At 44.4% G+C, this 288,358-nt stretch overlaps 4 protein-coding genes and 1 pseudogene across 5 annotated transcripts in view; 3 read left to right on the plus strand and 2 right to left on the minus strand.

Moving 5' to 3' along the window:
• Window positions 1-868: 868 nt before the first annotated feature.
• On the plus strand, window positions 869-23,199 carry ALG1 (ALG1 chitobiosyldiphosphodolichol beta-mannosyltransferase). The gene is made up of 13 exons (XM_075899251.1): window positions 869-1,120; window positions 2,614-2,691; window positions 3,209-3,312; window positions 4,796-4,944; window positions 7,076-7,165; window positions 8,505-8,615; window positions 11,819-11,940; window positions 12,729-12,767; window positions 15,840-15,899; window positions 16,677-16,787; window positions 18,567-18,681; window positions 22,419-22,494; window positions 22,965-23,199. The coding sequence occupies exons 1-13, from the start codon at window positions 910-912 to the stop codon at window positions 23,097-23,099; spliced, it is 1,401 nt and encodes a 466-aa protein (XP_075755366.1). The 5' UTR covers window positions 869-909; the 3' UTR covers window positions 23,100-23,199.
• A 2,010-nt stretch (window positions 23,200-25,209) lies between these two features.
• EEF2KMT (eukaryotic elongation factor 2 lysine methyltransferase) lies at window positions 25,210-40,154 on the minus strand. 2 transcript variants are annotated; one of them, XM_075899252.1, is made up of 8 exons: window positions 39,818-40,154; window positions 35,024-35,086; window positions 31,387-31,467; window positions 31,073-31,174; window positions 30,744-30,877; window positions 28,979-29,286; window positions 26,508-26,657; window positions 25,210-25,792 (listed from the first exon to the last, which is right to left on the minus strand). In XM_075899252.1, the coding sequence occupies exons 1-8, from the start codon at window positions 39,905-39,907 to the stop codon at window positions 25,683-25,685; spliced, it is 1,038 nt and encodes a 345-aa protein (XP_075755367.1). In that variant the 5' UTR covers window positions 39,908-40,154; the 3' UTR covers window positions 25,210-25,682. The 2 variants fall into 2 exon arrangements, with proteins under 2 accessions (XP_075755367.1, XP_075755368.1); XM_075899253.1 differs by lacking the exons at window positions 35,024-35,086; window positions 39,818-40,154 and adding an exon at window positions 31,794-31,933.
• Window positions 40,155-70,618: 30,464 nt separating this feature from the next.
• On the minus strand, window positions 70,619-113,981 carry LOC102447344 (ectonucleotide pyrophosphatase/phosphodiesterase family member 7-like). The gene is made up of 4 exons (XM_006124572.4): window positions 113,726-113,981; window positions 94,148-94,293; window positions 79,687-80,313; window positions 70,619-70,952 (listed from the first exon to the last, which is right to left on the minus strand). Exons 1-4 carry the CDS (start codon window positions 113,979-113,981, stop codon window positions 70,662-70,664), a joined length of 1,320 nt encoding a protein of 439 aa, XP_006124634.2. The 3' UTR covers window positions 70,619-70,661.
• Window positions 113,982-125,599: 11,618 nt separating this feature from the next.
• On the plus strand, window positions 125,600-125,732 carry LOC112546047 (U4 spliceosomal RNA; annotated as a pseudogene).
• A 24,976-nt stretch (window positions 125,733-150,708) lies between these two features.
• RBFOX1 (RNA binding fox-1 homolog 1) overlaps window positions 150,709-288,358 on the plus strand; it is a 2,643,423-nt gene continuing 2,505,773 nt past the window's right edge. Inside the window, exons 1-3 of the mRNA XM_014574331.3 lie at window positions 150,709-150,865; window positions 181,023-181,096; window positions 198,231-198,432. Coding sequence (XP_014429817.2) covers window positions 181,038-181,096; window positions 198,231-198,432 — 261 coding nt within the window. The 5' untranslated portion in view covers window positions 150,709-150,865; window positions 181,023-181,037. The remainder of the gene's footprint in view (window positions 150,866-181,022; window positions 181,097-198,230; window positions 198,433-288,358) is intronic.

Here is a 288,358-nt window from a genome sequence, read left to right on the forward strand (position 1 = left end):
TTTACACTTGATTTGACAGTGTTTATGTTCATTACTATTTATCTTACTAGGATTGGACTTCCACTTCTTAAAAGATACCTTTTTGTCCCTCGCTGCTTCTTTTACATGGTGGTTAAGCCACGGAGACTCTTTTTTAGGTCTCTTGCTATGTTTTTTAATGTAGGGTATACATTTTGCGGAAAAACTTGCCAGTCTAGACGCAGCCTATTTGTTTTTCATGTTACATTCCAGCGCCTTGATATTGTTATACCCACTGCCTCTTCTTGTCCCCACCCCCCATTTATTTTAGTTCAGGACATCCATCACGCTGGTCATCTGCAGAAGTGGGCTGTGCCCCCCAAAGCTCATGAGCCCAGCTACATGGTTTGTTAGGCTATGAGGTGCTACCAGACCATGTGTTGGCTTTTACGTGTCGCTTGTTGCAGCTGCACTGTTCCTCTTCCAGTCCCAGGGTGTCAAGTGGCAGAGGGGTGAACTCTGCACAAGCCACGAGGAGTCCAGTGGCACCTTAGAGACTAACTGAAGGGCTGGAGCAGGAGCTTTCGTGGGCAAAGACCCACTTCTCAGATGCATGCCAGGGTGGGAGGGGTTATTTTCAAAGACAAAAAATCCCCCGCTGCCTACCCAGCCCCCTCCCCTATTTGAACCCCGCCCCTCCCCTTCCCATCCCTTCCCCTGGCCTCCAGGCCCCGCCCCTCCCCTCCCCATCCCTTCCCCCGGCCTCCAGGCCCCGCCCCTCCCCTCAGCATCCCTTCCCCCGGCCTCCAGGCCCCGCCCCAGCAGGCAGCCTCGCTCTGACTCCAAGATGGCGCCCGTAGTGAATACGCTCTATCTCCTTCCTCGCGCGCTCAGAGCGGCCCCTGACCTTCCGCCTCCCCCCCCCACTCCCCACGGCAGCGTCACGACAAGATGGCGGCGCCCGCGCTGCTGCTGCCGCTGGTGGCGGCGGGGCTGGCGCTGGGCGCGGCGCTGCTGTGGCTGCGGGGGCGGCGAGCGGCGGGGGCGCGGGGCCGGGTGTGCGTGGCGGTGCTGGGCGACCTGGGCCGCAGCCCCCGCATGCAGTACCACGCGCTGGCCCTGGCGCGCCACGGGCACCACGTCACCCTCCTGGGCTTCCTCAGTGAGTGAGGCCGGGCCGGGCCCCAGCGTTCCCGCCCCCGCCACGGGCTCGCCCTGGGGCTCCCGCGGGGGCTCGTGTCCTGGCCCTGCCTCTCAGCCCGCCCTGCCTACGGGGCGGCCCGTCTGGGGTCTCCCCCCCCCCCCCAAGCTTGGCCAGGGGCTGTGAGCCCGCCCCCACCCCCACCCCAAGGCGGCCCGTCTTTAATATGGAGCCTCGGAGCAGCAGACCCCTGTCCCGCTATGCAGAGCCATTGCACGGACACACAATGGCTACGTCTACACTGGCATGATTTTCCAAAAAGGCTTTTAACGGAAAAGTTTTCTGTTAAGAGCATTTTCGGAAAAGCGCGTCTAGATTGGCAGGACGCTTTTCCGCAAAAGCACTTTCTGCAGAAAAGCGTCCGTGGCCAATCTAGATGCGTTTTTAGGCAAAAACGCCCCGACCGCCATTTTCGCGATGGGGCTTTTTTGCGGACAATACTATGCTGTCTACACTGGCCCTTTTGCGCAAAAGTCTTTCGGAAAAAGACTTTTGATCAAACGGGAGCAGCATAGTATTTCCGGAAAAGCACTGATGATTTTACAGGAGTTTGACAGTGCTTTTCCGGAAATTCAAGCGGCCAGTGTAGACAGCTGGCAAGTTTGTAAACTTGCCGGTCTAGACACAGCCAAAGTGTATCCCTGTCCACACCCCTAGTGGCAAAAATGGGGCTATAAAGCGGATAGCGGGGGAGGGGAAGGAGGTTGCAGGGCTTCACCAGTTAGCTTTGCTCCCTACAATTAAGATTTAAGTGCCTTCCCAGCTTGCTAGGGTGACAGTGGCCAGCCTCATGTGCCCGCCCTAAAAGCTTCTTACTCTCAGCAGACTGCATCCTTGTGACCCAAGCATCCAGTGTGGCCTGGGATGGTTACTGGTCCTAATATGAGTGCTGCTCACTGCAGTCTTTGTTCAGCTCAGAAGTGCAGCATCACCCACTGGGACCTGTTGTCCTGATGGGTCATACTACAGCTGCATATACTCATCTTGGTATTCTAGACCAGTGTTTCTCAACTTTTTATTTTAACAAAATACTCCTTTAAAAAAAAAAAAAAAAAAAAAAAAGGTACCCCCAGTACTTAGTTTTCAGACACACAGGGTTTTTTTTTTCTATCATTGCAACACATTTGTTTAAACAACTTCATCATAGCCAGGTGGGCAATCAAATTTTGGGGTGTAAAAAGTATAAAAATAATAAAGTGCTATAAAACTTAAAACAGAAATTCAGTTTTCTCCAAATTTCAGTTGTGTTGACGTACCCCCCATCACTTCTCTCGAGTACCCCTAAGAGTACTCATACTGCTGGTTGAGAAACACTGTTCTAGATGTTTCAGAGATTAAATGGTCCTCCCTGTCCCCCCCCATTCACTCTTACTTTTCAATTTTAATAACATTCTCTGTTACAGTAACAGTCTTGTATAAACAGATGGCTACAGAACAGTTTCTTTTTCTTTCAGGCACAAAGCCACACAGTGACATTTTGTGCAATGAAAAAATACACATTGTGTCAATTTCAGAACTTAAAGTGTTGCAAGGTATGTTCATAGAGTTAGATCATTTTTAGTTGTTCAGATGTATCAATATTTCACATTCTGTCTGTGCTCTGAAGATATTTACCATTATTGTTCAGTGAAAACCAGTTCTTAAGGTTTGAATTTAACTCCCAGAGTACAGTGAGTATCATTCTTTTAAAGAAGGGTGACAAATTTATACTGTCATAAAGTTATTTTTTAAAATCTGGCTCATAATTAGAATATTAGTTTATCCTATGTGGAAGCTATATACACTTTCATCATGTTGAACAATCTAAGCACTCACCTGAAAACTTGGACAATGCCTTGAAAGCAAATTAACTAAGCAAGTCTTTGAAAATAACAAGTTGATGCTGTTTGTGTGTGTGCTAACATGCACTGTGGATTTTTCTTTTTTCTAAAACAAAGACCATAAAGTAATGTTGGTTTTTAAATTTTCTTCTGTATGTTGACTGTAAATGAATTGCATATTGAGGATGTGCTATGTGAAATTATGACAAAGATTTCTGTCATTTTATAGTTGGTCCTAAGATTTTCCAGTATATTACAAAAGTTATTGCACAGGCAATACAACTGTTCTATACAATGCTGAAGATAGATCGGCCTTCTTATATTCTTCTTCAGGTATATATATATATATTTATAGATATATATTTATGTGTGTTATTGTTTCACACTGTAGTAAATTTTCATCAAAATACAGTGACTTCATTTTGATAAAACTACTAGTGCAGAATGAATAGTGGAAGTAAATTTATGCAAATATGAAATTTGCAAATATATTAATCAACCTTTGTATTTCACCTTTTTATTAATTTTTGAGCATTCAGACTTCATTGGGACAAACACTAGCAAACTGAATTTAGAGCAGATGTGTGAGTATTTACCAAAAGCAAATTTCAATAGGGTATTTGAGAATGGATTTCAAATTCTAATCTAATGCATATTGCACAAATCATGACGTAAGCAAATGTAGAATTCAAAATGATCTATGTTTAATAATCTAATCAGAACAGAATATCACAATTTGTCTCGTATGAATTACAAATTTTATGTTCCTTTGTAAAAATCACAATTCATACTGTGGTGATTAATACAAATGCTGTGTTTTTCGGTCAAATATTTATTTAAAATTCATTCCCTTTAAATGTTAGAAAAAGGCCTCACTTTCCTGATGTGAATGAATAGTTCTGTTCTAAGTGGAATTAGTGTTGATTGCACATGTCAAATTCAAAGCACGAAGAGGTGAGTCTTTTATCCATAGAACAAATACAATATGAGTGAACAGCAGTATGAACTTCAGTGTGCTGCTTTCCCCCTCCAAAGTGCTTCAAACTTCACTTCAAGGTTCCATCTCTAGGGCTATGTCTAGACTACAAGGTTTTTGCGCAAAAACCTGCAGCGCGTCCACACCTTGAGCATGTTTTTGTGCTAGAAAATCTACAATCAATCGACAGAACAGAGGACTTTTTGCAGTGTAGATATGCCTCCTTCTGTGAGGCATAACTCCTTTCTGCGCTACAGCTCTTGTGCAAAAAGGCATGTGTGGATGCTCTGCAGGGGGTTTCTTGTGCAAAAAGAGCCTATCCAAAAAAGCACAGGTGCTCTGATGGCCATTCTGTGAATGGCCATTAGAGCTTTCTTGCGCAAGAATGTCCATGCAGTGTGGATGCTCTCTTGTGCTAAAGCTCATTGCTTTTGCTGTGCGCTTTGAGGTCTGGACACGCTTTTGTGCAAGAACTCTTCCGCAAAAGGCTTCTTTTGCAAAAACCCTGCAGTGTAGGCAAAGCCTAGGAGTGAGAAAATAGCTCTGGTTCCATAACAATGAATCTGGATGTGTCTACTGCTATTTAGAGATGGTTGTGGTTGTTGCGATGTGATTTATGACCACTAGGGACTGGAGTGAGATTAGCCAACTCTTTCCCCATACATTACCGAGTAATTTGCTTGATTCCTGACTAGTCATAACTTGGGGACCGTATTTGAACCAATGACCTAGATATTTTGTAAAGCAGTTTCAGTCCATTCCTTTCCTTTTCTGGCAGATGATCTGCAGTTTGTCATTTGGTTATAATTTGTTGTTATTTTTGTTTTATTTATTAAACAGAATCCTCCAGGCCTGCCTAGTATAGCTGTTACCTGGATGGTTTGCCTTGTACGAAGAAGCAAACTGATCATTGATTGGCACAATTATGGTTATACTATAATGAGTCTGATCCATGGAAGAAACCATCCTATAGTACAAATTGCAGAGTGGTTTGTATAGAAATATTTATTTTTCTCTTAAAAATTGTATAGCGTTTACAGCATTCATACAGGTGGAAGGCAGCAGTGACTAGGATACTATTGACTAAGTGCCTCTTTAAAGAGGCACTTTATTTTTAGGCTCCAAATTGACCTATATTGTTTTGGAGGTGTCCTGTAGAATTAAATAGAAAATGCCCTTTCTCTGGGTTATCCTACAAACCTAATAGACAATTCTATCCTTGCTATACCATTCTGTAAGATGGTTCCAGAAAGCTAAAGAAAATATTGTTCTCTTTTAAGTTTGAGAGTAATTCCTGTTCCTGTTATTCTTTTTGTATTCTATAAGATTTTTCACAAGAATGATTATGCCCTTTTGAGGAACATCGTCCAGAAATAGCTAATTATTGTGTGTGTATGCACATACTAATGTTCACATGTGAAGTGTACACATAGAATTGTAAAAAGCCTGATGACTTAGTGCTGGTCTGCATTAGAAAATTAGATTGATTTAACTGTCAGTCTGGGGTGTGAAAAATCCACACGCCTGAGTGATGCAGATAACCCAGATTAGGTGTTGTCACCTCTCTGGTAGATAGATTACCTACACCGATTTAAGAATCCTTTCCATCAGCATAGACAGTGTCTACATTGAAGAGCTACTTCAGTGCACTGCTGTAGCATTTTAAGTGTAGACAGCCTTAACAGTCCTAATTATTTCTGAACTTAAGTGTCATCCATTTTATACTGTTAAGCTGCAACCATGCTTCTGAAATGCATGAGCTGCATATAAATCAAGTCAGTAGTAACCTGGGTCTGAATAGATGGGCTGGAGTCATGATGATAAGATGTACATGGCTGTATCAATTCCTTATGTCCCATATCTCAAATTTGAATATACAGTAAAAGCTGTGTTACCTAGCTCTGTATCAACCGGAAAACTCTATAAACCAGCATTTCTGATCTTCATTGAAAGTTCTAGTCCAGTTAGTGTGGAATTGGCAAGGATCTCTATGTGGCTGCATGTGGCTCCCTCATAGTGGCAACATGTCCCTGCTGCTCCTAGGTGGAGGAATGGCCACAGAGGCTCTGTGCTGCCCCCATCTCACATGCTTGCTCTGCAGCTCCCATTGTTTGAGAACTATGGCCAATGGGAGCTGCAGGGATGGTGCCTATAGGCAGAGACAGAATGCAGAGCTGCCTAGCTACGCCTCTGCCTTGGAGGAGCATGGACATGTCACTGCTTGTGAGGACCTGTATAAGGTGATTCTTGACTGGATCTGGCACCCCCAAACCTCTCCCAGGCCCCAACCCTCTGTCTTGAGTCTGGTCCCATGCTCAAACTCTCCCTGAATCCTGCACCCCTTCTGTCCTCTGAACCCTTAAGTCCCAGCCTGGAGCCCCTTTCTGCACCCCAGAGCCCACACATCTAGCTGCCCACACCTCCCACACCCAACCAGTTGCCCTAGCCTGGATCCCCCTCCTGCATCCTGAACCCCTCATTTCTGGCTCCACTAAAGAACCTGCAGCTCCCTCAACTCAGAGCCAGTACCCACTACCACACTCATCCCCCTGCCTCAGCCCACTCCGAACTATTAGTGAAGCAGAATATTTGACTAACCAGCACCTCCCTCCCCTCCCCCCCCCCCCCCCGCTTCTGCATGCTGGATAACAAAGCTTTTGCTATATTCTGCTTTTTGCCTTGCTTTTTATGACTAGATCAGAGGCAGCAGCACAGGGGTGGGGGTGTCAGGCAAGATCAGGGATCTGGCTTAAAGCTGCAATGGGGAGGGGAGAGGTGGCTGGGTGGCTGCCCCCCCCCATCTCCCCCCCCCCCCCCCGTGTAAATGCTGAAATTTTCAGTGGTTACACATATACCTGATAAATGCATTTTAACATCCCTACTCTATATACTGGGCTCTTTATTGAGTAATAGCAACACAGACATAATGTGCAAGTTAAGAAGTAATTGAGAAATTAATATTGCAAGATACAGCTCCTGATAATTTTAGGCAAAATTATGTTTAATTATATTAATTTTCATTCCATAGATTAGACATTGGTGAGAAACCGATATTCAGTGTCACAGTTTCATTAGATGGGAATGGTGTTTGGCTTATAACTGAAGTTTAATTTCTATCAGGTATGAAAAGTTTTTTGGACGCCTATCTGACTACAACTTCTGTGTGACTAATGCAATGAAAGAAGATCTACAGAAGAATTGTAACATCAAGTAAGTCAAAGATCTCACAACACAAATGATTGTGTATAGATTTTCACTTAAATCATCTAGCTAGCCAGCCCTAATGCTTTTGGATTCATAGAAGTCATATTGTATAATCAGGGATCCAAAAAGCTTCTTTCTGGCTAAGAACTAAAACTTGGAAAAGTGTATTTATCATCAAAGAATTGTTACTAATTCAATTTCCTAGTACTGAGAGGCCAAGAAACATAGAGTTGGTAGATGTACATGTCACTAAACTTTTGTTACCTTTTTTTTACTTGGTAAAACTTCTCAGTAGTTCCACAAAACTTAACTAAAGCTGAATATTTATCCCTCCTGTGTAATTTGCTCTCCAAGAAATGTTAGTGACAGCTAGAAGGTAGGGATGTGATAGTGTACGTGTTTGACCTTAATGGTTACACTCAGCACAGCCCCCACCCTCCACCTCTGCTGCTGTATCAGAGGCAGCAGAGCAGGTGGGGGGAGCAGGCACCCCATGAGCATCTGCTCTTTTTAAGCAGGTTCCCTGCGAGCACCAGCTCCCAGGGATCTGCCTGCCCACCCGCGCTGCTGCCTCTGGGTCAGCAGCTCAGGGTGGGGGGAGGTAGGGAGAGGCAGATGGCTCTGCAGGAACTAATGCTTGTTGGGGAGATGACTTAAAAGCTGGTTGCCCAGGTGCACCGGTTCCTGCAGAGCTGCTTCTCCCCCGAGTGTAAACTTGTAAGCACTGAAAATTTCAGTGGCTACATGTTTACAAACCTCTCCCTCCCGCCCCCTTCTAACATTCCAGTTAGAGAGGGGACCTCTGGGATTTTTGGCACCCACGCAGGCATGGAAGTAAGCATGAAGTGATTGAGTGTTTTAGTAATAGTGGAAGTGAAGGATGAATCTTCTATTGAAATTTAACCATTGGAGGAATTCCCAACCTCAGAAGAACATAAGTATGAGTAATAAATAAAAGTAATTCCTGGTTAGAGAGAATTTTTTGTGTGATGAAGCAGCTAGGGTGTGAGCGCACCATGGATAAACACATTGGACCTTAAGAAAAGTTCACAATGAAAAGCATTAACAACTAAAATAGATACTTTTCTTTCTTGATAGATCAAGGCCCCCAATCCTGTCTTTAACTTTTTGCATGTGATGAGTGGTCATACTGACGTCAGTAGAACTAATCAGCTGTTTAATTGTTTACAGTTTAGGGGTGTTTTCAGAATCAGATGATTAATTGTTTTGTTCTATTGATACTTTTAATTGCCTTTTATATATATATATATATATATATATATATATATATATATATATATATATATATATATATATATATATATAATTATTTGTTTCTCCACAGAGCAATAACCCTATATGACAAGCCAGCTTCTTTTTTTAAGGAAACATCGTTAGAACTTCAGCATAAATTGTACATGAAACTTGCTAAAGATTATGCTCCATTTAAAAGAGGGTACGTATAAGTAACAGATGCTCTAACAGTCTTTATTAACTAAGACAAGCCAGCATACTTAGTTTAGAAACTCAGTATATGCTTCTTCCCCATTAACTGACTTCAGCTCATCTTGGCTGTTGTTGATGTGATTCACAAGTGCATGTGGAATGGAAAAGGGTGTTTTTTTAAGGTGTCAAGTACCAAATAATTTTATCCCACAAGTCACTGAATATTTATAGTCCAGAAAAACAAAAGGGTAGGCTATATCTAAATACTTGTTTTTCTTAATGCAGATCCATGGATGTGATCATGCTACCATTTTAGTTACATTGCTCTTGGGGGAATTCTGTGCCAAAATTTAAAAATCCTGCACAAAAAAAATTAAATTAAATTAAAAACTTGTGTAATATTTTACAATTCTGCAAATTTTATTTCTCAAAATAACACTGCATAATCACACCAGTTTCAATTATTTTGGCAATTTATTTCACAATATTTGTCAGCAAGTATGTCTGTACCAGTACACACACACACACACAGAAAAATTCCCTCAGGAGTAGAATTAAAATAACTCCTGTGACAACCCAGTTCCTGTTTCTCTGCCCAATCCCTCGTGCAGAGCCCAGATGGGGGGCCAGGCACTCACCAACAACTCCCCAAAGCCGAGCACCTACCCCAGATACCCATACACCCTCCCTCCAAAATCTAGCTACAGGGCCCACCCTAACTCAGATACCCACCCTTCTACATCTTAGCACCCATGGCTCCAGAGGAAGGAACAGCTTGATGCTTGATCCCAGGCTTGCTTGGCACTTCCTGTGCGTTGCCATCTCCTTCCCTTAGAGGAAACTGCAGCTGCTGGGAACCCTCCATCTTCCCGTAGAGCAGCGGTTCCCAACCTTTTCCAGCTGGGGACCCTACCTTAACAATTCAGGAAGACTTGGTGACCCAAGGCAGTTCAAAAACAGGGGGAGTAGGGAGGATAGAGCCACCTGGGGGGACACTTGGTGACCCTTTTGAAATGTAATGGCGACCCATATTTGGGTCCCAACCCATAGGTTGGGAAACCCTGCCCTAGTGTCTTCTAGAGTCAAGCGGCACTCTGCCAGGTCCAGTGGTACCTCATTGCTGCCATCAGCACAGCAGCCCTTTCTTGTGGGGAAAGGAAATTCTGTGTGGGCAACTAAGGATGTTAAGAAGCAAGTAACTGGCTAATTGGATAATCAATACAATTTGTACTGACTACATGATTAGTTGATAAAGAGAGGTGTTCTGTCCTGGCTTGCACTGGGTCCAGGAGCTACCTTGACTGCGGCTCTGCAGTTTAGATGTAGTTGGTGCTGGGCATGTAGGTAGTCCATCTCCTTTTACATTTAAACTAGAGAGTTGCAGTGGGGGTAGCTCCTGGAGCTAGCGTGAGCTGGGACTAAGCTGCCCAGCTCTTACTGCATTTAAAATGCAGAGCCACACTGGGGGGTAACTTCTGGAGCCAGCACAAGCCCGGGACTGAGTAGTCCCGGCTTGCACCAGCTCTGGGACCACTGCAGCTCTGCCTACCTTGCCTCTCCCCCTGCGTACCACAGAGATGGTGCTTGGGGGAACTGGCTTTTAAGCCAGCTTCACCCAGCACCAGCTCCTGCTCCCCCCCCACCTTTGCTGCAACCGCCCGGCTCTTACTACATTTAAAATGCAGAGCTACAGTGGTCCTGGACCTGGTGGAGTTGGGACTCCTCGGTCACAGTTCATGCCGGGTCCATGAGCTACCCCCAGTGTGGCTCTACATTTTAAATGTAGTAAGAGCCAGGAGGATTTACTACATTTAATATGCAGAGCTGCAGCGGTCCCAGCTCTGTCCAGGCTTGTGCTGGTCCAGGACCTACCCCCGCTGTGGCTCTGCAGTTTAAATGTAGTAGGAGCTGGGCTGCCTGTGCAGCTGGACCAGCTCAAACCAGGACAGAGCGCCTTCTCTTATCGAGTAATAGTGTAATCGATACAAATTGTATCTCAAAACCATAATGTGAACTGTTATTCTCCAAGAACCATATTTAAGGCTATAAGCCTTAAATATCTCCCCAAATTAATCAGACAGGTTTGTAGTAACTTAACATTAAATAAACCTATAAAATATGTAATATAATGATTTTGCAACAAGTTAAAGGTTTGTCCCTCTCATGCAGTATTAATCTTTGAAGTAGCACCATCTTTCATGGAGGTGATATGAAGTTTCTGGGACTCCTAACCTGTGTTCCTCTACCTCTGGGCAAAATGGCTCATCTGTTTCATAGTTGCTTTCAGTGAATTAGATCTGCTCACTTACCATGAAAACACTGGAGCCTCTGTGGCTTGAAGTAGACTTTGATATAAGGCCCTTATGTAGATGTGGGGAGCTAGATTGAGGCTAAGGTGAATCTTGCTGTTAAAAACCCTCAGATATAGCTACTGAAACATCCCTTGCTAGACAGTCAAAGAAAGAAATTTGGCAATTGTCAAATTCCCGGTGAGCTAAATAATGACTGGTACTGGCTTCCTCATAAAAAGAGCCCCATTCATATTCATTTCAGATTTTTCAAAATCATGAGCTAATATTAAGATTTTTTCTCCAGAAGTTTGTGTGATGTTTACCATAGTAAATATCATAGAAAAAAGGAAGACGAGGTAATACATTTTCCTGGACCAATTTCTGTGTGAGTGTGTTGGACAGAGACAGGCTTTTGAACCACAAAGATCTTCCTGAAGAATAAAAGATATTATGTCACCCATCTTGTCCCTCCAATACCCTGCGACTGACAGCTATACTGCATATTATAAATATCATGGCAGATGACTGTACAGTGAGAAATGGCTTGAAAACCCTGAGGACACTCAGTGCAGCTTGCTTTTTAAAATCCTTAGTGTAGAGTGAATTGATTCCAGGTATATTTGATTGAACAGTGTGGGCCATCATCTTCAAGGTAAATGAAGTACAGATTGGAGACTCCTTGGAAGTAGTATAGCTAGGATGTCAGTGAAAGCTAGGAAAAGAATCATCTGAGTCACATCATTGTGATACTCAGATGCTCACCACCAAAATGAAGGACTCCCCAGAGATGTTAAATGATGCATTTGGAGCCAGAATGTTGTGAAATTCATACCCTTTGGTACAGTATTTGATTATATTCATACACATCCTTAGATAGTATATCTTGGGATTAATAATGATGCTCTCTAAATCCTATTTACAGAATAGACTCCATATGTCAAGACGTTGAGAAGTCTGCATTTACAGAGCTAGATGTCAGAAATGGAAGTGTGACACAAGATAGAGAGAGACCAGCTCTTCTAATCAGCAGCACCAGCTGGACAGGTCTTGAATCAAATTGGTGTTTGTTGTTAAAATTCCTGTATAATAATTTTACATTAAACAGTTGATAGACTTTAGAACTGTTCCACCCTCCCCCACACATAAACTTTGCTCTGATACAGGACATTACAATGAGCAAAAACAAAGTTGTATACATTTCTTTTGATTAACAGGAAGAATTTGCAGATCAGCTATATGGACTCTCAGTGTCTGCATATGAGGACCATAATCCATTGAATTTTTTAGTTTAATTATGGAGTTATAAGGTAAATGTCGAGCTCCATGAACAATTAGAGAAACAAGTCCTATCATCATCTAACATTAGAAGTATGCTTACTATGTTTGCATGGTGCTGTAGAATGGCTCTAATAAGTTAAATGTTTTGTCTTTCATTTCCTGGTACATTTATTACATATATTAATGCACTGAGAGAATTACTTGTTTTGAAAAGGTATAAAGCTGGAACAAAATCTGCAGTGTTGCAATTGAGAATGGAAGTGTGCATCTTCCATTAGAATTAACTGGGCAAGAATGTCTAATAACATTGAAATGATGTGCTATTGGGATGCTGTTTGACTTCAGTTTTTGTGTAATTGTTGGAAAAGATTCCATTAAATGCAGGAATACCGGCTTTTATTAGCATTACATTTATAGTACCTATAACATTAAAACCATATTGAAAATGTCACTTCAGTGAAGATGAGGAAAGTCATGATTGCTATCCTTTAAAGAGAATAAGTTTTTACAGCTACAAATGCTAGCAATGTCACTAATACACCTTTCTTTTCCAGAGGATGAAGATTTTTCTATTCTTTTAAAAGCTTTAGAAAGTAAGTATCATGAAGTTTTCTTTGGCTATTTAAAGAGTCTTATTTATTCTTAACAATTACTGAGCGCTTCTTTAAAGAACAGTGCTTTCAGCTACATCTACACTGTAGCCTTTTTACTGAAAAGCTTATGCAAATGAAGCACGGAGTGGAATATCGCCGCAGTTCATTTGCATAATTAATTAGCAGCTGTTTTTTGCGCAAGAGGCTTTTGTGCAAAAAGGAGCTGTGTAGACGGTTCCTTTTTGCACAAAAAGCCCCCTCTTGTGCAAGAGCCGTTCTTCTTCATTTTTTCAGGAAGAACAGCTCCTGTGCAAGAGGGGGGTTTTGCACAAAAAGGAGCCATCTACACAGCTCCTTTTTGCGCAAAAGCCTCTTGTGCAAAAACAGTTAGTTGCTGATTAATTATGCAATTGAAGCATGGTGATATTCCACTCAGCGCTTCATTTGCATAAGTTTTTCAGGAAGAAGGCTATAGTGTAGATGTAGCCTTCATGTGCAAATGAAAATTCACAGGCATTTAAGGGACGGAGTAGTTTGTCGCAGTATAGGGGTTAAAAAAAAATACGTTAAGATCATAGTTATGTGCAGGATACAATTAAAATATTTATCATTAGGAAATCTATTTCCAACTACTTGATAAGGTGAGTTACAGCTTTAGTTTGTATGCAGCATGAAGTGGTATTGCTGCTACTGAGCTTCCTCTTGTGCCTGGGGTGCCTTTGCTTCTCCCACAAAGGTTCCTTATACAGGTCTGGGTTTAGTCACAGTCATTCAAAGCCCCCTGTCAAGGCTGGTCCCCACTCTGGCACTCTGAGTGAAGATGATGGGAGTCAGCAAGAGACCTTCAATATCTTGCCTCTGTAGGCTCTGCTTACAAACTCCCCAGAGTCACAGATTTACTGACTTTAGGGGGTAGTTGCCACTACCAAGTGCAACAAACCCCTTTGTTCTTGAACTTAGGAAGAAAAAACTTGGATTTCCTTCCCTAGGGGTATTTCAAACTCCTCTGCCACCAGAGAGCTTGAAAAAAGAAACAAAAGCAACAAATTGTGTCTTTGATAGCTGAGCTCTCAGGCTAGGCAGACACACAGACAGACCTCCTGTTTCTTCCCAGGACACAAGAATCAAATCATCACCATAAAAAAGGTGATTTTATTAACAAAACAAAAAGATATACTTGATAAAACGTACTTGATTGCTAGCTGATTCAGAGCAACTGAGTAAGACGAATTAAAACACAGAGAACATCTCTGGGTATGCTCTTAGATAGTCAATGGGGGAGGGAAGGCACAGATTCACACAGAGAAATTTAAACAAACAACCACAACAAAAGAACCACCCTGATCGCGACTAAATACACATTTTTCCTTGATTTACTCATGATCCCTTCCTGGTTTAGTCCACTTCCATGCCCTGAATTCCTTGTAGGCATGGTAATTCTGATTACTGCATGTTGTTCCCTCCAGCCCTTAACTTAGAAGTCACATAAAGGAAGAGCAGATCAGGTATCTATATGCAATTCAGATTTCAGTACTGTATCCCATTGGTTCTTTTGGCCCCCGGCCAGCACTCTTGCTAGCTACCTGAGTTTAACCCTTTATTCACCGAGTGCTGGCCAACACTCCAACCCATCACAGCCCCAAATTGAAGTCCCCTAACCAGACATTTCTCCTACTACTCCCAGGCCTCTATGACAGGAGAGCTTTTGCAGTCTTTCCCTAGCTTGTCCAGTGTCTCTCCTGCCTTAGCAGGCTATTCCTAGTCCTTCCTGTCTGGAGACTTAGTCTCAGATCCCTGGACTCTGCTGGAGCATGCTCAGTCCTAGCAGTCTCTGTTCTCCCTGAGGACCTCCCCTTCAGTGCAGCCACCTTTTGTCCTTTATTGGGAATTACTTGATGTGAAATGCAATGGGTGAGTGCTTGTGGATTCAGATATCACTTAGTCACTCATTGAAAGGCTATCTCCTGTTCACTCAGATGCAAAATGTGTACCTGTTCCACAATGTTAGGGCGGTCAGCGGGAGTTGGACATATTACTGGCCCTATCGCTCTCTGTGTACAGTGGGCTGTGAAACTGACATGCCTTAACTGCATCAGCCCAAGGAGCCATTGATTTGGGGGAAGTTAGGCTCAGGTGGACTCATTCCGTAATCAGAGTTGGCTTAGATCCAAGTGCTCCAGCCCATTAGGCAAACCACCCTGTTACACAACATATACACATAGGCTGCGTCTAGACTGGCATGATTTTGCGGAAATACTTTTAACGGAAAAGATTTTCCGTTAAAAGTATTTCCACAAAAGAGTGTCTAGATTGGCACGGAAGCTTTTGCACAAGAAGTGCTTTTGCGCAAAAGCATCCGTGCCCAGTATAGACGTGCTTGTGTGTAAGAAAGCTCCGATGGCCATTTTAGCACCCATAGAGACACAGACACACACTTTCAAATTCCTGGTGAGATGATTTCAAGAAAGAGGGAACCCCCATTAAGCAATTTGGATAATCTGTTTGACTGGATTTTTTAACCTAACAAGAAGAAACAGCTGGAAGTGGTCAAAGAGTAATGTGGGGTTGCTGCAGTTTTCATGAACTGTACATTTAAAAGCATAATATCCATATAGTTTGTTTATATAGTATTAAAAACAAAATCTGTCAATATATATATATTTTAAAAAACTCTGAGAAATCAGTTTTAATGAATTTTTTATTTTCATAAAATGAAAATTCTTGCACCCACTTCATAATTAGGGATTGTCTGCATGAGGAGGAGGCAACAGGATTTGCCCTAGCAGCATTGTGGGTGACACACACTTATGACTAAACTTTGCAAACTGATTTCTTTAAGTATGCAGCATGTTTCAGAGAGGACTAGGTGATTCCTTATGAAGAGTTATTACTTTGCATAATGACTGTTATGAGAGGCTCAAATTAGAATCACAGTACCCAATGTCAATTTGCATGTTTGCCTGTAGTTTTTTTCTATTTGTCTGAAATAGTGTTCATTTGTACAGGATAATTATTCTTAACCGAGAGTGTGTGTATCTGGGCACACACAAAATAACTTTATTTGTTTTGTAGATTATGAAGAGTATGTCAATGATGGAATCAAGCTTCCTTCTTTAATATGTGTGATAACAGGTACCACTTTTTAATTGTTATTTTCTGTTCCTTTTCAAAGCTGATACCAGAGGATTAATTTTTGTCATCCCACTAGATTGACTTTTAAATAGATTTTTTTTATCTTTATGAAGTAACAAAAGGAATAGAATATTTGTTTGGCACTGATTTAACACATCAGTGGTTGGAACAAAAATCAAGAATGATGGTATGTTTGCATTTTAAAATAAAAGATGCTACAGCATACAAATCTAGCAATTGTATTGTATTCTGTAATTCCTTTGGACGTATTTTCAGAATTTGAATAGTGAAGAAATGCTGGTAAAACAACTTAAAATATGGGTTTAAATGGTATTTGCTATAAATAGACATTTGTCTAGTACTTGCTAAGGAGACTTACTGGTTGACTGTGAGGTTTTTGCAAAATGCTGTAGGCTGTTCAACAAATGATATTTTTTCCTCCTAGTACAAAACTAATAACTTAGCATGAAGCTAGCAGGGCACCGTGCTGCGGGAGGGAGCCATCTTTCAGTGGATTTGTATCTGATAATGGTTTATTTACAATTTATTTCTATAAGTTATGGTTGCCCTCAGAAGACCCATTCAGGTTCAATGTCATTATGCTAGACCCTTATGAACACTGATGAAGATGCAGCCCCTTCTTCAAATACCTTACAATCTAGGAATACAAATGAGATGTGCTCTTTATCACTAGACTATAATGTGTAGACAAACCCCCACTTTTGATAATTACAGCAAAAACACTAATATATATTGTGTTTGTTTTCCATTTAAAAGGGAAAGGACCTTTAAAAAAGCACTACAACAGTCTGATAGACAAAATGCACTTTAAACACATCCAGATCTGTACACCGTGGCTTGAAGCTGAGGATTACCCTGTTCTGCTTGGTAAATAATGGATTACAATTGTTGAAAAAGCTTTAAAGACTCAGGAACAATGTGTGAGTCTTGAGCAAAGGTTATGGATAGCTGTTGAGAATTTTGGGCAAAGATGGCATGGTATTTATCAGGTGATTTTTTTACCAGGTAAAATTATGCATTTGCCACGTTGGAAAAAACTTGTTAGTGTCAGTTTAAGGTAATTTCTATTTTTAAAACTGTTTTGTTAATAATGCCACTTGAACTTAATTTTAGATACATATTCCAATTGGGGTTATGCAAACCAGTTGATGTGTAGGTTAATTTAGGGTTGTACAAATACAAATAAAACTACAATGGGCATCATTACTAATATATGTAATTATAATGCAGTATTGAACCATGTCTACATTTTGGTTTATTTTCTCAAGGAAGTGATACATGTTACGACTCAGTTTTCAGTATCTCATAAAAATATTGAAAACATTTTATTATATGAAAACAACACAGAGTTGTAAGCTTGAAGCACTAAACAATCAGAAGCATGCAGAGTTGCAGACCAACAGTCCAGCTCTGTTTGGCCATGCAACATCTTGTAGCAGAAGACCAGCTTTGATGTAATGAATAGCCCATGCCTGTTTCTCAAATTTGAATAGATGTATCACAAGTCTGAAAAAAATGATTTTGAATTTTCTGAATCCTGATGAAATTATTCTTCCCAGTTTCCTGGTTTAAACTTGGTTTAAGCTGGTATTTACCAGTGTTCTGTCCTGAACTAGATTTTCCTGGGAAATTGCCAGCCCTTATTTTGGAAAGTAGGTACAGGAATACCACAGTAAACTTAAATTGTTTGTTAAGAATAAAATATATAACTGTAATTTGTGCCTTTTCTTTTGACTGAGAAATTGTTTAAATTTTGAAACTGCAGTTTCTCCTCCTATTCAGGTAACTAAGTGTAGAATTCCATCTTGAAGGTATGGTCATAGATCTATGATCATACCACCCTGAACAAGCCTGATCTCTGTATTAAAAAGCGTCTGTTTGCCACCTTTTGATTTTTCAGATAGGCTAATATACTGGATTGATTTCTGTTCTATATAGTCTCAGGGTTCTGTTCAGCAAGATCACATTGGAGAGTTTCTAGCTGAACTACTGAAAGTAGCTGAGGAGATGAGGAAATAGAATGTTTATACTTCCTTAGCATTTTAGATAAATGAAGCTTAATAAAAGTATATAAGGATAAAATAATGGCAAAATACAAGTTCTGCTTGATTTAAGCCCCTTGAGTCTGCCACTGTCAGTTTATTTGACTGTAAAGCAGCATGTATATCAGTGGTGGTTTGTAAGTGATGAATATTCATCTCTGTCAACTTGGACTCCATAAATTGTCCATGTATTGTTAAGGCATTTGGATTGGAAGAGTCCCCCGTGGGTCATCTATTTCATCCCCCTACATTGTGGCAGGATCAATTTTAATGTTTTTATTACCATTTGTAATGCATGGGGCTAGAGTAAGTGTATAAAATCTGTTCTTTTTTTTCAATTTCTCTTCTCCACTTAACATAACCTAGTTAGTATGCTTCTAAATCGCAGCTATTCTAAAAAATACAAAATTGTATGGCTTTTACTCACTGAATTCTGACATTAATGATATTCCAAGCAGTTATGTTTAAGTGGCACCAAAGGAAACTATTTTCCTCAGAAACTGTTAATGGTTAATAAATGGTGTATTTGCAGAATAACCTTTAGAGTTAATCACTTTCAGAAGAAACTTATTAAAGTCAGTTTTGTTTCCTTTATCATTTATAGGGTCAGCAGATTTGGGTGTCTGTCTCCACAAATCATCTAGTGGCCTAGATCTGCCTATGAAGGTGGTGGATATGTTTGGCTGTTGTTTGCCTGTGTGTGCAGTACATTTCCAGTGGTAAGAGTTTGCTTATTTTGACCTAGAATAAAAGAACCCAAAAATATTTTTTTTAAAACAAATAGGATAGTTTGCTACAGAATCACATTATAACAATTGCTGCTGATATCGATTGTTAATTATGGCACAATTATATCATAGAATCATAGGGCTGGAAGAGACCTCAGAATGTCATTTAGTCCAGCCCCCTGCCCAAAGCAGGACGGATCCCAACTAAATCAAGCCAGACAGGGCTTTGTCAAGCTGAGACTTAAAAACCTCTAGGGATGGAGATTCATAAGGTAAATAAAATAACTTATGACATGTAGAGGTCATTTTGAAAATGAACACTTGGATATCTTAGTATTGGAAAAAGTTAGAAAAGGGCAACGAACATGATTAGGGGTTTAAAGCAGTTGCCATATGAAGAGAGATTAAAAAGACTGAGACATTTCATCTTAGAAAAGAGGAGACTAAAGGGAGATATGAGAGGTCTGTAAAATCATGACTGGTATGAAGAAAATGAATAAGGAAAAGTTATTTGTTTGTTCTCATAGCATAAGAACTAGAGGGCACCAAATGAAATTAATAGGTAGCAGGTTTATAACAAACAAAAGTTTTTCTTCACATAGCACACAGTCAACTTGTGGAACTTCTTTCTAGAAGATGTTGTGAAGACCAGGACTTAACAGGGTTCAAAGAAGAACTAGATAAATTCACGGAGATTAGGTCCATCAATGCTTATTAGCCAGGATGGGTAGGAAAGATATCCCTAGTCTCTGTTTGTCAGAGGCTGGAAATGGGTGACAGGGGAGGGATCACCCTGTTGTTTTCATTTCTCTGGGGCACCTGGCATTGGCCACTGTTGGAAGACAGGATACTGGGCTAGATGGACCTTTGGACTGACACACTATGGCTGTTCTTATGTTCTTGTATTCACTTTTTTGGTGTGGAAATATTAGGGTATTAATTGCGGTATCCTAGCCAGTTTTCCTATTCTAAACTACTGGATTTGTTTCTCTGTACTGTTTGAGAGATGCTTCATTCCACCCTAGGATTGTCTAAACCTCAGAGATTGATGAAGTGTTACTGTATCCACTGTTTATAAAGTACCTGTACCTTTTAGGAGAAATATGGCTTTCATAATGTAAAGATACTTTGTCTTGTGCTATGACATTGCTGGTGACAGCAGCAGAGACTATTCTGTGATATTATTGTTCATGACTGCAATATATAATGAACACTCTTTTTGTGTGATTTTTTTAATAGGATCGGTTTACTAAGCCTATAAAATACACTAGCTTACAGTATGATCTTGGTATCTTCAAGTGAAAAATGCACATTTCAAATTTTAAAGAGTTCCGCTTGGAAAAAAAACATCCTCAAAGAAAATCACTGCACTGTGTTATAGGTTGCTGCAATTTAATCTATCCTGCTTCATGGGCAAATTCTGAGGAGAATAAAATCTGCTGTAATTTAGCCATTTTTCAGCCCTTTCGTTATGCAATGTATAACTTAGACTCTCACCCAGCTATCAAGTTACAATATGTAATTTTACACAATCTTATACATCACCAAAATTTGACCTACTGAGTCTAAGTCCAAAGTGGTGTAATTTGTATGCTATAGGGATGGAACAGAGGGGCTAGAATGTACACCAGTAAATAGGCTGCAAATTAATGTAAACCATCCTTACTGTAAGTTGTACTATAGTTTGGTAAGCTACATATTGGTAAATGCACGGGTGCAGTGCAATGTAAGGGAGACTTAGAAAGCATTATAATTGAACCAGTTACATGTGAAAGAAGACTTATTCTTCTGTCCTAGCTTCCTTTAGACTCTGTGACTGTGACCTGTGTTTCGGAAGGGTTACATACAATAGAGCACTGCATACTGGTCATTATTGAAATGAATGGCTTTAGTTACAATGGGCTAACAAAGCCTGATGACTGCAATTGTACATTACTCTGTGCTGGCGGACCAAATAACATGTCGCCACTGTATCCTTTTTATTCCTCCCCAAGAGGAAGAATTTCTAAGTTTGGTAATACACTGTGGCTCTGTCTACACTGGCATCCCTTCTGGAAAAGGGATGCTAATGTAGCACTTTGGAATAGGCAAGTCCGCAGGGGATTTAAATATCCCCCGCGGTATTTGCATTAACATGGCTACCGCTTTTTTCTGGCTTGGAGATAAGCCGGAGAAAAGCGCCAGTCTAGACGTGATTCTCCGGAAAATAAAGCCTTTTCCGGAGGATCTCTTATTCCTACTTCGAAGTAGGAATAAGAGATCCTCCGGAAAAGGGCTTATTTTCCGGAGAATCACGTCTAGACTGGCGCTTTTCTCCGGCTTATCCCTAAGCCGGAAAAAAGCGGCAGCCATGTTAATGCAAATACCGTGGGGGATATTTAAATCCCCCGCAGATTTGCCTGTTCCAAAGTGTCTGATCTGCATCCCTTTTCTGGAAAAGGGGTGCAGTGTAGACACAGCCTGTGTGTAGCAGCAGTTCTGGATGGGCTTCTTATGCTTGGAGGGGAGGACTAATCTTCTTCTGTCATTTTCAGCCTATGTAAGGAATGGAATTTGTCTAGAGATCCAGGATCTCAACAACATGGGGGTTGTTTTAGGGTTTACAAGCCCCACACTAAGCATGGGTAGAAGACATAGGAGTCTTCCCTGCTCACATATTCACTCTGCTGTTACCATTATTGGGCCTAACCAAGTGAGTTATAAGATCAAGAATACATATTCCTGCGCATCCAGAAATATAATTTATGCTATCATGTGCCGAAAGTTTCCGTCTGCTATGTTCATTGGACAAACGTCTCAGACACTTCGCCAAAGGATCAATGCCCACAAAACAGATATTAGACAGGATCACAAAGAAAAAACAGTTTCTTGCCATTTCAACCAGAAAGGACACTGTCTCAACGACCTAATTACCTGCATCCTACTCCAGCAGACTTTCAAATCTGCACTTGAAAGGGAATCCTCTGAACTGTCATTCATGCTAAAATTCAACACTCTTCGCGGGGGGCTCAACAAAGACACCAACTACCTTACCCATTACAAAGATAGCTTCCCCAATTATCACCTCTAATACCATTAGCTCACAGACATTTACCTTCCTCCCCCCCGCATCCCCTTTCTGTTCTGAAATGTGATTTGTCCTTTTCATATGTGTTCACTTTTTTTTAATTGTATCCTTTGGTATATACGGTTGTGACTATTTTCTTCCCCTATTTGATCTGAGGAAGTGGGTCTAGTCCAAGAAAGCTCATCTAATAAACCATCTTGTTAGTCTTTAAAATGCTACATAGTCCTGCATATTGTTTCACATGCAACCAGACTGACTATACCCCAGCACAGCTGCCAGAACCACCCATAACAGAGGCATGCACCCACAACTGAGACTAATAGGGAAAACAAGTCGAGCTATCAAGGAAGGTGAACAGAAAGGCCCGGGATAGAGGATGGGCATCAACGCCGTGCCAGACTGCCTCCAAGGAACTGACCGGGAGACAAGAGAAGCCTGCAAGCCCTGGAGTTTAAGGGCTGATTGGCTCAGTTTAGGTTAAATGGATGGAATGGGCTAATATGATATGAATAGAGGGAGACCACTTAGGAGAAAATTTCTCTAGTCTATAGATTGTCCCCATAGTATTTGATAGGACTACAATATAGGAATCTCTACAGGTATTGAAGTGGAGGAGACTTTTATGCTGTTCTCACATTTTCTTCACTGGTTTTGTTCACAGTTTACACGAACTTGTGAAACATGATGAAAACGGCTTGATATTTAAGGACTCTAATGAACTCGCAAAACAGCTGAAGGTAAAGATATTAGAAGCTCAAATAATTTGTTTCCTTTTCCTTGTTAATGGGAAGGTGCAGCTTTGCAAGTATGGAGTGAGGAGATCATATATCCTATTATGTTTTTTCTTCCTCTGTTCTCTCACATCCTTTGCTTTTGGGCAGTGCTGCTTTTTGGGTTTATTTATTTGTATATACTGTAAGTCAGCATTGAATAGTATTGAGTATTAATAATTATCTGTGTGGATTTAACTTTAAATATGCATCTCAGGAGGAATTTGCTGCCTATAGTTACAGATTTTATTGGCTACATCTATTTGTGTATGAATGTAAAGCAAGAAAGCACATTTTAAATATTTTATCATCTTGCGGTACCTAGAGATCTAGGAGGAGAGTCCACCTTACAGCTCCTCTCCTAGTAATCTATCCATTGAAGTTACAAAGCTAGAAGTGTAATACTTAATTTCTGTGTTATTTCTTTAACCTTGCAGATGCTCTTTTTGGAATTTCCTACCCCTGAAAGCAAACTTCATACGTTCAGAAGAAATCTTCAGGAATCCAAGCAGCTGAGGTGGGATGAGAGCTGGGAACAGACTGTCCTTCCTGTGCTTAGGAACAATTTATGATTTCCAAAAAAAATGAACAAAAGAATTTGTGCTTACGATTTTCACATTCCCAAGTTTGGTTTTACATGATGAAAATGATGAATAAAGTCTTTATATTTGATCTTAGACAAGTTTTTATACATGCCTCCATCCCAAAATAATCTTTTTAACACACACTTTCATCTGTGATTTGAACCAGTTACATGAATAATTCGCTATGGTCTGAGACTGGTTTACTGCTGAACTTATACTTTACACTATATACTGATAGAGGACAAGGTCCTTGCCTGAAGGAACTTCAGTTTCCCTATCTATCCAGACCTTTAAGAACTAGGGGTCACAAAATATAAATTAATAGGCAGCAGGTGTAAAACAAACAAAAGGAAGTTTTTCTTCACTCAGTGCACAGTCAACCTGTGGAACTCCTTGCCAGAGGATGTAGTGAAGGCTAGGACTTTAACAGGGTTCAAAAAAGAGGTAGATAGATTCATGGAGGTTATATTCATGGCTATTAGCCAGGATGGGTAGGAATGGTGTCCCTAGCCTCTGTTTCTCTGGAAGTGGGTGACGGGAGGGATCACGTGAGGGTTACCTGTTTTGTTCCCTTCCTCTGGGGCCACTGTCGGCAGACAGGATACTGGGCTGGATGGACTGTTGGTCGACCCTGTATGGCCATTCTTATGTTAGCTAATATGCCGCAATGCCACATTAGCAGGGTATCTATGTCTACATATATCTCTGCCCTGCCTTGCTTCTGGAAAATGAGATCAAAGGAAGAAGTGCCCCTACCTTGCCCCAAGTCTCAGGTAGTATTCTAAAGCTAGTGCATTTCATTCCCTACCATGTGCCCAGTGGCAACTGTAGAGATGGGAGCAGATTTTAAAATATTTTCTTGTAAAATTTTGGACAGCACCTAACTTAATGGGGTCTTGATTCTGCCTGGTTGAATTGTGCTATTGAAGGGCATTCTCTTAGAGGGGCTGTTGCTTTTGGACTTTGCTCCTTCCCTTGAATTCCACGTAGCCCATGTTTGGTGACTATTTAGGAATGGGTTGTCGTTTCTCCCGGGAGTGGGAGATTTGGGAGGCTGGATACTGGAGAGAAACATATTGTTGGCACTTAAATTTTGTATGTGTTTCCATGTTTCCTGCTGAAAATACATTCTTTTGACCGGTTCCCATTAGCTGCAATGGGCTGACAGCGTACAGGTTGAAACTCTCTGGACCGTGGATGTTGCAGGATCAGAGAATCCTGGTGGAAGGCTGGTGCCTGGGAGCCCAGCGGGCTGACCAGGCTGTGGGAGCCTGGTGAGCGGCAGTGGGGCTTCCCAGCGGGACTTGGAGCTTGGTCTGCAGCAGCAGGGCAGCGGGGATCAGTGATGGGGGGAAGCTGGCGAGGAGGCTGGCAGCTGGGCCAAGGCTTGCTGGAGGTTGGTGGCGGGTGGGCCAGAAATGACGCTCCCTGGTCTGGCAAAATCCCTCATCCAGTACCAGTAGGGCCGCTAGGGTGCGGCTCAGGGTGGTCTAACCTGTACTCAATCTGTCCATACTGTGTGGTGTAAAGGAAACGAGATCTTCCTCGTGTCTGTATGTGACACAGAATTTTAAAGTAAGATACTTCCAAGATAGGCCTACCTCCTCCTCAGTCGTGTGAACCCCCTTCCTCATCCTGGGTATGGCACAACCTCCATCTTCTCATGGGCTAATGTCCTGCCTCTCCTGCACAGCCAGTTGGAATTCCTATTTCCCGTGGGCCTACCACAGCCCAGGCTCACTCCACTCCCAACCGACTCTAACCTTCCGTCCCACTCCCAACGGCAATCAATACGACGCACCTACAACAAAACAAATGGCTTTGACTCTGTTCAGACCCTCCCCTGCTATTCCCCAATCCCATCTGTTTGTTTGGCTCATCGGAGTGGTGTGGCTCAAAGCTCCAAGGAGCTGAACAGCCCGAAACTGAACTTCAATGAGAAATGAAACTGCCCAAGAGTTCCCATGAGGACAGTAGGCCTGATAGGATGGAGCCCTGCAGCGCGATTTAGTTCACATACACAACAGTTATGGAGTTAATTCCAATTTAAATCAGAATCTGAACCCCTGATGTATACTTCAAATACTAGGCAAACCTATGGCATTGTAATGCATTTATTGTAGCTATTCTATTATTCAAGTTGTGACAGGAAGACAAGCACAGTAAAGAGTCTAAATAAACAGATCATAGCTCAAAACCAAGAGCAAATATAAATAATTCTTTACTATTAAAACAGAGAAAATGTTCGTTGCTCTATTTCACCATGCCAGGAAAAGAGATTCATTATTTTTGGTCTCCCAAAACTTATTTCCAGTGTTTGCATATCACAATGCCAAAGACACAGTACAGTTTACTTCCATACGCCCTTGGAAGAATGTCTCAGTCTGCATGAGGCTTTGTTCCTGCAATGGAGCCCCTCTAGAAGCTGTCAATTATAGGGTTGAGGTCTAAAACATTTACAATGTACAGAGCTTAAAATTTGCTTTTTGAGTCTGCTTCTCAAGTACGTGTCCAGAATTCAAGGACATTATGATCAAAAATATCAAAATTTTTCTGCAAGTAATATTGGATTTACAAAATCTCCACTAGTAATTTTAGCAGAGTTATGTTTGACTGCAGGTCAGATAGGAAAAGGTTCTTTGTGTGAGTAGGAACAACCTGCCATCCAAGCCCAACTTTGCCTGGAGAGAGAAACAGAAATAAGAATAATCATGCTTCTGCTTAGTAAAGCACAAAACATACTACAGTGTGCCAAATTGTGTAATAATGGCTCACTAATAACTGGCTGTGAAAGCAAGAGACACAAAGATTCGGGGTAAGTATTTTTAAGATTTCTCTTAGATGCTTGTGCAATATATTTAGCATCTTTTTTATTAATTATCCACTTCTCAAGGACCACATGTCCAGCTTGTATTCTGTAGCCATCTAGATTTTGAGGAAGCTATAAGAGAAAACCCAAACTCTCCTCCTTCCTCTACCCTCCAATTTAATTGAATCTGACCCTGGCCTGTCTATATTTAAATAATGACTATTGGTCAAAACCTCTGTTTTAAATGGCAGATGGAATGTTACCCATACAACATGAGAGCACTAGTTATTAACCCCCATTGACTGCTCAGCTAACAGTCACCAAGCTTGCAGCTGGTTCTGAGGAGGCAATATAGCAAGTGTTAGTCTCATTAGAATGCAGGAAAAAGAGGCCCCATGCTTGACATCAGCACTGCGGGAGTAGACTTGTGTTCCTATTCAGACCCCCTGCAGGATTCCACAGGATTCCTTACCTTTGGACAATGCCCACCACCAAAGCTTGCCGTCTTCAGCTCCGTAACAAGATAAAGTACTATAACTGGGAGGAAGGCCAAACCTATCTCGGAGCACGCTCAGCGCGACACTCACCAAGTTCAGTTTGGAAGAGGCGATAGGTGTCTGGATTACGAACTGTGAAGGCAATGTAGATCTCAGGTGGTTTTCCAGCAGTTCTGGAAGTGGAAAATTGCTGCAGGACACTGATGAGGGATAAAGTTATCTCAGGATCATACACTACATCTATGTAAAAAAAAGGGTATAATTTATTAACACACAAAAAGCAGAGTAAAATACACAGCAAAAGGAAAATGGATGCTCTGTCCAGTAATTTAGGGGGAAGCAGCATCAGCCCTTATGATCATCTCTAGACCAAAAGGAATGTACAGTAATTCCTCACTTAACATATGCCCGCTTAACATGTTTTCGCGATAGCACGTTTTTTTTTTAGGGAACATTATTCAAACAACACAACCCCGTATCCGCAATAACATGATGTCCCCTAGGGCCAGCTAGTGGCCAGCAGCTGCACAAGGCTTCCCCTGCCTCCCTGCAAAGCGGCAGAGGTTTGCCGCTCGCAGCGCCGTTCCCCGGTGACCCCCTCTGGCAGGGCTCAAGACAGAGGAGGCAGAGGATGTCCCGCGCAGCTGTCGGTGACCGGCCAGCTGGGAAAACCCAGCCGCAGGCTGCAAGCCCCCTCCTGTCCTTCCCTTCCCTTCTCCAGAGCCGAACACCTCCCCTCCCTGCTATAATCCAGTCCACTTTCTCCCCCAACCTTATGTCCCGGTCCCAGCTGCTAACAAGTGCAGGCTGGAGTTGCGAGCACATGTGCGCTTGAAACGCAACCCCCACCTTTTCCATTTTCAATAGGAAAATTGACCCCGCATAACAAGTTTTCACTTAGCACGATCATTTTCTGAAACGTATCTACTGTGTTAAATGAGGAATTACTGTAGTTGTGACTGATTAGTGATTATACCCAGCTAGGAAGGAGATTGAGGGCAAATCTACACTTTAAACACCACTTTGGCAAAGCTGCTCTGTTGTAGCTCTTAGAAAAGCTTCTCCCGTGGGGATAGTTAATCCACCTTCCTGAAAGGCAGTGGCTGTGTTGATGGGAGAAGCTCTCCTGTTGACAACACTGTCTACATGGGTAAATAGGCTGGTGTAACTGGATTTTTCTCATCCCTGAGCGAGTCAGTGATATTAACATGGGTCTGTAGCGTAGACCTGGCCTGAAAAGATAATAGAAAACAAGAAGGATTTGACAGGTTCTCCTTGGCCCTAGAGATAGGCCAGCCTGAAGCAGGAGTTCTGGCAAGGTTGAGTTTTTAGGAGATGATGTTGGATGGCAAAGACTATTTAAAGGCTTATTTTGCAAAGATGATGCCAGGAAGCAAAAGCTCTGGACCTATCAAAGGGCTAGCATCCTCTCCTCAGGGAGAAGAGGAGTACAAGTCTGCAAAGAGGCTGGGACAAACGACGGGTGGAAAAGAATCAGGTTGAGGCTGTTCCATGTTACTCCTCGTGGACTTTCTATTAACATATTGATCATATTTAAGTGGTGGCTGGTGGTGCCTGCAAGGGTGCATACCTCAGCTGAGAGGGAGTGGTGGTAGGGATGGACTATCACAATCTGTTTTAAAATTGCATTAATGTTGGTAGGTAAAGAGGGTAATGCAATGTATCACTTGTAGACCCTTAGTTATAAACAGATGCTTATTCTTTATTTTAAGAATAAACATCTGTTTATAACTAATGGTCTACAAGTGATACATTGAATTTCTCCTCACACACCTTTGAGCATCTCAGCTGAACTCCTACGCAGCTTGATTAGTTCCCCCACACCCAAAATATGGGCTGAACTTCTGCCACATCTGTGCAGTTCTGCATCTTGTCTAGAAGGACAAGTTTGTATGGTGCAAGGTGGGTGTACCTCTACATTGCACACACAGTGTGCTGTCCACTAGCCATGTGTACTCTGCTATCACACACTGAAAGTTCTGTAGTTCACTTTGCCGTAACTGACATTGAAACTTGGGATACATCAAAGTTCACTAGAGAATGTTTAGTGTGTGGTGGCAGGGACAGACAGTAAGTGTGTGGTGCAGATTTACACCCCTGCTTACCACATGCTATTCGTCAAGACAAGCCCTGAGTATTGTTAGATTTATTATTATTAGATTTACTATTAAACTCCTCAACATTATCAGATGAGCAAGTGCTAAAAAAGTAAAATTAATATATACTATCCTTGCTGAGAATGCCAGCTAGCAGTACTCTGGAAATGTAGAATGAATCTCCAATTTTACAACAGAAGAAGTGACAAAAGAGAAATGAATTGCTTTTCAAGGACGAGTGAACAACCGTTGAATACTGGGCTGAAGACAGCATGGTAAAACGAGGCAGAATTACATCCCTCACACTTCAGACTTTGTAGTTGACTCACCAGTTATCTTGACTGAATAAAGTCCAGGAATTATTATTTGTGCATTTTTCTCTCATTATTTCACCATTTGTGCTAGGAGATTATTTAGTGAGATGTAATCACATAGGTACTGTACCTGCTGCAATGACAACGTCAGCTTGAAGCTTTGAAAGTTGTTCCTTTGTGACGGAATCCCAGTCAAGTTCTGCAACTGTTATTTTTGGTCCTTGTAAATCTGTCACTTCTGCCCTCTGGCTCTGGGATTGCTGTTTGGCGTGATTCACAGTTTCAGACTCCAAAACAAAGCCATTTAGATGGATGTTTTCCTTTAGTTGTCCAAGAACACAGTGATGGCAGTCACTAAATACATATGCCTTGGGATGACAAGTTTTACAGATTGCAATTCCTGTGAGGCCAGTCCCACTTCCTAATTCCAAGATGGTCCTGAAGTTTAATGGATTAAAATAAGTATTTACACAAGGGTCTAAACAAGATTCAGTTACCAAATCAAAGCAACCAGAAGCGTATGCACCTCAGAGCAAAACTCGTGGCACTTTATTTCAGTGATTCTTGAATAAACTATCCAAATTCCACTCTTTGCTTCAAATAAGTACCAGGAATAAAAAATAACTAGAATTCAATTATAACAATAGAAATTAGAGAGTGAAAATATGTATAAAACTAAATTGGTCCTAGGGACCAGTATAGGACTCTTCCCTGTGGTATTATGTATATATCCAGACCAAAATGTTCTCTCCTTAAATTTCATGCCCTAGGACAGATCTATACTGCGGGGGGAAAGGCAGAGCTAAGCTACGCAATTAGAGTTATGTTAGTACAGGTGGGACCTCCCTGGTCCAGCACCCTTGAGACCTGACTGGACCCGGATGCTGGCTGTAATGCTGAAAAGCTCCCAACTGTACCTCGTTGGACTGCCCTAAACAACTGCAGTATTCCTTAAGGAAAGAGTTTGGGTTGAAGGATAAAGAAATGACAGGATGAAGCCTAAGCACATGACAGGCTGAATATAGTCTGTTTGGCAGGAGGGCATTGGCTCCTATGTCACTTACCAATGGAGCCAGAAAATTCTTCCATCAGATAGTCCTTAAATCTCCTCTTAGATTAAATCTCAACTATAACAAGCCAATGACAGAAAGAGCAACAGTCAGCCCATCAATAAGAACATAAGCACAGCCACACTGGGTCAGACCAAAGGTCTATCTAGCCCAGCATCCTGTCTCCTGACAATGGCCAATACCAGATGCCCCAGAGGGAGGGAACACAACAGGAAATCATTATGTGATCCCTCTCCTGTCACTCATATCTAGATAAACAGAGGCTAGGGACACCATTCCTACCCATCCTGGCTAATAGCCATTGATGGACCTAACCGCCATCTATCTAGCTTTTTTTTGAACCCTGTTAAAATCCTAGTCTTCACCACATCCTCTGGCAAGGAGTTCCACAGGTTGACTGTGTGCTGAGTGAAGAAAAACTTCCTTTTGTTTGTTTTAAACCTGCTGCCTATTTTTATTTTGTGACCCCTAGTTCTTTTATTGTGGGAATAAGTAAATAACTTTTCCTTATTCACTTTTCCCATACCAGTCATGATTTTATAGACCTCTATCATATCTCCTCTTAGTCTCCTCCTTTGTAAAACGAAAAGTCCAAATCTTTTTAATCTCTCTTCATATAGAACCCATTCCAAATCCCCAATCATTTTTGTTGCCCTTTTCTGAATCTTTTCCAATGCTACAGTTCTTGCTCATCTTACGGGCATGCACAGAATAACGGCAAACTACAGTCACATAACTCATTTACATGAGGGATGCAAACACTGACGTTAACGCCGTCCCCCCCAGTTGTCTAGCTGTGCTTTCGTGTAACTAGCGCTCCATTACCTGTTGCTGAAAATGGCAGAATTCTCTATTGCCCATTCAGCGAGATAAAGAGCAGCATCCCACGTGACTAGTCCTGTGGTTCCCTGTGAGATTATTGCCACTGTCTCCAGAAGCGTAACAGAGTCTCCTGTGGCCTAGAAGACACACACCGGGAAAGAAAGATGCATTGGTACATCCACCATATTTCACAATTTTAAAGCAACATTAGTGTCTGGAAGAAGGTGAATATTTTACACCTGGGGTTTTGAGGATTTATTTGTAAACCAATTATGGCTCAGTTTCAGTGGTAAAAACTGACATATAACAATGGCGGTATCATTAGCTTTTACCAGTAAGTAGCTTTTATAACAGTTGGTGGATTCCTCTTTATTTAAAATGTCTCCTAGGACATCATACAATTCATCCAAGGGTTCGGTTGCTATGGACTCATGCTGTGGGAAAGAGAACAGAGATCAGCGAAGAACTTCAGATCTCCAGACATTATTAACAAAGCACAGACAATAAACAATTAAATACTAATTTGTGTTATAGCAAGTGATCAGCTGAGCCTGGGCCAATATTGTGAAAAACATATTTTCAAGTTACTTTTAATAACTGGTCTAATGGAGAAAGAGTGCCAAGCAATATAAAACCCCCACGCTACCTTTTTAATGAGTTCAGCTATGAAGCATCTTCTGTACTTCACGGAAGGGGGATATTTCATGCACAAGGGGTGAAGAATAGTCTGAAATGATAAAACAACACCTGAAGACCAAGCAGCGATCAGGTGAGAATTTTATGAGCAGCACTGAAGGAACCAAGGAGAAAAAGATAACTACCAATTTGCTTGGTTCACTTTGTGCCTCGGGAATGCTAGGTGATTGCAATTTGCAGCTAAGCTATTTGATACTTAGCTGGAAAATCAAATTCCATGTACATTCCTACAGTGAGTTCTGGTACCTCCGGCTGGTCACAGATGCAAGCAAGCCACACATCTTGTACTTTAAAGCTAAACAAATATTTTAGGGTATTAGGGCATTATCATAATAAATGTATTAGTTTTTAAAGTACCATCAGACTCCTTGTTGGTTTTGGTGAAACAGACTAACATGGCTACCTCTCGGAAACCTTTCTTCTTCTTTGTCCTTCAAAACTCAACAGTCAAACTGAAAGGAAACTGAGTCCGAGTGGCTCTTTCCTCCCAGTTTTCTTCCATGCTCCACCCCTATAAAAAGTCAATAAACAGGAAGGCTCCATCTATAGTTGGAGTTGGGGGTGCCATTCCCAGCTTGAGTACACACACGCACGCACGCTAGCTCCAAACTGGACTCAGGAAAGACACTGTTGTCACACAGGCCTATCCTTTGTTTTGAATCGATGCAATGCTCATTAAGAAAAGGTTAGTCACACTGGTCCTCCAGAAAGTGAAAAGTTGGCAAGGTAGGTCATTAGTTCTAACAACAATGTTATGGTGAATTAGGTGCCTTGATTTACTCTGAATAGTTACAGTTCCCTTTCTATAAGGTGGCCTAGGCTGTATTCTGCGCTTGGCTAGGCATGATGGGCCTGTTCTTCCAAAGCTGTGCTCTCCTTACATGTGGGCATCTCAGCCAGGGGTTCCACATGTGGAAGGTGATTAAAATATAGTTTTATAGGCAAATGAAGTTTAATGTGGATAAGTGTAAATTAATGCACGTTAGAAAAAATAACCCCAACTATACATATAATATGATGGAGGCTAATTTGGCTATGACAAATCAGGAAAGAGATCTTGGCGTTATCGTGGATAGCTCTTTGAAAACATCCACACACTGTGCTGCAGCGGTCAAAAAGGCAAATAGGATGTTAGGAATTATTACGAAAGGGATAGAAAATAAGACACAGAATATCTTACTGCCCCTGTATAAAACTATGGTACGCCCACATCTTGAGTACTGTGTACAGATGTGGTCTCCCCACCTCAAAAAAGATATTTTGGCCTTGGAAAGGGTTCAGAAAAGGGCAACTAAAATGATCAGGGGTTTGGAACCGGTCCCATACGACTGGGACTTTTCAGTTGGAAAAGAGACAGAGGGGGGATATGATAGAGGTATATAAAATCATGAGTGGTGTGGAGAGGGTGAATAAAGAAAAGTTATTCATTAGTTCCCATAATATGTAGACACCAAATGAAATTAATGGGTAGCAGGTTTAAAACTAATAAGCGAAAGTTCTTCTTCACACAGCGCATAGTCAACTTGTGGAACTCCTTGCCAGAGGAGGCTGTGAAGGCTAGAACTGTAACAGAGTTTAAAGAGAAGCTAGATAAAAGCTGGAGGTTAGGTCCATAAAAGGCTATTAGCCAGGGGGTAGGAATGATGTCCCTGGAGATGGATGGCATGAGACAAATCGTTTGATCATTGTCTTCGGTCCACCCCCTCCGGGGCACCTGGTGCTGGCCACTGTCGGCAGACAGGCTACTGGGCTAGATGGACCTTTGGTCTGACCCAGTACGGCCATTCTTATGTTCTTATAGGACTTGAATGCCCCTTGTGCTCCAGAGTTGGGAACACACTTTTGTTCAGAAGGAGATGTCCGCTGTGACAATACGACAAAAATATGATACTAAAGACTATCTACTATCCTTTAGAAACCAAGTAGGGAGTAAACTACAAACAGAAGTGACAGACAGAAAATGGGAATAACTGTTTTCCCAGGAGTTGTACCACACGGAAGCATGTAGTACCCTATTTCCAAATATGAATGAGGACACCTTATCAATCAACAGACAATATATTGTCCCAAATCTATAAGAAAAATTAAAGTTAGTTTTTTCCTTGTATTTTTGGTTTGTTTTGTCGTTGCCATTTTGAAAACTCCCCACCAGCTCTAAAAAGCCAAAACTTGATATTTATAAAAACAAGACAGGTAAAACAAAGTTTTAATGCCACTGGTCTGAGGGCACAAGCCCATTAAAAGGAATTACTGCCTTTTTGGACATTCTAGTTAAGGGCAGCAGTGCCACAGCCCCCTCCCCATAATAACTTTGCGAACCCCACAACTCCTTTTTGGGTCAGGACCAGAACCATCCCATTCATAGGAGGGTAGGGCTGTGGTGTTTGCATCAACCTGCAAGTCCCAGAGAGGCCTGGTGCGGGGCAGCAGCAAGGGTCACCTCACCTCTTGCTCACCATGGTGGCAGGAGCTAATTGACCCGGCAGCCTGCTCCGCTCTCCCCTTCATTTCCCAGCCCACTGTACTCTGCTTCACCACAGTAGTGGGAAGTGGAGCTGGGGCCAGGGTGCCCTGCTTCCTGCCAATGCGGTGAGGTGGAGCGCAGCAAGCTGGGGGATGGGCAGATGAGTGGATTAGGCTGCTGGATCGCTCCAGCTCCAGCTCCTGCTACTGTGGTGAGAGCAGGATGGAGGGTGCCTGTTGCTTCCCTGTCTCAGGCCCCACCCCCCGTCCCTCAGTAATCCCCCCAGCTCATGGTGCTCAGGCTTCGGGCAAGTGGTTCAATGGGGGGTCAGGAGGTGGCAAAGCAGGGGCAGGAAGGGGCCTGTGATGGGGGGAAGCTGCCCAGGACTCAGCACCCCCCTAAGGACAGCCTGGTCAGGACCCCTAAAATGTCAACATCCTAACATTTCAGATTTAAATTCTTGAAATCATGAAATCTGCTTGTTTTAAAATCCTATAACTATGAAATTGACGTACATGGAATGTGAATTTGATGAGGCCCTACTCATGGTCTCAGTCCAAGCCCTACTGGACAGAGTTCCCAACACAACCTACCCTACACCTCTACATTTCTAGTGACATTCTTAGTGTAGCCTTAGAGGCAGCCAGGGACCAAATGGGAACGGAGAGTGAATGAAAACTCTCATCCTTAGAGATGACCCCTTATGTCAATGTTAAGACACACTGGTTGAGTATTCTGGAAAGTTTACATTGCTGGAGCCCTCCCTGTATTTCCTCTATGAATCAATAGAGAAATTTAGCATCTGATACTTTGCATGAACACTACAGTCTCTGACCATTTTTAAAATGTTAACATAAATAAAACCATCCTTTTATTGTTTTCCATCTCCCTTTCCTATGAAGGATAGTTATTTAACATGAATAAAAGGAATCTGCTATTCTTTTAGGCATACATGGTGATTAGTATTAGAGCTGACACGCTAGTTTTTTAAATAGAGTGCAATTTTAAAAGACTACAATGCACTGCATTTCATTACACTAGATGGCATCATATCTTTAGGATAGTTCCAGTCTGTTCAGTGATGTGTACTGAAATCCGATTATATTAAAATAACACATTTTACCTTCTGCAAAATATCCAGCAGTAGTTCAGTGCTTGATGAACTCTTTAATTTTTTTTCAAGTTCCTACACAAAAAGGAGGAAAAACTGTTGAGAAATATGCCAGAATACTCTTTTATGACAACATTTGAACACCACAAACTGGTGCAAACTACTTTAACAGAGGACAATAAATACTTCGTGATTTAATAAAAAAAAAAAATCCCATCCAGATGGTAGGAAATAAAAATGCAGTATAGAGCCTTCTGTAAGCCATAATATTAACTCAGTCTGTTATGTGTTTAGCTGCTACTGCAATACAAATACTTAATAATTATTAATTGAATGAGGAAAGTACACTGCAAAGGTGAAGACTGGGAGACTAATCAGTCAGCCCTCTCACACTTATGTACAAAGCCTCCACCCCAGCGATGTGATAAATACTGAATCTTCCCTTTTCCAAGAGGAGAGCTGAATCTCTCTCCAGACAATGAAATCTTGGCATTGGAGTAAGAACAAAATCTTACACTAAATCCCCAACATAAATGTATTGTATTCATTGTCTCGAACAGAAATCTGGTACCCTAGAGTGCTGTTTCAATGTAACCTCAGTGGCCAGTTGTATTTCTCCAGTCTTTTTTCGCTGATCCATTTGTAGCCAAACCGGCTCACCTTATTAATTCCACTTAAAGTCCATGGGACCATTTGTGTAACTATTGCAAGTGAGGAGCTCGTCCTTCATTAGCGGCTGAAGAAGAGGATAAAATGGTTCACAGAGGAACATATTCATGCTGAACTCTACAGTAGTAAAACTCACTAGGTAGTGATAGTAAAAAGATGCCCTGAATAGTTTCAAAATACTGCTGTTTCTAAGATGCAACTTCCCCAAGGGGGAAACTGTTCTGAGGAAAAAAAAGGTACTTTATTGCAAAAAGGTCATTGTCTACTGAGGCCAGCATCTGAAAAGTGACACTACAGTATACTGATATATGTTGCAACCAAAACACAGAGGTTGCAGGAGGAATAGTGACATGTACTGTATGAAACTGAGGCATTCTTACTTCTATACTAATAAACTCATAACAGAAGCTGCCAACGCACCATTCTGAAGTCTACGGTGAACTGATTTTTTGAAATTAACTTTGCTCTAATACCAGATGCTATGAACAGATGAATTAGGCCACAAAGCATAGACATTTCAGGAAAGGAAAAAAATCTTCCAAATGAGTGTTACTTCTCTTGTGGAATTAGCTTGTACATGGGGCGGATTTTGTTGTAGAATGACTGCAGTCAGCAGTCTTTAGTTTTAATATCTGAAGTCTCTACTGAGGTATATGATGTAAACTAGCCTGGTTTACACTAAAATCAATGGCACAGTAATTGGTTTACGTTGGTTACGTATGCATGGGCTGAACAGGCCTGGAGGTTTGCATTTCATCCTTCCTTTGTCAAATAACAGAAGTGGAAAGGAAAAATTCTTAAGACGTATCTGGATTTTTCCTGTCTCTCCATTCTGATATAGATGGCAGAATAACATGAATTCACGTTTGTGCCCTTTTGTGAGAATACCGTACTTACCCTTTTCTGTCATCTGCAAAATAAAGGTAAGGAAAATATGAAAGTGGCCTGACAACTTTTCACTTCAAATGAGGCAGCTCCCAGGATTTGCTGGATGAATCTTTAGTCTTAATGGTCTCACACTGTAAACTCCTATTTCCAGATAAGCCCGCTACTCACAGAGTTCACAAGCCAACTCATCTTTAGGTCCGTTACAATGAACTAAGGGTTGATTTTAGGGATGTAATAATATAGTCAATTAACTGATTAACCGCTAAGCAAAAGCGTATAGGTTAATGCTATAGACTACACGCATTGACCCCCCACTCCCGGGCCAGTACATTTTTTAGCAGGCTGTCCAGCAGCCTGGCTCACTCCTGACTTGCAATGGGTCTGGGACCTACCCCGCTGCAGCTCTGCATTTAAAGTGTATTAGGAGCTGGGTGGGAAGCAGGCAGCCCGGCTCAGTCCTGGCTCGCACCGGGTCCGGGACCTATCCCTGCTGTGGCTCTACATTTGAAGTGTATTAGGAGCTGCATGGGCAGGAAGCCAACTCATTTTCGGCTCACACCACGTCCGGAAGCTCAGATGTTCCCTAGACAGGGGCTGCTGCCACCCCAAGTTGCTGCCTCTTTATCAGAGGCAACAGCACTGGGCGACAGGCAGCCAGTCCGCAAGGGGAGCTTGGCTCCTCAGGAGTGAGGGCAAAGTGCATTGGTTGCTTGCCCCACCCCCAGGGGCTATAGAATAGTCGACTAACCACTAAGAATTCATGAGGTTACTCGACTATTCAGTTAACCGATATTTAACATCCCTGGTTGATTTAGTTCTCTGGGGCTCAGTACCTTCTGGCAAATAAAATAATTCAACTGTGATTAAACTTTAAATCTGTAAATGTGGGGATATTCCAGATTATACATTTTATAGTTACTATCAAATTTCAGATTCATATTTACAGTCATATATCTTGGAATTATTACTATTCCCAGTAAGTGACTCTGCAAAATTAATTGCTAACATATTTCAGATCACATTGTGTTTACATCATTCAAAGGTGAGGCCTACATTTTTCCTAGAAATTGCCTATTACATCCTTTCTGAGTGTTTTGTTGAATCAGAGAAAGTGAGTACATAGTTCACTAAAACAGTGTATTATGGTGCCTGTAAGCAAACACAACTATTCTGAATTTATCTGGCGATTGTGCTTTAGCCACAGATAAACTGAATGATTAAACAAACAAAACCTAGGGTCAACCATTTGACTTAGTTTTCCTGAAAACTATAATGGTGAGTCATAGATAATACCTGATAACAGATGTCTGAAAATGACTGAATCACCTTAAAGTTAGAATAGTGATAGAAATGTAGCCGTGTTAGTCTGGTGTAGCTGAAGAAAAATACAGGACTATGTAGCACTTTAAAGACTAACAAGATGGTTTATTAGATGATGAGCTTTCGTGGGCCAGACCCACTTCCTCAGATCAAATAGTGGAAGAAAATAGTCACAACCATATACACCAAAGGATACAATAAAAAAAAAAAAAAGAACACATATGAAAAGGACAAATCAAATTTCAGAACAGAAGGGGGATGGGGGGGAGGTAAATGTCTGTGAGCTAATGATATTAGAGGTGATAATTGGGGAAGCTATCTTTGTAATGGGTAAGATAACTAGAGTCTTTGTTAAGACCCCCGCGCAAAGCTAAAATTCATGCTAAAATTCGACACTTTGCGTGGGGGTCTTAACAAAGACTCTAGTTATCTTACCCATTACAAAGATAGCTTCCCCAATTATCACCTCTAATATCATTAGCTCACAGACATTTACCTTCCTCCCCTCCCCCCGCTCGCATCCCCCTTCTGTTCTGAAATTTGATTTGTCTTTTTCATATGTGTTCTTTTTTTTTTTAATTGTATCCTTTGGTGTATATGGTTGTGACTATTTTCTCCCACTATTTGATCTGAGGAAGTGGGTCTGGCCCACGAAAGCTCATCATCTAATAAACCATCTTGTTAGTCTTTAAAGTGCTACATAGTCCTGTAATTTGCTTAAAGTTAGAAACATTGGGTGGTTTGCACAAATTCCTGTCAATGTTTAAACAGCTTGAAGATGCAAGTCTGAAGAATTCCAAAATACTAAAAGGACCAACCACTGAAAGTAGGTTGTTAAAACATGTTATCATAAATGATTTATTAAAAGTGAGCCAATCAAAAATAGAAGTATAGTTTGGCAGTACTCTCTCTCTTGCATACAAAAGAAGGTTTAAAGACTGAAGAATTTATATAACACAATTACTAGTTGTTTGTATAAGTAAATACTTCTGGTGTAGATGCTTCTTTGCTCAAGATATACCTCTATAGAGAGTAGAGTTTGGCCTGCTTTTCCCAGGTACAAACAGTTCAATGTAATGAGTGTTCAGTGTGATCAGCAGTGTTTGGAGTGAAGAGAAAAGCTGTTGATGACAGTTATGCAGTGTCTCAAGATCAATTCCTTCAGAATAGTAAAATACTAGAAAAAATCCTCTTCTGAGAGAGATGCACACCTACCCAAGCTAGGAACTTACGAGCACCTCAGAATCTTTGATGTATATACCTTTATAACACCTCTATAAGGTAGATCGCCACTAAGTGATTTGATCAAGGTTACACAGGAAGTCTGTGGCAGAGCAGGAAATGATTTCAGGCCACCCAAATCCTTGAGTAGAATCTTAATCCCTGGACCATCCTTCCTCTTTGCTAGGACAACAGCTGGGAATAGCTAGACGAGCAAACAAACCCCTTTTGTGTGTCTATTTCCCAACTCCCTACACATCTCCGCGGCTCAGAGCACGAGGGGGCTGTGCAGTAGGGATAGCGATGGGCTGCATCCACAGGGCTTTTGTTCAGCGCTTCCCAGGGTCGCCGTTACAAACGCCCTTCCAGCCCCCTGCCCGCAGAACTGAGTCTGGTTGGGAAGCCAGGATCCCTTCTCAGAGACATCGCGGCCCCTGCCCGGGAGCGGGAGAGCAGCGGATGCTGCGGACCGCGACTCGGCTGTTTCTATCGCCCCCCCCCCCCCCAGCAGCAGCAGGCCGGGGGAGCAGCGGGGATGGGGGGGGAGCAGCCTGGAGCCAGGGCTGGGGCGGCCCGGCTAACGCGGGGGGGGGGGGGGGGCGGCCCGGCTAACGCGGGGGGGGGGGGTGGCCCGGCTAACGCGGGGGGGGGGGGGGGCAGCTCCACGACCCTGCTCCCAGCACCTGTGGCCCCCCCCGCTCCACTCACCGCCCAGGGGAAGGCGCCGAGCCGCCTGCCGGCCAGGAAGCCTCGCTGGAAGCGCAGCCCCAGCGCCCGGGCCTCCGCCGCCGGCTCCATCGCTCCCCGGCCCGGCCCGCCGCCCCCGCACAGCAGCCGCGCCCCCGGCCTCGCCTGACCGCCGCGCCGGGCTGAGGGGCGGGGAGCGCCGCGGCGGCCTAGGCCGCGAACCAGGCGGGAAGGCAGCGGTGCCCGCCCCTCCCCCGCCTGGGGACCGGCCTGGGGACGCGGGGCTTGGATCACCGGGACCCCGGGCACAGCCTGGAGCCAGCGTAGCGCCGTGTGCTCCCTGCACGTGCCCGGGGCACGTCCGACAGCCGCGGCCCTGCGTGTTCCTGGGGCTCTTGGGACACGTATGACAGCCTGGCGCCTGCATCCCGGTGTGTTCTTGGGACACGTATGACAGCCCGGCGCCTGCATCCCGGTGTGTTCTTGGGACACGTATGACAGCCCGGCGCCTGCATCCCTGTGTGTTCTTGGGACACGTATGACAGCCCGGCGCCTGCATCCCGGTGTGTTCTTGGGACACGTATGACAGCCCGGCGCCTGCATCCCTGTGTGTTCTTGGGACACGTATGACAGCCCGGCGCCTGCATCCCTGTGTGTTCTTGGGACACGTATGAAAGCCCGGCGCCTGCATCCCTGTGTGTTCTTGGGACACGTATGACAGCCTGGTGCCTGCATCCCTGTGTGTTTTTGGGACACGTATGACAGCCTGGTGCCTGCATCCCTGTGTGTTCTTGGGACACGTATGACAGCCTGGTGCTCTGCGTCTTCTTGTTCCTCCGTCATCCCTGCATGGCTCTGTGTCTTCTTGTTCCTGTGTCTCACATGACAGCCTGGCGCTTGCATGGCTTTGTGTCCTCTTTTCCCTCTGTCACGCGTGACAGCTTGGTGCCTGCATCCCTGAGTGGCTCTTTGTCCTCAGGGTATGGCTCCCATGTTTTCATGTCACAACTCACGGCTTGGCACCTACATCGCTGGATGGCTTTGTTTCCCTATTGCAGAGGGCCCATGTTCCCATATTACACATCATGGCCTGAAGGCTGCATCCCTGCATCTGTTTCTGGGGTCCCATGTCATGGTATCCACATTACAGGCTGTTGCTTATGCCCCACATACTACCTCACAAAGCGAGCAATATCTGGATTCCACATAACAGCATCTGTGTCACAGCTTGGTCCCAGGGTCCCATTTGCTTCTCCATGTCTATGGAGTCTGAATTATTCCATGTGTCTGTATCTTCATGTTACATTGTTATCTCTCACCTGACCAGCTTGTCATGAAAAAGGCTGGGAATGATGAGGCAGATAAAAAGCGTGTTTGGTCCAGACCAGAGGTGGGTAATAATTTTTGAAGGGGGCCACTTCACAAATTTCTGAAGTGGTCTGAGCCGGGTCTTGGGTGGAAGGGGCCAGGACACTTCCTGTGCTCCTCTGCCCACGACCTTGATTGGCCTGGGGGTGGGGGAGCACTTTGACCCTGCTCCCCAGCACCTAGAAAAAACGACCAGCTGTTCTAAGAACATAAAAATGGCCATATTGGGTCAGACCAAAGGTCCATCCACCTAATACCCTGTCTGCCGACAGTGGCCAATGCCAGGTGTCCAAGAAGAAATGAATCGTACAGGTAATGATCAAGTGATCTCTCTCCTGTCATCCATCTCCATCCTCTGACAAACAGGCTAGGGACACCATTCCTTACCCATCCTGGCTAATAGCCAGGAATGGACTTAACCTCCATGAATTTACAGCCTGTCTCCGACTTACAAACCGGTTACGGACCAAGCAATTGGTCGTAACTCGGTTTGTTCATAAGTTGGACCCCATTGAGTTACACATGACCGCGCCGTTCATAAACGCGGATCGCGTTCATAACTTGGAGTCCGCTGTTTACGACATTTTTGGTCGTAACTGCGAACGGTCGTAAGTCGACCGTTCGCAACTTGGGGACCGGCTGTATTTAGTTCTCTTTTAAACCCTGTCATATTCCTAGCCCTCACAACCTCCTTAGGCAAGGAGTTCCACAGATTGGCTACGTGCTGTGTGAAGAAGAATTTCCTTTTCTTTGTTTTAACCCTGCTGCCCTTTAGTTTCATTTGGTGGCCCCTAGTTCTTATATTATGGGAACAAGTAAATAACTTTTCATTATTCACTTTCTCCACATCACTCATGATTTTATAGACCTCTGTCATATCCCCCCTTAGTCTCCTCTTTTCCAAGCTGAAAAGTCCCAGTCTCCTTAATCTCTTCTCATATGGGACCTGTTCCAAACTCCTCATCATTTTAGTTCCCCTTCTCTGAACCTTTTCTAATGCCAGTATATCTTTTTTGAGATGAGGAGACCACATCTGTACATGGTATTCAAAATGTGGGTGTAGCATGGATTTATATAAGATATTCTCTGTCTTATTCTCTGTCCCTTTTTTAATGATTCCTAACATCCTGTTTGCTTTTTTGACTGCCGCTGCACACTGCGTGGATGTCTTCCGAGAACTATCCACGATGACTCCATGATCTCTTTCCTGATTAGTTGTAGCTAAATTAGCCCCCATCATATTATATGTATAGTTGGGGTTATTTTTTCCAACATGCATTACTTTACATTTATCCATATTACATTTAATTTGCCATTTTGTTGCCCAGTCACTTAGTTTGGTGAGATCTTTTTGAAATTCTTCACAGTCTGCTTTGGTCTTAACTACCTTGAGCAGTTTAGTATCGTCTGCAAACTTTGCCACCTCACTGTTTACCCCTTTCTCCAGATCATTTATGAATAAGTTGAATAGGATTGGTCCTAGGGCTGACCTTTTGGGAACACCACTAGTTACCCTTCTCCATTCTGAAAATTTTACCATTTATTCCTGCCCTTTGTTTCCTGTCTTTTAACCAGTTCTCAATCCATGAAAGGATCTTCCCTCTTATCCCATGACAACTTAATTTATGTAAGAGCCTTTGGTGAGGGACCTTGTCAAAGGCTTTCAGGAAATCTAAGTACACTATATCTACTGGATCCCCCTTGTCCACATGTTTGTTACCCCATGAGTTCTTTGAAGGGGTTATGTCTGCACAGCAAAGTTATTTCAAAATAACAGCTATTATTTCTCAATAACTTCACTAGCGTCTACACAAGCCAACCACTATTTCAAAATTAATTTGAAATAGCAGAGGGCTTATTTCGAAATTGGTAAACCTCATTCCACAAGGAATAACACCAATTTCGAAATTGCTATTTCGGAGTAAGTGCTGTACAGACACGTATTTCAAAATAGGGGCCTCCAGCCCTTCCCAGGGTGCCCTGGTGGCCACTCTGGCCATAGCCGGGAAAACTCCTCTCCTCCCCACCCTCCCCGGAGCCCTTAAAGGGGTAGAGTCTGTTTGGCCACAGTGCCTGTGCCTGCTCCAGGCCTGCCAGCCCCGAGCCAGCAGTCACTGCCCCTCACCCGATGTCATCCGAGGTCGGGGAGGCAACGACATGTGAGTGCCATCACTGTCCCCTTATGTGGCGGGGGGGGGGGGGAGGGGAGGAGAGGGAGACCATGGATCATGCAGCAACCTGTGCATGTGTCGTGCCACCCCTGGGCACATTGCCACAGCTGGCTGCCACATAGGGGCCTTTGCCTTTTACTCACACGCGTGTATGAAGGCACATGACATGCTCCTGACCCCGAGGTGGGACACTGCACGATGCCCTCCCTCCATAAGCCCCCTCTACACAGAGGCAGGGGACATCTCTCCCCCCCGCACCGCACTATATACAGCACAGGGGCGTGGGTGCAGTCCTGGGCCAGCTCCCACTCCCGGGGATAGCAGGACATGCCGAACGTGGCCTGTGTGCAAGCACATTGGCTCCAATGATGCGGAGACCTGCTGTCCTCGCCTTGTAGAGGGGGACTGGGCTTAACCCTAGGGATAACTGACCACTTCTCTTGTTTCTCCAGCAGCTGCGCATGCAAGGCGCACCACCCTGCCCAGGACATCCTCCCGCACCAGGGCCAGCAGGCTGACCCATAACCAGGAGGAGTACCAGCAGTAGCACCTGGAGATCCTGCGAGGCCAGCACCACACCCTGGACTACAGGGTGCACGAAGACCTGCAGCTGTGGCAGGAGAGCTGGCGGGAGCTGCTTGACCAGGGCCATGCCATCTCTGACCACCTGCAGACTCTGGTGCAGATATTGCTGCCTCCTGCCGCTCTAACCTCTGCTGCTGCCCCATTTACCGCTCTTCCGCCCACTCCTGCTCCCCCCTCCCGCTTCTTCCTCCCCTACCACCCGTCCCATCCTCCATACCCACTCCCCCCCGGGGACACCCCGCACCTGCAGTGCTGGGAGACAGGTGGGCCAGCAAGACCCCCAATCTTGAGCTTCTCCTCCCCCTTCCTCCCCTTGCCACCTCCTTCCAGCTCCTTCTTCCCAGGTTTCCCTCTCCCGCCCTCATTCCCCCCTGCCCAATTTTGTTCAGTAAAAGAGTTTGTTTTTGTCAACACGTGTCTTTATTTACATGAGGAAGGGGGGATAGGGAGGGGTCAGTGAAAGGATGTGAGGGTGAAATGAGGCCCAAGCCCCCAGTGGGGCACACCAGGAAGACTATAATCCTCCTCTGGGTGGAAGCTCTCCTGAGGGCCTCCCAGATACGGACAGCCCTCCGATGGGCCTCCTGGCTGGCAGCCGTGCAGGGCTGCATGTACAGGTCAGTCAAGTGGTTGGCCTCTGCCATCCAGCCTGGCAGGAAAGCCTCCATGTTTCTCTTGCACAAATTATGCAGCACACAACACGCTGCCACTATGTGTCGAACATTCGGCTCAGAGAGGTCCTGTCAGGTGAGGAGGCATCTAAAACGGGCCTTCAACCGGCCTAACGCCCCCTCCACCACAATGCGGGCCCTCCCGAGCTTGGCATTAAAGGCCTGTTGGGAGGGGTGAGGTGTCCTGTAGGGCTTCATCAGCCAGGCTTGTAGGGGATAGGCCACATCCCCCACCGGGCACACAGGCATGTCCATGTCCCCGACCCTGATGTGGCAGTTGGGGAAGAAAGTGCTGGCGTGCAGCCTTTGGCACACGGAGGAGTTGCGGTAAACCCACGCATCATGTGCTTTGCCGGACCAGCCCACGTTAATGTCCACGAAGTGGCCCCAGCGGTCAGACACAGGCTGCAGAATGATGGAAAAGTATCCCGTCCGATTTATGTACAGGGAGGCCTGGTGTGCGTCCTGTCGATTGCCCCCCGTCCCCCCGCAGTTGGGGAAGCCCAGAGCGCCAAACCCCTCGATCACCACATTCACATCAGTGAGGCGGATGGCTCTGTGGAGCAGCACTCTGTTGATGGCCTTGACCACCTGCAGAGGGACATACAAAACCGAGAGTCACTGGGGTGCCAGGGTGGCTGAGAGTGCTACTTCCCTGCCACTGCCCCGCATCCCCACTCCGCAGGAGCAACCCCCACCCCCGCAATCCTGGCCACCGCAGGCAGTCCGTAGTGTGGGTGAGACAAAACAAACCCTCCCGGGAAGGGGGACTTGCACCACCTCCCTCCCTTTTCTCTAGGGCAGCCAATCCCCTCCTTGCACCCCCCGCCCCTCCTGGCATAGTGGCTGGAGTTTGCCATACCTGCATAAGCACCACTCTGACGCTGGATCCCCCCACACTGAACTGGTTTCCCACGGATCAGTAGCTATCCAGCATGGAGAGCTTCCAGAGGGCGATGGCCACACGCTTCTGGAGGGGGATGGCGGGCCTCATGTGCATGTCCTGTCGCTGCAGAGCAGGGGCGAGCCACTCACAGAGCTCCAGGAAGGTGTCCTTCTTCATCCTAAAGTTTTGGGTCCATTGTTGTTCTCCCTAGCACTCCAGGATGATGTGGTTTCACCAGTCGCTGCTGGTGTCCAGACGCCAGATGCGGCGGGGCACGCTGGCATCCAGGAGCTGCAACTAATTTGCCCAGTACTGACGTTAGACTTACCTGTCTGTAATTGCCAGGATTGCCTCTAGAGCCCTTTTTAAATATTGGTGTTACATTAGCTATCTTCCAGTCATTGGGTACAGAAGCTGATGTTGAACAGCTGGTGGTTCCCTCTAGGCAGTCTGTGCTTCTGGTGGTGGGAGGAGACTTTGCACACTCCCTCGGCCCAATCAGAGCCCATGGGCGGGGGAGCATGTAAAGTCTTTGCCCTCTGCACCTACCCTGCAAGGGGCGCACAGTGCCTAGAATGAACTGCCAGCTGTTCAGAACAGCTGGCGATTCCCTCTGGTGCCGTGTGCTGCTGGCGGGGGAAAGGAGACTTAGCATGCTCCCCTGCCCCCAGGTCTCATTGGCCTGAGGGTGAGGGAGTGGTAGGGTGGCCTCAGACCGAATCAACCTGCTTGGGGGGCTGGATCCAGCCTATGGAGGCTCTCTTGCCCTCCCCTGTTCCAGACAGTAAGAACTTGAAGAAGGATTTGGTGCAAGAATCTACATTGAAACAAACAGGATGAAGCTGTTAATCCATCATTGATAGCGTCAATCAATCAATCAATCAATCTCTCTTTCTTTCTTTCTTTCTTTCTTGTTCAGTCCTCTTTTCCTTTCTCTTCCTCCTTGGTCTTTTCTGAATCCTGATCATTTGTACAATAACAAATTCCCAAATAAGGAGAATGGTAATTTTATACTGAGTGCTGCTGTTTGGGTCATATAAATGCTCAAAGTTATTGCCATGCGTCAGGTCTCCCCTCAGAACTGCGTGTTGGGATGAATTTCCAACCCTCAGCATGTTTTTGAATAAAAGGAGACAGGAGTTTTGGGAGTGTCTCATCCGTTGGGGGAAATTTTCAAGTGACCCAAAAAGAATTGTATCTATAGAAGGGACCACAGGATAATAGGATTTCTTACAGATGACATCTCATTATCAGCTTGTCTCTGTATTGTTCAAACTACTACTTTTATTCTAGTTACTGGAAAGAATCTATAATTGCCAGTATTTTGTCCTAAGAGTCTAGTCCTGCAAACACTTTAGCATGTGCATACATTTATTCATGTGAGTAGTTTTGTTGAAGTCAATTGGAATACTCCCATGCCAAAGCTTATGTACGTACTTTATACTTTGCAGGATCAGGACCTAAGTCTCTTCCACATTTTCCAAGATGGAACTGTTGTACTGAACAGTTCAATTAATATTTTCTTCCTTTTTTCATTCTCATACATGCCAACAAAGAGCTGTCTTTCCTGAATCCTTTAATCAGTCTAATGGTCTTTTAGCAAAATGCAGGACAATGTAGCACTTTAAAGACTAACAAGATGGTTTATTAGATGATGAGCTTTCGTGGGCCAGACCCACTTCCTCAGATCAAAACCTCAGTTTTTGATCTGAGGAAGTGGGTCTGGCCCACGAAAGCTCATCATCTAATAAACCATCTTGTTAGTCTTTAAAGTGCTACATTGTCCTGCATTTTGCTTCAGCTACATCAGACTAACACAGCTACATTTCTATCACTAATGGTCTTTTAATTATCGTAGATATGTACATTTCATATTTATGCTAAGAAACTACTCCTCTGAAATAATTAACATATTTTCCATATCCTTAATAATACAAAAAGTGTGGCTCTGTAGACATAGGAAAAAAATAGTGAGCTAATAAATGAAAGCTAATGTGGCAAAAGGAGATACAGAAGAATAAGCTTGCATGAGAAGTTTGAGCATAGATGAATCCTTTCCCATCATTTTTGTTTTCTTTTCCATATGATTTTTTTTCAAGCAGGCATGCAGGGAAGGGGCGGTCTTGTGACCAAAGAACAAGATTGTGCATCAGGTGCCGTTTACCTTTCCTGTCTCTGACTGAGACTTACTGTTCGACATAAGGTAAGTCACATCATCTCCCCATACCCCTGTTTTTTCAGCTGTAAAATGAGGATTCTATTTTGTTCCGATTCTTATATCACCCTCATCACAGCAGTATCTCTGAACATTTTCCAGAAGTACATTAAGCAGCATAACTAACATCTGCTCATGTGTGGACCATTCTGTGTCTCACCTTCTTCCCATGGGGAAAATTGTGTGCGCAGTGTAGTGTTTAGTTAGTGGATTTAAAAAAATACATTACACATTCATCGTTTATATTAGCAAACGCAAGGTCAAAAAAGTATGCCTCATACTTGGAGTGGAAGGAGGATGAGGTTTGGATAATAGTACCATGAGGCTCAGTTCATTAATGTTTAGTGTTTTATTTTTCAATGAGAGATCCTCGGATAGGAGAAAGTGCTATAAAAGTGCAAAGTAATATAGGATAGGCTATTATATTAAAATCCCTCGTTAAAACAAAAACTTCACAAAGGTCAGGCAGCTGCTGTGTTGTGGCTGCTGCTTGTCATGCTCACCAGTATCAGGCCCATATGCAAGAATTTCTGTGGGGCTGTGGGGGCTTTTTTGGTAAATATGGACCACCAGGGTGTGAATGCACCCCCCGAGGCCCCCAAGTAAGTGGGGAAATCAGTCCCAGCCTTCTCCCGGCTGGCCAGAGCATGGGGGAGGGAGGCTCGGACAGCATGCTACTCCTGCTTTCCCCTGGCCAGCCAGAGCATGCTTATTTGGGGGAACCGGGGGAGGAGGGTGCTTTTAAATATTGTCTCATTTTCCCCTTGTACTCCATCATCTGTCCTCTGACTCGATTGTAAGCTGTTTGGGGGCAGGGACCCTTTTTGTTCTGTTTGTAGAGTGTCTAGCACAGTGAGCCCTGGTCTTTAACAGGCTGCTAGGCACTACCTCAGAGAAAATAATACTGTGAAACCTACATGCAAACAGCTTGGCCTCCCATCCTAAACACATGTGATCATTCATGTGACTTGTCCCAGTGACGATTTGAGTGGGGAGTTTGGTTCCAGTTGCTGGAAAAGGAAAAGACCAGTTTCAGGGCCTTCCATTTCTTTCCAGTGAAACTGGCAAAGGCAGTCTCCTACAGCAGGGATTCTGAACCTTTCTCTTTCGGAGTCATCCCCCCCCCCCACACACACCTCTCCAACGCGCTGTAAAAGCTCCACAGCTCACATGTGGCACAACAATTGATTTTCTGCATATAACACACAGGGCCTGCCTTAGGGGGTAGCAAGCAGGGCAATAGTATGGGGCCCCATGCCACAGGGGCCCCAGTGAAGCTAAGCTGCTCAGGCTTTTGCTTCAGTCTCAGCTGGTGGGGCTCAGAGCCTTGGGTTTCAGCCCTAAGTAGCTGGGCTTCAGTTTTCTAACCTGGTCCCCAGCGAGTCCGATGCTGGCCCTGCTTGGCAGACCCCCTGAAATCTGCTCACAGCCCTCCAAGAAGTGCTGGACCCCCTGTTGAAAACCATTGTCCTACAGCACCTTACACTAGTATTCTTTGGCAACTTGTCTGACAACGGTCTCAGGCAAGCCACCAAAGAATCCCAATGGGAATCTGGGAATTTGTTCTCCTTATTCTGAAACAGCTGAAATGTAATTTTTTTCTTTCTGCCCAATGGAAAGATAGTAGCAATTTTATTCTGTTTGTGGCTCTAATAATTGTATTGGGCTGCTATCTAGGAGCATATGGAGTTGAGAATAAATTCCCATCAGTGAAGTGACTTCAATTTGCACAAAACCCTCTCCTATCCAGATTATAACAGAGCCCCTTTGGAGCCATTCATTTTGTATTTTTAAAACTCCTCAGTGTGTGGGTTAAAAAGAAAGCTGGTTCATTGGTAAAACTCCAGTGGCTTTAGTGAAATGATCCCACTTAAAATTGGCTTGGTTTAGTTTTTCATAATAAGGAAAAAGAGGGTATCATCTGATAATCCTATATTGCTCTAGAGCAGTGTTTCCCAGTTTTATTTGGCCACGGAACCCTTTTACATTCAAAAACATTTTGTGAACCCCCTAATACCAGTCTTATATATGCAGCTGAAAAAGTAGACCACAAATAAGTAAGAATAATAATAAAAAAATGCTAAACAAGGTCATGATATGTAGATTAATCTATCATAGTCCATTTATATTTGTCATGGTTAAATTTTTAAATACAAGAAATCACGCAACTATACTGAAGTAAAGTATTTGCGAGAGCACTGCTTGTACACTCCCATACAAGCCATTGGTTTGACAGTTGAAGCCTCAGCTTTTTCCGACGCGGTGCTAGTATAATCATATTCAATCATCCACATGATCCACGCTCCCTGAGAGCGAGCACGGGGATTTACAGTGGTATATAACAGGCGATCGCATAACTGGCTGACTGTGCGAGCAGCGCTGAGTAATGACATCATCCTCCCCACTCTCTGGCTAAGCTGGCATTACACTTATTGCGGCAAACACAAATGAAAATTGTTTTCAATAAAATTCATAAATGCTTACATATTAATTATTATTTTTAAAATAATAAAATATTATTGTAATGGAATTTTCTCACGGAACCCTTATTTTCACGTCATGGAACACCATTTGGGAAACATTGCTCTAGAGTTCTTGAGATACCACATGCATGTCTCAGCTTTACAATATTATTTAGAAGAGAGATGGGTCTTTGTAGTTTCTCTTTTCTCTATAAAAGTACAGCAGGGGTTGTAATTGTTAGGAGAGGGTCCAGAATTTACAATGCTGGGTTAATATTGCAATAAAAAGAGATTTCCCCCATTATTCTATGTTTATAAACATATTCTCTGTATATAATGTTGTTACATTGGAGCCATCAACGAGTGGCATTGTATTTGTGTTCTGTTATTTCATAGAATTTTAATTCCTTCTACAGAACTGAGTCCTAAGCTTACCTCAGGGTTCCTCTAATGCAAACAAATGAGTCTTTTATGTAATCATCAATTTGCTTTTGACTAGCCCAGGGGAGAGGAATAAAGTTTAGAAGGCAATCGAAGTAAAGCCTCTATGACAGAGAGGCTAAAAAGTCACAGCTCTCAGAGTACATTGAGAAAGGGGAGAAAAAAATGTTCTATTATTTTTTAATGTCAGTGTTGCCATCTCAGAGGATTCAAAAATCACAAGCAAGATCTCAAAAATCATGAGTTTTTTTAAAAAATAATATGCTACAGAACTCCTATTAAATAGCAACTTTTGAGGAAAAGGGTTATTTGTCCTCTTTTTTCTGAGTCTTCTGGCTGTATTTGGGTTAAGTTTTGAAACTTTTATCTGCATCTATCACTTATTCTTCTTTTAAAATTAAAGGTCTGATTTTGGCATAATCGCTTGACTGCAGAAGCTGGGACTTTAAAAAGAATCCTGAGACTCAAAATCACAAGAGTTGGCAACACTGTTATTTAGAAGCAAAACAGGTGGTACACACATCCTTTTACCTCTCTCTGTCCACTCTTTGATTTCCTTTCTTTATATAACATATCAGCTCCACCAAGAGTTGCCTTTTTCTAGAAAAAATTCAGAAGGGAGGACAAGTCATTCATGAAAGGGGTTTCTCCTCCAGGCAGGGTTATATGAATTAATTAGTGGAGCTATAATTTGTTTTTCTGTTTTATTCAGTTTTTTTAAACTATTGGAGCACTCAAAGACCTAAGTCAGGATCACAGCCATGTGATAGCGTTGTAGAAATATATAAGAAGACAGTTCATACCTCAAAGAGCTTGCAATCTAATTAGAAACAGGACACAAGTACTGCAGGTACAACTAGCAATAGAGTGAAGACAATGAGGAAGGATGAAAGTAACAGAAATAAGATCATATGGTTTCTGTGATGAGATACAGGGACTCCATCCTACCACAGCCACTACAGGCTAGCTGCCTCTTCGGCTGTTGCTACTTGTTGAGATAAGATGGCTTTGTGAGTGGGAAACAAGGGCAGATGTTAGAGATATTGAGCATTACCAAGAGGCTACTCAGCAGTAGGTTTGTGGGAAGTTTCATAGGGAATTAGACTTCTGCTGAAAGAAGGCTGGAGCTCAGAGGAAGGAGTGGGGCAGGCAGGGGGTTAGGAAATAGTCCAGAGAAGTAGCAAAGGATTGTAAGGAAGGGGTTCTAGCTGCTTAAATACAGGGACTATATCTAGATTGCCACCTATTGCTCAAGATAATATGTAAATGAGTCAAAACGGTGAATATTGCCATGCCTCATTTGCATACTTAATGAGCCGCCATTTTTGCACAAGGGGCTTTTGCGTAGAAAAGGAGCCGTGTAGGTGGCTCCTTTTCTACGCAAAAGCCCCTTGTGCAAAAATGGTGGCTCATTAAGTATGCAAATGAGGCATGGCAATATTCACCGCTTCACTTCATTAGCATATTCTCTTGCACAAGAGGGGGCAGTATAGACGTAGCCCAGGGTCTCTGGACTGGAACTGAGAGCAGCAGATGGGCCTGGGTTCCCTTACCATCCTCCAGACCAAGGCATAGGAAAGTCTCCCTAAGGACAATTGGGCAAGGAATAAAGAGTCTGGGTGGGGCCTAATGGAGGCCTGTGGGCCTTTGGAACTTGTACCTTTATCCCTCTTGGGGTAGCAATAAATGACCCAGCCAGGAGTCTGGAGTTGTGGAAAGAGGCTGACCGTTGCCAAGCCAAGAAACTATCTGGTGTGGTTAACTGAGATGGGTCAGGCCATGAGGGGATGTGCTGGCAGCAGTTACAGAAGTTGTCTGAGGCAGCTCACCTTTACATCATTGCGCTAGCTCAGTGAAAATGGCAGTGTAGCTCTGGTAGCATCCCACTCTGGGGTGTGTAAAGGGTACACTTTTCAGGGCCCTAGTGGCTCTCAGGGGCCTGGCCCAGGCTACATCCCCTAACACAACCAAGAAAAATTTGAGACTAAATTGTAGATCATGCCTGTGGATATTTATAGAAATGTATTTCCCAGTAACGATTGTCAAGAGCTTGTGAGATTTGCGGGAGCCAATCAGAAGCAACGTTAGAGCTGTCTCATGCAAAATTCTGAACAGTGCGTTGCTGGGTCTGTTGACCCAGGTTGGGCCCTTTGTGTGTGCAGTTAAACTGGTGAGTTTGAGACACACACAGAGGGAGATTTAGAGCAAACTTGCAGAGAAATTGGCTTTCGGGGGGTGTGTGTGTGTGGGGGGGTCTAATTCATGGTTTTGCAATGAAAAAGGACCAGAAAATAAAGCTTGAAAGTTAATTGGCCTAATTAAATTATCTGCTGTCATGTTGGTCCATTAGAATAAAAAAATTAAAAAAAAAAACATGGACAGGATATAATCAGTCTTCCCTGTAAGCTCTGAAGTCACGTGGCCACTCAGGAGAGATTCAAATGCTGCCCAGCTGATTAGCTGAGCACCCACAGCTAGGTTTTGTTTCTAATGATGGTGCACATTCAAATTTTATTCTGTACATGGATGGAAAAGATTAGAGGGAACATTGGAGATAGTAGCTTTATAATGACCAAAAAGTTATAGAAAATAGTGAGGCTCTATTTGAAAACGTCCTGAAAGCCCCTCCCCCAGCTTTGTGGGAGGGACGACTGGACCCATGTCCAACTCATCATGGGGGACAAATAATGATTAAAGGGTCAGGAGGTGCAGGTCACAGGTTTAAAATGAGGGATCCGGATGGGGACACTGAGCAGAGGACCCTGGACAGCACCCACTGCTCCTCAAAGCTATCGATGGAGCCAGTGGATGCCACCCAGAGGAACTCTGCCCGGATATGTGAAACCAGGGAGGAATGGAAATAGATCCCACAGTCGCGGAGAACCCCCTCGTCCAGCATCCTCCTCCTGGTATTGTAGATAGCAGCTTTTGCTAAGGCCAGGAGGAGGTTGACGAGGAGGACTCGCGACTTTGTGGGGCCATGGATAGGATGTGCATAAATGAAAAGGTGTGGGGAAAAGTGCAGCCAGAACCTCAACAAGAAGTTCTGGAGGAGCTGGAATAGAGGCTGCAACCTGGCGAATTCTAGATATGCATGCGCCAGGTTGTCCTTCACGCCGTAGAAGGGGCAGGTGTCCGGGATAGGGGTGAACTGCGCCAGGTACATGCCTGTGTTACGGCTCCATGCAGGAGCCTCCAACTGATGTCCCCAATGGGCCGCGGGATCAAGGTGGAATATACACTGGCCCATCGGGGTTCCCCAACCTCCACAGGTGTTAGATAGTCCCGCCACTTGCTGTTGGGGCGGGACATGAGAGTGAGGAAATGTAATGTGTGGAGCACGAGCGTGTACAGATGGTCTCTTGGTGCGGATTGGAAACAGACAGGCTGCAAATCCTGTAGCTGGTTGGGTGTCCAGGGATGGGGAAGCCAGGGGGGCCTGCAGAACAGGAGGGTTTGCAGGAAGGGAGGGGCGGGCTGTACCCTCTCACAGGGACCACTTCTGGAAATCGAGAGTGGGCTGCGGCAAAGCCGCCTTCACCTCCTGGAGTAGGCGCAGGAGGGTTCGGGGGGTGGAGAGCCCTATGCGTTGAGCGAGCACCTGGGGATCCATCCAGTCCCCCAGTCATAGTCCAGGAGGTCTCTGACCTTGGTGGTTTCTGCGAGGATCAGCCTCCGGTGCACCGAGGGAGACTCCGCCACCTGCATGTACAAGGCTGGATTGTGGAGCAGGGGCTCTGCGAGAAGATCTGCTCCTTTGGTGGCCACAATGGACCTGGTCACTGAGAACAGCTTCCAGGTCTGGAGGAGTTCCTGGTAGAATTCCAGCAGCTCTGAGAGGTCTCGCGGAAGGCCCCTCGGGTGGATAAAAAAGAGCTGCCGTTGGTATCGGAGCCCTCGGAGGCAGCGGAGGAAGGAGCATGCCAAAGTGCTCCATGCCAGACTACCTGCACTAAAGAGGAGTCTCTGTAGGGCCAGGAGGCGGAAGGTCCAGACCTGGCTGCGCACGCAGACGAGGCCCCGGCCCCCCTCCTCCAGGGGAAGAGACAGAACCCCTGCAGAGACCCAGTGTACTCCTGACCAAAAGAACTCCAGAGCGCTGAGGTGACTAAAATGCACCCCGTCCTCCCATTCCAGCCACCAGCCAGCCTTGACCGCTGGAGTCGTGTGGGTCTCCTGCAGGAAAACCACCAAGTCCCCACCTACCGAAGGAAGGAGAGCAGCCGGCTCCTGCAGAGACCTGCCAACAGTCCTGGGCATTTAACGTTGCAAAGATGTACTCATGATGAGGGCTGGGATGGATCCTCGTGGGCAGGGTGATTGTTGGCTTCCAGCAGGCCCGGCAACAGGCCGCTCCCTGACCCAAAAGCAAGGAGAGCATCACGGAATTTGCAAGTCCACTGGTAGGCCGCGATGTCCTGGCTCTTGGTCCCTCTCCCATCCTGCAAATGGGCCCTCATGGCCCCCAGGATGGAATGGAAATCCCGCCAGTGCTGAAGGGCCAGCTCCATCTTTCCCTGGGCCCCGCGTGTGTCCGCAAGGAATTGGTGGAGCTCAGCCCCCAGCGCTGAGGGGGTGCCGGACTTTTCCTCCATCTGGGCCCCATGATAAGCCTCGCAGGCCACGGAGATGGGCAAATAGGGATCCGGTCCCTGGTGCGGCGCTTACAATGATGGCGCCGCGCTGCCCATCCCCAATTCCGGCGAGGGAGGGGGCGGCAGAAGGAACATGGCAGCCCCTCATGGACTGGGGACCAAGGATATGAATACCACCCTCTGAGGGCTGCCCACAGCTAGTGGGAATGAGATGGCCCCCGGGGGGGTGGCAATGACAACGGGATGTGGGGACGCTGGGGGGGGAGAGGGAACAGGAATCACCGTAGGGACAGAAGTGAGGAGAGGACGGGGGGAGGGTGATGGGGGAGTGGATATCGTGATAGGGGCAGGAGAGGGGGTGGCTCAGGGCCGGGCGGTGGGTCAGGAACGGGGGGGGGGGGGATAATGATACCAATGGGAGAGGGGTCAGGAATGGGGGAGGACTCGGGGCTGGAAATAGGTTTGTAGAGGGCAGGGTCGGGACCAAGGACATGAACGGGGATGAGGGGAGAATCGGGACAGGGAAGGGAACCAGCACTTTGGGCAGGGCCAGGGGAAGGATCCCCCGAGTCTGTGCTACCGGGCTGTGGCGCCTCCCGAATGGGGACCGGGGGGGAGGGCAGGAGCAGGAAGGGGGCCCACCTCGATGCCGACAAGCAGAAGCTATGGCCACGGCATCAGCCAGAGGGGTGTCCTTTTCTGGGCCCCTGACAGGAAGGGAAGATGGCCACCCTGCCTCATTTACGGTGCCCCTGAGTTCAGGACCCGGCTGCTTGGTGCCAGCCGTCGCCCCCGAGGGCTTGGCAGCTTCAGTTCCAGCATCCAAGTCAGCCAGGCCAACGGGCAACACTAAGGGTGCCCCGAGCGTGAGAACAGGGTCAGCCAACCGGGGCATAGGGCTGGGGAGAGGAGGAAGTGGCGCACCAGAGTCTCCACCCAGACCGAAGTCCGCTGGCAGAGGGTCGTCCTCTCCCTGGGTGAGCGGGGTCAGACCCAGGGCCTCGATCTCCTCAAAAATGGAGCTAAGCTCCATTCCCTCAGCCCCAGAGTCCCCCCCCCACCCGCCGGCCGCTGAGGCAACAATTCCCTCGGCGATGGCAGCAGGAGGCTCAGCTGGTACCAGGGCCAGGGGAGCTCCACCTGAGGCCTCCTCATGGATGGGCTCTGCAGGGAGGATGGCGTCGTCCCCCCTCGCTGCCCTGGCTTCCTCATCTGGCGCCTCCTGCTGACGCTCGCCGGGGGCGTTCTCGGCAGCACTGGCCCCCCTCGGGATTTTTTGGAGAGAGGCCTTCCCACCCTCCTCGTTGGAGGGGGGAGATTGAGCCCACAGACCGCGGGCTCTGCGCTTCCCCCGAACGAGCGTCCAGCCCTCCGATGTCGAGGTGGAGGGCTGGACAGCAGGGGCAAGGCCGGTGGGGGGGAGGGTGCAGATGGTTTTCGAGGGGGACGGGGAGTCCAGGGAGGGAGAGAGGGGGTTGGGGAAACCTCCCCCTTGGGGGAGCCCTCTCCCTCGCTCAGCAGCAATCATGCCACCTTCTCCTCCTCAGGGCCCGCAGAGACAATGGAACGGAGGTGGGGCCCGCCTGCTCGCCCAGGGACGCCGGACGGGGTGCCTCTGACTCCCAAGCAGAGCCATCAGTTGGAGGAGGGGTGGCTGTGGAGGCCGGACTACCAGGGGGGCCGGCAGTATTAGGGCCAGCTCCCTCCTGGGCTCCGGGGGGCCTGGACTCCTCCTCAACCGGGCCAAGCGGCAGTCCCTCCGGACGTGCCCCATCACCCGGCAGAGGAAGCACCGGGTCTCCCGCATTGAATAAAGGACCCGGTAGAGGGCCCCCTGGTTGGCCACCATGAAGGACCCCTCTAACGCCGCCCCGCCACGCGCTGCCGGCAGCAGCTGTGGGTGTACCTGCTGGCGGAAGGACAGGATGTAGCGGAGGACAGGGTCCTTACAGCCCAACGGGAGAGTTGTGGTCAGGATCCCCACTGACCGAGTTGCAGATTGAGCTGCCACTGTTAGGGCCCTGGGAGGGGATGCAGTGCAGCAGACAGGCCTGCGTTCTTGCGGAGTGGCAGTCTCTCTTTCTGTGACTGTAGCCAACCGCCTGTGTCGGACGGCTCTCCACCAGTGCAAGGCAAGCCACCTCTTGGTTGCCCCACCCTGAACCAGGGCCTGGAGGCAGCGACTAACCCCTGAACTCTGTTGGCTTGCGGCCCTGCTCTGAGCCTGAACTTGTATCTAGCAATTGTTGGCTGGGCCCCTGGACTTAGTGACTGTGGGTGTGGACTGAGCAGAGGCTGGAGCCCCTTGGTGGTGGTACAGCTGGTTTCCCAGGAGAGACTGAACAGGGATGTTGTGAGGTGGAGTGGCCGCCCCAACCCAGAGAGGTGGGCTACAAGTCAGCAAACGTGTGGGACTCTCCGGCTGGGTGTTATGTTAAACACAAATAGCAAAGGGGGAAGCATTTTTCAGAAATTTAGAATGTAACAGTAATTTCAGAATTAAAACGTTTCTCATGGCTCATGTGTGGGCCTGAAAAAATTATGCTTTGGCCCTGAGCATGGGCGGTGGTGCCGTGGGCCAGCTGTGCTGAGCACACACCCGTGGGATTCAGACAGGTTTACCTTGGCATGGCTAGCCTGTGTAACTGCTCTTTGCTACCCACGTGACACTCAGTTTTAATGTGCCAGGCTGGTGAGACTACAGGGATGGCTGCCCAAGCTGGGAATCACCCCCCCTGCTCATAGTGTGCCCCCAGCCTAACGGTGTGACCTGACCGTGTGGATAATTCAGGGGGGGTGTTCTGATCGTAGCAGCGTTCTGCTTCCAGCTGTGCTGCTCAGCTCTTCACTGACCTGGCCAGCTGATTTCTCCTTAACATCCCTGCAGAAGTTGGTCTTGAAGAGGGATTAAAGGAGGGGAGGGTATTGGCCAAGGGGATTACTTCATGGCAGCATGAAAGAATGGTAAGGTGTTGTGGGAGAAGCAGACAAATGGGCATTCAAGGGGACATTGCTGCTGATGCAGAGCAGCAAGGGGAAGGAGTGATATGCAAAGGGATGAAACAAATAGGGAGGGGCTGAAGTATGAAGGGCATTGAAGGACTGAACAAGAATTTTTAATTTGGGGCTATTTATATATCTTGATTGTGTGGTTGGGATGGTTTCATTCTGGAGCAGCTGAGGAAACCGAGAACACTTGTGTGAGGCTGGCCAAAGACTTGTGAAAGGTGCTTAGCAGGAGTCAGAGTGGCAGGGCATGCTGGCAGCGTAGGACTGGTTTGGGGGCACGGGAAGGAGGGAAGTGTAGGGGTAAGAGGGGAAGGCAAAACAATTTAGGGGTTAGTGGTAAAGGGGGCACAGGTTATGTGTGCAGGGGTTGGAGAGACAGTGCGGCGGCCATGTATATTTTAATGAAGCGGGGATTATTTAAATCCCCACTTCTTTGCCTATGCTGGGTAAATTAGTTTACATGGCTCCATTGACGGAGTCTAGACACACCCTGGGAAATCCCTTACCTGTGCCTTGCGAATGCCTGTCACCTTTCTAATACAGTTTCCTGACTTTCTTCGAGCAGGTTTTCATCAGCTTTGTTTACTTTCCTGAGGAATGAACATGTAGACTGAGTGGGTGCACTATCCAATAAGTTACAATGGCGTTCTTTCAAAAATCACAAGAACAGGCACCTGGGATCTTGCAGTGGGTTGCTTTTGGACCTGTTTAGCTGGCAGGCAGGGAAAATTTTTCTGTACATAGCAAAAGAATTCCAGGTGAAGTATTTGAGATCTAGTTCAGATAAACAGATCTTTAGGTTAGGCCCTTTCATAGGTACCTGCTATTTTAGCACCCTGCCCGTGGCTTGTATTGTTAATAGAAATCCAGTCCCTTCAATAGTCATTTAAATGTACCCACTTCCGAGAGAAAATATGGTACGGTTTAAAAAATACTCAGCAACACTGCATGATCGTGTAGGATAGGAAGTGAAAGAAGAAAATTTGTGGAGGAGATTTAGTAGGCAAGATGAAATTAATTTGGTTGAAATTTGTTCAGTATAGTGGACATAATACAGTGGTATGGCTAAAGATGCCCTGAAATAGATAACACACCAGTGGTTTTACATCAAAACTGAAAGAAGGCCCCTCCTACTGCAGTGATTATAACATGGCTGAGGTATTTAGTTCAGTAAGAATTGCTGACTCACCATCATAACATCCTGTATAACCCTGGATTTTTCTTGGAGAGGTTCCTGAGTCTTGATCAAACCCAGAATTCCTTGTTCTGTGGCTGAGATGGTAGCCCAAGGAGGTATGACTGCAGGGCTATTGAGTGTTTTTATTTAAATTTACACTGCACAGCTATCAGTGCTTTAACAGTGATATTTAGAGAAACTGAGAACACTCAGCTGTTTAAAAAATGAATCTAGGTACTTTAATGACTCTGTAGGCAAAATTGGTGGAGCAAGAGTATAAGCCAGTAGAGGGTGACTTGCAGCCCATCTAGCTTCTATGAGTGGCCCATATGAGACATTTTGTTTACTGTTGCTAACATACAGGCTCGCCAAATTCTGCTGATTTCTGTCTGTGTCATTTTTCCCCCAGTGGTATTACTAAAGTGACATGCATGTAAAACAAAGGCACATGAAGTGAGGTGTATGCTGATTGCACTCAACATTGACTGTGAGAGCCATGTGCTCTCTCTGCATCCAGTAAAAGGGCTGCTACGGTTTGGAACGCCCTGCAAATTCTAGGTTCACAAGAGTAATTAGCAAAACTACCCTATCCCGGCAGACCATCTTGATTACGATTAATCTAGCAGCTCACTGAGATGAAGAGCCATAACCTAGCATGCCCATCCTTGGAATCAATGGTCCAGTGGCCTTCTGAGGTTGCATGTCACAAATGTGTTAATACTGAACACAGCCACTTGCGGTCAATTCACAGGTGGGTTAGTTGTCCTTGGAAATGAGATGGTCAAGATGCTGCTAGGTGAAAATGACCAATGTCACCTTACAACAGAGTGTACAGCATGATGGTGGCAAATGTAGAACTGGTGTCTGAAATGTGTGAACATTAAGCATTGTCCAAAACAGCTAAGTGATCCAGTGACTAGGGCGCTAGTCTAGGATTTGGAAAACCTAAGTCCCAGTCTTTGCCATAGATTTCCTGTTTGACGTTGAGCAAGTCACTTAGTTTCTCTGTGCCTCTGTCTACTCTCTGTACAAATGGAGACAATAGATCTTCCCTCCTTCCCGCGGCATTGTGAGGTACTTGAACCAGGCAGTAGGCGCCAGTAGCGGGCAGACAACTGTAAGTATCAGAAAGGAATAACCTGTTTTTCAAACTGGGTCTTTAGTTTTTGTGAACCTAGTTTTGTGCCTACAGGGAATTGGGACCAGTTCATGGGTTATTTTCTTGGAAATTCACTGCAGGTAAAAATGAGCCCACCATAAATTGGGCCCACCAAAATGGAGTCCTGGTTCAAAATCAAACCAGTAATTTTTAATTGCAATCACAGTCTAGTTAAAGGACTGCATACTTATTGATACTTAGAGACTGGCAACTAGTTGTTAGAGTTCCCGAATAACTCTTCTGAAGGCCTGAGATAATGGCCATTTTGGTTAGGTTTAATTTGCAGAGATCTTGTGGGGGAGTAAGAGGAGAGAGGAGGGGAAAAAGGGCTGGGTAATCTAAGGATGCAGGCCAAATACAGGATTCACTGGAGGACTTAGGTCATACTACTGGTAGATGTTCAGGATTTTGTTTTTCTCTTGGATTTTGCTCTTGAAATCACCAGAGATTTAAAGGTGACTGGGTAAGAAATTCCTTAAGCCCGTATTCTTTATTTGCCAGCCATGTTGTCCCTGAAGGGAGAGCAGATGAGCTTTCCCACAGAATGGTGAAGTCTGAGGGAGTATAAATAAGCACATAGGTGAGGGGCATAAAAGGGCTGAGGCAGTAATTTTGGGGTTTGAGGTGGCTGTGGAGCCTCACATCCCAAAGAAGGGAGGCAGGCAGGAGATCAGCACCTCAAACTGTGCCTTAGAAACCCAGAACTAGGACCAGTGTCCTGGCTCTGTCCAGAACCAGTTGGCTTAGGAGCATTTGGGATGCATCAGTTGAGGCCGCTCCCAACAGACTGGCCACAGTGGGGGACAAGCCTTGTAACAGGAGAGGCAACGCTTGCACGGGGCATGTCTACGCTAGGAAATTATTTTGAAATAACTAAATTTGAAATAATAGCTCCCGGAATAACTTCGAAATAAGCATTATTCCCCATGGGAAGCAGGAGTACAGATTTCGAAATAACGGGTTTGGTAGTGTGGACGCGCCATTTATTTCGACATAAAGGGGGGTTATTTTGAAATAACTCCCTAGTGTGACCAGGTCTCTCTCTCTCTTTCTCATATTGTACAGATTTTTGTTGCACATGTTGACACCCTCTTGTTCACAAAATGCTATCCCGTTACTATCTTTGCTGTTTTGAGACCAAGGATTTTTTCGGACATGTATTGTGATGTATCAAACCAAAAGTGAAATGATCATTTCGCATTAACATCCTGCCAGTTTCTGAAAGCAAACATCCAGCAAGTAGAACCAAAAAAAGAACAAGATGCAGGTTTATTTTTTCAAATGCTCTATGTCTTCTCTCAAAATGAGAATGGCTCACAACGTTGTTGATGATAAGGGTGGCCTCTTTGTTGCTTTGTGGTGATCCTTCTTTAGCCTGCAGGTGGGGTGAGAAAATACTTGTTAAATTGTCTGGAAGTTCTTTTTCATTCATTTCTAAAAGTCCTACAAAAATTCTCCCCGTTAAGCTTCTCTGAGGGTTTGTATTGTGTATGGTATGTTCCTACTTACAAATATCTCGCTGCTGCCATTTGCAACTAATATATATAATAGAGGTAAACATAGTGCTATGTTTTCATAAACTGTAAAATATATACCTCCAGACTGACCTTTTCAAAGCAAACTAAGGAGATTTAGACAACCTGCAATTCCCGTTAATTTTAATTAATACCATCCATGCTTTGTGCATCTCAGCTTCTGTCTATAATGAGTCTATTTTAGATTAAAGGAAAGTAATAGGAGAGAACAGAAATTAAGTTTGCACAAGAGAGCACTGTGTGTGAGTCTCATCCAGTATGGACTGCAGCAACTCTGAAGACAGTATGTCAGTTGCAGTCTGCACACATGGATGGATTGTTGCTAGAGATGTAGAGGTGTGGTATACAGGAAATGAGAGACAGGTTTATAATTGTACATCTCACAAGCAGAATGTCATTAACTGGCCCTTGGCTCATCTGGGCACTTCACGGAAAAAGGCTCATGTCTTTCCCCTTCTCAGAAAACATGAATAACAGATGTTGTGATGTCATTTATTGCTTATGTGGCTGTTCTCCCTGGCATGTGTAGCTTCCATGAATGTCAAAGACATTACCCTTCACTTCGCAATCCCCTACTAGCTAAAGCGCTGTTCCCACCATGATAGCACAGGTGACTAAATCATGCTCATTTTGGAGGTTTAGAATCTCACTCAGTAGGTAAGAGTTTCTGAGGAGTCTGGTGGTTTCACATTTCACACCCAAAAAGACCAGCGGAAAACATATGCTCGGATTAAAAAAGAAACCTTGGCAACTGCATTTTGAGTGAGTGCATTTCACCAGTGTGCCTACAGATCATTGCAGCTTCTAACAGATTGCTGGAGCCATTTCTAGAGTCTTGTACCCAGAGACAGATGATATAGCTAACAAAACAGCTGTTAAGTTACTGTTAATTAGAAAGTGAAAATGCTTTCTGTGTTTGTGTGTGTGGGGGGGCATATTTTATTTCAAGTTATAGATGACATATATTCAAAAGAATATATCTTACTTTACACTTGACTGGGAATGGGTTTCCTTCATCCAAACATTTTGAGCTGAATGCATTAAGTAGAGAACAAACAAAATCAAGATGTTTCCTGTACTTGCACAATCTACCTTTCAAATGCAGGAAAGTAGGAATAGACCTCCTGTCTCAAGGAAACACCCCATCTAACTCAGAATTTTTTTTTCTCTGACAGTGGCCAGTACAATATGCTTCAGAGAAAGATTCAAGGCACTATTTAAAGAAAGAGTATGGAATAACCTGTCCATAGGAAAACTTCTTCCTAAGCCTAGGTGGTTATTTCCTGAATATATCTTCTTATCCACATAACTGTCTAATATTTTTTTAAGCCTGCAAAGCATCAAACAGTAATAGTATCTCTGTGCCACATATTATTTTATGCATTGGTAATAAAAAAGGGTATTTCTTCTCATCTATTTTAAACTTGGTGGTGTTGTAAAATTCTTTAAGCATTCCCTTGTTCTAATATTACAGGAAAAGGTCAACAGGATCTCCTAATCGCTTTTCTACATAGTTCATTATTTTAGATGTCTCAATATGGTTGCATTTTGTAGGCATCCGTATTACTGCAACACTAAGGATGAAACTGACATTAGTATGTCCAGTTCAACTCTTACAACAACAGACTTCTGACCCGAATTGTTATCTGAATTTGATGCAGACTCTGTTTACTTTACGTGTCAATGAACCGGTTCACAGCTAGCGGCAGTTTACATTTCACAAAAACCTGGATGTTTAGAGGGCAGAACCAGCACATCCTGTATGTGTGCATTAACAGGCCTATAAGTCACAACTTACATTCTCAGAATCTGGACTATTCCTGATATTCATTCACAGCATGAATTGTTGTGGGGATGTTAAACCTTCTGTGCTCCCACCCATTTTCCAATGGGGAAAAGGTGGAGGAAAAGAAGGTTTTTATAATGTAACTTCATTTAGCATTTTTAGCTCTAATTTTCCACAGAACTTTGAGTACATTGATGACCCTGCTGTGGATGATTGTTTAAGATTTAAAATGAGAGATGTTGGCCTTGTAGCCAAAATACTTGGCATGGTCCTTTTTATTTGGACCCCAAGGACAAGGGGCATGGCCCTTTGGGAGTCTAGGAAAATAGTTTTGTTGAACTCAGTGTGGATATGTAGTGCTGTCTAGCTTAGCATTGCATATGGGTGGAATTGATTAACATGGTTGAAGAGGATCTGCATATGGTAAATGTGGCAAAAGATATGCTTGCTGGCAGCACAGGAAAGGAAGCAGAAGTTGCCGTTCTCTTTCTTGTTTCAATCGGTTGTGTGTGTGTGTGTGTGTGTGTGTGTGTGATCTTAATTTCATGCAAAATGTTGCACCATGCTAAGTACTATCTCATTTTGATGAGGGGGTTGCATGTGATCCACAAAGCTAACTGGACCACAGTGCCATCATCAAGGCTTTTGAAATGGGCTCCTTTCACTGAGATACTTGCTTTGACATTCTACCTTCCAGACTGTCCAGAAAAAGCATGAGTAGATATCTTGGCTGTACAGATTTCCTCTCCCAGCCTCTGTATCTCTGAGCCCATTGGGTTTGGATTTGTGCTGCTGCACAAGAATAATGCTTATCAGCTTATCCAGGTTTTATAAGAAGAGCCATATTGGGTCAGAGCATCTGGTTCCTCTAGCCCAGCATCCTGTCTTCCAACAGTGGTCAATGCCAAATGCTTCAGAGTGAGTTGAAAAGGACAATCCATAGAACAATCCATACAGAGCATGGGGTTGCAAACCTGTCCATGTTGGCTAATAGCCACTGATAGACCAACCTATCCTCCAGGAATTTATTTAATTCATTATTTTTAACCAACCCTTTTATAGTTTTGACCTTCATAACATCCTCTGGCAATGAGTTCCACAGGTTGCCTGTGTATGTGAAAAAGTACTTTTTGTTTTTAACCTGTGGACTATTAATTTTATTAGGTGCTCTGTAGTAATTGTGTTATGTGAAGGAGTAATTGGCGCTGCCTTATTCACTTTCTCCATGATAGTCATTGTTTTATGATAGATCTCTATCATATCCATAGTCATCTCTTTTCCCAGTCTTTCAAGTCTCTCCTCCATAGGGAAGCTATTCTATACCCCTAGTCATTTTTGTTGGCCTTCTCTTTATCTTTTCCAATTTTAATATCTTTTTTGAGATGGGTTGACTAGAAAGGAACCTGGTATTCAAGATGTGAGCAGACTCTAGACTTAAACAAAGGCATTATGAGATTTTTCTGTTTTATCTATCTCTTTCTTAAATGAATTTTAACATGGTTAGCTTTTTTGACTATTACTGTATGCTGAGCAGATGTTTTTAAAGAGTTATCCACCAAGACTTCTTGATCTTTTTATTGAGCGGTGATGGCTAATTTAGGCTCCATCATTCTGTGTGTAGTTGGGATTATGTTTTCAATATGCATTACTTTGCATTTATCAGCATTGAATTCCATCTGCTCTTTTGTTGCCCACTCACCCAGTTTGGTGAGATCCCTTTAACTCTTTGCAGTCCTTAGTAACTAGGGGTATGTCTACACTACCACCCTAGTTCGAACTAGGGTGGTTAATGTAGGCAACCGGAGTTGCAAATGAAGCCCGGGATTTGAATTTCCCGGGCTTCATTTGCATATTGCCGGGCGCCGCCATTTTTAAATGTCCGCTAGGTCGGACTCCGTGCCCGCGGATTCACACCGCACGAACTAGGTAGTTCGGATTAGGCTTCCTATTCCGAACCACTGTTACTCCTCGTGGAATGAGGTGTACCGGTAGTTCGGAATAGGAAGCCTAAGCTGAACTACCTAGTTCGTGCCGTGTGTAGCCGCGGGCACGGAGTCCGAACTAGCGGACATATAAAAATGGCGGCGCCCGGCAATATGCAAATGAAGCCCGGGAAATTCAAATCCCAGGCTTCATTTGCAACTCCGGTTGCCTACATTAACCACCCTAGTTCGAACTAGGGTGGTAGTGTAGACATACCCTAGGACTTAACTATCCTTAGTAACTTTGTATGGCCTGTAAACTTAGTCACCTCCCTATTCACCTCTTTTTCCAGATCACTTATAAATATGTGGTACAGCACTGGTCTCTGTGTTGTATGACAATTATATATTCCCACCAAGGTGTTGTCAGTAGCCTCCCCAGGAATTGAAATTAGGGGGGGTGTTCAAATTTACAAGGGGGTGTCAGGGCCGATGAAGGGTGACACTGTGAGGGTGAAGGTGGGCTGTATGGCACCATAGTTCACAAAACTGGGGAGGTGTTGGGGAAATTCAGGGGGGGTATACACCCCCATAGGGGAGGTGTAGAGAAATCCCTCACCTTGTGATATAATATCATGTACCGATCCAACATCAGTATGAAGAGACAGGGTCTGGAAAGACCCTCATTGACCTCAACGGATCAGGCTTACAATGACACTGCTGCCATGAAGAGGTTGAAATGAATCAAGAGCCTAAGAGTATACTGCAAAGAAAAACCCATGGCACCAAGTTGCAGAGCCCAGCTTAACCCCTTGACTTGGGCTGATGTGTGCTAAGAGAAAGGGCTATAAGTGCCAGGTGCTTAGCTTTTGATGTCATTAGGTGGTTGAATGTAGTGTCCTAATTATACCAAAAGCTAAGTACTGGGCACTTACAGCCCACTCTATTAGCCTTGTTTAGCACGGATACTCTACTTGACAAGACTTCCCCACTCTTTTCCCTCCCCATCCCTTCTTTTTCTGCCGTTTTTGTACATCTGGGCCCATCACTCCAGTCATCTGAACTGGGTTGTGCCCACAAAAGCTCATGATACCATCTTGTTAGTCTAAGGTACTTCAGGACCATTTGTTGTTCCTTTAGGGTATGTCTACACTACCACCCTAGTTCGAACTAGGGTGGTAATGTAGGCAACCAGAGTTGCAAATGAAGCCCGGGATTTGAATTTCCCGGGCTTCATTTGCATCTCGCCGGGCGCCGCCATTTTTAAATGTCCACTAGTGCGGACTCCGTGCCGCGTGGCTACACGTGGCACGGACTAGGTAGTTCGGACTAGGCTAGTTTCATGAGGAGTAACGGTAGTTTGGACTAGGAAGCCTAGTCCGAACTACCTAGTCCATGCCACATGTAGCTGCGCGGCACGGAGTCTGCACTAGCGGACATTTAAAAATGGCGGCGCCCAGTGAGATGCAAATGAAGCCTGGGAAATTCAAATCCTGGGCTTCATTTGCAACTCCGGTTGCCTACATTACCACCCTAGTTCGAACTAGGGTGGTAGTGTAGACATACCCCTAGTTACAGATGAACACGGCTACCCCTCTGAGACTTTCAATTGGTGGTGTGAGAATTCAGGACTTGGAAGATCCAGCTGGAATTGTATTGTAATCCAAAGTTGGATGTGGAAAACACCTGTGAAATTTGAGATTATACTATTTGGAAGTGAGGGCAATTCTACCTCTAAGGGTCCGAGTGGCCACTGGACCCCAGGTACAGTAATTCCTCACTTAAGACTATAGATGTATTTCTGAAAATGTTCGTGCTAAGTGAAAACGTGCTATGCGGGGTCAATTTTCCCATTAAAAATAATGGAAAACATGGGGGTTGCATTTCAGGTGGTGGTGGCAAAGTCAGTTTTTTGTTGGTGCTGGGTCGTCAATGTCAGCATTAGATATCTAGCAACACAAGTCGCCATGGTTTGTTAAAATACAAAGATAAACACGAGTGAGCGGAAGAGCACTGTGATCACGTGTATTCATCCACTCATGCATATTACCACTGTTTTCACCAACTGATTCTGCTGCATGAAGTAGTCCGCCACTTGATTATTTTCGTGTTATTTCAGGGACAGTTGTGTTATTCAAAAAAGTCCCCTAAAAATAAAATCGTGCTATTGCAAAAATGTGTTTAGCGAGCATGTGTTAAATGAGTAATTACTGTATTGTGACTTTTTAGAAGGCTCTAACAAAATGAAATTCAGTGGTTGTGCTTTGCCTTTACTCACTCTGAATCAGACCCTTCTGTGTTCTAGTTAATGCTACTACACTCCCTTTAAAAATAACTAAACAAATATAAAACACAATTAAAATTGCTTGACATTTTCTATATAGCCATAAGAAAAATGGTCTTCATAATTGCTGGCTGAGCGAACCCTAAATAATCAAGTATTCTATAGATGCGTGCTGTTTACTAGAATGTTTCCATTGAGTGTAATAATGTTCACCTATATATTTCATCCAGCATAATCAATGTGTGTGTGTGTGAAATATGACTAAATTATGACTGCAAAATGATTGAACTAATGTTTTATTGAGATTTCAAAGAGTGCTTGTATATTTTAAAGGCGTGAATAAAACATGATTTGCAATGAATAACTTGGTGCCCCTTAAAATAAATCTCATATTTGCTGATTCCTTTTTTTTTCAAGTGCACCAACATTGCATTGCATTCCTTACCACAGATAAATATTAATTAATCAGTAATGAAAGTTTAGAGATTTATGGCACAGTCTGTCTTGTTCCAGTCTGATATGAGACTGATTGCTGTCATAAAGTAGCTTGGAGGAAAAAGGTTATACTATGGAAGCTTAAGAGGAAAAGGATTTAGAAGTTTCCTTTTTTGCGTTAGATGACTGTTAAATAGAGGCGCTTTTTCTGGGCCTCACTTAGCAATCTCAGACAATGTTCTAGGAAAAGCTCATTATGATAATGTATTCTCCTGTCCCTCTTCTCCGGAACATGTGCAAAATGATCATCTGAAGAGAAGATAACTTTTTAATTGCATATTCCCCATTGTTAATAACAGTGGCATTTGCTGATGTAGAATTTCTTGTGCCACTGAAACTCTGGCCTCAGTGAAGTTATTCCTTATTGATGGGAGTGAGAGAGAGGCAAATCAGGACCAAAGAGGGCAGATAGCTTTGTTTCATGGAGAGACAAATAGAGACTTGTTTGCATAGCGCCATAACGTGCTTTACAGGGATGTGATTTCTATAACATACTAACACAGTGCATGTGAATTGGTCCCTGATATGTGCTGTTTCAAATAGCTGTGCACTAGGGAGCACCAGACTTCACTTCATACACATTAACATTAGGGATGTGAATGGGAACCGGGTGATGCTTATTGGTACCCTGGGGAGCAGCCCTCTGCCTGAGGCTGCCTGTGGATGGAGGGCTGTTCCAGCCACGCACGGCTAGCTCCAGGAGCAGGCAACAGCCCCTGCGTGGGTGGCTGGAAGCCCGGTGGGTTGGGGAACTGGAGGGGAGAGATCTTGCTGGTTGGTTAACTGGTTACACATTAGGTCAAACTAACGTTTAACTGATTAACGGGGCGTTTGCATCCCTAATTAGCGTGCTTTAAAAATCACCTCCCCCCACCATAGAGTTCACTACCCTACTGGGCAGACCAGCCCTCAAGCAGCAGAACCTGATTGTCCACCATCTTGCACCTCATGCAGCCCTGTCCTCCCATGTGACGTGGGTATAAAATGTCACTGGACCGGAGGAATAGCATCACCAGCCAGCTTCACGCTAGTGTAAATGGCCCAAGATAGGGGGAGTTGGCTGTGTGGTACTCGGTGACTTGGTGTTAAATGGTTAAGGCCTGAGCTTCAGGCACAAGAACATCTGGCTGATGGAGGCTTGTGTAGCACAGCTGTCAGTAATGTTCCTTTGCACTGATGCAGGACCTGTCATGCTAGTATCTTAAGTCACACAAGGCCTAATAGATAAAGGTTCCTGATATCCACGATTACTGGTGCTGATTGGGGGCAGGGGAGAGGAGGGCAGGGAAATCCACCTGGACTTCAGAGCTCAGCTAGTAGGGCTTTCCCTCCCTTTTAGAGTGGAAAGGGTTGCCTCATGGCAAGGGTGCCGTCCTGAGACTGGAGGTCAATTCTTTGCTTTACCGTCCACAGCCTTCCAAGCCCCCTCGTGTCCCTGTGCCTCCGTTTGCTCCTAACCTAGAGGGATGTGATTAGGATCAATGCCTTACTAGGGGCGTGTCTACACTCTTGAGAAGACAGACGCTCCAGAGGTTGAGCTTTCAGAGTTCCATTTAGGGGGTCTAATATGGACCCGTAAATCGAACGCTGAAGTCAGCCCCCACCAACATCCGGTCTTCCTCCTTCAGTGAGGAGTAAGGGAAGCTGATAGGTGCTTATGCTCCCAGCAGCCTCCCGCTGGGTGGACGCCACCACAGCTCAGCTTATGTGTAGATGTAATTATGTGCCTTAAACCGACCTGCTTGGTCTAGTATAGACCAGGCCCCAGAGACTCCAAGGTGCTCAGATATCTGATGCCCATTACCAGACTGAGTACCCGATACAGAGTGATGTCCATTTTGACTAATGGGAATGCTGAGTCAAAAATGAAAAGGCCTATTCGAGGTCCCAGACGTAGCGTCAGCCCCGAGCTTTATTCATCCTCCTGTCTGTGTGTGTGCGCACGGTGCCAAGCATTGTAGTATCTGAGCCTGAGGCTTCTAACTCCCATCTCTGTCCCTCCAATGCTTTTTCCCCAGTACGGCTACCTAAGCCCTAAAGAAAACTCTCACTTACCCTTTCTTTCGCTGGATGGCAGTGCAAGTCACCGACAAGATGAATATGATCACGACAGCACGGCTACGATGGCACTTAAAACAATAGCAGCGAGCCGGATGTTTGGCTGTGGCTGGGCAGTATCAATGAGCATTTTCTCTGTAAACGCTAGCGATCCATTATTTGGCTCTGGAGTGACGCCCAGGAGTTTACACATCAGTGGATAAATGTGAATACTGTCAAAGGGCTCAGCTGAGTAATTCTGTTTGAAATCTGGGCCAAAGGCTCTGAATATTGTCTTCATGTCCATATCCTCATTATCAAACCCATGGTCTCCTTTGTTAATGTACAGTATTATCCTCTGAAAGAAAACAACAATCAATTAATCTTAGCTTCAGCTAGTCCCTTGCATCTCCAAGCCTTGCGTCAGTCCTAGCTTTCCATACAGCAGTCACTTAGTCCTACCTGAAGATGCGTCTGCGTCTGGGATGAAATACAGCTGCTGGGTAACAACACACAACAATGTGAACAAATTTAAGAGGTAGTGAAAGAAGAATGAGGCTAATGGCATATTAGGGTGCATTAGGAGGAGCATTGTCAGCAGATCTAGAGAAGTGATTATTCCCCTTTATTCGGCTCTGGTGAGGCCACATCTGGAGCTCGTCTACACTGGCCCCTTTTCCGAAAGGGGCATGCTAATTTCACAGGTCGTAATAGGGAAATCCGCGGGGGATTTAAATATCCCCCGCGGCATTTAAATAAAAATGTCCGCCGCTTTTTTCTGGCTTTTAGAAAAGCCGGAAAAGAGCGTCTACACTGGCCCCGATCCTCCGGAAAAAAGCCCTTTTCCAGAGGATCTCTTATTCCTACTTTGAAGGAAGGGCTTTTTTCCGGAGGATCGGGGCCAGTGTAGACGCTCTTTTCCGGCTTTTCTAAAAGCCAGAAAAAAGCGGCGGACATTTTTATTTAAATGCCGCGGGGGATATTTAAATCCCCCGCGGATTTCCCTATTACGACCTGTGAAATTAGCATGCCCCTTTCGGAAAAGGGGCCAATGTAGACGTAGCCCTGGAGTATTGTGTCCAGTTCTGGGCCCCCCACTATAGAAAATATGTGGATGCATTGGAGAGGGTCCAGCGGAGGGCAACCAAAATGATTAGGGGGCTGGAGCACATGACCTATGAGGAGAGGCTCAGGAGTTTGGGTTTGTTTAGTCTGCAGAAGAGAAGAGTGAGGGGGGATTTGATAGCAGATAACTTTTCCTGAAGGAAAGTTCCAAAGAGGATGGAGAGAAGCTGTTCTCAGTAGTGACGAATGGCAGAACAAGGAGCAATGGTCTCAAGTTACAGTGTGGGAGGTCTAGGTTGGAGATTAGGGAAAAACTATTTCACTAGGAGGGGGGTGAAGCACTGGGATGAGTTACCTACGGAAGTGGTGGAATCTCCATCCCTAGAGGTTTTTAAGTCTTGGCCTGCCAAAGCCCTGGCTAGGTTGATTTAGTTCGGATTGGTCCTGCCTTGGGCAGGGGGCTGGACTTGATGTCCTTCTGAGGACTCTTCCAGCTCTATGATTCTATAAAAGAAAATACCCCAGGCAGCTGAAAATAAGGCGACTGAGGGAGGCGGAAGACAATTCCAATAAGAAAAGTGTGAAGAACAGTCCTAGGTTCAAGAACATGCTTTGGAGTTTGCTAATTGATGCACTTGGTAGGCGTAACACCGAGCTGTGACAATTCCAGCTCCTCTCTCTTAGATATTGAATTCCAGGTAGCACCCCCAAAGTAGACCCAGTATTTTTGCTTGGTTAAAATATGCTGCCGAAATGTCAAACTCAGACAATGGTCAGAACACCCGACTCCCCTGTGGGTGGTGAGTAATGCACACCGTATCCTGCCTTGTGCTGGCTACCCAGATCATGTGCGAGTCAGCACTCTCCCTAAGCCTATGAGATTACCTTCCATCTAGCTGCTGGCATGAGTAGAGCTTTGGCATCCCCTCCACCACACACTGGCTTGCATGGCTATGCTGGCACAGTGGGGAAAGTATAGGTAGCAACCTTCTGCAGGAGAAGCATCTGCACAGCTGGAGAGCTGGGAGGCAGATTGTGACCTTGAAAGTCCCAATCTCCTTTCTGAAGTGCTCCTGGAGCAGCACCAAGATGCTTTGCCTCCCGCTGGGGGCTCAAGGGGAAAGCCACAGACAAGCTCCCTGGTGTTAACAGTAGGAGGTTGTGATAATGTCATTGCCAAAAGCAACACGGGCTGTAAGCGTCATTCCAGCAAAGCTTTGCACTCTGCTACTGGCTTTCCCCTGATTCCCGAATCCATTTTCCCCACAGAAAGGGGGACTTAGGAAAGTCTTAGGAAGGGAAGGTTTGCATTGGTAAAATACCTGCAGTGATCCATCGCAGAAAATGGGGATTGCTCCAAAAATGTTACAGTGCAATTTACCAGAACTGTCTGATGCAAAGATGTGCAATAGTCTAATCTAAATCTCCCTTCGGATTTAAATTCTAACCAGGAGTGGTCAGCAAGCGTTAGGAACTGCCTCACTGGCTGCTGAGCATCCCAGAACGTAGCTGTAGGCTCATTAGTTTGGCTCAGATGAAGCTGACGATACCTCCTGAGGACAAAACTGGAAGGTACCGTGTAGAACAGGGTTTCCCAACCTATGGGTCAGACCCCAAATATGGGTCACCATTACATTTCAAAAGGGTCACCTAGTGTCTCCCCAGGTGGCTCTGCCCCCTAGCTCCCCCCATTTTGAATTGCCTTGGGTCACCAAGTCTTCCTGAATTGTCAAAATGGGTCCCCATCTGGAAAAGGTTGGGAACCGCTGGTGTAGACTATATAGAGCATTTGTCTACCACTTTTAGGACAAGCTCCGTAGCTGTTTGTCTCCCCCAAATCTGTCCTGTAACTGTCAGCCCAACAGAGGGAGAAATACCCATATAAATATGGGCAAATGGATATTTGTTGCATAGCAATATCCATGTGAGGAAAATAATAGTGGTTTTACCCAGGGATTACAGGAATCCCTATTTTGGCAATGAGGCAGAACTGCCACCTTAGTATGATTTTTAGAGTCCTGGAGGGGATATTCCATTCTAGCACTCTAAGGATTATTTTTCAATATCCAATGGAAACAAATTACTCACAATTCAGCCTCATTCTATAAATGGGTAAACCGAGGCACAGAGCCATCTCCCAGAGTCTCTCTCACAGCAAAAGAGAATAGAGATAAAAGAGAATAGTATCCGAGACACCAGACTTCCACTGACTTTTTTCTCTTCTCGCTGGACAACCCCATCACATCTACTGTATCATTTGTGCTAGGTTTCTAAATCAAAAAAACTCCAACAGAGTAAAAACTGGTGTGTTTTGTTGTCTGGGGTAGTTGAAGTTTAGTTACAGTTTCCTTTCAGTTGCTCATAACTTTCTCAAACACACTTCATGCATGTCCGCCGTGGAAAGGAGAACTGGTGCATCCCTGAACACGCCGTCGCTAAAATTCACAGGTCCCCTTTCTCTTGAAAAAAAGCGAATGCTAGGCTGAAGCTTAAGAGGACATGAGGCAACGCCACAAGAACAGACAAAGTCAGTACGGCGTGGAGAGATAAGTGAACTACAGCAGAAGTTAGAAGGGGGAGGAAAGAGGAATAAATGCCAGAGGGGAAAGTCCATTAAATAAAATGGTTTCACTTAAGGTAGAGAGGCCCAGTGCTGGCTGGCAGATAGGTATCCACTTGCTGCCACTTCCCAAGGAAGCGAGCAAGAGGGTGAGGGAATAAGGAAGCAGGGTTTGAGGCACTCTCCGAAGAGCAACAGGGAACTCTCTGGAGGGACATCCACAAGAGACAGAGATGGTTCTGAGGCAGAGTTCTGTGCTGAATTAACAAAAATGGGCCTGTAGCTTGAACTGAGCAACATCGAAGCCACTGACAACTCTAAAGTGAAACCTTGTGGGGGGGTGGGGGAGAGAGAAAAAGTTGCCTGTGAAAGTCTTTTGCTAGCCAGGGGCCCATTCCACAAGCACGTAGGCCCCTTGCTAAACAGACTATGAATAAAATTAACTGTGGTTTAAAATGGCTGAGTCTCCTCTTAAAAATGGTTTCCACAAGAACAATGAAGACTAAGTTTGGAAAGATGGGATGGTTAGTTTATAAAAGGAGCAGGCTAGGGACTATTTGGGACATCTGAGCATTAAGAAATCAGGTGAGTTCCTACTTAATATTTTCATTAGCACTAGAAAAACAGTATTAATGAAGCTGGGGGAGGCATGGTGGGCAGGAGATAATGCAGAAGGGATGTGAATAGACTAGACATTGGACACAGTAAATAACAATGAGATTCAAGTTAGAAAAATGCAAATAAATACAGTTGGGGAAAGATAACCCCAAACACACATGCTGCATGAGGAGAACCTGGAAAGCAATAAAGCCCTTGGTATGACAGTGGGCTGTAGGTGAGATGAGTTTGGTGTGTAACATGGCAGTAAAATACAGTGATGGTTGTCACATTTAAGGGTTCCATATGCTATGCAGGGTGGGATGTGTGTGTGTGTGTGTGTGTGTGTGTGTGTGTGTGTGTGTGTGTGTGTGTGTGTGAGAGAGAGAGAGTTTCTCTCTGTACAGTTCTTGGGAAAGCCACATCTAAATTACTACTTTTGATTGTGGACCCCCTACAATCAAATGCTGAGAAACTGGAGGGGGTTCAGGGAAGGGCTGTGTGAGCATGGAGCTGGAGGATCACAAAGGAAGGAACACAAGAAGTAAATGTTGTATAGGGTAAGCGACAGGATTGTTGGTGGGGACATGGTTGGCATGCGGAAATACAAAGAGAGAGAACTGGTTTAGGATGTGCAAATAAGTAGAGAGGGTGACCAGAGAATAGAATGTAAAATCAGAACAGGGGTGGGGAGTAAGAGGCACCTATATAAGACAAAGTCCCAAACATTGGGATTCTACCTATAACATCAAAACACCTGGTCACAAGAAGTCAGAAGTAATAGGGTGAAACTGACATTGAACTTCTGACAGTGAAATGTTAGGTTGTAGAATAGGATTCCTAGCAAAGTTGTCCCATCACTTGGACAATTTCAAACCAAGCTGGAATAGAGGACTAGGTCTTTTTACGGTCAACTTCTTAAATTCCATGTTTGGTATAAGGACTAGAACCTCCACTGAGGTCAAGGCAGCTCTTTCAGTTTGCATCACAGAGGCCAGAACTCGGAAAGATCAGCCTCATGGGAATATTCTCCCACTCCACTCAGCCCAGGAGTGAAGGTGTCGGCCTTGGGAAATGGATGAGCTCAGCCAAGCTGTGCATATGTAGCATTTGCTCTTCCGAAGAACGTTCATGATACATTTTCAGCTGTTCTGAACTCAGCTATCAGTAACTGAGCCTCCTTTAACAGCTGTCTCATTTAAATACATTAAAAAGTCATAGAGCTATCGTAATGCATGTGCACCTCTGCATTTAAAAAACCTCAACTTTCAGTCTGCTCCACTGATCTTCAAAACTGCTTTACTTTTTAAGATTCAGTGAGAGCTACTATGCCGTCAGGTTTGCAGCTGGTGGATCCAGTTTTTCTGGAGTTGCTTGATCACAAAAATTGTAACTTATTCATAGGTGCATAAATCAAATCTAGCTCACCCAATGCCTCTCAAATGCTTCAGACAATTGCAAATTTGGACTATGACCAAGACAGATACGTTTCTGCATAAAATAGATTTAAGAAAATAATACAGTGAAGCAATGGAGGTATGCATGATGAAAGTCTTAATTGATTTGCACACTCAATCTGAGGCTTATGCAAAATGGGTCTTTTTTAAACTAAGAACAACTAACTGACAAGTTGCAGAAGCCTGGCAATTCATCTGAAGCCAGATGGTGATGCAATTGGAATTTTAGTTGGTGGGAGTTTTGTCTGAGTGCGGATGAAGTCTTTGGCTCACAACAAGCACAGTACTGAAGAGATGATATCATGGGTGAAGATACTGTTTCTCTTCCCGAAAAGAATAATAGTTTAAAAACAAGCAATCCCCAAGTGCATGACAGTGGGATGAGAGAAAAACAAAATGCTAGAGACTGTATGGGCATGTCTACACTACAGCATTATTTTGAAATATCTAATTTCGAAATAGTTAATACGAAATAGCTTATTTCAAAATAACCTGTCTACACACGAAACGCATTTCGAAATAGTGTTTTTCTATTTCGAAATAGCGCATTCACAGTGAGTGGACGTTGAACCGCATTTAAGGCTGTTTGGAACCAGTTCCGGCAGGGCATCAGGTCAGAAGTTGCCTTGTGGCCAGGGCGGCCAGCAGGGCACCCTGGGAAGGGCTGGAGGCCCCCTATTTTGAAATAAGCATCTACACAGCACTTATTTCGAAATAGCAATTTTGAAATTGGCACTATTCCTTGTGGAATGAGGTTTATCAATTTCGAAATAAGCCCTCCGCTATTTTGAGTTAATTTCGAAATAACGGAATGGCTGTGTAGACGCTAGGATAGTTATTTCAAAATAATGGCTGTTATTTCGAAATAACTTTGCTGTGTAGTCACATACCCTACATGACTGAGTTCTGTAAAGGATCATGTCCATTTGCTGTCTACATAATTAATTGTGTAAACTTCCCCAGGAAACGAATCTGCTGTGAAAAATCTATCAATTGCTTTGTGTCGTTAAACTGACAAACTTACAGGTGAACAGTGTCTCACCAGAATCCTTACACCTGCCCGTATTTTGAGATTCAGCTTACTTACTCTTTCAGATGTACTATGTGAGGCATGGCATTCAGATGCCATAGCATATTAAAATGAAGATGGAAAGATGTACTGAACATATCACTCGTACTGGCCTTCACAGATTAAGATGCTGGCTCAATATAAAGTTTACTGGAACTCATTTAGGGCTCAAATCAATATTGGGACCTTAGGATTTTTTCTTAACCCTTCAGTCTCCCTTTTCGCTCTGTTTCTCCAAGTGAACATCTCAAAAAGAGCTGGCATTTAAAATCCACCCCCCCATAACTTAATTGTCCATAAGGTTCTATTTGTCGGAGGTCATAAGGCAAACACATTTTACCAAATTCCAAATCAGAGCCCTCAAAGACTAAGTAAAATGTGTGGGGTCCATGTGGCTTCATGGCAAACCTCGCGTGACTCACTTTGTGTGATCATTGTTTTGTGGGACCATGAGATCATGTAATCTGATCGGTATAGCACAGACTGGGGTACTGATCTCAGTTGTTCTTGTACTGACCCCAGTTTCCTGTGTGTGACTGAATTAGGGGTGGGGAACTTCCAGCAGGGGGACTGGATGCGACCCCCTGAGGCCCCCCATGTTGGGGAGCCTGTGCTGGTGTTCCTGCCCCCCTGCGACCCACCCACAGGGCTAGAGTGCACAAAGTCCACTAGTCAGGGCCCCCAGACTGTGGCGTGCAAGGAGAATGTGAGGAGGGTCTTTTTCCTTCTCAGTCAGAGGCTTCTCACTTGTGTGCGGCCCCCGATAGATTTGTCTGTGGGCCGGCGGCCCCCGGCCCAGAAAAAGTTCCCCATCTCTGGACTAATTCATGTCTTCCACAAAGGTCCCCAGTTTTGACTGGAAGACATCCAATGATGGAGACTCCATTTCATCCCTTGGTAGCAATGAAAATATTGTGAAAGTGGAATTGCTATTTTCCTGTAATTAATAGAGGAGAAAATAGCATGCACACGTTTATTGATAGAGGAGTTGCTCTAAGAACCGCAGTCATGGACCAGTACCCCATCACACTAAGCACTGCGTAAACATCAGATTAACAAAAAGAAGTCCCTGCCCCAAGAGGCTACAATCGGTACCCTGGATTTAATACATCCTCATTACAGTTTGGACCTCCCTGGTCTGGCGCCCTTGGGACCGGAGCTGTCCCAGATCAGGGAGTTTGCTGGACCAGGGGAGGTCAGTTCTCCACTTCTGACTGCTCCGTTCCTGGGCTCCTCTCCCTGGGTATGTCTACACTACCCTCCTAGTTCGAACTAGGAGGGTAATGTAGGCATACCGCACTTGTAAATGAAGCCCGGGATTTGAATTTCCCGGGCTTCATTTGCATAAGCGGGGAGCCGCCATTTTTAAAACCCCGCTGGTTCGAACCCCGTGCAGCGCGGCTACACGGGGCTTGAACTAGGTAGTTCGGACGAGGTGTACCGGTAGTTCGGAATAGGAAGCCTAGTCCGAACTACCTAGTTCGAGCCCTGTGTAGCTGCGCTGCACGGGGTTCGAACCAGCAGGGTTTTAAAAATGGCGGCTCCCCGCTTATGCAAATGAAGCCCGGGAAATTCAAATCCCGGGCTTCATTTACAAGTGCGGTATGCCTACATTACCCTCCTAGTTCGAACTAGGAGGGTAGTGTAGACATACCCCCTGGGGTGCCCTGCCTCCCAGTCCTGCTGCTGCACGGTGTTTCCCGGGATTACTGGCTGGGGCTCTCCAGCACCGCTGGCCCTGCTGCTGCCGGGGGTTCCCCAGCCTGGGCCACCTGGCCATCCCGCCCTACTGCTGGGGTCACCCTGCTGACACTGGGGATTCTGCGGGTTCCCTGGCTAGGGCTTCCCGCCTCCGCCAGCCCTGCTTCAGCTGGGGGTCCCCTGAGGAGGCTACCCGGTCACCCCGACCCTGCTGCCACTGGGAGTTTGCCAGGATTCCTGGCTGGGGCCACCGGGCTGCAGGTAGCTGGGCTGCATCCAGGGGTTCCCCAGCCAGGGCTCCCCCACCATGTGGCCTCGCTAATGCTGGGGGTTCCCCGGGCAGGGCAAGATGCTACCTGGCCCAGCCAGGACTCCCCAGCACCTGCGTTGCTCTGGGGCTCTTTTGTCCAGCAACATCTGTGGCCCTGCTTTACCATGGATGTTGTCGGACCAGAGAGACTTGGATTTGGGAGTTTCAACCTGTACCAGCACTAGAAACATTTTTTTTTTTATGGAGCAAATCCAACCCCAATTACAGCTGATGAGCAACACTGTAAGGCGACTAGTCTGTGCAGTCTTCTAAAGGTTACTCTGTGACTGCCAAGAAACGTGACTGTGGCTTTAGATTCAATAATGAACTCACCGAATTAACACTGTAACCAAGGTCGCCATAAACAAGGATCGGTAAAACTCGTTCGTGTTTTGCATAGTGGAAATGTTCAGGAAACTCTTCTTTTTTATACACTTTTAGATGAGGATGAGCATTCTTCAGTGCCTGGTAAATTTCCTCCTGTTTTCCTGCCTTGGGGGATATCATCCCAAAGCCCCCATAGTCCAGTATGTCAAACTTGGTCAAGTTTCTGAATTTGATGTAGTTGGACAATAATATCTCCTGTACTGCAGGCTTCTTTTTTACTGTGGTCATTCCATGATCGGAAGTAATGATGACATTCAACTTCTCCTTCAAGCTGTGTTTCTCAATAGCTTCCACAAGGTAGCCAATGGTCCTATCAATCTGTTGAATAATAAGCTTTCTGTCTTCTGTTTCAGGACCCTTTTTGTGCCCTACCTGGTCAGGTTCTCCATAGTAAAGGGTGACAAAATCAAAGTTCTCTTTGGTAAACCAGCTCATAACCATGTCAATGTTCTCTCTCCACTCGGTCTCATTGCTGTCAGGGTGATCAAACGACTCTACGAGAGTTCTGTGGACCGGCTGCCCCTTGTAAGTTGCACCACCGCCAGGATAATGGAATGAGGCTGTTTTTTTCCCCTGAAAAATTGAATAAATGGAAGGTGATATTTGTACTGTGTTAATAACAGGGCAAAATCTATAATGTCAATTACTTCTGACAGCTGTGTACTATACAAGTGTATTAAACAGATTTCAGAACATGAGAGCTAAATGTACTGTATGATCGGAATATAAAACTCAAGAAAAATGCAAATGAACATAGCTCTTACGACTAATACAAAGTGTAGCTCTTTAAAAATAACTGCACATAATTTGATGACATGTGGAAAAAGCTTGCAGTCTTATCTTAGTTCTTCAGGGATGGGTAGACTGGATGTACATATCCACTTTTACCCCTTCTTCCGCTCCAGTTGTTTCCCCAACTCCCTCCTCATCTCCCCCTAAAAAAATCACTGCTATACATATTATTGACATGTTAGTGGTAGACTCAGAACAAACAGGTCAAGTTATGAATAAATATGGAAAACAAATTATCTTCTACCAGACTCCCTCTATTCAGTTACCCCCATTCAAAAAAGGATTGAAGTCCTCTGGCGGTGAATCACGAAAGAAGCTGCAATGAGGAAGATTTCAGGCTGTACATCTGGAACTGATTGATTGATTCCACAGTCAACCTGTGGAACTCCTTGCCAGAGGATGTTGTGAAGACCAGGACTTTAACTAGGTTCAAAAAATAACTAGATAAATTTGTGGAGGAGAAGCCCATCAATACTTATTAGCCAAGATGGGTAGGAATGGTGTCCCTAGCCTCTGTTTGTCAGAGGCTGGAAATGGTGACAGGAGAAGGATCATGTGATGATTCCTTGTTCTGTTCACTCCCTCTGCGCATCTGGCATTGGCCACTGTTGGAAGACAGGACACTGGGCTAGATGGACCTTTGGTCTGACCCTGTATGGCTATTCTTATGTAAAAATGGCATGAAATACATCTTTAATGAATTATGTGCACTTCTGGATGGTAGAATATTAGTGTGTGCAATTCAAAGAAACTAGAAATATTGAAGAACAAAACAAGGAGGAAGCGAGCATTTGGTTTGGGTTGTGTGGGAACATTGACATGGGCAAAGGGAGACTGGGAGTTGAGAATTATAATTAGGAAAAGGCTTGAACTGCTAACTTGGGATCTGAATCCAGATCCAACTCACGTGAGGTTCAGAGAGACTTGCATCTTTGTTTGCCCTTTTATAATGATAAACTAGAGTCACATCGTTGCTTCCAGAAATGCCAAGTCCAAATACTGAACATTCATGAATCAGGGTCCCAACATCATGGGACTAAGTAATACAAATAAGTGATGTTGGGATGTTTTAAGTTGTCGTCTTGCTCTGAAGTGATTGGTGTTCATTTTTTCCAGCTTTCCTCTGCCACCTTGAGGGCCAGAAATGGAATCCTTAATGAAAGCAGGGACCATCATGAAATAACATGACACCAGGATCTGGGGCTTTAGGAAATATGGGTATGTCTACACTGCCACCCTAGTTTGAACTACCGTTATTCCTCATTGCAGGAGGAGTAACGGTAGTTCAAATTAGGAGCTTTAATTCGAACTACCTAGTCCGTGCCGCGTGTAGCCGCGGGCCAGGAGTTCGAACTACGGGGCATTTAAAAATGGCGGTGCCCGGGAACATGCAAATAAAGCCTGGGATATTTAAATCCCGGGCTTCATTTGCAAGTTCGAATGCCTACATTAGCCACCCTAGTTCGAACTAGGGTGGCAGTGTAGACATACCCTACATAGAATAATATGAAAGAAATGATAAAATCATGAGAATTGGTACTGTGGAGATGAATATGGATCATGGCACAGCTGCAACCATATTACATAATGCTGCGTTTCTCAAACTGTGGGTCCCAGCCCTCCGGGGGGCAGCGAGCAACTTAGAGGAGGGTCGCAGTATGACAAAGTTTGAGAACCCCTGACATAATGTATAAACTTAAACAACACATAATTCTGCAGCACCTTAGAGCAGGGGTGGGCAATAATTTTTGACAAGGAGCCACTCCAAGATTTTGGCAAGTGATCGAGGGCCACACTCTTCCACTCCTCGCCGCTTTTGCAGATTCAGACTTACACGGCTACCCCTCTGATACTTGACTCTTCCGTGATATTAACGGAGGAGATGCGGGGTCTGGGATGGAGGTGGGTGCAGGAGGGAGTGTGGGGTAAGGGACTGGGGTGCAGGAGGGGAACTGGAGTCTGGGAGAGAGTTTGGGTGAAGGAGGCGGTTGTGACCTAAGGCAGGGGACTGGAATGCAGAGGTTTGGGATGTGACCTAGGGAAGGAGGGGATTGTGATCTGGGGCAGGAGATTGGGGTGCCAGATCTGGGCAGGGGTATGGGTGTAAAAGGGGCACAGAGGGTTTGGGTATGTTGAATGTGAGGGGAGGTAGAGGGTTGGGGTGGGAAAGGGCTGCAGTGCCAGAAGCAGGCTGTGGCCAAGAGACTTACCTGCCAGCTGCCAAACTAGCTTGCCTTCCTGCAGAGCTTAAAATGTTTCCTAGCCAGCCAGCCAGCCAGCTTGCCTGGCCATGTGCTTCATTTAATGACTGAGCCCAGGAGAGGGGGTGGTTCTTCTTGGCTGTCTGTTATTCCAATAAGCAGCTCCCATTGGCTGCTTTCTGGTCAGGAACTGGCCAATAGGATTGTGCTGGGGACAGGGCGGCTTCTGAAACTTCCCCCCTCCCCTCCAATTTTAAAATAGAAATGGAGCCCTGCAGCTGCATTTCTGCCCAGTGCGCGGGACTGTGGGGCAAGCAGGGGAGCCTGGCTGGGGCTTCCCGCTGCCTCTGTGGGCTGGATCCGGTGGCTTGTTAAAGAGAAGAGATGAGGAGGGAAGGAGAAGGAAAATAATAGAAAATATATTGTCAATTAAAGTGTCCGTGCTAAATGAGGCTAATAGAGTGGGCTATAAGTACCCCACATATTGTATATTTTTCCTTTGCCCTCCTGCAGCCTGAGGTCATAGAGCGGCCAGCTTCTCAGCCACTGTGGTCGTGTGCTAATCCGTTCAGGTTTGAGTGTGATGTTGATGGATTTGGCTTCTCTCTCTCTCGTTCTTCATGATACTTTTCTAGGTTTTTCCCTTTTCTCTTTCCAAGTGGTGTCTGTATTATCACTCACCATGGAAGCCATGTTGGGGCATTCTCAGAACCTGTCCTAAATGCGGCCTCTGTGATCAGGGTGCTGACGGCCTCCGGAGCCCCTGGGCAAGATGGGAAGGGGCTGCCTCTCTGCTCCCAGAAGGGGCGGGGCCTTGCATGGAACGGGAGAGGCTGCCTCCCCAGCCATTAGAGCTGCTCCAGGGCCCATTTAAAAGGCTGGGGCTCCAGCTGTCACAATTGGGAGCCCTGGGCCCGCTTGAATTTCTAAGCCCCAGGGCAACTGCCCTTTTTCACCCCTCCCTCTTGGTGGACCTGTCTGTAATCCTCTTACTGTATTGGATGCTTTCGATGGGTAAGATCCCCTCATTCCAAAGTGCATGCCTGGGGAAGATGTTCAGAATCCCCCAGGAAGAGTTTCTTGCAACAAAAGAAGTCCTAAGCAGAGCAAACCAATCTCGGTTGTTCATTTCCATCACTCTGTTCCATAAAGGAGGACAAAGATGGTGCCAGCATTAAAAATTTGAATTTTCGTGACAATGATGATTTTCCCAGCTCTTTAAAGTTTATTGGATGGCACCCTGGATTATTTCTAGTGATGCTCTTAGTGGGCATTCTGTTATAGACATGTAAGAAGATGCATTTTCCCACACTGTAGGCGCTTGCAATATCAATGGGCCGAATACAGACAAAGGAATAATGAAGAAGGAAGCACAAACAAGCAAAGGATTTGTATGGGACATTTGGCTATTGTCTGGTTAGCTCCAGGGTAACTGGATTTCTCTTTTAAGTTTAAATTCAAGTGGGAGATTAATTTAAAGGATGCAAGTTGAGGCCAGCCTGGGAGCAAGGGTGGATTCTGAGAGGTGAAGGTACTTTGCGTAACATGGTGTTTCCTTATCTCCAGTAAAAGCGGTTCCTTCACCTGAGAGGTGTGACGTCTAATTTGAATAGATGCATTCTACACAGGCTCCAAAATGCCCAGATTTAGACCTCAATTCATTCCACTGAAATCAGTGGCAGGAGAGCCATTGACTTCAATGAGGGGAGATCAGGAGCAGAGTCCACAAGGATGTGCACTAGAGGGCTTAGTGGAAGAAGTGGGTGTAAAGGAAGGATTGGAAGCGGCGAGAAACCTGGCATATGGGAAGTGGCAGGATGGGGAAAGGAGCCAACCTCTTGTGCCAGGATCTGTGCATTATCAGCCTTTCATTTATTATCCATGGGGCTATTGTCCAAATACGCTGGAGGCCTCGCCGCTATTAGGGTACCAGTCACTGATGGGCTTTGTGAGCATTAGCGTGAGTTTCAGCACTTTAAAAATGCTTTCCAGAGCTTAACTAATTAATCACACAAGTAGTCGATCAATAGAGTATTATCTCCGATTTACACACCCAGGCAGAGAAGTGAAATGTCAAGATCATGACCAAGAAATAGGATTAAAATGCAAGTGAGTCTCTTGCCCTTCAGTTCATCCAACTCCACTGGCCCATGTGGCCTCTTAAGCAAGTGTGGCCTTTCAGCGTGTGTTGTGTGCTGAGTAATAATGGCATGAAAGGGCTCCATACTTGTAAAACTAAACTGCAGCTCGCATTCTAGTCATGTGCACACAGACTGACTTCCTGGTACCTCTTCCAAACTTTTCTCTCCTGCAGCCTATGCTCAGGCCCAGCCAAAGAGTCTGAGGGGCCTAAGGTGGCATGTTGTGGTTGGCTGCACCATGTGGTTGGGTGGCTCCCAGCCAGGGCAGCGAGCGAGAAGCTGGGCAAGTGGGGGTGGGCGGGTGATGGGTATCGCGGGACCCTGAAGGCACAAGGCCCAAGGCAAAACACCTTGCCCTAAAGCTGGACCTGCCTGTCCTTGTTTCTCGATCCAGGCAGGTTACCACATAGCCATAATGGCTGCTTTTGGAATGGAAGTCTCCTCAGCTGCAGGCAACTGAGATCCCTGGCTGCTTCTTTGAATTGGGTCAAAGGTCTCCCAGACCTTAAGGGATCTGAGGTTGTAGGTTTCACACACCGAAAAGTCTGTCATGGACCACTGTTAGGGAAGAGGATGGCGACGAACCTATGACTTCTGGAAAAGTCCTAGTCAAAAACTTGCATCCTTTGCAATTAGTTTGCTATCTCAAGGTGTCCTCTTTTCATAACCAAAAGATCCAGAAACATACGCCCCCCTATTCTCTATTTAGTAACACTGGTTGTCACCTGTGTAACTTCTTGAACTCACTTGTGACACAGAAGTCAAATAGAGCTACATACTGAAGAACAGGATCACTGGTTTGCTATGAAAATTAAGATTAGCCATAACATTTCAGCATCCCAAAAATGAGGTGGTGGGAAGAGGCAGAAAATAAGGCTCTAATTATGCAGAAAATATCAACCAAAGGAGGAACAAAATGCAAGAGGCACATATTAAAGAAGAAAATTGCACTGGCAAAGGGCTTAGATTTCACTTTTACACACACCTAGCACACAAAGTATATTTTCATTGTTATATAATTAAGAACCTTTGATCTCTGCAATTGATCTGACATATTCCACTATGCTTCAGATTTTCCTACTTGCTTGCAAATCTCCATTGGGCTGGTAATTTTCTAGTTGCTTTTAAAGAACCCCTGTCCCAAAATATGAAAGAGGCTTTTGTCTCTTTGAATCAGAAAGTCTCAGTCTTTTACAAACTCTCAGATTATACTGTAGAGGAGTCACAAAACAACCATGTACATAATGCCAGATTCTGACTTGATGCATGTCCTGGAAAATTGAGGAAATCAAGGTTCTTTTAAAGAAAGAAACATGTCTATTTAAAAGTGTCTTTCCATTGCATGCAGTGTTGATAGCTCATTTTTTAGGTGTAGCCTATAGGTTTAGGTACATAAGGCATAGGTATGGATTAAGGCACAACTGGTAGCAGCACAACTGAAAGAAAATAATTGCAGCTCAACTTCTTCTCATTTGCACCCCTGTACACTGTGAGCAACACAACTGACTTCTGTGCAGTTGTTGCAGTTCTGTGGAGGTAACTGAGTTTGGGCTAGTGATGGGGTGGATTAAGCCCTCTGCTGGAAGCCTCATGGTCCTGCCACACCCATCCCAGGAAAGCACAGTGGAGCTCAGTCCTCTGAGCAGTCTAGAGCCAGCCAATCAGAGAGAGTACAGGGAGCAGCCAATCAGGGCCCAAGAGGGCCACATTAAAAGTTGCTGCGGAGCCTGACACAGGCAGCTCCTTTCGGGATCCAGAGAAGTGCAAATAGTGCTGCTGCCGTGCCAAAGGGAACTACAGTGCCCAGGGGTGTCAACAGTCTCTATGGGCCAGGTATGTGTGGGGCCCTGGCTCTATGCTGCCAGAAGGGGCGGGACCTGGGGCGGGGGTTTGACAAATTTTTAGCACATATATTCGGTATTTTTTGGGAAACCATCTGGCAACCCTAAGAGCAAGAAAGATGGAGTATGGACTGAGGGATAAAATTAATACAAAGGGATCACCTGGACTTTTCCACTACTAGGGTGGGGAGCCAGGTTTCGTGACTGTTCTTGGGGCAGAGCATTGTTGAGCACTTAGAGCAGTGGTCCTGGGTTCTGTCCCTGTGACCTTGAATAGGTTACTTGACATGTCTAGTGACTGAGTTTTCTGTGGTTGATACACTGAGATTTTGAGTGGAAGTGGCATGAAGGAGGCTGTAATGAGGATTCGGTTCTCTCAGGGCTGTTGTAGCGTCTCTCCTTCTGCGGAGAAGTTTTGGGAGGGGGAACCTACCCCTATAAATTAATTTATAGTATTTTGATTTAATGAAATGACTTTCAATCTAGCACTCTTCGGCACTTAATTTTTTTCTCTATTGACTTTAATTATAGATTATTAACCCAATGGTCATAAATCTGAAAAAATTGTTTCTGGTGACATTTTTTCTACATTATTTAGGATTATGGAAAGGTCAAAAATAACTTCAAAGTTAAATTTACAAAGAGAAACACCACAGGAGGCAGAAGATGCATCCTTGTTAGTTATAACATTAATAACAGAGTATTACAGAAATAACAGAAGAAAATATGATCAATACAGTGCCAGCTCAGAGCCAAATTCCAGGAGACTGTATGTTCTGTTTAGGACCAGAAAAATTAACTGAGAAAGCAATGGGTAAAATACTTTGGCTGAAATGTTTTTCACTGAAAAAGATACAGATTTGGGTTGGAACATTGTATTTTGCAAATTTGTGTCCAATTCAGTGAATTTTTTCATTCTCCTTTCCATGTAATTCTAAGTCAATCAAAATGTGTTGCTTTCACACTGGCCGAATGAAATCTTTTTGGTTTTCAATTCAAAATGACTTTTTGTTTCAAAAGTTACTTACATTTTATTTAAAAAATGAAACAAAATATTTCACTTCACCTTAAATTACACCCCCGCTTTTTGCTTTGTCACAGAATTTGAAAAATCCTTACTTAAGTCAACCCAAAGCAATCCCCTCCCCCCCAATCATTTTTCTTTTTGGATTATCAAGTACCCAAAAAATCAGCTATGCACACTGCTCTACTTTAGCTTGCTTATACTGGCTTCAAGAATTTGGCAGTTGTTGTACTATTACAGTGTTCAAAGACCCTGATTTGGGTGTCCTCACTAAGCTGGACTTTGTGTACACACAACCCAAACACATGCTGGGTGTGGGGCACTGTCCCATCTAGTGGCAGTGAGATCGCTTACTGAGAGAACAATGAGTCTACTCTACAACCAGCTGGCTTTTCGCTCAAGTGGTAGAGGCTCATGCAGTAAGTTTTAGAGGTCCTAGGTTCGGTTCTGCCCGTCAGTGATACATACACCCACAGCGAGATGCTGTTTCTGCCCAAAGAACTTAGTCTAAACAGATATGACTGGAGAAAAGGGTGGGAGGAGAAACAGAAGCACAGGAAGAGGAAGGGACTTGCCCCAGGTCACAACAGAGATGGGTGTAGAACCCAGTACCCTGACTCCCAGTTCACTGCCCTGTCCACTACATCACTGTTTCTCACGTGGTGAATCCTTTTATTCAAAACAAAAAGATTTTCACAGTCACCTCCCCTTCACATTCACTATAAAGGACGAGTGAAAACAGTTGTGATGCTGACATGGTTAATATGTGTGTGTGTGTGTTTATTTTTGGAAGCTTACAAAGGGGTAGAAGCCTGCAAGGAGTGCAGGAGTCAGATTGTCTTTGCTTTTTATGGGAGTGCAGTTTTAACACCTCATGACCCATGAGGATTGCCAGTCCTCCCAGTTTCACCCGGAGTCTCCTGGAATTGGGCTAGATTTCCCAGAGGTGCAGTGGGGCTAAGGCAGGCTCCGTGCCAGCTCTAGGCTCATGCTGCTCCCAGAAGCAGCCTGCAAGTCCTTGCCTATGGTCCCTGAGGGGGGGGGGGGGGGGAACACAAGCGGTCTCTGTGTACTGTCCTCGCCTGTAGGCACCACTTCCGTACCGTTCATTGGTCAGGAACTGCAGCCATTGGGAACTGTGGGGAGCAGTGTCTACAGGCAGGGGAAGCACATGGAGCCCCTTGCTCCCCCTTTGGGCCCCAGGGGTGTGCTAGCCCTAGCTCACACTGCCTCCCAACTCTCCCGAGTGGGCAAGAATCATGTGACTAACCGAGCCTCAGATACGTTTTTGCGGATGTTTTGCATGCAGTTGTCTTCAGCCTAAGTAGCTGAACTTGCGTTGTGGCCAAATCCTTTTAAGGGGGATTCCTCACCGCCCTCATTCCAACAGTTTAATAAAGCACTATGAAAATATCATACTCAAATAAGTGGGTATTTACTGTTCTTTCCCCCATTTTACTAACACACTAAACTTTATTAGCAGCAATAAATTTACAATATTGTCAGTTTTATTGGGACCATCATTTTTGGTTACTGCTGCATTCCTTTATTACAACGATTACAGCTTTTACTGTTATGTTCATTCTTCATGAAAATGCTTATGCTTACAGCAGGATGACTTTGTGGTGTGTTTCCCCAGTACAAAGAGTTCGGGACTCTCCTACTTTTGCACTTCCCTTTTCATTCTGCTTTCAGTTCATAATCCATCGCACTGAACCTTGAACATTGGTTTGGGCTTTATTGTTGTTCCACGTTAGTATCGAAATAGCATCAGCTCTCTTGCGGAATAAGGGTGAATTTTTTTGATTAAAAAAAAAAGGCAACATTTCCCATAAGTAACAGAATTACCCAAACAGAAATATTGGAGGTGATGTCATTCAAGCAAGGACATGTAAGGGCATAGTGGAGCTTCATCCTCCTTAAATATTATGGTTTAATGCTCCAGCTGTTCATTCTACCATTCCATTGATTTTTTTTTTTATTCCGGCCTTTTCAGCATACCTCTAGTGAAATAAATCTTTCCTCAAATTTCCCTTCAAGGTCCTTTAACAGTGGATCAATTTTATTAATTTTTTAAATCTTGTTTATTACTCTAAAACCTAATATTGATGACTTGACATTTGTCAACATTTAATTTAATTACCAACAGTCCCGACATACACAGATGGTTTAATATTTTAAAATGACAGTAGCCTATAATAACAGTTCTTTGTATTCATCCAGGCCCTGAGTTAGGCTAAAATAAGGATGACGGACTTTGAGCTGGTTACCTCAAAATGTTCTGTGGTCACTAATGAGATGAAGTTCCAAAGATCCCTGTGAAGCTTGGAAACAGATCTTAACCATATACAGTTTTACAAATTGGGAAACTGAGGCATAGGATGTGTAAATTATCTCTTTGTGTATTTGTTGCTCTCTTGTGCCTAATTGTATTCAGCTTGTGTAACATCTCTAGGCAGGGACCATCTCTTCTCCTGCTATTGTGTATTACCTAGCACATGTTCAAACCCCACCCACCCATCACTATCTGTGCCCAATAAAAAATTGCCCAGAGTCAGTGGAGAGGAGAGAATGAATGGAAATCCTTTCTTCTAATCCGGGGGGCAATAATAATATATTTATAATTCGAACTACCGTTACTCCTCGTGGAATGAAGGAGTAACGGTAGTTCGAATTAGGATCTTTAATTCGAACTACCTACTCCGTGCCACGTGTAGCTATGGACACGGAGTTCGGACTAAGGGGGATTTAAAAATGGCGGCGCCCGGGAACATACAAATGAAGCCAGGGATATTTAAATCCCTGGCTTAATTTGCAACTCCACTGGCCCTAATTACCCTACCTAGCTCCAACTAATGAGCTAGTGTAGACGTACCCTTAAGCACGTGCTTTACTGTAAGCACTCATGTAGTCTCTCTGCAATGAAGAGAGACAAGAGTAGATGGGTAGATCTGGAAAAGACCTTGAGGGTGAGGATGAGAAACTTGGGCTTGAATGAGAATGCTGAATTTAACAGAAATCTGTTCAGCCACATTAAATCATGGTGTATTTCTAGAAACGATGGATCTCTTTTCTGAACACATTCTATGGTTCAGGAGTCCCCAAATCTTTCTCTTTTTTTTTTCTTAGGATACTCTGAGGGTTCTTGTAACATTTGTGATGTGGTGCCACAGTAGAGGTGCACTGAATAATGGGACTCTTCCATAAAATGCAGTTGGGTGGATCAACCGTTGCTCTGATATTGTCCACCAAAAGCACACCAATTATTCTGTCTTGTGTCAGAATGTTGGCAACATCACTCCGACAGAGGGAACACATGTCATCTTTAATTCATCTGTCCCCACAAAACTTGCCATAATGCATCAGGGAGTACAATGGATTTCTTGATGGTGAATTCTGTCTAAGACCATGTCACAGGCAGCCATGCAAGTGTAAGTAGGGTTTGAATCAATGCTTCCATTACTGCCAGATGGAATGGGAAAGGAATCCTGGGTGTGTTTTATGTAAATAGTTTGCCCCTGTTTTGCTTAGATGTGTTAGATATTCGGTTGTTATGATGGGGCTTTGCTCATTGTAATCAAGTTGGCTGGTGTTGAGCCACAAACTGTGTTAATACTAATTGCAATGTCTGCAGTTATTGGGAGAATGCAAAAGATGAAAGTCTGTGCTTAACCTGGCATAAACTCTCAGTTTAAATAATGAGATTCTGGACGTGTGCATGCAAATACAGTTCACTCAGTTTGCTTAGGCCTGCTAGATATTCAACTGTTACAATGGTATTTTGCCCATTTGTAACCAATCTGGTTGTTGTGGAGTCACAAACTGTGTTAACACTTAAATGCTGGATTTATGAGGGTATGTCTACACTACCCTCCTAGTTCGAACTAGGAGGGTAATGTAGGCATACCGCACTTGCAAATGAAGCCCGGGATTTGAATTTCCTGGGCTTCATTTGCATAAGCGGGGAGCCGCCATTTTTAAAACCCCGCTGGTTCGAACCCCGTGCAGCGCGGCTACACGGGGCTCGAACTAGGTAGTTCGGACTAGGATTCCTAGTCTGAACTACCTAGTTTGAGCCCCGTGTAGCCGCGCTGCACGGGGTTCGAACCAGCGGGGTTTTAAAAATGGCGGCTCCCCGCTTATGCAAATGAAGCCCGGCAAATTCAAATCCCGGGCTTCATTTGCAAGTGCGGTATGCCTACATTACCCCGCTAGTTCAAACTAGCGGGGTAGTGTAGACATACCCAGGGAGATGATCACCAGTGCTTGCAGTTATTGTGGGAATGCAGAAAAGTCAGACTGTGCTTAGCTCCATTCAAAAGAAGAGACCCTGTCAGTGTAAATACACTTGGAAGGACAGAGGCTCGTCTTCCAGAATCCCGTGAAATTAAGCTGGGGAGGGAGGACTCGGAGTCAGCAGGCGTGAGCTGTAAGACTGGTCCAACCTGTTTCTCCCCACTGTTTCAATAATAGAGCTAAAGAAAGACTCCATAAGGAGTCTATTTTAGTATTTAAATTTACTCCAGTGGTTGCTTGTGGACTTTCTTGTGGCTGGACTGTGCTTTGGGCCAAAAGCTGAAATCACTAGGTTTGACCCACAACAAGCCAGCAGAAGATGCAATGAGCAGCCAGTAGGGTTGATGGAGAGGCATAAGGCGCGGGCAGCAGAGTGGTGGCAGCGAGGGGCAACAAATGCCCAGCAGAGCGGTGCCAGCGAGCAGGTGGATGGCGAGTGACCAGTGGAGTGAGTAAGATGCTTTATCTCCCCCTTCCCCCATCTCAGGATGGGAGGTGAACTCTGAAGATGCATCTCTGAACTCTGGTCTGCCCTGACCAAGGGCAGCAACTGTGAGTGGGGTGCAGAGAAGGATGGGGCATGTGAATGGGACAGGTCTTGTGAGCCTGAGAGGAAAAGGACATCGCCCAAGCTACTTGATCTGGGATGTCAACTCGTGGGTTTGGTTATGAACTCTTTGTGGTGTTTTACTAAATTAATGCCATGTTACTTCCCTGCCCTTTTATTAAAGGTTTCTTTTCTACACTCGGGCTCCGTGCTGGCGAGTGGGGAAGCATTGCCTCTCAGAGGTGCCCAGGGGTGCTGTGTGAATTTCCCAGGTTACTGGGTGGGGGCTCAAGCCAGTTCTGTGTTGGATGGATGGAGGGGAACCCCTAGTTATTGAACCTGGTCCTAGCTGTTGCTGTTGCTCCCTGGCAGAAGGGTTATACAAGTAAAATGTTGATGAATAGAGTTCTCCTGCTGAGTTAGTTGGCCTGCCGCAATCAGGGTGGCTGTAATTGTAAAAAACAGTTCTTTGGTTTGTGGAAGAATGCTTGCGGTCTTAACTGTGGAGTTACTAAGCGCTGGATGCCGCAATTTAACATTTGCCTGCTAGACAAGTGACAAGTCATCAATCCGGATGTCTGTAGTGTTCTTCCTTAAACAAATTTGCTGAACAATCACTTTACAAATTCCGAGGAAAGGGAAGGGACCCCCCCCCCAAAAAAGCTCAGATTATGAGTAATGAGGGGTGGAGAGGAACAAATATCCAAAGGTAATTGGCAATCAGACAAATGCAAGGAATCAGACACAAGTTGCAAACACCAGAGGAAATACATTGGAGTTGCATTGTGTAGGATTTTCTGCTGCAAAATAAAGATATTTAGGGCCATGTTATTAAAGCCTAACACAAAACAAGTGCCAGTCAAAAGCATGCAAAGCACTATGCTGTACAACCTAGGGATTAATTGAATGGTCGATTAATCTCATACATTCTTATCAGTTAGTTGATTATTCTATAGTCATCAGGCAGCTCCTATTCAGGGGGCGGAGGAGAGGGGGTTGGGCTCCTGGACCTCGCACGAGCCGGAACTGAGCCAGGCTGTCTGTCCGCCTGGCTCCTAAAACGCTTTAAATGCAGAGCCGCAGTGGGAGTAGGTCCAGGACACAATGCAAGCTGGGACTGAGCTGAGCTGTTGGCCAACCTGCTAAAAAATTACTGGCAAGGGGCTGGGGGGCCAGGGAGAAATGCATGTAGTCTATAGCATTAACCTATAAGCTTTTGCTAATTGGTTAATTGACTGTAGTATTACATCCCTAGTACAACCCTACTATTTCAAGCCCAAGCAATATTAGCTGGTAATATCCTGTGTGCATATGCAAATACTGCTAAACCCCACTGAAATCCATGGAAGAACTCCTGTTAATGTCAGTGGGCACTTAGATTCCTTTTGATGTGCCACTGGTATTTAGCACCATGGAGTGACGCTGACACAGCCATTGCTTAGCAAACATAGTTTCAGTGTTGCTTGGCATAGGATGGTGCATGTCCCATTCAGGCAAAGGGATTAAGTTATGAAAATGAAAACCGAAGAGCAGGTATTACACAGTTTCAAGACTTTCTGCGGTACCTGGTTCTGAGCTGTGATCCATAATGGCAACACCCCGTTGTCCCACCACTCTGTCTTGTTCTGGGTTGCCTTATGAGAATACTTCTTCAGGGTCTCTGTGTTAAACATCATATTGTGGATCACTCCGTGATCTTCAATCCAGCGACCTGGGATGCAAAAGAGGATGAGACAAAGTGATAAACATGGGGAATGTCTCGGAAAGGAAATAAATGAGTATGTCACATGGGTGTGATGCTGCAGAGTCTAGAAACACAATGCTCACATTGAACAGATCTTTCCAGACAATCCAATTCAACTGTTCCAACTAACTAGGAAGAAGTATAAGAAAAAGATTAGGCAGACGTGGGAAGTTGGACCATTATTGCTCTCGCAAAAAATCATCAAAGATTGAATGGCCTCAATTTCCAAAAAATCACCAAAGATTGAATGGCCTCAATTTCCAAAGGGTCAAATCTCAATCATATTGAATTTCATGGCAGAACTTCCCATTCGTGTAAACAGAGCAGTATGTGGCCTAACGAGTTATGGCTAGTTAAGGCAGAACAATCACACTTTATTTTAAACTTCTGTTTTAGTGATTTTTATTTTTACCCCAGTCTCATTTTTTTATTAAAAGCCCATCCCCAGCCCTTTTCCTTCTTGCTGAAGGCATTGGTGGGTGGGATATCATTAAGGGATCTGGATTAAGGATGTTAAATTTAGATTAATCAACTAATCAAATAGTCGATGTAATTTGCGTCAACTATTCGATTAGTTGATAAGGGCGCGTCTGCTTTTGAAATGTAGCAAGAGTCCTACCAGGTCTTGATACATTTCAGAAGTGCCACGGAAATCACAGCCAGTGAGGGACTCAAGCAGTCTCCCACTGGACCCGTACTCCCTGCTTTTGAAATCTACAAGAGCCCGAGGAGGGCTCTTGTACATCTGAAAAGCAAAGCACCGCCAGGCACGCAGGTCCAGTGGGGGACTGTTTGAGTCCTCAACTTTCCCCAGGCTCCCCTCAGTGCTTCTGATTTTGAAATATAGGAAGAGCAAGCTCTGGATGCTTGGTGGTTCAATGTATCCGCGTTATCCTGACTAGATCTGCTGGGCTGGGTAGGGAAAAAAGAGTGAGTGACAGTGCCTTATGAGAATTGGTTTGTGAATATGAAGATGCCTAGCTCCAAGAAGCTTTAGACAAAATACCTTCTGTAACCTATTAATGTTAATGTTACAATCTGTTGAATGTATGCATTCTATTTTTGTGCATACATCCTCCTTGCATGTGAAGTTAGAAATAAGACGTGTGAATCTTTTTATAGCTCTAAATGTGTTCATGAGGGCTATTACTCATGCTGGGGAGGGAACCTAATAGTTCAGTTATCAACTCAACAACCTGTGAGTAGCTTTGCTTGTCCCGGGAACCCAAACTATGGTCCTAGAAAGACCTGTCATGTGCCACCTCGTACTGGACTCCATCTTGGACCTGGTCATTTTCCAGGTTCAATGAATTGTTGAAGTGCTTCAGTGTCTGTGTTGATTTGCAGAAGGGTTGCAACTCCAGTTCTGTGCCCTGGCTGGGGAGATCAGAGGAGCTGTGGGGAGCCCCAGAGAGCAGGAAGGTGGGTGACAGTGACATGATCAGCAAACCAGGGGACAACCCTAAGGGGACTTCTGTGATTCCTTTCTGTCACGCAGATATAAATTCTTCATCAAATATGCCATGTCATGAATAATTGTTACATTATCCCATCAGCTCAATAGCTGGTGGAATTCTGTTTTTCAAGTAAGAGTGCTGGATTTGTCTCACGTTTTCATTGTTTTGCCAGCCCTAATATGAAGCTCCATGTGCCCTGAAAAAATAATAATGATAGCGCTGATGCATATTAACAAAGAGAAACCATCATCTCCGGTACCAGTGCACCAACCGGAAAGTTACGAATCAAACTTGGGGGCTAATTTGGCTACGACAAATCAGGAAAGAGATCTTGGAGTTATTGTGGATAGTTCTCTGAAAACTTCCACACAGTGTGCAGCAGCGGTCAAAAAGGCAAATAGGATGCTAGGAATTATTAAGAAATGGAAAGAAAATAAGACACAGAATATCTTACTGCCCCTGTATAAAACTATGGTACGCCCACATCTTGAATACTGTGTACAGATGTGGTCTCCTCACCTCAAAGATATTTTGGCCTTGGAAAGGGTTCAGAAAAGGGCAACTAAAATGATTAGGGGTTTGGAACAGGTCTCATATGAGGAGAGGTTAAAGCGACTGGGACTTTTCAGTGTAGAAAAGAGGAGACTGAGGGGGAATATGATAGAGGTATATAAAATCATGAGTGGTGTGGAGAGGGCGGATAAAGAAAAGTTATTTATTAGTTCCCATAATAGAAGAACTAGAGGACACCGAATGAAATTAATGGGTAGCAGGTTTAAAACTAATAAAAGAAAGTTCTTCTTCACACAGCCTGTAGTCAATCTATGGAACTCCTTGCCAGAGGAGGCTGTGAAGGCTAGGACTATAACAGAGTTTAAAGAGAAGCTAGATAATTTCATGGAGGTTAGGTCCATAAAAGGCTATTATCCAGGGGATAGAAGTGGTTTCCCTGGCCTCTGTTTGTTAGAGGCTGGAGAAGGATGGCAGGAGACAAATCGCTTAATCATTGTCTTCGGTCCACCCTCTCTGGGGCACCTGGTGCTGGCCATTGTCAGCAGACAGGCTACTGGTCTAGATGGACCTTTGGTCTGACCCAGTACAGCTGTTCTTATGTATGTAAACCTTTGGTGACTGTCCGTCCAGATTTATTTTTTTCCCTTCCTTTTATACGCTCCCCTTGGGATACAGTTCCCATGAGGTTTGAATTGTGCTGGAGGAGAGGAAGAGCTGAGCTCTCTGGGTGGGCCTGCAGAGCACATGTGATTCTTAGGGCAAAAATGTGACTTGGGTTGCATAAGTCTTGGGGAGTAAGAAGACTTGGGGAGTAAGACGTCCCTGTTACACTTTTAAGGACTGTCCAGGAGTTGGTCCAGAATGGGTAGATGTGAGGGAATGGGCGGGGTATGAGGGCCTATAGGCCACTTACTCCTTTTGTGGAACAGGCAGGTGGGTCAAGGCGTGGGCAGAGTCTCAGATGGTCCTAGAAGGCTATTATAGTCCTAGCCTTCAGAGCATCCTCCGGCAAGGAGTTCCATAATCAACCTGTGGAACTCCTTGCCAAAGGAGGCTGTGAAGGCTAGGACTATAATAGAATTTAAAGAGAAGCTAGATAATTTCATGGAGGTTAGGTCCATAAAAGGCTATTAGCCAGGGGATAAAATGGTGTCTTTGGCCTCTGTTTGTCAGAGGCTGGAGAGGGATGGCAGGAGACAAATTGCTTGATCATTGTCTTCGGTCCACCCTCTCTGGGGCACCTGGTGCTGGCCACTGTTGGCAGACAGGTTACTGAGCTTGATGGACCTTTCGTCTGACCCAGTACGGCCGTTCTTATGTTCTTATGTTCTTATGTTATGTTCAGATCTATCCCTTGTTTGCTGAGCAACATTGCCGAGTTTGTGAGGTAGATGATGTAGGGGGAGAGTTAAGTCACTGCTGACACCGGACAGAAGTACCATGCTATGTACCTCTTCCTCATACTTCTGAAAAGCAAGAGAGATCTGTACGCCCCTGAACCCTGTTCATTGGACTGATGCAGCTACCTGCCTCCCCTTACTATGGACTATGTCCTGGTAACAAACTCTCGCCTTCAATACATTTGATAGGAGTTATCATGCTGATAAACAGAACAAGAGAACTGATCATCTTCTGACTTCCTTTTAATCCTGGATGAGCATCAGCGGTGAGATTCACAAGCGTGTTTCCCACGACCGGCGCTGCTGGCCGCACAACCCGTGAGGAAAGCACAAGCAAATGCAGCATCCACTCTGTTCCCCACAGCCACTTCTTTTGCATGTTCTGAAGGGGCACTGGCCTGCCTCTGTTTCTCCTTAGTGAACTGAGATGTAGCAAAGCAATGATGGATCACCAGCAGCTTGAGGAGATGCATAGCTGGTTGAGCAGTTCCTTGAAAGTGGCCCCGAGCTGGGATGTGGTGACTGATTGATTGCTTGTCACCGGCTATTTGCTTCCCCTTGGTTTGTGCTCTTCTCCTGTAAAAAAGCGTTAAGGCTGCCCTGCTTGCTTGCTTGGTGGTGGCTTGAATCACATAGGGCCCGGTTTCTAAAGAAGGGAGCAATGCATTATCGTTCCGATTGAACCTGATTCACTCGGGGGCCAGCATTTCTGCACATCGGCTCCTTTCAAACCCATTGCCAGATCCTGTTCGCTTCTGTAGAGCCCTGTGTAGCCGCGGATCTATGTGGATGGTGGAGTGGCTACCTGCACAGGGCTCTCCCCCCACTCCTCTTCTGACCGGCCACCATGCAGGTTGGGGGCGCTAGGGCAGGTCCCTTCAATGCTGGCAGGGAAAGGATGCAACAAATTCCATCCTACATCTTCCTGCAGGAGGGGCCAAGTCCTGGCCCTGCCTGGCCCCCCTCCCTGCAGAGCCCCCGGCCCTGCTTTTGTGCTGCTTGCCTCTTCCTTGCATGACCCTGCCCCCTTCTCTCTCACCTGTGCTCCCTCTTCTCCCCACCCGTGTGGATACAAGTAGAATCTGGATGTGGATCGAACAATGAGTTGAGGCTGGCAGATGTGGATCCCCGCTTTTGTATGCACGCAGGGCTCTACACTTTTGTTTTTGTTTTGCACAGAGCTACTATGGGGTTGTTGGTATCACTTAGCTGCTGGTGACTATCATTGGTTCTAGACAATTAGGCTGTTTATATACGCGGTTAATAAGCCACCTCTTTCTGCTTACAACCCTGCTCCCTCCAAAACCCATTCTCTGGCTGGGCATATGCTAGGATTTATTAGCTATAGCTCGCAATGACTGTGTGGGAGCTCTCATGTAAATTCTGCTGCTCAGTCTGCCCTGTTCCACAGAGCTTGGCATGTTCTGTCCAAAGACGATTTCCGGGACCCATGCATGCAATATAATTAGCTCATGTGGCTCTTAGCTTATCAGAGACCTGGCTCTCAGGATTCTTTCTATCTCTCGAATAAAGATTTTTTTTTAAATCACTTGCTGCTCGAGGACTTTCTTCCTTCACTACTAGTTTCACTTGACTATGGGATCTATTATGGATTGGGGCTCACCAGCATTCATTGGTTCTTCCTTGCGTCGGCGATAGCACATTTTTCAATACAGTCTTCACCTGATATTTTTTAATCTTCATTTAATTTCAGGGATTTGTCAGTTGCAAAGAACTGTTCGTTCAGGAGTGTATATTTGAGTGGTTTTTACAGCTCTGTCTTACTAGGATCCCAACAACCATCTGCTATGGCTTTAATTGGATCCGCAAGAAGTAGCGTTAATGTTCCCTTGCAGGCATCTGCTGCAGCTACTTGAGTTTGTTTTTCAGTTGGATTTTTTTTTTTTTTTTATTTTGAGGCCTCTCTGACATGCACAGTGGTTGTGTGTTGTCACTGGGTCATTCTGATAGGAGGATGCATCTTCTCCATGCTAGGTTTCTTGCTGGACTACACTGACTGAACTCAGAATTAATTGTCTACTAGCTGATATTTGCTCCATGTTGGAAGATGTCATTTTGGATCACTTCCAACCCACTTAAAAATTGGCCATGGAGTAGAACTTCTTAAAGGGGGAGCTGTGGTGAAACTAAATTCAGTGAGGGAACACGAGTGAAATGTGAGCTGGAGATGATCCATTACATTCATGACCAGACTTACAGCACTTAGAACCTGAGCCAAAAACCACTGAAGTCAGTATGAGTCCTTCAGTTAATTTCCAGGGACTTTGGATCAGGCCTTTAGATCTCAAAAGTGACAGGAGCTTTGCAGTTACTCTATATTCATAGGCAGAGGCAGAGCAAGAAGAATCTGTCAGCCAAGTAGAAATGGGCCACTGCTGTGAAGACTGGATTAAGAAGTGCATCACAGTTTCTCCAAAGCCTGGGGGTTTTCAAATTTCGGATTCTGGTTTGTGCCCAATTATGTCCAGGCAGTCTTCATGGACCCAAATCCCTGATTAACATCAGTGGGAGAAGTGGGTGCCCACAAATTACAGGAATGGCCTTTTCTTGATGGCTATACATCAGCCATTCGGGAGCGGGAAGGGGGAAGGATAGTATCTTATCGTCAGGCTGATAGGGGTTGTAGTTTTATTATTTTTATTTATTAGGGGAAGGATGGTTTTATAACAAAAGCACTGGGCTGGGACTCAGGAGATCTAGGTTCAATTCCTGGGGGCTTGTGACTTAAGGTAAAATTTCCAAAAAGGTCTAAAGCCAGGTCTGCATTAGGGACAATAGCGACGAGGAGTCCTGTGGCACCTTATAGACTAACTGAAGTGTAGGAGCATAAGCTTTCGTGGGCAAAGACCCACTTCGTCAGATGCATGTAGTGGAAATTTCCAGAGGCAGGAATAAATATGCAGGCCAGGATCAGGCTGGAGATGATGAGGTGATCCAATCAAGGAGGATGAGGCCCACTTCTAGCAGCTGATCTGGAGGTGTGAATTCCAAGAGAATAGAAGCTGCTTTTGTAGTTAGCAAGCCATTCACAGTCTTTGTTTAATCCAGAGTTGATTGTGTCAAACTTAAAGATGAACTGTAGCTCAGCAGTTTCTCTTTGAAGTCTGGTCCTGAAGTTTTTTTGCTGCAGGATGGCTACTTTTAGATCTGCAATTGTGTGTCCAGGAAGATTGAAGTGTTCCCCTACAGGTTTTTGTATGTTGCCATTCCTAATATCAGATTTGTGTCCATTGATTCTTTTACGTAGGGACTGTCCTGTTTGGCCGATGTATATAGCAGTGGGGCATTGTTGGCACATGATGGCATATATTACGTTGGTGGATGTGCAGGAGAATGTACCAGTGACAGTATGGCTGATCTGGTTAGGTCCTGTGATGGTGTTGCTGGTGTATATATGTGGGCAGAGTTGGCACCGAGGTTTGTTGCAAGGATTGGTTCCTGAGTTCGAGTTATTATGGTGCGGTGTGTAGTTGCTGGTGAGAATATGCTTCAGGTTGGCGGGTTGTCTGTGGGCATGCATCTGACGAAGTGGGTCTTTGCCCACGAAAGCTTATGCTCCTACACTTCAGTTAGTCTATAAGGTGCCACAGGACTCCTCGTCGCTTTTGCAGATTCAGACTAACACGGCTACCCCTCTGATACTTGACACCATGCAAGGCACTGCATTTAGCCGTATGGAGTGGAAATCTATCAACCTCATGAAGAAACTTGCACAAGTACAAACAGATATCATCTTTCTCTCCAAATGCAAACGGATGGACATTATACCAAATGGACTGAAGGTGAAAAATCCATTGCTATCTACATACTGCACAGACTACAGTGAGAGATTATGCCATATACTATCCAAAAAACTGAGGAACCACCTGATCAGCATCCTGTACAGCAAACAGGAAAACATCAAAAAAGAGCTCTCCAATCTGGAGTCTCTCATAAAACACCAACCTTCTGCACAAATGGACTTTACTAAAACAAGACAGGAGATCTACATTACACACTTCACTTCTCTACAGAGGAAAAAGGACTGTAAGCTGTCTAAAATCCTACCTGCCACATGGGGCCACAACAATGGTACCCCTAACTCACCCAGCAATATCGTCAATCTCTCCAACTACACACTCAGCTCGGCAGAAGAATCCGTTCTCTCTCGGGGACTCTCTTTTTGCCCCGCCACCCCCACTAACATGATACAGTTCTGCGGTGATCTGGAAGCCTACTTTCGCCGTCTCCGTCTTAAGGAATACTTCCAACACGACACTGAACAGTGCACTGACACACAGATACCTTCCCACCAACAGCACAAGAAGAAGAACTCCACATGGACTCCTCCTGAGGGCCGAAATGGCAGTCTGGACCTCTACATAGAATGCTTCCGCCGACGTGCACAGGCAGAAATTGTGGAAAAACAGCATCGCTTGCCTGGTAACCTCAGTCGTGCAGAACGCAATGCCATCCACAGCCTCCGGAACAACTCTGACATTATAATCAAAGAGGCTGACAAAGGAGGTGCTGTTGTCATCATGAACAGGCCTGACTACCTAAAGGAGGCTGCCAGACAACTCTCCAATACCAAATTCTACAGGCCACTTTCCTCAGATCCCACTAAGGAATATACTAAGAAACTGCACCATCTGCTCAGGACACTCCCCAAACAAACACAGGAACAAATCGACACACCTTTAGAGCCCCGACCAGGGTTGTTCTATCTTTTACCCAAGATCCACAAACCTGGAAATCCCGGACGCCCCATCATCTCGGGCATTGGCACTCTTACTGAAGGACTGTCTGGCTATGTGGACTCTCTGCTCAGACCCTACGCCACCAGCACTCCCAGTTACCTTCGTGACACTACGGATTTCCTGAGAAAACTACAATACATAGGTGATCTTCCAGAAAACACCATCCTAGCCACCATGGATGTAGAGGCTCTCTACACTAACATCCCACATGCAGATGGAGTACAAGCTGTCAGGAACAGTATTCCTGATGATGCCACAGCACAACTGGTGGCTGAACTCTGTGAATTTATCCTCACACACAACTATTTCAGATTTGGTGACAACATATACCTCCAGACCAGTGGCACTGCTATGGGCACCCGCATGGCCCCACAATACGCCAACATTTTTATGTCTGACCTGGAACAACGCTTCCTCAGCTCTCGTCCACTTACACCCCTTCTCTACCTACGCTACATCGATGACATCTTCATCATCTGGACCCATGGGAAGGAGACTCTGGAAGAATTTCACCATGATTTCAACAGCTTCCACCCCACCATCAACCTCAGCATGGACCAATCTACACGGGAGGTCCATTTCCTGGACACCACGATACAAATAAGTGACGGTCATATCAATACCACCCTATACAGAAAACCTACCGACCGCTATACTTACCTGCATGCCTCCAGTTTCCATCCCGGACACACCACACGATCCATTGTTTACAGCCAAGCACTGAGGTACAACCGCATATGCTCCAACCCCTCAGACAGAGACCTACACCTACAAGACCTTCAACAAGCATTCTGTAAACTGCGATACCCACACGAGGAAGTGAGGAGACAGATTGACAGAGCCAGACGTGTACCCAGAAGCCTCCTGCTACGGGACAAGCCCAAGAAAGAAACCAACAGAACACCACTGGCCATCACCTATAGTCCCCAGCTAAAACCTCTCCAACGCATCATTAGCGATCTTCAGCCCATCCTGGACAATGATCCCTCGCTCTCACAGGCCTTGGGAGGTAGGCCGGTCCTTGCCCACAGACAACCCGCCAACCTGAAGCATATTCTCACCAGCAACTACACACCGCACCATAATAACTCGAACTCAGGAACCAATCCTTGCAACAAACCTCGGTGCCAACTCTGCCCACATATATACACCAGCAACACCATCACAGGACCTAACCAGATCAGCCATACTGTCACTGGTACATTCTCCTGCACATCCACCAACGTAATATATGCCATCATGTGCCAACAATGCCCCACTGCTATATACATCGGCCAAACAGGACAGTCCCTACGTAAAAGAATCAATGGACACAAATCTGATATTAGGAATGGCAACATACAAAAACCTGTAGGGGAACACTTCAATCTTCCTGGACACACAATTGCAGATCTAAAAGTAGCCATCCTGCAGCAAAAAAACTTCAGGACCAGACTTCAAAGAGAAACTGCTGAGCTACAGTTCATCTTTAAGTTTGACACAATCAACTCTGGATTAAACAAAGACTGTGAATGGCTTGCTAACTACAAAAGCAGCTTCTATTCTCTTGGAATTCACATCTCCAGATCAGCTGCTAGAAGTGGGCCTCATCCTCCTTGATTGGATCACCTCATCATCTCCAGCCTGATCCTGGCCTGCATATTTATTCCTGCCTCTGGAAATTTCCACTACATGCATCTGACGAAGTGGGTCTTTGCCCACGAAAGCTTATGCTCCTACACTTCAGTTAGTCTATAAGGTGCCACAGGACTCCTCGTCGCTTTTGCAGATTCAGACTAACACGGCTACCCCTCTGATATTAGGGACAATGTTGAACTAAAAGAGGTGATTCCAGCTATGTGAATAGTGTAGCTGGAGTTGATGTATCTTAGTTCAACTTCCTGCAGCGTTCCCACTGTGGGGGGTTGATGGGAGAAACTCTGGCTGGGGAGGGGTATAGTGAGCAGCACAGAAACTCTCTTATTGATTTCCCCTTACTCTTCTCCCCTGCCTTCTATGACAAGGTAGTTGGCTCTGTGGATATAGGGAAAGCCATGGATGTGATTTACCTTGACTCTAGCAAAGCTTTTGATACAGTCCCTCACAGTATTCTTGCCAGCAGGTTAAAGAAGTATGCATTGGAAGAATAGACTACCAGGTGAATAGAAAGCTGGCTAGAGAACCAAGGGGTTGTGATCAATGGCTCAAGGTTTAATTGGCAGCCAGTATCAAGGCAGATGCCCCACACGTCACTTCTGGGTTTATTCAACGTCTTCATTAATAATCTGGATGATGGGTTGGTTTGCACCCTCAACAAGTTTTCAGATGACACTAAGCTTGTGGGGAGAGGGAGATCTGTTGGAGGGGAGGGGAAGGGTCCAGAGTGACCTAGACAAATGGGAGGATTGGCCCAAAAGAAATTTGATGAGATTCAACAAGGACAAGTGCAGAGTCCTTCACTTAGGCTGGAAGAATCCCAAGCACTGTTACTGGCTGGGGATCGACTGGCTAAGTGGCAGAACTGCAGATCCTGGGGATTAGTGTAGATAACAGGCTGAATACGAGTCAACTATGTGCCCTTGTAGCCAAAAAGGCTAATAGAATATTGTGGAGCATTGCCAGAAGATCAAGGGACGTGATTATTCCCCTCTGTTTGGCCTGGGGAGGCCACATCTGGAGCACTGCATCCAGTTTTGGGCCCCCCACTACACAAAGGATGTGGATGCATTGGAGAGTCAAGAGGAGGGCAACCAAACTGATTAGAGGTCCAGGGTGTGTGAATTATAAGGAAGAGGCTGAGGAAATTCGGCTTCTTTAGTCTGCAGAAGAGAAGAGCGAGGGGGTTGATAGCAGCTTTCACCTACCTGAAGTGGGGTTCCAAAGAGTCTGGAGTAGGGGTGGGAGGTGACAGAACAAGAAGTAATGGTCCAAGTTGCAGTGGGGGAGGTCTAGGTTGGATATTAAGAAATTCTATTTCATGTTGAGGGTGGGGAAGCCCTGGGATGGGTTATCCAGGGCGGTGGTGGAATCTCCATCCCTAGAGGTTTTTAAGTCCCAGCTTGAGAGAGCCCTGGCTGGGATGATTGAGTTGAGATTCGGTCCTGCGTTGAGCAGAGACTCACACTAGATAACCTTCTGGATCACTTCCAACCCTAATCTTCTGTGATTCTTTGGAGATCCAGGCATAACTTAGGGAGATGCGTGGGTGGCTGAACACTTCAAGTGTTAAATCTTGTGCTGCAGAGATGCTGGGCTACATGTAAAAAAGGGAGGAGCAGAAGAGGGAGAGCAGGGGAACCTAATCGTATCAGAATGCTGCTGCCACACTAGACAGGCTCCTGATGATTCCTGCCATGGATCCGGAGAGGATTACTGAAGAGCGAAGTGTCCTGTTAGTGCAATAGGATCACACACAAACCCCATGGGTTCTTCTCAGATATGTCCATTCTCCTCTCGCTCTCTACGATTTTGTACTTGGGCCCCTGAGAATCGGGGAGGGAACATGAAATACATCCCAGTAGAGAAGCCATGCTTAGCCCTGAACCCTCCTTTCCACCTTCCCCCTAAGCACACGGGGTCAACAGCTTGGTATACTGTGCAAAGGCCTGCAAGGACCAAAGCCCCGATAGCCACAGTCCTACAGAGAGACTCTGTAGAAAGTCTTGCAAGCAGCTGCCGATCCTGCCCGGTATTGTGTGATCACCGGCCACTAGGTGCAGCCCTTGTTCTGCCTATGCCACCCTGTGTGTGCGTTCTGTGGAAGCAGAAAACCTGAAATTGAGAGGCGGGTGGGGGGGGGGGGGGGAGGGGAAGTATATCCTAGAGGGGAAAAAATTCCTCCTCGCTTTTTTTTTTTTGCTGTAGTCTGCCTTATATATAATAACGTTCCCCTCTTCACCTGTCTACTTTCTTGTCGATTCAGCTCAATCTTGAACGATGTAATTGACAAAATTATAATATCAGGCGTGATACTTTTGATAGCTTTTGTCCAAAACTCTGCTGCAATAGCTCCTTATTTCCAGTTGATTCATTGGGGGAGAAAATATATGCTACTCCATTAGAACTTTCCATTCACACACCATTTACTTGACAGGATTTTCTTAGCATCACAGCATAACTTATCCTTACTGCTATTCAATCATTTTGTAATAAAAACTGAGATTGCAAAAAATGTTCATTGTCATTACTGGTGACGGACCAGTAACTACTTCCCCACAGGCGGGGGGAGAATCAAGGATATATTGTATTTCAAATAAGGCTGGCCTGCAGAGAATTGTTTTTCAGCCGGGAGAAGTTTGGATGGAATCTCCATTGAAGAGGAGCGTATCTGGCAATACTGTAGTCCTGGACCTGTAATCTGTTCTTTTGAACTGGACTCTCCTTCATTCGAGGAAACGAAACACTTACCATAACAACACACTGGGGCATAGCCTTCTGACTGGGACTTTGGACCAAGAGACACCCTGCTTCAGGGGAGAAGCCAGCCTCTGATGGATGGGTTTAGTGAGAGAGCTTTTCTGAGGGAAAGCTTATCCCATAGAAATCTGCTGCAGAGTTTCTTCCACCTTCCTCTGAAGCAGTTGGTCCAGGTCTGCTTGAATCTGACAGGACCTGACTACCTGTGCCCTCAGCCCTGCCCCCTCCTCTGTTCCTCACGGACCCACCATCTTCCATTCGCCTAAACTCCCTCCTCTCAGCACCATCCTCGCTCCCCAGCCGTGTAACACCTCAGGGACCCCAGAGCCCAGCCTCGGATAGAGGTACCCTAAGCAGGGGTGCCTCTGCTGGAGCTGTGGGATTCAAACTCCTGGCAGTGGGGCAGGAGTTCATTCGAAGGGGAGTAGTAGCAGTGATAGTTCTGCTGCTGCCCAGGAGGTAGGAGTATCCAGGGGCTGCTGGCGGGCTGAGGCTGCTGCAGGGAGGGTGTGGTGTGTGTGTGTGGGGGTCTCCTCCCCCATTCATGCCTTTGTGTGGGGTGGACAGCAATAGCCCCCCAGGCCTGCACACCCCCAGCTGTGTGGGTCAGAGCAGTACTAGACGCTATGGGAGAGATTGCAAAGCTACAAGGATGGGGCATCTGAACAAGCCACCACTGGCCCCTTGGTCCCTGAGGAAGGGCTGGCTTCCCCAATGAGTGGGTCAGGAGCTTCCATAGTGGGGGAAAACATTGATTCTTTGGGCATAGATGCCTCCACCTGAGCCTGCTGCCAGTGACCTCTGTGCTCCTGGCCATAGCTTCCCACGCAAACCTCCCTCCACGAAAACCGCTCGCTACTGCGTCCGGGGTTGGGTTTGGATCGGCTGGGGTGGAGTTGGGTTCAGGTCAGGTTTTAAAATTGGGTGTGAGCAGACCTGTACTAGACACATCGCCGTGGTGACAATTTCTACATTCCAATGAGTGTCCCCCCACGAATCCATCCCAGATTTTACACTTAGGCCAGCGTTGGCTGAAAAGGACTTTGGGAATGTATAAACTTAAAAAACAAAAAGTGGTTATAGACTAATAAATGGTTAGATGGGTATCATGAGCTTTTGTGGGCACAGCCCACTTCTTCAGATGACCGGAGTTTTGAGTTTAGTATGTGCTGACCCAAAATAAATAGCGGAGAAGAGAGGGGGAGGGAGTGGGAAACAAGGAGAAGAGGTTATGAAAATATCAAAGGAAAAACAGGAAGACTCATAGACTTTAAGGTCAGAAGGGACCATTATGATCATCTAGTCTGACCCCCTGCACAGTGCAGGCCACAGAATCTCACCCACCCCTCCTAGAATAATCCTCTCACCTAGATCTCAGATATTGAAGCCTTCAAATACTTTGAAGACCCCAAGATGCAGAGAATCCTCTAGCTGTGATCTGTACCCCATGCTACAGAGGAAGGCGAAAAACCTCCAGGGTCAGTGCTGCATTGATCAGATGGGAACTCAGGTGTCATGCCCTATACTGATGATCAGTGCCTTAGCTCAAGAAGATCCCTATTAGTGTAGGGCATCATGCTTGCAATTATAGAAAATTAGGAATTGAAGACATTACAGTTTTCTCCAGTCCAAAATAAGAAGATTGTTCTCATCTAGCAAAGGTTTCAAAGCACTGCACAGACCTTGGCAAACTCGCATTCCCTTTGTGAGCTAAGTAAAAGAGAACAGAGCTGATAAATGGGAAACCAAGGCACACATAGATCAAGTGACTTGCCACAAACCAATCAGAGTTTTTGCCTGCATGAGGATTTCAGTGGATCAATGGCAAAACTGGGAATAAGAGCTAGGAAGCCTAAATCTTGTCTTGCCAATAGACTGCACTTTGCCACAGCATGGAAGTAATTTGTATTAAATATAATTCATTGATCACAAATAAATACTAATTAGAGTAGTCCCTGCGTGATGTGCTTGCTTTCAGGATGTTCTCTTTAGTGAACAGACTTCTATACTTTTGTAAAGCAATTAAATCTACTAGTAATGCTCAGTAAATAACAAACACAAATTAACAGCATGTTCTTGGGCTCCTGAACTTCAGAGCTGCAATTAAAAGTATTTAGTCATTTTTCCCTTTGTGCCTTTCTGAGCCTTGCACCCCAATAAAAAGCAAGGTGTTTTCTTACTTTACTCCTTACTCATCGCAGTAATGGATGCTTCCTTGGCGTGAGGTAACTGATAATCTGAGCCCTTGACCTGTGGCACTGTGTTTTATCACTGTCACAATCTGCTGCCTCTCTAGGAAGTTCCAGGTTTAGTTTGCTGCTATTTGGACTTTTGCGTGCCTGAATCTAAGGGGGAGAATCAGCATGCTCACAGGACAGCTGCTGGCCATGTAAACCACAGCATAGGGCTGCACCAACAGAAAACCCCTTTAGTGACTGGAGAGAGGCTGAAAGCAGCCATAACCTCTCTTCTACTGCAGGTGGCATACGATGAGAAGGGGTCAAAGCCACAGTGGCTGAGGATGCTTTTGCTTAGTGCACCTCCTCACAGAATATGTCGGCAGAGTTGGATTCCCATCTGTGAACCACACCTGCTCGTCTTCGTGTAGCAGTGCTGCCATCTTTCCTCTCCATATAAAATTCTCCCTGCCCTGGAGTCGGGAGCCAGGTTGCTGCAAACAGTTGACACTTCCCTGAGCCGTTTTCATGACATGATGCACGACTTCTGTCCTGCAAAGGGATGTTTGTTGCTACCTCAGACTGGCTAAAAACCTTGGAGAACATTATGTTCCTTGGGGAATACAGAGATCGAGTGCTGCAGGAAACTGATGTTGGCTTCTTACGGTAAGTGGCGCTCTTCCCTACAAGTTGATACCAAACTGGCGCCCCAGGGTGGTTCTGGGATGTGCTATGGCTCCCGTAGTGGCCAACTTTCTGGCTGGACACCTAATCTCTTGTGGACACTTTTGCCGGAGTTCAGAGTATGAGCTCTGATGTCTTGGTCAAATTCCAACATGGGTTCATTCCATTCTGGTGTCATACAATTGCCCTGGCAGCTTAGTAGCTCACCTGGCATCCTCTTCTTCATTCTCTGCCCTATGAGTTGTGCCTATTAACAGTTTTATTGTGTGAACATAGAACATAAGAACGGCCGTACTGGGTCAGACCAAAGGTCCGTTCAGCCCAGTATCCTGTCTGCTGACAGTGGCCAATGCCAGCTGCCCCAGAGGGAGTGTACCGAACAGGGAATGATCAAGCGATCTCTCTCCTGCCATCCATCTCCACCCTCTGACAAACAGAGGCTTGGGCAGCGTTTCTTAAATTCCGAGGCAGTCGGAGATGTGCCACGGAGAACAGCAGAATTCAAAATGGCCACCCTTAAAGGGACAGGCGACCTTTTTTTTTCCTCGATAACTTTCCCCTAAACCTTTTTTTCCTCAATAACTTCCCCTCATCCTTTTCCCCCAACTTTTTTTTTGTTCAACCAAAAATCCTTGGTATTCCTCATAAAAAAATATTGTTTGGTGTTCCTCGGTCTTAAAAAGTTTAAGAAACACTGGGCTAGGACACCACTCCTTACCCATCCTGGCTAATAGCTGTTAATGGACTCTCTATATTATCTGGCAATTGTCAGTGATTTGCTTAGCGCTGCAAAATCCCCGCCACCGAGGTGTTTACAGTCTAGAGTCCCGGTCACCTCTGTTTTCCTGCAGAGGAGATGACAGTCCAGTAGTGGGTGAAGAGCTCTCTGCAGATAACTAGTTTATCAGCATGCAGAGGACTTTGGGCTTTGAAAGTGAGACGTGCATGTTTGTGGGGATTATTTGTGTGTTAGGAAAGGCTCCTTTGGCCTTTTATAGGAGAAAATAATGGAACTAGTAGGGGCTTATACACCAGGAATTACTGTGGATTTGCAAGGTCTTTTTATTGTCTAACTCGGTGGTAAGAATGATTGTCGAGTAATAAAAAAAATAGCATCTTTTTAGCACCCAGGCAGATCCTAGCTAAGGTCAATGCACAAGGGCCAGCACTACCTGCCATAGGACTGGAGTCAAAATAAAATCTCTCTTCAGTCCTATTTTTGTCCCCTCTTTTTACAAATCTGAGGGGTCCTTATTAGCAAATCTCTTAATTAGTAATTGACCCTAACGAGAGAGAATTTTATGGTGGTTTTCTGCATCAGGAATATCCTCTGGGTCAAGGCCCTGCCAATACAGTATTTTTATTTTATTTTTTCCCAGTCATAGATATTCTTTGTCACATTAGGGTCAGACGGGTCATGTTGTTGTCTGTTCATAATATGCATAGTAGTGGATTCTGATAAGCTTTCCAGCATCACGATCCTATTGCAGGAATACAAGTAACTTACTCATTTACAAAAATTGGCAGCTGGGCAGAACTCCAAGTCTCTAAAAACTCCTATATAATATAAAAAAAGGAAATTTGGAACCAAAAGAGAGCAAGGCTAAGTATGTTAGTTTTTGGGCAACTTCTCTGCTGTTAAATTTCAGAGCAATTATGTGTCTGCAACCCTAGATTGCTATGAAAATCTGCATCCACAATGAATGAAGATTATTGTAAATAACAATAAAGAAAGGTGTGCCTTAATCCTCAAAACTGATTGGAAAAACCTAAGCCTAAACACTTCATTTCTCAGTCTTTTCTTCTGACTCAAGGTACAATTCTGCCCTCCTTTTGAGTCCATCCAGTATTAGCTCATCTGAATGAGGGCTGTATGGCAGTATTAATGAGGGCAGAATTTAGATTTGTAAGCAGTTTTGGATCGGGAATGCTCTGTGTGCCTGAACCTTGCCTGGCACAGTGTGGTCAATCCAGCCTGTTGGTGAAACGAAAATAGAACTAATAGAAATCACAACTGGGCTTGATGTTTTGATCCTCCCTGTGGTGATATTGTGCCTTGTTTGAGGGAACTGCTGCATTTAGCTTACTGTGGTCATCCTGGGTCAGAAAAGATTTGTTCCCCAGGGATTGAATTAGAGAGAGAGAAAATGAAAATGAGAGGTTGGACGTTCTTACATATGGATAAAATCCCTTCTTCCCTGAGCTACCAATTCCTTAATCCTTATGAATGCAAGTGAAATGAATACATACGTATTTTAGAAATGTGAATCTGCCCGTCTGCGAGTCTGTTTGTTCAAGAACTCCTCCTGAATGTGAGAGTTATAGCCACCAAATTTGATATGCAGCTTTCTCTTCTCCTAATTCAGCGTTCCTCACTTAGGGAAAGTCGCTAGTGGGCTGCTCCACTTTGTTCATCTAAAGGCTCTGTAGTGGCTCTCATTCACTCCAGTTCACCATTTCTAGCCAAGGCGAGCTGCAGGAAACTGCATGGCCTTGGGCCGCCGCTTCCTGCCGCTTCCCTTGGTTGGAAACAGCAAAGTGGACCCAATGGGAGCCATGAAGATCTGTGACTATGGAGCCTTCAGATAAAAAAAGCGGAGCGGCACATCAGTGTCTTTCCCAAAGGGGATCTGTGACCCACTTTGAGAAACACTGTCCTAACTAAATGCAAGGTCAGGGTTTGGTTGTGCCAGGAAGTGTGGGGAATGGGATTGTGTTCCATAAAATGGAACGGGAGGTGCTGTTTGGCGGGATGTAATACTCACAGTGACCACTGGGGGCAGCAAGTGCAGGGGAGAGCCATACTGCAGAGTGTCCACTGGGGGGAGCCGTACCACCAAGTGAGTGGTCAGCTGAGGATGGGGCTCATCATCTTACCTGCCACCTCCCCCGGTAAGTGGGCCCCCCTGCCCAGGAGACAGCCCCTGCCAGCCCCACTGCCCTGGGAGGGGCTAGGGGAAGGAGAAATGCCTCCCTCCCTCCTTCCCTGTCCTGGGAGGAACCATGGAGGAGGGAACCCCCACCAGCACTCCCCGTGCCTGGGAGGGCCTGGGAGGGGGAAGGAGGAAGCCCCTGTGGTGCCTCCTGCACCCCCAAACCCTAGCCTCCTGCCCTGAGCCCCTCACATCTGCAAGGCCTTGCCCTGATTCCTGCACCCACCACAGACCTGGTGCCAGCCTCCTCCCTTGAAGCACCCGAGCAATGCTGGGTTAGTCTTCTAGTGAATACATTATGTAAAAGATGTTTAGCTCGTGCTAAAGAATGCTCCAAAAATAAAATTAAGGAAGTCTGCTGATAGAAGTTACTATACAGGAATTGCTCATTTAACACGTGCCTACTTAACACGTTTTCACAATAGCACGATTTTTTTTGTAGGGAACGTTTTTAGAATTACACGACCGTCCCCGGAATAACACTGTTTCCCCAGCTGGCCCATTGCTGGCAGCTGCACGGGGCTTCCTCCGCCTCCCTGCAAAGCGGCGGAGGGTTCGCTGCTCACCACGCTGTTCCCCGGCGACCCTCCCTCACCAGATGCAGTTTGGGTCCCAGCAGACCCGTCACAGGGGCACACTCCTAACCCAATCCACTTCCCCTCTCCTCCCCTACCCTTCCCTAGAGCCAAACGCCTCCCCTTCCTGCTGTAACCAAGTCCCCCTTTTCACCCAACCTTATGTCCCAGTCCCAACAGACACCACCGCTTGAAACACAACCCCCACCTTTTCCATTATTTTCAATGGGAAAATTGACCTTGCATAACACGTTTTCACTTAACACGATCATTTTCTGAAACGGATCTATAGTGTTAAATGAGGAATTACTGTGGTTTGCTGTAGCTAACTCCAGAAGTAAATGCAGCTTCTGCACAGTGAAAATTCCTAGGACTGATTCTGTAGGCATGCCCTCTCTAACAGCCTGTGTGGGCAGTCATGGCACCAGGAGATGAGTTTTCCCAACACACTGAAACCTTACAATGCCAGTAAGACTGCACATAACCCTGGCAGAACGGGACCTACCGGAGATGATTGTGAAGTGCGATGGGGAAGTCATGGTCACGAAAGGAGGGGTGACGTACTTGGCTTTCACTCCCTGCTTCACGAGGAGATCCATGTTCGGGGTGTTGACATCCTGGTCATAATTCCAACGGAATCCATCAAAAGAAACCAGAAGGAGTTTGTTTGAGCTGTTTTCCTTCTCATTCCTGCCAGTTGGACGGCAGGTGAATGGTTTTAAGAAGCCAAGCAGAAGCAAAAGACAGCTAAGTCTCTTCATGCTGAGTAGCTTGCAGCACAGAAATGGCATGCCCAGTTTTTTGCTCCTGCTTTTCTTCCTTTCTTATCTGTGGTGGATCAGAGCAAAGTTCAAGCCAGAGAAACCTGTTCAAAGCCATATCCTTGATAACATATAGATTTATTAAAGTAAAACCATCTGGGCTTTTCTGAAGTGACTAGTGAGTCTGGAATACTTAAGTGCACTGGCTGGCTGACTAAGGCTTTATAAAAGGGGGACTGATTTTCATGTGCAGCGCTTTCTGAAAACCAGGCCCTGTAGCGTGTCCTCTCAGGAGTGGTGCCGGGAGGTGCATTTTTTGGAACACAATTAAAAAAGTGAAGCCTTGTTAATTTTTTTTTCAATGAAACCTGACAAAGCCTTTAAGAGATTTGTATCTGACCAATGAGAATGCCGATGGTGCTGGCAGAAAGGGACCAATAATGAGGGGTGTGAAATGCAATGGGGAAGACCTTCTAAGCACCATTTTGGTGCGTCTACAAAGCAGCGTTCTTTTGGAATAACTGACGTTATTTTGAAATAGCACAGTGCTCATCTACACAGCAAGCCATTGTTTTGAAATAATGGCAAGCTGGAGGACATCTTACTCTGACTCCTCTAACCCACATTTCACGAGGAGTAAGGGAAGTCGAAAGAAGAGTGTTTTTTCCTTCAACTTCCTGCTGTGTAGACAGCGCCAAAAGCCGATTTAAGCTGTTTCGACTTCAGCTGCGCAATTGACATAGCTGAAGTTGTGAACCCTAATTCAACTTTTACCCTGATCTGTAGATGTACCCTTTGTGGTCTGGATTGGCCCTGGTGTGCCCTGTCTCAGTTCTGTGGTAACCCAACTACAATGCCAGGTTCTTTTTGCACATTATTTATTACTCTGTAGTTTTAGTTTTAGTGCAAGTACTCTGCAACAGAAGTAAGTCTCCAAGCATAAATTCCCTCTCCGCTTTTGGTCCCACCAAGGAATATACTCACAAATAGCATGGGCAAGTTTTAACAAGACCTTTGAGAATTTGATCCCCTGTTTTTGCCATTAGATTTGGATGCTCAGACGATCCATACCTTTCAACAACTGACTAGCCACAGGGATAATATGCCAAATGAGTCTTCAGGAGAGTCCAGCCAGGGAGGGACACCGTAATGCTCAGAAGCTGAGAAGGTCAGTAATTAAAGCTGTGTCTGTTCTAGGAAAGGAGAGAGAAGAAAATTAAACTGCCAACAAAGAATAATGAGAAATCTTTGATGAAATTAGTGATGCAGAACAGATACTAAGTACTTTCTTCTTTCCTCCAGAGTCTAAAGTTTTAGCTGGGAAGGAGTTGGTGAGAAGCAAGCGTGTTGAGATTCTGAGCCCCACATAACTAGTCACAAGAGTCAAGAGAGAGAAAAGCTCAGACCTGGTAATAAAGATAAAATAAATGAACAAACCAGTGCGTTCTGCATATTTGGATAAACTAGACCCAGAAAACTCCATTATCTACAAGGCCATTGTTTCTTGCCATCAGAATATCTAGATCTTCGACTTTGGCAATAAGATTAATTTCATCATTGCTTTTCATCTGCCTGTTCTCCTGAACAGCTAACGAGCCTGCATTCTTATTTTTAAAAGGATCTCGAGGTGGAGAAGAGAAATGTGTTGGCAGCAATAAAAATTAGGGAGACCATGTTTACCAAGTCCTGTTAATAAACTCACCTAAATTGTAGATTTTTGCATAGGTAAGCAGAGGGGTGGGGGAATGAGAATCCAGAAGGCTTTGTAATGAAAATAAGACTCTCAGACAAGAAGTGCACATGCTCTGGAATACTTAATGTAGGTGCAGCCGCCAAACTGTGGCATTAAAAGCCTTCTGATGCTAAGAAAATATAGATAAACATTCAGCTAAAGGACAAGTCTTATAAATGGTGTTCCCTTTTCTCCTTCATCTCTCAGTTAAAACTAATAATTTTTAGGGCCATTGGCATGGAAACAGCATGTTTGTTTTTCAAAAGTTCATCTAATCGTTCTACTGCCACCACCCGAAACCTGTGATTCCAAATCATCCTTTCGTCTATACCATTGAAACTGCAGTGAGGTCAGACCAGGGAGAGTTTGACCTGATTGCTTCTGTTTGTGAGCGTGTGCTCAGTGGAAATGATTCTTATATCACAAGTGCAGGACTCTCTCTAGGACCTTGCTGCATCCAGATACCTGCTGAGCACTTCTCCGAATTATGAAGTGTGCCCATCAATAAATACTTATTTCTCTCATCTCGTCAGCCTGCAAGGACTTGGTGGACTCGGTTTGATCTGAGTTTTCCTTGTTGATGTTTTTGTGGGATGACGAGGTTGGAGAAGTGGGCTTTGCATTTTGCTCTGAAGATGCTGAGTCCTTTGGTAACCCTGGTCTCTCCTGGGAGCTGCCGGTTCAGGGGCCAATTGCTGTGAAAAATCTTGTCCATGCTCAGGCTTCGCTGGTGATGTTGGCCATTTTGTAGTTTGCGTGGAAAGTAGCCATCAAAGGAGGTCATGATCTTGCAGAGGCAGTTGAATTGAGGCCATTCTCATGGAGGGCTTTGGAGCTGAAAACAAAACATTGGGTTCCATGCTCAGCATCCCATGGAGGGACCATGCTGGATCGGCACTAGGATGCATTGATAAGCAGACAGTATAAGGGGTTAAAAAAGGAGAAAAGAGAATTTAGGCTAAAAATCAGCAAACCTTTGCAGGCTGAGAGATCTTGTAGGCTAGGGATAGTTTTCCAAGGGATATGGTGAAGCCTTTATCTTCTGGGATGTTTAAAACCAGTGTGGACAAAGCCCTCCACACATACCCTGGTGTTCAGTTGTGAACTGTCAGGATGGTGGACTTGACCCAATGGCTTATTTCAGTCCAAAAAATAAGAGCTCAAGTACCACAGCTATATGAGGCTATATGAGGTTTGCAAAATCCAGAGGGGCAAGATGTCTGGTGGCAATGCTACAAGAGAAAAGGAGAGTGTATCCCGGGAGGAAATGCAGGGGATTTTTTTCTGGCATTTTCCTCTACCATAACAGCCATCCAATCATCAATTTGCTATAGAATGCTGCAATGTTTTTAATAGTAACGCTAAACATTAATAAGACGCTAAAGGAAATAGTTTCTGTTTGCCTTGCAGTTGTCTTGAGCCTCTGCAAATAAAGCCCATGTATTTATATCTCAACTGTTAAGAAAGTGCTGAGTCTGAAAATGCAGTAAAAATATGAATCATATTTTTCTTGACAGTCCAATGTCTGTTTACAATATGTTAATTAAAATATCGATATGCAATGGATAAGATCTGGAAAAGTAAAGCGATTAGCTTAGGAACGAAGCTGAACATCTTGAAAATGTGTGTATTTAACAGCATGTTGTACGGATGTGAGACAAGGGTGATAACGAAAGATATGAAGAGAAGGATATTGGCGTTCGAGAGGAGTTGTTATAGAAAGATCCTGATAATAGGATGGATGCAGAAGGTCACCAATGGGGAATTATATAGGAAGATACAGCCAAAAGAGAACCTACTGCAGAAGGTTATACAACGGAAGTTACAGCTGTTCGGGCATATCTCCAGAATGAACGACGAGCGAAAAGTTAAGATCTTGGTATTCAGCATAATGGATAATCTGAATAGGAGAAGCAGACCCCACAGAGAATGGGGAGATGATATAGTAGATTGGTACAGAGCTAGTCTATGGAAACTAAGCCACTCCGCACTGGACAGGGAAAGAGGGAAGGAGGCATCGGACACCAACGGGTGCTGAGCCCATGGCTGCTGCTGATGAAATATGAATGGGCTATAGATGGGATAATTATTTATTTACCCTTATAAAAGTGAAACAAGAGCAACAAAACCAATGCTCTGGGGGGCCTTGCAACATTTAAAAAATATACTAAAGCTAGAAGACTTACCCAGCATTGCCTGGGTCCTGGAGCAGCAGGGCTGTGCGACCTGCCAGGCAGCTTCTCCCTGGAGCCGGCCTGGGGTGGCTGGGACCAGTCTGGTTGCTGGCTGCTTCTTGACCGCAGGGGCTGCACAGAGGTTGGCAGCTGCTCCCTGAGGCAGGGCAGGGTAGCAGGGGCTGTGCTTCCAGCCAGTGGGGGAAAGGAGGGGAGGGACTTGCTATCCCCTGTGGTCTTTTGTGAGTATAACTGTCCCTCCTCTCACCCCCTCCCTTTGTGTTTGAGATGAAACAATCACATTCCAGGCATATCCCATTGTCCTGGCTCAACCGAACCCTGACATCACTTTAAGTTATGAGAAGCTGCCTACCGAATTTGTTAGTCCTAGATCTTATCATTTAGGAGGTGTTCTTGAACAAATGGACTCACAGACTCAGTACAGTAACTATTCTATGCTGTACGGGTTCTTGTATGGTGCACCTTACTCCACTATCAACAGCAACATCATTATGCTACCTTGCTGGGTAGAAGGGTCTCCTAACCTGGGTTTCTTTTCCTGAACATGGGGCTGCCAGTGCTGCTGTGAATCAGGCCAGTGCCCTGCTGCTAGCATGGATCTCTGGCTCTTCATCTCCAGTTGATGGCCACCTTGAAAGGTTTTCTGCTGCAGCTCTTCGCCAGCAGTGCTGTGAGCAGGGGAGTGACTCCCTAACCCTTAGGCTGGCTTTTTGCAGGCCTTAGAAAAGCGTAGAGCCGCTGATCTCCTCCTATTGTTAACAGCTGCCAGAGAGCCATCCGGAGGCAGCCAAAGCAAAGCATTTCATTACCACCCCCTCCTCTCTGCCCACTCGATGTCCCCTGTGAGCCATTTGTAGTGGTTCACTGCCAGCAGGCAATGCCCTGCTCCAGATAACTCAGTTAATAAGATGGATATGGAAGGAGGACGAGGTGACAGTAGTGGCTGCACTCTGTTTTGGTGTCAACTAGCCATTTACAGTGTGGCTGACCAACTCGCCTGGCCCCTGGCTCAGACAAAGAGGGGTGGCTCTGCACGACCAGAAGGGGCGGGACCTTGGGCAGAAGGGGCGGGACCTTGGGCAGAAGGGGCGGGAGTGCTCAGCACTGCTTGATGCACTCTGTGTGGGACTCTGCCAGTGACTGAAAGGACCTGGGGTTCTGGCTGCTGTCGCTACTGCAGTAGGGGCAGCAGGGCCAAGAGCCCTCGACCCTTTGGGATCACCGGGCCCCGGAGCAGCTGCTCCTTCTGCCCTTCCTCCCCCGTGCTTTTGGCCGGTCTGCTCATGGATACAATATAGCTTGCTCCAGCTAGAGAGAGATCACTATGCTTCAAGTAGATGTCTTAGAAAAATGGTGATAAACTTTAGCAGCAGGTTCATGAGAATCCATCGTTTGCTCTTATTGATTTTTTGCATGAGAGTGAGTTCATGGGCAATACATGCTTAGTTACTTGTCTCAAATTAGTGGCCTTAATAAAGTTTAAAATATAGTCTTGTCTTGCTCGTCCATTCAAGGAGACTGCTAACTTCCTTAATATTTGTCGAATGCTTGCAATAAAACAACCTTAACTTTGAGCAATGACTGGATTTAAGGGCTCAAATGTCCCTTTTCACTGATTGTTGATTTATTTCAAAATAGCTGTGGCCACATAAAATCATTAATGAAGTGATTGCTTTTTTTCCTCTGAAGATACAGAGATGCAGCTGGAGGAAAGAAATCTCCCCATAGTCTCACCCTCCATAGCAAATCTGAACAGACTCTTAACAACTGGAATTGTCCAGTCATCTTGTTCTTTGCATAACTCAGCTATTTTTCTGTGGTTCGAAAGGGAGCGGGCTACATGAGAGGCTTCCTTAAAAACCATCTGGATTTAGAGCAGCAGTGGAAGTTCTGTGTAAGAAGAATCACCTAGTTGAGAGGGAAAACAAACATGTAGGCTAAGCACAGGCATAACTGTAAATACATATTCAGAGTGCAATAGACCATGAGATGTGAATGATCCCTATCTAAGCAAGCCATAGGTATTCTCTCACTGCAAAATGTGTTTGAAATCTTGATGTGTGCAGAAATTAAATTTGCCTCTGGGCAGCTTAGACTGGCATGACTCAGCATTTATCCAACCAGGCACTCTAGGTATCATGATCCTTGGCAATTTTACAAGAGTTATATTTTGGAATGCATGAATAATTGTTGAATAATTTCTTCAGTATATTGGAAACATGCTTCATTTATTTTTCTCCCTCATTTAGCACACAAGTGATTAGAAATGCACCCCTTTCCACAACTCCTCACAACGCCATTATTGTACTGCAGGAAAAAGTGAGGGTATCTGGCACCTGGCAGAAGTATTGTGGGAATGTGCCCCTGAACTGAAGATTTCATTGCTCTGCTGTCTGTCAACCAAACATTTTGCTTCAGGGACAAGGGAACGTACCAAAATACTCAAGAAAGTCCTCGCAAAACTTGAAACTCTTCAGACAAAGCAAAGCTTCTTTAAGAGGTGAACTTCTCAGCTTTGGAACTTACTGAGTTTGCCACCAGTTTCCTCATGTAATCCCATAACTGCCCCTCAGATCCCATGATTAAGAACTCTCTGGAGAGCAACCGTCAGTTCTCTAGAAATGGGTTCATAGCTTCAATTTGAATAATATACGGGAGCAGCCCTGGATTGGGAATGGGGGAGGAGGGGAACGCACGCTCAGCCAGTTCCTTTTTACCTGCCTGGCTGCCTGCTGTTCAGTGCACCAACCTTCAGGAGAGCCCCGGAAGCTAACTTTTACGTCTGTATATATGAGGAAACATTTAGAAACTCCTGAGCTGGTATAAATTACAAAAGGCCCATTGATATCAACTGACACATACCTTAGAGTTTTGGAGAATAAAATCACTCTTGAATAAAAACTCTAGAACTGGTTGAAAACTAGTATGGATTTTTTTGGGGAGAGAGGGGAACCTTTCTATACAACTTTTTAAAAATTGTATATGAACATTTTTTTTATTTTCTTTGGTAAAAATTTTTCATTTGCCACCCAAACCTGACCATTTTCCTGAAAATCCAAACTGAAGAATGAAAATTCTTACCGAAAACCAAAGATTTGTACCAAAAAGTATTAGATATTCAATATTTTGGCCAAAGGGAAAAAGTGTGTTGTAGTTGAAAAATCCATTTTTGTTTCAATAAATAAATAAATTTTAAAATAGTAACAACACTAAAAAGTGGTAATTTTGTTGGCCATCTCTACTACTGATTTCACACATACTTCAGTCACAAAAGGCGTGAGGCCTTTTGTGAGATCACCTTCACAACTGACGGTGCTAATGTTCTCCCAATGTTCAGCCCTCTTCCCCACCTATCTCTGGCCAGCTCTGCCTCCATCAGGAGATGTTGAAACAGATTAGCTTTTTGGCTCATGACAGAAGAAATCCATGTCATATAAAGCAATGGCGATGCTCTTTTGATGGGAGCTATTGCTTTTTTGGTAGAGAAATATTGAAAGGAGTCAGTGGAGCAATGCCAGCTTGCAATATCTCAGGTTTTGCTCTTAGATTGTATATCTCCAGGAAGAAATAACACGCATTATTTTGAAAATGAAATTAAAATAAAATCCTCAAACTCATAATTAAATCTTAAAACAAACACAATGAAGTGTGTGTGTGCGTGTGTGTGCGTGTGTGTGTGCGTGTGTGTGTGCGTGTGTGAGATTTGTCTTTTAATATTTTGCACAAGTTAATGCATTTAATATGAACAGAATAGTAATGTTAGAAACACTGCAGTACATGAACAAGTATCTATTATTTATGCATGAAATGGAATAGTTGCAAAATAATGGTCAAAATATTTGATACACCACAATGTTGAAACTCCATTGCGTTCATTCATTGATTCTATTGATTTTTAGTGGTGTTTATAACTGGAGTAACAGCAAGAGTAAAGTCCTACTTACATATTGCAATGTGCTTCCTGCAGCAAACTGTAACTTACACTTCCGAGTGTAACAAACCTACCTGGGCCTGATTTCAGAAGTAAGGAGGCTCTCAGCTCCTCTTGACTTCATGAGATGGACATGCTCACTTATTCAGCAAATCAGGGCAACAGTACGCTCTGATTGAGGAATATTCTGTCTCAGGTATACGCTCAGGAGACACGCTGCAGGAATGCATTTGGAGAATTGTATGCATTTGGGGAATAGTCTCTCTTTGCAATCTTAGTGATTCATGAATGCAACCTACTTAAATTGACTGTGTAACCAAAGCTGTCATGTTGCTATTTTTTAAAATGCATCTTCTGGATGTATCTGAACTGAACGATAGTTCGTAAAATGTAGTTCCTATTGACAAATCACATTTCTAGGGCTGCCTATCTGGTACTCTGCCTTATGAAGCAGTAAATATACTAGTAGGCATATGTGTATTTGCATATGTGGGCATGTAACTGCATTTCATTCTTGTAGGCACTTCATTGTCTTGGCTGGGCAATCATGAAGAGAAGAGCCTAAGCTGAGTACTGGGAGTTCAGGGGCCCGTCGACCCTACCTCAACGGGTCTGAGGCTGCCTGCCCTCTTACTTCGATGCCCACATCGAACCCAGGCTGTACCTTGGAGAAGCAATAAATCTTCTCTATTCTCCTGGCTAGTGGAGACACATCTTGCTGCAGATGGGGGTGCAGGGTCAGGGGGTCCCCCGACACACTGTCACACTTTTGTATGAAGTTTACCAGGCATTTGTCCTCCAGATCCCGGTGTATGGCTTGGAGTCAAGGATCATATATTGCCACCATGTTTCAAAACTTGATCAGTTCCGTATGCCCTGCCTCAGGAAAGTCACCCATGGAATTGGTACAGGGAGGTCCTTAAGCAGTGTGGTGTCACAGGCATGGAAGCAATGCTTATGAACAAACAGCATTGAGTTGGTCATGTTATGAGGATGGATTGTACACGGATACCAGAGATGGTCTTCTACACTGAGCTTGTTCACAGAAAGCGCTCTGTTGGTGGTCAGCATAAGTATTCTAAAGATGTCTTAAATGCCAACATGAAATCATGCAGCATATTTCCCAGTGACCTGGAAATCATAGATCAGGACAGATTGTTCCAGTGGCAAGCTATTGTACAGACTCTCAAATGCTTTGAGAGTCAACATATCCAGAGATAACGAGAAAAGTGTAGGATCCAAAAAGAATGTACAACACCCACAGAGGGGGGATTTTTATATGACATCTGTACTCAGATTTGTGGATCCAGGATTGGTTTAGTCACTCACCAAAGGTGTCATAGACGATGAGATCCATCAATCAATGACTCAGTCCATGCATACATACTTCAACACAGGGTGGATTTACATTCAGCCAGATTCTGCAGTCGTTATGTTGAACGACATTTCCATTACTGTCAGTAAGCAAAAAGCCAAACACAGTTGACTTGGTCATTGGTTTGAATGACACCAGGCTTTTCTTTGCTGGAACTACTAGCATCAGGATGCAGAACTGAACTCTTCACGATATTTTTGTTTGAATCTCTCTCTCTTTTTAAATTTAAACTGGTAGGGCAGATGGAAAAAAAGAACCCGCTTCAGCCTGCTCCATTATGAATTATCATTGCTAACCCATGGAAGATTTTGGCTTACAAGATTTACTTTCTTTTTGGCCACCTTATCTGAAGAGGTGAGCATAACTTGGAGTAAAATACATGGACCCTATTAAGACAGCAGGTACTGTGAAATCACTGATCTTCCTCTGAAAGCCCATTGTTCTACACGGGCCTGGACAATATGTAGATATTGAAAAATGCTTCCCAGTTGATTGGGGGAGAAAAAAATTTCTCTTCACATTTAAAGCCTACTGAAGTGCCCAGGCTTAACATAAGAAAGGCTAAAAACACAAACCAAAACGTTTCCCTTTAATATCTCTGACTGTAATCCATTATCCAAGGCCTTCATGCACACTACATCATCAGCGCAATGCTCTTTGATGACTATGGAGTTCTTTTATAAATTATTCATACATCTTTTTATATCACCTACTGTGCCACCAGCTGGGGACAAACAAATATTACAAACATGGCACCAATAAAAAAGAATGTATAATCAGCCTTTAAAAATTCTTTATGGTTTGCCAAGTCCCCACACATCACAGTAGAATGCTAACCACCACCAGAGCGCTCCAGTTTGAAGTATTCCTACAAATGCTGTTTTGGTTTTAATACTGTTTTCTAAATTACAGCCCATTTTCAGCTTTCATAAATGTGATGGACTTCTCTGAACACAGTCAGATCACGTTTAAAAAACCCCCATCAAATATCAGGCTTGTAAAGCTTATAACAGGTTTAATGCTTTTGTTCGTTACTGATTTGAAATGAAAAATTTTGAAACATGTGAGGTGCGTGGGGATAGCTTCTGAAAGGACACATGGTTTTGAATTCAAGGCAGATACTTACACTCATGCTACGGCCCAAGGGAGCTATATTTCCAGGTGTGGCAGATGAATGAATTCAGGAGAAGGATAGAGCCAATGATGGAGGGGCATGAAAAAAGTATTCCAGAGAATTTCATTCCTACTTGCACAATATCGACTCATTGCTTTTTTTTTTTAGAACTGAAATGGGTCCAGATCCAGGCTCCAGCTCTAGAGTGTACACACTTTGCAGAAGAGGAAACACTTTGCTGCATTTTTGTGCTGCTGATATTCCAGCAAGAGCAGATTAAGGCTTCCAGCATCCGCCAGATATATGGGACCTCAAATCTGCATGTGGACTGCTGTGGGGAACGGCACAGTCACATAATGGGGCTCGTGAAATTCCCACAACATCCAGCCGATTTCATTTTGCCCTCGGCCTCTGCTGGGTTTTCAGTTTGTAAGATGGTATCCTGGGATATCCGGTAGTGTACAGTGCTCAATTCATTAGGCAGCGACGAACACATGTTCAAAGCCAGTAAATGGATGTAGGTTCAAATGATTTAATTTCAGTTGTTGAATTCACCAAGCTGGGGATTCTGGTTACAATGTTTAACTACTATCCATGAAGGACCACACAAATTCCACCATCCTGCCAGCTTTTCACTTCCAGTTTGTACTTGCAGGTTGAGATTTTCAAAAGTATCCAAGGAAACTAGGGGGAACCCTGATATTGTAGCCCTGATGCTACCCTCTCAGTGCTCTGTGACGTGTAGGTTTGATTGCAGAATTCATAGTTTGTGCTGTAGGTGAGTAAATCATACAGTATTTTTTCTGTTCCTTGATAAGATGTTTTATGTAACCATAGCTATAGTTTACCCTATCGCTAATTAAGTTGTATATACAATTCAGAAATCATAGCGGGTTGCTAAATTGAATAAGTTATACAAATTAATTGATAAGTTACATAGTCTATTTGCATAAGGCTAGAGGGAGGAATTGCAAATAGTTCAATTAACTGTAATCTTAGCAGTTTCAAGGAGCTGCAGACTAAATCATCCAATGAAGATACAGGCAGGCCCCCTGTTACGTACAAGATAGGGACTGTAGGTTTGTTCTTAAGTTGAATTTGTATGTAAGTTGGAACTGGTACATATTGTAGGGGAAACTCTAGCCAAACATTTCTCCAGAGCTCAGTTTTATTCTGCCACACCTCACTTCCCTCAGTCCTTTATTCTCAAGCTGAGGTGTCTGCTGAGAAAAGCCGCTCCGCGTCTCCCTGGTCTGCTTTGGGGGGGCACTAGCTTTGCGCAGTGGCAATATCGTAGCCGATGAGGTTAATCCGAGGCGCAATTATTGCTAATTGAAAACTTTTCCTTTGGGAGCGCAGAGAGCCATGCCTTGAAATGCCTCTTCCTGTCAAATACAGGTGTATTTCATATATTCCTGGGAGATTTTTTTATGAAGGAAATAGTGAGGATAATGCAGCTGTGAGCACATGCCAGTCAACAATAGATATTTCCTTTCTGTTCATAAAGCCAAGAAAGGAGGGGGAGCCATTTTAAGTTGCCTTTCAATTGGGGGAAAAGAAGGAATGGGATGGGCATTCACAAGGCTGATGGCAATGTTAGATTGCTTTATGAAGGTAAAGCTTGGTTGTTGTGTTGACTGACGTGGTACTTTACCAGAGACAAGGTGAGTGCAGTAATATTTTATTGGACCAGCCTCTGTTGGTGAGACAGAAGTCTGTGAGGCTTTGTCTACACTTCTAAAACTGCGATAGCGCTTTCTAGTGGCCATGGCAGGGGTGCTATGAGAGAGCTCTTCCAGTGCTCTATGTAAACCACTTCCATGAGGGGAGTAGCTAACCGCTCTGGGAGCACAGGTCCTAGCACTGGGTGACCGCTTACACTGGCACTTTACCACACTGTAACTTGCTGCACTGGAAAGGGAACTATTTTCTTACACCCCTGAGCCAGAAAGTTGCAGCGCAGTAAAGTGGCAGTGTAGAATTGACCTGAGTACACAGAACTATTCTTCAGGTCTGGGAAACATGCCCAGTGCATGGCCACTAAACAGAAGGAAAAAAAGAGCGTTTACTACGTAGTTCATCTATATTTCAAGGGACTACTCATTGTGAAGTGCTCCATTAACAGCCTCCCAGTCACGGGGGATAGGAAAGCTTAGGAGAAAAGAAAGATGGGATGTCAACTGTTAATGATACCATCCATAGGTTCCTGTGTGGAGTGGGAGGTGGTAACTAGGCATAAGTAGTCGAAGGGGATTGTATTTCTGTATTGAAGTAGGTTCTTGTGTGGTTTTTGGGTGGCCTGTTCCATTACGTAGTGATCTTCGCTGGTGGACTGTGCAGGCAGTTTGGTGAAGGCAGTTTTAAGTGTGTTAAGGTTTATACGGTTTTAAGGACTCTCTCCTCAAAGCAATTTCTGCAGCGTCTCAGTGCCTGGCTGTAGATGGTGTTTCTTGGGGTGTTTCGGGGAAGGAATTGGATCTGTGAAGATTAGGGTGGCGATCTCTGGGTTTCTTGTATATAATTGTCTGTAGGGTTCATCGGTGCGAACTCCGTGGGCTGGAGCACCCAAGGAGAAATTTAATGGATGCAGAGTGTCCACAGGCAGCTAAGCTTTCCCCTCAGCTGCTCCACTCAATGCCTCTTATACACTGGTGGCCCTGCTGACCAATTCCTCCCTCCCCAGCACGGGTGAAAGTAACTTAAATCTCTTACAGGTAATGCCCTATAAAAACCTGCTCCCCTTGCGGGGAGGACTTCAGATGGGTGAGGGGGAGTTGCAGGAGTTAGGGCAGGTGGCTGTGGATGTAAGGGGTACAGGAGTCAGAGTTAGGATGTATGAGGGCTCAGAGCTGGGGGTAGGTGTGTGGGGGCGCGGGAGGCAGGGCAGGGAGCTGAGGGTATGGGGAGAGTGTATGGGAGGGCTCTTGGGCTGGGTTACCTTCCTTAGCTGGGGCTAGACCACTACAGCTGGGCAGCCATAGCTGGACAGAGGCCAGGAAAGTATCACCACAGCTGGCTCATGGTCAATTTTGCCTTCCCTCCTACCCCCACTACAGCAGGACCAGGGCTGTCGCTAGCCTCTCCCATGGCCAGATTGGGGCTGGACTATGGAGCCTACCCCATGGGACCTACCCCAGGATTGGGGCCTGAGACAGGCTGCTGCAGCCAGATGGTGCTGCAACTGGAACTGTGTTGGCCAGATAGTGGCCAGGACTGGGCCAGAGCAGCTGAGACTGGGCCACTGTAGCCAGGCGGCCATGGCTGGAGTCAGGCTACTGGGTCCAGGCCACTACAGCAGTAACCGGGACTGGAACAGACCATGGGGCTTGCCCCAGGAGCAGGGCAGCCGGGTACAGACTGTGGTGGCCAAATGGGAGCCATAGCTGGGCCACTATGGCCAGTTGGGAGCCATTGCAGCCAGCCCCTCCCAGTTCACTGGCTGGGAATTCCCTACAGCCTGCCCCCAGCTGCCCCTTTAAACCTGCCTTCCTCCTGTGCTGAGCGCCCCAACTGGCTCTTGCCAGATAGCAGCTGGCTCTTACTGGAGCAGTGAACTGGGATTCATGTAGGCTGTGGAATCTCCATCTCTGGAGATATTTAAGAGCAGGCTAGACAGACACCTATTAGGAATTGTCTAGACAGTACTGGGTCTTGCCATGAGGGGACTGGACTTGATGACCTCTCAAGGTCCCTTCCAGTCCTAGTAGTCTATGCTTCTATGACCTTTCACCTCTGCTCCCCGGTACTTCTGGAGTGCCATGAGAATTCTAGTAGACACAGAAGATGACACGGATAATAATTCAATGTAGAGGATACAGACGAACAAAACACCATATTTCTCTCCCCAAAATTGAATTGAAGCCTACTAGGTTGACACTGCGGGAGACAGAAGTTTTTCTGCACAGCAACAGACAAGTGTAACGCAAGCAGCAGTAATCATTCCCCTCATATTGTCTCAGCCCTTCCCATGAAGGGATGTGATTTTAGTCAATTTTAAAAGCCAGTAAATTTGTTGAGATGACATCACCAGTTATGAGCATGATCCACTAACCATTGTGCATATTTGCTGTTGTTGAATTTAATGAGACAAGGACCTGAAGAAGAGCTCTGGGTAAGCTAGAAAGCTTGTTTGTCTCATCCACAGAAGCGGGTCCAATAAATGATATTACCTCACACCCGCCCCCTTGTGTCTTCAATATTGTGGGACCAGCATGGCTACAACACGGCGCACAGTTGTTTTCAATGGGAGGGTTGTGTGCCCAATTACTGCAGGTTGTCTCCAGGGTAGCAAGTTTTGTGGTAAACTTCTGAACTATTTCCATATGCAGGTTGTAGCAATCTCAGCAATTTACAGTCACTGCAAACCTGAGTGAGTGGGGTTTTAATCAGTGCAGTAAAGTTGAAAAAAATCCATATCCCATTGTTAATTCCCAGAGCTATCTAGTCCTCCTGACTCAGCATGTGCATGGGCAGAAAGAGATTAAAATGCAAGTATCACCCAGAAAGAGAGAGAATACAAAATTTAGGAGGATTATTCACAAGATGTCACAGCTAGGATTATCCTTTCCTGCTGTCTCTGTCAGAAAAAAGGATATACAAACAGATCTGCTCAGTGAAACTGCTACCAAAGGCAGCAGATAGTTAATGTGTACAGAATTCCATAGAGTCTGATATTAGCTGGATTTTATCATGCCACCAATTTTAGTTTTAGTGATCAGTTTTAGTTACTTTAATGGGGCAGAGGTCTACTCTTGCAAGTGGGAGCTTGCAGGATTAGGTAAATAGAGGCGCATCTGGCAATAACTACATTGTATTGGGGGCTATTAAGACTGGGCATCAGATTGGGGGCCTGGTTAAGAGGAGTGTTTGTAATTTTCATTTTGTTGTGTTTTCCATTTGCCTTTTTGGCTTTGTTTCAGATTTCAAAAACGGAAATATAACTAAAAGTCTGGGTTTTTTTTTATTTTTGTTTTTTAAATCTCGGAGAAATGTTTTGATTCAAATGAAAATTAAGGGAATATTTTAATTCCAAAATTTCCCACAATCTCAAAACATTTTGGGAAAAAAAGTTGACCAATAATGTTTGATTTGAAATGTTTTATAGGAGAAAAATGGTTCTTCATCCAGCTCTAACACTGGGTACATTTAACCTTAATGAGACTATACATTTGAATCTGTGATCTGTCTGCACTACAGTCTGAGAGGTGGTTGCAAAAGGGGATGTCACACCGTAAGAGCCTGATTGGCGGTTGCGTGGCTAGAATAGAAGTGAAGGCACTGTGGTACTAAACACAGCATGGGCTAGAAATGTGAGAACGGACCCAAATTTCTGGGTAGGTTTCTTGTAGCCTGTGCCGTTGTGTCGCCTCTGCTATTTTGAGCTCAACTGCCTAGATTAAAGCTATTCCAGGTCGGACTACTTGACCTGTAATCACACCTCCAACTGCTGTGTAGACATACCCAGAGAAGGGGAGCTGACTCAGCCAGTCTATTTTGAAATTATGATACTGAACTAGACCTCTTAAAGCAATAAATAAGTACACCTTGATCCCTGCTATCTTCTTAGTTATAAAAGCAAGATATACACACTTCCATAACCTTAAAAAATAAGCCAGAAATTCCTATCATTCTGATCAAACTTTCATGCTTTTGATCATTGATTTTTTTGTTACTGTATTTAACTTAGGCCTACTTAGATATATCAGTAAAATGATGTACTAGTTACTAAAATATTAAGATAATTATACAATGAATGTTACACAGTTAATATATAATATGCCATTTTCCACGACCATTCCTAGTTAAGTAGCACCATGTATTTATAGTCAGCCATGTCAAAATGACTAGCATAATTCTTGAAATTAATAAAGATCAAGTCCAGATCTTGTGATTTTGTTTCTTCTAGCTACATTCCTCTACATTGCTATTTTTCTGTATTTGCTGGATAATTTTGTTTTGTAATGTACAGGGAATAAATGTGTCCCGTATTTTAAAATATCTTTTGACTTTAATACATGATCTTAGTAGAATTCAGATGTACATATAATTAGCACATACCATGGCACAAGGCTGGCTGCAATTGTACAATGGTCTTGGTCTATGACTAAGGTTCCCAGGAGGAGGTATGGTAAGATCAATAGTACATCGTCGGAATAACCATTTCATGCTGCAAAGGAAACTCTTGGCCTCCCTGTGCATTCTTCAGAAACCAGGCACCATCCAGACAGAATGCTTCCTGCAGTAGTAGTAATAATTCAACATGCAGTGCAATTTGGCTTCAGATGTGTCTGAATCCCCATATACTTGGGAGTTTGCTAGCTTCTGCCAGAAGGTGCAGGCTGTTCCTTTTAATATCAGGTGAGAGGAGCTTATTTTTGGTGGTGTGTCATTTTCGGCTACATCTAGACTGCAGCGCTTTTCGAAGATACCAGAAAAAAAAAAAATTAGAAAAGCGGATATGTTCTTTCACCATCCCTATAAACCTCATTTTATGAGGTATAAGGGATGTGCTGAAAGAGGAGTTTTTTTCAAAATTTGGTGCTGTGTAGACTCACCAAATTTCAGAAAAGCTTCTTTCGGAAGAAAAGTGGAAAAAGATATGCAAATTGCAGTTTGCAATTTGCATATCTTTTTCCGATTTTTCTTTGTAGTGTAGACATAGCCTCACTCTCAGAGTGTGTCTGGACTACATGGCTCCATTGACGGAGCTATGTAGATTAGCCGCTTCATTTACATCAAAATGGCCTCCACGCTGTGCCGATCAGCTGATTGTCAGCACAGCGCGGTAGTGTAGATGGGAATCAGTCGACCCCAGAACGCTTTGTCGTCAGATCCTGTAAGCCTCTTTTCTTACTGGTATTCATATTGATTCATTTCTTCTTTTTAACCACATTTTTCACAAGTTCCCTGGAATTTCTGGTAAGAAACAATTTTCTAGCAATTGATGCACCCTCAACAGCTGGTGTCTAGAGCTAATCCACACATTTATGGCATCTGGTTTATTTAAAAATAGATGCAATATATATTTGATTAGCTGTTTAATCTTTGTAGAACTATATGTATATTAAAAACAATTCCAAATGAGCAGTTTATCTAAATAGGCCTTTTTCTGCTCGTGGAGTATCTATGAACAGATGATGATTTTCCCCAAATGTCTTATTCATTAAAATAAATTATTTATCTTTGTTACTGTGGTTTCGTTGAACACTTGCATAGGTGACTTGTGGTGCACATTCCCTCTGTACCCCTGCCAAAATTCTAATGCTAAATAGGGTGTCCCTTCATGCCCCTTCCCCTCCTCCTACCTGCCCCCCTTCCCCTGCAGCATCAGTCACTTATGAACTCTTGATCGATTGACCAGCAATTCTGTATGTGTTTTTCTTCATTTGAGCTGTTTGGATTAGTTGTGAATGGCTAATTATTTCATTGTGGTGGTGTTTCTACTTCCAGAGTGGATTGCACAACAAATATTTTCCCATGAAAATATAAAATTCAGCTTCCCTGGATAATTTAGGTTTGCACTTTTTGAAAACTTGTCTGCCCAGAGTGGGAATACAATGAGATGTAGGAAAGACATAGCAAATTCATTTCAGAATTGAAGTGTGCCTACATGAAAACCTTCTATAAGAATCCACAAAGACAGAATACATAGAATATGGCTGGTATTAAAAGCACTGATCTGTACAAATGGTCATAGGAAAACCTAACCTGGTTGATTTTTATACAGAACTAGCACATGTATTAAAAGGACAACGTGTTTCAGATTAACTATGACCATGTCTGAGTCTGGTGTTCAGAAGCACTGAACACTCATAACTTTAATTAATACTGATAGGGCTGCAGCTCTCACTGGCAACGGGTCAGGGTGGACATTCAGGAGGTGTCAAAAAAGGTAAATGTTGTATTAAGAATTGGGCAGAAAATTATCTTGGAAATATGGGCCCATATACAAATAACCTTACTTAGGGCAGCATGTATGTACATGATGAAGTCTGATTAACTTCAATGGGACTTAAGCTCATGTGTTCTCAGGTGTTGTGCTGACTAGGGATGACGTAAACACCTACGTAAATGCTTCCGTGAAAGAGAGCCACAAGGAATACTGCAATCACTCCTGAGTCTATGATCGCCGAATAGATCTAGCAGAGCTGGAAAAATGACAGGACAGTGTAATGCCCATTGGTAGAGCCTGAGACATGGACATTTTTTCACATGAGAAGGAAGATGTTCTCAGATTGGTGTTATTTGCCGTTTACTGTCTTCTAGGCACCCGTTTAAAGTGTCTTGGTTGGCCAATCAGGGAGCAGAAACAAGGGGGTATGATTCAGGTCTCTTTTCCCCACAAACAACGCATGGTGAGCTGTTCAAATGAACTCTGTGCTGACTGGGAACATGTGTCCTCCAGACTGCGAGGAGAACCCTATAGAATCCTTAATCCATTCAAAGACAATCAAGATTCTGGGTCTAAAAATGAGTGGGGATGGTGGTTTTGTAACAAATTATATAAATAGTTGAGTCAACTGCATCATTAAAAAACCACAAAAATGTCCATTGGGAGATCCCAGCACAGGTTTTAATCCTTGGAGGTTCAGCTCAGCTCTTCAGACCCATGATGCCGATCAGTTGAATACTCATTGTGGATCATTAGTATGAGACCGTAACAATTTCTCTTGGGAAGTAGAGCAGAATTTGGTGGGAGTGGGGGCAATCAGTGACTGTTATACCAGTGTAAATGAACAGCATTGTTCGGGTGCTTGACATGCAGTGAGGAATAAAAAGCAACAATCGGTGAACGCTCGAATCACCAGCTTACTTTTTTCATGCTCGGTTTAAAATAAATGAGGTAGGGGGAACAGAAATGGGAACAAACTGATAAGCAGAATTGCTTTTAAACAGAATGTGCCTTGGTATTTCCCAGGTCTTAAATGCGATAGCAAGTGCATGGGAATTTTAATTTTCTATTTGGTATCTGATTAGAAGGAACACCACAGGAACCCTGCTCTTCCTCTCAGATTGATGTCCTGAATCCCGACGTTAAAGGCATGAACACTGACATTTTAGAAAGGAAATATAAATGGATTTGCTCTAAATATTTAAAATTCACGGAATACTTTGTGACTGGTTAATGCCTGTGTTCCTTCTTCCCTGTGAAAAACACCTAATGCTCTAGGGCAGGGATTTTATATTAAATTGAACATATCAGAGGCCCATCGAGTCAGAAAGGAAATTATTTTTGAAATCTTGAATATTTTAATGCCATTGTATCATATGCAATTTGGATTATCGCGTTACTAAGATCCCATTGCTCTTTCCTCCTCTGGTGGTCTTTTCCTCTGTATTGGTTTCTATTTAGTGGTTGGAGGTGGGATTACATGCACAACCTTGTTATTGGTAACACACTTGGTTCTAATGCCTAATTGTTTTCCTCTGTACTCACTAAGGGCCAGATTTTGTCCTGCTGCTCTGCCAAGGCGAAAAACATCCCTGTGCAGCATGAGGACACATCTGCTGACCCTGCAGCACAGAATGTGTTCTGGGTCATGGTTTTCCAAGCAGAAAGAAATCTATAAAATGCTTTCTGTCTTTTTTCTTTTTTTCTTTCATGGAGAAACATAGATATTCCCTTCTTCTGTACAGCTGCTATTTCTCCTCATGCTTTTAACGGAAAAGTTTTTCCGTTAAAAGCATTTGCGGAAAAGAGCGTCTAGATTGGCACCTTTAGGATCCCGGCTGCATTTTCCTGCCTCACAAAGACTTGACTCCTAGAATGCTAGAAAGGTTACTCCTTAATCATCATTTTTCCATGCCTCAACTTTCTGCCTCTGCAACAATTCCAACAGCTGGCGATGCACCAGCCTGTCTGACTAACTTAGACTGAAATGGCGCAATCCCCAGGACTCCGGTTCTGGCTTTTCAATTTAGGTTGATTGTGTCTCCCAACTGCTGGCCAGAGTAGAGCAGACTTATTAATAGAGGATTCCAACTGATCCTCTATATTTGTCTCCTCAGATGGGAGTCCAGCTGGGACCTTTGTGGCTAATAGGCAGCAAACAGTGAGCGTCACTCTATCTGGGCCACTAGGTGTGGTGCTAAATGCATCTTGGCTATGAGCAGCTCTTGCCATCTATTGCATTTTAGCTCAGTCCCCGCTGCAAATTGCACGTGTAACCATAATACATTGAAGGGACGGCCATATTGTCGGTAGGTTTCCTAATATGATAGTGTGTGTAGTATAAAGGACCCTGTGTGTACCAGAAACGGGCCTCACTCTTGTCCCTGCTTGGGTTGCTTTGCACTTGGTGTGGAGCAGTCAAGAAATGGAGGGAACTGTTTCCTTGGCGATTTGCCTTCTGTGGGGGCAGAGGAGAGGGGCAGGATGTGTGGAGATGCTGAGGGGGCGCTATACCCCTCCCAGCCCACCTCAGTACAGGTGGTGTTCTGAAAGAATAGGAGACATGGCTACCTCCCGGCTGCCAGGATGCTCCCTTGAGACCTGCAGGCTGCTCTAACTTACATTGGAGGTGGAGCCACACCTGGCCTGCCTCAAGACTGGGAGAACGAAAAGGTGATTTAAAGCCACCTTGATTGTCTGATCCACTAAGGATGGCTTGGCCAGAGCAGACAGCCAGGCCCAGTGCATGGAAGTGAAGCAGGTAACAAGGTAACTCCAGGGTTTTTTTATTTGTCTTTGATAACACAGTGGCTGCACCCAGACTGGCAAGTTTTTCTGCAAAAGCAAGCGCTGTCAGCTGTCTGCACTGGCCGCTTGAATTTCCGTAAGAACACTGACGATCTCATGTAAGATTGTCAGAGTTCTTGTGGAAATACTATGCTGCTCTCGTTCGGGCAAAAGCCCTCTTGTGCAAATACTTTTGCGCATGAGGGCCAGTGTAGACAACGCGGTATTGTTTTGTGCAAAACCACATCTAGATTGGCACGGACTCTTTTCCGTAAAAAGTGCTTTTGCAGAAAAGTGTCCGTGCCAATCTAGACGCTCTTTTCCGCAAATGCTTTTAACGGAAAAACGTTTCCGTTAAAAGCATTTGCAGAAAACCATGCCTGTCTAGACGTAGCCAGTAAGTACAATGTAGCACTGTTAATATCCCCCCAATAAATGCAGGTGAGTGGCAGTATCTGGAGTACCCCACTGATGCTAACTAGCTCAGAGGTGGATGAATGGGGAAGTCTTTAATGACAACCATTTTGCTCTTGCTCTTTATCTCTATCAGTACATGGCCAGGGTAGTTCACTCACCCACCACCAGTTGGACACTGTCGCTAATCTATTTTGTCCTTAGATTTTTATTTCCATGTAACCATTGCCAGCGCCATAATAAATTTAATTCAAGAATGAAACTTTTAATCATTTAGATGCAAACAATGTAATTCTAAATACACTTTAGCGGAGTTTACTCCACAGTCCCTCGTCTGTTAGATTGCTGGCTAAGTTGCACAAATGGTCCTTTTCTTTCATGCTAATGATCTAAAACTGAAATGTATTAAATCAGAGCAAGCGTTAATGTTTAATAAATCATGTCTTCAGAGGTTTTAGTTGAACTTCATGATAAATACTGGGCTTAAATCACAGTTTGTTAAATGCAGGCAGATGTGCAGGGTTCTTTCCCCATCAAGGTTATGCAGAGGGTAAGTGACCTGCTGGTTTCTCATAGCACTGTCCATAGGGGGCACGCTTCGAGGAGCGTGCTGAATGGAGATGCATGGAGTGTGCCGTGTGTGGGATGGAGATGCATGGAGTGTGCTGTGTGTGGGATGGAGACACGTGGCACGAATGCGGGAGAAGTAGAGCAAGTGCCCGAAAATATAACCCAGTTCAGCAACCTACAGAATGCTCCCTTGAGACCCACAGACTGCTCTGAATTGCAGCAGAAGTGGAGACAGTCATTTCTGCCATTTTGTTCAGAGCGTCCCAGACTTGTGTTAGGTGCTTCAAAAAACAAGAAAAAACCTGATCTCTGCCTATTATTGCATGTACAACATCTAGGACCTTGGATTCTTGTTGCCTGGCTGAGGGTCCTTAGATAGAATCATAGAGCATTAACTGGAAGTGACCTCAAAAGGTCATCAAGTCCAGTCCCCTGCCCTCATGGCAGGACTCAGTACCATCTAGACCATCCCTTATATACATCTATTTAACCTGCTCCTAAATATCTTCAGAGATGGAGATTCCACAACCTCCCTAGGCAACTTATTCCAGGGTTTAATCACCCTGACAGTTAGGAAGATTTTCCTAATGTCCAACCTACGCTTTCCTTGCTTCAGTTTAAGCCCATTGCTTCCTGTCCTATTCTCAGGAGAACAATTTTTCTCCTTCCTCCTTGTGACACCCTTTTAGATACCTGAAAACCGCTATCATGTCCCCTCTCAGTCTTCTTCTTTCCAAACGAAACAAGCCCAATTCTTTCAGTCTTCCCTCATAGCTCATGTTCTCTAGACCTTTATTCATTCTTGTTGCTCTTCTCTGGACCTTCTCCAATTTCTCCACATCTTTCTTGAAATGCGGTGCCCAGAACTGGACACAATACTCCCATTGAGGCCTAATCAGCACAGAGTAGAGCGGAAGAATGACTTCTCATGGTAGTACTGCAATTGCCATAATCGACTGCTTGGGGCAATCACCAGCAGTCTGCATGGATTTACTGTGAACCAATGATGCCAATGCAGCTTGATTTCCTCCATTGATAAGGTAACTGGTTTGGTGGATAGGGAAAGGGAAAGGACAAAATATACTTGCCTCTAGCAAGTCTGCTGACACAGTTCCACATGCCGTTCTGATAAGCAAGCTGGAGAAGTGCTTGCACAGTGAAACTACCATTAAGTAAATACATAGCTGGTTAACCAATCACAAACTTTCCATTCATTAATGGAATGAAATCCGATTTGAAGGTGATCTCAAGTGTGGGTCCAGAGGGATCTATTCTTGGTCTGCTGCTTGCTAATCTTTATGAATGACCATCTTGTCGTGTAGACATGGCCCAAGGGCTAGTATGCAATGTAGTTGTAGGTGTGCTGGTCTCAGGACTTTAGAGACAAGGTGGGGGAGGTAAAATCTTTTACTGGACCAACTTCTGTTGGCGAGAGAAGAAAGCTTTAGAGCCTCACAGAGTCCTAGGCTCACACAAATTCCAGCCACTCATCTAGCTGGCCATTTGCACATGCAAATACACTGCTTGCCCCAGATGTGACAATTGCCTAGATGGAGTTGGTGTTCTGGAGCCAGGTCCACTCTGTTCCCAGTTAAGGTTATAGCGAGAGTGGGAGAATGACAATTCTTAGCATAGGAGGGTCTGGAACTGTAGGGATCTGACTTAAAATGGAGTCTTGCTCCTTTTTAAAGTGTGTGCCCTGTGGCTGCTCCTCTTTCTGACTTGTAATCTAGTGGCCAAGTTGCGCAAATAGATGGTTATGGTGGTGAGACCTACTGGTATCTCTTGGCTTTCCCAGAGGGGCTAGAAGAAAGGGTGAGAGACTCTGGCTGAAGGAAAGGAACTGGACTCTGGTTTCTTCCTTTGCCAAAGGTTGATGTGGTGATACCTGCTGGAGCCTCCTGGCCCTCAGTTTTCTAGTGGTAAAAATGTAACTCTTCCTCAGAGTTCGCTTACTCTTTGAATTAAACCAATGCCCTTGCAATAATCAGGCCGCCGCTGCTCTCGCCTGTGAGTTATAAGGCTGTTCAGAGTTACCCAGGATTCAAATGATTTCAGTGTTTTTCAACTCCACAGAGCTCTGCACAATGGCAAAGCAAAGTGTGTTTATGAAGGGAACTTCCAAGGGCCGGGGTGGATGGGGACCACCCCAGCCTGGGAGCAGGGAATGGAGCAGCTCCGTAATTGGAGCTCTGACCCTGCACTTCATTGGGACTGCAGCCTTCATGTACCCCCAGCATGGAGGGGTGTGTGTAAGCCTTGTGGACTGGAGTCGTTACAAAGCCAGTTGCCATGGCTGCAGACACACATGCTCCACCCCTGATATAGGGCACTCAGCTTTGCAATGGACCAAACCCATTGGGAGCTCACCATCCCACAGTCCAAATGGTGGCTGTCCTCCTGCTTGAGGGACCTTTGCTGTCCTCCAACAGGAGAGGAATTCCGGACGTGCTAAGCTCAAGATGCTGGATTTTAGCTTCTGCTCCTACTCTCTGTTTGTTCTCCCATTTCTCTTCCATGGCTCCTTTAGCTTCATGGACTGCAAGTGGATACAGCATTGTAGAGCATTGGCTCTTTAGCTTGAGTTGTAGCACACGCTCCCCTATTCTTCATTGGATGATGACTAAATAAAATGAGGCCAGTGCATTAAAACTTGACTCGACTTTGCAAGCTGTCACACCCTAGCTTGATTAATGGTGGTGGTCTTGATTAATTACGCTTCCTTTCCCTAGAAACTAATGACTCCACGACTAAGTAAAAGTGTTTTCCTTAAAGTGAATATAGTTTTAGCATACTGCAGTTGTATAATCCAGAAGTACAAGGCAACTTCTGTCAGTGGGGCAGGCCGTTGTTTCTCCTAAAGCAGTATTGTGAGGGAGTGACAGAAGGGCCTGGCAGTGCAGGGGCCAAACAAAGCCTTTTTGCCCAAGTAGTCCCCCCCCCTCCCGTTTTACCTGCAGCCAATACCAGGCCTGGAGGGAGGATAAAAGAGAGGAACCTGGCTCAGTTAGGGTATGTCTAGACTGCATCCCTCTGTCAGTAGAGGGATGCAGATTAGGCAGGTCGACATTGCAAATGAGGCAGGGATTTAAATATCCCGTGCCTAATTTACATAAAAATGGCCGCCATGTTTTGCCGACTCAGCACTTTGTCTGCAAAAAGCGGCAGTCTAGAGGGGGATCTGTCGAGAAAGAAAGCGTTTTTCGACAGATCCCTTATGCCTCCTGCAAGGAGGTTTACAGGACCTGTCGAAAAAGGGACCTAACCATTAGGCCACCCTGCTGCCTGGGAGACTCCTATAAATTAGGAAAAAGCACAACAGAAATAATTCAAGAGTGATACCTGTGTCATTGTTTTTGAACGGTTCAAGTCATCCCCCAAGCTACAGAATTCCAATTGCTTTGGTATTGGATTGTATAACGTTCCAATAGGTCTGAAAAAGGAGTTTCTGCTCCCCATGATACATTCAGCTTATGGGAAGGTTAATTGTGTATGAAATTCATAGCACCTCTGGTAGAATCTGCAGCAATCAATAGTCTGGGTGGCTTTTAAATAGTACCCATTGACCTGTCTTCATGAAGATACATTTTCCTGCTGGGGAAAAGAAGTCCTTCAATGGAATTCATGTTCAATCAGTTTCAACAGTAGAGTGGAAATGATGAGACTTCAGAACCCATAGTTGACTCATGTCAGATCCTTAGCTGGGACGTTCCTTGCTGCTGATGTTAGAGTACCCAAAGTACATGAAGGGGAGAGGCATAAAGGGAGAGATGTTTTGTTTAGGGGGGTAACCTCAGGTCTTTCTGTTCCTTTCCCTGTACCCCTGTTGACCACAGCTGATACACAGTGAACTATTGCCAAAAAGTGACCTGTGTCTAATGAAACCACAGAGTTCTGTGTTTAAGGCAGCGGTTCCTTCTGCTTACTCACTTTCTTGGTGTAAATAAAACCACCCTGGGTTATTTCATTTTCAGCGCTCACTAGAGCACTACGCTAATGTAACAGAAATCCACATGTGGTGCAGTCACGGGTATCACTCACGTAGGAAGCCGGAACCAGAATCCTAAGGCTATGTCTAGACTGCAAGCCTCTTTCGAAAGATACTTTCGAAAGAGCCTCTTTCGAAAGAGAGCGTCTAGACTGCACGCGGAATTTCGAAAAAGCAAGCCGCTTTTTCGAAAGAAAGCACCCAGTGAGTCTGGATGCTCTCTTTCTAAAAAGCCTGTTTGCTTTCAAGAACGCCTTCTTTCGAAAGAGCACTTTCGAAAGAAGGCGTTCTTCCTCGTGGAATTAGGTTTACCACCGTCGAAAGAAAAGCCGCATTCTTTCGATTTAATTTCGAAAGAACGCGGCTGCAGTCTAGACACAGGTGAAGTTTTTTCGAAAAAAGGCTACTTTTTTCGAAAAAACCCCTGAGTCTGGACACAGCCTAAATGTCCAGCTCCAAAAACACAGGCCTCAGCCACTTGACCTAAATGACTCCATTAGCTGGTGGTCATGAAAAGTCCTTTATCTTCTCCCTACATCCCCCCCATGAAAGCTCAGAGCCTGTAGAGTAGTGATTCTCAGTGGTCCCTCAACCCACTCCTGCACCCAACCTCCTGCTCAGACGCCACACCCTCAGCCTGCTCCTGCACCCATTTTGTCATCATAGGTGTTTAGCTATATGGTCCTCAGGCTGGAGTTGAGTGGGGTGGCCAAAAATTGTGAGAACCACTGCTGTAGCTGAAAACTAAATCCCTGCACCCATGTTGAAGCTAACTGTGGATGTAATTATGTCACACAACCAGCTTTGAGGTGAAAACATGGTAGCTGATTCATTTATTATTTGTATTGTAACCACCACCAGGTGGAGTTGAACCTGGGACCTCTGGAGCTTAGTATAGGAGTCTCTACCCTCACAGCTAAAAGCCAGCTGGCTCCCAGCCTGTGCTGTAGAGGTCTCTTAATTTTAGCTGTTGCTGAGGTTCGGTGTGTGGGTTACAGTAGCACCCATAGGTACCCACCCATATCTGTGCTGGAGTGGGTTAGGCAGAAGGCACACCCATAATGAGAGAAAGCCCCTGACATTTTCCAGTCTAAATAGACACAGAAGACAGGAAGTGGGCAGGGAGATAGTGGCCTGAGGCGCTTAAATAGCTCGTTCACTAACATGATTATCACGTTTATTTTCCCCATTCACACACTCAGACATTTGACAATGTTGTATAACATGGCTAGACCAACACTGGTCTTACACTGCGCGATATTTGTAGTATCAAAGGGCCTGGATGAAGTCAGGCTTGTAAAGAGCTTTCAGAGCCTCTTCTGACAGAAGCACTTTTAGTCTGAAGGCAAAAGAGGAAAATGGAGGAGGCTGCGGCCATTTTCCCCATTGCCCATTCTGTGTGCAGGGGTTTACATTTGCACTAAGTTGTAAGGTGCTACTGTTCAGATTTGGTTGCATTTTCCACCCATTGCACACAGGTGTCACTGACAGACTGGGTGGGCCCCTGGGTAAGGCCTGGGAGGTGGCACTGCGCTCCCAGAAGGGGCAGCGCCTCAGGCAGAAGAGAGGGAGTTTGGGGGCAGCATGCTGTGCAATTTAAAGGGCCCCGGCTGATGTTGCTGCTACTGCAGCAGTGGTGTTAGCCGAAGTCCCAGGCCCTTTTGAATCGCGGGGCTCTGGAGCAATTGCTCCTCCTTCCCCACTTCCCTTCCCCACCTGCTCGGCAGGCCTGGTAACTGAGTATGCAGGAGGCAAGGCCCGTTGGCACATCAGACCAGTGTTGACTCCATCCCCGCCATAACATTTCTTCATCACCCCCTGTGGTCGTCACAAATGGACCCTTAATGCTTCTCCACCAAACTCTACAGTACAGGCTACCCGACATGGCTGTTAATCACAAGAACTTCAAAGAAAGCAATCTACTCACTCCGGGCGATAAAGAGGTAAGAAACATGCCAGCTGAGCTGTCTCATTAGTGCTTGTGTATTGAACATGTTACTCTGCTATGAAGTACAACCACAGGAAATATACTTAACCCCAAACGAGTCATGTACCGGAGAAGGATTCCTTTTGCTGCAGTCTCTCCAGCTCTGGGAGAAAGAAAGAGGGTGGAGTAGGAAAGTAGAAGGGAAGGCTAGCTATCCAACTATTATTACTTTCTTCTAAGAGTTGACATATACAGGCTTATTATTACATTATGTTTTATTCAACAAAATAACTTTAATGTTGTAGCTTAAATTGAATTCGCTAAGACATCTTCATCTTGTGGCTAATGCATCTCAAGTATCTGCTTGGCATTTGCATTTTCCTCAGAGTGATCGCAGCAAAGCTCTGGAAACAGCAAAATTATATACAATCTGCAAAACAATGTAGTGGTAATGGGGTAATCGGCCTTGAGCGTAATTAAAGAAACATTCCCTCATCAGAGTGAGTCTGTCAGAGACCGATGGGCTCTCATTGTACAAATCATCCACTTAGTCAAAAAATCTGATGAGTCGCATTTGAAATCAGTTTATGCAAATAGATTTGCTTATTGAATAGCAAAAACAAAAACAAAATTACAAAAGTTTTAATATCCAGGTGATTAAACAACCCAGCTTTCTGCGGGTCTAGGGAGGAGTGTAATTGTTTTTGTCCAATGGGATCCTGCTCAATTTATCAAATAAGATCTTTCGCAAGAGGGAAGAGGCGCACCCAAACGGACAGTGTGATAGTCCGGGGAAAATGCTGCAAATTGTAGTAAAACCACAGGAAAGTATCACACTCAGATCTGGGATATGACACTGAGATTCTCGCCCACCCCTCCCCCAATCTATGCAGCATCAGAGCGGACTCCCATGTAACAGGGACATGCCAGGGCTAGCATGAGCCAGTGTAAATCACTGCAGCTCTGTTGACTTCCATGGTCGTACACTGTTTAGCTCAGCGGTTCTCAAACTTTTTGGGCTCCAGAGCCCTTTACATGCGTAAAAATTTATGCGGAGCCCCAGCGGTCCATTGATTGTATGTGCTGTACCTATCGATGTTTCCAGTTTGTCAACCTCGCGGAGCCCCTGGAGATGTCTTGTAGAGCCCTGGGTCTTTATATAAATCCATGGTACGCCCACGTCTTGAATACTGTGTACAGATGTGGTCTCTTCATCTCAAAAAAGATACACTGGCATTAGAAAAGGTACAGAGAAGGGCAACTAAAATGATTAGGGGTTTGGAACAGGTTCCATATGAGGAGAGATTAAAGAGACTGGGACTTTTCAGCTTGGAAAAGAGGAGACTAAGGGGGGATAGGATAGAGGTCTATAAAATCATGAGTGGAGTGGAGAAAGTGAATAATGAAAAGTTATTTACTTGTTCTCATAATATAAGAACTAGGGGTCACCAAATGAAATTAACAGGCAGCAGGTTTAAAACAAATAAAACAAGTTCTTCTTCACACAGCACACAGTCAACCTGTGGAACTCCTTGCCTGAGGAGGTTGTGAAGGCTAGGACTATAAGAGGGTTTAAAAGAGAACTAGATAAATTCATGGAGGTTAAGTACACTAATCGCTATTAGCCAGGATTGGTACGGAATGGTGTCCCTAGCCTCTGTGTGCCAGAGCGTGGAGATGGATGTCAGGAGAGAGATTGCTTGATCACTTCTTGTTTGGTTCGCTCCCTCTGGGGCACCTGGCATTGGCCACTGTTGGCAGACAGGATACTGAGATGGATGGACCTTTGGTCTGACCCAGTATGGCCGTTCTTATGTTCTTATTTTGGCAACCATTGCCCTGGCTGATAGTAAACCAGAACGCTATTCCATTACTCCAGGCTAAATCAGGAATAAATCCTGATTGTATTTACATTAGTGTAAAAGTGGTCAGGGCTTATAGCTTCAATTTGTGCTCTTGCACATAATGGTGATGTATTGTAAGGTCTTGGGCCAAATGCTTGGCTGGGACCACTTAAGTCAATGGCCTGAAGGTTTGGCCCCATCACTACACTTCCCATGTGGAGGAGAAAGCTAATTACAAAGTCAAGAGGGGCTTAGGACGTGGAGGGAATGTGGGACTGGGACCTCAGCGTATGTCCACACTGCTACAAATGATCCCGCATGCAGCTATGGCTGGATTGGGTAAGCTGACTGGGCTCAGAGAGTACGTCTACACTGCTAATGTAGGCATTCGAACTTGCAAATGAAGCCAGGATTTAAATATCCTGGGCTTCATTTGCATGTTCCCAGGTGCCGCCATTTTTAAATGGCCCGTAGTTCGAACTACCTGCCCGCGGCTACACGCGGCACGGACTAGGTAGTTCAAATTAAAGCTCCTAATTCGAACTACCGTTATTCCCATGCGCAGATCGCCCGAACCCGGCGCTTCCGGGTTACAATCTACTCACTCGTGGATTGTATTATTTGTCGAGCCCTGGTTATTCCTTCTGCAAGGAGGTTTAATGGTAGTTCGAATTAGGAGCTTTAATTTGAACTACCTACTCCGTGCCACGTGTAGCCGCGGGCAGGTAGTTTGAACAACGGGGCATGTAAAAATGGCGGCGCCTGGGAACATGCAAATGAAGCCCGGGATATTTAAATCCCGGGCTTCATTTGCAAGTTCGAATGCCTACATTAGCCACCCTAGTTCGAACTAGGGTGGCAGTGTAGACAGACCCTGAGGGCTATCAAACTGCAGTGCAGATGTTCAGCCCCCTGAGATCCTGCAAGGGGGCGGGGTGAGTTTCAGAGCCTGGGCTACAGCCCAAGCCCCAAATGTCCACATGGTTATTTTCAGCCCCCAGCCTGAGTCCCATGAGTCTGACTTGGACGCCAAGTGCTGTGGGTTTTAGACATACTGTAAGAGCCCCAGACTGTTATATCAATGGCGTTACTGCATATTGCTGAAGAGCTATGGTGTTCCTCCCCAGAGAGTGCATTTCAGTGGAGTGATTTAAAGTGCTTTGGGATGCCGTATAGTTGGGACGGGGGAATATACACCCTGAAGGGGACCACAGCCCACTGAGGTCCCAAAAGGGAGGCTTGGACAACCAAGGCAGACCTGGGTATACAAGGGTTAAATCCCAGGATTTCCAGCTGCTGGACCTGATTCTGCTGTTGTTTACTCCGGTTTTATCCCAGTCTACCTGCATGGAGAGGCAGTGTGGTCTAGCAGCTAGGACATTGCCTTACCACTTGGAAACAAGGGTTCTCTCCCTCACTTTGCTGGTGCCTCTGCTGTTTTCCCGCCCAGCCTTTGCCCGTCTGTCCTGTTCTTGAATTGAAATTCATCAGGGCAGGGACTGTTTTAGTGTCATTTTAAAAAAAATGTGTTTGTGCAGAGAAAAGGCACAACCTCGTGGTAGGCACTTGCCAGACCTATAGTTGAAGGGACCCCCTGAAAGCCAGAGCCAGCCTGCTGAGTGGTAGCTGTTCCATTCGGCTCTGTGCTGCCTGGGGGTCTCAAAATGACATCCTTTGTACAGGGGGACCTTGCAAGGTTAGAGGTTGGGTTGGCTGCAGGGGCCTCCCTCGGGATAAACAATGCCAGGGACAGGGACAAGAATAACTTCAGGGAGGGTATATCCAGCGTTACGCCAGTGTCACAGAGGACAGTCACCACCTATCCCTTGAAGAGTCCCTTTTTGCGATGCTGAGCTCTGGGTGAAAGGAGCATGAGGTGTTTATGCCCATGGTGATTAGATGCAGTTGAACTAATTAAAAAGGGCTTGGCTCTCAGCAATGTTTGAGACTAGAGAGGGGTTTAATGTAAGGGAGGCAGGAAAACTGCCCTGCTCATGTGCTGGGTTATAGTTCAAGGACTGTTAAGCTGCACACAGAGGAGAGGGACTGATGTTTTGCTGCTTTGTTCTATTTTGTTTGCGTCAGAAAAACACCTGACTATGAGAGATTCCCCCCATTCGCTGCTTAATTTGGGACCCCTGCTGAGTTTCTACCTGGTGATTACCCTCTAATCCTGCCATTGCCAGGTAGTACGACTTGATTGTATTTACTGTACAGAACTGAGCAGAAATGTACATATCTGAAAATTGCACTAAATCTGCAGGAGCTGAATTTCAGTTGATTCAAGTAAAAGTGAAATTGACAATAATGATCAGCCTCTTTCATGCGCCAATAAACATTCAATAGTAAACTTTCAATGTGGTGTGAAGCCTCATAATTCCCATTAGTGTTAATTGGAATTCCATAACTACAAGCTTCAGGCACAATAACCTGGCAAATGAGGAAGACTCAAATAAAGAAATCCTTTCTTTTGTCTCTCACCATTATGAACTTTCTTCTTTCACTATTATGTCTTTGTGTAAGGGGACTGTTAGCCCCTTACTAAAACTCAGTGGGAGTTTTTGATTCGCCAGCTCCCAGTGTCAAAAGGGGAAGGGTCCATGAGACTAACAGACCCCAGAGACAATGGAAAGCAGCCAACACTCCAGCTCGGCCTGATTGACAGGTTGGACAGGCCAGTGAGGAAAGCAAGAGGCCAGGCCCCGTCCTCCCTGTGAGCTGGGTTTTGTTCTGGGTCTCTCTGAGCAAGGAGAGAGCTGAGAGACAGCTAAGAGCAGTGCAAGCTGTGTGCAGAAGAAGTTCTGCAGCTACAGAGCCAGACTCAGACAGCCCAAGGAGGGCAAGCTGTGTGGAGAGGCAGTTTTTCAGCAATAGAGCCAGGCACACACAGCTCAAGGAGCGCAGACCCTGTGTTGAGCAGCAGACTGGCAGTGCTCAGAGAGCCAAAAGGGACAGAGAAGCAACACAAGGAGCTGGAGACTGACAAGGCAGCACAGCCTACAGCTGGGTGTGGTGAGCAGCTGGGACCTGCAAAGTGTGGGGAGAGGCTCTGGGCAGGGAGATATCACCAGCCAGGAGGCCCAGCAGGCCAGACTGGGAGAGGGGTCTGGCTACTTAGAGCTTGAGGCTGTGTGGTCACTGCCAGAGCAAGTGTGTCCAGCCTGCAGCCCCCCTGCAGCACATCCAGGGCCTCTAAGGGGCCTATAAGGAAGAGACTGTGAACTGTCCTTACACTCTGCAGGCTGCTGTTTTGATGTCCCCGTGCTACAGAGCAGGACTGTGTGTTCTCATTTAACCATTCTCATTTTTTTCTTTTTCTTTTCTCTTTAATCAGTTGGGGCTCGTCTACACTGGCCCCTTTTCCGGAAGGGGCATGTTAATTTCACCTATCGTAGTAGGGAAATCCACGGGGGATTTAAATATCCCCCGCGGCATTTAAATAAAAATGTCCGCCGCTTTTTTCCGGCTTTTAAAAAAGCCGGAAAAGAGCGTCTACACTGGCCCCGATCCTCCGGAAAAAGCGCCCTTTTCCGGAGGCTCTTATTCCTACTTTGAAGTACTTTCAAAGTAGGAATAAGAGCCTCCGGAAAAGGGCGCTTTTTCCGGAGGATCGGGGCCAGTGTAGACGCTCTTTTCCGGCTTTTTTAAAAGCCGGAAAAAAGCGGCGGACATTTTTATTTAAATGCCGCGGGGGATATTTAAATCCCCCGCGGATTTCCCTACTACGATAGGTGAAATTAACATGCCCCTTCCGGAAAAGGGGCCAGTGTAGACGTAGCCTTGATGTTTAATAAATTGTATTTGCTTTGAACCTTATGAAGTGATCACTGGGCCAAGAAGGCCTGCAGTGTAAAGAGAGCACCTCGGAGTGGGGACACCCTAACTCCTGCCCCTAATGACTACAAGGTCGGGGATTAAGCCCCAAGAAACCTGGGCCCAGCCTTGTTGGGGTTTCGAGGACTCTGCTACTCAGGAGAGTGGAGGGGGAACCCTCAGGATCAGGGAAGCCATGGGGTAAAGGAAGTGGGAGAGGGGACTCAGATCCTTTTGCTGGTCCATTTCACTGGGGTGGTATATAAGCCAGGAAAGTTCCCCACAATAGCGGGACCATTCCCCCGCTTACATTTGGAGAGAGTACATGTATATTGAAAAGAGTTTAAAAACAATTAAAATTATTCATCTGGCTATTCAATTGTGGACTTGAAAGTAGGCCAAGTATTCTGTTTATTTTAACAAGGATGAAATATTAAAGCTAAGTGGTGGGAAAGTGACTGGGTATTCTAGTTCTGATTCTACCACAGATTTGCTTTGTAACTCTGAGCAAGTCAAAGGGTTGCAACTGCTTTGGAGGATAGGGTCATAATTCAAAATGATTTGGACAAACTGGAGAAATGGTCTGAGGTAAATAGGATGAAGTTTAATAAGGACAAATGCAAAGTATGCCACTTAGGAACAATCAGTCTCACACATTCAGAATGGGAAGCGACTGTCTAGGAAGGAGTGTGCAGAAAGAGATGTAGGGGTCATAGTGGATCACAAGCTAAATATAAGTCAACAGTATGATGCTGTCGCCAAAAAAGCAAACATGATTCTGAGATGCATTAACAGGAGCGTTGTGAGCAAGACACGAGTCATTCTTTCGCTCCACTCTGCACTGATTGGCTACGTCTAGACTGGCCCCTTCTTCGGAAAAGGCATGCTAATTTCTAACTTTGGAATAGGGAAATCCGTGGGGGATTTAAATATCCCCCACGGGATTTAAATAAACATGGCTGCCGCTTTTTTTCCGGCTTGGGGAAAAGCCGGAAAAGAGCGTCCAGACTGGTGCGATCCTCCAGAATAAAGCCCTATTCCGGAGGATCTCTTATTCCTACTTGCAAGTATCAATCACTAAGTACTCTCCAGAACTAAAACTCTGTTTTGCTGTGGCCTTCTCTACACTAGATGATGAATTTTCTACAGGTGCTACCACCACTGTAGCAGTAGTGGAGCATTTTAACCAATTATTTGAGCATGTGCAGACGATGCAGTGGTTAAAAGGATAATGGCCAACCTATAGCTGGACCTATATTTCTGTCTAGAGAAAACCTAGCACCAGTTATAGTCACTAATTAGTGTGCACATGGAATGATTCCCAATATGTATTTTGCATAAGAAAGGTGGGAAAAGCAGAACTCCAGAAAAGCCTGCCTCCTCCAGGGTACATCTGCTGCTTCCTCATTCTGCCTGAGCAGCACCATTGGGACATTAGCAGTAACCAGGCACTCATGGCTCTGTCTTCCCAAGAATGCAAATAAATTAGAGGGGCTCTATGGCCTTGGTTGTAGAGCCATGGCCAGGTATAATGTTGGCCTTCACAGCATCCCCTGGCAATGAGTTCCACAGGTTGTCTGCAAGAGCTGTGAAGAACTACTTCCTTAGCCTTTAAATCTACTGCCCATGAATGTCATTAGGTAACTAATGAGGTAAAATCCTAGTGAAAATAAGGCAGAATGTAGTTTGAACATGAGTAAGGTGGTGGAGATAAGCCCTAGGTTCCTTCACAGTTAATTACTGTGGCCTCTAAGATCCCTGTCATATGAATCTTCAAATATTGACTTTCAAACATCAAACAAATACAAAGTGATATTGACTTTGTTATGCAGAAGCTTAGTAAATAACAATATCAGGGTCACATCTGCAAGAAGGTTACAACACATCTAATTGATTTCAATAATTTATTCCCCTCAGAACTCTCTCACCTCTATGTTGCTGTCTACCTAAATACCTTGCCCTTTCAAGTACAGATGTGCTGGAGTGACTACCCTCAAGTTTTCCTAACTGGATGGCTTGAAAAGAGGAATTTTATTTATTTTACTATTGTTTATTTCTGTGTCAGTCTCAGGGACACTCAGAGGTAGGTCAACACTACAGTCCTTTGTCAGAAAAAGCTACGCAAATTGTGCTGGGCAATTTGTGTAGTGTTTCCCGATCACTTTTCCAGAAGAGGCTTTTCCGCCATTTGGCCCACTCTAGACAGGACCAAATGGCGGAAAATCCTCCTTTTTTGGTGGAGCTCTTATCCCTTGTAAAATATTGTGAGCTCAATCCCCAATAGGGCCATTTAGAGATCTGGGGAAAATCTGTCAGGGATGGTACTTGGTCCTGCTGTGATGGCAGGGGACTGGACTCAATGACCTCTCAAGGACCCTTCCAGCGCTACGAGATTGGACTAAGTTAATATATGGAGATATTCCTGTGTTTCACCACCCTGACAGCAAGTAAGTTTCTCCTAATGTCTAACCTAAATTTGCCTTGCTGCAGTTTGAGCCCGTTGTTTCTTGTTCTATCCTCAGAGGCCCAGGAGAACAATTTTTCTCCCACCTCCTTGTGACACCCGTTTAGATACCTGAGAACCACCATCATGTCCCCTCTCAATCTTCTCTCTCAAAATTTTCATTTTCAAAATTTAAACATGTTTAAAAGTGTTCAGTCATCAAAATGAAAAGCCGGTCTTTCCCTTTTCTTGTTCAAAACCACGAACAAACCAACAAAGAAAAGCCAGACTTGCCCTCTCCTAGATCTGATTGGCAGAAGTATTGAGCCCTATAGCTCAAGCCTCTCTTATCCTTGCCAGACTCTGCTTTTCTCCCTTTGGTGAGAAGGACCCCAGGCAAAACAGCCCCTGTCTGTCATGTGGGGACAGCCAGTCTTCCCCTTAGAAGCAGGTTAGCATGATAGTCTGTTTGGAGAGGGAGCCTAACCTCTCTTCCTGGAGCTTCTTCCCCATTCTGTTTCTCACTCTAATTATGGCTATAGCTGCAGCTCTTTCATGCCAGCTAACCAGGGAGGCTTTTAAAAGGTCTCTGGCAGGCCTGAAGTAGAGTCAGCTGGCCCTAATTGAATCAAGGTAGCTATCTCAGCTGATCCCTAATCTGCCTGAGCTAGTGCCTTACCAGCTGCTCCTAACTGGCCCACTCCTGGTTAACAAGGGGACTGGCTTTTTCTTTCCCTCTTTGGGCTTCTTTCCCTTCCCCCCCACCTCTCACTTCCTGATTGCTTCCTGCTGACCTGACTTGTCACAGCACTAAGAGGAGCCACTGAAGTCAACGAGAGCTGTGGTCTGAACAAACAGTGGTATGTTTTGTTTGAATTTGAGGTCATATGCATCTCAAAGTGGACATCAAAACTAGGGGATACTTTTGATTGACATTGTGTGCCTGTGCCCCCATTTGCATCTGGGAAAAGGGGGATGAGACTAGCTCACCTCATGGGGCTGTTGTAAGGCATGTTTGTGACGCTTGCTGATGATTCAATGATGGGCACAATGGAAAAACCAAAAAAGAAATCACTATTTCTGTCTTCAGAGGAGGGTGTCTTGTGTGGCTTGGCAGATCTGGGGCCAGCCACTGAACAACGAGGGTGAAAGGAAATACTAAATACCTGCTCATTCCATGGGCATGGCCTATTCTGTGTGCTGAATGCAATAATTTCTGATCATGTAATTAAAGACTCTCACAATGAACATGCATAAGGAGCTAAAGTTTGCATGGGCAAGCTGAGTTTCTTAAGCTGAAAGCTTGACTTTGCTGCTTTAATTTTCTTTGCGTGAAGATTGGTGTGTATATATATATTTATTTTACACAATCTTCTTGGTTCATGGGATGGATGTATAAGGCTAGTATAGTCTCAGTGCCGTTATGCGGTAACACAGTGAGATGTTTATGCTACTGATCATGTACGTGTAATTCAGGATGTTGTTTGGTATTGTAGTTAATATATCTGGTAAGGAGGAGACTCCAGAAAGCATCTGAGACAATGTCATTCTTTCCCACCTTGCCTCTATACAGAAGTAACCTCAGATGTGGAACTGTAATTATAAGCACATCTCCAAAACTTCCTGTATGTCCTTCATTTAGTTTAGTCTCAAAGCCTATCATGTTCCACCAAAGTAATTTTACTATAGAAAATTAACATGTGCAATAAAGGATCACATAACTGAGTTTACACTAAAGGAAGTTCCCTGCATGAATAACTCTGCGCCCTTCATTTTGGTGGTTCCCTAAACATTTCATCCAATATTTGATCAAGTTGAGAACTATGTCAAAAGATGGACAGGCGAAATCTGAGCCTGCTCTGTTGAGGGTGTGCGGGAGGCGAGACTGGGAAATTCCTTGGTAGTATGGCAGTTTAAAATAATCCAGATACTTCTGAAATCATCTCTTTGAAAATCCCCTTTCTAGTTATATGTTAGAATCAAATCCTTGTACAGTTTAAAAATGTTTTAAAGGGTTCTAGGATAAACTTTTTGCTTTGTTACATTTTGTACAACGGCAAATGCCACCCATGTACTGTAACTGAAATATCCCATCTAGTCTGTCTAGCCACTCTTGCTCCAAATTAATGACCAATTAATGACTAATTACATCTGGTTTTCAATTTGATTTTAAGTTGAAACTTGTTAGGCATAATGAAGGTCCTGATTTGCCAATGTACTACACACAGGCAGATCTTGGCAGTCTTAGCATTGTAATTCTCTAGACATTCAGGTGCCTAAAACTGATTACACTTAGGTACAAGTGGGATTTTCAAATTTGCTGAAACGGATTAGGTGCTTAGCTCCTCTTGATATCACTGTGAACTAGGGCGCTACTAGACATCCCACTCTATCTTCTGGAATCTAAATTCCTCAAAAAAAATCTGGCCCCTGGTATCTTATTGATGCAAGATACACTTTAACTGATACTTTACCTTTGGCATTTTGACTGTTGAAAATACTGAGTTGCCCATATGGGACCACAAAATACATGCACAAATAGCAGCTTTATGGCTTATTTATTTCTGCCACTTAAGTTCTTCATGTGCCTGGGCCATGACCAGGTTCTGAGCTGAAGGAATATATTCCCAAAGTGACCTGCAGGCATGGCAGACTCGGGATAATGTGAGAGGGTCTTGGTGGAGGTGTGTGTGTGTGTGTGGGTTTTTTTTTTTTTTTTTGGACAGGGAAGCAAAATATTTAGAATTTTCCTTTTCAGTAGGGCAGATGTATGCAGGGGCTACAGGGTAAGCCTACTCAGTGGATTTGCCAAGGCCTAACATTATTCAGTGTTCAGATCTGTGGTGAACACTGAATTCTATACTAAGTACAAGGCATGATAGGAAAGAGTGATTGATAGAAAAATGATTTAATGGGATAGAAAAGCTAGGAGGAGAGAAAAATCCCTTACCTGTGTGTAGCTGTGGACTGTTTCTTGTTCAGTGGAAGGGGCAATGGATTGTCTGTCCCTGAATCTTCTCTGTATGTGATGCATTGTGTTTGGAGCTACACAGGAAATAGCAGTTTGGGTCTTGTAAGCAGAAAGAGACCATTTACATTAAGTGGGTGCTTAAAAAGGATGTGGTAATCTAAGCATGTCAGAGGAATAGATACTAACTTGATGTGGTTAGGAGAGAAGAGCACTGTTTGGGAAGCACCCACTGAAGTGAGCTTTTACTCCCCTGGATAATTGAGTTTGTTTCAATAAATGAGACTGTACTTGTATTAGTTTCTTTGCCCAGAATCATTGGTAGGGTAGAAATGATGAGGAACAAACCTGTGTTTAGATACACTGTATCCAGTTAAGCACCACTCACTCATTCAATGGATTCCTTAACTTGCGCAAAAGGATTATTTAGTAACATGTGGTGTATGGTTTTATCTAGGACCATACTATGTGTTTAAGGAAACTAGATTTTTGCTTTTTATATTTTGGAGATGACTAATTTCCCCCCCTTCTCTCCCCATTGTAGGTTGTACACTTACCTACCAAACAATGTGCCATGGATTGCTGCTTTCTTCAGGCTGTTGCCTCTAATTTCCGGTGATTATAGCTGCATTTGTACACTTTGCATTGAAAACAAACCCTGGTGTTTCTGCCAATTGTCTTTTTTCTTTTTTTAACAACCCAACTTTCACCCTAGAAAAGGGAGTCTATTTAGATAATGACAATCCATACTGCTGTTGCAAGGGAGAAGGAAAACCTTAAGTAACCTTATCCTTAAAATCATAAAGCTGGCTGTTTCATGGCACTGACGATGCCTTTTTTCCTAACGAGGAATGCAGAGTATACGATGTTCTGCTGGCTGCTCTAGTGGACAGGCAGGTTTGTGGAACTGAGCAATGAGGCTGGCTGGGCATTTTTTATTGACATGTTATTTCATTGGAAAATGCTGATTTGTTGAAAATGAGGGCGGAGGGGAGAGTCCATCCCAGAGTAATTAATAGGTCAGTGGTGAGGACACTCAGCTGGGAGCTGGGATGCTCAGGTTTTAGTCCCTGGTCCAAATGGGGCAAAGCAGGGACTTACCTGGGATGTGGGAGATCGATGATTAAGTGCCTGGCTATTGGCTATTTTGGTGCCTGTCCTGCTCTTGTCTTTCCCCACCCCAAAATACACCTCTCAAGGCCTTGGCTTCATTCAGTATCAGAATGGAAACAGATGCCAAAAGCCTCAACTTTTCCCAAAATGGAATTCTTGGTTTTTGGACCGTTCAAGTGAACAGAGTGTATGGACCCCTGGGGATTCTAAGGAGACTAATTGAAGGTTCCCAGTGGACTCTGTTGGTATTTGGCATCTGTGAAGCATCACGGATTATCCACATCGTACCACCTGACGTCATTCCTCTCTGTCTCAGCCTAAATAATGATTTCTCCATTAACAAATCCATTCTCATATTAGAATGGGTCTTCAAAACTTGATTTGCAGTTGTGGCCTCAAGGGACTACAAAAATGATGCCATCTAACAATTGATCTGGGCACAATTAATGGGTAATGTCCTAAACTTTACTGATGGGGGGGGGGGAAGAGAACCCCACAAAACCCCAAGACTTTGCTAGCTAATAGCACAGAGCCAATGCAGCTACATAAGGGCTTGTGTCTCATATATGCAAGTTGTGATGATATTGTCCTCAAAACTGAATGTACAGACCTTTTGACTGATGCTGTAAAAGAACATAATCTGGGGAAAATCATGCTGAATGAGTAACTTAAATCAACTTTTTTTTTTTTTTTAACACAAGACCTCTTGTGATAATGAGTGATAAAAGCAGTTTGGTGATGTTTTGGAGGTGAGGGAAAAGAATATCTTCTAAAAAAGGAAAATTGAGCTGTTTCTAGCTTTTCTGGTTGCAGAGCCAAGCTTGGTAGAGTGACCCAATCATATTCAAAAGGCTTACATCAGAAGGCAAATAAACGAAATGATTTTAAAAACAAGGTTGCACCTCTAAAATCCGGGATTCTCAGGTCCGGCAATATCTAGGGTCTGGCATGACCTTGGATGTTCCAGGACCAGAGAGTCCCACTGCGCTGTAGGGATGTATGGGCCCGAGAGCCAGTGTATGGCTCAGCTGGGCTGCTGGGGGCCAGTGCACAGCTCAGGTAGGCTGGGCGGGGTGGGCAGGAAGCTGGTGTGTGGCTCGGCTGAGCTGTGGGAGATGGTGCGAGGCTCAGCTGGGCTGTAGGGGGAGCCAGGAAGCAGGGAGATAGGGGCGACACGACTTCTCCTGGTCCGGAAAAATCCGTCATCCGGGAACAGTCAGGTCCTGAGGTTACTGGACCAGGGAGGTCCAACCTGTATTTTTTCTTTAACGCCTGTTTTTTTTAATGCATGGTATTGACAATACTGTCTTTCCTTACAGCTCCTCACACCATAATTATCCTTATTCAGCAATGTGCCTTGTGTCTGGCTCCTAATGAAATACAGTCATAATTCTTTGATTTGGGTAACAAAATAGAATGTTTGTCTCCAAAGGCATACTTGGAGACTACTGGAAAAACCACCAGGTATGAATGATTTGGGCATTTCTTCTCTCCCCATCCCCCCGCTTTTGTGAATAAAATTCACAGTAAATTTGTCTCCCCGCCTATGGTAAGAATAAAAACGGAAAGAACTACTGGAAGGTTTGTTTTTTAGTATTATATTTTTCATGCCAGTTAAGCAAGATGTGAAAAGAATATATGGCTTAAAACATGCCACACATTTTAATAGCTGCTGGTTTTCTTTGTTGTCCTGTGTTCTATTGTACCTATTCTCCAAGAGCTAATTTCCTCAGCTACATTATCTCTGAGCAATGTCAAATCTCTCCCTATTAAAATGCAAGATAGGAATATTTTTGCATGATTTTTTTTTTAAGGGTAGAGAGCATCTTTTGTGAAGTGTGTTCAGGAAAAGCTGCCCCACATCTCCAAGCAAATGAGCAGAAACTACTAACCCATTCTAGTAGACACATAATTCAGCCATTTTCTCCTTATTCTTATGACTAGTGGGATGGACTGGTGAGATGGGGAAAACTAATTTATCTCTTTCCACATTCATTGATATGTAATGCTTTTGTCTATTTAACTTAGAACTAACTTCCTAGTACCTTAAAAGAAATACATTGTAGCGCTGAACTGTAAGTGCTTTCCTGTTTAAAAAAGTCTCATGTTGCCACTGTTAATGTGGCTGATAGCATCTTAACAAAAGTTTAGACCGTTGCCTCAAAGTCTGGAGACATCTGGGCTGTACATTTTCGGAATGACAGTACAGACAGCCTAAATCAAAGGTATGAAAAAAAATACTATTTAACACCCTGACTTGTTATTCCTTTTTGGCTGTGTCTAGACTGGCCAGTTTTTCCGGAAAATCAGCCACTTTTCTGGAAAAACTTGCCAGCTGTCTACGCCGGTTGCTTGAATTTTCACAAAAGCACTGACGATCTCATGTAAGATTGTCAGTGTTCTTGCGGAAATACTATGCTGCTCCCGTTCGGGCAAAAGTCCTTTTGCACAAAACTTTTGCACAAAAGGGCCAGTGTAGACAGCTCAGATTTGTTTTCCGCAAAAAAGCCCTGATCGCGAAAATGGCGATCGGGGCTTTTTTGCGGAAAAGCGCGTCTAGATTGGCACGGATGCTTTTCCGCAAAAGCACTTTTCTGTTAAAAGCATTTCCAGAAAATCATGCCAGTCTAGACGTAGCCTTTTTGTTTTGTGATGTAAGACACGCTGGCAGAAAGATGGACAAATCTTTGGATTTCTCAGGTAGCTAACTGTAACAAAGTAACAGTATTTTCTTGGGATCCCACTTGACAAGATGCTGATTCATGATTCATGCTTGCAAGTAACGCCTTAACTCCCGTATGTCCACAGGAGGTGGGAGTGACCCATAAAAGAGAAGGTGTGAATGGAACCCTAGGAACAGCCAAACCTGGTGCCAAAACACAAACAAACCTACCAACCTTAGGTTGAAATCTGTTACGTTGTTACTGGTCTGTGAAGAACGCTGGGCCTCAGCACGGGAGTTAGATTTGAGTCTTCACAGTGACAATTGTTGGAGAAGACTGAAACCGCTGTTCGCTAAATGCAGCTTTAAATGATCTGCGTCCCAGGGTTAAAAAAATTGCAGAGTTGGGGCCAAGATCGGTAGTGTATATCACAGCCATGAATATTGCCAGGCTGACATAAGCATGATAAATGTCGATCGCTTCAAATCTAGGAAATTCAGAGTTGTGAACTATTTGGGATTCCTTTCAATTACTCTGTGTGTGAGTCAGTCAGTCAGTCAGCTAGCTAGCTGGGAAGCCTGCCGGGGGTGGGAGGCACAGGTGATTACTGCAATGGACCGGACACCTCTGGCATGAAGCTATTTCTGGGGGCTGGAGGGGATGGCGGGCCCACGGACAGTTTCAAAAGCTTTGCTGAAATTGACAAGCTCCTGGGTAATGTTTCAATTCTGTTGAATCAGCATTTTTAGAAGGAAAGCTGTTCTGGTAGGGGAATTCTTTAACTGGCTCCACCTAGTCACCATCCTGTCCTCCCTGCCCATTCCTCATGCTCATTTTGTCCTTCCTCAAATTAGACTGTATGCTCTCAGGAGCAAAGGCCATTATTATTTGGTGCTGCCCAGGGCTACCACAATGCATTGGGTTCCCTGTGTTTGATTGTATTAGGTGCTGCACAAACACACGATTAACGGAGAGTCCTTGCCCCAAAGTCTGGTAGTTCAGCTGTGAGTATAAAATGATATCTTGGATCCTGATGGGCAATAAATCCACACAAATAATGATAGACCTTGTGACATTACATATTCTTTATGGAAATATGCTTGTCATAACTGAGAGATGCTTGATGCAAGATAATTTGTGTAAGATATCATTGGAAAGGTTATGATTTACTGAACATGATTATGCTCATTAGGCCTTCTGGTAGATGCTCCACATGGCTACTGACTCTCAGATGCTGTAATGTTGCAGAGTCAGGTGACCTGGTCACCTGATATGAACCTGCATCTTGGACTGCTGAATTGTTTCCTGGGGGTGGGAAGGAGAAGGCTCAGACAAATAATTCCTGATTTATGGAAATTCTATATAAAGGGGAGAAAAGCAATTGGGATCTTTAGTTTGCTTCACTTGTGCCTCCCCATGCTGAAGAGATACATGAAAACACCTGGAAACAAAAGGATAGTAATGGAAGAAGCAGGAGTGGGGGAAGAACTGCCGAATCTAGGTTAAAAGAATACATTTGGTGTGTGAAGGACTCTGCCTAAAACAATATCTAGGGTGAGAAATTATTACTTGTAACCAGTTTCTTTAGTGAATCAAGCTTAGTTTCCGTGCTTTGTGCTATTTTCTTAGTAATCTGCTTTGTTCTGTTTGCTATTCCATTAACCACTTAAAATACACCATTTAGGAGCTAACAATCTTCTTCCTTGTTTCTAATATAACCCATTTATGTAATCTCTAACTGGGTGTGGGAGAGAGAGCAGTGCATATCTTCCTCCACATTCAGGGAGGAGGTGAATTTCTTAAACTTTTGGATTTGTATCTGGGGAGTAGGGGGTGGGGTGAATACCTGGAGCTGAGAAAAGTCCAGCAAGTCCCTTAAACTGGGCCTTCCCTGAGCTGATCTCCGTGTCTGTCCTTTTGTGGCTCTGCCTGTGTGCTTGGCTGCAAGAGGCTTGTGAGGCTGGCCCAGCAAAACCAGGGAAAGGGGACCCAGGCTGGCAGAATAGGCTGATTCGGTGGCATCTCATTTCATCAGGTGGCATTTCAGGGGGTCTGAGTTATCATAGATCCCTGCCTCCATGTAGGCTGGCATGCCAATGTGGCACTCACCACTAGTCATTCCAAGTAGGCTTTATAAACAATCCATCTATACCGCCTATGCAAAGACACCTGCATGGAGATCTCTCGACATGGGGACCCTGCTGCTGATGAGCTTCCTGGGTGTCTGTGCTTGGGTGTGCAATAGCTGGTCTTCTTTCAAGGCACTGCTTGTGCTGATGCATGCTGTGCAGTGGGGGTGGATGGTGGTAAATGGAGGTGCTCTAAAAGACATGTCCTGGAGGACCAAAGAACACTTAGTGAGTTCAGTTTACAGCTGTGCACTTTTGTGATGTGCCCCCTATGGAAGAAATTCAGAGAGCAGCGAGACAACCATAATATTGACTTGTTGCAGGTGAAACAGAGACTAGTGGGTGATTTTGCTGCCTTCAGAGGCCTGGATAGATTTTTGTGAATAAAACCCTGAGCAAAACATTTCTCTTCCACCCGAAAGGTGTTTTTGTCCTTGTGCGGGTAGCACTCATTGCTACATTATTGAGTGACTGCAGGGAAGCACTTCTCTATTGCCAGAGGGGTAGAAGCAAGAATAGATTCCACCAGTTGGTTTTATTGAGTCAGGGAGAAAGTATAACACAAAAGTGAGATTGAGAGATAGGAGGAGTTGGGGTTTGTTGAAAGTGCGCATTCAGGACTGTGCTAATGGGGAGACCGAATGTTGGGTCAGTTAACTGTTGTTGGTTTTGCAACATTTGCAAATGAATTGCAAAATGCGTGAAGAGAATGAAGAGTTCATTCCAACTGCAGCCCTGAGCCAGGCAGAAGGACTAGCCAGAAGGGGCTACATTGCTCAGTCTGGGGCTGCTGAGGGCTGGCAGGAGACAGAACGCCATTAGGACTGCTCTAAATTATTCTCTGGCTGCAAAGACCTTTTTGAACTTTTCTAGCCCCTGAGGGAGACAGCAATAGTTCACAAGCGACCCCTAATTCCCTCATCTCTGTACGCATTCAGCACAGGGATTACCTGTGGGGGATAGGAGTTGTCAAGCTGGCTAAGAGTATACATCAGAGGAGAAATAGGGACTTAAAGCTGCTTTGTGGCTAGTATATTTGGCATAGAAGTCTGCTGATTAGCCCTGGTTCGAAATACATTGGTGTGTTATACAGCAATAAAACTTTTTCTTTCTTTTTTTTTAACAGTCTCGAATACAAAACAACACTTAACATGTTCATACTACTTCCAATGGACTTGGTTCCCTAGTTTCCATTATACAAAAATCTGAAACTGGGATTTTGTTTCTTTGGGATGAGTGAATTGTACTTCATAGAAGTTGCCACTTTTTTAATTAACTATTGATTTGGAGGATTGGTATACTGAGGTTAATCGGGTGTGACAAGAATAGATAACATTGCTTGGCTTTTTCAAATTTGAGGTATATAAATCTGAGGCAGTGTATCCATAGATTAGAAATGGAATTTCCTGCTAGGAACAATCAATACAGCCCTGGAGCTAGGAATTCAAACTACACCTCAACTCTACTGTATAGGAGTCTTGTTATTCAAAAGGGTTTGTTTTTGTCTGTTTGGTTTTTTTCGGTGGCAAAAAGGAGTTTAATCTTAAAACAGATTACATTAGCATGACCATGGATATGCATTAACACAACTCTTTCTCCAAGGAATGCAGACTCCATTTTTCGTTAAAGATTGTATTCCCAAAGTTAGCTGAAGCCTCCAGTCTACTTTTGAAGGAAGTGTACATAGCTCTTCAAATATGAGTGGGACCTTTCTTTGACATTCTGTTTTATGAAGCCAACTTGCAATAAACCCATGTTTGCAGGGTCAATCACTTCTGGAGAGCAGAGACCAGAACCATTGCCCTTCAATGTCAAAACCACAGCATTGACAACATGTGGTGAAGGAAACTACCTCCTGTGGCTGATGGTAGTAGGTCTTTTATCCTTGCTGTCAGTCAGCACTCTGTTCTGCACACAATCCAGTATGCTACATGCTTTGATGGATAACTCATTTGCCTAATTAATGGTTCTCTGTTTTGGTTAAATAGCACTTAAATGCAGTGCTATTTAAGGTGAGGGGAATAAACTTAAAGGGTACATGCACAAAATACTACTTGATCCTCTTCATATGTCTGAGTTGTATGCCTTCCCCACCCTATCCACTTTATTTCCTTCTGGTCCAGCACTTGTAACAACAGTTATAAAAATTTCCATGCAGGGTTAGGAAGTTGGTGATCTGGTGGACAGAAGGAGGTGGGAAGAAGGAAAATCAATTTGGAAAGGAAGAGGAGAAAAAAAGTTAAAATGTTCATATTAGTCAAATATGTCAGATGATTGAGGGTTTGATTCTTTTGTTCTACCCCATCTCCAAAGACTAGTCAGACTTTTTAAAAGGCAGGAATTAGTATTACTTATGCTGCAGCCTTCTTTGGCATTTCACCAATTGCAAAAGCTGTTTATTGCTACTTCGAGCACCAGGAACATTATCCGTTAATTACCAAATGCTCCAAATGTACTCTCTTTAGTTTCATTATAAATGACTTGGATAATGCATGCTCGTTTAGCAATTCTTTATGAAATGGAAAGTCCTCCGCCTAAAGCAAATGACTGTTTGTTTTTGTGAAAAGTGACGAGTAACTTTTGGTGGATGTCAGTTTTTATTAGCTTAACTGAAGACCCTTCCTCTGACTGAGAGAGCTAAGCCCTGTGAAAATTTGACCTCTTTTAGGTCCTTCAAGTTGGGTTTCAAAAACAAAGGTTTCCAAAATAACTACTGGTTGAATCTCTTTAGTCCAATACTCTTTGGTCCAGCAACATCCGTAGTCCAGAATGATTTTAGTCGGCTGGAAGTCTACATAGCATGGGTGTAACCAAGTTTCCCACAGCCCCATAAAGTTTGTTTATGGCCACCAGTCCTGGCTCTCAGTGCTCTATGCTGTTCTTTTGATCTAATTTACCCTCTAAATGTCTTCCAAGAGCCTGGTAAGCAGTGGAAGTGTTGGTAATGCTGCTAGATAGTTTTGTCCTCCCACAGTTTGGCAAATTCTCTGGTTCAGCACCAGTTGGGTCCTGAGAGTGCTGGACTAGAGAGGTTCAATCTGTAGTCACGTTTGAAAGTCTTGGCCAATATGCTTGTACTGATTAACTAGGTGTATCTGTTTACTAACTTATTCCTAATTAGTCATTCATAAAAAAGAGCAAAAATCTCAGAACATGTTTGACACCAAGATGCCCGTCTTTGTGGTAAGCTTTCTTATCTTTAAATACCTCACAGGTGAACTGTGTTGTGTGTTATGTACCCATGATGAACTGGGTAGGATTTTTAAAGGAGCTGACGTCTGAATAAGTCACTGCAGGATCAGTAGCAAAGTGTTGCCATTTGTCTAAGGGGAAAGTTTATGCTAGCTTCCAAATGATTGTGTTCTTCTAATGGCCCAGTTCAGTACTTCTAGTCAATGGGGTTTGGGCACCTAATTTCCATGGGCATTGAAAAATCACATGCATTAATGCTAAATTCGAACCCAGACTTTATAAAGAATCAAGGTATTGACATTGCTAGGCCGAACGAAAATAGAGCTATGTGATAGGGCAGTGTTTCTTAAAATGTGTTCTACTGGTGTGGCATGAGGTAGTCAGAGGTGGGCTGTGGAGAACAGAATTCAAAATGGCCACCCTTAAACGGGCAGACGAGTGTTTTTTTTTTTTTCTCTCTAACTCCTCCTCCTCCCAACTTTTTTTTTTTTTTATTTTGCTAACAAAAAATCCTTGGTGTTCCTCATTTAAAAAAAATATTTTGGTGTTCCTCAGTCTTAAAAAGGTTAAGAAACACTATGATAGGGTGACTTGTCCTGTGGACTGGAGAACCTGGGGCTAAGCTGGTCCTGATTATGGAATGGGGACTATCTGAGAGGGATTAGGTGTTCCTGTGTGAAAGGAGTCCAATGTAAGTGGTGATAGCGCCTCGCAGGAAGAGAAGGCAGGGATCAAGACTGCTTTTGGTGAGAGCTGTGATGACAGGCCTTCCTGTGAGGGGAGTGCATAGTGGTCAGGGTCACTATTACAAGCTGGAAAAGAGCTTTTTAAAATCATCTTGTCAAAACCAAGTCTACAGTCCATTCTTGAGTATTTTGGCCACTTTGCAGTCAGAAACCAAGCATAGAAATGGGATTCCTACCACTTTCCTTGAGAGGCTAATTATTCCAGTCTAATAGAGCTCACTGAAACTATCTGATCTAAAGTCTGACTCCATTAATTGTATTAATATTGTACCATGAAGTCCTCAAGAAATCTTCTCCCTTCTCAGTGTTACAGCCTCCACATAGTTGTAGGTTATCATTCCCCTGTCAGTTACTATTTAATCAAGGTATTAATCATAATCTGTTATTGCAGTTTCTTCTAAAGAAATCTCTCCAGCCTAATTCTAGTCTAAGTATTTGTGCTTATTAACCAAAGTGCATCTTCTGTATGAAGGGCTAGGGCTTTTGCAAAATAAAGATGCTGCAAATCAGAATGTGCTCTCTACAGTATCCACACATTCCTATTCTTAGGCCAACCTGACGATTGGTAGAGTCATCTTGTTACCTGACAGTTCATACACCATCTCCTTTTTGTCTTACTGTAATAAACTCAATAGGTTAGTGCTTAACTTCATGCATTAGGTAGATCTGTGACATCTCACGTTATTCTTAATGAAGCATCTGTGTAAGTCATTGTAGGATCAGCTGCTAAGTCTTAGTTTGGTGATACTTCTAGCTAAAAGGGAAGTAGGCGTTCCAGATTTTCACTCTGGGGACACAGTGATGTGGAAGGGAACATCCCACTATGGAATTTTTCTGTCTTGTTCCAAAAGAACCAAACTAAACTGCCCAATTAAGCCACACTCTGAGCCCCTCAAAGGATTGCCTATCTCTCCGCAAGTTTGTTTATCTCAGTTTGCAAATTCCTAGACCAGTGTTTGGAAGGAATAACAGGTTATCTTTGCCATTTAGTAGAACACATTTGACTTGGGGTTCTAGTCCTGTTAATGGCATTAACTTTGCCCATGGCATTGGGGAAGCACTTGAAATTAATGGGATCTGAAGGTATTTGGTATCTTTAAAACTCAGGCAATTAAAATATCTCCTTGCTAACTCATCAGGAGAGATCATCGGGGAGCCTGTTATGGTGCTCCAGCCCCCTGCTATCCCACTGCAGGGCTGAAGCACACAAAATCGATGAGGCTGGACCCTGCCTCCCCAGGTTCTGGTGGGCATAGGGAATGTGGGGGAGCGTTTTTCTCCTCTTTTTGGGGCCATGTCAGTAAGGGGGTGTGATGGATGTTTTTTTTTGCTTCTTCCGGGTGTACAGCCCCTAGACAATTTTTTTTTTTTTTGTGGGTCAGCGGCCTCTGACCCAAAAAACCATTCCCCACTCCTCATGTAAGCCATTGCTCATCTTGGAGAAATTTAACTACCATCTGGTGGTTAAGAGGGAGTTAAGAACATTTTTTAAGACAAGAGGCCAGCTCACCAAATAAGAAGTTTTTGTTGGAATATGTGTATCTCTCCGATGTAAGGATTGTTTGCTCATCTTTGTGGTGCACCCTAACCTGAAGATCAGGAGCAACCTTTTTTTAAAGTTAATGGAGTTATTCTTTTTTTTTTGCCCTGTGAATTGAGATATGTAGCCACAAGTCTGCGCTATGCTATAACAGTCCCATGGCCAAAGGATGAACTCAGATGAGCTACCTGGCCAATAAAACTGCACATGCACTAACCAAGTATGGTTGATGATGGATGCTAATGACCTAACAGACTGTCTAAAGCAGAATTATTAGCTGTAATACCAACATTAACAATAATGGTTCTACATTGGGGTCCTTTCAGGAAGTCCCATTGCTACACTAAAGGGATTCATTTGTCACACATGATATTGGTGTTGTAGTTCAGGCTCTGAATTGGGCTTTCCAGGTCAAACAGAAAAGCAATCAGAGAGAATTTTTTCAAACAAGCTAGAAACCCTTTTTACATCTTGTTTCTTGTCAAGAAATAATCACTTAAATAGCTAACCCTGAGAGAACCGAGTTTACAAATCCCAGAGCTCAGGTTCTCCCCCTCCCACCCGATCCCCCCCTGAAGGATTAATTGATAGCTTGCTGAGAAGAACAATAATATGATGGTTGCCATTGTGGCATGGTAATCAACTACCACAGCCAGCATGATGCGGTGTAATGAAACCCAACAATAGAAGGTAATATTTCCAGAGCTTGCCTTTGCAAAGTGTACAGCTGTGAACCTCCCTATCACAGGGGAATTAGAAATGAAGCGTCTATTTAATATAACCTTTTCCCTTGCAGTTGTGGCCTTGAATAGGTCAAGTATGCACACATTTCTAGACTTAGAATTATAGAAAACTAGAACTGGAAGGGACCTCAAGAGGTCATCAAGTCCAGTCCCCTGCCCTCGTGGCAGGACTAAGCACCATCTAAACCGTCCCTGATAGAGGTCTGTCTAATCTGCTCTTGAATATCTTCAGTGATAGCGTTTCCACCACCTCCTTAGGCAACCTATTCCAGTGTTTAACTACCCTTACAGTTAGGAAGTTTGTCCTAATGTCCAACCTAAACCTTCCTATCTTTAGGGTTAACAGGAACAAGGAGCTAACTTCCAGTTCTGGGGAAAGCTGATAGAGGGAAACAGGTTCTATAGCTCACTCATGCCAGCATACCTTTTTAATATGGTGACTGACTTAACATAAGGTGTAGCTCAAATAAAAAATCATTTTTATTTCCTTCCACAGATCCTTTGTCCTGCTCTGTATACAGCAGGAAGTGATAGCAAAAATGGGAAAACCCATTCCATACATTTCATAACTTTGGGCTTTAGAAGTCAGTCTCCATTAGAAGTTCTGATGGTCAGGCAAGGGGGAATTTCAGTATCAACTGAACTGCCTAATACATGCAAAATACTTTCCAGAAAGACACTATTATCAATGGCCATCACTCATGTCTTAAGAAATGTTCTTAATTAACTCCCTCTTAACTCATCTGGTGGTGGCTAAAGTTCTCCAGTATGGGCAAAGCTTGCTGTAGTTATCCATAAAGAGGTTCATGTTGATCAGTATCTAAACTTACCTGCTGTAGTGGATAGAATGCTAGACTAGGTGTCCGAAGACTGATAGTTGCATCATAAAGGTACAGTCTGTTCTTGGCTATGACACTACTCAGATATCACCTTTCTGTGACTGCGTATCCCTACTTATAAGATGAAGATAATGATGCCCACAAAGTGAATTTCAGACCAATGGATGAAAAGCAGTATGTGATATGAAACTGGGGTTGAGGATACAGAAAAAGAACACCACATACTAGAAGACATGATGGAAAGACTAGTTCTGGAGGAATGGATTGTAGTATCACTTAGTTTTCCTCTGGGAGAACATTTACACGAGACTACTCCCTACAATAACAAGTTAAGGTCTTGCTGTCATTTCTTATCTCAGTGGGCCAGACCCTCAAAGGGTATAAATCTGTCTCCTTCCATTGAAATCAGTCTGGGTATGTCTAGAGTACATGCCTCTGCTGACAGAGGCATGTAAAATAGGCTACCCGACATAGTCAATGAAGCGGGGATTTAAATATCCCCGGCTTCATTGAAATAAAAATGGCTGCCGCGCTGTTCCGGCTCAGCTGATTGTTGGCACAGCGCGGCAGTCAAGATGCGGATCAGTCGACAGGGGAAGCCTTTGTCGACCACTCCCTTATGCCTTGTGAAACGAGGTTTACAGGAGCAGTTGACAAAGGCTTCCCCTGTCGACCGATCCACGTCTTGACTGCCACGCTGTGCCGACGATCAGCTGAGCTGGCACAGCACGGTGGCCATTTTTATTTTAATGAAGCCGGGGATATTTACATCCCTGCTTCATTGACTATGTGGGGTAGCCTATTTTACATGGCTCTGTCGGCAGATGCATGTAGTCTAGACATACCCCCTCTGAGGACATGGCCCTTGGATTTCAGTAGGACTGCATGAGGCACTCCCCTTTGAGTAAGTGTGGTGGAATCAGTGTTACTCTATTGTGTGTTGATATGTATGCAGAGAAGACATTGATGTGGGTTATTGTTGCCCAAAACAACATAAGGCTGTGTTAGTGCTAAGTCTTTTGCAGCCAAATGGCTGTCCCCTCAGAACTTCACACATAACCCTGGGTTACCTAGCTGTTCAGGGAACAATCAGCCATGCATTCCCAAATGCTGTACACGCTATCGCAGTCTCTTTTTTGTGAAAGCAGCTTCTCCCTACAGCTTCAAATGGAGGGTGGTTTCTGTGACATTTAATGACTTGCCTGTGTGCTTTGAATCATAAAGGTACAGCTGTTTAAACAGGAGCAGATGACTGTTTTGCGGGGCCCCGGGCAGCGTAACTCCGTGGGGCCTCCCCTTTGCCACGGCACATGTGCGGTGGTGCCACGGCGCATGCGCGGGGCTTTTTTAAGCACGGGGCCCGGGGCGGCCACCCCGTTCGCCCTGCCCTATATCCGCCCCTGTGTTTAAATTATGGCAGCGAGTTACTAAAAAAAGGGAGAGCTTCTAAATACATGGGTAGTGAGCATGTATCTAGAATGAAGTAGACCAGTACAATTTATGATTAAAATGTGTTCATTTTGTCCTCCAGATGTGACATGAGGGTCACGTGGTTGAGTTGGTGGTTCAGGTTTTGATGAGGGATGTTTATAGTCACCTGTGAAATGCAGAACTTCTGGTTACATGGTATTGTGAAGATGTCATTGGATGACTGGCTTCTGTGGCCTACGGCCAGGTTATGCTCCCCTTGGTGTCCATGACAATTCTTCAATGGGAGAGGGTGCGGTCCAAGAACCTCGCACTGCAAAACGATACCAGGAACTAAACATGCATATGTTCATCTTTTATTCTCCTGACAGAATAAATCAAACCCTCAGAATGGATGCTGAAATGCTCAGTATATAAATATGAATCCCCAGCAGAGCAGTGTTATAAGATTTAATTGGAGAGATCCCAATATCTTCCCTAGGGAAATAAAAAAGAATTTTAGCTTTTTATTTTTTATTTTTTCAAAATCTATAGCTTTGTATTTTCAATGGAAAAAACTATAAAGTTTTCTGAAAACCATTCTTAGTATTTTTAAACAAAGATTTCAATTAAAAATCTTAGAAAAATAAGATGAAAATAAGTTTTTTTTTGTTTTTTTAAGATGGAAAATCAAAAACGTAAATTCTTGATTTTCTTGTTTTGGACAAAATCTGGAAATGTTAAATCAAAACAAATTTCATTTTCACTGAAAAGCAGTCTTTCAGTGGAAACATTTTGATTAATTTATTTTCAGACAAATATATTGAGGTTTGCTCTCCAGATTATACAATGGCCATAATACTGAAACGCTGCATGTGATGTGAGGACGGAGAAGGGAAAACATTTTTGTAGTTTCAGGTCATCTGTTTTGAGAGAGAGAAATTAGTAACCATGTGGTGAAATATTGCTGTTGCGCTTTGGGATGTGGACAGCATGGATGCCACTGAAGGACTGCAAAAACAGCAGAGTCCAGTAGCAACTTAAAGTTGAGTAATTTTATTAAGGTATAAGCTTTGTGAGTTAAGATGCAGTGATCAGATGGTAGAGATACAGAGATGAGTGTTATATCACTATTAATTTAATCAGGGTGGATTCCTCTCACACCTGGCTGGTGAGCTCCCTTCACCAGTCAGATGTGAGAGGCTAGCACAGAATGCATGCACTTTCCCCTCACTCCCTTAGCGTTCAGGGAACAGGATGAACAGCTAGCTGCATCCCGGAGCGCATGGCTGCTGCCCCCTCTATGTACCCGAAATGGTGCTGTGTTAGTCGGTATCTGCAAACAGAGTCCTGTGGCATCTTAGGGTACGTCTGACACAGCAGCACTATTTTGGAATAACTAACTTTATTCCTGAATAACCAAGAACATGTCTACATTACAAACATGTATTCTGAAATAATGTCGAGCTGGAGAACTTCTTACTCCAACTCCTGGTAACTCCTGTTTCATGAGGAATAAGGGAAGTTGAAGGACTAGTGTTCTTCCTTTAACTTCCTGCTGTGTAGACAGCGCCTAAAGTTGAGTTAAGCTATTTCGACTTCAGCCACCCAATTGATGTAGAAATTGCGTAGTTTAATTCTACTTTAGCCCTGCTGTGATGTACCCTTAGAACCGTGGTCCCCAACACGGTGCCCGTGGGCGCCATGGCGCCCGCGGGGGCATTTCAATGCGCCCGCCAGGTGCTCGGGGCTGACCTGGCGCCGGGCACATGGCGCAAGGGCGCTTGCGGGGGGAGCGCGCTTGGCGGGGGGAGCGCCGGGCGCGCGGCACTCGGCGGGAGGGGGCGGGGGGGAGCGCCGGCCCCGGGCGCACGGCACTCGGCGGGGGGGGGGGAGAGTGCCGGCCCCGGGCGCGCGGCTAGGCGGGCCCTGCCCCCAAGCGCGCGGCTGGGGGGGGGCCGCCCCCGGGCGCGCAAGTGTCCCCGCCCCCTGGCGCCTGGCGGGCAAACGGCCACGCCCCCTGGCGCCCGACAACCTCAAAAGGTTGGGGACCACTGCCTTAGAGACTAACAGATTTATTAGGGCATAAGCTTTTGTGGGTAAAACTCACTTCATCAGATGAATTGGAGTGGAAATTACAGAGGCAGGGGTGTGTGTATATATAAGAAAAGAAGGAAGTTACTTATCAAGTGTAGGGACAGTGTCAATAAGGCCAGTTAAGTCAGGGTGGATGTGGCTCATTCATAGCAGTTCATGAGCTAGTGTGAATACCAAGACAGGAAATCACCAATTTAAATCCTTATCAGTCTTAATTTGATTATATTGAATTTTCAAATAAAATTGCAGCTCAGCAGTTTTACATTGCAGTCTGGTTTTGTTTTGTTGTTTTTTGCTTAAGGATGGCAACTTTCAAGTCTGTAACTGTGTATCCTGGGAGGTTAAAATGTTCTCCTGCTGGTTTCTGTAAGTTACCAATTATACCACTATAAATTCTGGCTGGGATTTTCCAAAGCACTCAGCTGTGATGTCTCTCTTCTCCCTTTGAAGTTATTAGTAAAGTACCCCATGACTTTCAGTGGGAACTGCATTGGGCCAATACTAAATGCCCTGGAAAAATCCCAACGTGAGTGACTGCAGTCAGAAGTGAAACAGTAGAATATGTAGATATACAACAGGTCACTTTGATTATGCTAGCTCAAATAACAATATGAGGGATGCTGCTCCCAGGATCCTGGCTGTCCATTCAAGTGGCCTATGCTGCCACATTATTTGCTCTAGGTAACTCAGGTATGTCTAGATATGCTGCAGTGTACACCTTGGACTGCATGTGCAGACATGCTTAGTTTCATAGCTTTTTGCAGTTGTGTTTTATAGCTGGATAAGCGCAGGCAGGGGCTAAGTGAGATGCCAAGGTCACTTGGGGGGAGAGGGAGAGGAAAGCTGAGGTCATTTCTCTTAGTTCTGTGCTACCCCTCCTGCTCTCTTATTTTGTCTCTGTTCTCCATGTAGACAAGATGGCTGTGAACTGTTGTGTAACACATTTCTGGTACCTCTGTTGTTGAGAATGGATGGCCAATCCCAGACCACTGGGGATAGTCCCATAAATCCACAGGACAATAGATGTTCACTATGTTAAAAAAAAATCAAAATCACTACGAATGAAACAAGAACAACCAACACCCCACTGCTGGCTGCAAATCACTGAAGTCAGCTTAAGCAAACATGCAGCATTTCCCTGGCTCGGAGATCCCTGAAATAAATCAGTTACACTATTTTATGACACCCACTGTTATAGCCCCTGGAGCAGCAATCAAAAAGCTGGGATTAAATCTCATTTTGTGAATAGATGACAGACACAATATGAAGTGTTTTTATTACAGGCAGAATTGGAACACTCCTATCCCAAGTTGTGACTGTTTCTAGACGCAGGCTTTCGCTGAGGGCAGGTCAACACTAACAGCTGCAGTTGATCTAATCTACGTGACTTCAGCTATGCAAATAGTGTAGTTGAAGTCAGTCTTCTTACCACGGCACCTTGTGTGCAGTAAAGTTGGTGGGGGCTGCTCTCCCGTTGATGCCGGCTACTCTTCTTGTCCAGATGGATTGCTGGGAAAGCGCTCAGAGGTCGATTTATTGCATCTAAGCAGACAATATAAATTGATAGCCGATGGATTGATCGCTGTAGCGTAGCTCACCAGCCTAGTGGAGACAAGCCCCGAGTAACCTTGACCACCACCAGATAGGGCCTCATTTAGTGGTCCTTGCAGTCCAAGTGATTGTGCTATTGGAGCTTGGAAGGAAAAAGAAAAGTCAGAGGTGCCCTGGTGGAGAATCTCCTCTTAATGTCAGGTGATGTCCCTGCTGGGAAGTGTCAACTGTTCCTTTACCCTGCTGCACAAGGGAGGAGTGATTATCTGTACTGATCTGGGGCAGGGGCAGGGAACCTTTTTTGGGGCCAGTGGCCAATGAGTTGGGGGCCGTACACAAGTGAGAAGTAAAAAAAACAAAACCCCTCACTGAGGAGAGAGACACTCCCCACATTCCCCTCCCTCACCAGAGCATAGCAGGGCCCAGCCTAATACATTGTGTGTGGGGCAGTGGAAGGGCTGGAGTGCCAGTGCAGGCTCCCCAATGCTGGGGGTGGGCCCTGAGCTTTGGCGGCCAGATCCAGGCAAGCCGAGGGCCTCATCCGGCCCTTGGGCCTGAGGTTCCCTACCCCTGATCTATGCCATGGGCTGAGCAATGCAAGAGAGGAAGTCAAGGAGCAGGCAAGCCTGGGGAAAAGACTTGGGTAGAATTTTGTTTGGCCTTTCAAGTTGTAGTGAACAGACCCAAACCCCAGGAGGGCAATAAGGTCTGAGCCAGTTCATCTTGTGTTGACTGCTTTGAAGTAGACTAGGGAAAGTTATCTGCTTGCAGCTGTGGAAATAAGCCTACTGCTCTGTTACAACTACAGGCAGTCCCCGGGTTACGTACAAGATAGGGACTGTAGGTTTGTTCTTAAGTTGAATTTGTATGCAAGTCGGAACTGGTACATATTGTAGGGGAAACTCTAGCCAAACATTTCTCCAGAGCTCAGTTTTATTCTGCCACACCTCACTTCCCTCAGTACTTTATTCTCAAGCTGAGGTGTCTGCTGAGAAAAGCCGCTCCGCGTCTCCCTGGTCTGCTGGGGCGTGGAAGGGGGGGCGCTAGCTTTGTGTCTCCCTGGTCTGCTGCGGGGAAGCAGCTAGTGCGGGGTTGCCTCACCCCGTTTGTACGTAGGGATCCGATGTAAGTCGGATCCATGTAACCCGGGGACTGCCTGTATTGTCAGGAAAACCAGTTCTCTCATCTGAAAGTATCTTACCAATAATTGCTATTTTATGTACTTCTATATGTGGCACTAGTCTTCACTCGCCAATTAGCCTATCAATAATTGAAATATTTATATAGATGGTTGGCGGTAGAAGTACAACAGATTCTCTGCATTTTTAACACAATAGTTGGCTTTTATTCCTTTATTATCTAGCTTCCAGCCATGAAGACAAAGTTCACTCGCCCTCCCTCATATCATGAAAGCAAGTACATGAAAGCAAGAAAAGTCAGGGTGAATGTGCCCATTCTGCCATTGACTCACAGGGCCAAATGCAGCAGAGGGATAAGATAAAACATCTCCATTGAAGTTCAGTGGTACCTGCTTACTTCAGGTTAGAATTTGGCCTGATGGGCATGGCTCTTACTGCAAATCCAATCATAAGTCACTGCAAGATGATAGCATCTGCTGACCAAGCACGGCGCAGTGTGTGGGGGTGGGAACAGATCATCTTTTGCTCCCCTTAAGTCAGACCCTTCCCATTACTCAAATGCGGCAGTTTGTACCGTGATAAATTTAGCTCTTGAAAAGCTCGCTGAGGGGAAACTGTGTTCCTCAATCTATGAATCGGCAGGACACGTGCAAGCCGAAAGTGGAAACCAAGAGGCTGGCTGAAGTTAGAAAAGTAAGCACTTTCCGAAAGAGCTGGTGCAGCAGAACACCGCAGAAGCAAGGTACCGCTTCACTGAAACCATTTTTGTGAGCCTTTCCCCTGATTCTGTTTGTTTACTGCTTATGAAAAGCAATTTATAATTGTCATGGACACATTGATTTAGCAACACCTGTGGCCGAAGGGCACATCATGACAGCAAAACTAAATGGAACTAATTTAACTTAAAGCATACACCAAAGCAGTATGCTCTGCAGTCACTGAACAGGCGTTTCCAGTACAGTGAAACCCAAGTATTCGGTCTCCTTCATCATAGTCAGCAACTCAAGGATCTGACTGACTACCCAGTATTTGAAACGAAAATGAGGTGGGGTAGAATTACCGGCCCTGGAGGAGGTTATACCTCTTTCTGGAGACTGCTATGCTCTTCCTATCAAATGTGGCCTGAACTCTTTCTCCAAAAGATAATTCTAACAGTTTTGCCTTTATAATGCATTGCCCAGTATAAACTGGCATATCTCTTCAGTGTTCACCCATGCAGGGATGCTGCAGGATTCCATGCAAAGATTTCCTCCTCTGCTTTTCTCCCCCTGAAACACCTTCCTTGCAAATTGCTCATTACTATTGCTGCTGGGTTTACACTGAAGCATAACTTGAAATAAGATACGCAATTTGAGCTACACACATTGCGTTATCTTATTTTGATATAGCTCGTTTTGACATTTGGCGCTATTTACACAGCACCAAATTTTGAAATAAAGCGCTATTCCGAAACGTCCCGTATTCCTTGTAGAATGAGGTTTATAGGGATGTCGGAATAGCAAGCTTGAAATAATGGGCTTGCTGTGAAGACGTGGGATAGCTATTTCGGGATACTTTGATATCCTGAAATAGCGTCGCCATAGTTAGAAACAGGCCCAGCGAAAAGAGCTGGCTTTGGTCTCGCCTGCTCAAATGACGATGCCAATGAAGCTGTGAGCACAGGCTAACCATGCTGGTATGTACCCCTTGTCTTGGGCACACTTGTATTATTGCAGGTTCGTTAGTGTTGGCATTCTGCGGGCAGTGCAGATGTACTCTGAGAACATTTTGCTCCAGTCCTTTCTAAAAATTTGTTCTAGGAAGCAGGAGCAGAAGCCTCTCCAGCTGACTGCAGTTAGTGATTATGGGAACCAGATTCTAGAGAAACTGCTTTCTATAAGCTATTTAGGGCTTTAAAATTCAAGGGGGACTTTTCAAGGGTAAGCTAGTTGGATGCCCAAATGCCATTGAAAGGCAACTGGAGTAGAGGCTTAAGCGAACTGTGCCTTTCAAAATCTCCCCTTGCACAAACGATGTGGTAACTAAGCGTCCACTGAAGCAAATGGGAGTTTTGCCACTGGTACTTGAGGAGTTATGACTTGACCCTCTATGTATATTATGCAATGCGTGTATATATTACATACTTTTATAAACATGCCACAGAATATAGGGCCTGAGTCTCTTCTCTCTGACAGAGGTGTAAATAAGGTGTGACTTGACTAGTCAGGTGTAACGCCAATTAGGAAATCGGCTGTCTGGTCCCAACTTTGTGACTAACTTGATTCTGCTCCATAATGGAAAAGGCTTTGACATTTTGGGAGCGTGGCACCAAGAGACGTGCACCCCATTATTCATGTTATGAGATCATGACTCCATTGTGCTAAGTGTTGTACTTCTAGGTACTGTCGGTAGTCAGAACTGCCAGTGGGGGGGGGGGGGGGGGGGGCAAACTAACTGCCCTATGGCCCATTGATTCAAAAGTGTCCAGGGCTCCCAGCCAGAGCCCTGAACCCTTTAAATTGCCTCTGGAACCCCAGGTGGCGTGCTCTGGGATGTGCTAAGAGCTAGCCGGGGAGTGGGGGCACACAGTGCTAAGGCAAGAGCAGGGCTGTCTAAGGCAACCCTCCACCCCCCTAAGCAACACAGTGAGAGGGATTGGGGGGGCGGGTCTGGAGTAGAAGGACAGCAGGTGTTGCCCTCTGCCATGTGGGTGGCTGGAAATGGAATGGCCCAGCAGCCTGCGTCACCCCGCTGTGCTGCCCTCTCCCTGGCCCACTGTGCCCTGCTTCTCTGCGGCAAGGAGGGGGAACCGGAGTGCCCTGGGGCTGGTGCACTCTGCTTCTTGCCGCCACAGGGAAGCTGAGAGCAGCAGGCTGGGAGAGGGCAGTGCTGGGCTGCTATGGCTCCCGCTGCCCATGTGGTGAGTGGTGGGGGTTGATCTCTGCTGTCACCCTGCATCAAGCCCCCATAAGACCCTAGGTCCTTCCTTCCCTAGGACAGTTGGAGCGACCACTGCAGGGGCGTAAAAAGCAAATGTCCTCTTCCCCCCCCCCCCCCCTTGGCACCCAAGGGATGCAGCCTCAGGGACTGGTGGGGGGCTGTTTTGGGTGACATCAGTGGTTGGCCCCCACCGCACTTCCCACAGCAGCTGGAGCCGTGGGGAAGCAAAGCACAGTGGAGCAAGTACACTCCATAAGTGAGCTCAGCTTCCCCATAGTTCCTGCCACCGCGGGGAGTGTGGAGGGTTTCCAGTAATCCCTGAGGCCACATCCCTCAGGGAACATGGTGCCATGAGGGGGAAAAGGTGGGGGCAATGGCGGGAAGGGGGATTCAGATTGGGGGATGAGACAGGACAGGCAGCCCTCTCCCACCTGGGCCCACCAGGACTCCTGGGCCAGATTACAAAACTGCTCTGTGGATGACTCAGGCTGGGGGTTTGAGACCCCTGAGATGGGGAGGGAGCGGCATGGTTCAGGCAGCAGTAAGGGCTGCCCCTTCCAGGAGTGCAGAGCCATCCCCCACCTTGTGCAGGGGCCCAGCAATTCTGTCAGCGCCCCCGTATGTAGTCTCTACCCTGAAATGCTTACGGTCTAAACAAACAAGACAGAAACCAGGAAAAATGTGGGTTTTTAAAAAAATTATAAATAGGTGAATTTCTTTCCACAACATTTGTTTGGCTAAAAACAGATTTGGCAATGTCGTTTTTTCTGTGTAGTTAGTTCAGTTTTGCCAAAATCTGTTTTTGAAAAAAACTGTTTAAAAAAAAAATTAATTTTGACATTTCCTAAATGAAAGTTTCAACTTTTTGGTTTGAAATGACCGTTTACAATTTTGTTTTAGGTTTTTGTTTTTTAAAAATCAAATACTTAAAGGCATATAAATATCTTCTTACAATTGTCAGAAAATTTAGTTCAGTCAGAAAGAGGCTAAGGAACCAAAACATCCATTACTTAGCCAGCCGAATTTGTTATATATTTATGGTACAGATAAGGAACTGAGGCTACGTCTAGACTGCAGGCTTCTTGTGCAAGAAGTTTTTGTCAGAAGAGATCGTCCACAAAAACTTCTGCTCAATAGTGTGTCCACACTGCAAAAAAGCATCGAAAAAGTGACGTGCTTTTGCAAAAGACTGTATGGATGCTCTCTCACAAGTAAGCTCTGATTGCTATGCACAGAATAGCCATCAGGGCACTTATGCTTTTTCCTCTTTCATCTTTTTGTGCAAAAAATCCCTCTTCCCCATCCACACACACCTTTCTATGAAAGAGCTCTTTTGCAAAAAGGCGTTCTTCCTCGTAGAATGAGGAATACCTATGCTGGAAAAACCCCTCTGTTCTTCAAAAAAAAATTTTCTTTTGCACAAAAACATGCCTGAGGTGTAGATGCTTCACGAGGGTTTTTTTTTTTTTTAATGGCCGTTTTTCCGGGGGAAAAAACCCTCTGTAGTGTAGACATAGCTTGAGTTCCTGAGAACCAATTTACCTGAGACAGTGCAAGAAGCTTGAGACAAATGGAAGAAAAAATAATTTGAGTTTGCATTCAAAGCCTCAACACCTTCATTCTAAGACACTCACAGTCTCTTCCTTATTCGTAATCTGAGGAGATCAGAGTCAAGATATTGAGAACTAGTTAGTTGTAATTTTTTCTAAATCTTCACTTGCGCTTTGCTTCTCAACCAAGTCTTCAGCTGGCTGGAAATCTCTTGAAGTACTTTTCAGTAATGTTTCTTTGTTTCTGGCCTTGTGGTGTTGTCTTGTGAATAAAAGGGATGGGCCAAAGTTATCTCTGCTATAACTCTGGTCATGTCAATGGGACTACACCAGCTTTGAGGTCAGTTCTATAACTAGAATTCACCTTCCCTGCATCTCATTGTGTGTAGCGTTGCCAGATGGTTTAACTAAAAATACCGACACCCCCCCTCAAAAAAAAAAAAACAAAAAAAAACCAAAAAAAAAAACACGGGGGGGAAAAATTCTGTGGAGGAGGAAAAAAAAGGGGAGACCAAAGTTGTTGAGCAAACCCCCCCCAAAACAAAAAGGACCCTGAGAGTTGCTAAGCAAAAAAAATTAAAAAAATAAAAAGCGTGGCCCCTTTAAAAAGGGCTTTTGAGGCTTTTTGACCCTAACAGGCTGCCGGCGGCTATCTGCCATCTTGTCTCCCTGTGGAACCCAGTAAGCACCTGGGATTTTCGCCTCCTGGACAGGGAAAAGTTAGAAAATACCAGACATTTTAGGTGTCTGGTATTTTCTGAATTTTTTTACCGGACTGTCCGGGTCAATACTGGACACCTGACAACCCTAGGTGTGTGCGTATGTGTCTTAGATCACCACATCAAAACCTCCGATCCAGTTGCTTGTCTCATTGCAGGGTCAGCCAGGGATCCACGTCGGTGTCCATTAAAGTTTTGAGCTATTTTTTTTCATAATTTCAGGTTCCATCACCGTCTGTCAGATCCTCAGCTGATGCAAATTGCGATAGTGCCGTTGATGTTGCTTACAGCCACTGAAGATCATGCCCATGAGCTGAATAAGGCATCTGGGAGACTAATCTATGACACCGATGCTTTCTTGTTGGTGTGCTCCCTCCCAAAACATTTGTGGTTCATCATTGTCTCTGCCCTTCTTGAGACAGATTTTTAACCTTTTCAGAAGCGGTTCCCTGTGATGTAACTTGTGTGACTTCTCTATCAATGAATCATTAGAGTAGCATAATATTGCTGCCTTTCCTGAAGCCCCTCTCCTGTAAATGAAGTATACTTCCTTTCCTTTATCTTCCAGGCCTGCAATGGTACGGTGGTTTCCATTCACTGTCTAAGCAGAACAAATACGGCACACTTACAATTGGTTCCATTTCATAGAGAATGTTAGACTGATTTATTCAAATCAATTCATGTTAGCAACCGTAAAAGTGAGCATGAGAGCTTATAATTCTATTTCTTAGGAAAATACATGCTGACAGTTTAGAGCATTAGTTGATTAAAGGTAAGCCATTACACGGTGCAAAGACCCACAGTGCGAAAGGGGAAAGGAGCATTAGAATTGAAATGTCTTTCCTTTCCTCTGCCGCCCCCCATATGTCTTTAAAGATATTTATTTCACCTTGGCTACTTTTTTAAAACATAAAATACCAGTAAAATAAGGGATACTAAGAATGAGCAATGGACGCGTAAAAGGATCAAGAGTATTTTTTATCTGCAATACTAGATTCATGCGAAAGCGGATGTGAACAGTAATACGTTAACCTTTTCTCCTACCCTGGAGTAGGATTTAAACACTAACCCTTTACACCATCCTATCTAATGGCAGGAGGAAGCAAACTAGGAGTGTGGCTCTAGCTCCTGTATTTTATTATTTTTAATCGGGGTGAAAAATGCTTGATCCCTTGTCTTGTGCATTTCTGCAGTACTGGAAGAAATTGTTTATCCAGTGCCCTAGGCATCCCAGATGCATGCTGTGCAGCAGCGTAGATTGATAGCCAACAGAATGGAACCGCCACCAAACACACAGTCCCTCTCTTCCCCCTCCCTGGCCCTACTTCTGCATCTAACCCTGGAGGTCAGCTTCTTTCTGCATCACAACCAAGGCAAGGATCTAGACTGCCACGTGCAGTCAACACGGTGGCTTTGTCAACAGTTTGGCCACTCTGGATGCGCAGCCCTTGAGGAGGACAGTCTGGGAGAGATGACGGAGATGAAAAAGGCAGGTGGCTTATCTAATAAGGCTCACTGGGTCTTGGCTGCTCTTGGGTGTATTTATTTTTTCTCCTTATGGTGAGAAGGTTGCATCCTTCTCTTGAGGATGTGAGCATTGGCCTAGTAATTCACGCCACTGTCCCCTCCAGATGGAGTTACTCCAGTCCACTCTGCTGAAGACCTCTGAAATGCCAGCGAGTTAAGCTGCTTATTTAGCGCTGTTTCCATAGAAGTTTCACCTTTGGCCTGTAGACTGTGTTGGCTTCCTTGTCCTTTCCGGTTGAAATTTACAAAGAGACTTTGTTAATTTCAACACTATCGTGGTGCCTATAGGAGCCCTGACTGAGATCAGGGTCTCATTGTGCTGGCTGTTTTAAAGAAATGTTACGTGTGTGGTGGCGGAGGGTGGGGAGGTAAGCAAGTGGCAAGGGGAAGAAAGAGCAGAGCAGGGAGAACAGTAGGAGTTGGACTGAGGTTGGGGAGGGTAGCAACAATGGCAGGAATAGATTGAAGAATGTTCAGAATTCGCTGACGTGGATGTCCAAACATCTGTGCAACAGTGACTTTTGTCTCTTCCTGCTTCTGAATCTCCGCCCCCTCCTCCCAGCTGCAAAACTAGATTCTTGTATGAGACTTGCAGAGAGGCGAGGCTGTCAGGTCATAATGCTCTGGATGAGGGGCTCTCCCTAAATGTGTGTAGGGGGAGAGGTAAGCTCATTTCCCTGCCACTCCTTTAGTGCTGTTGTAGATACCACAGAGACAACTTTTCTGGTTTTGCTTGATGCTGTCAGTCCAGATTTGCTAGGATTTGCTTCGCTCTCCCCATTGGCAAGGCATTTTCAATAGTCAGGAAATTGTCGCCTCTCAGGGTTCGTCTACACTGTGGCGCTAGCTCAAAATAAGCTACGCAATTTGAGCTATGCGAATTGCGTAGCTTATTTCGAGAGAGCACCACATTTCAAAATAGACTATCTACACAGACCGCTATTCCGACAAGTCCCTTAATCCTTGTGGATTGAAGTTTACTGGGATATCAGACTAGAATGCCTGTTATTTCAAATGTATTTTGAAATAACGGGTGTGCTGTAAAGAGCCAGAAAATGCTATTTTAGGATACCAGACGTATCCCGAAATAGTGCCGCAGTGTGGACGTACCCTCAGTGTCCCAGCGGAAGGTAAATTGGTGGATCTTCAAATTGCAAGTCCTATCTAGCTTTTCTAGGCTCTGAGTGATGGGGTGGATTGAGAGATTTGTCTGGAATGAAGAGTGTGTGTGGGAGTTTTCTAAACTCTGATTGTGTATTGTAGCAGGTGGTCTCTTCTGTGTGTGTGACTAGAAGAGTCCAACAAATTAAGAAAAAAAAATGTAAACCGTAATCCCTTTAACGAGACTTTCACACGTTTCCAGCAACAATGAGGATAGTTTCCAGTGCAGTGACATTAGGATCTGTTCCTGCTCTATCAAGAAGGATGAGGCACCTGGGAGGATGAAATAGCAAAAAGAATTTGCTTACTGAGGGCTCTGTAGAGCCGTTTGTCAAACTGTTTTTGAGTTGCCAGTTACTTTTCTTACCATCCTTTTTGCTTTACAGTTGTTCGTGGATGCACTAGAGAGTTTGGGACGTAACTCAGAGCTGTAAAATGGATTTTGGTGCAAAGATTCATGAGAACAGAACAAATCAGAGCCTCCAAAGTCTGAGCTCCTTCAGACAAGTACCTTAGTAATACAAATAAGTTTATTTCAATGTGTGGCAGCTGTTGCTGCCACAAGTTCTGAAGCGTGGCGCTAGCATGAAATCTAATGATAAATGAAATTTCAAGATCTGGGACTGCCAGTACATTATTAGGGCTCAGACACAGATGGCAGGATATGAGAGGGCGGAGGACATATGGCCAGGAGTACAGAGTAGCAAAACAAAGCCAAAAAGACTTTGGGTACATCGCAGAGGATTTGAACCTTAATCTTGGGCAAAAAGATCATTTGTGCATTTGCTTATGCACTGTTCTCCTGAGCTCCTTCCTATGAAGGAGCCAGACAAGCTATTGCATATGGTTAATACTCACTAAGTAGAGTTTCAGCAAGCCAGCCTTTCTCCTGGTCACTGTTGCTGCAATTTCTCCCAGCTGCAGCTGATCCAAGACTTTCAGATCATGGCCAAGTGGAGGAAATTGCCACAGGAAAAAGTCGCTTCTCAGCATTTTTTTAACCTGTCGTTGCAGTTATCCTGAAACATAATGAAGAAGCAGAGCATGAGGCCTGTACTGCAGAGAAGGGGCAGTCTTTGGTACAAGAGGTAACTAGCTAAAAGGTCAGAATGTGGAAGAAAGACATTGCGAACATCAATAAAACCTCCGCGATCTGTGATAATTCAGATTTTTACAGTTTTTTGGTGCTTAAGCAGTGCTGTGTAAGGCCTGGCCAGGCTGCTCCACAGTTAACTGGTTCAACATAGTGTTTAACTGGTTAACGTCTTAAACAGTTTATATCCCTAAAAGTCACACTCCTCAATGACTCAGTTAAGCCAGCCAACCAACCGCAGTGTAGACAGTGCGAGGTCAGTGGGAAAATTCCCCCCGTTATCCTAGCTGCCACCTCTCAGGGAGTTGGGTTATTTATGCCACTGGGAATTGTCCTGTTGGTGTAGGTACCCTCTTCCCTGTAGCTCTGCAGTGACGCAGCCTTGCTGCTGTGCTTTAAGTGTCAACAACTCCTGGGTTGTCGGGTTTGTAAATATTTCCTTCTCGGACGGAGGTCCAAGTTCTCTGCTGATCTTCTGAGAAGCAGCTCAAAGCGTGAACCGATCTTGGCACCTTCCAAATTCTAGATGACATGGCGGGGGAGGGGTCAAGACTGTCTCCAGAGTAATTTTAGAGCAGCTGGAGGCTGACACTCCAGAGTGCTATTTTCATGTCTAGATGTGATGGGAAGTTAACCCTTTGAGCTCTAGTAGCTCAACAGGCTTTTGGTTGCCAGAAACCACCTTGTGTCTGCTTCTGAGATCTGCAGGAGGCATTGTGGCCAGCAAAAGCCACATCACCTCCACCCAACTCTAAAGACTCAATTTTAGCAATATTAAATTAAAAGTGAACCTTTTTAAAGAAGCTTTGTTGGTTTGTAAAATATGAATGGATGCCTTTCTAAGTCTTGGAGCAGATCAGGAGGATTGTAAATTAGTTCATTAGAACTAATAATATTGTTTTCCTGTGTAATGAAGATACCATGTAGCACATGCTTTGAAATGAGCACGCATCGTATATTGCCACACCTTTGGCCTGGCTTGCGCAACAGTGAAAATGAATTTTTACACGAATTGCCCTGAGCAGCTACCACGTTACAGATCTCAGGCTTCGTGGCTAATTATGTTAAATTATAGTCATGCTGCCTGCAGCGTTCCCTGTAAGCTGAGCGCTTGAGCAGCCATCCAGGAGAGATTCAGATGCTACCCAACTGATTAGCAGAGTGCCCATGGTATCCACAGCATGCAGCATGTGTTTCTACTGGTGGTGCACCTCCACACATACAGCAGTGCACATAACACAATTTATTCTACACATGGATGGCAAAAATTAGAAGGAGCATTGGCTGCCTGGATTTGGGCACTGTGGAGGAAATGTACCTCTGCAAAGAAACCCAGCACACCCCTGTGCTGCATTTAAGTCCCAGAAAACAGGATTGAAGTCCTTATGTTGGGCAAATAAGGAATTTATTAGGTTTGATGGCAGTTCTGAAAAGCCGGGGGAGAAAGATCTTTTAGGTCTAATGACCTGTGCAGCTCAAAGCAAAAACCCAAATACTGGGTCAGGCATTTTAAAAAAATATTGTTAGTAAAGTAAAGGAAACTTTTAAACAAGATTATTTTGAACACAATTTGAAATCTTTTGTTTTGAAAATGTCAGAATGATTTTTTTTTTTTCCCCTACACTGTTTGAAACTGACACAAATTCCCATAACGTTTTGATGTAATTGAATCTGCATTTTTTTTTTTTTTTTTTTTTGCTTGGTGGATGTGTGTATGTGGTGAGAGTGGGGATGTCAGACATAACGTTTTGCCAGTTCTAGTTGAATAAACCCAATGCTGACCTATAGCAAATGAGAACATGAGAGTCTATCTGGCCCAGTATCCTGGGCTTGCTGTATAGCCTCTGATGAATTTGTTTAAACCCTTATGCTACAGGTGGATCTAAATGTCTTCCTATTTTAGGATAGTTTTAATATGAACCTCATAGCTCAGCCCTATGGCCAGAACAATTCAAAGTGGTCTACGACAGTAGAACACTATCCCATATAAATGCTCAGTAACAGAATACTCACAAATCTCTTTGCTATTTATTACATACTTGAACTGATCTGATTTCTGCTACTCTGAATAGGCAAAAAAACCCGAGAAGTCCTGTGCCACCTTATAGACAATCAGATTTATTGGAGCATAAGCTTTCATGGGCAAAAACCCACTGCATCTGATGAAGTTGGTCTTTGCCCACGAAAGCTTATGCTCCAATAAATCTGTTAGTCTATAAAGTGCCACAGGACTTCTTGTTGTTTTTGCAGATTCAGACTAACATGGCTACCCCTCTGATACGCTGAATAAGGCTTCTCTAAGAACATGCTTAAGCATGTGCTTAAGTTTATGCTTATAATTAGGTAAATTTCTGAGTAAGGGGCCTTAGACAGTAAGGGTGAGTCTACACAGCACCCTTAGTTTGAAATATGCTACTGAATTTGAGCTACTCAAATTGTGTAGCTTATTTTGAGTCCATTTCTAAATAGCTTATTTCATAATTTGTCTATACAGCGCCAAATTTCAAAATAAATTGCTATTCTGAAATATCCCTTAATCTTCACAGAATGAGGTTCACGGGGATGTTGGAATAGCATTGTCAAGATGCGGAATAGCTATTTCAGAAATAGCATGACAGTGTAGAGATGTACCCTAATGTGGCAAGAGAAGCAATAACCTATCAATAGTTTACTATAATGTATAGACTTGAAAGTTTTGCCACTGAAAATGCAAGCAGAATTTTCCCCAAAGGGCACAAGAACAGACAATAAAGTGCTATATTATAAATGCTTATCCAATTTACAGGATATAGTCAAATTATCTAGGAGCACAGCCCAGTAAGAAAGACTGGACTTAAAATATGTGCATCTGTGCCAAAAAGAGCTTCAAAGTTTCCTCTGGTCTGTATAAACATGGAATTCTATTTGCTTAAATTCTTCCCTGCTGGCAGTGAACAGCTACAGGTTTCTGAATGAATAAGTGAAGTTTTAAGTCCTAAGGGAACCATCATTAATAGTCGTGAGCCATTAAAACAACAAATACTTGTTACCTTGCAAGGAAAGTTCGTCTTTCTTGTTGATGGGTTTTTTGTTGTGGGAATAGATGCAAGACCACCTTCCCTTTCCCACCAAGCTCATGCCCATGCAGAAGTTGCTGAATTATTTGGCTATTTCAAATACTCTTTCAGAAGAGGGAGAGCTGTTAATTTTGTTTTGGGTGGTTTTACCACTGTGGTGGTTTCCTGAAACAATCATCCCTTGGACTTTTTTTTAATAATAAAAATTAAAAAATGACAGCTGGGGAAATATAGACCTAAAAGCAAGATTCTACTTTGCGGTACAGTGGTGTAAATCTGGAGAAATTCTACTGTATAGGAGGCCCCTGACTTGAAACCCCCCGAGTTCCGACTCCCCTGCACTTACAACCATTTTTGTAAGTGCGGAAGGGGCCGGAAACCCTTGACTTATGTCCTCGCCCTGCACTTACGACAGTGCACGGTGCCTATTGTAAATGTGGGTTCGAGTTACGATGCCCCCGACCTGCGACGCTTCCCCCGGAACCAATCGTGTTGCAAATCGGGGGTCTCTTGTGTTTTTAAATATATATTAGTGTAACAGATTTTTTGGCTTGTGATCTTTTAATATAAAAGCCACTTTACAGATAAGAATTTGTATTTCCTCTAAAACCAGAGGCTGATATTATTGTAGTTAGGTGGGCATTTGACATCTGAATCCTGTAGGAGGTTTTGATTACCAATTCCCATTTAACATTGAAACCTTTAGATTGCTTTGAAAATCTCAGCCGGAAGGCCAGTGTACCATTCCTATAGTCTTAGCTAGTCGTTGTCCACCTTTAATGGATGCTTTGATAAACCTACTAAAAGAAAGTTGCTTGATAGACCACTGTCCAAGATGGAGACAGTATATTCCACAGACATTGTTTTCTTAATGTGGCTGGACAATTGAAAAGACCACAATTACTTTCCACCATTCAATTTGCAACTACATTCAGTACCCAGACAAGTAATTTAGACACATTTGAACCTCTCTAGTCCGGCACCCTAGGTACCTGACTGGCTAAATGAGAGAATTTGCCAAACCATGGGAGATCAATATTGTCTAGCAGCATTACCAACACTTCCACTGCTTACTGGGCTCTGAAGACATTTAAGGGTAAATCAGAGCTAAATTGCAGTATGAAACGCTGAGAGCCAGGACTGGTGGCTCTAAATAAAACTTTCGGGGACCACAGAAAACTTGGCCACACCCTTAAGTGGACATCTGGCTAACTAAAATCATGCTGCTCCATGGATGTTGCCGGAACAGAGAGGTTCAAACAATATTTAAACAAACCACCCCAGAATTGGTTAGAAACACTAATATAGCACTGGAAAATAAAACAGGAATAATCTAACTCAAGACGGTATGATTTGAAAGGGGGATTTCTCATGGTACAGCTAAGGGCAGAGAAATGCCACCATTGTAATGGCATGGTAGCAGGAATATTAAAAAGTAGCCGAAGGTTCAGAGAAATGCAGGCTACTAGGGATAGGTAAACTTGTTAGGCTCAGCTTCAAATCTGTTGGAAGATGGCAGATTGGAAAGGTTGATTCTAGATGCAATGATGTTGGACTCACACTTAGGACTGATGGAAAAAAATGGATGACCATGAACACAGTAGCGCACACGCTGATTGTTCCACAATAGCATTGGGGTAATGGAGGCTCTTCTCTGCCAAGCATGGAGCACATGCTCCCTTTTAGCTAGGAAAACATGTTCCTGCGTTGCTTGGGCAGTGGTTCGTAATTGGATCATCTTGGAGGTTAAAATGTCCTTTGTGAACAGTAGTTTTCCAAAAGGTTCCCTGAGTCTTGAAGTCCACAAGGATCTATCATCCCTACCACTTTGTGGTCTAGAAAGGACAGCAAATGCTCCCTGAACCTTTGCATGCCTTTAACTCACTATGAAGCAGAATAAAGGTTGGTATCAACTAGAGACTCAGGCATGTCTTGTCAAATGATCCTGATAGTAGGACGTTGGGCTGTCACCGGTCAGTCATGGCAGGTGCTGAAATGCAGATTGATAGACCATTCTGTGTAGTAAACAACAGCTGGCAGACTTCAAGAGTCTCTCACGGCATCACTGGCCAAATGCCTGAGAGGCGTAAACCTTGGCGTGTTTCTGATTATTTTTTCCCTATTGGCAATGGTTGTACTACACTGTAAGTGAACCATGTGTTTAATTGCAGAATATAAGCGAGAATCTTTTCATCAAGGGTGGTCTGAAGTGACCATACATCTTCTGTCCTGTGGCTGAAGTCCTGCCATGTTCTGCTAGCTATTGAATGGGAGCATTGATGAGTGTGATAAGTTCAAAAGGGTATAATAGTTCATGACACACATTAGCAGAGGAGTGTTCCTTCCATAGGCTCCCTTTTAGCATAAATCCAACTCCTGGGTGCAGGCAGTCATGAAGGCAGGTCTGTGGGTTCTATGGTACCCGCCGAGTCATTTATGTGTGTCCACCTAGTGACCAGGGCCAGCCTGTGGGTTCTATGGTACCCGCCGAGTCATTTATGCTGTGAAGTTGCTAGAAATGGGGAACAACCTCTCTGGAGCTCATCCATGGAGGTGCACATCTTTAGTGCATCACCACAGGTGGGCAGGATGGGGCTGTGTTTACCCAGGTACATTGTCCATTCTGCTTGAGAGGTCGGATGCCAGACACAAGGCCTGCTTGTCAAAAATGCTAAGCCCCCAAAGGATCCCATTCTGTTTAAGTGCTGGGGTGGTTGTTTGGGACTTCTGAAAATGAGGCCTGTGGAGTCTGATACAAGAACTGTAAAAGTCCCTTGGTGAAACAGATCATTTCTATCACACTGTCCCCACCATAGTACCCAGTAAGATGATGAGGAAACCTGAACACACGATCTTCCAAGTTGCCTGGGGAGGCTGAAATGTATAAAGGAAAACACACTAATGTTTTTCCACTCAGATTCACCAGGCCTCTCCGTCCTCAAGGGAATCCTGTAGGAAGCTCTGCCCTCTAGGTCCCCCACTGAGATGCATCACCATAAACCTTTCATCAAAATAATTTTATCTGTGCCATTTGAATGTGTGTGCCCCCTGCTAGTTCATAGCGAATGCTGTTTTGAGAGCTTGCATGCTCCCGCTTTCATGGTTCACGCCACTGTGGAGACTAATTGCATCAACCGGCAAACAAAATGGTCTCTGCTCTGGAGAACACAAGGGAAAACTAAATAAAGAAGAAGGCAAAGCAGGTAGGGGCAAAACGTTTCTTTCAAATGAACAAAGTCAAAACGATGCCTTGAGAAGGATAGCATCACCGCGGATAGTCTAGGACAGTGGTCCGCAACCTTTTGGGGCTGCCGGGTGCCCGGGGGTGGGGCCGTGCACGTGCCGTGTGCCTGGGGCGGCGGCCGTGCATGTACTGTGCACCCAGGTTAGGGGCCACGCATGCGCCGGGTGCAAGAATGGCTCAGGCTGGCCCTGGTCACTAGGTGGACACACATAAATGACTCGGCGGGTACCATAGAACCCACAGGCACCGTATTGGGGACCACTGGTCTAGGATGACTAGACCTAGTTGATCATTTAATAGCCCAGCCAGGTCCACTGTTGCCTCAAACTAGAGAGGACCAGTCTAGAATTAATACTTGTGCCAACCAAAGTAAGGTGAACGTGTGTGTGTGTGTGTGTGTGTGTGTGTGTGTACACACTGTGACAGACCCTGGGCAGCTGGCAACTACAGTTTGATGGAGGGCAGACTGAATTAATGGTTTTCTGTTTCCTGAATAAACTGCCTGAGACTGCGGCCAGGCAACCAAGGCAGGCAGGCACCTGAGGCTAATTAAGAGCTTGCCTGAAGTAGCAGGCTAATCAGGCACCTGCAGCCAATTACGGCTTCATGGGCTACTTTAAAAGGTTCCTCCCAGGTGAGGGAGGGGAAAAGCGAAGGACTGAGAGGAGAATGTGTGTTACTGGAGGACTGAGAAAGGAAAGTGTTTGTGCTGAAGCAGGCAAGATTTGCTCAGGTACTAGGGAGAAGGTACTAGGGGAGCATTTGGGGAAGTGGCCCAGGGAAAAAGCTGCTGTATTGGGACTAGAGGAAAAACTCGACGGCTATGTTTACACTTCTTGCACAAGTATGGCTGTTCTTGCACAAGTATCTGCAGAGCGTCCACACTGCCCGCCTGCTCTTGCGCAAGGAAATTTACAGTACGGTGTGGTAAGAGGGCTTCTTGTGCAAGAGCTATGCTCTTTTTTAACAGGTGTAAGCCCTTTTGCGCAGGAGCTCTTGCGCAAGAGGGCAGTGTGGACGCTCGGCAGGGATTTCTTGCGCAAGAAAGCCCTATGGCTAAAATGGCCATCAGAGCTTTCTCGCACAAGAGAGCGTCCACACTGCCATGGGTGCTCTTGTGCAAAAGCACAGCTCGCACATGGCAGTGTGGATGTTTTCTTGCGCAAGACTTCTTGCACAAGAACCTTTGCACAAGATGTTCTTGAACAAGAAGCTGCCAGTGTAGACCTAGCGCATCAGTTGCTGCTACCTAGGGTCCCTGGGCCAGAACTCAGAGTAGTGGGTGAGTCTGGGGTTCCCCCCAACCCAACCCAACCCACCCCACCCCACTAAAGAGCCTGCTCCTGGAAAGGGAGGCCACTATTATGGAGGAATCTCCTCCCAATCCTTTGAGTTTGCCAATGATAAGAATGACTCAGTAAGCTGTGACCCTGGCCTCTGGAAAAGGTAAGAGGCAGTGTGGAGGGTCACAGTGAGCCTCTGAGAAGTATAAAAACCACCTAGAAGTGCAGGACCCACAGGACATGGCCAGAGCTTTGCTGCATCCTCCACCCACACAAACAAAATATGGAATAATATTCAGGAAACAGAAAACCATTCACTCAACTCACAGTAAGTTTACCCTCCACCAAAACACTTTAGGCTGTTTTCACACATGGATATTTTAGGTCTCATCTCATGGCTTTCTGTGCTCAAAATTCTGACAAACTCTTAACTGGCTGAATCAAGCTAAAGGAAGGGAATGAAGACCACACCAGGGAGCAGGGCACTACCAAATGCTGCAGTGCTTCAAGCTTATGAATAATGGGAGTCTTTGTTATTTGAGACCCCTCTAGTCCAAAGGTTGGAAGTTGTCATATAAACAAGCTAGTAATAGAGATGTTCCTGTCATGTTCACTCTAAGCTATAAACAATACAATCAGTGTCTCCAATGTTTGTCAGTGAACATAAAACATTTTAACAAGGGATAATGAAATATTTACAAGCTTTTTAGAAGTGATTAGGAAAATGTGATGCAGAATTTAAAGTGGAAGCTAGTATAAGTAAACTAAGTATATAAAATTAAGTTTTCATTTATGTTAATTCATTTTCAATCCTATCTCTAGACCATCTGCCTTCTGTTTAGCAGTAAGAGATGCCAAGCTACCTGATAAACTTAAATGTTATAGTTGATTTTTTTTTCATTCTCTGGACCAGTTTACACAAGTGTAGGTCCACTGATTTTGGTGGTGTTACCCTTATTTTACTTGGGTACAAGCACTTGATATACTGCGTGTCTTTGGATAGGTGCTTTGGTTTGCCCTGAATGCAGGCTATAGAGCAGAGGTGGACAATAAAATGGTGGTGGTTCACCAGGGTTAGTCCCTGCTGGGCCGCTGCCACTATATTTATCTGCACCTCTGCAGCTCCCATTGGCTGGAACGATGTCCACAGCCAATGGGAGCTGTGATTCCCTGTACTTGTGGAGGCACTGAGGGACTAACTCTGGCAGACTGGGTCTGGCTTGTAGGCTGTTGTTTTCCCCACCTCTGCTATAGAGCCTGTGTTGTTCACTGGAAGGTTCTACATGGAGCAGTTTTGTATCACGTGGTGGCAAGAGCTGAGATCCATTGCATTTCCTCAGTGTGTGTTCCACCAGACTCAACCCCATGCTGATCTAAGTGAGCTGTCATTATATGGCACTTCCTTCTTGATACTCCCTGTTGAGATATGGAGAGCCATGTGTGGATACAAAATTGTGTATCCGCATCTGCAAAAATGAGCCGCAGATATCCGGTTACCTGCAGCTGTAAAGAGGAGTTCTGCAAATGTGAAGGGTTCTAAATACAACATTTGTATCTATCTCCATAGCCACAAAAATGAGCTGGGGAGATCCGAATCCACCTCCACAAAAGGCAGCCATGGGTGGAATTTTCAAAAGCACCCTGCATTAGCCCAACTCTACTTGCATTGGAATCAGTGGGGATCCTCTCATTGCTTTCAACAGGAGCAACATCAGGCCAAGGCAAAGCTGTTGGAAAACCCCACTCACTGTGTCCCTGATTGCAAGCCTGCCCCTGACTTTCTTTAGGTGAAATTCACACCCATACAGAGGCCCACCATAAGTCCCATGTAACTCTTAAATGCTGATTTGAGGGCTGGGTTGAAAAGAACACGACATCAACACAATTAGCATAAGAAGAGATGCCCATTTAGCATCACTGAACAGTGGGGAGGGAACAGGTCAAACTAGTCCAAACAGGGGAAGCCAGGTAGACTCCAGACCCCAGTCTTCCCTCATCTCTGACCTTCATGGAGTGATGAAAAGCCCCTGCATTTGCAAGATTCTTTCTGCTAGCTGAATTTTAGCTTCCCTGGCATTTAATTTAAACATAATTTGTGACCCAGCACTAGCTAAGTTGATTACAATGAGCAAAATGCCACTCTATCTGTTGAATAGCTAACACATGTAAGGAAAGCAGGGGCAAATTGTATGTGCATAGACACACCCAGGGTTTCTTGCCTGTTCCAGCTGGCTGTAATGGAAGAATTCTTTCAGATCCCACTTACACATAGGCTGTGTCTAGACTGCATCCCTTTTCCATAAAAAGGATGCAAGTTAGACCTATCGCAATGCAAATGAAGCGGGGATTTAAATCCCCCCGCTTCATTAGCATAAAAATGGCTGCCGCTTTTTTCCGGCTCGGAGCTTTGCCAGAAAAAAGCGCCAGTCTAGACGCGGATCTTTCGGAAAATAAAGCCTTTTCTGAAAGATCCCTTATCCCTCTTAAAATAAGATTTAAATCCCCGCTTCATTTGCAATTGCGATAGATCTAATTTGCATCCCTTTTACGGAAAAGGGATGCAGCCATAGACTCAGTGCTGCCCCCCCTTGGCTAAAGTGAATTTCACCCTTGAAACTTCAATAATTCAGCCGCTCAGTACTTTCATTTGCTCGTCTGTAAAATGGACATCATAGCACTTTGGTAGCACATAAGCTGTTCTGAGTGTTAGCAGGCATTTGGGAGCTGTTTTGAATAGACCTGGTGAAATTTTTTCAATGGACAATATAGTGCAAAAGGCACCTAAAGACACTACATACCTTTTTGCACAATGGTGGGGATTTGTGTTTTGGGGTTTTGCTTGTTTTTTTCTCTAGCATTATTACTGTGTGTAATAGCTGCCACCTCAGCTAATGAGGAGGACATAGTAGCTGAATTGCTGTGTAAAGTGGAAGAGGGTTTTGCTAACCACTGAGGCAAAAGTTGTGTACAATGCATAAAGAATCCTCTGCATTGAAAGTCTAGTTCTGACACAGAGAAAATTTTTTAAATCTGAGTCTTTGCTTGAAGAAAAGCAAGGAGAAAGTAGGTCTAAAAGTGAAATGCCCAAGACTGGCACTTGATGAGGCACTGCAAAATAATTTGCATATTCTTAATGTAATAAGTAAATGTAAAACCAGAATAAATCTTGTACAAAGCACCCAAGACCAACTGTGGAGCTGATAAATGAGGTTTCTTATGGTTATATGGAGCAAAAAGGATATCAGAGTAATTTATAGGTGCCAGGCATAGGGATCAACAATAATTACAAATAAATTTACAGCTGACAGGCTACAAGCAAAAGCACTTATTGTTTGCTATGGTGCTCATGAAATGTCACGAGAAGTCTGAATGAGGTGAAAAGGATGGAATGCTCTTGTTTTTAATGATGAGATATGAATCCCAATTACTCCATTCAGAGAAGGTACTGTTCTGAATACACTAGTGATTGCTCTGGATGACTCATTGCAAATATCTGCATAGTGACTGGAGAAAGAGGTTAATAGGCCAGTATGCAAAAAGGAACCAGGGAGAGGTTAACTATTGTTCTTGAAACCTGGACATCTGTGGTAATGAGGTGTGCTTATGTATCTCATTGGACACTTACTGCTCTTGTGGTGGTATTTCAGTGTGCATACTGAAGCCCTCTCTTACAGTCGGTGGATTCCCTGTTGTTCTAGTATTTGAATTACTCCTAGTGTGCAGCTTGATTTGCGTGCAGGCGAGGTGGGGATGGGAGGAAATGGGGAGCGTAATGTTGAAAGGAAAAGGACTGGCCAACAACCAATTTGCAGGAGAGGTGGAATTCTCTCATGGAGTGACTCTTTTCTTTCTACCCATCATGTGTATTGAAACCAGAATTGCTGGTGGCACACTGTAATGCAGAGAGAGAACTGGGCACTAGCGCTTTCCATCACTGTAAATGGAGCTTAATCATTCCCAGTCAGCAGGAGGCAAATTCTGGGTGCAGGGACTTCCAGGTGCAGCAGGACTGGTACAGAGTCTGTGTGAAGGAATGTGGAGAGTGCAGCCTGGGCCGGCTGTAGTGCACCTGGGATCCTCCTCCTGCCCTGGATGGCATGCCCCAGGGGTGGGGACATGTGATGGGGAGCTAGGGCAGGTGGAGAGTCTGAGGTGCCTCACAGTGGCCTGAGATTTGTGGAAGGCTCTTACTGTGGCCCAGCTCCGGCTTCTGGCCTGGCCAGGGGATGGGACTCCATAGGGAAGAAGAGGACCAGGGGGTAGAGCCACACTTCCAGCTTCAGTTGCCCCCTCCCACTTCTACCCAGATTTCAGTGCCCCTGTATTGGGCCCCCAATTGCACGCATGCTGGTATATTTATGCTGCTTTGGTCCCTAGAGTGTAGGCATGGCCCATACCACTCCTCGCAATACTAGCTTCATGGGCATTACTTTTGGTTGGGATACCAGCAAAAATAACTCCACACTTCTGTAAAGAAAGCTGTTTACATTATATGACCATACATCGTATTCTGTGGGTCCCTTTACAGCAGTGTTTCTCAGAGTGGTCTGCGGACCCTCTCTGAGAGAGCTGCTCCCAGGCCACTCCAGTTTGTTACTCACCAGCTCCACAGCTACGGAGCTTCGTGGCTCCCATTGTCTGTGGTTCACCATTGCAGCGGGAAGCTGCATGACCCGAGCTGCTGCTTCCTGTGGTTGCAGAGCCGGTAAGTAAGTAAACTGGAGTGGCCTGGTAGCAGCTTTCCCAGAGAAGGCCCACGGACCGCTTTGAGAAACACTGCCTTACAGTTAGAGGCTCCTCAGGATGGTCCAACTAGTCCACTCTAGGTCTTGATTAAAAGTAAATTTGGAATGTCAGTCTTGGTACTTTTCAGTTCTTGCTTACTGATTGCCTTAGTACAGGGCCTTTGAATACTTGATGTGAAGATAAAATGGGCTAGGTAATATCTTTTATTGAACCAATCCCGTTGGTGGGACTGGGAGTGAGAAGCTTTTGAGCTACACAGAGTTCTTCAGAACTTCAACAGAACTTTCTCCAATAAAAGGTATTTCCTCAACCTCCTTCTCTTTCTAATATCCTGGGACTAACAAAGCAATAGCAACACTGCAAACCACAGCAATGTGAAGATTGAATTATACTATACTATACTATACTATACTATACTATACTATACTATACTATACTATACTATACTATACTAAACAATTAGCCTGAGATCAAATGAGCTTTGGCAAAACTTCTGGGGCTGTTCTATTCTTTGTCAATATTCTTGCAATTTTAGTGATGGTTTGAAGTCTAAATAACTTGGAAACCAAGTCATACAGTCTTCAAAACACCTTGCCTCTTAGATTTAGATCTTCACTTTGGTTAACCTATTTGAAGTGGGCGCTAATACTGAGCAAGCTATGCCTATTGCATTATTTGATTGCACTTAGTCTTGTAAATAGAGCAGAAGGTAGGAGCATGGTACTTGGAATCTGGAAATGCTCATTTGGTAGCAAGTGCTTTCTTTCAAAATGTAAGGTCAAATACTGACACTTAAGGAAAAAAGTGTTGGAATTTCGCTAAAAGCACTAGCTATTAAACTATGCAGTTGAGGTTGAAGGTGACTCAGTAAAGTGAGACTGACAGTAACACTTATGCCAAGAGCACAGCTAGCTTGAATAAAAGGAACAAATAAATGTTGCTGTTGCAATGTCTCTTATCCTAGACTGGTCATTTTATCTATCCTCTGCCAGTAGTAATGACTTCATTTATTTAGGCCCTGATCCTGGTATGAAATCTCTGTGTAAGATCACTGCCCCAGTATAAAAGTTAACTCAAGACTGAGTGAACTGAAGTGGTGCTTCGAGACCCTAAGTAAAATCAGGGTGTCATAGTGTTAGATGCTAGAGAAACGTAAGATACGTAACAAGAGACCATATCAGCACGGAAGATCTGAACGAGTTGTGAAAAGAAATAGAATATAGACAGCTGGTGCAAAAGGAAAAAAAAAGGAAATTCCTGGTTTTAAAGAAATTCAAAATTTGTTTAAATTTTTGTGTCAAAACAAAACTTTCTGAAATATTTTATGAAATGGAATATTTGAAGGAAAAAAATCTGCTTTGGGAGAATTGAAACAAAATTTCCAGGAGCTAGATAGGTGGGTAGGTGGCCAGGAAAGCAGCCAGCTTGCCAGTCTGGTTTCTGTCCAAAATTTTGATGGGCCTGATTCTTTGCCCTAGACTATTTTAATGCTGCTGAATTGGCATTTTCCAATGGAAAATTGTTGTCAGAAAACCTTTTGACCAGCTCAAATAACAATCAAAGTGAGCAATGGAAGAGTCTGAAAACAGTGTGTGTGTTCAAAATTATTTCTCTCTTGGGCTACGTCTACACTGGCATGATTTTCCGGAAATGCTTAAAACGGAACAGTTTTCCATTATAAGTATTTCCGGAAAAAGCGCGTCTACATTGGCAGGATGCTTTTCCGGAAAAGCACTTTTTCCGGAAAAGCGTCCGTGCCAATGTAGACGCTCTTTTCTGCAAAAAAGCCCCGATTGTCATTTTCGCAATCGGGGCTTTTTTTGCGGAAAAGAAATCTGTGCTGTCTACACTGGCCCTTTTCCGGAACAGTTTTCCGGAAAAGGACTTTTGCCCGAATGGGAGCAGCATAGTTTTTCTGGAAAAGCACTGATGATTTTATAGTAGATCGTCAGTGCTTTTCCGGAAATTCAAGGGGCCAGTGTAGACACAGCCTTAGTGTATTGGGTGAGGTTCGGCTTTGAGGGATTAAGTTATGCAGAAAATTGAAGGAAGAGAGCAAGGACATGGAGGCAGGGGGTAAGCGTGGTAAGGGAAGGCAGGAGGTGCATTGCTAAGGCACAAGGAGCCTGTATTTAATGATGAAAATACCTTTATTTGAAAGCTGCATAACCCCACTGTGAGAACCTGCTACAACAGAACCCTACCTTTCAAAATGGAGTATGACCTGAGCTCTGTAGCCAATAGTGGCAGAACAATTACAGCTGCAGGAGGAGAGTGTGAAGAGCCGGTGGAATGAGGCTGGAGGAGGAGCGGTTGGGAGGCATTGAGGCAAGCAGGAGAAGAATACTAATTTTTCCAACTCGGATGGGTAGACAGCATTTGGACACTGATGTCATCCCTGTCCAAAGAACCTTGCTTGCAGTGGCTGAATTTCTGAATGGTCTATCCCAGCCGTTTCTTTTTCCCTGACCTCAAGTGGCTGTGGCCTGGTGTCTCCAGAATAGAAGTGTCCTTTATGTATTCTGTGTTAGAGGGTTGCTGAGAAAAGGGGAAGGAGGAATAATCCCGGTTGGTTGCCAGCTCCTGCCTTACTTGCTGTAAATGCTTGTCTGTGCTTCTGCTGACAGAATTCTTATCCCTGCAGGTTATTTTTTTTTCTGTCTAATTAGTCCGGATGGGTGCACTGTACAAATGGTTAGGGAATGCAGTGAAGGTAGCGTAGTGTATGTTGGGAGATACAGTAAGTGTGTGTGTGTGTGTGTGTGTGTGTGTGTGTGTGTGCGTGCGCGCGCTCATTCTGGAAGTTGAGCAATTTTTTAAAAACCGTTCATCCTGTTTGGCCTATCTCCATGTCTAATTATTGTACCAACCTACACAGCTGAAGCAGTCAGGTGTTACCATATTTCACAGAGGGGAAACTACGTCCATTTATTTTGGGTGCCTCCATTTTTGCATGCTCAGCAGTTTGACAACTTGGGTCTGATGTTCAAAGGTGCTAAGTATCTGCAGTGCCAGTATGGGTGTGAGTTCTCCTTACCTTTGAAGTAAGACCTGAAGGGTCTCAAGTTACAGATATGGATATTAACTGGGTATCTAAATATGAACTTAGGAACTTAACTTAGTGATAGAAATGTAGCCGTGTTAGTCTGGGGTAGTTGAAGCAAAATGCAGGACAATGTAGCACTTTAAAGACTAACAAGATGGTTTATTAGATGATGAGCTTTCGTGGGCCAGACCCACTTCCTCAGATCAAATAGTGGAAGAAAGTAGTCACAACCATATATACCAAAGGATCCTTTGGTATATATGGTTGTGACTACTTTCTTCCACTATTTGATCTGAGGAAGTGGGTCTGGCCCACGAAAGCTCATCATCTAATAAACCATCTTGTTAGTCTTTAAAGTGCTACATTGAACTTAACTTAGGCCCTCACTTGTAAAAATCATGGCCTTTACTCCTAATATTCTGTGCAGAACATCTCCAGATGTTTGTGGATAGCTCCAGAGGGGCTTAATTCTTTTCTGCAGGCTATAAACAACTTTCACTCAGGCTACGTCTAGACTGCAGCCTTCTTGCGCAAGAAGCTTTTATCGGAAGAAATTTGCTGCAAAAACTTCTTGCACAGGAGCGCGTCCACACTGCAAAAGTGCATCGAAAAAAGCGATGCGCTTTTGCGAAAGAGAGCATCCAGATGCTTGGACACTCTCACGCAAGTAAGCTCTGATTGCTATGTACAGACTGGCCACCAGGCCACCGCTGCTTTTCCTTTTTCCTCTTTTCGCGCAAAAACTCCCTCTTCCCCATCCACACACACCTTTTTGTGGAAGAGCTATTTTGCAAAAAGGCGTTCTTCCTCGTAGAATGAGGAATACCTACGCCGGAAAAAAACCTCTGTTCTTTCAATTTTTTTGCGCAAAAAAGCACTTGAGGTATGGACGCTCTGCGAATTTTTAGGAAAAATGGCTGTTTTTCCGAAAAAACTCTGTAGTGTAGACATAGGTTAAGTCTATGGGAACTAGCACAGGGAGAACAGAGGTCTTTTTATTACTCAGGATTGTTGCCTCTGCTACTTTGACTGTCAGATGACCAAGGAGGAGGCAAATGTTATGGCTTTTGCAAGTTAGTGGGGAAGGGACAGAACAGTTATGAACAGGGCAATGCTCAAATATGGGATACGAACTTCTGAAATTCACAGCAAATTTGTAAAGTAAGGGATGAGGCTGGAGGAAGAAACCTGCAGGGAGGTGGGTTGAAATTAATGTTGCATGGCACCAAACCCTCCACAGTTATTTTTCACAGTTAATCATGTTCCGTGTCACTATGAGTGTATTAGAACAGTGCATTCCTCTGAGACTGTGGAGAAGTTGGGTCTACAGAGAGGTGCAGGAGATGACCCCGCAGTGTGCTGTATTTTAAGGAAAGTTAATTTCCTTGGAGCAGGACAAACATAAATACAAGGATTTGGGCAAAGTGAGCAGCAGGAGAAATGTGCATGCAACCAGGTTATTGCTGTCTGAGGGAGACAGAGGAACGGAGAGAGAAGCTTGTGTGCAGTATGTTGTTGAAATTGCAGTGATGAGGGAACAGTGCTGGCCAGCCCCCAGCAGAGGGCGGTAGAGAAATAGAAGTGGTGTGTGTAAATCCTGTAAAGGCTTTTGAAACCCTAGTTAAATGTTGAAAAGAAGAGCGAGAGCGCATCACAGAGCTCTCAGAAGCCACAGCTCCTCCAGAGAGGCAGTTTCAGCAGGCCACATAAAAAAGTGCTCAGCATTTTAAAACAATGTCTAATCTGTCTGGCAGCCCAGAGGATGTGGTGAAGCAGAGAGGCAGAGATGGCAAGATGAGAAGGGAGGACCTGGAGGATTCCCAACCCGAGGGGAAGAGGCTGAAGCTGGGGAATGAAGGAAGAAACAGTGGGAAGGAAGGAGCAGCAGCAGAAGAAATCATGCCATGTTTGGGCAGAGAAGAGCCTGCCACCCAAGCAGGTGGTGAAGGCAAAACTGTAAGTGAGGATGTTTTCCTGGCTCTGACTTGGAAAGGGGAGCGGGGTTGAGGGCTGTGAGGATGGCTTAGTCAACTTCAGGGTGACAGAAGATTTCAACTGGTATCAAGTAGTGTAGGTGGAACTTGTCCCATCTCCCTGAGAGCGGAAGACAGTAACTGTTTTATCTCCTGGTTAGATTCCTTTAGGTGCTGGAATTTGTACCCTCGCCTGGATGCAGCATGTTTGACACATGATTTTTGGGAAGGATATTCTCTGATAACACCTGCTGTCATCTTCCTACTACCCCGTAGGGATGGCAAAAGGAGGGGTTTAGGATGGGCATCTCAAGTTATGAGTCTATGCATTTAAGTTACCTGTAGTCATTTTGGGGAATGTTGTGTTACAGCATGGGGAAGAACCCCAAGGAACATAGGACAGTTTAAATGACAGCAACACATTGAAAAATCATCACAGTGAAAAAATGCATCTGTTGAGGCTTTGCAAAAAAAAAACCCCACCCCAAGCTCCCCCAAAACCCAGCCCCCGTCTTGTTAGATCTGCCCGGTTGTCAGATCTTTATATGACTCTAAGTTTTTTCAGTTTTGTCTGACTGTCTGCTTACTTCAGGTGCTGTGGTTGACAGCAAGTGTTTGAGACATTGCAGAAAGTGTATATATTAAAAAGAGAAGGCAGATGGATTTCCACCCAGCTTAGAGATTTCCTCCTGTGATGGTCAGGCAAAGGTTTTTTGGAGGGAGGGTTGCATGAGTTGTACATGTTTCCCCTGTGAAGATTTTTCCTATTTGAGTCACTGTCACAATTGGGAACCCAAGGCTGCTAGAGTTGACTTGATGGAAGTTTGTTGTGTTGTTTTCATTTTGAAGTGATCTCTCTTTACTAGCGTGTTCCTTTCTGGCATTGCCTTCCTGAATTAAGATGCTCTTCCCTGTCAGATAAGGAATCAATTGACTGCTCCACACTTCAGTGGGATTTACAATCTCGCTAATTTGGAAGGCAGAGCAGTTGGCCTGATGCATCTGGGAGGAGGGCTTATTTCTCTAAATGCAAGAGTTTGTCTGACTTGACAGATACAACTGGCTTGGAAAATCTAGCTGCATGCACGCGAGAGTCTCCTTGTTTTATCAGCTGCACCTTGGACACAACAGGGGATAAGATTGGATACTGTAATTATAGTGCATCATAAACGCATTGCATGCTTAATGTTGTGTTGCCAAACTGTGTATTTCTGTAATCGCTAACTGAAGATGTGTAACATACTGAGGTCAGCAAATTATCCAAACCAGGCAAAATCTGTGATATTCTTGGGAAAAAAAAATCCATAGAAGGTTTATTATGAGCACATTGTAATAGGATATTAGCCGAACACTCACGAAGAGAGTAGAGTATTTGATACTTCTGATATGCATTTCTTGCTAATAATATCTGTTTGCTTAGAAAATTAACACAGACAAAGTTTTCTTTAAAGATCCTCCCTTTCCCTTTTTATAGCTGAACACAAACAACCAAAAAAAACCGTGCAGCGTATTTTTCCCTTGAGTTTGAGTATCTTCTTTAAATTATCAGAAAAGAGAAGAGGAGCTCCTACAGGTCAAATTAATTTCATTTTGGTAATGAGCTTACTCAAATAAACAGTCTTATTGACCCTTTAAGCAACAGATGAAATGTGTGTTGGCTTTTAAACTGAAGATGAATGAAACTTTTTCTTCGTATTTAGGGATCTCTAAATTCTAATCTTACACAGAGTTCTCTCATTTGTGCCTGTTTTCTTCCTGTGTAATGTAGGATCTAAGGTTTCTGTGCTCAATATTCCGATGCCTAACTGATTTAGGAGCCTAAAAACCATTGACTTAAAATAGGATTGCAGTTTGTCTGAATCCCACTTGAAAATATTGAGGCTCCTTAATCAGTTAGGTATTGCAATGCTGAGTGCAGCAATACCTAAATACTTAAATGAAAAAGAGTCGGGCCGTAATACCCAGCACCATGCTTACAATTCCACTGGGTAAAATTTTCAAAAGGTGAAATGTGCAATGTTGTAGCCACCATCCTGCTGGACATTAAACAAGGGTGGATGAGGTTATATCTTATATTGAAACAAAAAACAGGACTATGTAGCACTTTAAAGACTAACAAGGTGGTTTATTAGGTGATGAGCTTTCGTGGGCCAGACCCACTTCCTCAGATCAAATAGTGGAAGAAAATTGATTTGATCTGAGGAAGTGGGTCTGGCCCACGAAAGCTCATCACCTAATAAACCACCTTGTTAGTCTTTAGAGTGCTACATAGTCCTGTTTTTTGTTTCAGCTACACCGGACTAACACGGCTACATTTCTATCACTATATCTTATATTGGATTGACTTCTGAGGCCAGGCCTACACTAAAAGGAAATGTCAAATCAAGATACACAACTCCAGCTATGTAAATACATAGCTGGAATTTGAGTTTCCCCACCGTCCCCACAGCACAAGACCGATGGGAGCAAATGCTTCCATCGGCTTCCCTTTCTCCTCGTAGGAGCATGGTGCCCTCTGAGTTTGATTTAGCAAGTCTTAACTAGACTCACTAAATCAAACTCCAGAAGATAGCAGCAATGTCGATCGTCCATTGAGCGAAGACCTGGCTTGAGAGCCTTTAACATGCCTAATTCACTGTTAAAAGTATATCTTAGTCTATGTCTACACCACACGTAAATAACATAGCTGGAGTCAACATATCCTTAGGCCGAGGTTAGTGCTGTCTCCACAGCGGGAGGTCGATGGAAGAAATGCTAAATCAATCCCAGAAGATTGATCACTAGAGTGTTGATCCACTGGTAAGTGGAGACATAGTCTTGATCTCCAAAGTCTCTTAGGGCTTGATCTATAAAGGTATTGAAGTGCTTGGCTCCCACAAATCTTGTCTCTAAACACTTTTGAAAATGTAACCTGTTGTATCAAAATAAACACTAAGCTTGCTCACAAGTCTTGCCAGGATTCGGCCCATACCTAGGAAGAAATCTTGACTCCTGTTTTTGGCTTTGATATTCTGATAAACTTCCCATAGCCTCCTGGAAAAATGCTGTGGAGATGAATAGCTTTCTAATGGGTTTTGTATGAATTTTCAAGAATGTAATTGAACCCGAGTGCTCCAGCGCTGTATTCCGCCTGACTTTTCCAAAGGGGGTATGTTAAAAACACTAAAGAAACAAATTAGTTCATTTTGTTGGTAAGCAGGTTGTACTTTTGCTAGAAGCAAATTGCTCTTATGCAGCAGGGAACATGTTAAACTCTGTTACCAACAAAATCTCCTTTTATTTTTATATTTTAACTTGTCCAGCAATTACTGGACGTGACTGTGATGTTCTTAGTTGTTTGTCATTTTTGCAGAAAACAAGCCATGGGAAAAGACGGACTCCAATCCCCTTAGGAAGTATTGGAATGACTTCAGTTCAGTGTTTAGAAGAAGCTTTAATAGGCTTAGCAGTATGGGTAATCAATGCCTGCACTGGAAGAACATTCCTTAATAGTCCATAATGACTTCTATTTTAAAGAAGTACATTAAAAAAATTATAGTCTTTCACTCTTCATTGGACTGGTAGTAAAAAATCAGCACAATCAGAGTGCGATTTCTTTATATTTATTTCATTATTGTTTGCCTGACTTAGCAGCCATTCTTTGGATTTAGAAGAAAAGACTTCTCGGGTCATCAAATCTAGCTCATTGTTCCACTTGGTATGAAATCCTGTATTATGGGGGACTGCGGAGACCATCTGTATTTCATGCTTGTGAAAGGATGAATAATGCTGGAGGGTATTTATTTGGCATTGTCCGTTGAACCACCGCTATTTAGAACTATGAGTTGGTTGCAGAAGGGCAGTTTTGCTATTAGCTCTGTTGGATATAGTTGTTTTGTATTTGCCATTAAGATCAAGCCTACATTTTGCAGAGAGTACCACTCTGTGATATCTGGAGTGGTTCTTTCCCCTCTTTTGTTGGGAACAGGCATTATTTTGTGGTGGTTCAGCCAATTTTGGCTTGTTAGCAGGATCCAATAGACCTCCTTATTCTTTTTTCTTCCGGCATTTATTTACTTGTAATTTCTGCATAATGAACAAATTGAATAATCTCAATGAATTGTGACAAAAGCCTTTAAAGAGGCTTAATAGCATTGTACAAATCTGTTCAAAGGCACTGGAATGAGTTCATCTCTACTGTAATAGCATTGCCTTCAGTGGAATGGCATTAAGTGTAACGTTCTGAAGTTATTTTGATGACACGCTTAGGCCTGTTTTCTTGCAGGTTTGTCTCTACCTTGTCATTGTTGAATGGTTGCACACAGAGTCGGGCAAGCCATAGCCAGCAAACAATCTATCAAATGAATGTAGCGGCCCTTTGTTCTGTTAGGGCAAAATTAATCATTGTGCAAAAAGTGACTGAGCAGCCCAAGTACCAGTGTGGGACTTAGGAGCCACACAAGGCCTTCTGGATTTCTCTCTTATTGTGTTAGTTACAAAGAGATCTATTTTGTATGAACTGCTTTATAATTTGAAATTTTCCATCTTTAATTAGTGATTAACTATTCAGCAAGATTATTGTGTAAACAGTGCACTCTATACACCTAAATTGCATGGTAGTGTTTCTGCTCCTTGGCTAAACAGCTTGCCAACTTCAGCTGGCCAAGTGAATACTTCTGGTAGGAATATGCAAATGCATATCCACACAAGTATTTACAATACTTCTCCTTGCAAACTAAAAAATTACTCATCCAGTTGTTGGCAGAAGTGGATGAAGGGAGGTAGTAATAAGTCAAAACAAATTCATGAGGTTTAGTACAAGTACTTTTTTTGTAGTGATCATGCAGCTACAGCTATCCCTAAAATACTTTCTGATCTACAGAGTAACAAATCTAGAAGGTTGGTAATACAAAAGAAAGTTCCCAAGTGCTGGAATTTCCACAACGTCGGGCACTTACCAGGTAGCTCTTTTTTATCTTCCTATCCACCCTGAAGAGGTCAATGATGCGGCATGCAGATGGAGGAGGAGGATTGGTGCACATGTTAGGGTAGAGCCGCCTCACCCAGAAAGAATCCTTAGCTTTTCCTTCCGTTGTTTACACTTTTGCCGATGCCAACATTTCCAGATCCTGCCTGGATGTGCCAAAAACACCAGCCACAAGAGACTTTTCTAGTCTGAGGAGGAATCTCAGGGAAGTGTGTTCCTCAGCATTTTCAGCCCATTTTTGTCCGAGATTCAGATAGTTTGAAAAAACTTGATCAAGCACCCAAACTACAAAGTGCTTAGTTGAACTGAAGTGTTTGAAGATTTCACATGGATAAGTTTCTGCCATCCTCTCCCTAAAGCATTTCTCCCTATTAAACATCTATTTCAAAACTGTGAGAGCATAAAACAGCAAGCACGCTCTTCATATCTTTCCTACGCCACTCGGGTCATGCACCTGCAATCTTAATTTCAACCCTCCACCCTAAAAATACGTGGCCAAAGTTATTTTAAACTTTCAAAAAATGCGAAGCTAAGAGTAAGGTGACTAACAGAGCTCTGTGCTAGGAACTACTAAGGGTGGATCCTCAGCTGACATCAATGGAGCCCTGATAATTAACATGAGCTGTGGATCTGCCAAGGAGATCTCTTCCTAACAAACTCGTATTTGATTATTGCAGTTGCTAAGGAGGGAACCACGGCCTGGTGCCTTTAGGAGCTGTGTTGCTGGGGATGTCACAGCCTTATCCCTGTCCCCGGACATAAGCATCTTGATGCCATCTCTAATTACATGATCACATGCTGATTTAGCACTGTGTTACTTAACAGATACTACGTAAATTCACAGAGCTGCTAAATTTTCTTGCTGCATTTTTTGTCAATAAATGCCTTTTAGATTTGGTAGATGTTGGGGGGGGGGGGAGGGGGAATGTGAAAACTTTTTTCATTCTTCTCGGATCCCCCACACAACTGTGCCTACTTGTTCCCAAACCATAATAAACGTCACTCTGCCTATATCACTCCAAAACTTTTCAGTGGGTTCACAAACTCTTTTATTCTAAATGGGGGGTGGGGCTTGTGATGAATGCACCCTGATTGCTGTGTTAATCAAAGTCTGTGTTCACACAAGGGATGTTACAGTATAGTTGATTAACCAATAAGCAAAAGCTTATCAGTTAATGCTATAGATCACATGCATCCTGGCTCAGTCCTGGCTTGTGCTGGGTCTGGGACCTATCCCTGTTGCAGCTCTGCATTTAAAGTGCATTAGGAGCAGGTGGGCAGGCAGCCTGGCTTTGTTCTGGCTTGTGCCGGGTCCAGGAACTCAGACCATCCCCCTGGACAGGGGTTGCTGCTACCCCGCACTGCTGCCTCCGTATCAGAGGCAGCAGCGCAGGGCGACAGGCAGCTGGTCCACGAGGGGAGCTGGTTTTTAAACTGGCTCCCCTTATAAACTAGCTCCTGCCTGGCACCCCACGCTGCTGCCTCTGATACAGAGGCAGCAGCACGTAGTGACGGGGGCTCCTTGGGAGTGGGGCTGGAGTGCACTGGCTGCTGGCCCTCCTCCTGGGGACTATAGAATAGTCGGGTACCGATAAGAATTAATGAGGTTAATCGACTATTCAATTAACCGATATTTAACATCCCTTGTTCACACTCACTCAGAAGTTTGTGGTCAGTGCAGCCACCAGTATGTCTCTACATATCGCTATATTGATTTTGAATGCAATCTTAGATGTAACTGTGCAGCAGCATATGTTGTTTGGTTCTACTCTGCTTATGCCAAATGGTGCTCAGGAGAATTACTTGTTTAAAAAGTACCATAAACTTCACTTACATAACATACTGCACATTAAAGAAATAGCCAAGTCTCCACTCGTGTAAAATGGTCGTGACTCTTCAGCACGTCTATGGACCTGCCACAATTTTACATCAGCTGAAAATATGCCCTTCTGGATGTGATCCCAAATCTGTGTAAATCAGCGGATACTTGCCTGTTGCCATAAATGGGCTTTGGATCCGACCCTGAGGGTACAAGCCAGAATAAGCGTGCACACTAGAGATCTGTGCTGCAAAATTTAAAGCTCCGACCAGTGGGAGAGGTGGTGTATAGCTGCGCTGTCCAAGAGGTATTGTTTCTCAGATTGTCACTGTTATTCCCTTCTGCTCTCATGCCAGGCAAGTAACTGATTTCACATCTTCTCCACTGCTGCCTGGTTGGTGTAAAGATTCAGTCCACTTCCTGCCTTCTTCCAACCCATTTATTTCCATAACTTGTGTGCAGATGCTGCTCTCTTTCCCACTTATCGATAGCCCCAATCTGGGAGAGTCCACTATGGCTATGCAGTGGGTGGCCATGCCTAGGAGGGCCTTATTCCTATACATGATTGCATAGGACCTAGCTGAGTGTTACATCTGTAGCTGGTTCCTCTTGTCAGCTGCACCTGAAGGAAGCTGGTTCAAAAGAGACTGTGCTCACTCCATGGGTGCTGACAAAATTATTAGAGAGAAGAGAGCTTGTCATACAAGCACTCAGTCAGTAGGAGAGGAAGAAGGGTTTAGGGGTTATGGTACTAGCCCGGAGCTTGGAATATCTGAGTTCAGTTGGTGGCTCTGCCACAGCTTTCCTGTGGGACCTTAGTCAAATCACTTGAGCCTTGGTTCCCCAGCTGTAAAAGTGGGATAACAGCACTTCTTTACCTCACAGGAGAGTTGTGCAGATAAATGCATTAGGTTATGAGGTGCTCAGATACAATGGTAATTGTGGGGGAAGGGTGTGTAAGTCTCTAGTAGGGGTTCCAAGGTTTTGTTTTTGGCAAGCTGGGAGCATTGCAGCAGAAGGACAAATCATTTCTTGGATATATCTATTGTGTATATTGCGATAGCTCCTAAGGACCCCAAAAAAGACTGAGGTTCCATTGTGCTAAGTGTTGTGCAGACACTTGAAGTACCCAGCATTCCCTCACTTGTGCTCCCAGCCCTTTTTGGCCCGAGGTCTCTAGGCTCAAGCACTGGGTCTGAATTTGCTATTATACCTATGTAAAAATGAATGGATGCCATATAAGTCCCTGATATAGTAAAGGTATGGTGGCCAATTAGACTTTGAAATAGTTTTAGTAGAGACAAATAAACATACAAGTTGATTCATGTGTATTCCAAGTGATAAGAAAAATGAGCGACTGTACTTGAGCAATAGTTTGTGGCCTAATATTTCAGGACTGCTTTATGACAGGTGTGCAGCAGAGGTCAGTTAAGGTTGTGCTGTCAAGGTTAAACTTTGGCAGTTTATGGCTTTTGACTGCCAATCTATATAACCCTTACATGATGTTATTGTGTAGCTTCATCATACAGAATAAGTTTAGCGTAGAAATTTATATAGTTTAAGTGTGTGTGTGTGTGTGTGTGTGTGTGTGTGTGTGTGTGTGTGTGTGTAATAGTAAATGCTCTGGATTGAGTTTGTGAATATTCTTTGGAGAAAGCATCACAGTGGTCAGAGATAGGAAAGACCTTAATAAATCAGCCAGACCATCTCCTAGCTAATGAAGGATGGTTCCCTGTAAGTACATTTCCCTTTATGTTGTCTAGTCTAATTTTAAAAATACCAAAAGATGGGGCTTTCACCGCTTCCCTTGGGAGGTTGCTCCACAGTCTAATAAATCTTGCTGTCCTATTTTACATTTTGCAGTGCCATTTATTTTGAAGCTAAGGTACAACAGTCAGACAAAAGAATTTGAAACGACTGAGCTTTTGTCTAAAATTCTTACAGAAATGTATTAATATTTTTCAAGTGTGCAAAGCAAAACTCAAATAAGTTGACTTCGGACACATTTCTACTTTACCTGTACAGGCTGTTACAGACCAAGACGACAAAATACCATTGATGGAGGGAGAAACTATTCCCAATTGCTTGAATTAGAATTCTATGGGACTGGGTGAAACCTGCCTGTCTTGGTTAAAAAGAAATTTCACCCAGGCTACTTTGTTAGACCTCGCTGAGGGCTTGTGTACACCACGGAGAAGTTTGATGCAGTTGCAGTCAATCTTCCAGGGTTGGAATTAGTGGATCTAGTGAAGACCCACTAATTTGAACTGAGAGGGTGCTCTTGTCAGTGCCGGTAGTCCTGCTCCTCGTGAGGAGTAAGGGAAGTTGACAGGAGTGTTTGCGCCCATCTATCTCCTGCGCCAAAATGCAATTTAAGATACTTTGTCTCTGGCTATGTAATTAATGTAGCTGGAGTTGCGTATCTTAAGTTGATATTCCCTTTTAGTGAGGACCTGAGACTTAAAAGCCAATAGACTTACATTTATGGGCATTTAAAAATAATGATTTTTTTTTTCTCCACAGATATATTAGAATTTTTTCCTATCAATTGGCAAGATAGCTAAATTTACAAACTTAGTAAGCTAAACAATCCTTTATGAAGTAACTCAAAGTAATTGAGGGGCTCTGTGTAGCGCTTACATGATCCTCAGTAGAAGGCTGCCAGACATGTTGAATAGATCTATGTCTTTTTTAAAAAAAACAAACAAACTACAAAATACAGGCACTTGTTACTGGAATGTGACTTTAAGGTTGACATATTGGCTGTGTCTACGCTGCACTGTAAACTCAAAATACAAACTGCGTAGCTTATTTCAAGTTTATTTTGAAATAGGCTATTTCGAAATTTGGTGCTATTTATACAGCACCAAATTTTGAAATAAGGGATGTCTCAAAACAGCGCTTTAACATTTGTGGAATGAGGGTTACCAGAGCCGAAATAGCACACCCGTTTTTTTGAAAAATATTTTGAAATAACGGGTGGCTTGTGAAGACATGGGATATCCTGAAATAACTTTGATGTGTAGACATACCCATTAAGTAGCAAGACAGGTAACCTCAGAAGTTAAGGTTGCTTCTTGAATGCTAACTGGGTCATGATACAGGCCAACTTAAAGAACATTGCAGCACTACAAAAGGCTGATGGGAAGGAGAAAGAAGGCTGCAATCATTTATGCAGGGAAGTCACATGGAAAAACTATGGACCAGCCAGAATTTTTGAGATGAGCACCCACATTGTAAAGTCAGAGAATCTCAGCTAGGAAAAGTGCAGGAGAGCATCTCTCAAGGTAATATTCCAGGAAGAAAGGGAATAGGCCAAAGCAAATTTTAAGTCCTGAAAAAACAGGCTCATAAAAATGCAGCAAAAATGTATATAAAACAAAGGGCAAATCAATGAGAGAAGAGATGAGAAAATGTAGGGATAACATCACTTTAAAAAAAAACCTGGAGCACTTTAAGAACCCAGCAAGGTTCTGACTGGTAAACTTATACCAATCAGAGGGCCAGTTAAGGATAAACTAACAAGGGAAGACCTTAGAAGGGGGGAAAATCCCCAAAGAGAGCAACAAGCGTTTTATCACCTCTATTTGTCCCTGTCATAGAGAAAAAGTGCTACAACGCAGGGATTGTACATAGGAACATAAGAATGGCCATTCTGGGTCAGACCAAAAGTCCATTTAGCCCAATATCTTGTCTTCCAACAGGGGCCAATGCCCCAGAGGGAGAACAAAACAGGGAATCATCAAGTGATCCCTCTCCTATCATCCATTTCCAGGTTCTGACAAACAGAGGCTAGGGACACCATTCCAACCCATCCTGGCTAGTATATATTGATGGACCTAACCTCCATGAATGTATCTAGTTCTTCTTTGAATCCTGTTAAAGTCCTGGTCTTCACCACAACCTCTGGCAAGGAGTTCCACAGGCTGACTGTGTGCTGCATGAAGAAAAACTTCTTTTTCTTTGTTTTAAACCTGCTACCTATTAATTTCATTTGGTGACCCCAATTTCTTGTTATGGGAACAAATAAATAACTTTTCCTTATGCACTTCTTCCATTCCTGTCATGGTTTTATAGACCTCTGTCATATCCCCCCATAGTCTCCTCTTTTCTAAGTTGAAAAGTCCCAGTCTTTTTAATCTCTTTTCAAAATGGCACCCGTTCCAAATCCCTAATCATTTTGTTGCCCTTTCTAGAACCTTTTCTAACGCCAAGAGAGCCTTTTTGAGATGAAATGACCACATTACAGTATTCAAGATGTGAATGTACCATGGATTTATATAGAGGCAGTAAGATATTCTCTGTCTTATTCTCTATTCCTTTTAAAAATGATTCATAACATTCTGTTTATTATGGTATGGCATAAGAGTACACTAGAGGATCTAGAGTTTGCTGATGCCCTAGCCATACTGATGTGCAAATAAAAACTGAAAGAAGGCAGGGTTAACAGGCAGTTATAAGAGGAACAAACCCTGACAATCTAATGACAAGTCCAACACATTCAACTCAAGCATTACATCAGAATGCAAAGGAATAAAAGAGGTGAGTCAACTGACATACTATTACATATATGTACAAGCCACGGAGAGTGTCCAAAGGAAACTGTGTAAAAGGAGCAGCTGCACTGGGCATCTTAAACAGTATTTGCTCATTGAAGATCTCCAATTTACAGTCCAAACTGAATCTTAAACTGAAATGTTATTTCAGCCCTTAGCATATGGATGTGAATACTGGAAATCAACCAACGCTCCATGAAAAATGCCTCTGAAAGCAAATGCCTTGGCGTAGGTACTAGAACTAGGAATGCTGTACCCCTAGGCTTAAATGACATCCATCATATACAGGGTTTGCTGTTGGGTTCAGTGCTTTTCAGCACTCCATGCCTCAGGTATTAAATGGAATGAATTTCTGGCACATCTTTATATTTGTGTTCACTGATCCCATATCTCCAATTATCCAGAAGAAAAGATGGAAATATCTGTGTATTGAGAATGAAGCCAAAGGATTTGTTGTGGCATGCATAACATTGGGCAGCAGATAGAACAGGCAAAAGGGATTGATGGAAAGAATCCACTAAACAGTACTTAGGCCTGGTGCATGCTAGAAAATGAGATGGGTTAACTACATTGGTAAGGGTGTGAAATGCACAACCCTGAGCAACATAGTTAAGCCAATTTAAATCACCATGGCAACCAGTGGTAGGCAACCTGTGGCTCATGGGCTACATGAGGCCCATCAGGATTCTGTCGCCCATGAGACGTTTTGTTTACCGTTTCCCATGCACAGAGTTGTCAGATTCCTATGATTTCTGCCCACGTAGTTTTTTTCCTACTAGTATTACTAACATGACATGCACGTAAAGCAAGAGCACATGAAGTGAGGTGCGTGCTGATTGTGCATAACGTGGTCTGCGAGAGCCGTATACCCCAGTCAAAACGCTGCTATGGTTCAAACAGCACACCCCACAAATCATAGGTTTGCAAGCACAGTAAGCAAAACCACCCTGGCCTGGAAGATTGTCTCGATTACAACGATCTTGAGAGCCAGTCCTGCAACCCACTCGCTAGCCTAGTTTGCCCTTCACTGATGTAGATGGCGCTAAATTGACAGAAGGAGTCTTCCCTCCGCTTGGCCATTGGCTCTTGGAAAGGTGGATTCTCTAGGGTGATGGGAGAAATCCCCCTGTTGGCATAGGTAGTGTCTACACTGACATGCTACAAGAGCACAGTGGTGCATAGATGTTCTAGCAAAGAACTTTGTGGACACTATATGAAGACCCAGCAAAACACAGCATACTGTTTGATATGCAGCAAGGAAGCATCCATATCTTTCAGAATTAGCAATTCCTATAGGCTTACATGAACTGTCCAACTGCAATGACATAACTTTTTTAAGCTTGTGTGAAATTGTAAAAAATATATTGTGAAGTTTTCAGCAGTTTCATTTTTATCTATTTACATGCTTGCAACACTTCCCAAAAACACTCAGCAATTTCTACTGCTGGAACATTCAAAAATTCACGTTTTAGTAAAGAACTCTTTGCAAGCGTTTTGCAAAAACAGGACCAGTTTTGAGGTCTCCGTGTACTGTAAAACAGTGGAAGAGAGTACATCTGAAGGGCAAGAGAAAGAAGAGAGATTTTTCAGCAATTGGTCAGGAGATAGGGAGAGGACAGTATACATGAGGAGCTCATATGCACTTGTCAAATCCTGCCGTCTGATTTTTTTCACCACTTTTTTCCATTGCTTTCCTTTTCTAGTATTGCTCTCCAGAAATCTAGAGTCCATACAAAGGCTTGCTCGCAAAATTAGTGTTTTTATGTAATATGCTGCACCTCTGCTTGCTTGGTTGGCCTTGAGAACAGACTTGGCTTTGATCTATGGGTGGAGCTCACGAGGACATTTATTGACAAAAGTTCTAAACACCCACCGCCTACATTTGGGACAAGCCATCCCTGAGGGACAATGAGGGACGAAGACGTAGATGGACCATGAAGACTGATGAGGGACCAGGTCAGGGGGAGCATTGGCTTCTTGTACCGGATGGACTGTGCCTAATTTTTGTTTCAGGTAGACCACCCGACGGAAGAGGATGCAGGATGGACCGCACCGTGAGGGCCTGTTCCACTCATGGACTTTTGAATTGTGTTAGAGACAAAGGCTCTATTTTCCTTTATGGGTGGTGCCCCCAAGGACATTTATGGACTATGCCTTAAATACTTCTCCCCCCCCAATCCAGAACAAGGCAGGTTTTGCCTGTTGCTTTTACACCTTCTGTGCTTGCTTGTTCTCGCTGTAACCCACCCTAGACCCCCAGATTCACTGCAGCTTATCTTGTTACATTTGTCTTTGCTTTCAATTTGTTTTAAACGTTCACTTAATAAAACTCTTCTATTTAAGAGGAGGTATTTTAGTTGCCAGTCCTTAAGTCCCTAATCCAAAGCCTTTTGATGTCAATGGGAGTCTTTCCTGTCACTCAGTGGGCTTTGGATTAGGCTTCAAGGGCTCCTGCAAGGATGGCGTTGTAGGATTGTGTTTATTGGCTGAAAGTCTTCACTGCTAAATTGAAAGGCTGAAGTCCTGGACACCTAGAGACAGATTTCTTAAAGGCACGTAGGCACTTAATGGATTTTCAAAAGCATGTAGGTGTCTAAAAATCACTATTAGGCACCTTGATGCTTTCTGAAAAATTCCCGAATTGTTGTCCCTTTTCAACCTAAGCAGCTGGTCAAAGTCAGGGCCCTGGTGATGTTCCAGTTGGAACTGGAAATCAGTGACGTTTTATTTTTTTTAATGCAGTCTTGTTTATGTACAAGAAATATAGCAAGTCCCTGCTCCTGTGAATGCAAGAGGAACCAAGAACAAAAGGAGCAGTTTCTTATCTCCCAATGTTTTTATCCAACAAAGACCCCAAAGCAATCTTTAGCTTTTTCCAGGAACACACCGTGATCACTGTCTACTTCGTGGCTTTCTTGCTTTCTTCCTCTCCCCCCCCCTCCCCCCCCCCCACCACTTCTGCTGCTTTCTCTTCCTGTCCTGTACTTGGTTTGATTTTCTTCTCCCTCCCACCCCGGGTCATAATAACTAGTGGAACTCTGTGCCCACCTGGTGCTAGTTTCTGGGCAGATTCCATTAGGCCTTGTTTTAGGTATGGTCCCTTAAGTGTTTCTTGCAGCCTTTCTGAAGTGAACGCCCGTTGGGTTGAATGAATCAGTTTTAACTTGATCCACATTGCGCTTTCACCTAGCTCCCATCAAAATCTCTGAAAACCTAGCCTATGATGCCTACTGAGTGATCCCAAAGAGGAGGAGGTGGACTGTGGTTGTAAGGAAGGAAGAAAAAGATGGGGCTTATTTGTAGGTTGGAAAAGAACAGCTTTAATATTTAAAATAACGTCTAAAATTGTTGCCGCAGTTTGTGCTTTTTCAAGAGTAGCACGGTTTGTGTATTGATTCGGAGTGAATGTTGTTTCGATGGCAGTGCCACATCAGGTGCGTTTTAATATGGAAGGCAGCGCCACTACACAAACTGTCTTGGTGCCACCAAATATTCCAGAAGATGTATTTATGTAGGCTACGGTTTTTGAAGAAATCTAGAGCTGTTACGGACCCAAATCCATCATGTCTATATAAAAGTGAACTATCTGATTCAAACACCCGGCACATTGCATTTCCTCTGTAGATCCAGGAACTTATTTTCTTGCAAGGGTCCAAGTTTTGCCATTTGATCCATGTAAATGTTTTTTAGCCCACAGTGATGTATCAAAAGCAATATAGTCCATGGACTTCAGCCTAGCTATCTAGAATTTGGCCGTTTTATAGGCTATCAAATGATCCGCTCTTTTTGACAGCCATTAAAGGCACTTATGTGGCATTGCAGGGTGTTTGCTGCTAAATTGGTCTTCAGGAAAAAGCAGACCAGGTAGATAGCCCATTTTCTATTAAAGCATTTTGTGAGCTTCCAAAACCTGGTAGGGAGGGACCTTTTGGACTCTGAAAGTTTCTAAATTATAAATTGTTGGCCTAATAAAAGGCCTCGCTATCTCTCATATCCTGCCTGCTGAACTGACTTGTAGACTTTGACAACACGGTAAATGGTCTGCTCAACAGTGCTGATGCACTGCAATGTCATTTAACTGCAAACAACTTAGAGGCACTTCCAAAGGGATTTCATGGCCAGTTTCCTTCATATCAGTTTCCAAACATTTATGAAAATTGCCATCTTCAATAACCATTTGTAAAAGACGGCAGATGAGCTAGACAAAACTGCAAACGTTATGCAGATGGTTACAAATCATTTTCTGGCTCACTGCAAGTATTTGCAAACGGCCGGGAGATACTTTGCAATACATAAATATATTCGTAGACAATTTTGTCAGCCTCCTTTTGATACTGATGGATAAATCAGAGGTACAGTTTTAAAGGCTGCTGTTACAGTTTTCATAAAATCATAGGACAGGAAGGGACCTCACGGCAGGACCAAGCACCATCTAGATCATCCCTGGTAGATGTCTATCCAACCTGCTCTTAAATGTCTCCACTGAGGGAGATGCTACAACCTGTCTAAGCAATTTATTCCAGTGTTTCACCGCCCTGACAGTTAGGAATTTTTTCCTGATCTCCAACCTAAACCCACTTGCTGCAGTTTAAGCCCATTGCTGCTTGTCCTATCATCAGAGGCCAAGGAGAACAATTTTTCTCCCTTCTCCACAATGACCCCTGGATCCCTCTCTGCACTCATTTCCCATTTTGTATATGTGCTGCTGATTGTTTCTTTCTAAGGGAATATTTAACATTTGTCCTTATTGAATTTCATTCTGTTTACCTCAGACTGTTTTTCCAGTTTGTCTAGATCATTTGAATTAATATTGTATCATCCTAAGCACTTGCAACCCCCTTTGGATGGTATCATCTGCACACTTTATAAACATACTCTGTGCCATTATTTAATAATTAATGAAGATATTCAACAGAACTGGTCCCCAAACTGATCTCTTCAGAACCCCACTCATTATGCCCCTCAAGCATGACTGTGAACCATTGATAACTACTCTCTGGGAATGGTTATGCAACCAGTTATGTACCCATCTTGTTTGCATTATTCCATCTAGGTTGCATTTCCCAAGATAGTTAATGAGAAGGTCATGTGAAACCGTATTAGAAGCCTTGCTGAAGTCTAGATTTACCACATCTACCACTTCCCCCCCGTCCACAAAGCTTGTTATCCTATCAAAGAAGGCTATCAGGTTGGTCTGACATGATTTGTTCTTGACAAATCCATGCTAACTATTACTTACCACCTTATTATCTTCTAGTTGTCTGAAAATAGATTCTTTAATTATTTGCTCCATTATCTTTCCTGGTAAGAAGTTAAGCTAACTGGTCGGTAATTCCCTGGGCTGTCCTTATTTCCATTTTTATAGATGGGTGCTATATTGTTGGTTTTATTAAAATGCTGGGAAATTAATTGGTTGTTTATATCAAATCCTAAGTTTTTTTTTCTCTTAGAAACATAAAAGTGTCTGGAGCAATAGCATGAACAGTCATAAAATACTGTTTACAAATGCCTGTTGCCTTTTTACAGATTGTAGCCAATTGTATTCAATGGGAGAGGCTTCTAGGAGGCTAGAGCAGAGGGATATAGAATCATAGAATACTAAGACTGGAAGGGACCTTGAGAGGTCATCAAGTTCAGTCCCCTGACCCCATGGCAGGACCAAATACTGTCTAGACCATTCCTGATAGACATTTATCTAACCTACTCTTAAATACCTCCAGAGATGGGGATTCCACAACCTCCGTGGGCAATTTATTCCAGTGTTTAACTACCCTGACAGTTAGGAACTTTTTCCTAATGTCCAACCTAAACCTCCCTTGCTGCCGTTTAAGCCCATTGCTTCTTGTTCTATCCTCAGAGGCCAAGATGAACAAGTTTTCTCCCTCCTCCTTATGACATCCGTTTAGATAGCCGTTTTCAGGTATCATGTCCCCCCTCAATCTTCTCTCTTCTAAACTAAACAAACCCAATTCTTTCAGCCTTCCTTCATAGGTCATGTTCTCTAGATCTTTAATCATTCTTGTTACTCTTCTCTGGACCCTCTCCAATTTCTCCACATCTTTCTTGAAATGCGGTGCCCAGAACTGGACACAATACTCCAATTGAGGCCTACCCAGCACAGAGTAGAGCGGAAGAATGACTTCTCATATCTTGCTCACAACATACCTGTTAATGCATCCCAGAATCATGTTTGCTTTTTTTCAACAGCATCACACTTCTGATTCATATTCATAACCCCTAAATCGCTTTCTGCCGTACTCCCTCCTTGACAGTCGCTTCCCATTCTGTATGTGTGAAACTGATTGTTCCTTCCTAAGTAGAGCACTTTGCATTGTCTTTTTTAAACTTCATCCTGTTTAGCTCAGACCATTTTTCCAATTAGTCCAGATCATTTTGAATTATGACCCTATCCTCCAGAGCAAGGAGGTAAGGAGTAGAGGCATGTTCCCGCGTGGCCTAGTGAATAGGGCTCCCACCTGGGGAGGACACAACCCCTCCCAGTTTGGTATCATCTGCAAACTTAATAAGCATACTTTCTATGCCAATATCTAAATTGTTGATGAAGATTTTGAACAGAGCAGGTCCCAAAACAGACCCCTGCAGAACCCCACTTGTTATACCTTTCCAGCAGAATTGTGAACCATTAATAACTACTCTCTGAGTATAGTTAGCCAGCCAGTTATGCACCCACCTTATAGTAGCCCCATCTAAGTTGTGGTTGCCTAGTTCATTGATAAGAATATCATGTGAGACCGTATCAAACACCTTACTAAAGTCTAGGTATACCATGTCTACCGCTTCTCCCTTATCCACAAGACTCGTTATCCTATTAAAGAAAGCTATTAGATTGGTTTGACATGATTTATTCTTTACAAATCCATGCTGGCTGTTCTCTATCACCTTGCCACCTTCCAAGTGTTTACAGATGATTTCCTTAATTACTTGCTCCATTATCTTCCCTGGCACAGAAGTTAAACTAACTGGTCTGTAGTTTCCTGAGCTGTTCTTATTTCCCTTTTTATAAATGGGCACAATATTTGTCCTTTTCCAGTCTTCTGGAATCTCTCCTGTCTCCCATGATTTTCCAAAGATGATAGCTAGATGCTCCAATACCTCCTCTATCAGCTCCTTGAGTATTCTAGGATGCATTTCATCAGGCCCTGGTGACTTGCAGGCATCTAACTTTTTTAGGTGATTTTTAACTTGTTCTTTTTTTATTTTATCTTCTAAACCTACCACCTTCCCACTAGCATTCACTATGTTAGGCATTCCTTCAGACTTCTTGGTGAAGACAGAAACAAAGAAGTCATTAAGCATCTCTGCCATTTCCAAGTTTCCTGTTACAGTTTCTCCCTCTTCACTGACCAGTGGGCTTACCCTCTTCTTGGTCTTCCTCTTGCTTCTAATGTATTTATAAAAAGTCTTCTTGTTTCCCTTTATTCCCGTAGCTAGTTTGAGCTCATTTTGTGCCTTTGCCTTTCTAATCTTGCCCCTGCATTCCTGTGTTGTTTGCCTATATTCATCCTTTGTAATTTGTCCTACTTTCCATTTTTTATGTGACTCCTTTTTTATTTTTAGATCATGCAAGATCTCGTGGTTAAGTCAAGGCGGTCTTTTGCCATATTTTCTATCTTTCCGACGCAGCGGAATAGCTTGCTTTTGGGCCCTTAACAATGTCCCTTTGAAAAACAGCTCTCCTCAGTTGTTTGTCCCCTCAGTCTTGATTCCCATGGGACCTTACCTATCAGCTCTCTGAGCTTACTAAAATCCACCTTCCTGAAATTCATTGTCTCTATTTTGCTGTTCTCCCTTCTATCCATCCTTAGAATTGTGAACTCTATGATTTCTTGATCACTTTCACCCAAGCTGCCTTCTACTTTCAAATTCTCAATCAGTTCCTCTCTATTTGTTAGGATCAAATCTAGAACAGCTTCCCCCAGTAGCTTTTTCAACCATCTGAAATAAAAAGTTGTCTCCAGTGCAGTCCAAGAACTTATTGGATAGTCTGTGCCCCACTGTGTTATTTTCTCAACATATATCTGAATAGTTGAAGTCCCCAATCACCACCAAATCTTGGGCTTTGGATGATTTTGTTATTTTTTTTTAAAAAAAAGCCTAATCCACTTCTTCCACCTGGATAGGTGGCCTGTAGTAGACTCCAAGCATGACATCACCCTTGGTTTTTAATCCCTTTTAGCCTAACCGAGACTCTCAACACTTCCGTCTCCTATGTCCATCTCCACCTCACTCCAAGTGTGTTCATTTTTAATAGATAAGGCAACACCTCCTCCCTTTTTTCCCTGTCTATCCTTCCTGAGCAAGCTGTACCCTTCCATACAAACATTCCAGTTGTGTGTTATCTCACAAGTTTCTGTGATGCCAACAAAGTCATAATTGTACTTATTTATTAGCAATTCCAGTTCTTCCTGCTTATTACCCATACTTCTTGCATTTGTATATAGGCATCTAAGATACTGATTTGACCTTGCCTCCACGGCAAGGATATACAGGAGCAAGGATGCCAACACTATGCATGAGGCTTTCATTAACTTCCATGTATGTCTGGATCAGACCCTTAATGAATAACCCAGTATCAATATCTTTGTAGCTGGCTATTGGCTTCACAACGACAATGGCAGATAGAAAATAAGCATTGTGCCTATTACTATGCCTTCTATACAAGGATCTTCACTTTCTTTAGGACACAATTCAACAGGAAGTGCAGGGGCTGAGGTCTGTGATTAAATCATCCCCCAGGTATCTGAGAAGTCATTGGGTGCTTCTGTAAATTTTGACTCATGCACTCAATGGTACAGCTAGAAATACATCCCCTATCTCTTCTGAGTACTAGTTCTGTGCCTTCATGAAAAGCCCATCACAGGTAATATCTTTCCATTTGCAGAGGGAAAGAGAGCCTGATGTATATCATTTTTCTCTTCAGTCCCCAGGAGCACACTGCTTGCCTTATTATTAAGAGAATGACCTTAATCTCCTGTACCTGGTAAGATGGGAAAACTGACATCTCCCCGATAAAGATATTACTGGATTTCTTACTGTAATTTAGTTTCAGGTGCCCAAGTGCACACCTTTAGCCCTGTCTTTTGCAGCCTTTATGCTCATCAAATATAAAATGTAAAAACCTTTAGGGGCTTTGAAACAGCTTTAAAAGAACTGATACAGGAACGTGATTAAAAACAAACAAACCGTAATTAAACTGAATGCATTGGTGCACTTGGTAAAGAGGTTAACGGCATCTGAGAAAAACCAAATAAACAGAACATCTCACTGCAGGAAGCCTTTTCTAAATGGATTTTATTTTAGTCTCAGAAAAAGCTTCTTTAGAAACAAGGAAGTAGGTGATCTTGGGGTTTTAATATGTCTTTAATTGGGATGACAAGGTGGTTCGGTAAACAAATAATCCAATCGGATAGATCCTTTGGGCTAACTGTTCAAAGTGTTTAAAAACAAGTATATGCACACACATTGCATATTAAAAATGGGGATTGGTGTGAGCACCTCTTCAGAGTAGTTTCCTTCTGAATCCCTGGCTGGGTCACAGGTAATATTTGTGGTGCCTGATTTGATTGTGAATGCATTGATTTCTTATTAGAAGAAGCTATAATACAAGTGAACTTACTATAGTTAACAGTGAGCACAGGCTAAGTTATTGTCAGTATCAGCTGAAAATGCCATGGTTTGCCTGTTTATTTCGGTGTCCAGAAACAATCTGTCCCAAGGCTACAAGAAGTCAAAAGCAGAGCTTGAATCTTGCATACACCACGGAAACATAGGAGTGTTTTAGATTGCAAGAAGAGGTTTATCCAATGAGCTCAGATGCAATTAGAGAATCCACTGATTGGTAAGCTGCCTACGAGGAAAAGAGGAGTAAGCAAGCTAGGATGGAAGGCTACTCACCTTTGTATATGCTGAAGATGCTTTCATTTTCTGCATTGCAGAGAAACCCTGGCAAATGGATTTTAAGAGTGTGGACCAATCAGCTGCTTGGATAACTAGCTTTTGTATTGTTTATGTCAAGTGAAATTCTTTTGCCTTATGGTACTCCCTCTATCTAGCTTATGGATAAAAGTATCATTCCCAAATCCTCAGACACCACCGAGAGTAGGTTTTTATTCTAACAAATTATCAGCGTGTCTCACTGTTCTGTTGACATTTAGTGTTGCCAAAGCAGGGTGCGTATTTTGAATTTTAGTGCACAATCACTAAAAATTACTGACAACAATTAAAAGCTCATGTTAAAACAAGCTTTTGAGGGCACTTTGGAAAGAATAAGTTTCTTTTTCCTAATGGGTTAGTGCTATTTTTGTGACCCATTAATCAAGGTGGTAGCAAATATAACTGACAGACTGTGTTCATGACTTTGATTATCTACTTCAGCAGCTACCTCATGTGTTAATAGTTAAAAATATTCACTGATTGGGAGACCACATGGTACCACATTCAACATATTAATAGTGCTATGTAATATATCCGTATAGCAAACACACAAAGCTGTGTATTCTTCCCCATCCTAAGAGACTTTCCCATTTCAATTTGATGTGCTTTGACTGACTCACTGACTCTGCAATGTGCTTAGTGATGCTTAAGCTGAAGGACACAATATAAAAGTAAATTGCATTGTGTTGTATTTGGAGTTCAGTAGATGGTAAATGGTAAACATTACTCTTAATGTAGTTTTGTTTTTTTCATAATAAAAGAGCAAGAGTAAAATAACTGGAGTCACCTTAACCTACTGACATTTAAAAAAATTTAATATTGGCAGAGATGAAACACAGTGTGTCGTGGTGCCCCTTTGCCTTTCTGGGCACTGAAGAAGTGAACCTTATTAAAGGGAGTGTCAAAAATGAAAGTGGTAGTCTTGTATGCGACATTTAGGAGAGGTTCTCTCACGGCTTTCAAGTCAAATGTAAGATGCTGGTTGTGACTTAGCAAGCTGATAAACAGCTTGGAATAGCCCTGCTACAGGGACCACCTCTCCCTTCATACCATACTGTTGCAGTTTGTGTTGGTGGAAGCTCCCAAGGGTGTTCTCTCAATTTGTAGAAAGGGAAACTGCTGACTGGAGATTCTCTATGAGGGTCATGGAGGCCTGAAATAGCTCCAAATGTCTTGATTTTCCAAACATTTTATCCGCTATTGCACGTTTGCAGGCTTAGGCTGGAGGGGAGGGAGACATTATTAACTATTGGCTATTAACTATTGGCTAGTGCTTTTGTTGACATGTAGCCTGATCTATCCACTGGAGTTGGTGGTTTTATTATAAAAGTGATGATGACTGAATGTTAAGACGACAACCAGGGCTGTCATAGCCTGGGACAGAGACTTCTGGATGCAAAGAAATAAAAAAAATCTCCGTCAAGCTCATTTGAACAATTGTAGAAATAGGATCTCTTAGCAAACAAAGAATTGTTTTCAAAGTTGGTTTTCTCTTCTGACAGGCCTTCATCAGGCTCAGAAAAATTTTCAAGAACCAAGTGTCGAGGAATGATCTTGGCAAATATTTTACAAAAACTATCCAGCATCTGATCAAAAGCCTAGTAAAATCAAAGGAAAGGCCCCTATAGATGTCCATGGGCTTTGGAGCATTCCTTATCTGAACAAAAGTAATTGTGTATTGACTGCTTTACTGCCTGCTAGCCCCAATTCTGATACCCTTTTTTATGTGATTTTTCAACAGAACTGACTGAGTTAAGGTACCACACAAGTCAGAGTGCTGAACTAGGCCCACCACCCGGGGAGCAGAAAGGAGGGGGTAGTTGTCCTGGAGCCTGGTAATTCAGAGGGGCCCAGGGCTGCTTGGGCAATCCAGAGAGGCCCGCTGTGGCAGTGACCATAGCCCCTAGCCCTTTAAATCACTGCCAGAGCTCCATGCTGTGGTCTCCGGGCAGCCCTAAGGGCTGGGAGAGGCACACCACATTCCAGGCAGGGCTGAGGGCTGCCTGGCGGTTGTTGTGGTATGCTTGGATGGCGCTGAGGACTGGTGGCTCAAGGCCCCACCCCTTCTTCCTGATGCCCCGCCCCTTCTGGAGCACTGAGCCTCCCCCCCACCTTGCCTAGGGGCCCACAAAGACTGTTGGCTCCCCTGGGCAGAACTGGCCCTTCCTGATGATGACCTCACTTCAACATTTCCTTGCAGTTACGTAAACAGGTCACTAGATGGCAGATGATAAATGCACAATATAAAGTAAAAAGCAAAAAGCTGGTTGGCTGGTGAGACTCCATTTACTTCAGGTGCTTCACTAGTACCCAAGGGAAACGTTAACTCTCACTATTGATGGAGAATTGCAGAGGATTGCTGGCTAGAGTAAATGTTGGAGATGAGTTACTTTAATATTATTTAGAAGTAACTACCAAAAGCTATTAAATACTTGTCCAGTAGAGAGGAAGACACTGTCCTGTCCCACAGAATAACTGTTATTGAGGTGTATTCTCATCACTACATGAAAAGATGTGTGCATCTTCCATTACTGGACCATTTTTCTGTACCCTGAGAGAGTGTATATTGTGTAATCATATGGAATGCCCTGAAGGTAGGAAGGCATAGTGGGTTCTGGAGTTGCCTAGTTCATAGGGTATTTGCCTGAAGAGCACAGGGGGGTCAGTTCAAATCCCCTCTGCTCACCTAGGCAGCTACTGGGGGGCCAACACCTCTGATCCTAGAGATACCCCCCACGGTCTATGAAGAACATGCTCTTATTTCAAATGTTCATGGCTTGCAAAAGTTTCTTTTTTCTAATATTTGAACGAGAAAAGTTAATATTGGGATGTCTATAGTCCTAGGCTTGATTTCTCAATAAAACAAAGAAGAATGGAGCTATATGAAGCTCAGACAGAGAAACGTTTAATAGGCCAGAGGTTCACCAACTCTTCTACTATATGAATCACTTAAAGAAATACTCTCATGGTTTGCTTCTTAATCGCTGTCCCATTGCTGCTTTGTGCATTCTGCTAAGAAGTGCTGTGCACACCACTGTTATCCCAAGGAATATAACGGCCAGCCAGTCAATCCAGCGGCATAGCTGGTGAAGCTGTCTAGAGTGGCTCAGGAGTAAGATGCTAACCTCAGGGCAGACTGCTAAGAACCAGAGCACAAACCCCAAATTGGTTGAGAGTTTTATACTTAGAATTCACTAATCAAGCATCAAGTGTTAACTCCTCAGACACCATAACAGCCTAACCTCATGGTCACAGACAGTTCTCTTGGGTACTCTGGTCTCTCTTGCCACCACGCAAGTATGCCTTTTTGATAGCTGGTTTCTTATGCCAATAAAAATAATAATAAAAAAATAATCACGGTAATATTCAAGTTACTTCCAGTCCTAAAAGACTAGTCTCTTACCCAACATCCATTGCACTTTAGATCTTGCACCAAATAAAACTCTAGTAGCCCCTCTTATAAAAGAATGATCTAATGTTTTATTAGCTAAGAAAAATAAATGAGTTGTTTACAAGGTTAAAACAGATTAACCTGCAACATGTGTGTGTGTGTTTGATTCCAAAAGGTGACAGAAGCTGCTGTAATATAGAAGTTCTGTATGAACATTAGGAGTAACCCAGGCTAAGCTGTTTGGGATTCCTTGCTTATGCTTGGAAATCTTGGCCACCCACTGTGTAGTACGTCTACACTGCACACTTATTTAGAAATAAGCTATTTCAGAAGAAATATTCCAGAATAGCTTATTTTGAAATAGCACGTCTATACTACGGGGAAGTCTCAAAATTAGTCTCAGGCAGGTTTCCCTAATGTGGACATGCTACCTCGAATTAGAGCCCCAAGAGGCACTGGGGAGGAGCTATTTCGAAATAGCAGCAGTGGAGTGTCCACAATACAGCTATTTCAGAATAGGCATTATTCCTTATGGAATGAGGTTTACAGAAGTTGGGATAAGCCATCTGTTATTTTGAAATAACTGTGCTGTGTAGATGCACCCCCAATGTCCAAGCAGCATGGACCCTGAGCTCAAGTTAGTGGGATGAGTTGATACGCATGTTTCCTCTTAGCGCGTGGGCGGTGCAAGCAATACAATTCACCAAGTCTTTGTTCATAACGAGGCATACAGATAGTTCGGAGTAGGCTTCCTAGTCTGAACTATCTAGTTCGTGCCGCGTGTAGCCGCGGGCACGGAGTCCGCACTAGCGGACATTTAAAAATGGCGGCGCCCGGCAACCTGCAAATGAAGCCCGGGAAATTCAAATCCCGGGCTTCATTTGCAAGTTCGTATGACTACATTAACCACCCTAGTTCGAACTAGGGTGGTAGTGTAGACATACCCTATGTTAGGTAGGCCAGACTGCTTTCAGCTATGTCTCTGCCATTTCAGCTATGAATCTGTACATGTCATGCCTAGGGGCACCTGGTTTGCAAGGAACGCTCCCCCCCTCCCCCCAATGTTTCTAGGCCTTCATCCAAATTGGTTTTAAACAGTGAGGCTTCCAACTGCTTGCCTTGGGAGGCTATTCTGAAGTTAAATAATTTTACCACTTTAGGAATCCTAAATTATTCCTTTTGTTTATTATTCTCTAAGACTTTTTTTCTATCTTCCTTTGTACCATCCTAAGCAATGACTAACCCTAATATCATTCTTCTGCATTCATAAAGCATGCAGTTTGCAGGCAAGGAAATTGCAGGTCCTTTGCTGTAACAAAATACAGCTGCTGAGTGGTTTAACACAATGTTATTGATTGTAAAGCTGTGGTCAATTGAGTAATTTTCAGTTAGTTACAATGGGAGTTAGATGCTAAAGGTCATTTAACATTTTGCATATCACTGCGGAGAGGCAGAAGACAGAAGAGGACATGTCAGTTGCCTTGCCAGTGGCAGCTAGGAATGTAAAATGCCTGATGCTAGTTCCTGTGGAAGAGAAATATACCACTTGAGTTGAATACAAATTTAGCAATAAATTTTCTTAGACAATGTGGGTCATTGCCCACAGCAGCTTATGCCCAAATAAATCTGTTAGTCTTTAAAGTGCCACAGGGCTTCCCTTTATTGTCAGGCGCACTGGTTATTTAGTAATTAGTTGCTCCATGTTTTGAAAGTTGTCGCAAGTATTCCTGCATGGCGAGTCCAGGTTTTTGTTAAAAGTTGCGAAGAAAAATGAGTTGTTTGTTCAATTCAAGTTGTTCATGGAGGAATCATCTTGAATATCGAGAAATATGAGAGTATTTAGTCGGATGAGACTTTCAAATGAAGAACTATTTTAGAAAAAGCAGCCCTTTTAATAACCTTGTTGACTTGGGCCACTCAAAGCCACTTAACTTTTGAGTTGCCTCAGAAGATGCTTCCATTTAAAGACATGTTGACCTACCAATCACTTCCCTAGGAATGCTGTGCGTTCTTTAAGCATCACACACATTTGTTGTAAAATGAATCAATGTTTTAGATTTAATGCTTTCCAGAGGACACTGAACCTTTTCCGTTTGGAGCTAGCATACAAACACCGAGCGAAAATAATCACAAATAGTATTAGTGAGGGTGATGAAGAGCCTTTGACATTACAAATAATATAAAGCATCAAAAAACATTGGATGGAAAATGTATTAATAGAAAATGCACCGAATAGAGCTCTTCTCTGGACACTAGCCCATTGCATCTGTCAAACACATGACAACTTTAGAGACACCTTACTGATCCCAGGAACAGCGTGAACTACATTTGGACGACTGACTTGAATAAATAAAGGACTGTACCAGTTGTCATTGCTGGCAAAGGATCCCTCTAATCACACTTGCACAAAAGCTAATTTTAAGCATGTCTTGCTGGTTGACAGCAATAAAAAAGGCTTTTTGATATTATTCACCCTTCCTTTTCTGGATGGAAAAGAAAATTATTTTTCGGCAGGCTGTTAACCTACTAAGTCCTTCCTACATAGGACTTAACGATACCTCTTCGAGCAGTAGCAATGCTTGCATCTGAACAACCCAAACCAATAATTTTATTTAAAAAAAGACACCATAACACCGACACTTCTGTAGTCTCCTCTGTTTTTATTGTAAAAAGATTTTATGTCGTGGAAGGATTTTCTTCTTCCCAAGCAAGCTTATTCAGAAGCAGATCCCATCTGTTCTCAAGCCAAGAGTTTAGGTGGGTGACATTTGTTGTGTTTAAGAGTTCTTTCTCCCACAAAATACTAATGAAGAATGACGTCTGGATTGAGCAGGCAGATTGACTTTTGATCCATGAGTGAACCACCCATACTTCTTAAAAATTCATGTCCCCTTCTGCAGCTCTTGGGACGAGGTTGCTCACCATCCAGAATTGTCCTGAAATCTCCAGAAATTAAAGATGAATCTTTAATTAAAGATTGTCATGGGATGGAATCTCCAGGAATACATCCTGCCAAAACTGGCAACCCTACCCCAGGAGTTCTTCTCTAATGATGTTTTGCTTTTCCTTGGCAAATGTGTCTAGTCCATTCTTAATAGTTTGGGTCATGCTGTGGTTTATTCCTGTGTCATTAGTGTTAGGTTTATTTTTTAGCTTAGTAGTGTGTAAATTGTCAGAGCTGCTTGAATGCAATGGGTGAAATTGTGGCTCTTTTGAAATCAATGATAAAACTTTCATAGACTTCCAAAGGGGCAGGATCTCACCTAGTAAGCTGGATGGGAGCCTGCAGCTGGTGGATCAGTAATTTAACTGTGTTATGTCTGCTTTCCTCCAATGGGTGGCACAGGAAATGTATTGGTTACAGGTTTATCCCGTTTCCCATGCACATTCCAAATCACCAGCACGTAGCAGGACATGAGAGTCTGTCGCTGCTCTGAAGAAGTCCAAGGGAGCAACTGCAATAGCAAAATTCTTTTGGCAATCTTGTGGATGACCAGGACATAATAGAAATATCGCTACAATTCAGTATAAAGACACATTCGAAGAGCTGTCCGTAGGCACAGAACTGCAACACTGGGAGAGTTGTTAGTTGCTTTTCAGGCACATTGGTAGAGTGGGTTGTGAGAAGCTACACAGTCACTGTTCATATTTACTGCGGTCAGTCTTTAATGTGTATATACAAATCCTAATTGGATTTTTAGAATGAATTATTCTTGTTTTATATTGCAGCAGGAATCCTTCCCCTCTAATTGCGGTACGTGTTTTGATCTGGCTTTTCCTTGGTTTGAATTGATATAATACATATAAATTGCCTTGTACCATCATAGTGTAAATTTTTATTATCTCGTTTTACTAGTTGAAATGTACAGTGTATTCAATTCTAATTGTGTTACAATATTTCCAGTGAATTTTCTTTGTTTTCAAAATTAAACGCTTTAATCACACAAAAATAATTGGATTTAGTTTGTATGATTCATAACTGTCACTAAGATGTGATTAAATTACATTTCCTTGAAGTGGACTATAACTAAATTGACCGTAAGTATTCTGATCAATACATGTATCGGAGAAGTAAAATCTGCTTTGAGACGCTGAGAGGTTTTTGTTTTGTTTTTGTTTAACTAAGATCTATATTTTAACTCAGGAAAAAATCCATTCACTTTCCCCAGCGGGTGAAATTGTTGACTGTGGTTGTGTTTAGAAACTGTCTCTGAGTAAAAAGTCCATATAAATGAATGGAATGTCACTTCAGCAATTAATCCCTTGTGCTTAATTTAAAACAGATAATGTTTTAAGAGCAGTGACTGTAAGAGCCAGATTAGAACAAGCTCAGCCCTAATAAATAAATGAAACGTTCCCATCACCTAATTCCATGCATGAGGCAGTTTCTGAATATCAAAAAGGACAGTTGTTTTTTCCACTTGTAAGTGCACAGTAGATCAGAACATTGCCCTGTCAGCAACTAATGTTTAAACCCACCTTTCACATAGATTTTTAAGGTCAGCTGGGAATGTTCTGATCGTGTGGCATGACCCCATACAAAGCTCAGGCCAGAGACTTCCACTCGGCCACTCGGTTATTTCTGCATCAAGCCCATAACTTCTGCTGGGAGTGAGAGCAAGAGAATCTCTTTTTAGAGAGACCTGATACTGATTTAAAGACTTCAAGTTGTGGTGAATCCACCTGGTCCCTACCTCAGTTGTGTTCCCTTTTAATCCTCCCCCCCGCCCCACACACTTTTGTGGAATGACTCTTGTTATGTGCATCCATATGGAAGTGAGGTATGACACCTCACCTTCGTATTTGTGCACATAACAGCATTCATATGGTAGGGCAGCGCTGAAGGGTTTGGAGTGTGGGAGGGGACAGAGAGTTGGAGATGAGGTTTCTGGCTGGAGATGCAGGCTCTGGGTTGGGACCGAGGGCTGAGGGATTTGGGGTGCAGACTGTCCCGGGGCTATGGCAGGGAGAAAGAACTCCACCCAGCTCCTCTTTCTGCAGCAGCACCTGGGCTGTGGGGGAGAAGCACTTCTCCCTCCTGGGGGTGAGTTGATGCCAGGAGAGGGAGGGGTGCCTCTCCCAAAGCCACGGTAAGACATGGCCGGGGCCAGCTGCAGGGGAGAGAGGTTCTCTTCCCCTGGTTGCACCAGAGTCTGGCCTGAGGCTGACTGTGGGAAGGAGAGCTCCCCTCTGCCAGCCATGTCAGATCCTGGCCACGCAGCTTCCCTAATGCCTGCTTAGAGCTTACTAGGTTGCTGCACAGGTTACAGGGTGCTCGGGTTGTGCCAATGGCTGATTACCTTCACTGCTAAAAATGTGCTTTATTTCCAGAGCTAGTTACATATTCCAGCTTCTGGACCCTCATGGTGTGATGCCCACACTAGCCTCTTACTGCCAGCTGGGCACGTCCTCCTCAGGAGGCTACCTCCAGCTGCAGAGGGGTAGTGTTGGGGACTGACAGTCAGGGCTCTCTGCTCCTCGGGGCTCCCCCCCAACCGCTCAACTGTGCTCCCACCCGCAGCGGAGGAGGGGGCAGCCACCCAGGCCTTCTCGCCTTCATTGGAGAGATCCATTCCTGGAGTCCAGTCAGCTGCTGAGGTCCCCAGGGGGAACAAGAAGCCAAGGCCCTAGGAAGCAGCAGGGTTCCCTGCATGGAGCCAGGGCCCCAGAGGCTCAACTCAGCCAGGAGCCTTGATGGCAGCCTGGCTTGGAGCGGAGATGGGGTCGCAGCCCCGCTCGGGAGCCAACTTTCTTACAAAAGTCAAATTGCCACGACTTTCAGCTGCTGGTGTAAGGAGCGCAGTGCTGGCATGAGTCTGGGAGAGGTAGCCATGTTAGTCTGTTTCAGCAAAAATGAAGAGTCCTGTGACACCTTAAAGATTAACAAACGTATCATTCAGGGCACAGGCTTTCGTGGGGTGCGGGTCACTTTGTCAGATGCATGAAGCAGACACTTCATTTTGGCAGGGTTTATACATCCATCTAGAGATGGGAGTGTCACAGCCAGGCTAATGAGGCTAAGTCACTCGGTGGATGTGGCCCACTTCCAACAATTGATAAGAAGGTGAGATTACTTAAAAGGGAAAATTATTTGTTCAGACCTGTTCCAATGGTGTCAAGTTTGCTTGCGAGTTCCAGCTCCACAGTTTTACATTGCAATCGGCTTTTGAAGTTTTTTTTGCTCAAATAGGGCAACTTTCAAGTCTGTTACTGAGTGTCCAGAGAGCTGAAGTGCTCTGCTACTGGCTTTTTGGTATTACCTTTCTTGATGTCTGATTTGTCTCTTTTGCGCTGACAGAGCCTGATTTGTCCAAAGTACATGGCAGAGGGGCTTTGCTGAAACGTGATGACATATAACTCGTTTGTACATGTACAGGTGAATGAGCCCCTGACGGTGTGGCTGATGTGGTTAGGTCCTATAATGGTGTCACTAGGGTAAATGTGTGGACAGAGATGGCAATGGGGTTTGTTGCAGGGATTGTTCATGAGTTAGTGTGTGTGGTGTGTAATTGCTGGTGAGTATTTGTTTCAGATTGAGGGACCGTCTCTATGCAAGGACTGGCTTGCCTCACAAGATTTGTGAAACTGAGGGATCATCATCTAGGAGAGGTTGTAGATCCTTGATGTGTTGTAGAGGTTTTAGTTGGGGGCGGTAGGTATTGCCAGTGGCAATCTGTTGCTTTCTTTGTTGGATCTGTTCTGCCCTGGCTCTATCAATTTGTTTCTTCACTTCCCCACATAGGTATTATAGTTTTAAGAATGCTGGATAGAGATCCTATAGGTGTTTATCTCTGCACACAGATTGAAGCAAATGTGGTTGTATATTAGGGTTGTAAATAATAGATCGTGAGATGTGTTCTTGATGAAAGCTAGAGGTGTGTAGGTAAGTATACTGGACAGCAGGTTGCCTGTATAGGGTGGTGCTTATGTGTCTACGCTAATGTAAAGCCTATGCCTCTTGTTGAGGTGGTTTTATGATGTTGGCAAAGCAAGAGAGTTACATCGTCGGGAGAACCATTTCACTGTGCTGCCACTGTTTTGTTGACAACAGTTGACTTTAGTTGACCAAATTTTGTAGTATAGAGAAGGCCTATGCATGTTTTCCAGACCTTGAATTGTTATTGCTGCTCTTTTGTGAATTCTTTCTAATTTCTTCAACCACATTTTTGGGGCATGAACGCTGGAACTGGACACGTTGTCTCAATAATGGGCACAGGTAAAAATGGGCCTATTTAGGCCGGCATGGAATACCAGCAAGAGCCAGCCGCTGGTAGGAGCCCATACATGGCTGACGTTAACGTGAAAGCACTTTAAGTTGCTTCTCCTTTTACTCCTCTCCCCCCCCCCCCGATGCAGCCCTGCAGATAGGGTTGGGAGCCCTAGGCCATTCTGATCATCACTGGAGTCTTGGCTGCCTCCTCAGGCTGGCTAGGGAAGTCTGCCCTCAACCACAGCCTTCTACCCACAGCCCCGCCCCTTCCCGAGACCCAGAACCCCTCCCCCCCATCTTGCCAGGGACCCTGACATACTGCTAAGTCCTGGCAGTTACTTTTACTCCTAGTAATAGGCTCACAGATGCCACATGTAGAGGTAATATCACCTCCCTACTCCCATCTGATATTCCTCTGCTTACACTAGCTGAGTTTGTTCTCTTAATCATTTCACTCGTAATCACCCTAGAAACTCATGTTCATTTCTTTATCCACCATAATCCCTGCATACTGTTCAGAGATACCGCTTTCCTGGGTAAAGTTCCTGACTTTTGCGTGACCTGTAATTTTTTATCCTAGATGTAGGATCTTGCATTTGGCTATACTGAAAATGTATGTTCTTCAAAGAAGGCCAGTTTACCAAGCAATTCACATATTCTGTATAATTGACCTGGTTTTATCATTTGCCACTCTACCAATGGTTATGCCATCTGCAAACTTTATCAGCAAGAACTGTATTTGCTTCCAGGTCATTGATGAAGATACTGACTAGAACTAGTTCAAGAACCTGTGCGACCCCCCCTAGAAATTCCCCAGTGGGATGGTGACTCTATTTATTTATCTATCATTTCTCAGCCATTTTAAAATCAATTTTATACATGTTCCCTTCATTTTTGTACTATGCTAATTTCTTAACCTGAATACCATAATTTACCAACTCAAATGCCTTATAGAAACCCATGAGGAAAACAGTCATTTTTATCGATAAAATTTGTAATCTCATAAAGTCAGGTTTGTTTGAGTAGACCTATGTTCCGTAAACCCCATGTTAATGTACACTAATTATGCTGACAATTTTTTTATTCTCTTTTATTCCATATCAGCTTGGATCAGCATCAGGCCAACCATCTGAATGGTTGACTTCCTCAACGTGGCCATGACTTTACATTGCATTTCATTGCATTGGTACCCAGAGATGTAAATTATGCTCATGCTCACATTGTGCTAGCTACTGTATGTACAAATACTAAGCATAGCAAGGACTGACTTTCCGAGACCTCAAACCTTCCTACTTCCAGGGCCTTTTTACCCATTTTGGGGCTAACAGACAAATGATCTGGCATTTGTCCAGAAATAATATCTGCTGCTGAACGAGTTCATATAGACGACATTTATATTGGACAATTGATATCTATAGGACTAAATTGCTTCTTACTGGGTATTACCTAGACTGGCTGTACATTTCATTAACAGTTTTGAAGACTGACTAATAATTAGTAATGCAATAATGTGACCCCCCTGCTGAATGACCTTCCAAGTGTACTGGAGTCTGCTTCTCAGGGGGGAAAAAAAATCCCACCATTATGATTGCTAGGAACTGGAACCATTGTTGGAAGTCTCACCAGGTGAAGCAAAGGTTGAATGAGCACAGAGATTAGTGAGGGACTGCCAGTGTATCAGGATCTGGTCCAGTTTGGCTAAGCATCTGATAATTTGGCTTCTGATATGTACTTTTAAGCTTTCAAGTACCTAAAAGGGTGTTAGAAGGAGGAGGGAGTAACACTGTTCTCCTTAGCCACTGATGAAAGGACAAGAAGCAATGGGCTGAAATTACAGCAAGAGAGGTTTAGACATTAGGAAAAACTTTCTATCAGAGTGGCTAACCACTGGAATAAATTGCCAAGCGAGGTTGTGGGATCTGCATCATTGGCGATATTTAAGAGCAGGTTAGATAAACACCTGTCAGGGATGATATCAATAAGAAGTGGGCAATAATTTTTAAAGGGAGCCACTTTGCAAATGTCTGAAGAGGCTCTGGGCCACCCTGGAAGGGACGGGGCGGAACGGCCAGGGCCAGGAGACTTCTAGTGCTGCTGTCATGATAATGAGGATTAGCCAGCAGTCTGGGAACGAAGAGGTTAACTATACCAAACACAGGTAGAGTTGGCTAATAGGAATGTAAGTAGGAATTTCAAACTGGGACAAAGGAATTTTGGGGTTTTTCCCTCCTTTGGTCTCTGGGGCAGTTTCTCTCCAGCTACTGAGGGAGAAAGACAGAATGTCTCCCTCCAATAATAGACTCTTCATTCTCCTGTAAGCAGGGTAAAGTGTAGATAAATCCATTAGGTTTTAGTGTTTTATGGTTTGGGAAATGGGATCTGATGTCTGTGCATTTAAAATGGGTTTTTCTCTCTTTTGCAACTAAGTTTTGGCCCATGGTGGAATTCCCCATGAGTATATTACTTTGTGACTTTTGCATCTAGTCATTATGCTTGCAACAGGAATATTGTGGTGACAATAAAAGTTCTTTCTCTTTTCTTTTATTAACCCTGGTATTGGTTAATTTTTGTGTCCTGGTTTTTACTTTAGGGGTGAGATTTCCCAAGTGATCTCACTCCTAGTTTTCTTATCATTACTTGAGTGGTAGCAGTGGAGTTTTTATCTTCACAATCTAGGTTGTTAAGATTTTGGGGGGATGTTTTTTACCAAAGCCTGGAAAGGTAAGGTTTTGGGGTACTTTTGTGGGCCCCCACTTCTGCATTTATCATGCCAGAGTGGGGAAAGAACCTTGACAGCTCCTCTGCCCACAGACCCTGACTGGCCTAGGGGTGGCGGAGTGCGTGAAATCTTTGCCTCCTGCACCCGGTGTCTAGAGAGAATCGCCAGCTGTTTTAAAACACCTGGCAGGTCCCTCTAGGTGCCACGGCAGGAGGAGACTTTGCGTGCTCCCCCCTGCCCTCAGGTTATTCAGGACTTGGGGGTGGGAAGAACGCACAAAGTCTCCCGCTCTTGGCCCCCGCCCCTGTGCGACGACTAGAGAGAACCACTGGCTATTTTAAAACAGCAGGCAGTTCCCTCTGGTGCTGCATGCCCCTAGTGGGGGGAGGAGATTTTGTGCACTCTCCCATCTCCAGGTCTAAATTGGCCTAGGGGCAGGGGTTGGCAGTGTGGGCTGGATCCACCAGCTAGATGGGCTGCACCCGGCCCACGGAGTCTCTCTTGCCCACCCCTGACCTAGATGATGATTGGTTCGGCTGTGAGGGCAGGGGGCTGGACTTGATGACCCCCTTGAGGTCCCCTCCACTTCTAGTATTCTGTGATTCTATGTTTGAGAGGATTACGGACAGTGTCCTTATTCAATGTGTTATTTTTTTGATTTTGAGGCCCGGCAGCTTGCAACCTGCTTCCCATGCAAACCAAGCTGACCCACAGAGTTTCAACAATTCTTCTGCTGAAACCTACTGAGCTGTAATTTGAAAGTTTCTCTCTCTGAATTTATTCTGTGCTTCTGAGATCACTACAATGTCCTCTCAGCACACCAGGGAAGGCAGTTCGAGTGCATGCTTTAAAATCAGTTTGACAGCTCCGCAGGATCCTGTGGAGCACTTACTGCACCAGGGCAGAGGGCTGGGCTGCCTGGTCACTCAAAGACGACAAAAATACGCGTGTGCTATACATCAGGAAACCTGCAATCCCCACAACACCAGTGCCTTTCATCTGTAACGGGCCGAAAGATTTGTGAGGCACGTAGAGGTGTGCCATGTAACTTTCTGTATCACGCACACACACACACACACCCCTATTTTGTGAGGATGTCAGTAGCTCAGAGGCTATGGGCCTCTGCAGGAGAGGCAGGTGAGTGAGGCTCTTCTAGCCTTAAATTCTGTGAGTGGGAGGCCTTGTCTATACCAGTGGTATTCAATGTATGGGTTGCGACCCAGAATTGAGCTGCAGAGTGTCAGGTACTAGGCCTCCTTGCGGTAGGGTGACCAGTGGGGATGCTTCCTGCCTGTCCTGGCACTGCGGACCACACTGCCCCCTGGAAATGGCCAACAGGTCTGGTTCCTAGGCGGGTGGGGAAGGCACGAGCTTCTGCACACTGCCACTGCCCTGAGCTCTGGCTCTGCACTCCCATTGGCTAAGAAGTGACCACTGGGAGCTGGAGGAGGCGGTGCCTGTGGGCAAGAGCAGCGCACAGAGCTGCTTGCCCACCTCTGCCTTGGAGCTGGACATGCTGCTGGCTGCGTCCAGGGTGGGCCACACTGCCAGAACAGGCAGGACACCTGTCTTAGCACGTCCACTGTGCTGCTGACCAGGAGCCACTGGAGGTAATCTCTGGCCTCAATTCCCTGTACCCATCCTGAGCCCCTTCAAACTCAAAGACTCCCAAACCTCTTATCCCTGGCCTCACTTCAGAGCCTACACTCAAGTGAAAATATATATTGGATCACTGACATCAACTAGGTCTCAAGAAAAAAAGTCTGAAAACCACTGGTCTACAGTACCAAGTTGTGTCACCAAAAACTGCCTTTTGGTGACAAAACAGTGAGCGCGTACACCCTGTAATTTTTGTTTGGAAAAATGCCCAGTTTGGGTGACCAAAACCTCCCCCCACTCGTCTCACTGGGAACCTTTTTCTTTGCCCCTTCATTTCTTGTCAACAGAACTGGCTTCTGCCAGTATCCCACAATGCTTGTCCCATTGTTATGCACAGTGTTCGGATCTCTGCTGCCCTGCAGGCATGCGCCTCTCTCCTTTAAAATTTCCAGGAAGCATCTGACAGCTGAGGGTGCTGCTCCTGTTGGAGGACAAAGAGCAGATCATAGGAATGAAACTCTGCTGCCCTGCACCGGGGAGTACAGTAGCAGGCAGCCTGCTGTAGCAGAGGGGGCCAGGGTAGAGATGGCTGTGCTGCTTTGACATGCCTCAGCACAGAGAGCTCACAGAGCTACTCAAGCTGTGTCCAGGCTTTTCCCCACTCTGGCATGACAAATGCAAAAGCGGGGGCCCGCAAAACCACCCCAAAACCTTATCTATTCAGACTTTGGTACAAAAACTTCCCCCAAAATCCTAATACTCGGATTTTGGAGAATAAAAACTGTTCTGACTCAGACAAAGGAGGGATAAGATAAAAATTCCTTTGTCCCAGTTGGAAATCCCTACCTGCATTGTTATTGGCTGACCAAATACCTGGCTAGGTTAACCCCTTAGCCGTCAGGCTGGTAGTCAGCCCTCATGGTTATGACATGCTGCCATCTCCAGCAGCTGAGAAGGCTGTAGGAGAACTCGGCAGGAATCCCAAGTCCATTGTTCGTACTGTCGATAATGGTGTCCCCAGCGTGGATGTGATCTGTCAACAGACGGAGCAAATATGAACACCCTCTGGCGATGTTTGTTTTGTCAGCTTTTGGATATCAACGTAAGTTTTATAGACAAAACTTGGCAGCGTAGACAAGCCTTAAGAATTGTCAGGTCAGGTAACCATGTAAGGCAGGATGAATGAATCATTAAAAGACCAGCTGAAAATGATCAATTTCAGTGAAAGACCTGGAAAAGCAATGGGAGTCACAATGAGTGAACTGACATCTATCTAAAGGGTAAATTCAAGCATGTGAACTCAGAAAGAGTCAGCAGAAGGAGGCAGATGAACTCAGAGATGATAGGGGTTAAGATCTCAGCAGCTCTCACATGGAACTGACAGAGCCAGAAATGATTCCATAGCAGCTTGACTGATACTGGCCTGGCCAGTAAGGACTATATTTTAGCCATTACTGCTTGATTTTGTCCTAAGGACTTCCTGATACTTTGCTCCAGTTGGCTAATAAATTCTACTCTGATTAGAAAAGAAAGCTGAGGTGCATTGGAGCCTGAATTGTGTATTTTAAAAAAATCAGACCAGGAGACTTAAGTTAGACTTGCTGGGCGGAGCTCATGGTCGGTCTGGCACAGTGAAGGGGTTGCTCCCAGGAACTCTTTAAAAGTTGGGGCATAGCACAGAGTCTGTAGATCTGCCAGACCAGGGGAGCAGCTTTCACCTGTCTTCTAAAAATTTGGACAGTTTATTAATACTCCTAGCAATTAATTGGTGGCCTTGAAAGTGATTAACCCACATTCATTCAGCCTGGGTTTTCATTCCTCTGAAATGGTTGACTGTGCTTTGGCCTCCGTGCTCGTGGATTTGATCTTTTCGTTAAAAGAATAGAGGCCTGTGTTGCCTCTTTTTAGATTGAGATTTCAAGTTCAGTTCCTACAGATGACCTAAAGAGGGCTCACTCACTCTTTCCCCCTTCAGCTTGGTTGACTTATACATTCCTTCACCTCAGGGACCCCTGTTCTCAAAATGGCTGGAGCTTAGCACAGCTTTTCAAGGACCAGTTGTATAAGGCTGGGCAAGCCACTTGAATTCTGAGTCTAGGTTTATCCATTAAAAAAAATATTGAAGTATGCAGGGAACTATTAACTTTAAAGCTTAATTAAAATTTTAAAGCACCCTAAATTCCTTGTGGTCAATGTAAATGAGTAGTGGGGATGGTGGTGTTAATGATAAAATTGTTTCTTTCTCAGGTTTTACACAGTAAGGTACATCTAGAGGATGACTTGAAGTCATATTCGGTATAACTTTCATTGGATAGTAGCACAGCCCTCAAAAGGCCAGGTAAACTCCCCCACCTCCAAAATCGGTTTTCCAGTACTACTGCAGTAGAATCTGACTTGCAAATATAGCTATTTTTTCTTAGTTTAGGGCTGTGGGATGCAGTTGTTCTCCCTGCAGAATTTATAAGCCAGATTCTGAGCACTTTTAGTTGGAGACAGATCTGGAGAATGTCTGCTAAATTCAGTAACATCGTTCCAAATTTGCCATAAAGTAAAAGACAGAATCTGCCCCCACAACCTCTGTGACTACTAATCTCCAACCCTTAAACCCTGTTACCATCTCTGAACCTTAACAGATGAGAGAAGTGAGCAAGTGCGCCTGCATTATTAAAGGCCCACTGGCACCTTCCAGAGAACTGGCAAAGAAATGTTTCCTTGAATGAATAAACAGCTCTGTCTGCTATATAGTCCCTGTGCTGCTTTTTCTTTGTTCTTTTATTGTATGAGGTGTTTGCATGAAAATTAGAGTTTGAAGAGTTCTTCTGCTCCTGCTGCTTTTTCCCCACCTGAAGGCATAATCCTCACTTGGACATCGCAATTAGTTGCTGCGTGAAGGATTACAGTGTCAAAGTGAGGATTAGAGCTTTGGCTTCTGAGTGAGCCCAGAGAGATAATGAATCATCATAATAAAACAAATAGCAAATTTTAAAAAGTATTTTAATTAAAAAAAATTAAAAACAAAACACCCCCCCCCCCCCCCACATACCACCATGTATGACCAGAAGGAGACAGAAGCCAGAAGATGTCTTAGCGGAGTTGTTTCTAAATAATTTTTTAAAAAAAAGCTTTCCAGGAGGCATTGTCAGCAGCATGTCTTTTACCAGAACTATGGCAAATTTGGGACCAAGCTGTACCTGCCCACAGGGATGAGGGAATGGATCCCGAGGGAGCCAGGAGGTGACATCATGGAGTTCTTGACAACTTTATGCTTGTGGGTTTGGAATTCTACATACAAAACCAGGGAGATTGCTTCCCAGCCTGATGCAGTTCCCAGGATCCATAGGAAAGGAGATCTCCATTACCTCAGAGGGGTGGTCCCACCACTATTCCCTTAGGAACCATTTTGTGATTAGGCAGGTAACATGAGTATCCCCAAACCCTGTCTCTCTGAGAGAGGATGCTGGTAAGAGCTTGAGTTAGTACCAGTGGAAATGGCATTAGTTTAGCTGTGGATTTCCCTTCAGAATTCTCTACCTCAGAAAATAAGCAACAGACTACACATAAATATATCCACCTCAGCTCACTCTCCTCAGCAGGCTTAGAAGAGACAGACATCTTCCTGTGGCAGCTACTCTGGCAGCGGAGGGACTGAGCCAGGCAGCACTGGCCCCCGGCTATATCAGTCTGGTGAACAGACACATCAGAGGGTTGCGATAAAGCATAGACCAGAATACCACATGAAAATCGAAGAGGGGGGAGGGAGGGTTAAGCTGCATGCTGAGTCTCAGGCTTAAAAATGCATTTTATTTTATCATCGCTTTTCTTTTCACAGCATGCTTGGCATTTATACTTCGGAGGGGTTAGGAAATAGAGTGTCATATAGGAAAGGGTTGGGGATGGGGTGGAAAGTGCAATACAAGGTTGAGGAATTTGAAGCAACATTATAGATGAGCAGATGTCAAACAATCTGAGATTGATAGATGGACCTCTTGAGCCATAAGCTCTCTGCATGTTATGTTTGGTCAGCATTAAGTTTTCAACTGAGGGATTTAGATAATGTGAAGGAACAAGTCTGACGTTCCTCTGTAAGAACGTTGAACTCTGCCAAAGCCTGGTTTGAGACCCACTGGAATCAATGGGAATCAGTCCCTATGGTGGGGAGTTTGGATCAGGCCTGGATAGCACATGGCAGACAGCCACATAAAACCCAGGGTGCTGAGGAAAATGATTCCTGAGCAGGTCAGAAAGGGATACATTTGGTGAACAAATTGTTCATTGTAAACTGTTTGCTCAGCTCTACTAGTCACCTGGGTGTTGAAGATGGATTGGTTTTAATCCTTATTTATTTGTATAGTGGTAGCACCAAGGAGCTCCAGTCACAAACCCAGACCCACTGCTGCTAAGGCACTGTGCAAACACAGAACAAAAAGACATCCCCTGACCCAACGTGCTTTTATAATTGAAATATATATTAAAAGATGGCTGTTGGAGGCAGGCAGATGGGGGAATACAAAGAAACAATGAGACAAATAAAAGCTATTTTTGAACATGCTGGTGCTATAGACATCTTTCATATTAGTGAGAGGATATTTTTCATCACAGTCCAAGGGTCTAAGCCTACGTGGTACTGAGTACCAATGGGGACACTGCATCATTGAGGAATTAGCCGTCCTGACGAGGAGGCAAAATGTTCAGTAAGTGCAATGAAAGGATGTCTGATTATGCAAATATAGGGATAGGTCTGATCCCAAAATAACACCAGGAGCTTTGATACCCAAAGCAAGTACTGAGAGCATTATGAAACTACCTTCAATTAGGGAACAAATCAATGTTGCTCTTAGGCTGTCCTTCCTCTGGTTGTTTCGTGATCGGCAGAAATCTTTAGGGATTAAGTTTTCCTGTTTGTAGCTTTTCAGTTGGTGTTTTTTTCTCCTCCTCCTCCTTTGAATGGGGGATGCAGTGTATACCAGCCAGCACAGTTCCTTTGGGTTTTGGTTTCACCTCTAAGCCTTCTTCAGTTGCTAGAAGAAAGAACACTTCTGATTAAGGAACTGACTGACTTACCTCAGGGGCTGAGTCACCTGTGAGATGCATGAATCCTTGTCTTTCCAAGTAATTAAGGAGTGTGAATTCTGACCTTGGTTTTATGTGGTAGGTGTCTGCTTGCTGCTGCTTTGCTTTATTTCAATAAATACTAGACAACAGTTTAGCTTCTCAGTGAGGGTTATGAAGAGCTGCAGTGGGAAGGAAAAATACCTAGTATTACGTGCTCTGTAGAGAAAAAGAATTAAACTTTTTGGGGGCTGTTAGTCCAATCTTTCATCTTCTTCTCTGGGTTAAATAAACATACCGGCTAGAGGATTTTCTATTGGAATAAGGCAGGTTTTGGCCAGTTTGGCTGGCTGAATCCCAAAATATCAATAGCCTTTACATTTGACAATGAATCACTGAAAAGTAACAAAGTAATGTAGTGTAATCAATAGAGAACATCCTTCTTCAAACAGAAGCACCACCTTCCTCCTTGAAAAGTTACCAGATTGTCTTAAAAATCATGACATTAATAAAAAACAACAATGTTGGGTTCCTTTCTTTTGTCTTCTGGATTTTAAACCTTTCGGTTATACTCAATCTTATTTTCAAGCTTTTCTTTGAATACCAAGGGAACTAGAAACTTTCAGTGAGCAAGTCTGGAATAATCCCACCCACAATAAATAATTTACCCTGGTGTTTCTCAGCTATTTCAGGTTGGCAAAACCCTTGTTTGACCATTTTCAAGACCCCATTTTATAGTAAATGTAAGTGTGAAAAATGTATCAGTGCTAAGCTCATATAATTTGGAAGGGCAGGGAGCCTGCTAATGGTCCGACTATGGTGAGGGAGGATTGTGTGAAGGGGAAATAAAATATTCCTTGCTTTAGGTTGTAATTGTTGATGCCACACAATCCCCAGATTGCCTTTCGTGACTACTTAATTGAGAAAAGTGTATTTAATTTAAAGAACATGGATTGTATATAGAGCCAAGTAGCAGCAAATGCAAAGCAGCAACTTAAAATACAAATTATGCCTTCCAAATTGTATGAAAATATTAGTGAGGTTGACATTTTATCATTATTTGGAGAAGAACCGAGGGAAAGCCTGTATCACTTTAGAGTGCAAGAGAGATTAAAAATGCAAGATCTGGTTCAAATGGTCCTTATACACATGAAACTCCCATGTAAAATCAGTGGAAGGTCTACTTGATTAGGAATGGTAAGATCAGGCTTTGTGATGATGGATGACTTTGCATGTCCTTTGTATTAATAACCTGTATTAAAGTTACAAGTCTGACTTTTTTTGCAACCTAAGCTTTCCGTGCTGGAGTTGAATGTGTGGTTTCAGCAACTGCAGTTCGTTCAATGGATTATAAACAAGCATCTTAAAAATAATAATACTTGTATTGCCCTTTTCATAAGCTGCCTCCAAAGCACTTTACAAAGGTGGGTGAGCACCTGCATTTTGAATTTGGGGAAACTGAGGCACACTGAGGAGTCATGACTTGCACCAATCAGGCCAGCAGCAGATCTGGGAATAGAATCCCAGTCTCTCAAATCTCAGTCCAGTGATTGCTACACATGCTTTCAGTTGCACATCCAATTTCCTATTCAGCAGGATTCCAAGTCTTCTGTAGTATTTGGGCTTTGTAACCTTCCAAGTAAAAGCAACTGGAGCATTATCTGTGAGTTCACATGACTTTCTGAATAAGCACAAGTGATAAAATATTATTGCCCCTGTTTTGAATGTGCTGTTCCATTAGCCATAATGTTGCAATAGATAAACTTTGCATATTACATTTTGCATGTTCAAGTTCATTAGTAATAACATGAGTGGTTTTGTTGCTGACTACAAAATTCTTTGCTATGTGTAAGGTTCTTTGGAAAAGAGATTATTAAGGGGGGATATAACAGAGGTCTATAAAATAATGATTGGTATGGAAAAAGTGAATAAGGAAATGTTAATTACTCCTTCCCATAACACCAGAACTAGGGGTCCCCAAATGAAATGAATAGGCAGCAGTTTTAATACAAACAAAAGGAAGAATTTCTTCACACTGCACACAGTCAACCTGTGGAACTCCCTGCCAGAGGATCTTGTGAAAGTCAAGACTATATAAGGGCTAAAAAAAACACCACCCTAGATGGGTAGGGAGAGGGATAGCATCTGTTTGTCATGGCTGAGAATGGGCAATAGAGGATTGATCACTTGATGATTACATGTTCTGTTCATTGCTTTTGGAGCAACTGGCATTGGTCACGGTCGGAAGACAGGATACCAGGCTAGGTGGACCTTTGGTCTGACCATATATGGGAATTTTAATGTTGTTATGAATGAATTAACAGTTTGGTTTACCACTCAGATTAGACAATCACATCTTTCCTCTCTTCTTCGGTGCATCTTTAAGGGTAAAATGTGTTTTACATAGAGTGAAATATTATTATTATTTATTATTAAAGTTATTGCAATATCACAGTAGAGTAATTATGACCCAGAGTAGAATATAACAAATGTAGGCATTGATCCTGCAATTGATTGTTCACCTGCACTCTGTCAATGGTAGGATTGGTATCTCAGAAGCCTCAGGGATGAGAAAAGGCTGCATACATCTGTTTCACAAAGAGAATAGCTCAGATTCTTCTTCTGCCATCAAATCAAACACATTAATATAACATTTTCACTTTTACCAAGAGAGAAAAGCATGTATTTCAAACAAAAATGCCGTGCTTGGAAGGTGAAAGTCTCTGGTTGAAATACACAAGCAAGCAGTCCAACTCCCTCCCCTGCTTTTTAAAAAACTATCCCATCACGAAAAAAGGGAAAACAATGCAAATGGAGGAAGAAATCTCAGAAGGAAATGTATCACCAGCAACACATTCCTCTTTCCATTGCAGTTAAAATCCTTTATTGTATGGCATTGCCCTTCCAAATAAAACAATCCTTGGTCCTCTGGGTTTAGCCTCAGAGCATACCCTAAATCCTAGCAGGCATCGGGGATGGAACGAGGGGTGCTGCTGCCACACCCCTGGCTTGAAAGGGGTGCTATCCTAGATAGGGTTTCCAATTAAGTTCAGTGACACTTAGCACCTCCCTATACAAATTGTTCCAGTGCTCCTGCTTGCAGTAACCCTTCCCCCCTCGTCCATTGCTTTTTAGAATGTTACATCATCATTCTCCATGCAAAGTGCAAAGCATCTTTGTTACAAAGTGAAAGTCCATCGAAAGCTTCCAAAGTATCAGACGTAGATTTTTCAAAAGTGGCTAGTGAGTTTTGGGTGTCATTGTAAGACCTCTCAAAGGGCTTATTTTTCCCAGGGAGTGCACTACACCCACCTTTCGAAAATCAGGCCCCTTTCAGGTATTTAAACTAGAGTTCTGAAACATTTGGAATCACTAGTAACTTTTGAAAATCTTGGCCTCACAGTGTCAGTGTTTCCTAGAGTTGCTGTGTCTAGGTCCATATTTCCTCTGTTTTGTCTGTGTTCACTCTGTCTGTGGCAGTCAGTGCACGGTCTCTTCTCAGTATTTTGACTTGCAAACAAGTGATCATGGAACTTAATTTTTCCTATAATTTCTCCACTGACAGCGCACTGGTTTGACCATGTTGTCACAATACTGGGATAATGGCAACTCTGACCCCTTTCCTGGCTGCCTTCAGGTAACCCATTGAGGTGTCAAGCCTCCAGCAGTCAGCCTGTTTCACCCAGTGTCACACACCTTGCTCACAGACACTGTGGGAGGTTTCAAAGTCTTTCCAGAAGGGCTTTGCCATCTTGGTTAAAGTCTCATGTCCGCTCTTCAGAGTGAGTAAGAGCCAAGACTCCTCTACATCAGACTTCCCACTTGAAACAATTCTCTGTCCTTTATCTGCAGGGCTCCTTGAACCTGGTCCAAAACAGTATTTGAAATCCCTCCTAAGGGTGGGTTTTATTGCAATTTTGTTTCCCTGTCTAGAGATGTGCAGTAGTTACCCTTTAGTTCCTGATACTTCATTGGTGCTGAGTGACTTCCCCTCAGTCACTACAGTGCTTGTTTTGTTTCAAGAAAAAAGTTAACCCAATTATCCCTGTTGGTAACAATACAAGGTAAGGGAAAACAGAGTCATACACGTTTTTTTCATAAAAATAAATGAGACGCGTCCCAGCTTTCCACACTTAGTAAAAAGGCAATATCCTCATCTTGCTAAAATCACAAGCTTTGATTCAGAAAAGCACCTGTGTGCTTAAATTAAGTCCTATTCAGTATAGAATTTAAGCATACGCTTGACTGTAAACATATGCATACAGTCCCATAGAAGCAAATGGAATTTAAGCATGTTCTTTAAATTGGGGGTGGATTTAAACACCTGCTTATAAAGTGCTTTGTTGAATTGGTTCCATAATGGTGTGCATGCTGCGAAGATCAAATTCCTCCTCTTCCTAGGGCCTGGATACATCACCAGAGAAACTAATAGCAACATAAACCAAATTCTAGCCCAACCCTTACCAGCTTGGGCTGTTCCTGTTGGACTTCTCTGTTTCAGTCCGTACTGTGATACCGGCAGACCAGGTGCCAACACATAACAGGTGCCAGTTCATACCAAGGTCTCCATGTCACAAATGAACACTAATGACCATGGCTTGCATGACTTCAAGTGGCGTTGAAGGACATTGGGGAACCCCTGGTGGATAGGGAGGAGTTTGTTATCCTCAATTAGCCAGACTTCCTGGATTAGTTCTCACATAAAAAACAATGTTTGTAGCTAAGGTGCAGTTGACCTGGGAGAAGTGAGTGGGATGATCCTGAATTTAGCTGTGATTCTTCATATAACAGGCCATCACAAAAGTATGCTCCCTTGGTGGCAGGATGTATTGGAGTACCCGAGGGGTCTGCCTATTTAGGCTGTTCTGCTGTCTGAGGAGTTTATACTCAATGACAGGTAAAATCCTAGTATAGAATTCCCAACCAGTTTGGAGTGTTTGCCTTGGTTCTCAACAAATTTGCCTTGAGATGGAAACCCACCCTCTTAAGTCACTGCAGGCTGTGTTACACCTGTGTCCCTCTGCTTCAAGTTGCATGTACAGCATGTAACATGAGAGCACTCCACGCCTGTAAAACTAAATGGACTTTTTATGAAGAGAACTATGGACAGCAGAGCCTCATCGGTAGCTAACCCTCAGCCACATGCACGCAGACTGACATCTTGGGTCTTCTCCAAACCCTTCCCTCCTGCAACCTGTGCTCTTCCCTCCAAGAGCCAGGCAGAAACTGGTTGTTACACCTAACTGAGTCCTCTCCTCTCCCACATATCTTGTTTGCTGGGTGGGGTTGTAATAAACCGCACTTCCCCAAGGAGGGCCTGATCAAAAGACCCTGGGTGTCAGTGGAAAGATTGCTGTTGACTTGAATAAGATGCCACAGGCACTGACTTTCAAAATTACCAGGGGTGCCTGATCCTGGCTCTGCACCAGGCCGCACCCCCACTTCACCCCTTTCATTTTTGAAAGGGTGCATGATCGGCACAGTTCCCGAACATGAGTATGCAAATGATGCCTGGGATATTTAAATCCCGGGCTCATTTGCACTTTCAAAGTGCCTAATCTACATCCCTCTGTCAGCAGAGGGATGTAGTTTAGACACACCCTAGCTATGTCTACACTGGCAGCTGTTTGCGCAAGAACAACCGTTCTTGCACAAAACTTGCCTGCTGTCTACACTGCATGCGCGAGAGCTCTTCCACAAGAGGGCAGTGTAGGCAGGCAACATGAATTTCTTGCGCAAGAAGTCCCTATGGTTAAAATGGCCGTCAGACCTTTCTTGTGCAAGAGAGTGTCCACACTGCCATGGATGCTCTTGTGCAAAAGCACATGCCAGTGTAGACATGTTCTTGTGGAAGACTTTTTGCGCAAGAACTCTGCCGCAAAACTGTTCTTGCGCAAGAAGCTGCCCGTGTAGAAGTAAGCCCCTGTGTCTGGTGTTTGTATGAAAAAAGATATTTCCAGCAATTAGCTCTGCTGACAGCGGGGAGCTTTTTCAGCAGATCCTGTATTCCTCACAGTCTAGACGTAGCCACATGTGAGAGGATGATCTTTGGTAAGTGACTCTAATACCTTCAGCAAAGCTAATTGCTGAAAATATCTTTTGGGAAAAATAACGTGTATGTAGTGTATGTGAAAGCAAACAGACACAATATGGGCAGCAGCACTGCATTACCTGCTTCTCCAGCCATCACACGGACATTTTGGGTACACAGAAAAGGAGTCTTTGATACTGCTGATGACAAGTCTACAATTAAAAACACTTCAGTGGTTAATAAAGCTTGAGTGCTTTACTGAAGGTGTAGTTAATCCACCCCCATGCGGGATTATGGGAGAAGCCCTCCTGTTGACGTAGGACTAGCTACACTGGGGGATTAAGTCAATATAACTGCATTGCTCAGGGGTATGGATATTTCATGCTTGCACTGATGGATGTTTATAGTGTAGACATAGCCTCAGAATACCAATAGTTCCTATTGTGATGCTTTCTTTTGCTTGGAGGAGAGAGCTATGTACTGTAGATTTGAAATTCCTAAACTATAGAGAGCCAAATTCATTCCCTAGTGAAATGACGTTGCAGTCTGGGACTTAAACCAAGGCTGAATTTTAGCGGGATGTTGCAATTAGCACCAGTATGGTCCAAATGCTTTTCTAGGATCCTCTGATATTCTTTCCTTATGTGGCCAGAACTTCAACTCATTGGAAGAGCAAAAGAATCCCGGAATCTTTGTTGTGCGAATTTAAATGACCAATATTGCTTTAAGAGTTCTTATTTTTCAGCCCCTGTAGTTTTATCATGGCATAATGCTGCTTTGAGATTTACTGTTTATTTCCTCAGGTTTAATATTGCAGCAGAAAGCTTCAGCTGACATTCAGCAGTGTTATTAAGCAAATGTCTGAGCATAAGGCATGATTTGTTTTTCTTGTGAGTGACATGACCATCCTTTCCATTAAATCAGAATGCAAATACTATCTTGGGATCTAATATTCTCCGATTTTTCTACTGTTGAGCAGGGAAGTCACTCTGGATTACAGTTGTTTTGCATTCATAGACTGGTGGCTTCTAAAATCTCTCGGTAGCTATTTAATTTCAGTTGCACAATCAGAATAATAGGCATATTGGGTCTGACCCAGATCCTAGAGAAAGCAGTGGTAAGGTTCCTATAATTGTCATTATCCAGAGGAAGTTACAAGCACTCTAAATAACAGATCATCTCAAACGTTGAACATTAAGGTTTAAAATATAACGGTTTTTTTTTGTGATGGGACAAGAAGCCTAATCGTTATTGGGTCCCCATTGTGTTTGGGATCCTGTAAATCAGAGGCCAGTGCAGGTTCGATTTCTGTAGTTTGGCAGCATCTGTTGCCTGGCATTCCTGTGGGTGCTCCCAGGCTGGAGCACTCCTGGGGAAAAGCTGGCTCCATGCTTAGCAACTCCTCCCCCACTCTCCCACCTCAAATCGCTCATTTGCAGACTCAAGCTCCAGGAGGGAGGAAAGGACACTGGGACGCTTGGTGGAAGAGGCAGGGTGCCTGTGGAGTCCCAAGGCCAGTGGCAGGGGCCAGTTCAGCTTGGTGGCTGGGGGCCGTGGCGAGTGGTAAAGCCAGGTACACATTTGCAAGGCTGCACTTCCAGCCCCCCAGCTCTGCAGCTGCCCTGCCTCTTCTACTGAGGTTCCCTCCCATCCACTCCCACTCGTCCAGCCCCTCTGCTGCCACTGGGGTGGAGCCCTGCAGCCAGTGGCAGCAGGGTGGCTGGCATTAAATTCCCTGGTCTGGCAGATGCCCTGGTTTGTGACCGGGCTGGTCCTAAGGGTGCTAGACCAGGGAGGTATAACCTGTATGGACCAATCTAGTCTGACCTCCTGTGAATTGCTGACCACTAAATTCCCCCTAATTTCCCTTGTACTGAGCCCTAGTAACACATGTTTTGGTTTGAGCATATTTTCCAGAAACTTGCTGAGTCTTGGCATGAAGGTGTCAAGTGATGGAGAACTCACCACACTCCCAGGCAGTTTGTTTCACTGGTTAATCTCCCTCATTGTAAACAAACCTACTCCTTATTTCTAATTCGAATTTGTCTGGCTTCCGCTCCCAGCGCTAAGTTGCTCACTGTAAGGCTTTCCCTCCAATCGTGAATCATTTTGATGGCTTTTTTCCACATGCTGTTCATTTGCTCAACGTGTTCAGCACCCTTTTAAAAATGGAGACTTGTACGCAGTATTCCACTGTGTGTTTTGCAGGTAGTGAACACGGGTGAAACCACCTTGCTCCTCCTACTCCCCTGTGCATACATCCGAGTTGGGGTGTGTGCCCCACCCTACTCTTGCAAGGCCTGAATTAGCCAGATGGGCCCAGTCAGCTAACTAGGCTGCAAACAGGGTAGCTTTAGGCTGGAGTCTGCTAATTAGCAAGAGGGTCCCTTCTGTAGGACCTGGTGGAGCCGGTATAAGCCAGGAGGCCGGCAACAGAAGGGGCAGCTGGGAAAGGCTGCAGTCACTCCTTGGACGAGGGAGGAATGTGGGGAGGCTGCAGAGACACGTGGCTTAAAGTGGAAGGAAGGAACTGGCAAACCCTGTGGAGTGGGAGAAGCCAGGAGTAGCTGAGGATTGGCAGCAACGTGCCAGCCTTTGGCTGATGTGTCCCTGAGCCAGAACTGGGTCTTGAGGAGGGGCCTGGGCTCCCCTACCAGCCGCTTCAGGAGTGGCCATGTAAGGCAGTGAAGCAGATGACTGCCTGGGACTACTGGAGAACAGGAACTTTGATGCCCTGTGCTCTGGAAGGGGAAACCACACCAGTGATCTGGCTGGAAGGCTGAGTCACGAAGGGGCCAGCTGCAGTTCTGAGAGCAAGAGGGGTGGCAGATGAGAAACTGATGGGCTGTAACTGCTGGAAGGGGCACTAGCCTTTACTGAGCTAATCCCTAGACCCACTAGCAAGTAGTACCACCCAGCAGGGGGGATAGCTAACCTCCTGCAGCATGCTATTGCAGGATCCCATTATTGCCTTTTGCCACAACATCATGCTGGGAGCACATGTTGTGTTGCTTGTCCACCGTGAGCCCTAAGCCTTTCTCAGATAGGTTTGCCAGATGGTGTCAGAAAAAATACCAAACAACCTCCCCCCCCCCCAAAAAAAAAACATACACCAGGAAAAAGTTTGTTGAGGAAAAAAAGTGGCCCCTTTAAAAACCACGTGATGTGGCTTTTTGGCCCTAACAAGCTGCCAGCAGCTGGCCACCATCTTGCCTCCCTGAGCCAGGCTGAACAGCTCCCCGGTAAGCACGAGGGTTGCCAGGCTGCCTACATATTGAGCCAGCCAGCCCTGGATTTTTGCCTCCTGGGCGGGAAAAATTCAGAAAGTAAAGACATTTTAGGTGTCTGGTATTTTCTGAATTTTTTACCGGACAGGAGGTGAAAATAATGGACTGTCCAGTTCAATACTGGACACCTGGCAACCCTATTCTCAGAGTCTCTTGCAGGGGGCTGTGTTAGACCCATACCAGCAACAGGGTTTTAGCTTACTAAGAGACCCTAATGACTCTGTATGACAGCCCTGCCCTTGTGACATTGCCTAAGAAGACTGAGTCTGTGCCCGAAGGAGCTTGCTGTTGAAGAGCAAGATTTTTAAGCCTGTTCCCATGGGAGTCAATGGTAAAACTCCATTGGCTGCAGTGGAAGCAGTGTCAGGCCAATGCCAAGTGCTTTTGAAAGTCTCACCCCAAGACTTGACCTTAAAACTACTTTTTATGTAAATAGGGGGAAAGAACTAAAATGCTGTGAGTTATCTAAGGGCCTGAACCTGAGGAGAGCTGAGCATTGTCGGCTCCCCTTCAAGTAAATAGAGTGAGGATCCTTGTGGGATCAGTCCCTAAATGATCACAATGTGAATGAGAGGCACCAGCAAGTAGCAAAATGCAAATAGGTGCTGAACAACATCCAGCTCTATCAAGGCATCTTTCTCTACTGTACTGTTGCTACTGTCTTGGGATTTGTTGGAATAAAGGCTATCCCTTGTGTTCAGCTCTATGGCTACGTCTAGACACATCAAAATTGCTAATGAAGCAGGGATTTAAATATCCCGTGCTTAATTAGCATAAACATAGCTGCTGCTTTTTTTCGAAATGGAGTTTTTTCGGAAAAAAACAGAAGTCTAGATGCGGATCTGTCAAAAATAAACCTTTTTTTGACAGATCCTGCACTCCTCAAAAAACGAGGTTTACAGGATCTGTCAAAGGGTTTATTTTCAACAGATCCGTGTATAGACTGCTGTTTTTGTTTTTTTTTTTTTAAAAAGCTCTGTTTAGAAAAATAGCGGTGGTCATTTTTATGCTAAATGAAGCATGGGATCCCTGCTTCATTAGCAATTTCGATGTGCCTAATCTACATTTCTGTCGACAGAGGTGTAGCCTAGACACAGTCTATGAAGTGATGAACATAGAATTATAGAATCATAGGCTTGGAAGTGATCTCAGGAGGTCGTCAAGTCCGGTCCCAACCCCTAAAGCAGGACTAACCCCCAAAGAACCAATGTGAATTACTCAAACAATAATCTTCTCCGATCTAATACAAATATCAAGCTATTTCCAGAGCTTAAAGGCTTCCATGTTCACCCCTCTGTCTCCAGTTCCTGCCTTACAACATTTTTATGAAAGAATAGAGTTAGGGTAAGTAAGTGCATTCAAAATGTTTGCAAATAGACCTGAACTGAAACCTGCTTTTGTGAAATGGACTCTGAATTTGTTAGGTGAAGTTTTGCTTTTGCTAATAACAGCGAGAAGTAATTGCAGGTGAAGTGGATAGTTCTTAAAGACCCGATTGTTAAAGCTCCTTTTTACTGCTTTGGCCACTTTAAAGCAAGCGAGCTACCTTTTAATACACTAGTACAATGTAAAGGGGCTTTAACATGAATGTAAATCAATGGAACCCCATAAAAGGTCCTTTTACAGCTCCTGAGCAGTGAATGAAGAGAATGGGAGAGGCTGGGTTGGAGCTTTTCCTCCAACCCTGTTGTTGTTCAGCACTTTCTGTTCTTATGGATGGGCAAATGTTAATAAATCATGCATGGAACTATGCTTTCATTGCAATCAATCTTAATAGGATTTATTGCTATGTAACCACATGGTAATATGTTCCCTCTTCATACTTTAATGACACTTGTATGATCCAGAAGTCATTACTGCTCGTTTACTCTTTGCTATGATTTAGAAGTCAAGCATAGGGCTTGCCTGCATAGGGAAATTGCTGCTCATTAAGGGTACATCTACTCTGCATGCTTATTTCAAAATAAGCTATTCCAGAATAGTTATTCCAATATAGCATGTCTACATTGCAGGGAAGCCTCAAAATTAGGGTACGTCTAGACTACCGCGTTTTGTCGACGGAAGTTTTGTCGACAGATACTGTCGACAAAACTTCCGTCGACAATTTGCGTCCAGACACATGGAGTTCTGTCGACAAAGCAAGCCGCTTTGTCGACAGAACTCCGTAGTCTGGACGCAGTGTTACAGGCAATAACACCTTCTGTCAACAGAGTTCTGTCGACAGAAAGTGTTATGCCTCGTAAAATGAGGTATACCAGCGTCAACAAAACCGCGGAGTTCTGTCGACGTTATGTCGACAGAACTCCGCGGTAGTGTAGACGCTGGTATTGTTTTGTCGACAAAAGTCCACTTTTGTCGACAAAACTAGGTAGTCTAGACACACCCTTAGTCCAAGGCAGGCTTCCCTAATGTAGACGTGCAACCTCGATTTAGAGCCCCAGGAGGCACTGGGGAGGAATAACTTAGAATGGCCCTGGTGAGGGGCTATTTCGAAATAGCAGCAATGGAGCATCTACACATGCCTTATTTTGAAATAGCTATTTCGGAATAGGCATTATTCCTCGTAGAATGAGGTTTACAGATTTTGGAATAAGCCATCCATTATTTCAAAATTATTTCCAAATAACGCAATGGCTGTGTAGACGCTCACATTGTTATTTCGAAATAATGCTAGTTATCTCGAAATAACAGTGCAGTATAGACTCACCCTAAGATATAGTGTGGAGTAGCAAGTGTACTTTTTAAATTCTCATTCTAACTCCCCCTATGGGCACTCTAAAAGTGTGCAGAGAGCTTTTGTGTGTGCATTAGTGTAATGCCCTCTGAAAGCGTGCTAAGCTAAACTACCTAAGTGCACTCTTCGGGTGCAGTAAGCGTCCACATGGGAATTAGTGTGGAACAGGTAGGACGCTTTAAATTTACATCCTATCTTAGTGAGTGCTAACTTCCCCATATAGAAAAGCCCTTGATCCTTTGACCTGTACTAAGTGCCCAGCAAGTATCATTTTACATGCATAATGTAATGGCTGGGTAATTAGTCAATAATAAACTAATAAAGAAATGGTAATAAGACTTTTGACCACGGAATTGAAATTGTCCATAAGCCGTGTTGCAACAGAATAGCCATCGTGCTTAACTTTGGTATGGGGAGACAGGTCATTTTTCCTATTTACCTTCTAACAGAGGGCTTACAAATTTTCTGTAGGATTCTCTCTGGCGGTGGTGTTAAATACCTGTTAGTTTAATTTAATCTCTTCAGGACCTGCCAAATCACTTTTAAATGAAAATGTAATGCTGCCTGGAGCTGATTTATCTCAGAGGATTGACTATTTATTACAACTTAAATCTTATGCGGATCCCTGGGACCTGGATTGAGGCCATTAACTCATTTAACATAGGCCAGTGAACACAAGGTAAAAGCTTTCTATGCCAACCAGCGCTGGAAATAAACCTTTGGGTAAAATGCTTTTCTCCCATTGTTGCTCAGAGCATCATTCACAATAGAAGAATCTTTTTGCTCGTATTTAGCTGAAAGCAAAGGTGAAGAGGAAAAAACGTATTACTGAATAATAATAATAGACAATGACATTGGAGCATTGCTGGGTAGGGCTACGTGGTACTAACCATGACTGCTTTAAAAACAAAGCAAAAGAGTGAATAATGCCATTGTGCACTGCCTCTAAATACTGAGGCGGTAGCAATAGTCAGTGGTCTGGAAGTGCTGGTATATCCAGAAGAGAGGGGATTTGTAATTCCCAGTATTTCTGCGAAAGTAGCTTTTGGATAAAATATACTCAACAGAAGGTTGTAGCTGTTGAGAAATGCAAAAGTGATAATTTCAGTTTGGCAAACTGATTAAAGAATCGTATTTCCATCTTAGTTTTTCATCTCGGCCCTTTTCCATGCTGTCGTTTGATCAAAGAAATTGTCTTATGATGCACTACTTTAAATAAATGCTGATAGTTAAGGGCAGTGGTTGTCTAGGTGATTTAGATTTATAATCCTACAGTCAAGGCATTTTGGCATAAATCTGTAGTAGACTTTGGTGATTTTGGTGTCTCAGTTTTGAGACATCTTAAAATGGCCTGTCTTTTTTTTTTTTCCCCAGACAAATAGGTTTCCACATCCTGTTTCTGGAACTTTTTGTTCAGAAACATAGGAATGCATACAAATGTTTAAACCGATCTTCTGAAGTTCAGAAAAGTCTAGATAAGTTCATATTGTAGCTGAATTCGCTCACCCATACACCCTCCCGCTACATGGACAGTCCTTGCTTTAATCTCTAGTGTTGTTTCCTTTGGAACTTGGCTGTTTCCAGGTCCAAAAGGAGGGTCTGCTCTTGGGAGGTGTAGGTTTTCAGCACCTCTGAGGACCAGGCCATAAATTTCAGATTTAAAGCTGTAGAAAAGCTCAGCGTTGCTTGAAAGCTAGTCTCTCTCACCAACAGAAGTTAGTTTCATAAAAAAATATGTTCTCACCTACTTGTGTAGTTTTAAAATCTAGTTGATTCAGTCTGAGCCGAACTTCTGGAAATAGCGTACATTTTCTCTTTCTTGTGTATTAACTTACCTGGGGGTAAATATTTTTCTCTTAGTAGGCTATTGAGCTAAATTACTCATAGGTTATGTAAAGCATAGAGAAGGGTCAGCGAATGGACAGCACAAGCACATTTCACCTCTGCTGCAAAAGAACAGTCTGATCTCTTAAAATGGAAAGCTCATCCAAACTTGCATCCATTCATATGATGACTTGACCCTCACCAGGGGATAGATGATTTATTTCAGAATTCAGCCTACTTAAGTCTTTTTCTTGTGGCTAACAAATGACGTGATCTTTATAAGTGATTATGTTGCCGCAACTGTCTTTTTATGGCCAGGGACCACCCTTCAGCCTTTGAAAGGGCATGTTGTGTGCTCTGATGGAAGCCCTGCAACCTCTGCCTGGCCGGGAGAGTGAAGAGCCTCATCTTCATCTCATCCCTCCCCTTCCCCCCCGTCAGGCCTCCTTTTCGGGGAAGACCAGCAGGGGAGGGTGGTTCTTCCCAGTTGATTGGCTGGCCTCCATATGGGAATGTATAGGGAGGCAGAAGATTCACTGCATCCACCAGCTCTGAAGCAGCCCAAAGCTTCTAGCAAGAAGTTGATTTCCCCCTTCAACTCCTCATGGGCAGTGATTCTGCCCCCACCCATCTGTAGTCCAAAGGCTGCACAGGCTGAGACAAGTCAATGTAGAGGTAGGTTTGTGTGTGAGAACACATTCTTACTATAATAGGGTATTTCTACAACGCAAAGTTATTTTGAAATAATAGCCGTTATTTTGAAATAACTTTACCAGCGTCTACACAGCCAAACCGCTATTTCGAAATTAAATCGAACTAGTGGAGGGCTTATTTCGAAATTGGTAAACCTCATTCCACGAGAAATAGCACCAATTTCAAAATTGCTATTTTGAAATAAGCGTTGTGTAGACACTTAATTTGAAATAGGGGGTCTCCAGCCCTTCCCAGGGTGCTCCGGTGGCCACTCTGGGCACAACCAAGAAAACTCCTCTCCCCCCCTTCCCCGGAGCCCTTAAAGGGGTAGACCCTGGCCACAGTGCTGCTCCCCAGGACCAGTCTGCCAGCTCCCAGGAGCCTGCCAGGGACTGGAAAAGGAGGGTGCCTTTCTGGTCCAGTGCGGAGATCAGGAACCTAATTCAGGTTTGGGGATGCCTCCAACGTCCATGATCTCTGCATTAAACAGAGGAATGCAACTGTCTACAGGTGGATGGCTGCCAGCCTGGCCACCAAAGGCCACATGTGAACCCAGGAGCAGGTTCGCATGAAAATAACGGAGCTGCGGCAGGCATATGCCAGGGCCACAGGGGGCAGCTCCCAACCAGGGACAGACTCAGACCCCTGCCCCTGTTTTGATGCTGTGGACTGCATCCAGGGGGGGCAGGATGGTCCGTGCCCCCCAGGTGGTCATTGACCCTGGGGCAGAGCTTGCTGCCTCCTGCTGCTCCAGCCCCTGCTGCCTCCCCAGCTAGCTCTCCACTTCTTCCTCCCCACCTTCCCCACATCCCCAGGGACACTGAGGCCCCCACACCCATGGGGCTGGGAGACAGTTGGGCTGGCGAGACCCACAACTCTGAGCCCTGAGTTTCTCATCCCCTTGCCTCCCCCTGCCAGCTCCCTCCTCCCAGGTTTCCCCCTCCCCTCTCCCACCCTCCCTCCTCCCCTCTCCCACCTTATTTCCACGATCTCACCTCAGTTTCATCCCCCCCCCCCAGTTTTGTTCAATAAAGAGGCTTTTGTTGTAATGAACACGTCTTTTATTGTACAGCAGGAAGGGAGCTTCGGGATGGGTAAGTGGAAGGACATGAGGGAGGAATGAGGCGCAAGCCCCCAGCGGGGCACACCAGGGAGACTGTTACTGCCTGCAGAATGTGCTGCCAGGCTCACAGCAACACGTCCAGGAGAAGCACCAGAGTGTCCAGGGGTGGCTCTGGCTCCATGCTGCAGAGTTCTGTGGTGTCCCAAGTGAGGCCAACCAGAGCACACAGAGGAAAAAAAATGCTTTGCTGTCCCTCAGCAAGGTAGGCAAGCAAGCAAGCAGGGAAACCTTAGAACCAGCTGTCCGGGGAGAGGGGGGTCCCTTTAAGCACAGGTCTCAGATAGCCTCAGGCAGCAGCCACACAAGGTAACTGCTGACCTGATGTCCTGCCAGAACTGGTTCTGGCCAGCCTTAAATGCGATTCAATGTCCAATCAGTGTGGACGCACTATTTTGAAATAGCAAAACGCTATTTCGAAATGCATTTTGTGTCTAGACGTGTTATTTCGAAATAACTATTTCAAAATTAGATATTTCGAAATAACGCTGTAGTGTAGACATACCCATACAGTGGAGAGACTCTTTTCTAGTTGGCATCTCACCAGAGGTTTGCACTAGACAGCAGAAATCTCACCCATGTACTCACCACTTGCTACCCAGAAAGTAACACCTGTAAGAACATGAGGGAGGAGAAATCTGGGTTCCTAATCAGTGGGCGTGAGGGTGCTTAGGCTCTCTTGTGGGCAGAGCCCCTGTTCTGAACAACGTATTACGGTGTCAGCATGAGCACTGGCGTTGTCACTCAAGCTTTATGTTTCCGACTTGGCATTGCTGGCAGGCTCATTAATTTCCTTATTTAAATGTATCCAATAATCATCAATCTGAAGGCTCAAAAGCCATTGATTTAATAGTGGGTGAAAGGACAAACATTGAGTTGATGATAACTCTGACTGTTAATTTTCTTGAAAGGGATATTCTGCCTCTCACATTCCCATGCTGGTCTTGAAGGTGAAAACAGCAAGAGCCTGGACCAGTGAAGGTCTAGTTTAGTTCTAAATGTCCGTAGCATGCAAGCTGCCTCTTATCCCCACCTGAACTACAGTGTGGGCCAACCCTTTTGATCTTGGTCTTTGTGGTGCTGATGAATTTCAGGTGGAAAAGAGTCAAGGAAGGGAAGCCTTAACCACAAGCGTCACTCGGTAGAGCTCTTAAGTGTTTTCCATTGTAACTCTCAGCCTTCGTTGGCCCCTGAGGGATCCTTTGTCTAAGGAAGCTGAAGAGGAAAATTCTTGGGAGATCCTTGCTGAAAAGCAAGGCCTGCAGGTGGCTGGATGAAGTAGTGCACACAGATTCTGGCTGCCTGCTAACTATTGTAAGCTGTGGCCTTTTGATGTGGGAATGGTCCCGTCAATGTGACCACTTCTATCATGGGACTCTGAGGGAGAGGTGGAAGGGTAAGAGAATGAAGCTGACGTGAGCAGAGGCAGTGTCTTGCTGGAGAAAGGTGATTACATAATACTCTGCTATTTCCCTTGTGCCGCTTGCATGCGAAAAGGAAAACACTAGGGCGAAGTGGGAGGATGCTCACACTGTGGTGTGAAATTGTTGTCCCAACTTGAACAGTGCAGAATGGTGTCCCCTGGGATCCGGTTACATCACACTGATACAATGGTGTCTCCCCCCACCTTCCCCTTCCTTGTCTTCATGATTAACAGCAATGGGAGATGCTCATAATTATTTTATCACAGCACCCAATTATTGACTAAAACGTTAGATGCTGTACAAACAGATTTTTGAGCTGAATGTTTTCACACACTGTGATGGTCTTTCTCCTTCCAGCCTGCCCATAGTCTTCTGTTCCTGCCTTCTTTGGGTCTGCCCTATCTTTGCTATACTTTGAGAAGAGAAACCTCCGAACAGGTCCTTTTAAGGGTCCTCATTCTGTTCCATCCCCTGGCAGCTCTCTATGGATGCATCTACACAGCACCATAAACTCAAAATAAGATACGCCATTTGCATTATGCTAATTGTGTAGCTTATTTCAAGTCTCTTTTGAAATAGCACCAAATTTCAAAATAGCCTATCTACACAGCAGCCAGTTTCGAAATAAAGTGTTATTTCGAGCCATTCCTTACTCCTCGTACAATGAGGTTTACAGGGATGGTGAAATAGCGCGTCTGTTATATTTTGGAATAGTGGACACATACCCTATGAGAGTAGGAAACACAAGCCCCTCGAAAGGTGAAGAGAACCCCACCTTTCTTTTTTCCCTCACAGCCATGATGGTACCCAGAGAACTTGATCATCCATTCTTAATGCCCCTTTACTGCTGGAATACATTTTGCCCGTGCTCTAGGGCTCTGCAACCAGTATATATTGTGTACCTCAAAGTCAATGTGATTTGGTGTCAGCAGTTGTTGGGAAGGTGCTGTAGACACTTTAGCTCACTTCATTGCACCCCTCACATGAGGTCCCAGAACTCCAGGCATAGAGAACTTCCAAACAGGATATTGATGGAGGTTGCTGAGGAACCAGCGGAGCTCAGCTGGAAGGTTGTGGTTCAGGATGGTAAGAACAGACAGGGCCTGTTTTGGAAGCCGTATGTGCGTCCATCCCTTAGGGTATGTCTAGACTACAGGCTTTTGTTGACAGAAGTTTTGTCGACAGATACTGTCGACAAAACTTCTGTCGACAAAGAGCGTCTATACTACATTCAGTTCTGTCGACAAAGCAAGCTGCTTTGTCGACATGGTAGTGTAGACGCAAAGGACAGTTTACATGCAATAACACCTTCTGTCGACAGAAACTCTGTCGACAGAATGCGTTATGCCTCGTAAAATGAGGTTTACCAGCGTCGACAAAACTGCTGAGTTCTGTCGACGTTATGTCGACAGAACTCAGCGGTAGTGTAGACGCAGGTATAGTTTTGTCGACAAAAGTCCACTTTTGTCGACAAAACTCTCTAGTCTAGACACACCCTTAGATACATATTTAAGGAAGGTACTTCAGGAAAAGCCTGTTTTATTTTGTGTTAATTCTGATATGCAATAGTGGAGAATACACATTAAAGAAGTTAACTAGCAATGGCTCAAAAAAGTTGCCAAGGGCAGAAAACACTCATTCTCCTTCTCTTTGGGAGGACACTCTTGATTCCAAGAGGTTGACATTTTTATAGTACTTTAAAATATATGCCTTCTGCATCAGTGTTAAGCACTGGTTGCAGGACATGACAATTGCAGTCCAGCTCCCTTTTTATAGGAGAATTCATTGCTATAAAATCCGATGACATCATGTTTGCTTAATGTTTTTATGATCCTCTAGAGGAAAAAAATATAGCCTGTTATAACATTCCCACCACACAAATCTGGGGGAGTTGATGTCTCATATATAGTATGACCTAGTACTTTGTAAAACATTCAATCATTGCTATAAAGGCCTCATCTATAAAAAGGGGAACAAAACCACTACACAAGCTCTTTCTATATAAAGCTCCAAACGTTCGTGGGATGAAGATGAAATAGTTTGGTTCCTGGCCAGCTGTTAGCTAGACTGTACACAATACATGTTCCACATACGTGATAACAACACTGGTTGTGCATTTCCAAAACACCTACGTGAATTGGGACCTTCGTCATTTTTTAAAATAAGGCCTTAGATGCTTAAGCGTATATCTCCTTGAAAGTTAATGGGACTTAAGTCACTTGAGCACTTCTGGAAAATGTTATGGAATATGTGGCTTTTACGCACTGTGTGGCTAGCACATTATTTTGTACCTTCCCAAAATATCAGTAGAGGTCTTACATTGGTCCTCCTTTTATAGCGATTAACCTCTTTCTTGCTTCACCTAATCTCCAGTGGAATTTGTCAATGGATTACATTGATGCTGAGTAGAAGTCAAATTTATGTAACTTAAATGATTCATAGGTTCTGGAAAGCATGTTTTAAATATAAGAATCCCTCTTCAGGGACTATCACTTAGAAATTCCCAATCACAATCAATTCAATAAAAAATAAAGACTGCAGCTTTTAGTTCAACCACCAGTTATTTGGCTCAGAGCAGGAATTAACAGAAGGAATTCTGTGGCCTCTTCCCTGCACGAGATAAAGAGATTAGACTGGATGACCCTAAGTGCCCCTTCTGATCTTAAAAACTACAGTACTTAACTTCCTACACATCCTGAAGCAAAGGGCAGCAACCAAATCAAAGTATGAGCCAACCCGCTGAGCGCCATAAAATCACCTATTTGCATTTGCTGTGCACGAAATTATGCTTTTTCTTTCCCTGGGACTGGGGGGAGAGAGGAAATAGGACAAAGGATAAATTTGATCATAACTTAATTTCTTCAGAATGATATTTGTCCAGAGAAAATTTTAAAGTTTAAACTGAAAAGAGAAATTAATTGATAAGGTCCAAAGCTGACATACTGTTGATATGTTAGTCCTTTAGGCTACCCAGAAAACATGCACAATGTTGGAGTTTTATAGGCACCTATAACTCAAAATATATTGCTTTTCTGACAGTACTGATGCAAGGGAATTAAAGGCTAACGTTGCAGTAGACATTACATAACTGAAGTGTTTCCAGTTATATCTTTTCTGAACATTAAATCAAGCCTGCTCTTGTGGAAAAATAAATAGGTAATCCTTCTGCATATATCTTTTGAGATGAGTAACTGTGTATGATGAACATAGTTGTGGTTGCCAGTTTTGGAGACAATTTATATCTTCAAGTCAGCTGCACGGCTGTGGGCACCTGCATGGCCCCATAATATGCCAACGTCTGTATGGCTGACCTCAAACAACGTTTCCTCAGCTCTTGCCCCCAGGACCCCTATTCTACTTATGCTACATTGACAACATCTTCATCATATGGACCCACAGGAAAGAGACCCTTGAAGAATTCCAAGGGGATTTCAACAACTTCCACCCCACCATCAACCTTAGCCTGGACCAGTCCACACAAGAGATCTATTTCCTTGACACTACAATAAATTAAATGACTTTTCCTCCACCTTATCTTGGAAACCTACCAACCATTATACTTACCTACATGCCTCTAGCTTCCATCCAAGACACATTTCCCAATTAACTGTTTACAGCCGGGCCTAAGATACAACCAGATTTGCTCCAATCCCATAGGAAGAGACAAAAACCTACAGGATCTCGATCAGGCATTCTTAAAACTTAAATACCCACCCAGGGAAATGAAAAAACAGATTGGCAGAGCCAGACGAGTACCCAGGCATCAACTTCAAGAGAGGCCCAACAAACAAAATAACAAAACACCAACAGTCATCACCTACAGCCCCCAACTTAAACCCTTCTAGCGCATCATTAACAATCTACATCCTACCCTGGAAAATGATCCCTCAATCCCACAGGCTTTGGGAGACAGGCCAATTCTCACCTCCAGACAACCCCCTGATCTGAAAGAAATTTGCAGCACACCACGCAGCATACCTCCATTATACTCGCCCAGGAACCCATCCCTGCAATCAACTCCAGAGCCAACTCTGTCCACACATCTATACAAGCAATATTATCACAGGACCTAACCACATAAACGACCACATCAGAGGCTCATACAACTGCACATACAATAATGTATGCCATCAAGTGCCAGCAATGTCCCTACGCCATGTATTTTGGCCAAAGTGGACAGTCTCTACAACAAAGGATTAATGGACACAAATCGGATATTCGAAATGGTAACACAGAGAAACCTGTTGGGGAACATTTTAATTTGCCTGGGCACTCACTAATGAATGTAGAAGTGACTGTACACGTATAAAGCAATTAAAAAAACCAGCTGGAGAGAGAAACTGTGGAACTTGCCTTCATATGTAAATTTGACACATTTAACCAGGGTTAGAACAGAAACATGAACTGGATGGGCTGTTATTTTCAACATCCAAATGACATCAAAAGCTAAGTATTGCGCACTTACAGCCTATTAGCCTCATTTAGCATGGACGCTCTAAATGACAAGATTTTTTTCCTTTTTCCCTCCCCATCTCCCCCCTTTTTCTGCTATTTATTTCATACCTATGGATCCTTTGCTCCATTCATCTGAAGAAGTGGGTTCTGCCCACAAAAGCTTAAGATGCTATCTACATTTTTTTGTTAGTCTCTAAGATGCTGCAGGACCATTCATTGTTTTTTAATTTTTTACAGTTACAGACTAACATGGTACCCCTCTGAGACTTTTAGATGTAAATGGCAGGCCAGTGCACAAAGTTTTCCCTTTCCATGAGAATGTTTGAGAGTTTGGGAAATTCTCTCACGTGCATAAGTTCTTTGCTAAATAATGGTATCCTGAATCAACGACTAAAACTGCCCGGGACCTATCACAAGATGTGTTCTTTTGTCTAACCACCTAAGGTATGTCTGTACTACGGCATTATTTTGAAATATCTTATTTTGAAATAGTTAATTCGAAATAAGTTATTTCAAAATAACGTGTCTACACATAAAATGCATTTTGAAATAGCGTTTTTCTAAATCGCATTTAAGGCTGGGTGGAACCAGTCCAGGAGGGCATCAGGTCAGGAGTTACTTTGTGTGGCTGCTGCCTGAGGCTGTCTGAGGCCTGTGCTTAAAAGGCTCCCCCCCTCCCCCCACCCCGGCAGCTAGTTCTCAGCTTTCCCTGCTTGATTGCCTACTTCGATGAGGGACAGCAGAGCATTTTGTCTCTGTGTGCTCTGGTTGCCCTCACTCGGGACATAACAGAACTCTGCAACATGGAGCCAGAGCTGCCTTTGGGCACTCTGGTGCTTCTTGTGGACATGTTGCTGAGAGCCTGGCTGCACTTTCTGCAGGCAGCCATCCAGGAGGTCCATCGGGGGGCTGTCAGCATCCAGGAGGCCCTGCGGGAGAGCTTCCACCCTGAGGAGCACTAAGAGCCTCCGTAGTCTGCCCCACTGGGGGCTTGTGCCTCATTCCTCCCTCATGTCCTTCCACTTACCTCTCCCTAACCCCTGTTCCTGATGTCAAATAAAATACATGTATTTTCATGTACACAAACTCTCTTTATTTAACAAAACTGGGGGTAAACGAAACTCTGGTGAGACTGGGGAAAGGAGGCGGGAGAGGGGAGAAGAGAGGGTGGGAAAAGGGAGGGAGAAACCCGGGAGGAGAGAGCTGAAAGGGGGAAGGAAGGGGAAGACGTGGGAGGGGAAGCTCAGGGTTGGGGGTCTTGCCAGACCAACTTGACTTTCATGCAAACCTGCTCCTGGGTTCACATGTGGCCTTTGGTGGCCAGGCTGACAGCTATCCTGCCATAGACGGCCACGTTCCTCCATCTAATGTGGAGATCATGGATGTTGGGGGCATCCCCCCCCAAAGCTGAATAAGTTCCATGATCTCCGCCCTGGACCAGGAAAGTGCCCGCCTTCTCTGGGCTCTGGCAGGCTCCTGGGAGCTGGCAGACTGCTCCTGGGGAGCTGTGGATGGCTGGCTGCCAGTGGCTTGCTGGCTCATGTTTTGGGGCCAATAGATCAGGGGCAGTGACTGCTGGCTCTGGGCTGGCAGGCTTGGAGCTGGCACAGGCACTGTGGCCAGAGTCCACCCCTTTAAGGGCTCCGGGGATGGGGGAGGGAGAGGAGTGTTCTCGGTTGAGGCTGGAGTGGCTACCAGGGCACCCTGGGAGGGCTGGAGGCCCCCTATTTTGATATAAGTGTCTACACAGCACTTATTTTGAAATAGCTATTACGAATTTGGCATTATTCCTCATGGAATGAGGTTTACCAAATTCGAAATAAGTAATTTCAAAATAGCAGTTTGGCTGTGTAGATGCTAGTAAAGTTATTTTGAAATAACGGCTGTGATTTCGAAATAACTTTGCCATGTAGACATACTCCTAGAGTAGAGTTTTTTGAGTGTGCGTTGCTTGACTTGTTGCAAAGCCCTGATCAGAACTACTGTCAAACTAGAGCGTTAGAACAGTGGTTCTCAGACTTCAATGCACCATTATCCTCTAATGACAATAAAAATTCCAACATGATCCTAGGATGTGGGACTGGAGTCCTATCCCGCTTTAGCACCCCCTCCACAGGTGTAGTGGGAACCCAAAGTTCAAGCCTCAATGCAGGGCAGGTTTGGGCAAAGCTGAAGCCCAGGGCTTCAGCCCCATGTAGTGGGGCAGGTCCCAGTGAGTCTAACTCCACCCCCATCGAGCCTATTAAAACAGGGTCCCAACTCCAGTGTGGGTTTAGCTCAGTCTTCTGGCCCTAGGTGGAGCTTGTCTTTCCCACAGGGAGCTTGCAGCCCCTTCTTCCAAGAAGTCAGTTGATAATCTTTCCCCTGAGCAGCCGTGAAGGGAGAGGAATGGGCTGAGCTATGGTTAATCCCCTTGTTCACCAGGGAGCAGACTCTGATCTCTAGTCATGCTTTGGGACACTTGCATTCACTGCTAATCCCAGACTGAAAGAACTAGGCAAACTGCTTCTCCAAACGCTCCTCCTACGTAGGGTAATTAGGGCAAGCAGAGTTGCAAATGAATATCCCGGGCTTCATTTGCATGTTCCCGGGTGCCGCCATTTTTAAATCCTCCTTAGTTCGAACTCCGTGCCCGCGGCTACACGCGGCATGGACTAGGTAGTTCGAATTAAAGATCCTAATTCGAACTACCGTTACTCCTCATTCCATGAGCTAGTGTAGACATACCTTTGGTTAGGGAGGGATAATTTTGGAAGATTCTTCCTGAAATGACAGATCTTTAGTCCCTGCTACAAACAGATTCTGTGCCCAGCTGTCTGCTGGCAGTCCCATAGGATTATGTCTGAGTGCTGAAGCCCTGCTGTCAAGTTACCTTTCTGAAAATGAAATCATTAAAATTTTAAACATACTGATTTTAATTCTCTTTAGGAAGCTTGAAACAGAAATGTATCATTACTGAATATTTCTCCCTCTGTTGTACCTGTGTAATGATCTCCTCCTGCCTCTTTGGCATGGAACCCAAAGCTGTAAAGCTCTACCAATGGAGCCAAATGAATAGCTGTATTTGAGGGACTTAGTAGTAGGCTCTTGACCTGTATGGGAACTTGAGAGTTGAGAGAGAGACATGTAGATACGTCCCTTCCTTGTGCATATGCTCAGGGGTAACTAAAGGAGATTCGGTCCTAAGAGCTATAAGAAAGCAAAGGGGGTCATTATCAATGAGGATTTATGCTCAAGAGGGGGATGTGATAGACTTGGACTGCTGGTTATTCTAGGATTTCTCATGAGTGCTGCTTGAAATTTTTGCTTTTAAAAATTAGAGCACTAAAATTCTTGACTCTTTGGGGAAAAGTTAAAGAGATAGGTGAACCTTGAACCTTGAATGGCTGACTAATCCAGCCAGGCTTGGATTACAACCTGGAAACCTGACTGCCTGGCATATGACTATATATTAAACTCTTCAGGTTGCAAAAAAATGGGAGGAAATATTGCGCCGCTTTTCAGAGTCTTTCAGTTCCATTCTAGAAGTGAATAAAGTGAGAGTTAGGGGTGATAGTTATACTGAACCGATTTGCTGGTTCCTTTAGTGATAAAAACATGATTTAGTTGCAAGGGCTTTGTCACCAAGTGCACGGGATCATCATTAAAAATGTTCCAATTTTGTCTTTGTATCTAGATGTTGTTACCCCTTCCCGATACTCAGAACAGGAGATGTTAAAAGGAGACTGTGCTGGTAACACTGTGTAGTTACAAAGGCAGCTGAAAACTTGATTAAAGGGCAACCCCAGTATATGAGAAGAAAGCAGGTCAAATGTTTGATCCATCCATGATGACAATGATCTCTATGTAAGCTTCCTTTGACTTCACATTGCTCTGAAACTCGAATCCCATTCTCCTGCCCTTCAGCATGTGTTCTGCCTTATGGGCGGAGGCTCATCTATTTGTGTCTTGCTTACTTCCCCTGGGGTCCCAATTCTTTCTCTTGAGTGTAGCGAGAACATAAACCTCCTATTGCCAACATGCTTGTCAAAATTGTCATAATGAGACAGGGGAATGAAAAATAAAAATCCAAACAGGCAAGCTATTTCATTCCTGTATTAAGAGTAAGGGATATTTCTAATATTTGGAAGTGGCTTTGATGCTTGCCTTACAATTTAAGAGCAGTCTCATCTGTTACCTAGAACCTGCAGCATTAATTTGATGTCATATTGTCAGCCAGTCTAAGCGCAAGTTATGCAGTGTGGACGTGAAGGAAAAATACTGTGCGGTGAGTGAATCTAGGCCACTATTTCAGGAAATGATATAAAAACAAACATGTTTGCTCTCAGTCACATGTAACGAGAGAAGAATTTGGTTCTAGTTCTAGTTAATGGCGTTTGCACCTGACCTGAGATTTATTCCTCCATGCTGCCATTTCATCTTTTTAATGGGATGGAAGAAATGGCCCAGATAAAAGTAGAATCAGTCCATGGGCTAGACTCTAGGCCAGGTCCCCAGCCATCACAGGTATAGTTCCACCATTGTAGTGCCTTTCTCATTGGGTTATCAGTGATGCTGATCCACCCTTTGTGGCTTTTTCAGAATACAGCAGCAGGACTGCTCATGGGTTCGAAACACTGGGATCACATTCAGCTTGTATCATGTTCTTTACACCGGCTGCCTATTCAGTTTAAATTAGCCCTTTGGGTAAATCATTAATCCTGAATTTGAATGAATCATAGAATCACAGAGCTGGAAGAGACCTCAGTCTAGCCCCCTGCCCAAGGTCATGTGCTCCAGTCCCCTAATCATTTTGGTTGTCGTTTGCTGGACCCTCTTCAATGTGTCCCCATCCTTTCTATAATGGGGGGCCCAGAACTGGACACAATACTCTAGATGTGGCCTCACCAGAGCTGAATAAAGGGGAATAATCACTTCTCTAGATCTGCTGGTAATGCTCCTCCTAATGCACCCTAATATGCCATTAGCCTGCTTGGCTTCAAGGGCACACTGTTGACTCATATCCAGCTTCTCATCCACTGTAATCCCCAGGTCCTTTTCTGCAGAACTGCTACTTAGCCAGTTGGTCCCCAGCCTGTAACAATGCTTGGGATTCTTCCGTCCCAAGTGCAGGACTCTACGCTTGTCCTTGTTGAATGGCTCTGGTTCCATTTGAGACTTCCCGCTGGAGCCTCCACCAAATACCATGTAGGGCTTAGGGGCTCTGCTATTGTGTCCAAAGTCAATCAATGATCCCACTTTGGCTGTGATTACAAATGCCTTGACAAACAGAAGTTTCTGTTAGTTCTACTGAAGACTGGAGATCATTCACAGCATTTTGGTGCTTTACTAAGCCAACATTTCTGAGGGTCCATCCATCACTGTTCTTGGTTAGGTACTGCTCAGGAGCCCACGTGCACGCAAGTACAATTGTAGACTTTTCAAAATGTTTCTACAATTGCATTAGCTAGTTCAGCAGAGAGATGTACTGGTTTGGTATTTTAGCATTCAGAAGGAATGGTTGTGTGTGATGTGTTAAAAATTCTCTTGTTAAGCTTCACTTAATTGGTGGTTCACTTTTATTTAGAGATGGCAATTATGCTGTTAACTTCTATTTCAGTGTCTTGTAACTTTTAAAAAAATACCTCTTGGGCTGCTTTTTCTTAGCCAAGAAATAGGTTTGTTTTTTTTAATGAACGGTTGGATGAAAATCCATTCATCTGCTTTAGAGTCAGCCAGGCTTGAAGAACAAGGTTATTCGACAGCTGAAAAAAATGTTCAGAATAATTTTTTTATAGAACTCAACACTCACATAATTCAAACATGGTTTGGTTTTAAAAGTTCAGTACTGTTGGGCACGTTACAGTCCATGAGACATCGAAGCTTTCCTAGGCTGGGAAACATCAGCTGAGGAATAGTTGAAATGAAAGTTGCATGCAGTATATACACAAGTGTGCCATTTTCCTTGAGGGACATGTTCTTTCCAATTCCCCTCATTCCTGAGGACTAGCACCCTGAAATAAGGTATTAATCAGTGTAAGTAATGGGACTGCAATTTGGCCCCTCATGGTCTGAGTGTCCAGGGTGAAACTCACTTCTGTACAGAAAGCCAGCACCAGGCTACCGATGCACCACTTACGTCCCACGTAGCCAAGGAAAATAGGGCTCAAAACTTGAGTGGAATCATCCTGCTGGACGTATGAATTTGCAGATATCAGCTTGCTGAAATAAATGCTCTGGTGTTTAGTGCATTGATCCCACATGGCAGTGAATGTGCCTCTCGGTCTGATTCTGTGATAGGGATGGGACGCTAACATAACACTGGGGCATAGGAGGTTGGAGCAGCATAGCCCGTTGCTAAGGATTTGGCTGACTGGGCACTACCTGATGTTGAGTTGGAGAGCTCTCCACCAAAGCTGCTTTGGGTTTGCTAAGCAGTAATAGGTTATTTTGGGTTGCAAGGCAGGTGGTCAGTAGGTAGTAGTCCCTTTGCTGTCAGGTAGCAAAGAATAGAGGCCCTTAACCTCTGCTCTTTAATGCATAGTCTCTCAAAGAAGGAAATCAGGTTGGTTTGGCATGATTTGTTCTTAATAAACCCCCATGCTGATGGTGAACAATTTCCTTTTTATCCTCCAGGTATATGCAAACTGGATACTTTACACATCGCTTGTTTCTCCGCAGGGAGTGAGGGCAGGGTGATGGGTCTATAGTTTCTTGTTTTCCCTCTTTTTTAAAAGATGGGCATGATGAAAGTCAGTGTGGCTCTGTGTCTGGACAGAGCCCTAATATTCAAGAGAGCTGAGAGATGCTTGCCATGAATGCCAGAACTTCAAATGTTTAAATATATTCACCCCCTCTCCTTTGTAATGTTACTCTAGTCTAGTAAAATATATTTATTGCAGGCATATATGTAATGTGAGAACTGTGTTTGCATTCTCAGGAACATGCCTCAATTTGCAAAGACTTTCTTCAAACAAAGCACTTTGTCAAAATTGTTAGCACTCGAAAGAGAAAAGGAGGCAGCTTAATAAAGCCAACATGACTTCAGTGGGATGGAAAGTGATACCTTCTTCAATCACAGGAAAGAAACTCCCACGTTGGCTAGTGACTTTTTTCAATTTTAAGCATAACACGCGCATCACTTTTTATGCTTGGTGTAATGTATTCATAACTGAGTGTGAAAATGAAACCTAAGTGTTACTATGATCTGTTAAACGTTAGGTACTCAGGAAAGCACTTCAAGTGGCTAAGTTTAATTGGCTTCAATGTGATTTTGGTAGGTTCTTAAGTTTTTAGCCGAGTGGGATGCAAGGTTCCCTCTAAGTTGCGCGGCAGCACAGCCCAGCAGCTGATTAATGAGTCCCTCCCCGCAGCCAGGTAGCAGCGCTGAGCCCCTGGGCAGGGCTTATTAAGCAGCTGTGGAGCCGGGCTGCCACACAGCTCAGAGGGAACCTTGGCAGGGTGCTTTGCAGAAATCAGGACCTAAATAAGGGTATGTCTACACTACAAAGTTAATTCGAACTAACGGACGTTAGTTCGAATTAACTTTGATAGGCGCTACACAAGCGCTCCGCTAGTTCGAACTTAATTCGAACTAGCGGAGCGCTTAATTCGAACTAGGTAAACCTCATTCCACGAGGACTAAGCCTAGTTCGAACTTACTAGTTCGAATTAAGGGGTGTGTAGCCCCTTAATTCGAACTAGTGGGAGGCTAGCCCTCCCCAGCTTTCCCTGGTGGCCACTCTGGCCAACACCAGGGAAACTCGTCTGCCCCCCTCCCGGCCCCAGCCCCCTTAAAGGGGCACGGGCTGGCTATGGTGCCCGTGCCAGGTGCAAGCCTGCCAGCACCCAGCTAGCAGACCCTGCACCTGGCACGGCTCGAGCCAGCCACCCGATGCCCCCCAGCCCTCCCCCTCTTCCTAGGACCAGGCTGGCGGTTCCCGGGAGCTTGCCCGGGACCGCAAGAGGCGGGCGCCCACCTGGTCTAGTGCGGACATCGTGGACCTCGTCCACGACCTCCGCACTAGGCACAGGAAAGTGGCCATCTAGGATAGGAGAGCTGCCAGCCTGGCCACCCAGGAGCAGGTGTGCATGAAAATAAAGGTGGTCCACTGAGACCCCCGACCCTGAGCCCTGAGCTTACAATGACCATACTGGGTCAGACCAAAGGTCCATCTATCCCAGTAGCCTGTCTGCCGACAGCGGCCAACCCTAGGAACCCTGGAGGGGATGGACCGAAGACAGTAACCAAGCCATTTGTCTCGTGCCATCCCTCTCCAGCTTTCCACAAACTTTGGGCAGGGACACCACTCCTACCCCTTGGCTAATAGCACTCCATGGACCCAACCTCCATGACTTGATCTCACTTCTCTTTAAACTCTGTTCTAGTTGTAGCCTTCACAGCCTCCTGCAGCAAGGAGTTCCACAGGTTGACTCTTTGCTTTGTGAAGAAGAACTTTCTGTTACTAGTTTGAAGCCTGCTACCCATTCCTTTCCTTTGGTGTCCTCTAGTCCTTCTTCATGGGAACTAATGAAGAACTTTTCTGTATGCACCCTCTCCACCCCACTCATGCTTTTAGAGACCTCTATACTGTCCCCCCTCCGTCTCCTCTTTTCTAAGCTGAAAAGTCCCAGTCTCTTTAGCCTCTCTTCATATGGGACCTGTTCCCAACTCCTGATAATTTTAGTTGCCCTCCCCTCTCCCAGCCTCTCTCTTCCCCTCTCCCACCTCCTTTTCCCAGTCTCCCCGAGTTTTATTCAATAAAGAGAAATTCTGTTTTTGACCACACGTTTTCTTTATTTTGTACATCAGGAAGGGGGGCTAGGGAAGGGTAAGTGGAAGGAGGTGAGGGAGGAATGGGGCACGAGCCCCCAATGGGGAGGACTGGGCTGGCTCTGCGGGCTTCTGGGGGTGGAAGCTCTCCTGCAGCCCCCCAATTGCCGCCTCTCCCCACATGGTAGCCTGCAGCAAGTGCAGCCGGTCTGATGGCCGAGTGCTGTGATGTGCCCAGTGTGGGCACTCAGGGCACTCCAAGCCAGGACTGCTTTGCAAGCGGGGCACCCCTGAGAACTGTCTGCCCGAGATGGGGGTCGGGTCACTTTAAGCACAGCCCTCGGCTAGCCTGAGGCAGCAGCTCCATGCTCTAAGTCCTCATCTGATGCCCTGCCGGCACTGCTTCCGGGCATCCTTAACCCCGGTTCAGGGTCCACTTAATGTGGACATGCTAGTTCGAATTAGCAAAATGCTAATTCGAACTAGTTTTTTAGTCTGGATGCGTTAGTTCGAATTAGTTTAGTTCGAATTAGCGCTGTAGTGTAGACATACCCTAAGAGAGAGAGTTGCAAATTGCACTACTTTTGCATGGTTCTCTTATGTCTTATCAACTTTAACACCAGAAGGGACCATCATGATCATCTAGTCTGACCTCCTGCACATCGAAGGCCACAGAACCTCACCCTCCCACTCCTGCAATAGGCCTGCCACCTCTGGCTGAGTGACTAAAGGACTCAAATCATGATTTAGAGAGCTCAGGTTACCGAGAATGTACCATTTACACCAGCTGAAACCTTCAAGTGACCCATGCCCCGTGTTGCAGAGGAAAGGTCTCTGCCAGTTGACCCAGGAGAAAATTCCTTCTGGACCAAAATATGACGATCAGTTAGACCTTGAGAAAGTAGGCAATACCCACCAACCAGATAGCTGGGAAATAATTATTTGTAATAACTCCGAGCCTTCCCTGTCTAGTGTCTAGTCACCAGGCATTAGAATTAGTTGCTGCTAGCAATCATCATTTGAAACACTCACATCTAACACTTCAGTTATGTCATTCTACAGCAGCCAGAGCTCCTAGGTCTTGCGATCTCTTCCTCAGCTTTGGCTGTCTGAAGCATTTCAGTGAGTTGGCTGTTCGGCACCACTGGGATGTTGAAAGGTTTGCACCTGAACAGTCATCAGTTCCCTGATGGATAAAATCTTCCCCACCGAGCTCTCTTCCATAGCATCAGGTTCTTCCGTCTTCCTCCAGAATCTTGGTCTGTAAAAACACGTCTGTTTTGTTTCCATCTCCTCTTCCCCTCTTCATCAAATGTCTGACTTTGATAACAATTTTTTCCTTTGGTAATAGAATCTGAGACGTTAGAGAGCTAGAAAAGAGACCTCTTCGTGAAACTACTCTGTGTCCTAAGCAGAACAGGGACGTTTTCTGTTGTGCATTTATTAGTGCTTTGTTCAGCCTATTTTAAATGTCCCTAGTGATGGAGCTTCTGTCAGTTCCTACAAGGAGGCAATTTCTCAGCCTAATGTGTGTCACCGGTGCAAAGTTTTCCTTTCCATTTAGGCTACGTGGTCCTGCATTAATTTTATCCCATTTTCCCTAGTAAACTCCCTGTGTTGCTCTAAGAGATTCCTTCCCTGTGTTAGTTATACCCTTCTGATGTTTGACCATGTCTCCTAGTCATCATTTAGCCCAAGCTGTGCATATGTAACTCTTTTTAAATCTTTCCGCCTAAATTAGTCTCTTCTGGTGTGCCATTAATTCAGTAATATTGTTTAAAAACAGGGAAAACTTGAGCTGAATATCAACTTGGCTTGTGAGTCACCAGTTTGCCTTGCCTGATTGAGTTCTTGGGTCTTGATGTGGTAATGCATGGTTATGCATCGGACTTCTACAGACTCCAAAGTTCTAAACTGTAGCAACTTTCTGTGCAGAGCCTGCCACATTCCCCTCTCTTGTTCAGCCAGAGATTGAGGACCAGCATATTCCCCAACGTGCCTCCTGCTCTTGCCAATCTTGGAAACATTAAGCAGAGCATCACATTTGGATTCCTGCGTGATAACACATCGTATCCTTATTAGGCACTTAGGCCTGGATGGAGCCTCAACTGCTATGAGAATTGGCATAGCTTCAGTGAAGTCAATATTGCTATAATTGACATAAGCTGAAGATCTGGCCTCTAGTCCTTGTGTACAAGTCTTTCTTCTAACAGTCTTGAGGCTGGAGTTAGTTTGCACATTCACCAGGTTACCAACCCACGGCCTTATCGATGGAACGGCGATGTGGAGAGTGGAATGGATTGCAATGTTATGTGTAATATCAGTAGTGGAGCATGACTCTAATGCCATTGGGATCCTTATCTCAGACTTGAGAATCTGTGAATTTAAATGAAACTTGCATGGCAACAGGTTTTCTTACCTTGAGTTTTGGGTGCTTACTGCTTCCATCTGAGCTGGAAATAGCACAGAAATAATCCCTGACAGTATTTTGGCACTTCCTATGGTCCCAGCTGGAAACAGCTAGTACGGAGCAACACAAAAATAAGGAAAAGATTTTTTCTGTGTCTCTAGTCTTTTTTTTTTTAATTTGCAACTTGTGTTAATGTTTAGATTCATCTTCATCTGAACTGGTTTGCCTTTCCCTAATGATTGGGTCAGATCCTTGGTGACTGTAGAATTTCTTTGCACTACTTTAGGAGTGTAAACAGATACAATGCACTTGGGGATTCATCCTGGTGGTTTTTATTGTAGTTTAGAGTGTCAGAAAGTTGCATTCCACTATATTTAAACTGCATCAGTGTTTCTTTACCTATCACCTTTGTGCACACCAGCTTTTTGGAATCTTTGATTCCCCTCACTTTTTTATTCAACTCATGTTGCGTTCCCTCTGTGTCTGCCTTATTAAAGTCCAATATCTCATGCTGCTACCTTTTGAACTTGAGTGCTAATGCATCTCAGATTTCATTATATTTAGGGCAGTTGGTTCCTTAATGTTCAATAACTTCCATGCTCTCTATCAAATCCTGTTTATTTCCGGTTTCCCAAGAATTCCTGCACTGCAGTTGGTTAGCAAACATCACAGAAAAAGATTGTGCTAGTTTCAGAAGCATGCCTGAGCCATTGTGCACTTCTGATGTCCTAGTACTTATTACGAATCCCATTGCAGACTTTTCCTTTCCCTCCTGCCTCATCCCCCAATTTTATTCATTTTTGATTTGGGCTTCCACTAGATCACAGGTTCCCAAACTGGGGTGTGTGCTCTCTTGGGAGGGGGGGCACGGCGACCCAGGTTCCCCCCCATCAAGTTTTGCTGCCCTGTTCAGTGTTTTTTTTGTTTTGTTTGCTCAACGAGTTTTGCTGCTATTTGGGGATGGGGGGGGGGGGGCATGAGGGTTTTTCAAAAATCAAAAAGGGGGACGTGATGCCAAAAAGTTTGGGAACCACTGCACTAGACACACCAACAGTTTCTGGCCGCCATGCGTGACTGTCCTGAGATTTGGAGCCATTTTGAATAGCCGCTATCTTACTGTCTTTCATTTCAGTCAAAAATGACCGGACTGCTGTAAGTCACCACTCTACTTAGAAAGAAACATCACCGTTCTTGAGCTATTTTCCAAAGCGGCGCTGTAAAATGCCATGCTGGCCAAGAGTTAAAGAAGGGAAAGAGGAGCGCCACAGGTTTTTGCTTGAATCTTCTATGCCTGTTAATATTTGACCTACTCTGATTGGTCTTGTGCTGCTGGCTCTAGAGAGGAGGCAGAGAGCCTTTCCCTAGCTAGGCTGTTACACAGAAGGCCTGCACTCCCTGATCATGGGAGTTGGGAGTGATCATAGTGCCAGATGTGTTCAGAGCCCTTAAGGGGACACAAGGTGCAATTGGGGCAATAGGCATGGTTGCCCCCCACCACTCTGAATGCACCAAGCAACACCTGGAAGACTGAATTGGGGAAAACCACAAGTTTTTTTCCAAAGGTCTGTTGGAATGGTCGGTAACCTGTGGGCCACATGTGGCCTCTCAGGGTTCTGTGTGTGGCCCATGAGATATTTTGTGTACTCATGTCCATGTGCAAGGTTACCAGATTCTGCTGGTTTCCATCTGCATTGCGTGTTTCCCACGGGCATTACTAAAGTGAAATGCCTGGGAAGAAAGGGCACATGAAGTGAGGTGTGTTCTGATGGCACACAACACTGACTGCAGGAGCTGTGCGTGCCCTCAGCCTATCTCTGGCTTCCAACTAGCTTAATGCACTCTGCCATCACAGCCTGGGTGATGTACCTTCCCTTCTTCCCCCACGGTTATCCTGATAGGCACCTTGATTTACATTTCTTGTGTTTCTGCAGCTTGCTAGTGTGCTTCCTTTACACATGCTAAGTGTTTCTCTCTGCTGCATTCACAGTTCCTTTCTCCAGACAGAGGTGCACCCCAGTGATTGGAAGGCTGTTGTGTTTGTTTAACGACAAGGACAGCAGTGCAGAAATCGTTGAGATGTGCCAGGCTGCACTTACTGTACTCTGGTTTGGCTACAGTGACATCTGAATGTCTTCTGTGAGAACTGCAATTAGCAAACCTCAGTTGTTCTCTCTCCTCTCTATGGAAGAGGTGCAGTGAGGTCAGTGGCGTTAAAAGTTTTCCCCGGACTATATACCTCAAATGGTGAGTTGGGTGAACCAGCCCAGGGATTGAGAAGAGTAGCTCGTTCAGACATTGGCCACTCTCCTGACACTAGCAAAAATGGTTTTGGTGGTTGCTTTTCCTGCCATATGGACACTTTGTTAGCGAGTTTGCTGCTCCAAGTTCCAGTGAGCAAAGTAACCAAACAGCGGTGAGAGGGTAGCAGTGCGTAATTTGTGCCAGAGCTGAGCCCTGGTATCTCTTGGCTTGCTGCATCACTTAAAAACAATTGCTTGAGGACCAATACCTCATTGTGTGAGCCAGAATACCTTTCCTTACAAATTAGGCGCTGCATGGTAGCATCTCAATATTTAAAAGTATTTTCTTGCTGGGAAAATCTTTGCCTTTTGGAATTGGGCCTCTCTGCATTTTGGTAGAAGATTCAAGAGCACTGGTTTCAAAGTTAAGAAGATATACATTAACAGTGAGGAACACACCAGTGCCTAGTCATTGAGACACTATACAAAATATTCATGTTATAGCTTGAAAAGCATTTGTTGTCTGGGATGCGAGAAGAGTTAAATCAGGGCTCCTCAACTTTGGAAGCCCAGGGGGCCACAGTGAAACTCACAGAACATGCTGAGGGCTGCAACTTGTGTTTGCATATACAGGCAGTCCCCGAGTTACGCGGATCCGACTTATGTCCGATCCGCAGTTACGAACGGGGATTTTCTCGCCCCGGAGGACTGGAGCGGCGGGACCAGCAGACCAGGGAGCCAGCAGACCAGGGAGACGGGGAGCAAAGCGGCGGAGGACCCGGGGCTGGACACGCGGTGCTTCCAGCTGATGACTACAGGAAGCCTGAGGCAGAGTTGCTCTGCCCCGGGCTTCCTGGAATCAACTGCTGATCAGTTTCAGCAGCAGCTGACTTGGGAACGCCTGGGGTTCTTAAATTGAATCTGTATGTAAGTCGGAACTGGTGTCCAGATTCAGCCGCTGTTGAAACTGATCAGTTCCGACTTACATACAGATTCAACTTAAGAACAAACCTACAGTCCCTATCTTGTACGTAACCCGGGGACTGCCTGTACATGCAAATATACGTGCAAATATATGAAAATAGCTTCTTTTTTACTGATGGGCATGAATACAAAGATTAAGGCAAGACTAAACAACACGCAGGCCCCATTTAAGTCAGTTCTGCTGATATTAATAAAGTGCAATATTTACCTGATTTCCACCCATATGACAACACTTTTAATGAGCAATGACAGCCCAGGAATTTAACCACTAAAATGCATATCAACAGAAGACCATTATATTGACTACTTTCTTGTTTTGGCTCCCACCTGCAGGCTGTGTGTTGAACCCCACATAGACCTAAACCACACTGTGGGCTGCAAACAAACGGGCCGTGGGCCGCGTGTCGAGTGGCTTTGAGTTAAATGGTCTCATAGGCAGGGCTCGACAAATTATACAATCTACTCGCCTGTGGCAAGTAGATTGTAACCTAGAAGAGCCGGGTTCTGGCAATCTGTGCATGCGCAGAACGATCTGAGCTGCGCAGATCGCCAGACAGCACGGCTGACGAGCGGGGCTTGCCGCAGTTCGGCCAGCCCTGCTCATAGGTATATGTGAATAGAAAAAAAGACATTCATCAGTGAATCAGCTTTTCAACCTATACTAGAGTTCTTAGGGGACTATAAGGACAGCTCCCTATAAACACACCACTTTCAACAGTATGTTGAATCCCAACGAGTTCAATGTAGCTGAGTTGACACCAGATGAGGATCTGGCTCTATTGGGAGAAACAGTAAGAGCTCTGGGTTGCTCTTCATTGGTGTTAATTGCATCTGTGTGCACAGTCAGGTACTGCAATTTGCCATACCCAACATCAGCATGAGATTAGCATTTTCGCTTTCATTTATTCTTGAAACTGGTTCAATCTAATCTGATCTCGCAGGTCCTCTGCTATGTTGGTTACAGCCTGATTAAATTCCAACTGTTCTTAGAACTGGGTCAGTAGCTGACATAATCTGCTGTGTTTGTATAGGTCTCCAGGGCAATGTGTTAGCAAAAGTAACCCACAGGCTGGTATGGCACAAGTTCCGATTCAACGTGTGCACTGGGTGTTTCTACGCAAAGCCTTTCCGAGGGTGTACAAAATTATTTTGACTGCTGCTTCTCCTGCATTTTGCTTTGCTGCCTACATGCCTTCGTTGATATGCAGAGCCGTTGCCTAGACTTTTGTCACATGAAAAAAAGATATTAACGTTGTTGAAACATCCAATTTTATGCTCTAATGCTAGGCGGGTGTGTGTTCTTCAGCTGGCTCTCGTTTTGGCTTTTTGATTTGTAACAAAATGTTTGTGGGCTGAGTGTAACTCTTATTCCATTAATAAAAGTATTATGCCTGGATTAGAGGAGAATGAGCCCCGCTGGCATGTAAAACCTTATATAAATGCATGTATTGGTCACATTTTCGTACATACAGGATTTGAGGAGGAAATACTGTACATAAAGTGACAAGGTGAACAAAGCTTTTGTCCTATGGGGATTTCACTTCAGGACATAATTAAACTTGCCAAAAACATTAATTTCAGTGGAAGAAAAAGTGTAGCTTAATTCTTCATGAATGGAGAGAGCCTCTTAAATTTCATAGAACAAAATGAGGCAAATTAGCAGGTATGGCGATGAGTTAATTCAGACTTTAACTTCTGGAGTCTTGGGTTTATCTGTCTGGTTAATGAAAGTATGTCATTAAACAGATTTCCCACATCCCCAACTCATAAAATGTAATACAGTCAGCAAGCTCTGTCAAAGGGCTTGCTGTAGCAAGGGTGGCTGCTGGTCTGAACTGAAATGCATTGGGTGGAGCTATCCTGGGCCTGACTTTAGGTTTCGCCTCTGCCATCTCACTTCTCTTTCAGTAAAGTGATTTTGGCCTAGTCTATGAACACAATTTGTAACATTCAAGTTGCATAGCTTCCCTCTGGTGGATGTGGTTATGCTGGTATAAAACTGCTTGTACTGGTATAATTTATTCCTGACCAGGAAAAGGATAAACTTTACTGGTATAAGGCCATGTCTTCACTTGCCATGCTGGAGATCTAGCTTCTGGTGTTTGATTTGGCGAGTCTAGTTAAGATCCACTAAATCAAATGCTCAGGGTGGCTCTGGTCAATGCCAGTACTCCTGAAAGTCGCAAGGAGTAAGGGAAGCTGACAGGAGTTTTTGCTCCTGTTGGCCTCCTGCTGTGAAGATGGTGCCAAGCTCCGCCTAAGGTAAGCCAAATCCAGCTATGTGTTTTGTGTCACTGGAATTGTGCACCTTTACCCAACCTTCCAGGTCTGCTGTAGACTAAGGATGTAAAAGACTAGTCAACTAGTTGATTATCTGATAAGCATTTGCTTATCAGATAGTATTTTGACTAGTTGACTAGTCAATAACCCCCCCCACCCCACTTTGCTGCCCAGGCGGTTTTTCAAAGGAGCAGACACTGTACAACTGATCTGCGGATCAGCTGTGTGATGGCTGCCCCTTTGAAATGGCCTGTGTGTGCCTTTCAAAGGGGAAGCTACCTCCCCACGGCATTTCCCCAGAACCTGGGATCAGCTGGAGACTCCCAGGTTCACCTGGGATCAGCTGATCCCGGGTTCCAGGGAAGTGCTGCGCAGAGCCCAGGGTCAGCTGGGGAGTTCCCAGCTTACCCTGGGCTCCATGGCTGCCACTTTAAAACGGGCAGAGGTGGCAGTTTCAAAGGGGAAGCCGCCGCACAGCTGATTAGGTGTGTGGCGACTTCCCCTTTGAAACTGCCACTTCCGCCTGTTTTAAAGGGGCAGTGGAGCCCGGGGTCAGCTGGGGACTCCCCAGTTGACCCCAGGTTTCGCACGACACTTCTCTGGAACCCGGGGTCAGCTGGGGACTCTGCAGCTGATCCCGGGTTCCAAGGAAATGCCGTGGGGAGCCCGGGGTCCCCAGCTGACCCCAGGCTCCTAGTGACATGAAGTGTAGCTGGGGACTCTTGTGCATTTCAAAGCAGGCATCCACGTGTAGCTCGGAGTCAGGACTTCCCGCTGGCCCCGGGCTTTACGTGGAGTTCCACATTCCTCCTTTGAAATGTACATTTCAAGAGGGGCTCTTGTACATTTCAAAGGAGGAAAGCGGAAGTGCCTATCGACTAGTGAGCTAGTCAATTAACCGCATTTTAACATCCTTAGTGTAGACCTGGCCTAAGGCACCTTTATGCTGATTGCCATAGGTCTAGCACTGTAACTGCCATTTTCTTGAAATAAATGCAGAAAAATGTCATCCCTGGGAGTCGTCCATTCCTCTATTTTGTCCCTGAGTGTGACTGTCATCCCAGCCTGAGCTAGTGTTTGATTTTTGGCTTTCTTTATGAGGCGTAGGAAACCTGATGATTTTACATGACATAATTACATGAACTGGATTTTACCCAGGACACTGTGGCTAACATGCCTACACTAAAACAGAATGCCCTGGATGACAGCTGCATAGACTACAAAAATGATGAGGAGGAAGAGGCACTTGAGTTGTGTCTCATCCAAAAGATGCTACTTTTAGCATCAGCAAGATGCATCTGTTCACAGCATGTTTTGGCTACAGTTACGCCTGCAGTGGAACCGGAAATGTGATTTGTACTGTGCGGAGTCATACTTGTGCTAGCTTGCTTAACAGTAGCAGACAGGACAGGGTAGCAGGGGCTTTGGAGGGGGCTGTCAAAGCCCGTCTGGCTCTCTCCCACGTCCATACTCGGGTTGCTACCCCCACACTGCCACCTCCTCGCTAGTTTCCAGTGAGCTAGCTAGAGGAAAGTTAGCATAGATATTGCTGCATGAGGTAGCAAATCCCCACTTCTGTGACAGTGAGGAGGATGAAGCCTAAGGTTCATTGGGAGGTCAGGCACATGGTGTGAGTTAGAGCCACTGTTAAAAAGTTAGGCCATGAACTTTCGAACCTAGTGACTAGTGCTACTGAAGTCAATAGGAGTTTTTGGGAGGTCCAAAGAGCTGGGCCACAACAGTGAAGGGACTGGGATGAGCAGGGTGAAGGGTGGATCTGGCCATTTTAATCTATCTTCCTCCCCCGGAGAGGTTACACAGGGAAGTAGTCCCATTATAGGGACTGTCTATAGGCACATGTTATACCGCTTGAATTGGACCCAGTATTGTTAAAGCGATACACCAGTCCCAGGCTATGTTTCCAGTAGAAAGGCTGGTGCTATGTTGTAGACTCTTTCTAAAGCAGTGGAAGAGTTAGTAAATCTACCTCTTTGAGAGGTGGTAGCTAGTGGGGTCAACAGCCACTGAGAGCCCCAGAGTAAGGTGTGTATACATGTGTGTCCCTGGGGGGTGGGGTGGGGGGTGGCTCCACCCATCAGAAGGGGCGGGGCCAAGGGCAGCCCTTTCCCAGACCTGAAGAAGGGTGCAATGTCAGCTCAAAGCTTATCTCTCACCAACAAAAGTTAGTCCAATAAAAGAGATGACTTCAGCCATCCATGCTGATAGAATTAAAGCAAGGTTTTGCAGAGGGAAGATCATGTGTGTTGATGTAAGGAGCTCACACTGATCACGGAGTTCTGTTTTTTCCCTCTTTTTTTTTTTTCTCTCCTCTAGAACTTTTATTTTGCTCTGTCTCCTTCCAGGTATTATCATGCCATTAATTTTAACAGCTGGAAAGCCTGTCGGAAAGGAGGCCAAATTCAGCTAGAATCATACTGGTGTAAAATTCAGAGTAATCCTTTTGAAGTCAAGCGTGTTACTGTGGATGTACATTGTGCAGAACAGGACTCCTGTGTTCTATTCTCAGCTCCATTACTGACTTGCTGTGTGAGCTGTGGCAAGTCACATAAACTCTCTATGCCTCAGCTCATCCATATGCTAAGTATTCTCCATCTCAGAGGGGTGCTTAGAGGGTTAGTTAATGTTTGTGAAGTGCTCCAAGATCCGTGGATGAAAGATATTAGGCAGGTGCAAAGGATTAGCTGCTTTGGACCCAATTCAGCAGCATACTTAAGTGCTTTACTGAAAAAGGATGGACCTAAGTATATGCATAACATTCCGTACGTGCTTAAGTGCAGTGTAGTGAATGCAGGCTGTGATGCAGGTGATATCCTGTATCTTCATCTCCAGATTATGTATTACTATTGATGACCTGAGAATTCCCATTTATCACTTTGAGGTTGACAAATTCTTGTCCCAAGATGAAACCCAGTAGGATTCAAATTTATTATATATAGCTAGGAGCCCTAATAAAGTGTTGCATCTGACAAAGTGGGTCTTTGCCCATGAAAGCTTATGCTCCAACACTTCAGTTAGTCTATAAGGTGCCACAGGACTCCTCGCTGCTTTTGCAGATTCAGACTAACACGGCTACCCCTCTGATACTAGGAGCCCTAATGTGCACAGTTGCAGTGCTCACTCTACAGGAATTAGTCTATGTTTATCAGCTAGCACATTTACCCAGTGTTGCTTGGATCATTGGGGATGGATCAGGAGAGGGGGCTAGAAATGGAGGGGGTGCAGGAGTCAGGGCAGGGACTTGGGGATGTTGGGGTCTCAAGGCAGAGGGCTGCTGTAGGGCTGCAGGAGCTGATGGGACAAAGCTGCATAGCTGTTGGCTCCCTGGGGCTGGATGGGGGAGGGGTGGCTAGCAACGGCCAGAGCTTTGCCCACCCAGTCTGCTACTCTCTTACCTGTGAGCCCTCCCCCCTGTGGTCATTCTGTAGTGTAAGTGTGTCTGCTAGCAGATCTCTCCCTTTGCATTTGATGAGAAACAGTTGTATTCCAGGCACCCCCCATTGTCCTGGTACAGCCAAACCCTGGCCTAGCTTATGGTAAGAGGAAGCTGTGTGCCGAATTTGGTGGTCCTAGCTCTTACCACTTAGGAGGAGTTCTTGAATGAACAGACTGACACATAGACAGATGCACAGACAGAGAAACTCTCTCAGATATGTAGTAGATAGTTTTATTAATACATTTAGCACAGTCACAATCGCTTCATGAATGCCATGAATACCATGAAGGCAAGGCAGTGTACGTTATAAAGGCAAGTGAGCCCTATTTTAGTCCTACCATTCGCTCTATAGGAGGCGGGATCAGTGGTATGGAACGCTATAAGCAAACAGAATGTAAGGGTACGTCGACACTACATGGCTCCATCGACGGAGCCATGTAGATTTGTTTATTGGGCAAAGCGCGCTAGTCTGGACACTCCCCTGCCGACATCAAAGCCCTTTGTCGGCAGCCCCGGTAAACCTCATCCCATGAGAAATAACGGGGCTGCCGACAAAGGGCTTTGATGTCGGCAGGGGAGCGTCCAGACTAGCGCGCTGAGCCGACAAACAGCTGATCAGCAGTTTGTTGGCTCAGCGCGGCAGCCATGTAAATTTAAATGAAGCGGCGATTATTTAAATCGCCGCTTCATTTCCCTTTGCCTACAACCCTTATCTACATGGCTCCATCGATGGAGCCATGTAGTCTAGACACAGCCTGTGTTACATGGACCTTTGGTCTTACCCAGCATGGCTGTGTTTTGTAGGCCCACATGAAGATATGGCATCTCTGCTTGTAATTCTGGTTAGCTCATTGAGTTCCTACCTGTAAGGCAGGAGGAAGTCAATGAGCCTTGGGTTTGATCTTGAGAGGCTAACCTGAATTGAAAGCAGCATTGCCACATTCTCACAACCTGAGTTAAGAATGCACCGTAGTCTGTAACAGCAGGAGTAGGAAGGCTAGAAGAACTAGGAGAGAGAAGCACTCAAATTAATCAGGTGCTTTTGGATTAACCGGATGTTAGTTTAGCTATGGGCAAGGAACAAGTGTAAAGGGAAAGTTCCCTTTCATTTTGAACATGGTTATTATGTGTGGAAAAGAATAAACTGAACATGCTATTCCAGAAATGGAGAGAAATGCCAACAAGCCCCGTGTTAAAAGTGCTTGGCATCTCTTGGCAGACAACTATCAATATAGCTTTAAATTGAGATTTGCAAATCTACATTTAATTAGTTATTGGACTGAATGCCAAATAAACACCAACTCATTAATAAACATGGAATTTATTGATATATAATAGATATGCCTAAAATTAATGTCTAGCAAACCTGAGTAAACCAGTTTTAAATCAGTTTCTTATCTAATCTATAAGAATTCTTCTTACAATTATAACCCATGTATGTAGGTGCCTTGATTTAGACAATTGCCTTAATGATTCCTAATGTTGTTTTAACAAATTCACCAATATTGCACATATCTGTGCATTTCATTTATGATACAATTGCAAGTGTAATATATGCATAGAACAAGCACTTACCCTTGGAATTCATTTAGCAGGGTACCTGTTTGTTATATACAGCAAATGAACCCACAGGCAATAAATTCAAGAACTTTTTAATTTACCAACCCACTGAACATTTTGCTTAAAAATCCTGGTTCATAAGGAAATTGAAAATATCACAGGCTGAGACAGAAAGTCTCAGCACTCTGTCCTCCCCACTGCCTATGATGTGTTGCTTTGCAGAACATGATGCCAATCAGTTGTCAGTCTGTGCTTTAAAAATCCTGCCCCAAAATTAAAGGTCAGTGTGTGATTCAATAAAATGCACTTTCAGCTTCCACAGGGTTCGGAAAATTGAGCGCTGATTAAGAGTTGCTGAAGTCAATGCACAAAAGTCAATTTTAAAAATATTGCTGCACTAAGGATCTCCAGTTCAGCGTGATCTCGCCATTTTGTGTGTCTGAGTGGCAAAGAACTAGCTTGCATCTGTAGATTAAAAACATACATCGATTCTTGGGAAGAGTCTATCCTGTTGATGGGCAGCAAGGGCTGTTGTCTGAGCTGGGAGGCATAGTCAGTGGCAGTTGTGACTCCTTTCCCCCCCACTTAAACACTTTACAATAGCAGGGCTAGAAATACTTAGTGATATATTCAGCACCCAAAAACAGATGTAAAGGAGCAAAAGTACACTGATATCGGAGAGCAGAAGAAAGCTATGGAAAAGGCTCAGCAGATCAGAAACTTCTCAGAAGCATTTTGCAATATGCACACAGCATGTGATCCTCCATTCATTTGTACCAGGGCTACCAAGAGCTGTCTGCTAGAGATAGGGGTTTTGGCAAAAGGGACTTCCTCAGCTTTTTTGGAAAAGGTCTCATACTTTCCCTGACATTCTCTTCCTAGACCTGAGGTAAAAAGCTGCCAATAATTAGAGGGGGTTAAATCTGGAAAAGTCTAGTGGTTATTTGTGTTTTGGGGTTTTTATTGTTTGTTTACTTGAGTGGGAGATTACCCAGGGAAGGAGCGAAAACTTGTACTGTACGTTCCGAGGGCTTCTATTATTCCTTATGGAGAGTTTCTCCCTGAGTTTTAATTGTGCTCTCATAAGGTATGAACATCCTTTCCTTTCTAGTTAATTTTTTTTTTCTTTCCAAGCTCTCTCAGCGTGAAACGTTTCCCCCTCTTCCTTGTTTAATTTGAGAGCGGATTTATTGCTCCCTCAAGTGAGGGTAGCATTGCACTGAATAAGTCAAGAGACTAAATCAAGTGCAGCTCTGATTCAGCAAAGTGCTTTGAACTGACGTCCCATGGAAGGAAGTGATGAAGTGAGTTGGTGAATAAGGAGGCTTCAGCTGGTGTACTGTGGCCACGACTGGCCACTGCACTTTAGGAAAGAGGTGGACAAATTGGAGGGAGTCCAGAAAAGAGCAGTAAAAGTTTAGAAAACCTGATAGCTGAGGGCAGGCTAAAGAAGAACTCCACGTATTTAGTCTGGTGGTGGGGGAAGAAAGACTGTGGTGGGGAATATGTTAAGGACTCTTCCAAGAGGACTGATAGATTTGTTCTCTATGACCACAGGAGGGAGGAGAAGAAATAACGGGCTTAGTCTGTAGCATGGTAGATTTAGATTAGCTCTCAGGAAACCTTTGTGAATATAAGGGTAATTTTAAGCTCTGGATTGAGCTTCGTAAGGAGGCTGTGAAATCCCCATTACTGGACATTTTAAAGAACAGGTTTGCTGTCAGGGTCTAGGGCAAGGGTGGGCAATCGTTTTTGAAGGGAGCCACTTCACAAATTTCGGAAGTGGCTGGGGTCAATCCAGAAGGGGCAGGGTTGAGATCTACCCTGGTGAGAGCTTTGCTTAGCCTGGGGTCCCTGCTCCCTGACTTCTGACCAATGGAAGGGACCTGGAGCAGAGAGGAGGGTGCTGGGGGCTTTTCGAATAGAAGCAGCTGAAAGGGCTCATGCCTCCCAGGCAGCTCCCAGGCAACGGGCCAGTGGGACTGAGAGCCACAAGCCCTTTCAGCTGATTCTGTTTAAAGGGCTTGTGCCTGTTGGATGGCTGCCAGATAATGCAACTGCCCAGCAAGCGTGAGCCCTTTAAATAGAAGCAGTTGAAAGGGCTCGCGCATCTCTGGCTCCCAGGCAACACGCTACAGGGTGGGGCCTGGAAGTGCCTCATGGGCCGGATCTGGCCCACAGAGAGGCTTTTACCCACTCCTGGTCTAGGGTTCCTTGGCCCTGGCACAGTGCAGGGGACTGGCCCTGACAACTTCTCAAAACCCCTTCCAGTGCTACATTTCTGTGCCTCAGTACAAGGCAAGTGTACATGTTTCTATAGTGTTTTAATAGTGTTTCATACTCTGCACTGGTTCAAATCACTGGACAAGGAGCAAAGCAAATTAGCGTCAGCCCAGGTGCACGTGGTTCAAAACATTCGGCCTTTAAGAAATTAGTCCCTGTCAGAAGAATATTTTTCCCCCATGGGCAAAAGCCCCAAATATTACATCTTCAGAGTGAAGGTACTTTACCAATGTACAATTCATCACTAAAGTGACAATACTTTAATGATGTATTACTAATGCATCTCTGAAGTGCTTTCACGCTGCTGATGTATTGCTGATCATAAACCATTGATGGGGCAGGAGTCTTGGAGACTCACATCCTGTAAGGTTTTTTTTTTCTGCCTTGCTGCTCTTTTCAAGCCTTTGAAATCATTTTTATGGGGGTCAGAAAGAATGACAAATGAGATTTCTGCCCCATTGTGTACATTTGTGCAGTGAGTACATGTACATTCTGCATTTCCAATGTGCTGCAAGGGCTTTTCTGAGACCTGTTGAACCCTTAGCCCGGCAGTGGAGAAGAAAGATAAGTTTGCTATGGAAACTCCTGACTTTTGATGACAGAGCCCCAAGCTATCTGGAGACTCTATATATTAGCCTTTAAATAGTGCAGAAGCTCTTAATAAAAGGTTTAGCTGCTGCAAGCCCAGGACTTTGTGCAGCTGTAAAAGTTTACAAGCTTACTTACACTTTGTAATGTACCTGGTAGACACTGAATTTCATGAGCGGTACTGACCTTGACACAGCAATAAACAGGGCCGCATGCCAACATCCCAGTGATTCTTGCTATTAAGTACCACAGTAGAAAAATGATATGCATTCTGATCTCACACAGCCCATGCTAACTTTGCTCTTCTCATCAGCTCACAATTTCTATGTTTTCGTTACAGTAGAACACCGTTTGGAGTCTCCCCCAATAGAGACAAAACAGGAGTCAGCCCAGTCATTTACATGTTGAAAGGGAGACGCAATGACCCTCTGATACCTCTGCCTCCAAATTCAAAAGCGTTTCAAATCAACTGAGGTGCTTCAGAAATTTGCAGTGCAGAGCCAAGGGAAAAAAAATCCACGTTCTGATTAGTTTTGTAGTAATCTACCCTCCAAACTTCTCCCAGGCAGAATTTCAAATCCAGGCTGCATTTGGTAAAACCTTAATCCAAAATTAATGCCCTCTGCCACATGGAAAAGTGACTGAGATTACATGTTTCAAATGATGGATGCCCCTATGGCTCATAATCTCATTGTTACTTTGTGCTCCATTTGTTGTATCCACCTGCTGTCTCTCATCATATATAAACTCTTTGTGGAAAGGACCAACTCTTCGTTTCTTTGTGTGTACAGTGCTCCAAGGGATTGGAGGTGGGCCTGTGGCCAACACCACAATTCAGATAATTAATAGTATGTGTATAGGATTGCCTCCAATTGAAAAAGAGTCTTATTTGGTGGCCACTGAAGAATTGGTGACCTTAGGTGGTGACCCAGGTGCAGTTATAGACTCTCAATATCTTGTAAATCACCTTGGCCAGAAAAAAATGCCATATATTGTTGTTGATGTGAGATCCCCAGCCTTTATCAGAGAAGGTAAGAGGAGATCTCCCCACCATAAGCACCTTGGCTTCTACAACCCTCTGAACTCTCTTCTGTTAATAGGAATATAATTGAGACAAAGGCTGAAACCACATGCAGTAACCAATTTTATCCCAACGTATGACTGACACACATTTAGTAACACCTGGGAGATTTTTTTATTAGCTCTCTCAACTAATTTATGCTTGATCAACCTTAGAAGCCTCCAAGAAGTCTAAGTATTTCAGCTTGCTACATTGTTCTTGTAGTTCTCAGGCCAAATTGTGATTCTTACATTGTTGCTTAACCTAGTGTAACTCCACTGCCTTAGGTGACCCTGTTCACATCTGTAATGTTAAACATATGCTTAAATGCTCTGCTGGATTTGGGCCAGCATTCCCAGTACCTTGCAGGGCTGAGCCCTGATTAAAAAGCTTCCCCTACCTGCATAAGTTGTCAATCAGCATTGCAATTGTAACTGGTTCCCATTCCAATTCACCCATCCATCCGATAGCTCTCAGTCTGAATACCATTGGTTATGCATCTTCTTTTGTTATGTTACGTACGTTGCTGGTAGCATTATGCCCATCTTCATGATACTGCTAGTCACGCACAGCCAGTTCCTAAAGGGGATTAGAAATGCGAGACAAATGAGTGGTGAGTATGTGTATTATTAATGTATCTCATGAATACTGTAGATAAATTGTCATTGAGAGCTCTAAGAGTCTGGCTCAGGTGTCTGTACGCAGTGTCTGGAATAGTCAAGTTGAGGAGTGGACTCTGTAGTGACATATTTTGGCAATCAAAGATGAGCTTAGTTCACCTGGGAACAGCAGAGCCAGAGGAAAATGACAGGAGTCTTTGACCAGCAGCCTCCGAACAGCTGCTGTTTGTCTGCAGCAACTGCATGCTGAGTTGCTCAGACTTTGCTGGGTGATAAAATTGGATTTTCTAAAAAAACGTAAAAACAAAACCCAGTTCTTAAGACACTAAACCCCGATTATGGCTGGGCCAGTGACGAGCATAATTACGAGGTGGGGACTAGCCCACAGGGAGGCTTTCTTCTAGAACAGCTCCGCCAAGGAGACATTTTGTCTCATCTCCAGGCTAGTGCTGACACTTGCCTGCCCAAAGGAGGTGAAGAAGGGTATGTCCAGCCACAGTGGGCCTATGTCTTTTGCTGCCCAGAAAGAAAATATATTTGGTGCCCTCTTCTCATGCTCTGAGCTGCTGTGTGTGTAGGGGGAAGCCAACTGAAGCACTTGAGTGATGGGTCCTTCTCCACTTTTCCCCCAGATGTCAGTTTGGTGCCCCAGGTTGACCTTTACAATAGTGCATCTCTACTACTGGCCTTTGGCCCATTGGGCCTACTTCCTTCTGCCCCTGGCCATGAAGAAAGGCTGCTCAGTCTTTCAGTCACAGGCCTGTTGGACATGAAGCACATGAGGTGCCTTAGCACGTTAAGTTACAGCATGTTGGGATTTTTGGCAGGGTCACTAGGGGCACTCACG

This window comes from Pelodiscus sinensis, chromosome 16, assembly GCF_049634645.1.
Source record: "Pelodiscus sinensis isolate JC-2024 chromosome 16, ASM4963464v1, whole genome shotgun sequence".
Classification (NCBI taxonomy): Eukaryota; Metazoa; Chordata; order Testudines; family Trionychidae; genus Pelodiscus; species Pelodiscus sinensis.

Coding starts and splice junctions, on each gene's coding strand:
- EEF2KMT (XM_075899252.1), bottom strand. CDS start 39,907: ATGGAGCCGGCGGCGGAGGCCCGGGCGCTGGGGCTGCGCTTCCAGCGA. Junction 35,087..39,817: donor TCGGCGCCTTCCCCTGGGCG/GTGAGTGGAGCG, acceptor CTTTTTGTGTAG/GAACTTGAAAAAAAATTAAA. Junction 26,658..28,978: donor TGACGTTGTCATTGCAGCAG/GTACAGTACCTA, acceptor TTTTTTACATAG/ATGTAGTGTATGATCCTGAG.
- ALG1 (XM_075899251.1), top strand. CDS start 910: ATGGCGGCGCCCGCGCTGCTGCTGCCGCTGGTGGCGGCGGGGCTGGCG. Junction 4,945..7,075: donor ATAGTACAAATTGCAGAGTG/GTTTGTATAGAA, acceptor AATTTCTATCAG/GTATGAAAAGTTTTTTGGAC. Junction 8,616..11,818: donor TATGCTCCATTTAAAAGAGG/GTACGTATAAGT, acceptor TCCTATTTACAG/AATAGACTCCATATGTCAAG.
- LOC102447344 (XM_006124572.4), bottom strand. CDS start 113,981: ATGAAGAGACTTAGCTGTCTTTTGCTTCTGCTTGGCTTCTTAAAACCA. Junction 94,294..113,725: donor GCACTTCACAATCATCTCCG/GTAGGTCCCGTT, acceptor TTTGCATCCCAG/GTCGCTGGATTGAAGATCAC. Junction 70,953..79,686: donor TTGGTTACAGTGTTAATTCG/GTGAGTTCATTA, acceptor GTTTTCTTTCAG/AGGATAATACTGTACATTAA.